At 51.2% G+C, this 240,191-nt stretch overlaps 3 protein-coding genes across 4 annotated transcripts; 1 reads left to right on the top strand and 2 right to left on the bottom strand.

The window, feature by feature from the left end:
* The first annotated feature begins 4,924 nt into the window (after nt 1-4,924).
* Nucleotides 4,925-21,913, top strand: LOC123775948 (somatomedin-B and thrombospondin type-1 domain-containing protein-like). The gene is made up of 5 exons (XM_045771560.2): nt 4,925-5,168; nt 13,385-13,579; nt 16,367-16,445; nt 17,729-17,905; nt 21,492-21,913. The coding sequence occupies exons 1-5, from the start codon at nt 4,925-4,927 to the stop codon at nt 21,607-21,609; spliced, it is 813 nt and encodes a 270-aa protein (XP_045627516.1). The 3' UTR covers nt 21,610-21,913.
* Nucleotides 21,914-37,942: 16,029 nt separating this feature from the next.
* On the bottom strand, nt 37,943-141,085 carry KCNB1 (potassium voltage-gated channel subfamily B member 1). 2 transcript variants are annotated; one of them, XR_006775203.2, is made up of 4 exons: nt 140,719-141,085; nt 138,778-139,510; nt 41,123-48,602; nt 37,943-40,564 (listed from the first exon to the last, which is right to left on the bottom strand). XR_006775203.2 is itself a non-coding variant. In XM_045771547.2 (3 exons), exons 2-3 carry the CDS (start codon nt 139,342-139,344, stop codon nt 46,593-46,595), a joined length of 2,577 nt encoding a protein of 858 aa, XP_045627503.1. In that variant the 5' UTR covers nt 139,345-139,510; nt 140,719-141,085; the 3' UTR covers nt 37,943-46,592. The 2 variants fall into 2 exon arrangements, 1 of the variants encoding a protein (XP_045627503.1); XM_045771547.2 differs by having other exon boundaries at nt 37,943-48,602.
* An 8,512-nt stretch (nt 141,086-149,597) lies between these two features.
* PTGIS (prostaglandin I2 synthase) lies at nt 149,598-189,981 on the bottom strand. Its single transcript, XM_045771544.2, has 10 exons — nt 189,801-189,981; nt 182,173-182,296; nt 179,883-180,061; nt 176,948-177,091; nt 172,103-172,254; nt 165,031-165,212; nt 158,406-158,574; nt 157,270-157,451; nt 155,700-155,851; nt 149,598-152,954 (listed from the first exon to the last, which is right to left on the bottom strand). The coding sequence occupies exons 1-10, from the start codon at nt 189,872-189,874 to the stop codon at nt 152,810-152,812; spliced, it is 1,503 nt and encodes a 500-aa protein (XP_045627500.1). The 5' UTR covers nt 189,875-189,981; the 3' UTR covers nt 149,598-152,809.
* Between the last annotated feature and the right edge of the window lie 50,210 nt (nt 189,982-240,191).

Raw genomic sequence — 240,191 nt, 5'->3', positions numbered from 1 at the left:
CCCTGGGCTGAGGCTTGGGGTCAAAAGATGTATTTTCTTCTTTTTCTTAAACTCAGAAGCATTATATGCTTGCTGCAAACAAAACCAGAAGGCTTCATGTAATATAACAAGTGATGGTTCTTCCCCCCCTTCCCACTGCCTGAAAGTAAGTATGGTTCAATTGGTTAGTATTCTTTCAAACATGTCTTTGGTTGTTGGTTTTTCTTTTGAGTCAATTTTTTTCTCAACTTGCTTGAGGTATAATTGAAGTACACAATATGGCACATATTTAAAGTATATAATTTGATCAGTTTTGACCTATGAAAACACCCATGAGATCTTCACCACAATTAAGATAGTGAACGTATCCAACACCCTTCATATCGACCATCTACCCTTGTGCCTTTCTGCAGACCCCACACCCTCTCTCCCCTACTACTGACCTATTTCTGTCATTAGAAATTAGTTTGCATTTTCTAGAATTTATGTAAATGGAATCATACAGTGCGTAGTCATTTTTGGGGGAGTGGGGTCTGGCTCCTTTTATTCAACAGAGTGATTTTGAGATCCATCCATTTGTTCCTTTTTACTGCTGAGTAATGTGGATGGACCACAATTTGTTCTCCATTTGCCTGTTGATGGACTTTTTAGATTGTTTCCAGCCTGCAGTGATTACAAATAAAGCTACTCTGAACATTTGTGTACAAGTCTTGGTGTGGACAAATGTTTTTGTTTCTCTTGGGTAAATGCCTACGAGTGGAATGGCTGGGTGGTATCATATATCAAGTAGCAGGTGCATATTTAACTTCTCAGGAAATTACCAAACTGTTTTCTAAAGGGGTTTACCGACTTCTACTTTCCCCCAGCAGTGCATAAGAGTTCTACGTGGTGGCCAACACCTGTTACCACCAGTCTTTCTCATTTTAGACATTCTCATGGACGGGTAGTGGTAACTCATTGTGATTTTAACTTGCCCTTGACTAACGACTGATGAAATTGAGCATCTTGTTACATGCAATTATTGGCTAATCCCAGGTCGTGACTAGTGAAGTGTCTGGGAGCAGGGGGTGGAAAGTGGCTTTAGAGCTGCTAACGTTGACTTCTCTGTGAGACAGCCAAGCGGAGATGTCAGCGGGCAGCTGGGGACTGGAGTCTCGACTTCAGAGGAGTGGTCGAGGCTAGAGATGCTAATTCAGAAATTGTCAGCTTGTAAGTATTTAGAGCCATGAGACGGGATGAGATCACTAAAGGAAGAGCATAGATAGAGAAGTGGCCCCAGGTCTGAGTTTGGGGGCATTCGATTCCTTTGAAGCCAGGAGATGAGGAAGATCTGCTCACAGACTAAGAGAAGAAAGCGTCCGATGGCAGGCACCTGACATTGCAGTGGGGGGCCTCCAACGTTGGGCCACCAAGAACCACACCCTCTGCTAGTTACACTCTCGTGTAGCCCCGCCCACTTCCAGGCCTGGCCTGTTCTACGCAACCAATAGGACACAGCAGAAGTGACGAGCCTCACCTCCGACGCTTACGTCATGAGAAGCCCCGCAGCGCCCACCTTCTCTTTTGGAACAGTGCCGTGGGATAAGCCAGTTGCCATCGAAGAAGTTTGACCACTCTGGGACTGCCATGATGTGAAGAAGCCACGTGGAAAGACTCTATGGAGAGAAAAAGATAGCCAGCCAGTCCCTGCGAAGGAGCCACTTCGGACGTCCAGCCCGATCTAGCCTCGAGAGGATGTCAGGAGCAGCTGCTTTCTGGCTGCAACTGCATGAAGGACCCCAAGCGAGAACCACCGGCCTGAGCCCAGTTCACCAGCAGGACTATGAGGGATAATAATAAACTGTTACTTTAAGCCTGCAAGTTGTGGGGTGGCTCATTATGCAGCAGGAGATAACCCAGGCGGGAGTGAAGGGAGACGGAGCAGCGCTCGTACCCCCCCCCGGGGTGCAATGCCCTGCCGCCCAGACCCATGGGGAGAGGGGTGCTACCCCCCAGCTGGCCAGCTCACTGCACTCTGATGGGTCCCCTTCTCCCTGCTAAGAGGAGAATAAGCTGCTCTTTGTGCACACAGATGTGGCATCTGCCAAGAGCCCCACAGCCCCCAGGACCCTCACAAAAGGACAGCAAGGGAGATTTCCTGGGAACTAGGTCATCGGTTACTTGGACGCTTCAAACCTGGCAGGACAGAGAGAAGCCAGATAAATGGGGCTGAACACTACAGGAAGCTGCTGGTCCTTGTCATGGGGCAGACCCAGGGACATGCCACGGTCGGGAGTGGCTGCCTGCCTCCACTTGACCCCTTATCAATAGAAACTGCCTCTCTTTCTTTCTTGGTAGTTAAAACATTTGTAAATTAATAATAATAATATATATATGTAATTAAAATCCATCACCCCTTTCCACCCCCATTGAGTTGTCTAGAGGCAATCACTTCACTTTTTCTCACATTTATTTGAATAGGTAATATGGGCACGAGGTAAAAATTTCCAAAGGTACAACCTCGCTCCTCCCCCCAAAGGCAACCTCTCTTACCAAGTGATTACATCTTCCCAGAGATACGTTTGCATATGTCAGCATATAATATAAATATGCTTTAAAAAAACAGACATGGTGACATGCTATGAACACTGTTAAGCACCTTGCATTTTCACCTAACAATGTATGCTGAAGATCTTCCAGTAAGTACATCAATAACTGCTTTCTTATTTTGGGAGACTGCACAATGTCCCACTGATGGGATGGGTCATAATAGACTTAACCAGCCCCTATCGAGGGACACTGAGATGTCCCAAAAAGTTGATGTCAACTTTTTGACATTATAATGAAGTGGCAAAGAACCTTGTTCTCATGTTCTCCTTTACACGTGTGCCTCCACCTGCAAGGATTCCCAAGTCAAAGGGGCCATGCTTTTGTAATTTTCAGAGGTATTGACAAACTGTCCTCCAAAGAGATTGTACTGATGTACTTGTCCACCACCTTCATACTCAAGTGTCCGTTTCTTCTCACCCTCCCCAGTTCTATTTAAATAAAAATCAGGGGCGCCTGGGTGGCACAGCGGTTAAACGTCTGCCTTCGGCTCAGGGCGTGATCCCGGCGTTACGGGATCGAGCCCCACATCAGGCTCTTCCACTATGAGCCTGCTTCTTTCTCTCCCACTCCCCCTGCTTGTGTTCCCTCTCTCGCTGGCTGTCTCTATCTCTGTCGAATAAATAAATAAAATCTTTAAAATAAAATAAAATAAATAAATAAATAAAAATCAACCTTTCTGATCATTGCTATCTAAGTGGTAAGGAATGGTGTCTCTGTACTTTGACATTGGCAATGTCTTATTAGGAGGGTATCTTCATGTGCTTAGTTGGCATGACAACCACTTCTAACCTTTGTAGCTATTTCTTCTAGTTGTTCTTTCCATAGAGCTAATTAATGTACATACTTATGTGGACATTTGTTGGTTTATCAGCTTTGGACATCATCTATTGACTTTTGCCCCAATACATGAGGATTTAGCTCACTTATATTATCCCTGTATATCCTCTGACTTTGTGCCCTTCCTTCCTTTTTATTTATGAAAAATATTCCTGACTCCCCACTTGTGGTAGTGATATCTTTTCTTTCAAAATAGACTTTATGAATGCGGAGCCTGGGTGGCTCAGTCAGTTAAGCCTCATTCTAACAGGTGCATAATGTTATCTCGTTGTTGGGTTTTTTTTTTTTAAGATTTTAAAAAAATTATTTAGAGAGAGAGCACGAATGGGTGGGGGGGGGCAGATGGAGAGGGAGAGGGACAGAATCTCAAGCAGACTCCCCACTGAGTGAGGAGCCTGATGCAGGGCTTGATCCCACAACCCTGAGATCGTGACCTGAGTTGAAATCAAAAGTTGGATGCTTAACTGACTGAGCCATTCAGGCACCCCTCATTGTTGTTTTAATCTGCCATTTCCTAGTGCAATTTCCAATTTCCTCACATTATGGCGAGCATCTTTTCATATGCTTATTTGCAATCCATTTATCTTCTTCTGGGGGGGGTGTTTGTTTCAATCTTTTGCCCATTTTTATTCTTTTTTTTTTCAGTTTATTTATTTTAGGTAATCTCTACAACCAATTTGGGGCTCCAACTCATGACCCTGGGATCAAGGGTTGCATGCTCTACCAACTGAGCCAGCCAGGTGCCCCTTGCCCATTTTTAAATCAAGTTGTTTTTTTTTATTCCTGATGTTGAGTTTTAAGAATTCTTCGTCAATTTCAGATAACACCTCTTTATCAGATGTGTCTTTTGCAATTTTCTTTTCTTAGTCTATGACTTGTCTTCTCATTCTCTTGAGTGAGACAGGTTTTGTTTTTGTTTTTGATTTTGAGGTTTTTTTTAAGACAAACTACTTTAAGTTTTAAAAGTGAGTCTATTCAAAGAAAAATATTCAGGAAATAATGATCAAGGTGTGAGGGATATAGCAAAAAATGAAGGTATATCCAAGGGACTCAAGTTTGGACAATACAGATGTTGCACCCAGAGCCTGGTACACATCTTGGCTCCCAGGCTCCTTTCCTGGCAATGATTCTGGCTATTACTACTTTAATAATATTGGCAGCTCTTGTTGGTATTATTGCTATTATAATTGTGGTTAGTGGCTATTCCTGTTATTACTATAACAACATGCAATCCTGTTATCTATTATAGTACACTGCTTTGATGAACCTCCGTATTTCCTCTGTCTCCCTGGAACCTGGGGGCAGTGGGGCACCCTGCAAAGTTGTTGCGGTCGTTATTACCTGTCTTGGTTCCACTAGCTGTGCAAAGTTTGGATAGGGCGGTGGATATCAGCTCCGTGACAGGTAGGAGGTGGGTTTGGGGAGGGGTCCGGCCAGTAGCCTCCGCCCCAGCACGGGGCGGGCCAGGTAGGGTCAGTCTCCGTCAGGCGTCCGACCGGTCCCCAGGCTGAGCCCGGCCATGGCTTTGCGCAGGGCGGTGAGGATCCTGCCCCTGGCGCTCGCCGTGGCGGTGGTGGCCGAGGTGTCCCGGGCCCCGAGGCGGTCGGGCGCGCTATGGCCTGAGCAGGGCTGCGCCGCGCTGGGCCGTTGCTGTCCCGGCCGTGATCCGACCTGCGTCGCCCGCGGGCCCCCGCGCTGCTTCTGCGACCAGGCGTGTGGCGCGGTTCGGGACTGCTGCCCGGACTACGCGCGGGTCTGCCCAGGTGCGCCCCGGGGCAGGAGGAGCAGGGGGAGCACTACGCGGGCCGGGGAGGGGGGGGCGCGGCGGAGGAAGGAAGGAAGCCGCCCACCGAGGGGTTCTGGGCGTGCTGGGGCGCGCGAGCAAGGGGGCCTCGAACGCGCAGGACACAGCGGAAAAGAGTGGGCTGCGGAGGTTCGCGCGGACAAAGATGCGTGGGTCGTGGACAGGGGCGCGCGAGTCTCGGGGAAGAATGGAAAAGGACGCGTGGAGAGTTGAGGGGTGTGTGGGAGAAGGTGGCACACGGACTGCGCTCAGGTCTAGGAGGACGGCACGAGGGTGGGGGACCCGTGGAAGCAGAGTGCTCGCCAGGCACGGGTGCGGAGTGCAGCGCACCCAAAGGAAATGGGCGCGTGGGGGCACAGAGGGATGCAAGAGAGAAGGGGGCACACCCTGTAAGGAGGGCGCCAGGGGCACGAAGGGGTATGAGGGTGGAGGGGGCGCGGGCAGTCGAAAGGGCTGGGGAAGCAGCGAGGGGTGCGAGGGGGGAGAGGGCGCTTGGGTTGGGGTAGGATGGCCAGATTCAGCAAATAAAAATGCAAGATGCCCAGTTAGACTCGAATTTCAGATAAGTAATATTTTTTAGTCTAAATATATCCTAAATATTGCTGACCCATGCTTTTGTTAAAAATTGATTGCTTGGAGTGCCTGGGTGGCTCAGTCGGTTAAGTGTCTGCCTTCCACTCAGGTCATGATCCTGGAGTCCCCGGATGGAGCCCCACGTGGGGCTCCCTGCTCAGCCGGGAGTCTGCTTCTCCCTTTCCCTTTGCCCCTCTACCAGCTTGAGTTCTCTCTCTCTCTCTCAAATAAATAAAATCTTTAAAATACTTTTTTTTTTAATTGCTTTTCTGAAATTCGAATCTAACTGGGTGTTCTGTATTTTACCTGGCAACACTGGTTGGGGCAAGGATAGCCCCCCCCGCCCCAGGGGTGCTCCACGGACTGAGCCAGCCAGGTGCCCAAGGGGCTGCTTTCGAGTTTGTAAGTGGGAGGACTCTGCCCTTTTTATATTCCAGAAGTTAATTTTTCACGTCCACTGGGGACAAAAATCTCAGTTGTGGCACCCTATAAAGTGGCTGTGATCCAACTTTCCTTTGTCAGGGAGAAAAGTGAATGAACTCTTCTACCCTGAGACATCAGTGGGGCTTCCTTTAGGAATTTACATTTACAGGAGAGGACAATTTTTAAAAATTCAAAATTGAAGGGACCTAATATTTATGGATCACCTACGTACCTACTGTGGGCCTATGGGCTGCACTGGGTGTCTCATCGAATCTGACTGCTTTCTCCCAGCACGCTGGGGTTCAGCAGGGGAGAAAAGCATAGCTCAGGGGAGAGGGTTTGGGCCAGCCAAGGTGATCCGGCTGGTTTTGGATCTGGATCTGATCCTGTGTCTTCTAGCTCCTACTGTTAGCTTCCCACAAGGCTGAATGGCTAACGGTGGACATTCAGGCAACAGCAAGAGGAAAAAGCAATTTGGGGTGTGGTGTAATCCTAAATCACAGCAAATGAGGCTCCCCTACATTAATTTTGCTGAAGGACTGTTTTGGGACAGCTTTTGTCCTCACCTGCTTTCTGTGCAGAGAGTGCACGCAGCCATGGGGTCATTCAGAGTTTGCGTCTGACATCCCCTGTGCCCATAGGGGCTCCTCTGCCACAGTCCAGGAGTGGGGGGCCCCAGGAAGAGGACCAGGCAGAGGGATCAGTGCCACTTTCCCACACCCACAGAGTCACACGATGTTATCAGCTCTCCAGTGTTTTCCTTTGCATAAAGAGCTTGGCCTCATGGGCCCAGGAGCCTCAAAACTTTGCCTCCCTCTTTGTTTTGCTCCTTTGGGAAGGCAGTAAAAAGACAGCAGGCCTAGGATCTGCCCTCTGGGCTGGGCAGAGCCAAGGGCCTGTGAATAGACCAGGGAGAGGTTCACTTTCCCACCACCCAGGGGAGCAGGGCAGGAGAGGCCATGGGGACCAGTCAGGAGGCAAGAGATGGGGAGGAGAGAAGACTGTATGTGTTGTCTGTCTTTTCTTTTCTTTTTTTTTCTTTTCTTTCTCTCTTTCCTTCCTTCCTTCCTTCCTTCCTTCCTTCCTTTCATTTTCTCCTTCTTCTTCTTCTTCCTCTTCTTCCTCTTATTCTTCTTTCTTCTCCTTCTCCTCCTCCTCCTCCTCCCCCTCCTCCTCCTCCTCCTCCTCCTCCTCCTCCTTCTTCTTCTTTTCTTCTTCTTCTTCTTCCTCAAGATTTTATTCATTTGAGAAAGAGGAGGGAGGAGTAGAGGGAGAGGGACAAGCAGACTCCGTGCTGAGCATGGAGCCCAAAGCGGGGCTGGATCCCACTCCCACTGAGATCATGACCTGAGCCGAAACCAAGAGTTGGACGCTCAACCGACTGAGCCACCCAGGCCGCCCTGAGTGTATGTTTATTCATGAGACATTTAGGAGTTAAAATTTACTGACATCAGTAATTGATTATGGCAGGCAGAGATATTGAGGATGACTAAGACCCCCCTAACATTTACTGAGTAAATACCAAGTGCCGGGGAGGTACCGTTATAAGCTTATAACAATCTTACAGAATAGATGGTACCGTCATGTCCATTTTACAGATGAAGAACAGAGGCACAGAGAGGTAGTGCCCTGCTCTGAATTGCACAGCTATTAAGCAGCAGATCTGGGATTAGGACCCCAGCAGTCTGGCTCCAGACCATAGTATTATATGGTTGCTCAAGGGTGGGACGGACTTCAGTGTGTTGGCAGAGGGAAGCTTCGCCATACAGGTGAAAGAGGAGCCCTTGACATTTCCTACATCCAGTTCATGGCAATAGGTGGCCATCTCCTGTGTGCCCAGCCCAGCTGGAAGCAGTCAGGGCTAGAAAGATGGAGCTCTGGTTTCCCTCCAGCTTATAATCTACTTTTGGGAGACAGGGTAGCTATGAGAAAATAAAGAATTTAAGTCTGAGCAAGATGAGCCTTAGCAATGATTGGTGAGGATGGGGTGAAGACAGGGAGAGGGTGGGGCTGAAGCTATTAATAAGGCCTTGAAGGACAGAAACCAGTTTCACATTTTCCAAGTTCTTTACCAAATGTGTTCATGTATTTTATACTCTTTAATCCTACCCTGTAAGGATCAATGTCCTCATTCATGTACTTGTGTCTTCATTGTACTAATCAATGCTCTTAGAGTTGTGGCATGATTCATATTGATGTAAATGAACAAGGGGGTTTATTGGCTCAGGTAACTGAAAAATAATCTATGAATTTTGGCTTCAGGCATAGCTGGGTCCAAGGACTCCAAGGATGTCATCAGGATTCTATCTCTTTCCATTTTTCAGCTCTGCTGTGTTAGCTTCATTTTTAGGCATACTGTCACCAAGTGGTGGCAAAGATAGTACCCAGTAGCTCCAAACTGGTATACCTAGTGAAATGAGAGCATCCTTTTCCCAGTTGTTCCAGCCAAAATCTGAGGGATGATTCTGTTAGGCTTCATCGGGTCACATCCTTATCCCTGATCCAATCAATCGCTGAGGGAGAAAGAATACGCAGTTGGCCTGTCTGGGTTACATACTCCATCCTAGGAACAAGAGAGTGAGGTCAGCCCTATTCAGACCAGGTGGACGGAGAGTGGGGAGGGTTGGTTCCTCAAAAGAAAACTTGAGATGGTTTTACCAGAAGGTGAGGGGAGGGAGGCGGGGAGGGCAGAAATGACAGCTGGCCAAACTGAGCTGTGGGAGACTGAGCATTTCAGGGAACTCAGAGTGAAAGTGTGCTGAGATGTTAAACGGGAGGAGGAGGGAGGGAGTGACTGCGGATGTGTTGCGGGAACACTTAACGACTTTTAGCCACTACGCTGGGGGATCTCTCTGATTCACTATCGAAAGAGACCTTTTGTGAACCACGTCAGTGGGAGACAGGAAACACCAAAGGCTTTCAGGCAATAGGCTAGAGTTAGAACTGCATTCCAGAAAAGTCTTTTTGGTGGGTGGTGAGAAGGATGGACAGTCAGGGGGCTGGGCAATGAGGTTCAGAGAAGAGGTGGGGTTTGGATCATCCAGAAAGGCATTGCCCCAAGAGCTTGGGCCTGTCAGAGTAGGGGCAGGGGGTCCAAGGGGACTGTGGGAAGTTCAGCTCAGATGGCACGATGTTATCTGGATCTCCAGGGCTGGGTGAGCAACCTTAAACCACCCCCACCCCTCTTTTTAAGCTACCCTGACAAGCTAGAATTTCTCCTTTACTCAGAGTAGGATGGCCTTTGTTTTGAGAAACACTGCCATCTTGTGGTGTCTTTTTGCAATGCCAACCTGTGGTCCTACTTTTATTGTTGTTAAGGCAAGATTGGCAGCGCTCGTTCGTTATTCACTGAGTCCCTGTGTGCCAGGAACTGTGCTTGGCGTTGGGATTCAGCAGGGAACAAGGACCGTGCTTCCGTGGAGCTGACATTCTCCTGGAGGAGGCTGACGAGATACGAATAATCACACGAATGTATTAAGGTCATGACCCTAGGCCTAGGTGAAGGGTGATGACATTTCCCTGGGAGTGTCAAGTGTGCATGCTCCTTGGTGACTTCACAGATGCCAGCAACGTGGAAAGAATATTTGAAAGGTGGCATCTGCTTAATTTTCTGCAAATTCTCTCACCTGCTTGGCAGGCCCGGCAGGGCAGGGCAGGGCAGGGGATGATGGTGGGACTTTGGTGCTTCCCCTGGGTCCAGTTGCCAAGCCAGTGCTTGAGGTGATCTGCAGTCTCCCTGCCAGGCTGTCCAGTCACCCTGCGAGCACGCCCAGTGACACAGGACTCATTTCTTCTAGCAGCTCCTTCTACTGTAACTGATCCTTTCTTGTCTGGACAGCTGCGTTAGTCCCCCTGTTTCTGCACTCACCCCCCTCCAGCAGCCAGAGACATCCTGTTCAAACCGGAAATGTGATTATGTCCATCACTCCTCTGCTCAGAAACTGGCAATGGCTCTTCATGCTTAGAATAAAATCCAAACTCCTTCCATAGGCATCAGAGCCCTGGAAGCTCTCACTGCCCCTCCCTCTCCGACACCACCTCCTACCACGTTCCTTCGCGAGTTCTGCTTCCGCCACACTGTATTTCTCACTGTCCCTTTGGCATCTAACCTTGACCCTGCCTCAGGGCCTTTGCACTGCCGGTTCCCTCAGCCTGGAACAATTTCCTCCCGGATGCCTACCCAGCCCCCTCCCTCACCTCCTCAGATTTCCTTTGTCATGGGGGCCATCTGTGATCCCTCCACCTAAAAGTGTCTAATCACCCCGCCACTGCCCCTCTTACTCTGCTTTGTTGTCAGAGCGTCAGTCACTGCAATGAAATAAAATACTGTTTATTGTCTGTTTCCCCGACAGAGTGTCAGCCGTTCGAGAGCAGGGCTTTTTCTGCTTTACTCCTCTGTGCTGCCAGCACCCAGGCCAGTGCATAGCGCACAGTGGGCCCTAAAGAGTTGTCGAATAAATGCATCAAGATCCCTGTCTTAATGAGCATTTACAGTCTGCTCAGTGCTTTTATCCGTCATTGCATCAATCCTGTGAGACTGCAGTTTGAATCCAAGTTTGTCTGACGCCAACGCCTTGCCTCGACTCCGATATTCCACCCCCTTAAGCCCCACTTGCCTCCCCTGTGAGATGGATTTGACAATAGTGCAAATACATTTGGAGCCAGGGTCCTGGCAAGCGACAGATGGTACGCCCAGAACAGTTGAATGGAAGAGAATTTGATGAGGGCTTTATCCACAAAGGTGAGGGCCGGGGTGCAGGAGGAAATGGTCTTCCGGAGCCTGGCAGAGCAGGATCCATGGCTGAGGCTCCCCCCACCCAGGAGCGAGGCTGAGGCAGGGGTGGGGGGCGCTGGACGTTCCTCTCTGCTGGCGTGCCCCTCCCCCATTGCCTGAACTCAACTGGCAGCCGCAGGGCCAGGGAGCCGCTGTGACACCCAGGTTTCCTGAGGGCACAGGACAGAGAAGGATCTGGGAGAGCACAACCTTCTAAGATTGTCGTGAGGATCACGGTGAGGTCAGTATGTGACTCGCCTGGTCCAGCGCCGGTGACGTAATTGATGTCATTATTAGGCAGGTGGTGAATGTAATCAGTGACTGTGAGGTTGTCATACTTTATTCCCCCTCCCTCCTTCCTTCCTCTGAGCATTTCGACTCTGCTAAGCGTTGAGATCTATGCAAGGACTATGTGGCTTCCTGAGGTGTCAGAAGCAAGGCTGTCTGTTTTGTAACACAATAACCTCATTCCATCAGTTCAAGGATGCACACTTCTTTTTCTTCCCCACATTTTCCTGTTGCTGAACTGGGCCATGTCTCATAGCTAATGAGTGCTTTCATCAGACTTCATCAGTGTTTTCATCAGGACAGACTTCATCTTTCTTGCTCACCACTGTGTTTCCAGCACCCAGGACAGTGCCTGGCTCACAGCAGACCCTTGGTCAATATTTGTGGAGTGAGTGAATGAAGTCTGACAGTAGTAGCTGCCTTGTGTGTGCGTGAATATATGTGTGTGTGTATGTGTGTGTGTGTGTGTGTGTGTGTGTGTGTGACTCTTGGCTTGCTGGCACATCTGTAGAAATTCTCTTCCTGGTGAAGTCCTCAGATCCTGTGTTTCGGCTTGATGGCCTTCTCTGTCTGGCTTGGTCCAGTCCTGATTGGGAACTATGGACTTGGATGAAGATGCTGAAGGTCCCAGGGGCTCCATCATCAGAAAATACCTCCCCACTAGGCCCCCAGCTGTGGTAGGCACATGAGCATCTCAAGGACATGGACACCCAGCCCCTTCCTTCTATTGCGATGAGCTATTTCAGACATACTCCAATGGAGAGAGAATAATATAACAGCCCCTCATGAAAAGCTAAGAAGCAAACCTTGATGGATGCCACTAGCCCTTCTGCGTTCCCCTCCCCCCACCCCAGTAGCCCTCCTTCCTTCTCTCAGAGGAAACTGCTCTGCTGAATTTGGTATTTACGATTCCCATGCATATGTATCCATGTGTTTACATACATAACTATATACAATTGATAGAGAGAGAGAGAGAAGAGAGAGAGAGAGAGGGCTCTCATGATTCACAGTAGTCACGTCCCATGAAATCACAGCTAACACTGAATTAATGAATACTGAACCGCTGCTGCTAGGGGACATAAGTACACACATATCTCACATGCACTATAATCTGAAACCCTAAAACAACTCTTTGTGGTAGATTCTATTTTGTTTGTTTTGCAAAAGAGAAAACAAGGTTCAGACGGGTGAAGTGGCTGGCCCGGAGCCGCCCCACTACCAGGGGCCAGGGTTGGGGTTCAGACCCGCTTGAACTTGGCCGTGGAGCTGGAGCTCCCGGTGCCTCACAGTGCCCCCTGCAGCCTCCGTCCAAGAAGGCCGGTCAGGCCTGTTCCGCCTCAGCAGGGCCCGAGCTTCGCAGGTGATTTTTGCTGCTCTGCACGTGGCTGTGAATGACTGCCTAAGCACCTCAAGTATTGGTTTTGGGGTTACAAATACATTTTTAGCAAAAGGTGAATCGGCAAACGCCGAATCTGTGAATGATGAGGATTGACCGTCTATGTTCTCCTGTGTATGAGGCCTGCGTGAATTCTTAAACCGCGTACAGCTCTGTTTTGCAGGCTCTAGAACTATGTGAATACTCTCACACCAGAAATGGCTTCCGCAAGGGGCTTCTTTCCACTCTGTGCTGTTGCTGGTACAGCCGTGGTTCATCTCGCTGCCGTAGAACAGCTAGAGTTTACTGAGCGCTGGCTACGTGCCAGGAGCAAATGCTTTAGGTTCACAGCCGAATCCCCAAGGCCATCCAATCAGATGAGTACTGTTCTTATTCCTCTTTGACGAAGGAAGAAACCGAGGCATGGAGAGGTGAAACTGAAATCGGGTGCTGTTAAGAGCTTAGGAAATGCTTATTGGAGGAATGAGTGATGGAAACCCCCCCAAATGATCACCAGCAGGATCATGGGTAAATAAAACCCGGAATTCTAAGTTTACTGAGACGTATAAACAGTTGTCATGGAGAAACTTTCAAGCAAGGCATGGACTCAGGTTTGCAAGAGTTCTAGCGCTCTTGGGGCTGGGATTTCGGGGGGTCTGGCTTGTGGGGAAGGCGAAGACCTGGCTGCTGGCCGGCCAAACTCCATGGAAGTGACCCTTGGACACCCCGCCTTCTCTTCCAGTGGTCTCCTGTGTGGTGGCGGAGTGGAGTGGCTGGAGCTGCTGTGTCAAGTCCTGTCAGATCTCCTATCGCATCCGCCGGAGGCGTGTCCTGCGGGAGCCAAGGAACGGGGGTGCTCCTTGCCCCCCGCTGGAAGAGCAGGCTGGCTGTGTGGATTACCGGAGCCGCCAGGGAGTGGAGTGCCAACAGTCTTTAAGTGAGTTGGAGTGGCTCCCTTGTTCCCTGGCTGGACTTGAGAGCCTTTCACGAGTTCCTGTGTGGGGTCCGAGTTTAGGGTAGGACTTTGTCTTCCTTTACCTTGACCTTGATTTGCCCTCCTTACCTTAAGGATGGACGAGGTAAGAAACTCTGACTTCCTCTGGGCATCTCCTATCTTTTTTCTATTCATCTTCCAGCATGAATCAGTCAGGACTTGGTTTGCATGCAGATGGTAGGAAATCCATGTTAAATTGACCTGAGCAAAAATGGATGGCTCATGTCACTAGGAGCTGCATTCAGGAATGGCTGGATCTGGGGACGCAAGCAATGGTGCCAGGAATATCTCTCCATCTCTCAGCTCTGTTTTCCCCCAGTTGGCCTCATTCTCAGGCAGCCTTTCCCCCTGTAATGGTCTTTGATAGCTCCAGGCTTGCCTCCAACTATGCTCATGCCTGAAAGAAAAGGTCCTTTCCCCTAGTTTCATCCAATGTCCTAGGATGAAGTGTCTTTTTCTTGACCTGCGTCATGTAACCACTGCTAAGCCAATCAGTAAGGCTAGAGCGATGGACTATTCTGATGGGTCAACCCAGGACGTGTGCTCCCTTTGCAGCTGGGGGTGTGGTCAGCCCCACCTGAATGAGGATAGGGAGAGGTGTTTTCCAAAGGACGACTGCAGAGAATGGATGCAAGGCGGGCAGAACTGTAGATGTGGGCTCCATTGTACACCCTGATGAAGGGCTTTTATATAGCACTACAAAAAATAGGCAATGCCCATTTTACAGAAGACATTGGCCCAAACTGGGCACCTGGGTGGCTCAGTCAGTTAAGGTCTGCCTTCAGCTCAGGTCATGATCCCAGGGTCCTGGGCTTGAACCCGCATCAGGCTCCCTGCTCAGTGGGGAGTCTGCTTCTCCCCCATTCCCTCTGTGCGCGCTCTCTCTCCCTCTCTCTGACAAATTAAAATAAAATAAAATAAAAAAGAAATTGACCAAGACAGTGAAAGTGGTTTTCCTGAGGGGGTAGAAGAGCAGGCAGCGGGGCTAGCTGGTCCCCTTCCAGTCTCTCCCCAGACTACAGCCTAGTGGGAGGGGAGGTCGCTCTACAGCAAATCTTACCATGATGTCACCCTCCTGCTTTCCATTCTCCAGTAGCTACCCAGCGCTCTCAGGGTGAAACCCAAGCTCCTCGTCAGGTTTCTAAGCTCAGTGCTCTGGTTTTTGTCTCCTGGGGCCTCATCTCCTTCCTCCTTCTGCCTAAGTTCTAAAGGATTGTTCTGACTGCTGTGGGGGCAGCTGACTTAAAGGGTCAGAGGGCACCAGGGAGCCCGGGATGAGGTGGCTGCAGGGGTGCAGGTGAGGGAAGATGGTGGCTAAACGAGGGCGATGGAGGAGGGAATGATGAAAACCCTTCTCCCTTTCCCTTGCCACCCCCATCTGGCCTCACCCAGCTCATTTCCTGCATAGATGTCACTTTTCCAGGAAGACCTTCCTGTCTGCCCCAACTAGGGGCCAGGCATTTTGCCACATTGCTTGACTCTGGGAGGCCAGCATTCTCATTTTACAGGAGGGGAAACCAAGACTCAGGGAGGCACAAAACTCGCCCAAGAGGCATGGCTCACTGTACATTATCTTATTCAGCTCGGACCGTGTCTCTATGAGTACGTATGAGGATTATACCCATTTTGCTGATGAGGAGGCTGAGGCTCAGAAAGGTGGAGTGACTTGAAGGATCAGTCAGCTGTAAGAGGGAGAGCTGGAACCTGGGCTTCTCTGGACTCTCCTCACTGTAGGCTGCACCAAAAGAAGCACCATCCATGCCGGAAGAGAGGAGGGAAGGGAAATTGTGTATTAAGTGCGTTATGGCAAAGACCAAACCCAGTCTGTACGGCAGCAGCAGGGAGAGGAGCCTGGGATGCCCTGGTGTGGCCCTCGTCTAGGTCACAAGCATTAATTCAATACCAAATCTTTGATTCAGCTCCCTCACTCAGGGAATGGGGAGAGGTAGGGATGTCCTTTGGCTTCTTTATTTTCCTGAGGAATCTCTACTGTCTTATGGACCAACTTCTTGTTCTCCTCCTCTTTGTTCTCAGTCTGCTCCAGGAAGGAAGAGACTTGGAAGCTGGCCGAACAAAATACTTTTATTAATTCATTTAAACATTCATCCCTCTGTACCTCCTTTCTTCCATCCTTCCATCCGCCTATCCATTCATTCGTCCATACATCTGTCCACCTTTTGGTCCATCTATTTCTTTTATCTATCTGTTCATCTATCCATCCACCTGTCATCTCTCCATCCACCCTTCTTTCCATTTATCAGCTCTTCTGGATGGCTCATGTGGTTGAGTGCTCGACTTTTGATTTCAGTTCAGGTCATGATCTCTGGTTGTAAGATTGAGCCCTCAGTTGGGTTCTGCACTCAGCGGGGAGTCTGCTTGAGCATTCTCTCCCTCTCCCTCCCCTACGTACATACAAACACTCTCTTTCTCTCTCTCTCAAATAGATAAAATCTTTAAAAAAATAAATCATTCACTTGGAAAACTTTTATTAAGACCCACTATGCAACCCACTGTGCTAGGTCCTGGGTGGCCGAGATCGAGCTGACCCTGCCTCCAGCACCGCATAAAGGGTCCTAGTGGGGACATCCTACCCAGGTGCAAGATCCCACAGTCTCCTTTGGGCTCCCATATAGAGAGCTCGAACACCAGCAGGACCTAACCCTGTTTCTTGTGGCGTCATAGTCCGGGGGGTGCTGGGCCACCTGACTCTATTTTCTCCTTGGCCCACAGTCCCTGCTCTGATAACCACAGGCAGCTATGGGAAGGAGCGGAAAAAGCGACGTGTCCCGAAGAAGCAGGAGACAGTAGGGTAAGTTAATGCAAATGAACCCAAAGTCAAGCTAAAATCTGTGAACATTTTTCCTTGGATTAAACTGTCGTCATGTGTCTCTCTCTTACTTTGATGGCATCAGTATGTTCCCATTTCTTGTCCAGTTACATTCATAAGTTCATTAACATGGATTTTGAAGTCCTTAATAATTGGTCTCCATTCAACTTCATTCATTCATTCATTCACTCATCCCTTCACTAATGTTTATTGGATGTCCATTATATGATAGGTACCGGGCTAGGCCTTGGGGCTACAGCAAAGAACAAAAAAGGACAGAAATACTTGTAGGGTATTCATAGGGTGAGGACCAGTATTCTCCAAATAAACCACCAAAAGGCGAAGAGAAAGTGTGTTGGGAAGACAAACGTTCCAATTTCCACAGACTTCTGGTAAGGGACAGATTCCCAAGGGGTTCTAGGGCCGCTCAGAGGGGAAGGAGCTGGGGGCGGCTCTGGCTTGTCCTGGAAAACCGTCTACTCCTCAGGCCTCCCAGAGGCTGCGGCCACCAGGGGGCAGCAGCCCCACACCGAGTCTCCCCAGAGTCCTTGACCGGCTGTGGCTCTTCCAGGAAGGATGGGGGTGGGGGTGGTGGCGACTGCTAATTGTAGAAAAAGTTGGGTAGAGGTAAAATTGTAATTGGCTCTTATTTCAGATACTCCAGAATGGGGAACTGCCCTTTTAAATACTTCTCACGACACATCTTTTCTAGAAAATCGGATCTGTTATAAAATGCCGTGGCGCGTTCGGAGTGTCACTTAGGGCTTTTTTGGGTTTAGGTGGTTCCATTTTAGGCACCCTCCCTTAGTAGCTGTGTGACTCTAGGCAAGTTCTCTCTCTGATGTTTAGTTTCCTAATCTGTAAAGTGGGGCAACACCAACCTCTCCGGGTTTCTGTATTAAATGGTTCATTCAGTGACTTTTTATGGGGCAGGATACTATTCTAGGAGCTGGACACATCCGTGACCAGAACAAACAGGAGTTCCTGCCCTTCTGGGGCTGGCATGAGAGCGGGACACAGATTGAGAAATAAACCGCACAGTCTTTTGGATGGGATGCTTAGAAGAGGCTTGACGCATGGAAGTCCTCCATGATATAAGTTTTAAAGAGGAGAGCCAAGCCTCTTGTCGTATGTGACCTGCCCAAAAGGTTTCTATTCTCAGGCAGAAATTGTACCACGCCGGGCCTACAGAAGGCTAGGTACCCAGTAGGTGTTCCATAAATGCTCACAGGTGCTTGGGGTGGTGTCTCCCTGTGTGGCTGCAGGTACTGTGTTCAGTTCCAGCTGGGGCCCATTCCAGGGAGCTGCCGGCAGGTGAGGGCACCCCACGCCCAGTGGACAAGGTATCTGACCCAGGGCCACACGGTTTGTGTGAGCTGTGAGTGGCCTGCCCAGGACGCCAGGAGCCGGCGCTGCTACGGGGATGGCCACGGGGCAAGAGGGTAAGTAGTAGAACTTGGGCCTGGGGAAGTGTGATGGTAGAGCCCGGGGCTCGTCTGCTGCCTGAGAGACAAAGGTGCTGTAGGAGTGAGATGGTGATTCCTGACTGGGGCGGGGCCCACAGGGGTCCTGGTCCCAGTGTCCCAGAAGAGCAGCTCCTGCCTCTTCCTGCTGTGTGACCATGGGCAATCTCATAACCTCTCTGAACCCCAATTTCTTCATCTGAAAATGCAGCTAAGAAGAGGGCCTCCCCATGGGGCAAGAGTGAAGGTTAAGCGAAATTTGCAAATTGACGAGATAGCATAGTTGTGGGCACCCAGAAAGCACTCACAGAAAAGGGAGCTGGTGTTATTACTGAATCCTCCCAAGTCCCTTAAAAGCCAGCTTTGGCTACCCTCACTTTATAGATGGGGAAACCAAGGCTCAGAGAGGCAGTGTGACTTAATTAAGATCACACAGCAGGATTTGACCCAGGTTTGGCTTACATCAACTTCTTAGACTGCTTCCGTCAAGGGCAGGGGTCTCAGAAAATACTTAATATACTAATTATCACGGTAGCTAACATTTATTGAGTGCTTACTACGTGCTGAGTATTATTCTAAGCTCCTTTTTAAAAAAGTCATTCATTCAATAAATATTTGTTGAGCACTTACTAGTGACCACGTGCCAGGCAATGTTTTGGGCGCTGGGGGGACACAACGGACAGAGCAGACGTGGTCTCTTCTCTTATGGAAACAACATTCCGCTGTGTGGAGACAGACATGAGGCAAGTAAATCTGTAATTTGTCAGATGCAAGATAAGTGTTAGGGAAAGAAAGCAAAATCGGGGGGGGGGATTTTGTTATTTTTCAAGGGAAGTGACCCTAAGGAGGTGACATTGGAACAGGAATCTGAAGGAAATGAAGGAGGTAGCCATGTGGATAACCAGGGGAAGGGCATTCCAGGCAGAAAGAACAGCAAGTGCAAAGGCCCTGAGGTGGGAGTGTGCCACCATGGTGACCGGAGTGGAGTGAACAAGGGGGAGTGTGGAAGGAAGTGGAGTGGCATCATTAACACACACGATGCCACTGAAACATTCCCAGAACTCAAAGTGGATACTTTGAGGATCGTCTATGTCCAGGTGGGGAGATGGAGATGCAAAGAGGTGCCCAGGTCACACACCCAGCAAGTGGCAGAAACGGGATTTGAACCTGAAGTGATCAGACCCCGAGCCAAGCTCTAGAGACAAGACTGTTTCCCACGGACAGTGCTTTCCCAGGGCAGGGTGTATTATACGAGAGCTCTCTTCTGGGGTCTGTCCAGGGAGTTATTCTCACATTTGCAAGGACATTAATTTCCTTCCTTTTAAAAGTGAGCAGCCCTGCTCACTGCAAACCTAGAGCAGGGAACGCCAATGGCAGATGGAGTGCTTGGGACAGCTGTATCTGAACAAGAGTCAGTGGGGGTTCAGACCCCACCTTTGGCCCTTACTAGCTGTGTGGTTCTGGGGGAGCCTGCCTCCTGACCCTGACAGGCTCCACCACTCAGACTGTTGGAAGGACAGCACCTGGCCCCCGTAGATGCTTAGTATGGAAGCTGCTATTGTCACATTTCGCCTTTAACATGGGTATAATGATAAGTACTGTGTGAAAATGAGGGCACACAGTAGGTATGCAATAAATACAGGGCAGTCAATATTATCACATTCTAGGGAGGCTCTCTCTGCCCACCCCCTCCAGCTTCTCCCCCATTTACCTGTCTCAGACCCTAAATTTTCCCATTACAGATTTATTCTTTGGCTCAGATGCTCACCCGTTGGAGCCTCAGTTTATCCATCCATCTTTGGATAAGCCTTTCCAGCCCTAAGACCCTGATGAGTCTCCGATTTGTCTTTTGGAGGCAAATAGTCCAGGATGAGGAGCATAGCACTTTGATGAGGCTGAGAGGGGGGTCCCGGAAACCCCTAACCCCAGCAGGGACGGGCGGCCTGGAAGGCAGAGCCAGGGCCATGCCAGAGAGAGGTATCTCTCCCCACCCCCACCCCGCCCGCGGCCAGGCTCGCAGAACAGGTGATGGAAGGTCTGATTGGGGCATGAGCTCACCAGGCAGGACTGGGCAGGAGGGGGATCAAAGCAAGGATGGAGACAAGCCGTCAGCCGGATTCTTTCCGTGGGCAGCTGGCGAGGGCGGGCATGCAAAGGGCACGGGCCTGGGGAAGGATTAGGCTGTCAGTTGGGGATTTCAGGAGGGTTTATGTAGCCTGAGAAGTGTCTGTGAGCTTGGGACAAGCAGAAGGAACACCTGCCATAGTTATGCACCTACTGTGTGCTGGGTGCCAAGTAGGTACTTTACATGTGAGTGCTCATTCAGACCTCACAGCCCTTTTGAGACAAGGGGCATCAATGCCATTTTATGTAATGAGGACAACCAAAATAATGGTAACTTTAAATATCGTCATTTGTGAAGTGCCTATTATGTGCCAAGCAGTGTGCTTAGACGGGTAGAGCAGTGCCTGGCATGTGATAGGCACTCAGTCAGTGGTTTTGCTATTATCGTTAGTTATTATGTTGCATTTTTTTATTATGTTGCATTTTTTAAAGATTTGAATTATATCAACAGAGAATTGGCTAAAACATCTATGAGCAGGTAACAAATCTTTGGAGAAGAGACACCCCGAGATAGTCACCACCCAGGCAAGGAATGGAACCTGGGCAGCACCCCGGGCGCCCAGGCCCCTCCTAACTGCACCCCTTCCCTTCCCCATTTTAAAGGAAGCCAGCATCCTGACTTTTATGGTAATCCGTTCTAGAGTTTTCTTTATAGCTTTACTCACCTCAGAGCCGATCTAAATACTAGTTTAATTTTGTTTTTTGAACTTTACGTAAATGAAATGGTGCAGAACGTGCTTTTTGGCATCCAGCTTCTTTTGCTGCTCGTGGGCAAAGGAATGCTCCTTGTAGCATTCGGTCGTTCTTTCCTGTTGCCGAAATGGTTCGCTGTACGTCCTGATTGTTTCCATTTTCTCTGCACAAAGCAGCTCATAGAACCCTCCCAATACTTCAGAGAAGTGATGAATATGGAATCTCTGTTTTCCATTGAAGGGATGGAGGCTTGTAGGAGCTGGGCCATGCACATCCTCGATTCCAGAGTCTGTGTTCTCAGTCACATCCGCTGTGCTGCCTTCCAGAAGGAGCAGAAGGGGCTGCAGGGAATAAGCAACGTGCCCAGTTTGCCCAGCAAGGATGTGACAGTGTCACCTCACCAGACATTAAGAGTTGGGTCTGGGTTGCCCTTTGTGGCCTCTGGGGTTGTGCTCTGCAGCCAGCTCAGGGCCAACTTCTCTGGCAGGCTGCAGTGCCCACACACGGTTAGGGTCCATGAAAATGATTTGATTTCTTTTAAAATCAGAAGAAAAAAGGTTAGGAATCATAATAATGATAATGAAGACCTAATTATAAATCCAGCTTGGATTATATTCATCTTTATACAACACAGCCATAAACTATGAATTTAAAATCTTTTTTGCACGGTGGAAGGGGCGCACAGAGGTAAACATCCCTGGAGCCCAGGAGAGTCCTAATGCTGCTGAGCCAGCCCCCTGTCTTGCAGGAACCAGCTGTTGCAGTGGCAAGCGGCCGGCCACCCCCCATGCCGAGGGACCTGGGAGAGGCTCAGGCAGCTCCGGGACTGTTCCTGCCCTGAGGTCCACAGCCTCGTCTTCGTCTAGCGCCCCTGACCCCCTACCTGTCCAGATCCCCTCTTTCCGAAGCCTCCCTGGCTGTTGGGGAAACCCCCAGGGCTTGGGATCCCATAGGATGAGGGAGTGGGGAGAAGTATGCAAATGTGACACTGGAGGAAAAAGCCTTGTCCTTATGTTGACACTGAAAATAGCTTTATGCTTCCCCTCAGTGCCAGCTGAGTCATAGCCTTACTGACATCTCCCGCTAGTCCAGGGCTTCCCAAAGTTCATCTCCTAAACATACTCGGTGGCTTTTACCCTATTCTCCTTACCTGCAGACTCCCCCGCCCCCCCTTTTTTTTTACTCTCCACCCCTACTTTTTTTTTTTTTTTTAGATTTTATTTTTAAGCAATCTCTACACCCAATATGGGGCTCGAACTCACAACCCCGAGATCAAGAGCCACATGCTTCTGACTGAGTCAGTCAGGTGTCCCCACCTCTACCTTTGATTTTTTCACTTAAATAAATTTGCTTTAAAAGGAAACACTTAAATGCATGTGTTTAAAGAGGAAATGTTTTATCACAACTAGAAATAAAAATAAATAATAGTAGCTTTTATTAAGTACTTACCACGTGCCAAACACTATCTCGACCCTTCATGCCCATTGACTCATTGGATCCTAACTTAGGTGCAATTATTATCTCCATTTCACATGTGAGGACGTTGAGGCCCAGAGAGGTTAAGCCACTTGTCCAAGGTCACACAGTTGGCGGCAAAGCGGGGGATTTGAACCCAGCAGTAACATCTCCTGCTAAGATTCCCTGCAGGAGTAATACATCGATGGCATGAGGGCAGGGTTTTTTTTTTTTTTTCCTTATTCCTTGCTGTGACCCCTGAGTTTAGAACATGCAATAATGCTCACTATATATTTGTTGAATAAATGAATGAATGAATGAATGAATGAATAGATGAATGATGGGTTGCCATACTTTAAAGGCAATCAGAAAAATAAATATAACGGAAGCCAAACCAGTCTGGGTACATATTTCCTGCCCAAGAAACTGAGCATGAAGCCTGCTCTCGTCTCCTTCAAACAAGAAATTAGCATGTATCCGAGAGATGGTAAGGCAGCACTTGAGTCTAACGGAGACTTGTTCTTTGGCAAATTGGAAGAATTACAAGGGACTTGAAAGAGGACTGATTTTCTCCATTTGGGAGTTGACTGTTATTAATATACTTTTAAGCACCTTCACTGAGATGAGATTCACCTACCGTACCAATCCCTCATTTCAAGTGTGCCTTTGCAGTATATTCATAAGAATTGTATAAACATCCAATGGTCTAATTTTAGAACATTTCTTTGTCTCCTCCCTAAAATGAACCTCATACCAGGCTCAGGTACTCCTCACTCATCAGACCCCTCCAGCCCTAAGCAACCACTTATCTACTTTTTGTTTCTACGAATTTGCCTGTTTTGGACATTTCATATGAATAGAATTGTACAAACGGTGTTTCATGTCTAGTTTCTTTCCCCTCGCATCATGTTTATAAGGTCCATCCACTTTGGAGCACGTATCCGTACTAGAACCAATTATTTAACACCCACCCTGGGTTTGTGTAAAATCATCTCGACGGTGGTCCCACTTTGGGAAGCATCCCTGCAATGGAGAGTGAATTTGTGGGAGCTGTGGCTTGCCCCACGCTGCGTACTCTCTGCTCCAAGGGGTGCTGGTCCAGCTTTCCCTGCCTTTGGACCCAGCCGCTCCAAGGATGGGGTTGGGGGAGGGGCGTATCTTTCAGCGGTCCTTGGGGCAGGGCAGGACCTGGCCCACATGTTGCTGCTACTCAGTCCTCCTTCCTAAATCAGGACTCCGGGCACTCCTGGGAATCACTGTCTGTTCCCCCTGTCTGGGAGTGCGAATGAGTCACTGGGCAAGCGTTTGAGCAACCCCTGTGTGTGCCGGTCTGGGGCAGGAGCTGGGGCCAGGAGAGAGAGGTGCAGACCTGCCAGGAGGCGAGGGAGGGCAGGGAGGGCACAGCTTGACTCACCACCAGGCCCGGAGCAGGCTTTCCCTGCCTCTGCCCCTATACTTGTTTTGACTGCAGGAGGCTGTTTTTTGTTTGTTTGTTTGTTTGTTTGTTTGTTTTTGTTTTTTGGGTTGTTTGTTTGCGGAAATCCTTTTGTATGTTTAGCTGCTGTCTTCCCAGGCCAGCTGTAAGTGCCTGGATTGCCCAAGCTCTGAAGTATATGCTTTTTGGAGTTCCTCGTAGCTACCATTTTTGCAGCCACCCAAAGAGCAACGCCTGTTTTAATCCCCTCAAAGGCGCTGTAAGTTAAGTGATCTTTCCCCCATTTTCAGAAGAGGAAACTGAGGCTCAGGAGAGTCAAGTGACAAGGTCTCATCAGGACAAGGTCTCATGATTAGGAAATGCTGGAGCTGGGATTCAAACTGGACTCAGAGCCTGTGTTCTTGACCGAACAGGACGGCAGAAGCCATGGTAGTAGGCTGCTTGCTTACGGGTACCCAGAAGGCAGAGCCATCTCTTGAGGGTCATAAAATGGGACATTTACCTCCATCACCCTCTGGAGAGTGTTGCTGGAGCTTGTGCAGGGTTGGGGAATCTGCTAGGGAAGGAGAGGTATCTCTATCCAGCCACTACTTAAAAAAGATCAGAAATGTGTTGAGGATGGAGGTGGGGGATCAGGCAGGGTAGTGTTCTTAGAACCTTGCCCCACACCTAAGGACATCAAGCCAAGAACCTTTGGGGGATGAGTGATCAAACTCAATCAACTTTAGACAAAAAAGGGAAAATTATTGGCTCATGCAATTAAAATATCCAGAATAGATCTGCCTTCAGGTTTGGCTGGATCTAGGGTTTTAAAGGTTGAAGCTCTCCTGTCATTTTCTTTTGGCCGTGCTCTCCTCTGTGTTGGCTTTATTCTAGGCAATCCTCTCATGGTGGTGTAGATGGCTGCCAGGAGCTCTAGACTTTCTTCCCTCCAGTTCAGCATCACCAAGAGGACAAGCGCTTCTCATTTCCGATGGCCTTATCCTTAGCTAAAGTCCTAGGGTTGCTACTTACTTGCGTGGCTCATCTCACCTATTCATCCCTGAACCAATCAGGCAGTAGGGAATGGACTGCTCTGGGTCGGTGCCAGGGGCACATCCCTGGAGCTAGGGGAGGGGTAAGTCCTTCTTGAACCATTTAGACCAAGAATGGGGAAGGGATGGGTAGTTCCCCCGAAGGAAATGCAAGGTGCTGGTATCAGAACAGCAGGAATGGGAGCTGGGCAGGTCCCAAGACAACAGATGCCATCCTCATGGGAAGTGGAGGGGCTCCTGTCCGGCTATCTGGCTTTGCCACCAACTTGCTGTGTGACCCTTTCTCCTTCCTGAGCCCCAATTTCCCCATCTGTATAGTGATTATCTTCACGGATTCGTCTAGCTCTGAACTTCTGAGGCCTGTACGCTTCCTTGAGCCAAGAGCCCTGCCATCCAGCTGAACAGATGGAAACTGTGGCTTAGGAATGCGTGGCCTTCACAAACCCTGAGATTGAACTCGGGACAGGACACCCAGCCTCCTGTTCCTGCCCATCCCGGCAGGGTACAGCCTGTGACGGTGGGAGGGAAGGGCTCCAAGGAGTTTTCTTTGCACATCTCCAGTGTTCTCCATCTATAATTGGCTCCAAATGAAATGATCTCATCCCTGAACACTGAAGAAGAAGGGTGGTGGTTGGGGGGGGGTGGGAACAACTCACTGGCAGCATCTGACATAATTTGTGACTAACCCGTTTCCCTCCGGAAAGAGAGATGGTCCGCTTGCTTGAAGAAGAAGTAAAAGTTTGAGAAAAATGTCTTGGTAATCCATCGAGGAGCCTCCAGCTTTTGGGGGCTTTTGTGAGGCCCGAGGCGTTTCTCCACTCCGTCTACACCACGTCTCTTCTGACTGTTGCTCAAACTTGACCACCTGTCATGTCAGCCACTGGTCAGGGAGGAGGTGAGCGTGGCCAACCCATCAAGCGATTTCTCTTGTATGGATTCTTGATGGGGTTTTGTGGCCAGCTGACACTCGTTTACATGCCCATACATTAATTTTGAAAGATGGGCTCCTAATCAGCTCTGAAAAAGCTTGTCACAGCACCATCTGCTTGGCGTTGATCACTACGGCATTACATAAGAGGAAAGACATTTTTAAAGAATGCGGCTGCATTTAGTAATTGGATCGCCGGAGAGGAGCCAAGCCGGGGCGGATGGCACCGTGATTCAGAAATGCCACAGGCCCCTCTCCAGGGCGGGGCGGCCTCCCCAGATTCCGCCGGGTGCCATCAGAGCCCCGAGTGCAGCCCAGCTCGGGGGACAGGCCTGAGATGGCTTCTGTTCTTCTTGTCTTTCTGTTTCTCTCCAGCTCTTCCCGTCCTCCCGTTTGTTCTCCCTTACCTGCCATCTCCGATCAGTTCCACCACATGTTGGCAATAACCAACTGACTTCACTTCCCTGAGCCCCGATTTCCTCATCTGGAAAATGGGGATGATGAGATAGTGTGGCGTGTAGTTTAAATGCATTAATACCTCTGAGTTCACACCTTGTGCCTACCCTCTTTCAGTTATAAACCTCATTTTGAGGGAAGGGTCTTCTGTTCCTTCAATAGGCCAATGGACTCCTATCTCAGGGTCTTTGCACATGCTGCTCTTTCTTTCTGGAATACTCTTTCCTGTATCTTCGCATGTCTGTCTTCTTATTCTGGCCTAGTTCTGATGTTACCTCCTCAAAGAGGCCTTCCGCAACCCCCTTAAGTAAAGTATTCCCTGCCCTGTTCCCTCCAGTCATATACATTCATCTCTACTATTCTCTTCTCAGAACTTGTTCGTTGTCTGTCTCCCCAAGGACCTGGTCTGTCTTGGTCGCTGCTGTATCCCCAGCACCAAGACCGTTGCCTGGCACGTGGTAGGTGCTCAATAATTATTTGCTGAATGAATGATTAAACTCATTATGGCTTCATGACCATCCTGCAAAGCAGGGGCAGGAGGGGAAGTGACTGCTCAGGGTCACATAACCAGGGAAGGGAGGGAAGGGTGGTAGGGACCTAGGTGCCCTGCTTCCAAGCTTCCTGTGGCCCCTAGGTGGGAACAGGGTAGACATGTGGACCTTTGGGCCCACCCCGCCACCTAGAAGGGTTCAAGCGAGGAGTAAGCCCACGGAGCAGCCTCTGAGAGCAGTAAGAGGGAGCCAGCCAGGCAGCCAGGAGGCGAGACTGTTTACAGGAGCCGGGGCCATCTCCATGACAACTGGCCAGCCTACAGCTTCCTGCTTCGGTAGGGAGGAGGTTTACTCTTGGTTGGGATGCAGTGAGGACAATGGGGACAGGGACTGGCAGAGGAGTGGGGACCCTAAACACCCAGTCTGGGGGAAGGAGGCCTTGTTTCTGAGGGTCACCTAAAGGCTGGAAGAGCCTGGTGATACTACATAAGTTTGTGTACGTGTGCGTGTGTGTGCGTGTACGTGTGTGTGTGTGTGTGTGTGTGTGTGTGTAGGGGAGAGTCCGGGGTGTATGCAGCCAAGGTGCCTGGATTTGAAACCTGCACTGTGACATTTTGTGCAAGTGAATCAACCTCTTGGTGTCTCAATTCCCTTCCAGTGTAAAGTGAACGTAGACAGTAGGGCCTTATAGGGTCACTGGGATGATTAAATGAGAGAAGGGGCGCCCGGCTGGCTCAGTCAGAAGAGCACATGACTCTTGATCTCGGGGTCATGAGTTTGAGCCCCAGGTTGGGTGTAGAGATGACTTAAATAAAAATTTTTTAAAAAATGAGACAATACTCCTAGAATGTACCTGGCATTGTTACTTAGTTCTGGAACTCGACTTACACGTGACTTCAGGTTGCCTTCCTCCTGTGGTGGTGGGGGATTTGGTCTCGGTCATTCTCAGGGACCACCACTTCCCCGGCTCTTTTTTTTGTTCATTTAACAAGTATTTATTGGGCACCCACTAGGGGGCCTGGCAATGTTCTCGAGGCTGGGAACACAGCAGGGAACAAAGCAGACAAAAATCTCTTCTTGCATAGAGCTGACATTCTAGCAGGATAGATAGATATCAAGTATGATAAGAAGGAAACATACTATGTTAGACAGTTTTAAGTGTTAAGGAGAAAAATAAAGCCAGGTTGGGGGATATAGACTGCAAAGTGGGGGTTGTAATTTCACACAGTGGTAGGACAGGGAGGGTGTCAGAGCCTCACTGAGAAAGTGACCTTTGGGCACAAGCTGAAGGAGGCAAAAGAGGTAGCTACGTGTTTAACTGAGGCAAGAGCATCTAGGTGTGGGGGAATAGCCAGTGCAAAGGCCCTGAGGCAGGAAAGTGGGCATGTATGAGACTGGATTGTGTCGTTGTATCTTTTGGCGGCTCTGCATGTGTGGTGTTATGTGGCACCCATGTAGGGTATATGGGTGGTTATGGATGGAGATGTTTGTACATGTTTGTTCATACATAGGCCTGCTGAATTCAGGGGATGCCATCCATGCAGTTTACAACAGAATAGGACATCCTGCAGGTGTGCCGGGCAGTGGCCCTGTGCATATTTATAAGTAAATATTATAAAAACGTGTCTGTGAAAGTGTCTATATGTGCATGAGTCTGGACATTTGGATAGAAGTGATATGTAAATGTGTGTATATGGATATATCTTTATCTAAAATGTGAACATTTTGTTTCTCATGGGTTTTTGCTTTAATGTTGATTTTTAAAAATATGATATATCTTAATTGAGAGGGAGACAAATCATAAGAGACGCTGAACTCTAGGAAACAAACAGGGTTGCTGGAGGGCAGGTGGGTAGGGGGAAGAGATAATTGGGTGATGGGCATTAAGGAGGGCACTTGAGGGGTGCCTGGGTGGCTCAGTCTGTTAAGCATCTGCCTTTGGCTCAGGTCATGATCTCAGGGTCCTGGGATCGAGCCCCGCATTGGGCTCCCTGCTCTGTGGGGAGTCTGCTTCTCCCTCTGCCTCTGCTCCTTCCCCCCCTCATTTTTTCTCTCTCAAATAAATAAATAAAATCTAAAAATAAAAAAGGAGGGCCCTTGATGTAATGAGCACTGGGTGTTATATGCAACTGATGAATCACTAAATTCTATCTCTGAAACTAATTTAAAAATATGATTTATCTTGATTACTAAGTGTTTTGGGGCCCCCTCCCCATTTCATGCTGCGGTGAGTGCGCCACTCTCCTCACCCTGGTCCTGGCCTTCCTCTGCCCCACGGATGGAAAATGAATGTGAGGGAGGCCTGGCTGAGGCAAGGGAAACCTTTCCTTCCAGTTTCTTCCAGCATCTGTGCTCATTAGTACATAACCAGAATCCAAACCCAGTTCGAGCACCTCTTGCTCCCCGGAGATAAGATCTGCCGAATGCTGCCTGCAGGCGAGGGACTTGTGTATGTTATTTCCTTTTGTCCTTACAACCATCCTCTGGTGGAGATATTTGCTCATTTGATGGAATGTATCTTTATTTAGGGCCTACTATGCGCCAGGAGTACCATCTGGCATTCCTAATGGTCCGGCATCTATTCCTTGTCTTTCTGGTAACGGCATCCCCAGTTTTCCTTTAGGGTACCTGGCCTGTCCCCCTCACGGTCCGGTGGTTCAACTTGGGCTTTCTGCACCCCTCCCCCTAGCTCAGGGGTGGCCATTCGGCATAGTCCATCCATCTGGCTATGGAGATTGATTATGGGATGTGCACAACATGCACTTTGTTCCAGAGTGAATTCTGGCTCTTTTGCTGCCTTTTTGGGAAAAAAGAGCACTCTTTCCACCAAAATGTTTAGCTGTAAGAAAGATACAATGCTGGAGCTCTTAGTGAGGATCCAGTACATGGAGAGAGATAAAAAACTGAGTCCCTATGACATTTTTAGAGCCCCTAGATCCAGCCATACCTGAACCCATTACCCTAAGACTTTCTAGTTCTAAGAGTTTACTTTTTAAAAATTTTTAACTAAGCCAGTTTGAGAAGATATCTGAAATCCTGTGCTTGGCATCTTTGTACATTATCTCCTTTAATTCAGAGAAGAACTCTGTGGAAAAGGGGCTATGATTATAAAGAAATAGCCTCAAGGAGATAAAGGGCTTGTTCAGGGTCGCACAGCAGTTCGGTAGGTGGAGCTTGGACTTGAACCCAGGTCTTTCTGACTCCTGAGACTTTCTTCCATTCCACATTGTCTGAGCTCTGGACAAGAGGGTCTGTGGGAGTAATAGACAAAAGGCCTGGGTCCCAAATTAGCTACCATTTTGCTCTGTGGCCTTGATCAAGTCATTTCTCCAATATGAGCCTGTCTCCCCATCTGTAAAATGGGGAAAATAGTAGTGCCCATCCCATTAGGTTGTTGTGAGGGTTAAATGTGAGAACCAATGTGAGCAAAGTGCTGAGAACAGGGCTTGGTGTGAAGCAGTGAACGTGAGCTATCATTATCGTGCCTTTTTTTTTTTTTTTTTTTTTTTTTTTGAGGGAAGGAAGTGGTCTGGAGGCTTCACCCCTTGCCTGCAGCCGACATACTCCCTGCTTCCCGGCTGGTCACAGACTCCCAGCAGCCCCAGGTGGTGCCTTCACCCATCTCCTGCCAGATGCGCGGACCTGGCTCACGTAGCTGGGAAGCAGGCACTTAAGGAGCCACTTCCCCAGTTTCTCTTTTAATTTTCGTTACATAAATTTCACATTTCCTGGAATAGAGATCTTGAACGGCTGGACTCATTTGGAAATCGAGTCTGCAAAGGACCTCATTTATATTGATGGGGCCTTGAGTCTAGCTTGCAGGGAGGTCAAGACAAGGATGGATGGTAGGGACTCCCGGGGCCCAGGCGCTGCCTTGGATAAGCAAATGCCTGTAGATTTAGGCTGGGACCCCTCCTATTATGTGGGAGGCTCCTGGATACAAGGATTGTGTTGCTGCCTGGCTTAACCACCCCCCAGTGGTTGCCCACTGCTCAAAGTAACCCTGCTTGACAAGGTGCTGTGTAATGGGCCCCAGCTGACCTCTCCCACCTCCTTCCTACCTCCCTCTCTTCTCATATATCCCTCTCCAGCCAATCCTCCTGAGAGTATTCCTGCCTCAGGGCCTTTGCACTTGTTGTGCCCTCTGCCTAAAATGCTGTTCTCCCAGCTCTTTGTGTGGTCGGCTCTTTCCTGTCAATCAGATCTTGTCTCACAATCACCACCTCTGGGAGGCCTTCCCTGATTGTCCATCCCTCTAGAATAACAATCCTCAGTCACCCTATATCTTACCGCATACGATCTGATCTGAGAGGGACAAGCCGCAGTAACAAACACACAGGATTGACTATGACAAGGACTTTACAAGATACAACACATTAATTCACACCACGGTGCTTGGAACTAGCTGTTGCTAGTGCCGGTTCATGAAGTGCAGAGAGGTGAACTAGCTCGCCCAGGGTTACACAGCCCGAAGGTAGAGGAGTCAGGATTTGAACCCAGGCCATCTTGCTCCCACATTGCTGGGTTAACCAGCTCACCGAAGTCACAGGAAGTTGGAGCTTACTGCCACAAGGGCTGCAACGGTGTAGGCTCAGGATGCTGTGGGAGGCCAGGAAACCCCCCCACCTGATCCGGCCTTTGAGGGATCAGCAAAACTCCCTAAAAGATCTAGCGCTTCAGCTGTGTCTAGAATTTATTTATTTTTAAATTTACATTATAGCCTAAGAATTTTTAACATCTCCACACTGTCCACAGTTACATTTTTAAGTAACGCATATTATTCCAGGGACAGACAATGCTATTCACCATTTCTGGGCGGTCGCGTGCTTGCAATTTTGATATTCTCCCAAACGCTGCAAAAGACCGACTCCCTGAACTTTGTGAGGTAATGAAGGGCTTAAGAGCTTGGGCTCTGGACTTGGGTTCAAATCCCAGCTCCTCTCCTTAGCCCCAAGGATTCCACATGTCTGGGGCAAGGGACATCTCCAAAGTCACCGAGGTGGTTAGATCAATGATAACTAGAAGGCCCTGCCCCCCTCCACTGTCTGTGCCTTGGTGCCAGGTGAGACCCAGGCTCGCCGGACCCAAGAGGGGCTGAGCTGACCTTCCCTCCTGCTTAGCATGTCCTTGGAAATTAGGTTGATTTAAGAAAATAAAGCAATGTGATATTTCAACGAGAAACTAGTAGGAGTAGCTGTCTCTGGAAAGGGAAACTGGGTGGTGACCGGATGGGGGAGAGAGAGATTTTCCTTGCCTACCCTTTCATACCTTTCCAGTTGACACCATGTGAAATTATTACCTAGTAAATAAGTAACCATTAAACAAAACAAAAAGAAGGGGATGTATTATTTTCACATATCTCTGTGGAATAAGCTTTATATAGTATATTCATTTTCTTTATTCACCTCAACAACTCAGGAAGTAGTTATTGTGCCCCTGCTCGGAAAACTGAGCCCTCGAGGGGGCAGGGCCTCGCCTGGGGTCATGTGCTGAATTAGTTCCAGAACTGAGACTCTAGCCCAGGCTTCCTGACCTTCGGCTCGGGCAGTCTCTGCCCCCCCAGGGACCTTTTCCTTCCCCAAGTGGAAGCCACGTTGAGGTGTGGATTGGGGGTGTTAGTACTGTAGAGTGGTTATACAGCGATGTGTGTCATGGGATCTGGGTTCAAATCCAGGGTCTGTCACTTGCCTGTTGTGTGACCTTGGGTAAATCCACTAACCCTCTGGGGCTTCCGTTCTGCAGTGGCCGGCCTACAAGATGGCTTCCAGTGATTCTCATGTCCTCGTATTCACTCCTTTGGGCCATCCCCTTCCACAGGGAATAGGGCTGACCTGTGTGGCCTAGAGGATATTGCAGAAGTGGCAGTGTGCGTGACTTCCAAGTCTGGATAATAAAAACACATTGCGACAGTGGAGTATTATTCAGCCTTAAAAAGGAAGGGAATTCTGACATAGGAGACAACATGGAAGAACTTTGGGGACATGACGGTGAGCAAAATAAGTCAGCCACACAAAAAACCCCAATGCTGTATGATTCTACTTATAGGAGGTGCCTAGAGGAGTCAAACTCATTGAGACAGAAAGTACAATGATGGTTGCCAGGGGCTGGGGGAGGGAGAGTGGGGAGTTATTGTCTAATGGGTTTAGAGTTTCAGTTTTGCAAGATGAAAAAGTTCCGGGGATGGATGGTGGTGAGTATAATTAATGCTACTGAACTGTGCACTTAAAAATGGTTGGGAGGGCGACTGCCTGGCTCAGACGGAGGAACATGGGGCTCTTGATCTCAGGGTCATGAGTTCGAGCCCCATGTTGGGTGCAGAGATCACTTAAAAATAAAGTCTTTAAAAAAAAATGGCTGGGGATGGTAAAATTTACATGATGTGTGTTTTGTCAATATAAAACAACTGGGGGGAAACACATCGTAGCTTCTGTTGGATCGTTCACTCTGGGGAAACCTCAGTGGTATGGGAGGACACTCAAGGAACCCTATGGACACACAGAGGCGGTGAAGAACTGAGGCTTCCTGCCAGTCTCTCTGCATCAACCTGCCAACCATGTGAGGGCGCCATCTTGGAAGTCAGCCCTCCGGCCCTGTCAAGCCTTCAGATGAAGGTCGTCCTGGACGACATCTTCACTGCAATCTCACCAGAGAGTACGTTCCACAGCCATGCAGCTAAGCCACTCCCAAATTCCTGAGCCACAGAAACTGTGTGAGGTAATAAATATTTATTGTTGTTTTGAGCCACGAAGTGCTGGGATAATTTGTTACTTAGCAATAGATAACTGACATATTTCCTCATCTGTAAAATAAAGATGATCATTTCACGGGGTTGTTGGTGATGATAATTTTATGATGATCCCCATGATGATAATTTCATAGGTTGTATTTCATAGGGTTGTTAAGAATTAATTAACAAATCGCGTAGAGGGCTTGGAACAGGACCCGACGTGCAGTAAACGCTCAGTAAGTGTTAACTAGTATGATTTCGTGTTCTCTGTGATTTCTGGCATCGGTAGGAGCTCGGCTAGACGATAGATCTCCATTAAGGAATGGATGTAGGCCACACGTTCCAGTGGCAATAAAAATGATAGTAACAGAGCTACCATTATTGAGCGCTTACTGTATGCCAAGCTTTGGGCTAAGCAATTTACGTCTTTTCCTCCAAGCCCTCCAGCAGCCCCTTGAAGGGGAGGCTATTAGTTTCCCATCTTACAGAATAGAAAACCAAGGTCCAGAGAGGGAAAAGGACTGGCCCTAGGTCACACAGCAAAGCAGGGCTGTAGTCAGAATGTGAAATCAGATGCTTCAGACCCAAGTGTTCTCTTTGGCGCCACTAGACTGACGAACCCCGCCCCCCGCAAAGCCCATCTCTCTCCTCCAGCCAGTTCCTGGTTATTAGCGCAGGAGGGAATTTGCCAGCACATCTGACAGCGGGCCCTTTGTTCCTGCATCTCCCTTTTGAGAGCGTCAGACTCCCTTCCGCTCGGGAGACCAGAGAGCGGGTTCCCTTAGAAATTTTTCTTTTTCTGATTGCAGTGTCCTCTCCCAAACTCTGTCCTTCCAGATGCAGGATTGGGAATAAGAAGAACACACACATCCAGAAAAAGCACAAAACGACCCGGCCAGCCTTCACCCCCCCGTAGTGTCTCCTCTGGGGCAGTTTATTTAGCCCTGGACCTTTGCAGCCTGGCCCCTCCAGCCACGCCGCCAGCTGGCTCCTCACAAAAGCTCTCCTAATATTTGCTCTGGGGACATGTGGCCATCAGGAGGGGCATGTCCCCAGACAGGCAATGAGCTCAGGACATGGGCATCACCACACCTGCTCCTGTCCCCGAGGAGGGGGGGAAACAGTTGGGCAACTCCTGACAACACAGCCTTTTTGGAGCCTGTGTGTGTACTTGTGCGTGGGCAGGAGGGCAGATGGGGCCTGCAGAGAGGGACAAGGGTGTTTGCACCTGCAATGTGGTAGTGGCTGTGCTGGGCCTGCTCTCTCCCATGTCATTGCTTCTCGGCTATTTCTGAATTGCAGGAAGAAGTGCGTTTTGCATCATGACCTGTAACACACACAATTGAAATGGAAATTGCATGAATCTGTACTCACATTATGAGCAATGCATTCTATTCTATTCTATTCTACTCTAGCCAAATTGTTCTTTCATTTAAAAGGTCCTAGTCATGGGGCACCTGGGTGGCACAGCGGTTAAGCGTCTGCCTTCGGCTCAGGGCGTGATCCCGGCGTTATGGGATCGAGCCCCACATCAGGCTCCTCCGCTATGAGCCTGCTTCTTCCTCTCCCACTCCCCCTGCTTGTGTTCCCTCTCTCGCTGGCTGTCTCTATCTCTGTCAAATAAATAAATAAAATCTTAAAAAAATAAAAATAAAAAATAAAAGGTCCTAGTCATGACCCATGAAATAAATTGGGAAGTCCTGTAACACAGGTTTGTAATCTGGGTCTGTGAACTTGCATGAGACAAAACTCCTTATCCTTATTTTCGCTGACCTCCAGCTGACCGGTAACACTTCCATCAGTCGCTAACACAGGCAACCCATCATCACAGTATTCGCAGTACTTGTGACATTGTCACTCATACCGATCATAGCTTATTTTGTATTCCAGTAGTGTTGTTGCAGATACCTTAAAACAGCATTTATGCTCTTTCCTCCCTCAACGTTTTGGTCATTACTGGACCCACTGTGAGATCTTGTTAGTAAAGCAGCACGTGTGTTACCATATCACGTAGTTAAAATACTGTGATAACTGCATTTCAGTAGAACGGGTTTCTCTTGTAAACCTGTGTATCTTATTTCACGCACTTTAAATCATTTCTCTGAGAAGGTGTCCACGGGGTTCATCAGACTGCCCGGGGTCTAGGGCATACAAAGTGTGAGAACCCTGGCACGGGTGGGACCCAGCTCACAGTTTATGAAATGCTGCAAACTTCAGGCGAGCAGTGCCCTGGGGTCTTTAACCCACATGTGCCCCCTGAGCCAGCACTGAAAACACGCCGATGGCCGATGTTTGTGTAACACTTACCTGTGCCCGCCTTATCCAAGGCACCTTGTATGGATCATTTGGTTTAATCTTTACACCAGCCTTGTGAAGGTGGGTGCTATTTTTTGCCCCGTCTTTCTCTCTCTCTACCCAATTTCATTTTTCTTTTTCTCACCCGAGTGTCGGATGTTTTAATCTGTTAATTGGCAGCCTTCCTCTCGAGGACGTGTTACTCTTTTCACATTTCTTGTAAGACAGGTCAACTGGCAACAAATTCCTTCCATTTTTGTCTGAGAAAGTCATTGTTTCTCGCACACTCTTGTGGGGTAATCGTGCAGGGTATAGAATTCTAGGCTGGTGGGTTTTTCTTTCATTCCACTCTCTTCCTGCTTGCGTGGCTTCTGAGAAGTCAGATGTAATTCTTATCTTCGGTCCTTTATAAGCGAGGTGGTTTTTTTCCTCTAGATTCTTTCAGGATTTTTTTCTTATCTTTGATTTTCTCTAGTTTGAAAATGACATGCCTGGTGGAGTTATTTTGGGGAAATTTATGCTTCTTGGTGCTTCCTGGATCTGTGGTTTGGTCTGATATTAAGTTTTGGAAATTCTCAGTCATTATCATTTCAAATATTTTTTCATTCCTTTCTCTCTTCTCTTTCTGGTATTCCCTTTATGCAGATGTCACACGTTTTATAGTTGTCCCACGGTCCTTGGATCTTCTGTTTCTTTCAGTCTTTGTTCTGTTTGCTTTTAAGTTTTTGAATTTATGCTCTGCTGAAAGGAGGAATTTATGATCTATTGGAAGGAGGTAAACAATAAAATGTAGTGTGTCAGAGATGGTGTTATGGAGAACAATAAAGCAGAAGGGGACAGATCGTAAGAGGTATGTGTGTGTGGGCAGGGGAGGTTGCCTTTATAACCAGGATTGTCAGATAAAGGGAATGCTGAGAAGGTGACACTTGAAGGTGGTGAGGGAATGAGCCATGTGGCTAGTCTGGAAAAGATGTTCCAGGTATAGGGGACAGCCAGTGCAAAGGCCCTGGGGTGGAAGTGTGCTTGGTGTACTGGAAAATTGAATGCTGGCCAATGTGTCTGAAGGGGAGTGAGGGAAGGGAAGAGTAAAAAGACAGGAGATCCAGGAGGATTGAGGGGTCAGGGAGGGGGGCTGGAAGGGGGTAGCATCATTAGGTGAGTCCACTTCAGGCATGTTTGAGAAACAGCAAGGAGGCCAGTGACGATGGAGCCAAGCACCCACGGGGGAGAGCAGGGGGAAGTGAAATCAAAGAGACAAGTGGGGCCAGGGATGTATGGCCTTGCAGACAGCGCCAAGGACTTTGGATTTTATTCAAAATGTGATGAGAAGTCTTTTGCACCGTTTTGACAATGAAGTGACATGATCAGACTGACAGTTTGACAGGATCCCTCTGGCCACTGTGCTGAGACGAGCTTGAACGAGATCAAGGGTGGAAGCAGGGAGCCCGTTGCAGTCATGAGGCAGTAGACGATGACGGCGTGGCCCCGAGCTGCGGCGGTGCAGGGCCGAGCAGCGCAGATCCCAGATCTATTTTGGGGACAGAGCCCACAGGAACCGCTGACAGCCCATTCATTTCAGCACTGTTTGTTATCACAAAGTTTGGAAGCAACCTTAATGCTCAGCTGTAGACTAGCAATTACTGTGTACAACAGAACACAACACAGGCTCCCGAGAGGGTGAGGAAGCGCTCCGCGCATTAATACGGAAATACGGCATGATTTTCAAGATGTATGAAATGACATAATCTCCAGAGCCGGGTTTATGGTATATTACTGTTTGTGTAGGTTAAATAAATAAAAGCAACAAAGCAAAACACACAGACGGACAGATACACACATGGTCCTTGGATATTCTGTTCTGGGGTTTTGGGTTTTTTTTTTTTTTTCAGTCTTTATTCTCTTTGCTTTCCAGTTTTTGAATTTCTGTTCTCTTGGAGGCAGGAATTTACATTCTGTTGAAGGGAGGTCAACAATAAACAAAATACGCAAATAAACTACAGTGTATCAGAGGGGGTGTTATGGAGAACAATATCGCGGAGAAGGGGAGTGGATCGCCAAAGTTGAGTGTGACTCTCGTACGCACTATAAGACATTTTGATGAGAGAGAGGTAGTGAGGCCAAGAATGCCCAGGTACAGTTGACATGAGAGCCAAATAACCAGAGTTTGGACTTTGGTCCGTGAACACAGCACGGGGTGCGTTACCACTGCTTGCATATTGGGGTGACAAGCCCATTACATTTTCGTGTCCTCTCTCTTTCAGGTGAAGAAAAGCAGCCAGTGTTGCCCCTCCAGGTCCCCGATTCAGCCTCTCCTGCAGATCTTCACATCCCCATCTCCCTGTGCCCTCCAGAAAATAATACAAACTCCACCAAGCTCGTTTTCTCCATACCTCTTTATTGAACTGTGCATACTTCATTAAAGGACCATTTGCTTAGAAATTCTTAAACGTTTGGACATATTTTACAAGACAGGACAGCAGCTGGAGGTCACAATTTCATCTCATCACATGCATAAAAAGACACAGGTTTTTTTGTTGTTTGGTTTCTGTGTGTGTATGTGTGTGTGTGTGTGTGTGTGTGTGCGCACGTGCACACACACACACACACTGCTCATTTTCACTTTTACAGGAAGGACTAGAGACATCAACTGACCAGAGATGAACAGGACCCACAAATGCGACCCCGAGAAAAGAGTGGCTAAGGACATTGGTCATTTATGGCTAATGTGATTGGCTTGGCCCCCATCATGGGGGGGGGTGATCAGAATGGCTTTGCTGGCAGAAAAGCCTCAACCTCACACCATGGTTCCTGGGAGAGACAGAGGGTCTTCGAGCTAATGGAATTGGGGCACATGCTACCTTGGGGTGCACTGGGGCTCAGAAAAAAGGAAGACCCATTGGCTCTCAAAGTTGGAGGGCAGATTGGCCCTCTTTTCCAGCTGGAATTCCATGGCTCAGGGAATGCAATCCAGTTTCCAGATGTCAGCTCCCAAATTCCTGCCCCCAGCAAATCCCTTCTTTGTGAGCTAAACTAGAATATGAGGCTGAAAATGCAGGATAGGAGAGTAGGAAGGAGCCTGGGGCTGCCCTGTGGGGCCCCCGGAAGTGTTGCTCTGAGAAGACTGTGGCCTTTAGGGCAGACAAGTATCAAGTTTGGACATCATCTTGGCCCCCAGTTGAGTCAAAGACCAAATGGCATTAGTGGGGATTCCAGGCTTTAATGGGAGGGACTCCCCATTTCTCCTTCCTTCCCAGTTAGCAATATCTCAAGTCAGGCAAGAGTCAATCATTTACACATTCACTCACTCAAAAGAACACAGGTTGGGTGTGCACTATGTGCCACAGGCATACACTGGGGGATAACCCAGAGCTCCTGGCACATAAAATGGTGTTCCCAGCCCTTGGCCTTGGACTGAAGCCGGGATAGTTCTGGAGAGCAAACAGGTCGGCTGCCCCCAGCCCAGCAGCTGCCGATCTTCCTCTTTCCCACCCATTAGACACATGGAGCTTCGATGTCAAACCTATCTAAGGGAGAGCCCAAAACCCTAGTGAAGACCAGGGCGCCACAAGCCAAAGCCATGGGGGAAGTCTGAATCTCTTGGGCATCTTCTCCTGTGCTTCCCTCCTTGTCTTCCAGACCTGGATTAGCTCAGGGAGGCAAGAAGCGTGGGATGATCCATGCAGGACCCTCGAGAGCATCTTAATGAGACAGAATTGGGAGTTTCCTTCATTTTCCAGAACTGTCATGCCATTGTAGCCACTGACTTGAGATATTTCTGCAGGACAGAGCCTCGAAGGGGGAATCTTGGGAACTGGATTTTTGTTTCATTGTGTTTTGGGGGGAAAGTAGCTGCTCAGTCTATCCATGCAATCCTATCGTCCTGCCTCACTTTCTGATAAAACCACCTACAACTGCCTGGACTTGGGGTTGCCCTGAGGATGAAGCCCCACCTCCTCCAAACCCACCACATGCAATTAGGGGGAGGGGGATTTTAAAACCTCTTGTGTCAAGTGTTCTCCTTGGAGAATGCAGTATCCAGACCCACTCGGGAAGAGGCTACGGATGTGGGAGACTGGGCAGCCGAAGCCCTGTTTGGCTGCAAAATTGGGTTACAGCTGCCTCTCTCTTTTGGTCCTTCTGGACTTACTTCATTGGGTGGGGATTTTCAAATGTCTTGAATGGGATTTTTCTGTTTTATTTGCCAGAAGGGGGGAAAAAAGCCCTTTTGGAATGGTGCCATTTGCTATTGCCTGGGCAGTTCGACGGCTGGCTAGTGGATAAAAGATAATTGCATCTCTTGTACAGAAAGCCTCAGGCCTATGAGAGCACAGGGTCTGGGCAGACGAGCTGAAGCACCATGAGATGGCCAGCCAGAGAGGCAACTGTTCCGTGGCTGGTCTGGGGAGGGTAGCATAAGCCTCATCCCACCCAGTGTGGTTCCTGTTAGGGCACTGGGAATGGGTTAGATGAGTGATCGGCAGGGTCATTAAATTTGCCCGAGATAGGAAGCAGAGTTTGGGAAAGCAGGGTTTCCTGCTGCCACTTCCCTCCCTGGCACCCCTCGCGGAAAACTCCAGCCCCTTGAATTTGGATTCCCGCTAACTGTGCTCCCTGCTTTTGCCTCAAAGCCTTGAGCCTGTGCCCAGATGTCCAAACCACATACGCACCTCCCTGGGGGAGGAGGAGGCAGATTTCCCTGGTTGTTCAGTCCAGTGGCCATGCAATGTGCGGATCCCTCTGCAACACCCATTTCGTGCATCATCTAGCCTCTTTTTAAGCAGCTCCTTCCCCCAACATGGCACCGAATTTCCTGGTGAGGCAGCCCTGCCCATGAGAATCACTTCCTTAATTTGAGCTGAAATTGACCACTTTGTTCCTCCCACTGAAAGCAAGAGAGGCTTTCAGAGACTCACTCACAATGGTCCTGCAGGTATGTGGTTTCTTCTTCAGAACTTCCCCCTTCTCCATCCTGGCCAGCCTTTAGAAGATCTCTTCAGGATCTTTGCAGAGAGGAATGGAGAGTTAGAGTTGGAGGGGAAAAAAGACGAGGGACCTCCGGATTCACCAGAGCCCCTTCCGAATCCATTTCTTTAAGTCGGCATTTGGGGATGTTCAGGAGAAATTCCAGATTAAGACAAAACTAGGGGCAGTGGATAGAAACCCAAACTTCCCAATCTCTCTCCAGATGAAATCAGCCACAGGATAGAGTTATGTGCTTACCTGGGCATCAAACCTAGCAAACTACTGGGAGACAATTTTGTTTTGTTCTTGTGCAAAAGTTTTTAAAAATCTGGTCTGTTTTATTTGGCTCTGGTTCAAACCAGATTACCAGGAATATTGGGGGATGGGAAAACTCTGCTGAGGGGCACAGTCCAGAATAATACATTCGTCCTTGGATTGGTTTCCTCTTAGGGCTTATCCAAGGGGATGGTTCACCGCTCTGGCGGTCTGGATTCAGCTCAGAACTCTGATCTGGGCAGAGGCCAGAATTTCTCCTGAACCTGACAGTGAGGCATTGGGGTATGAACACCTAAAAATGAATGCAAGTCGGAGATCACCTGGCCTTTCTTCATCTTCCTGCATGAGTTGAAGAGTGGAGAATCACTTTCTGCTGAAGATCCTGCTTCGTGAGATGTCCTCTGCCCACCTGAGGCTGGAAGCTGCCTGGTGAAATTAATCAGGACAGTCCAGAAACTCCCCAGGGTCTGGATAAGTGTAAGCTGGAAAAACACCTTCGCCCTTGCCACGAGTCTCTGATGCCATGAAACCAGGCAGCTGGGAAGGGAAGGGGAGATGAGATGGCAGATTCTTGGGGACACGTCTTCTCAGGGTTTGGCTGCAAGCTTGTCTACTGTGTTTTTTTCTGGTGAGGATGTTACAAAGGGATTAAAATGAGGAACCGGTAAGAAGTTGATGAGATCTGAGGCCCAGCACATTCTCTGAGGTTTGCAAGAACCTGAAGATGCTCTGGCCTTTGGATCCAATTGATGTTACAGGGGAACGGGTCACTGGACATGGCAACAGGCCAGCCAAGAGGGGCTTGTTCTGGACCTCAGTGGGAAATTGCTTGCGTGGGATTTGCGGTCCCCAGATCTCGGGGGCTGAGAAAATTCAGTCTCTTCAACATGCCAGCAGGGTGGGGGAGGAGGAGCTTAACGAGCCCACGTGCCATCCTGATTTTGAGGGCCATCCGTAGCCCTGCTTCCCCTTGGTCTCACTCCCGCATCCGTGCCCTGGAATCTTAAGAACAATACATAGGAGAAACACACAGACAGAACGAGGAAAGTAACGGTGTCCACAGACTCTAGGCCAAGTGTTCGGAAATGCCTGCACAAGGAAGTCAGAGCCCGAAGTCTTTCCCCACCCCCCGAAAGTCAGGTCCAAAAGGAAGAAAGAGAGGCTGAGGGGCAATGGGAGGAAATGAAAAAGACCAGAAAAGATCAGCTAGGATAATGACCAACCGTAAAACTCCTACGATGTTATTCTATATTACAAAAGAAGCGATGAGACCGAATGGCCCTATTACAAATTTGTTAACAACATACATAGACCTATATTCTTTTGATCTGAACAGAAAAATAGACTCCTCTCAGATACGTGGATATCCTACGATGCAGCCCTGCATCAGATACTTCTAGAGCCAGAAACGTGGCAACAGAAAATGCAGAGGTAATTTTTATTTGGGGGCATAGCCAGGCTGGTTTGGGTCACCAACCCCCCCCCCCCCACCAGCTGAGTGAAAGCATTTGCATGCTGTCATATAAGCAGTGAGAAACCAGCAACGGGTACACTTGACCTCAGGGCTGGAGGCTCTCCCCTGTCCTGTGGGGGGGCTGCAGAGGTGACCCCCTCTTCCTCCTGCCACTGGAAAAGCCCTCTCCCAAAGGATCATGCCCTAGAGGCATTTCACATCAATCTCTTTGGATTCAAAATCACCTGGCTGGAGGCTGAAGCCCAGGCTTATGTTACTTGGGATTAGTTGGCAAAGAAATAAGGAAAGGTTGGCGGGGGAGGGGGGGGATAAAGAGAGAGAGAGAGAGAGAGAGAGACCTGGCTTTAGTGAACCCTTGCCCGTGGTGAAGTTTCCATTTCCCCTTGTCCATGGACGAGACACTCCAGCCGTGACTTGGAGCGAGACAGAAATGTACAATAGTTACAAACATCACTACATCACAGTTTTACAGAATACTGTTGTTGCTGTTGTTGTTGTTTTCTCCTCGGAAGAGCGGGTCTTATTAGGAGAAAGGGCAGGGGTGAAGCTACAGTCACCAGGACGTGGTGGAGGAGAGCTGGGAATCAGTTTGGCAAAGTTTGTCCTCACCAGCACTGCTCGGGGGCAAGCTGGGAGAGTGGGAAGGGATGGCCTCCTCAGGATTTTGCTGTTTCCCCAGTCTTCTTCCTTCTTGATCCCCAGTGCTTTTAGAGAAAGGGACTTCACGAAGACACATGTTCTGTCCTCTTTTCTTTCTTTCCCCATTAAGTGTGCTTAAGATAAAATTTCCTAAAGAAGGCACAGAGAAATCTACTGCCCCAAAGTCCTGTTGTTTTTCTTTACCCAAAGATAAAAAAAGGTGAAAAAGCCGACTCCTCCAGAGCTCGCCCACCTCTCTCCGCGGGTCGCAGACTGCCCCCCGATCACACGGGGACCTGGTCCCTAGCCCTTACTGATAATGGTGGAAGTTGGAAGCCAAGGTCCGCTGGGTTCTCAACGAGTTTCCCCGAATTCACCAAAGGGACCAGGCATTCACCTGCTCCAGCCCCTAGTTTGGTTTCTTTGGGTTGACTTGGGTTTCCCATTTTCATTGGTTCAGGAATGGGTGGGACACGGATCACCGAGTTAAAATGGTATTCACCTTCAAACCATGCTTTCCTCTCCTCTCTGAGGACCTGTCTGTCAAGGTCAGCTTCTCAGTGGAGACTCTTAGGTAGATTTCCCAGTGCATGTACACAGGTACAGGTGGGGGTGGACACGTATTCAAAATCGGGGAATGTTCCTTTTTGGCAGGTGGGGCCTGGGAAAACTTCCAATACTCTATTTCGAGCCGGGCACAGGATAAAAGCTATATCCCCACAATACACACACAAGTAAAAGAAAAAACCAAAACAGAATGCAATACTTTCTAAGCATAGTATATGCTGAGTTTCCATTATTCTGTTTCTATAAGAACTCTATAGGACTCTGGCCAGTAAGCCTGAAAAGGTAAGTTCTTAATGATACTTCTGAATTCGTCCTTCAAAAGTGACTCAATAAAATGCTACTTTAAGGTCAGACGAACTACACGGGGAAGGGAGGGCCAGGTCCTGTGTGACCACACAAGGCAGAAAGGGCCTTTGGTTACAAGGAGAGTTGCACCAATTGGTTATTAAAGAAAGAAGGAAAGAAAGAAAGAAGTCATATCGAATCTGTATACTTCTCATCTGCTTCAACCAACAAACGAAATGCCTTGATTTGAAGAAGGGGTGGTAAGTTCCTTCTCGCTATATATGGCTATATTTAAACATGTTCACTTTCCTGATATGTAAAATAGACTCTATTATTATTGTTATTAATTTTTACAGATAGCATCAGCTCTAAAAATATCTGAATTGGAAATCACAACTATTTACTTTTATCAAAAAGCATGTGTTTGTTTTCCCTGAATTTTCACGTTTGTGCTGACGGCCGACGGAAATGGTGATAAAAACAAGGAAGAGACACGTGAGCTGACATGGCCCGGGGACGACTGTCCGGCGGCCGCTCCTCAGGAGGCCCCCAGCCCGCACTGTGCGCCCCGCAAAGCGCTCGGGCCGCTGCGGCCTCCTCTGGTGTGCCGCCAGCACAGGATGACCTCACACTTTCCCTGCCCCTTGGCTGTTGCTGCCATGGTGCTCTGAAGGTACCTCGGAGCGTCAAGATACTTCGGCATTGTTTTGTTAGGTAACACGGCAAAGCACAGGACTGCACCCTCTTGGAGGGATCCACAGTCCTCGGAGACGCTGAGAGGCAGTATGAACCAGGTACGGATCGGCAGAGAACAGGTGTGTGTAAGGGCGGTGGAATGACTCCATGTCATCACACCTGTGACAGGTGGTCCAACCTCACGCCACCGCACGGAGGGCAGGTGGAACGACTCCATGATATTTGTGAACTGACAGATGGATCGTGCCGTTATACTAACAGGCAGACCAGTAACACCTTGTATGAAGGACAGGCGAACCGTGCTGTGTTTGTTCCATCAGGAAGACGTACGCCTGTCACTGGATTGTGGGTTGGCAGACCTACACTACTGTACTTGGGACATCATCCATCAACGCTGTATTAAGAGAACGACATCGGTCCATCGTACTAAAGACAGGCAGATCAACGACATGTCATCTTTACGGACAGATAGGCCAACAGCATGGCATCATGCTCACCAGTGGCTCGACCCAATGTTTCTGAACCGTGGAGTGGCCAACACCACCATCCTGTTGGACCCAACTCAGGCAGGCCAACGCCAGGTCGTCAAACTAGGACAGGAAGACCGACACCAAGAAATACACCAGAACCGCTCACAGTGCACACAAATGGTTATTGCTTTTGTCTGTACTGGCTGCATTGATGGCTGCAGGAAGGAGAGCTGAGTTTCAGTACAGACAGTGACACTGAAAACACACCAACAGCTGGTTGACAAGAAAGAGAACAGAGTAAACACCCAATGCCCACCGTCTACTGTATTCTTCGGAGATGTGCATGCTTCCGGTACACGTGACTCTGTAGGAGGCCCCCCTCAAGGGCTCAAGTACCCTTCCTTGCAAGGGGGCTAACGGGAAGCGTCAGAGGGGCAGGGAAAGAGCCCACAGACTTTGACATGGCAGACAGCAAGGCCAGCACAGTGTCCCCCACCGTGGCCGGACACAGGCACGTACCAACAACCCACCTATAGTCCCAAAACGTGGCCCACGGGAAATAGTGCTTGTTTTAAAGTGCAAGATGTTGACACTGTCCCTGGTAGAACCTATTTTTGAAAAACATAAAGTGCTTTTTATTTTAACTTTTTTTTTTTTAAACTTGAATACCACAGGAAACAAAAAAGAATTTCTATTATAGTAGATGCTTTCCCTGCTGCAGCAGGAAGTAGTCAAAAGTCTGAATTGGGCATTTCAATTGGGGATTTTTTTTTTCCTTTCATGTTTGCAGGTAAAAAAAAAATCAGATTTTATTCTGTTCTTCGGTAACATACAGTCTCTTTGAATAAGCTATTTCTTTTGCATATTTGACACTTGCATATCTTTTGAGTCTACACTAGTGATGTACAGAAAGTGTTTTCCTTCTAATGACCCTAAAGCAATGCTCACAGTTCATACTGTTGGCTGAGTGCCTGCCGTCTGAACCCTTCCCAGATTGCCAGGGGGCAATTAGAATCAAGTACAAGTGGTGCAACTCACCCTGATGATATCTCAAAATAAAATCTCAGCTACTACGGAACACTGAAGTCAATGAAGACATTTGAGTAAGGGTTTTGCGCTGGGATCGTGGCCGATGGCGTGGAAATTTCCCCATGACACGAGTATCCTCTGTAGCCTTCTAACAGTGGGATCCATCCAGGAGGTGATGGACAGGAGTTCCTAGAGGTGGCCAGGTAACACCCAAAACCAAATTGGTCAACCCAGCCGCTCGTTCCGGCATCCTTCTCCAGCTGAAGCCAGGAGGCATGGAGATGCTGCCCCCCGAGGCTGTGATGGAGAGCCATGACAGACAAGTGGGGAGTAGGCGGCCTTGGTTAGGTTCAGCATATGGTAGTGGTGGCTGTGAGTTCTGCCCATGTCATCTCTCAAAGAGGGCAGTGGACTTGGTACAAGGAGACGCCATATCCTGTGGCTTGGCCGACTTTATTCTGTCGGAACTGTCATGGCTCTCAAGGCCCTACAGAGCCTCCCTGGAGTTTCGCTTCTGTCTGGGGGCTTTGCAGAGACTTTCTGAGTTCGTGCGGAAAAGCTCTGCGGCAGGGAAGCTGAACAGCACGCCTCTTAGGTCTTGCCACAAGTCTCTGTTGCAGGTGGGGTAGCTCAGATGCTCTGATCCCGTGTGCTTCCGTGCGCTCCTCCTCCCGGCAACACGCGGACGTCGGGGGAGATGTGGTTCTCGAGTTTGCACTTTTCCTGGCCACTGGGGCCTTTTCCAGTCAATGCTTCTGTTGAGTAAATACAGTTCTGCCTTAAGAACTTAGGGGAGGTGGGTAAGGGGGAGCTTTCAAAGTGGTTCTTCTCTGATCTTGTCCCGACGCTGAACTTGGGACTGGTGCTCGCATGGACGCTCTTGGGAGGGCTGGAATCTACACTGTAGAGCACCTGCCCCTCATCATCGGTGTCCGCGTCAATGTACTGGTGGACGCCTGCTTCGAAGTTGAATGCTATTGCTGTGTGTTTCTCAGGCGATCGGGGGGGCGTCCTAGCACTTGCTGTGGTGTAGATGGAGGACTCTGGACTCAGTACAGGCCTGTCCAAGAGTGTGGCACACTCCAGTCCAGCTACAGCAGCTGCAGCGCCCCCCCGGTTCCTAAGAGGGTCATGGTACATCCCCAGAACGGGGACAAGTGGACTGGGATCCCCCTCCATGAAGTTGACTTTAAGTGCTCGGAGCTTCAAGGGGTTGTTCGTCTTCAGAGAACTCTTGGGGCTCTCAATGAAGAAGGTAGAGCGATGGCTGGCATCAGGGGTGGGGTTGGCCTCCACAAATCTACCACCACTGGCACCCAGAGCTCCCCGCCAGCCCATCTCTGGGGCCATGGTGCCCCCAGTCTTGCTGGGAAGTGATGCCAAAGGGCTGTGGGAGAATCTGGTGGCTTCGGGGAAGTCTGTGGCACAGCTAATGAAGCTATCAATGCTCGACATGCTTCGCATGTCGATAACCCCTTCTGTACGCGTGGGCAGAGGGGCTACAGGGCTGGGGATACTCTCCATTTCAAGTTCTTCCTTTGGTTTGCTCTGTGTTGTTGACTCCTTGGTATTGAGGATGGGCTGAGATTGGGTCTTGGCCATCTTATTGTACATGTCTTCCAACTGCTGGACGTTCAGGTGCTGAGGACTAGAAGATGATCTGGCCTTCTCAGGGGATCCCTGCTCCTTGGTTTCAAAGGACTTACTTGAGCTAGTTTCAGACAGTGTCCTTTTTGTCCATTTCCATTTGTTGGGAGACAAGTGATTATCTTGCACTTTCTCCTTCTTACCCATATTTTCTCCATTTTTCTCAACCACGATGTCCATCATCTCGATGCTCCGGGCAAAAGCATCTTTCATGTTCATGGATACGATGCTACCATTCCTCTTGGCTCTCTCCAGAGCCTCTCTCCGTTTGATTGCTTTCTCCTGCCTCTTCTGTTCCTTGTAGAACTCAGAGAAGTTATTGACAATGATGGGGATGGGAAGAGCAATCACCAGGACCCCTGCGATACAGCAGAGCCCCCCGACAATCTTGCCCAGGAGAGTCTTGGGGTAGATGTCTCCATACCCGACGGTCGTCATGGTGATGGTGGCCCACCAGAAAGAGGCTGGGATGCTTTTGAACTTGGTGTCATCCTCATCCTTCTCAGCAAAGAAGACAAGGCTGGAGAAAATCATGATGCCCATGGCGAGGAAGAGGATGAGCAAGCCCAGCTCATTGTAGCTCCTCCGCAGGGTGAAGCCCAAGGACTGGAGGCCCGTGGAGTGGCGTGCGAGCTTAAGGATGCGGAGGATACGCATGATGCGGAAGATCTGCACCACGCGGCGGACGTTCTGGAACTGCAGCACGCTCTTGTTGGATTCGGTGAGGAAGATGGTGACATAGTACGGCAAGATGGCCAACAAGTCAATGGCATTGAGCGGGCCCTTGAAGAACTTCCACTTCTTGGGTGAGGAGAGGAACCGCAGCAGGTACTCCATGGTGAACCACGCAATGCACACGGCCTCCACGTGGGCCAGCTGGGGGTTGTCTGTGGTCTGGCCGAACTCGTCAAGGCTCTGCAGCTCGGGCAGTGTGTTGAGTGACAGGGCAATGGTGGAGAGGACGATGAACATGATGGAAATTATGGCAAGGATCTGCAAGAAGAGAGTGGGATTTAGTTACCAACCACCAATAGGACATTCATCCCAACACCCTGCGTCTGCGGGATACGCCTCAACGTGCGAGAGCATTTTCACATCTCACTAGTCACTTAAGGCCTGGGTGTTTGAGCTAGAAAGATCATTTATTCAAATCCATTTATTGTGCAGATGTACAAGCCAGAGCCCAGGGACTGCAATGGTTTAAAGTGAATTATTCCAGCCTGGGGTGTCGGCTCTGAGGACACAGGAGATCTGAAAGAGGGTGTAGGGGCGGCAATTTAGAGCTTGGGCTCTGGGGTCAGGCTGTTTTGGGTTTGCATCCCAGCTCTGCTGCTTCCTTACCTTGAGCCAGTTGTTTAAGCCTCATTTTCTTCATCTGCAAAATGGGATGGTGAGTAGCAGTGTCTACCTCCGAGAGCTGCTGCGAGGGGTAAATGCGTTAACAGGCACAAGGCGTTCAGGACAGCTTCCAGCAGCGCCCAGCCAGCTGTCCTCATGGGGGAGGTCTCTCAGCCCACACCCCCCGTCAGCCTAGCCCACCCAGCATCCAAGTGGTCCGGTTGGTCTTTGCTTCCCGCCCTGTCCCGAAACGGCCTGCTACATCCCTCAGCCAGTGCCCTTGCTGTCCAGGTGAGTATGACAGGCTTCCGTTTTCTGCAGTGAATCCCCACTCACCACACAGGGTTGTCAGCCTACATTTTTACTCTGACCCCTCTCTTTGGGCCTCTCCTGCCACAGGTTCCCAAACGTCCCACTTCTCTGGCCACACGTGGCTGTTGGTCCCTCCTGAATGGTTGTGTCTCTTTTTCTCTGTTCCGTGAACTTCAATCCATCTTTTAAAACCCAGCCCACGGGGCCCCTCCCTGCAGAGCTCATCCCTGGAGGGGCTGGCTGCTCCATCCTTCGGGCTCCCTCATCATTTTGTCATACCTTGGGTACTTTTAGACACATCCCATTACAGAAGTGTGTGTGTGTGTGTGTGTGTGTGTGTCACTGCCCAGAATCTTTTTTTTTTAAGATTTTATTTATTTATTCAACAGAGATAGAGACAGCCAGTGAGAGAGGGAACACAAGCAGGAGGAGTGGGAGAGGAAGAAGCAGGCTCACAGCAGAGGAGCCTGATGTGGGGCTCGATCCCATAACGCCAGGATCACGCCCTGAGCCGAAGGCAGACGCTTAACTGCTGTGCCACCCAGGCGCCCCACTGCCCAGAATCTATGAGCTTTTGGGGAACAGGGATGGGTTCTGAGCCTTATCTCTGCACCGCTAGCACCTAGCCCAGGGCAGGGGCCCTCAAGTCCTTGTTTACTATTGCTCAAGTTCAGAGCAACAAGTGGAAGGGACAGGACCAAAATTCAGTCTTAAAATACTTGGCTACTTTTTACTGCTCATGTATTATGCGTGAGGCACTTTGCTAGGCACTGGGGACACCATTAGCGGCAAGAAAGCTCTGGTGTCTTTCTCAGCCAGCTCAGATGATGAGATGGGGTGTCATGTGGTTCCCTGACTTCAGCTGCTCCACCAACTTCCCAGGTTTTTTTGTTTTGCTGTACTTGTGTCCAACGTCTCCTGTGTCTTTTAAATACAAGCTTTTGAGCTTCAATTCTTGATGTGCACTCATTGAAAAAGTAAGATTCTGTAATCAGTTTTTAAAAGGAAATATCCGATACATATAGAGTAGATCAAATTTGTGTATATTTACAACCATAATCAAGTGAACGCCTGTGAACCCACGATCCAGGTGAAGAAACAGTATGTGACAGTAATGCCGACGTTTCCTGCGTGTCCTTCTCCACCCCGGGGGCAACCACCATTTCTTCTCATCCCTTTTCTTTTCTGGAGAGTTTTTAATACAGAGACCTATGTCCCTAACAAATCGCTATTTCGTCTCGCTCAGGACTGACATCCTATCGTATGTGTTCTTTTGCTGCTTGTACTACTCTTCCCTCGGTAGCAAAAGGACAACAACACACACTGCTCACCTTCTCTGTTCTGTTTCAGCCTCATCCTAAGAAACGACATTGGCAAAGATGCTGGTTTTGTGTGCTGTGGAAAGATGCGTTAAACCTTCATTGAAATAAACACGTGCTTATTGGAATGGAACTCTCTGGCAGCAGACTGTGGGAACTCCTGCTCTGAGTTAAGAGCGTGGTCGGGGCGCCTGGGTGGCACAGCGGTTGAGCGTCTGCCTTCGGCTCAGGGCGTGATCCCGGCGTTATGGGATCGAGCCCCACGTCAGGCTCCTCCGCTATGAGCCTGCTTCTTCCTCTCCCACTCCTCCTGCTTGTGTTCCCTCTCTCGCTGGCTGTCTCTGTCTCTGTCGAATAAATAAATAAAATCTTAAAAAAAAAAAAAAGAGCGTGGGCTCTAGAGGTAGAATCCAGTTCTGCCATTCACTGGCCGGATGGCCTTGGCATTGAAACGTTCCTTGCCTCAGTTTCCTTACTTGCGAAATGTGGATATTCCAGTCATTCATAACTGGGGACAAACGCCCCAGAAATTTTTGGTTGTCATGACTTGGGGGCGGGACGCTCCTGGCAGCCAGTGGGTGGAGGTCAGGGATGCTGCTGAAAGTCCTGCCCTGCACAGGACAGCCCTGCAACGGAGAATGATCTGGCTCAAAATGTCAGTAGCAGCAAGGCTGAGAAACCCTGGAGTATACCGGTAGCCAGCCCCTCATGAATTATGGAGTGGGGGAGGAGGAGATTATCCACAGAGGGTTACCAGCACAGGCTAGACACAGAGTGGGTCTGATTTTCTGGGGCAGTGAGCTGGGGCCTTGGGCTGAGCCCTGCAGGTTGCTGCTCTAGGTGGGCACTGACCCCCTCCCCCCCCCCCCCCCCCCCCGCCCCTGCCAGGAGGAAGCCTACGGGAGAAGGAGCAGTTTCCTGGGGAGCCTGTTCCTTTAAGAGCTGGGAGGTCCCATCCCCCGCCCCAGGCTGGCAAGGGAAGCTCGCTCCAGTTTCTAACCTCCAGCCAACCCTAGGGAAGGCCCACATAATTGATGTTCTGCTGACAGATGCATGAATTATGCACCCAGCTCCTTTATGTACATATTATGTGCAGTCCTTAGGGCCTGTTGTTCTAAGGCAGGCACCACCTTTGTACCTGAGAATGTGCCCTGCCCTGCCCTCCTCTCAACCCAGGATGCCTAGAAAAGAAGAAAAGGGGGCAGAGGCCTCCCTGGCTCCTGGGGCAGGGCGGTCTGCTGCTCAGGGTCATGTCGGGAGGCTCAGGGCTCCTCAGGCCTCCTGCCCTGCAAGCAGGCACCCCTCTGCACCTGGTCCTGGTCCTGGCCCTGCTCCCGAGATCATCTTCTTTCCTAGGCCCACTGAAGCCTTTAGAATCAGGGCCATACTTCCTGGCTGGGGAACTTCCAAATGAGAGTTCAACCCTCTGTGCCTCGGTTTCCTTATCTGTAAGACTTGGAGCCAGGGGCAGTTGCTGGTGAAGGTGTCCAGTCAAGGCTGCAATGAGAGCTCATGAATTCATGAGGCCCTTGGATCAGCTCTTACTGCTGTTCTTACACTGCAGCCTTCTGCTTATTGATGAGCTGGTTTCGGATCTGGGTTTGAGTCCTGACACCATTATCCCCGGCTGTGTGGCTTTGGACAAATCGTCTCCCCTCTCTGAGCCTCCGTTTCTCCATTTTTATCTCTAGAATGCAGATGGAAGTAATTGAGCACTTGCCACGTAACAGCGACTTAATATCCGTGACGTTATTAAATTTTGATCAGGTAATTGATCATCACGCCCCCTCCCAGCCCCTGGAGTGGTTGCTGAGGTCTGCGGGCCCCAGTGCCTGCTAAGGCAGCAGATGTCCTGCAAACTGCCTGAAACCAAAGGAACAGTTTCAACCTGGTCTCTGGGATGGACCCCAGGGGTGGGGGAACCGGCCAGTACCCGGAGTCCTCCCAGCCCTTGTTCAAATCCCTGTCTGGGCCTCTGCATTTCCAGCTTTGCTTTCCTGGGATCTGAGCCCAATCGGGTTTGGGAAGGACTCCAGGAACCCGGGGAGCAAAGGCAAACGCCAGGATGAGGGACTTGGAGGCAGTCCTTAAATTCCCTCCCTGGGAGGAGATTCTGGATCCTGGAACCCACCTGTCTGCACCAAATGGGGCAGAAGCTTTGGTCGTCGGGGGAAAGAGAGCAGCAGGTGGGAGTCCCCAGAGTGGGATCCAGGGCTGCTGGAGCCAGGCCCCCCTCCTAATCGGTGGCTCTGGTGGTTGATCACGGGGATGCCCACCTTTGGCTCCAGCAGCTATAAATACAAACTGTTTATCATTTCCTCCACACACTCCCCTGCTCTTCCAGGAATGTGAACAAGGCACAGAATATCTGTGCATAAAAGGGCACGGGCTCCTGTCTGGAAAGATGGGGAGACACGAGCAGAGAAGGGAAGGGACTCATTCATCAGTACATAGTCCACTGGGGTCAAACCCGTCCAGGGACACCAGGAGCTCTAGCAAGCGGAGAGATGTTCAGGGCTTGGAAACTGCCTGTGTGTGTGTGTGTGTGTGTGTGTGAGAGAGAAACAAGTGTCATAAATTGTTTTTAAATTTTAATTTCAATTCCAGTAGAGTTAACCTACAGTGTTATATTAGTTTCAGCATACGGTGTAGTAATTCAACAGTTCTATACGTTACTCGGTGCTCGTTGTGATAAGTGTACTTTGTTTGGAAATTGCTCTTCATGCACAAGCACGTTCACAGCAGCATTATCCATAAATAAAAAAGGGGAATCAACCCAAATGTCCATCAGCTGATGACTGGAGAAACTGGTATTTCCATAGAAGGGAATATGACTTGTCCATAAAAAGGGACGGAGGACAGACACACGCTACAACACGGATGAACCTTGAAACATGATGCGAAGAATCCAGACACGAAAGGCCACATCCTGTAGGATTCCATCTACACAAAGTGTCCAGATAAGGCAAACCCTTAGAGATAAAAAGCAGAAGAGCGGCCGCCAGGGTGGGAATATGGATTAGCAGTTGCTAATGGTTACGAGGGCTCTCACTGGGTTATGGAAGTGTTCTAAGGCTGATTGAGGGTGATGGTCGCACAACTTGGCAAATTTACTACAAAGTCCGTGAGCTGCACCCCGGAAATGGGTGAATTAGATGATACATAAAATAAGCCTTAATAAAGTTATACAATTTTTGCTTTCCATAGAGAGTATCCCATTGCTTTGAATCCTCACAACCATACTGATAGGTCATAGGAGAGAAGCAAAAATCCAGGCAAGCCATAGCCCTGCTGTGAACCCTACAACGGCTCCACAAGTTCACAGAAAAAGTTCTAATTCTTTGCATTGAGTTGGCATGTGTTCATTACCAAGTGCTATGCTAGTTGATGGGGGTAGCATGGATAAGAACGACCATTTCTGTGGCCTCAAGGAGCTGGGAGAGAGAGGTGGAAAAAATAACCCATAAACCCATAAAAGAGCAAGATGTTACTGAGAAAACATGTTAGTGAGAAAAACAAGCCAGTGGGACCGGTAGGGAAGCGGCGGGGGAGGGGGTGTGTCCACACGATGTTGGGTAATCAAGGCAGACCTGTTTTAGGAGGTGCCCTGGTTGTTAAGACTTGAGGATGAGGAGTATGTCATTCAAAGATCTGAGCATTCCTGGCAGAAGACATAGCATGTGTAAAGGCCCTGAGGTGGGAATGAGTTTGGCTTAATCAAGCAACAGAAAGCAGCTCAGTGTAGGTGGGGCTGAGTAAGAGGGAGAGTTGGAAGGGATGAGGTTGGAACGGCAGGAGGAACTGATGAAGAATGATAGAGAGATTTGGAGTTTTATATTAAGACTACCTTTCTGCTCTCTCTTCAGACTATTTCCTGAATTTCCCACTGCGTAGTCTATACTGAATCCTGGTAAAAACGCTTATAGTTCCCAAGCTGCACTGCCATGGTCACTCACATCTCGAGATCCTCACCATGCTGTTTCCTCTGCCTTCAGTGCCTTTCCTCCTCTACTTCTCCTGGCTGATTCCTACTGCCCCATCAGCCCCCAACTCAGGGGCCATTGCTCTAGTGAGCCTGCTCTGACCCCAGGTCTGGGTCTGGTGTGTCCATCCTCTGGACTCCCACAGCTCCTAAGCTTCTCACATCATAGCACTGATCTCGCTGAGTTGGAATTTTCTCCTCTGTGTCCTACAAAGGAGTGTCAGCTCGTTAGGATCCAGACTGAATCTGTCTTGGACTGCTGTGCCCTTAGCTCCTGAAACAGTGCCTGGCACAGAGTAGGGGCTCCCTAACAGTTGATAAATGAATGAACAAGCAAATGAGTGAAAGGGAGGCTCAGAGAATGAAGTGAGCTTTCCAGGGCCACACAACGCAGAAGAGGTAGATCTGAGACTTGATCTCAGGTCTGTGGGTGTCCAGAAGACATTTTCAAGGACGTGGGAGGAGGCAGCTTCTGGACCCGGCAACCCCTTCACTCCTTTTATGGCCCTTCCGCTTCCCTAGCTTTAAAGGGAGATTACAGTCGGGGAGTTTTAATTAGAAGGGTCACTGGCGCAGATCCGATTAAGGGGATTGGGAGCAGGCTGATGGTCTGTCCCCCTCTCCCCATTGGTGGGGGTCACTGATGGGGGACTGGTGAGAAATTGGAGTCAGGAGCCTGCAGGTGGCGCTCCTGGGCACAAAGGGACAGGAATCCAGGGATAAGTGCGCTTGGACAACAAAGGGTGAGGCAGAGGCCTTGGGGTGAGCCAGCAACAGCGGCCTTCACCAACAGAGGGCAACCGAATCACAAATGTGGAAAGGGGGTGCCGTGGCATTCCTGGGGCTATCCTAGGCATAATAAATTGGAGCCCTTTGGGCTGAGAAATTGATTTTTACTTATTTGCCCAAGTTTCAAAATTGCAAGATTTCATATAAAAATCCAGATTTTCACATTCCCCTGGAAAATGAGATGATGTCTACACTCAACCTGCATTCCCAAGGGCAACCATTGCCTGGAGCTAAGGAGCAGCTGTCCCTTTGGACAGGCCCCTTCGCTCCTTTCATTATCTGTCAGGTCGACTCAGGTGTTGGGTTTGCAATGCAGGACCCACTGATGCAATACTGAAGACAGCAACCGCTTACTGCCTTGCTGACTACTGTATACGAAGAACTTTCCAGAAGATATCTGCATCTAATTGCACAAGCCAGAAACCTAGGGGTCATCCCTATCTCTATATCCAATTCATCACCAAGTCTTGCCAATTCCGGCTCACAAACATCTTTGGGTCTGTTCCATTCCCTCTCTACCTGCAAGCCAAAACACTGCCCCAAGCCGCCACCACCACCTCCCACTGGACCGCTGCAAACAGACTTCTTCCTGGTTTCCCCAAAGAGACTCTGGCCCACTGTGGCAAAGACCACTAGATGTTCCCAATATCTCTTCTTCCCTTCCTCCATTGTAATAGGGTTTTAGCTGGACATGGGGCTACCTGGAATGAAGACTACATTTCCCAGATTCCCTTGCAATTAGATGAGGCCATGTGAGCCACGTGACTAGGTCCGGCCAATGAAATGTTAGCAGAAATGATGCTTGCCCTTTGTTTCCTCTTTCTTGCTGGCAGGGAAGCAAATGGGATGGGCAGACCTGAAGTAACTATCTTGAATCTAGATGGAAGTTAATCGCAGCCCTAGACTGGCCCTTTAGTGAAAACGTCTGCCAACTCCTGGTCTACCTTATAACATCTATCTTGTTTAAGCCACTGGATTTTGGGTCTCATTGTTAGTATAGACTCACTTAGTCTATACTCTGCTGAACTCTCCAGCCTCATCCTGTACCACGCTCCCCTTTGTTCTTTCACTTCAGGTGAATTAGTCTTCCTTTGGTCCCTCACAGTTCTCATGACCCTTCTTGCCACAGGGCCTTTGTCCATGCTGTTCTTTCTGCCTGGAGTGCTTTTTCCTCCACTCTGGTCAGTTTCTCCTCATCCTTCTTAGCTCAGCTGAGGCACCACCTCCTCAGGGAAGCCATCCCTGACCCTGATTTGATCAGGTCAAGTCCGTAATTGCAGGCTTTCAGAGTACACGTCTTTCTCTTCAGAATGCTGTCCAAGTTGCAATTTTACAATAATGTCCACCTCGGTAGAATGTAAGCAACTTGAGGCCAGAGGTTTGTGTCTGATTTTTCTCAATCTTGAGTCCTCAGAGCACACAGTAGGGGCTCAACATGTATTTATGGAATGAAGAATCTCATTTCATCCTGAAAACCACCCGCAGGTTGTGCTGTACCCCTTACCCTCATTTTATCATTGGGGAAACTGAGGCTTAGAAAGATAATAACCAAAGTGACAACAAGGGAAGTGGCCGAAGCAGGGTTTGATCCCATGTCTACTAGGCGCTGAAGCCTTTCTTTGTTTTAACACCTGAGCACCTTTTTTTAAATCCCAGAATCCTGGGGTCCGGGTTATGGTTTTTAACATATGTCCTCACTTGAACCATCTCCCATGGGCATCTGGGCTGGGCATCCTTCTCCTAACAGTTGAATTAAGTTCCCATGAGCAGGGATTCTGGGAGCAGGTGAGATTACAACCTTCTGCCCATCTGAGGACGATGCCTCTGGTGGTGGTGGTAGTGGTGATGGAGACTTGACTCTGGTCCCTGCAGAGGGAGCTGGGGATCGTGAGAAACTTGATCGGAGCAGTGTTCTCCCTGCCTGAGCGATCGCCAATTCCCTGCATTTGCTGAGGGCATGCAGAGCTGAGCAAGGGACTGTTCTCAACAGTGATGAATGGTATCGGTCCACCCCTGCTGCAGGGAGCAGTGTGTTGAATAGAAAAACAAGGAGCACAGGAAATGTGAGGTATGGACGGTGTCCACAGGTCCTGCTGAGCCACAAATCTGTCCCCTTGCCCCTGCATCTGGCGGGATGGGGGTGGGGAGGGCAACCTTTGAGAGCCTGGCCAGGGCAGATGGGGGTGCTAAAGGAAGCTAAATATGTTGGTCTGGATGCTGGGATTGGATACCACACTGGCTAATGGCAGAATGATGGCTCCATGATTGGTCCTGCTCGACAACAGCCAGATTTGCTGGTTAATGTCCAATATACATTTAGCAGGAGACGTCTGGGGGGCTTCACAACAGATCTTTCTCATGTAGCATTTTAGTCTCACTGGAGATTCACGTTGAGGTGAAATGAATGCATGGGTAGTCAAGAGACCTACTTTCCAATTCTGGCTGGGCATCTTTAGGCCAGTGTCTTCACATCTCTGGTCTTTCTCACGGAACAGCCACTGAGAATCTGCTGGGTCTCCAGCACAGTTCCTTTCCAAGTGGTGACTCAGGGAACCAGTGGCTCTATCATCTCAATACGTGACTTCCATTCTTGCCAAGGCAGGGGCAGGAATAGCATGGAGAAGTCACGCTTGCCTGTGCCTGGAAGTGATATGCGTCATTGCCTCCCCTGACAGCGAGGCCTGAGATCGACACCCTGCCTCTCTCGTGGGGATGCAGTAAATGCTCTGAAACCTATAAAATGCTCACGAAGGCTAAGGAGATGGTCCCCAATGCAGGTGTGTGCCCAGTATGATGCATGGGGTGGGAGCGCAGAAAGAAGAGACTGGCATTTGATGGTAAGTCCTAGAGACCCGCCACCCAACACTATACCCAGAGTCAGCAATATTATATGGTACACTAGAGGTGTGAAGAGGGTAGGGGGCACCTGAGTGGCTCAGTCGATTAAGTGTCTGCCTTTGGCTCAGGTCATTATCCCGGGGTCCTGGGATCGAGCCCCACATCGAGCCCCACATTGGGCTCCCTGCTCAGCGGGGAGCCTGCTTCTCTCTCTGCACCCCCCCAAGCTCATGCTTTCTCTTGCACTCTCTCTCTCAAATAAATAAATAAAATCTTTTTTAAAAAATGGGAAGAGGGCAGATATGTTAAGTGGTCTCACCATAATAAAAATAAAAATGTCTGCGATAGATGTAATAAAAAATAATGGCACTGGGGGCAGATTTTTTTAAAAAGAGAGAAATTACCGGCATTTCTACTTTTAAATGAAAAGAAAAGAAGAAATCCAATTTTTACCGACATCGAGTCCATGAATCAATCCTGGCATCCTGCTCGCTGTGCACGTCAGACAGCCGTGGGGGGAACGGAAGTGCCCTGAAGGAGGAGGGGGACGCCTCAACTCGGTGGGTTGGCAAAGAAACCCTCACATCTTTGACTGCAGCCCTGCGGTGAACGTATGCCTGGCATGGAAGAGATTTCTAGCACTCCCTCCTGTCTGGTTCTTGTCTTCTTCCTGGGCTCACTGGAGGCCTCCGTTTCCCCTGTGCAGAGCTGTGTGACTCGCTGGGCACCAGGGTGATCGAGACACGTAGATGGCTTCTGGGCTGAGGGTGAGCGGGTGTGAGTTCCCTCCCTCTCCTCTGTGGATCCTGGGTCACCACTCCTTGGAAGAGGGCTGTGCTGCACTGTTCCTGGGTCCTTAGTGGGAATCACGCAAGTGCGAAGTAAGACCTTCATGTGCACAGGCATGAGACTTTACTGCAGCACCTAGTGTATCCTGACGAATTCATCCAGTTGAGCTGGAGTGTAGAGTCTAGTCTCTGGTTTTAAGCAAACCAGTCCTCGCAGACAAAGACACATGGCTTACAAAGATCCTCGTAAAGAAACAACAGCTTGGAGGTAGCCTTAGCAATGTCAGCCCAGGTAAGCATCAAGATAACAGCTAAACGGATACTTCTCCTGGTGTGAGCCCAACAGCAGTGATGACACGAGGTTAAAAACAATGATGATCTCGGGGGCGCCTGGATGGCACAGTCCTTAAGCGTCTGCCTTCGGCTCAGGGCGTGATCCCGGGGTCCTGGGATCCAGCCCTGCGTCAGGCTCCTCCGCTGGGAGCCTGCTTCTTCCTCTCCCACTCCCCCTGTTTGTGTTCCCTCTCTCGTTGGCTGTCTCTTATCTCTTCAAATAAAACAAAAAACAAAAAACAAAAAAAACCCAATGATGATCTCATCAGATCTGACAAAAAGTTAACTAAAAGGGTCAAAGTCATGAGGAAGACTCTGTAATATGAATTTTCATCCCGTCTTTTACAGTGAATCCTGTCTTCATTCATTTATCAAACACAGGAAGGAGCATGACAAATGAGTAGAAAAATGAATGAATAAACTAGGTCCAGTGGGAGGGAGGCCCTAGAATGTATTGGTTAGGAACCTAGGCCTGCATTTTATTATTTTTAAAAGATTTTATTTATTGGGGCACCTGGGTGGCTCAGTCGGTTAAGCATCTGCCTTCAGCTCAGGTCATGGTCTCAGGGTCCTGGGATCGAGTTCCACGTCAGATAGAGAATGAGAGAGAGAGACAGGACACGTGAGCCAAAATCAAGGGTTGCATGCTTAACTGACTGAGCCTCCCAGGGGCCCCATAGACCTGCATTTTAACCCCCAACTTCCTGATTTTCCAGCTATGAGCCCTTGGAAAAGTTACTTAACCTCTCTGAGCCTCAATTTCTTCACCTGTGCAATGGGGAGCTCCACAGTTCCTATTCCATTAAGGATTTCATGCGATCATGCATGTGGTGCCCAGCATATGGTCGGGGCCCAGGGAATGTTTGCTGCCCATCTGTTTTCAACCGGAAGGAAGATGTGAGCTTCATGGGGGGTCTGGTATCATGAGGTTTTATTACTATTCACTGGCGAGGGACTGAAGAAAAGAGCGGAGTCAGTGAGACCTGGGCTCGAATCCTACCCCTGGACAATCAATGTTCCCTGTGTGCCCCCTTACACAGCGTGTGAGTTTACACAAGGAACTTTGCCTCTCTGAGCCTCAGTTTCCTCATCTGTGAAAAGAGAATAATAATACCTCCATGGTCAGGTTTTTATCGGGATTAACCTCGTTCATTCGTCCATCTGCCCCTCCATCCATCCGTCCAGTGGTGCACCAGGCACCATCTTCGGCTCGGGGGTAGCAGTGAGCAAACCAGACAGAAATCCCAGCTTGTGTGCAGCTGACCGTCTTGTAGAGGGAAGGGGTACACAGTGAACCATAATAGGTCAACAGGATAATTTCAGGTGATGGTAATTGCTTTGAAAAAATTAAACCAGTTGGTAGGAAAGGGGAATGACTAGGAGATGTGTTTACCTAAGGTGGTCAGGCAGGGCTTCTCGGTGGAGGTGACTTTTGAGCTGAGACTGAATGGTAAGGAGGAGCTGGTCACATGACCTTCAGTGGGAAAAGCACTCCAGGCAGAGGGAACAGCAAGTACAAAGAACCTGAGGTGGGAATTTTTGAGCCAGCATGGTTGAAGTAGGGCGACTGAAGGGAAGAATGAGAGGGGTGAAGCAGGAGAGGGAGCAGGGGCACAAGTTCAAGGGTCTTCAGGCCACACAGGCGAAGTGCAGAACCCACTATGTTCTTATGAATATTCTTTTTTTTTTTAAAGATTTATTTATTTATTTATTTGACAGGATAGAGACAGCCAGCGAGAGAGGGAACACAAGCAGGGGGAGTGGGAGAGGAAGAAGCAGGCTCCTAGCGGAGGAGCCCGATGTGGGGCTCGATCCCATAACGCCGGGATCATGCCCTGAGCCGAAGGCAGACGCTTTACCCCTGTGCCACCCAGGCGCCCCTCTTATGAATATTCTTAGCAGCAGTCTTCCTCTGACTCCCTTCTTCAGACCCCGCCAAGGGCCCGCTTTGGAAAATAAGGGCCGTCATTCTTGTGTCTCAGAAGAGCCCCTCAGAGAGTCAGCCAGAATCCCCCAACCCACTGCTTCCTCTCCGTGATTTTCCAGCCCCGGAAGCCACGCTGCTCGTCAGCTGCAAATTCCCACTTGCCCATGCTGTCCTGGGAGTCGAGCCCAGCCTCTCCCCTGACTGTAAAACCCACTGCGACAGTCCCTGTGTCTGCTGCGATGTCCTGAATGGAGTCCCCCTTACTATGACAAGTGTCATTAGGTACTTTTCTTCAACACCTTCCTTCTCTGGACCCTCAGGAGCCTCTCATTTTCCTGTTGTAAAAGGGAAGTCAGCAGAGCCCTCAGCACCTCTCACTGGCTGCCCTTCGGGCCTGGAGAGTTCCTTTCCTACCCCCCTCGCGCACACACAGTCGGCTTTCTCGCTTCTTTCAAGACTGGGCAGAAATGTCACCTGGAGAAGCCTTTTCAACTTCTCCCAGACAGAAGCACATGCCCTTCTCTAAGGTAGGAACTAGGTCTGGTCAGTCCCCTTCATGAAGCCCTCCACTGGCTTCCTATGGCACTCAAAACAAGGTCCAAACTCTTACAAGGCTTACAAGGCCTTGCCTGATCTGGCCCCCATGTTGGCCTCTTAGGTCTCCTCTCCTCTGCTCTTTCCCACTCTCCTCCACCTACACTGGCCATCTATCTGCTCCTAACACACCAAGAGCATTCCTGCCTCAGGACCTTTGCACTTCTGTTTTCTCTGCCTGTGATGCTCTCCCTCCAGATTTCTCTATGGCTGGCTCCTTCACGTCCCTCATATTCCCTCCTTAGGGAGGCTGTCCCTGACCACTTGATTCAAAAGAGATACCTCCTGGGGTGCCTGGTTGGCTCAGTCAGTGCAGCATTTGACTCTTGATCTCAGGGTTGTAAGTTCAAGCCCCATGCTGGGTGTAGAGATTACTCAAAAATAAATAAATCTTCTGAAAACCCCACAAAACTCCTCCCCAGCTCCCCATCCATCCCCCACGGTTGTACCTCCTTGGTGACCTGCAGTCATCTTGTTTATTTACTTAGTCACTCCTTCATTTTCTGTTTTCCCACCCACCCAGATCAACACTGTGAGGGCAGGGACCGCGTCTGCCTTGCAAAGCCGAGCCATTCCCCAGAACAGAGCTTGGTATGGTGTTGGCACGCCACAAATTCTGGTACATTAAATGAAAAGTGAACGGGTAGATGGATGGATGGCTAATTGGTTGGTTGGATGGACGGGTTTAGAAGCCATGGCCCCAGGGGCGCCTGGGGGGCTCAGTCATTAAGCGTCTGCCTTCGGCTCAGGTCATGATCCCAGGGTTCTGGGATCGAGCCCCACATCGGGCTCCCTGCTCAGCGGGAAGCCTGCTTCTCCCTCTCCCACTCCCCCTGCTGGTGTTCCCTCTTTCGCTGTGTCTCTCTCTGTCCAATAAATAAATAAAATCTTAAAAAAAAAAAAAAAAAAAAGAAGCCATGGCCCCAGTTGGACCACCCAAAATGCAATGTTCATTCAGTCCTCACCGTGTGTCTGGCTCGAATGAGCAGCTGAACATCTAATAACAATGACATAATAATAATAATAATAATAATAACAGCCCAAACATATTGATCATTCACCATGCCAGGCGCTGTCAGCTGCTCGGCCTGCCTGGTCTCACCTACTCCTTGCATCAACCCGAAGAGGTAGATGCTCTCATAATGCCCGTTGCAGCTGGGAAAACCAAGACTCAGAGACGTGAGGCTTCATGGAGGAGGAGTCATTTGGGCTGGGCCTTGAAGGATGGACTCGAGCAGAAGGAGGTGTTTAGGGAGAGTTAAGCACAGGGGCAAAGGCTTGGCATGGGGAATGACAGCCAGCCCCGTGTGGCTGGGGCTGGTGTGCATGGACAGAGAAGGCTGGCAAGAGCGGAAGCCACCACTTATGGAGCACCTACTGCATGCCATGGCCCGAGGCATTTACTCACAACCATCCCAGGAGACAGGGCCTCTTCTCACTGCCATTTTTCAGAGGAGCAGCCTGAGGCCTGGGGCCACTAAATAACTTGCCCCGAGTCACACATAAGAATGAGGATTGAACTCGGGCCCACCTTACTCTGGGGTGGGCACGCTGGGTCAGAGGGGTATTCAGGGGTCCAAGAGTGAGAAGACAAAAGCAAGCTGTTAACTGAGCAAGTACAAAGAGCCAGGCACAGCCTATTATCTTGTTCAAGCCTCACAAGTCCCCAGGAGGTATGATTGTAGTGGATATAATTTTGGACCGTTTGGCATTATTTTTTGAGAATCAGCTCTCCTCTACGACCATGTATTGAATGAAGTTGCCTCTGTTGCCCAGTCCCAGTGGGTAAGAATGAAACCCAAGTTTAGCATTTAGGATAATTCATCCCCCTGGCCACAGTGATTGGTTTAGTAGTGTGGATATCATTCGCACTGGCCAATCAAGTTTCACCTTGGGTTTTTTTTTTTCTGGAATATTGGGGAAGAAGTATTCTTTTTCATCAGAGGCTGCTGAGTTATCATGATGTCAACCTGGAGAGGCCAGAGAATCATCTTTGGACCTTTGGAAAGAGTCTTCCAAAGAATGCAGCCTATGCAGAGGGATTCTATGCCAAGAGACACAGGCAGGTTGCTGATGACACTAGTTAAGCACCTGGATACAGCCATTCCTGAAGCCAATATCCCTGGACTTTCCATTAACATAAACTAATCAATACCCTTTTTTGCTTAAGCCAATTTGGGTTGGGTTTCTGACTCTTGCAAATAAAAAGTGACCTGGCCAACAAAATTCTCCCCTTTATTTAGCAGGTGAGATAACAGATTCATAGAGTTAAAGGGACTTGCCCAGGAGCATACAGCCTGGAAGTGGCTGAATCACACTGAGATATCACATAGAAGGTACCTGGCATCTAACAAGTCTTCAACAAATACTGATTTTTCCCCCCTCCACTGACCAAGAAATGGTGGAGCAAAGGACTAGAAGAAATATACCACGTGGGAACCCCCCCCCCCCCCCGCCCTCCCGGCTGAGCTCTAAGCTGCTGGGCAGATTCTGGTTTCCTTTTGGAATCCTCTAAACTGCACTGGGGTCTGGCAGGAGCAGGAACCAAGGCCCAGGAATTGACAAGTAAAGTGTACCAGCTGTCAGGATGTCTGCATTTGAACAAAATTCCTGAGGTTTCCATTCCATCCAAAAAATGCTCTCTGAGGGTCCTGGCTATAACCTAGGGTTTCCAGAGAAGGACGTGAAATCTCAGCCCTCACTTATTTACTTATTGATTTAAAATACAGTTGACTTTCCTTCCTTTTTTTTTTTTTTTTTAAAGATTTTATTTATTTATTTGACAGAGAGAGACAGCCAGCGAGAGAGGGAACACAAGCAGGGGGAGTGGGAGAGGAAGAGCAGGCTCACAGCGGAGGAGCCTGATGTGGGGCTCGATCCCAGATCGCCGGGATCACGCCCTGAGCCGAAGGCAGACGCTTAACCGCTGTGCCACCCAGGCGCCCCTTTTTTTTTTTTTCCTTAATTGACCTAGTACTTCCTAGCGACTTACGCTTAGTAGGCCCTTAAACAGGTAATAGATTTGGTACTGCCAAAGTCTGTGGTCATTGGAACTTTTCAAAGCTCCTTCACACTGGAGCTGAACAGACAGTAAGGGGTTAGCCTGCCAACTTGATGGTGGACTTGCAATTGGGTTGCAATCCCGGCTCTTGCCAGCTTGGTGACCTCTGGTACATTAACATCTCTGACCCTCAGTTTCCCCTTGTGGGAGAGGGGCAGATTTGGAAGAAGAAATAAGATAAAGCAGATAGACGCTCTTAGTGCAGACGTTGGAACCTCCCTAGCTTTTGGGCCGTGCGAAGGAGTTCTACGTAGAGGCTGGGCCCTGGCACAGGTCATTAAGTCAGTTCTCTGGGCCTCAGTTTTCCCATTTGTAAAATGGGTGCAGCAATGAAAATCGTGGGTGGAAAATGCATGCTACCCTCAGTGCCAGTGAAGTGTGACTCAAGGCCGCTCTCCCAGCTGGAGGCCCCACCCACCTGTGGGCAGGTTGCTTTGGCCCACGCACTGAATTATTTGCCAACATTTATTTCCTCTACCAATCCAGGTTTCCAGCCTCTCAAAAAAAGAAAGAAAAAATCTAAAAATCTGAAGTTCTGGCTACTCTGGACCCATCCTCCTCTGTGGCAGCCGGGCTGGATCTGAGCGCCAGCTAGTCCAGGCCTGTGTCTTTAAAGCCTTCCACACAGCCCACAGGAGTTGTTTATGAGGCCTGCCTGGCCTCTGCCAGGATCCCGGTTTGCAAGCCTAGGAATAAATCATTGCAAGTGTGGCCAGCGATGAGGGAAAGGATTCAGCAGTGCCAGGGCAACAGTTAGGGCTTCCTCAGAATGCTGGGCCTGCTGCTGGGTCCACGGAGTGCTCTGACTCAGGGAAGGCAGGACCCCTGTCTGCTCTAGCCCCTCACCCATTTGTACTGTGGCCTAATTGTCCTGGTCTGCAGGGAAGCCACGTTGTTGCTTCCTTAGAGTCCCTGGCTGCATTTTCTCCCCTGTCCCTCCCGTTCCCAGACTTCTTGAAGCTCCTTCCCATGCTCCATCACCTGCCCTGCCAATAAAACAAAATGATGGGAGAACAAACAATAGGGTGCCCCAGGAGGGCCTCTCTGAGGAGGTGACATTCGTGTGGAGATCTGAAGGATGCATAGGAGCCAGGCATGGGAAGATCTGAGGACGGGGTGTTCCAGGAAGAGGTAGTAGCAAGTGCAAAGGCCCTGAGGCAGAGAAGAGATTGACATATAAGAAAAAGAATAAGGAGAACAGCGTACTGGAGCTTGGGAGGAAGGCAATGTGTGTCAGAGATGAGATCGTGGAGAGAAGTGAGAAAGGCCTTAAAGACCCCATGAGACATTTTTTTTCTGAGAACCACGGGAGCCACAAAGGGCTTCTTACCAGGCCAGTGACATGGTCTAATGGCGGGTTTAAAGAGCTTCCAGCTGTGTTTGGTAACAGCCTGTAGGTGGATTGGAATAGACGCAGGAATCTTGGTGAGGAGGACGGGCAGGTGTCCAGGTGAGGGATGGTGGCTGTTGAGAATAGAGAAGACCGATTCAAGGCATATTTTGGAGGGGAAACTAACCAATTTGCTGATGGCTAGGATGTGTGGGGTGAGGTAAAGAAAAGTCAAGGAAGAGTGTCAGGTGTTGTCCTGAGCAACCAGGAGGATGATAGCTGCACTTCCTGAGACAGGAGGATGGGCTGGAGCACCCTGGAGAAGCTGGAGGAGCATCTGGGGTCAGATCATGACAGGTTGTGAACGCAGGCTGAGGGATCTGGATGAGACCCCCTAGGTAATGGGGAGCTATGGAAGGCTTTTGAGAAATAGAATAGTCATTCAGTCATTCAACAAACATTTATGGAGACAGGTGGTCCACATGCTACTCTCTTCCAGACAGCAACGCTCCCCCAACCAGCTATGGGTTAGGGGGCACAAGCCACCTTCCTGGCACCTGGGTGTGGATCAAGGGATCTCACTTGCTGATCCAAGGGGTCCCTTCCCCTCTTCCTCCATCACCTGATTAAGGAGCTGAAGTGCATTTTAAAAGTCTTTAATGACTTACTGCCTGTCTCCCCTCTAAAATCTCCACGAAAGGAGGGGCCGTCTTCATTACTTCTGTATCCCCAGTGCCTCGACCTGAGCCTGGCACGTAGTTGGTGTTTGATAACTATTACCGAGGAACTGAATGAAGAAGCAAAAGCCCAGTCTGCCATCTTTAAGGATCAACTGAGATACTACAAAGTGCCGGGCTCAGGGTCTGGTATACAGTAGGCATTCAATAAACGGTAATGAAAATGCACAGAAAATACCGTCATGCTGTCTGCAGTCCTAGCCTAGTTTCTGGTGGGTCTGGAGGCTTCTCCAGGCCAGGATGGGCCTAAAGGGTGGGAGGGAGAAGAGGCCTGTGACCCTTACTGCCGGGCCCCTGTCTTGGGCCTGGACAAGATAGGTGTGGTGTCTGTACTAATCTGGCTAAGCAGCCAGATGTGTAAAGATGTGTAATCCAAGGCCTCGGCATCCTGTCCTGCCGGCTTTAGCTTGACCTTGGCTGGGGATGACCCAAGTCAAGGTGGATGCCCCGGCCTCCCAAGGCTCCCCAGAGTTGAGACCCTTTACACAGCCAGGGACAGAGACTAAAGGGAGCCCTTCTTGGAGGGCAGAAGGTGGCAGGCTCACCCAGGCCTCCCCCCTCCCACCCCTGCCAATCTGGGAAGTTGCCTCTCTGTACCCCTCTCCTACTCCTGCATTTCTGTCCTACAGTCTTCCGTGTAGCAAACATATATGGAGCTAAACTATGTGTCAGGCCCTCTTCCAGATTCTCAGGACACAGCAGTGACCGAAGGGGATCTCATCTTTGGGAACTGACATCTGGGTGGGGGGAGCAGATATTAAATGAGGAAACATGGGGGCGCCTGGGTGGCACAGCGGTTGGGCGTCTGCCTTCGGCTCGGGGCGTGATCCCGGCGTTATGGGATCGAGCCCCACATCGGGCTCCTCCGCTGTGAGCCTGCTTCTTCCTCTCCCACTCCCCCTGCTTGTGTTCCCTCTCTCGCTGGCTGTCTCTGTCTCTGTTGAATAAATAAATAAAATCTTTAAAAAAAAAAATGAGGAAACATGAATCAGTGAGGTCACTTTAGGCACTACAAAGACAGGCTACTGGGATAGAGAGTGACTGTGTGTAGGAGGGCGTCCTTAGCTATGGTGATCACGGAGGGCTTTTTTGAGGAGGTGACATCTGAGCTGAGACCTGAAGGAGAAAGATCCAGCTATATGAAGATCCAGGAGAGGAGCACCCAGGCAGAGGAAAGAGATTTTAATCCTCACAAATCCTATGATTTGGCACTATTACCTCCATTTATTGAGCACTTCCTATGTGCCAGGCTCTGTTCTCAGAACACGTAACACATTGTTTAATATTAAAATCCATGCTTGTCATTCAATTTTACAGCCGAGGAAACTGACCCACAGGGAAGTTAAGTGCTTTGTCCAAGGCCACACAGATAGCAAGTAGCAGAGCTGGGATTTGAACCCAGGTCTGCTCCATCCTCCAGCTTATATAGGTCATGCCCTAGCCTCAGAGCACAGGGAGGAGAAAATTAATTGTTGAGCCCCTAGCAAGCACCAGGCAGTTTGGCTTCTATCATCTTTACCTGTCCCTACCTCTGAAGGCCACCCACTGGTCCCCTGCCCCGCACATCTCCTTCTTCCTCTTGGTCACCACCCAGTCTACCTCCCGCTGCGAGCGCGGCCAGGTGATCCATGCTCATCCCACCGCTTGGTCCAACCCTCCTATCCATAGTGATTGGCTGAGGGATGGGCATGTGACCACGAAGGGCCAATGAGGGTGAATCCTGGGACCCTAGCTGACCCGCTAGGGAGGAGCCGTTCTCTCCTTGAGGGGGACTGTCTAGCTGGGAGATTGGAAGCCCAGAAAACCAGAGGGCTTGCTCAGAGTGAAGCTCGCCCTGGGGGAAAAAGCGTGGAGAGACCGAGCTGCAATGACAAGTCCTGACGATGTGGCCCGAGGGCTTGTGTATCTGGGGCCAGAAACCCGAGCTACTTCTGGACTTAGCACTTGCTTGAGCCAATCACTCAGCCCTCTCTCTCTTTTCTAGCTTAAGCCAATTTGAATAGGATTTCTGTCCCTTGCAACTGAAATTAGAACCTTTTTTTTCTCTCCCTCCTGGAATGTCCTCCCTTGTCTTCTTCCGTGCCACCAGCAGTATTATTCTTACTGCCGCCAGGAAATAACCAGCAGCACCGTCATCAATACGGTTACTACTTCCATGAATACTTGCATTACCGCTGCCAGTAATAACACCGCCACTGCCACGGTGAACATATTTCCGCGGGGCCCTTCTCGCTCCCATGACCCATGCGGCACGACTGCCATGACCTCTGTTAATGCCCCGCTCTCCGCCTGCAAACCTCTTCCCTGCTTACGCGGCGCTTTCCCGATCCACGCTGGGTTCCACTGCAGTTCTATCGCAGGAGCAAGAAAACCGAAGTTTGCAAAGAGGTCGGAATCTGCCTACAGCCACGGGCAGCGCCGCTCAGCCTTTCCTTCATTCACTGCCTCACCTGCTCGTTCGTTTATTACGGAAATATCGCCGACGGCCTTCGGCGGGGAGATGGGCTCCGCCAGATGCTAGGACGCAGTGGGGAACGCACACCCGGTTCCTGCCCTCACTGAGCTGCCACTCAGGTGGGCTCCAGGACATTCCAAGGAGCCTCCCTCCCAGGCCCCACAGGAAGCCTAGCCGGGATCATTCTCTCCCCTCTGGGTTCTGAGACTACGATGGAGGAGCCCAGTTTGTAGGCAGAAAGGGAAGGCTGCTGTAATTTACCTCTTCCTCAAGCGGCCGTGGGCAATGGCCAGCCTCTGAATCTTCCTTGCGGATGCGTGCAGGGCTGGGTGGGGGTTCTCCACAGACTTCACTTCTCTGTCTGCACAGGGCCTCGCTTGGGGCTGGGCACATAGTAGGCACTCAGTAAATGCTTATTCACGGATTGTTTCTCAGGGGCAGAACCAGGCCCCCTTCTTTGCATCCATCCACGCATCCTTCCATGTGCCCATCCCTCCTTCCCCTTTCCCGCTCTCCTCTCTCTCCCTTCGTTCTGTCCTCCTGCTACTATTTCTCCATCTTTGAATCATGCACCTTCCATCTACTCGGCCAGCATCCAACACCCTTTAGTCTTCTACCATCCATTCACCCCTTCCCCTCTCCCTTCCTTTCCTGTGTTTGTCTTTTAAATAATCCATTGCTTGAATCAATTCTGTATTCATCCCTCAAGTGCGTCAGGCCCTGCGTCAGCTGCACCAGGTAAAATGACCGTCCCTGCATCCCTTCCTCAGAGAGAGCATTCTTGAACCAGACCCTGTCCCTACAGTCTGTCTCCTGTGCTCCCTGGGGGGGGGGGGGGGCACCAGCTATCATCCTGGCGCAGGAAGCTCTTCAGCCATTTTTTTTTCTCTTGCCTGTGTTTGGAACCTTCCCTAGAGTTCCAGGCTGCAGACCGGGCAGAGGTTAGAAACACAACCACTTTCTTTGGCTGTTCCGGGAGCTGTGCTTAACCCCTGGCTTTGGAGAACATAGCCCTAGGCAGGGCCAAATTGCTGCACAACTCTGTGCAGCTGCATACAAACACAGTACAGGACTGCTTAAGTGCCTACTGTGTACTGGCAGCATGGGGAGGGTCATGAAGAAGACAACCTTCAAAATTTCTGAGCCGGAGGGCCCCTTCCCGGCTCGACCCTTCCCTTTTCTTTCACCCATTCCCGGGTTGGAAGCCCAGAGAAGGCGTGACTAACCAGGCGGGTCTGTGGCAGAACCAGGACTGGACTCTAGGGCTCCTGACTCGGTGCTCTGTCCCTCACCTGACTGCCTCCCAGCCCCTGCCCATGCTCCTTGGCCAATGAAGGAGGATTCCAGCCTCCGGGTTTTTGTTCCTGCTGTGCTCCAACCAGCCTCCTTTCCTACAACGTGAACGTTTTCCTAGCTCTTAGCAATTTGCGAGGAGCTTGTGAGATTGAATAAACAAACAAAAACCTTGATTCTCAGCCACTTTCTGAGGCACTCTGAATTCCTACAGGACTTCTTATCTCCTGTGACAGCCCAGCCCCAATCCCATGCTTCCTTTTCAAAACCTTCCTTCCGGTTTCCTGAGTGGTTTCCTGAGCGGTGCTCTTCCCCTCGCCCTTGCAGCCAGCCCCCGGGGTTTGAACACGTAGCCATCAAGAGGGGCCGGGCAGGAAGTACCAACTACTGAAGTCGGCTGGATGTCAAATGCAAGGAGGGGTGAGGGGGGCTGGGGCCACCCCTCACCAGCTCCAGGAGGGGACAGAGATGGCGCCAAGGTGGCCTGATTTTCCAACTGCTCAAGAGAAACCCAAAAAAACCCCAGTTTTTCTTCATGAAATCTTCCAAATTGTTAAAGCTGGCAACTAATTAAAATATGTAAATGCCGTTCAGTTCAAACAATACACATTAACAGGCTAGATCTGCTCCTTTCCCCTTGACAAGTCATCTGTGAGCTCCTCTCTCCTCCCCCACAAATTGCCACCGGAGAGCCTCTGCTCCAAGAAGAGCGGTTCGCTTTGAATACAAACGACATAATAACCACAGTAGCAGCTACTGCAAATTGGGTATCCAAACACTTAAATCACCCCTATGAGATACTGCTCTTGTCATTTTACAAATGAAGAAAACAAGAGGCTCAGAGGGGTTAAGGAACTTGCCCAAGGTCACACAGCTAAGTAACCACTTGGATTTGAGCCCCGGTCTGCGTGACTCCAAGATGGTGACCCAGACCAGCAGTGGTGGCGCTGCCTCCCTGGGAGGCATTTTGGAAACATGAGGGTGGGCAGGCATTTCTGATTGTCACAGTGATGCGGTAGGGGTGCTGCCTGTCAGTGGGTGGGAGCCAGGGATGGGAGGTGCCCATGGTGCCCAAACTGCCCTGCGTCAGGAGGTCTCATCCCGATCTTGTCCCCATGCCAATAGCGCCCCCAGCTTTCTTCCTGGACGATGGCAGCCATTATTGAGTGCCAGCTGTATGCCAGAGATTTTTAGATCCAGTAGCCCAACGAAATAGGTACTATTAGCATCCCAGCTTAAAAGACAGAAAAACTGCAGTTTGGAGGTGGGGTGACTAGACAGAGGTTCCATGGAGTGGCAGCAGGGCCGAGACAAAGGTGAAGAAATTTAAGACAGTCCCCAAAACTCAGTAATCGAGGTGAGTTGCCTTTTCATGCACTATTTTGGAAAATCGACTTGATGCAAAAAAGTTCAGGACGAGCAAAATATCTAAATCTTACATAAAGGCAGGGTCTGCCATGTCGAGCCATCCCGGAGTCTGAGAGAAAAGGACAAATCAATCATGTCGACCCTGGGTTTTTGTGCCCCAAGCGAGTGCCTCACCCTAGTCGGGCCGGAGCCACAGAGGCAGGGTGTGACCCCATGGCCATAGGTACTAATGGTGCCCCAGGGGGCCTCTCGGGCACTAGCCTCAGTAAGACGGGGAGTGGGGCAGCCAGTCTTCCACCCTCAACTCGCCAGGCCTTGATTGCAATTGGTTAAATTATAGGCCCCTGAAAGCCATGATTTGTAAAGCAGAAGACAGACAGGCCTTTAATTAGAGCCGTGCGGGTGGGTGGCTAGTTAATGCTAAGTTCTGTAATAAGTGCTGTATTTTTGAATTTGTTGGCTTGATCACACACACTCTGGAGGCCTCTCTGGAAACCTGTTCATAGAAAATAGGGTAAACAGCTATTTCCACCCTGAGAGACGGAAAATGACTGTGCAGCAGGGTGACTGTCGTGAGGGTGGGTGCTGGGGGCAGCGGCTCGGCGGGGACAGACCCACCCCCCCTCGGGGCCTTGGGCAGGCCCTCTCGGAGGTCCTGCTTCCTTCTCTGCAGCCTGGGGGGGGGGGGGAAGACCTTCCCTACAGGTGGGAGGATTAGAAAGAACACCCAGTAGGGGCCCACGGCTCAGGGGACTGGCCGCAAGGATATCCAAGTAGGAGGAATATTTGCCATTCACTCTTGAAAATCCCTTTCAGTTGTGAGGACCCCAAACCTGGAAGTAATGGCAAGAATTAATGAGCTTTATTTCAGATGTGGCCTCCTGAGGCAGGATGCGTGTGTCTGATGTGGGGGACAGTTGGGGAAAGGGGAAAGAGCGCATGAAGAATTTCTGTCTCTCTTACTTCTCAAATGAGAAAGATTCAGTTTTCATGCTGGGATAAGAACCCCGGTTCTAGCTGAAAGTCTGGCATGGAGAAAAGCTCCTTATGGTTCCAGTTCTAAGAAAAAATCGGCAGGGGTTCTGGACCCCGCGAGCTCCCTGTTTCTGGCTATTCGCACTGATGGGAGCTGGCTGCTGTGCAGAGTTCGTGGCATGGCCACGAATTCCTACCGGACCCCGCGACGGGCTGCGGACTTCCTTGGGAGGAGTAGCAAGGCTGGTGTGGACTGGTCAGGAGATGATGTGTGCTGGTTTCGCCTCCTTGACTTCCCAGGGTAATTACCAAGGATGTGCACAAATTGGATAAAAAGGCAAGCCACTCTCAGTGTGCAAAAACTCGAATGCAGTGTAAATAAACAAACCATTAGGTTGAGAATGGATGGAACCACAGAGAACAAACAGGGCCCTCTCCTTGGAGACTGGCTGTTAGCGGGAGGTTGGATCCAGCGACTCAGTCGGGCAGTGCTGGCCACAGGGACATGTTCTGGAAATTTGGGAGGATGTCCCAAGGATGGGAGAGGCCGCCTCAGGCTCTGAGTGGGTGGAAGCTGGCCTGCCAGGCGACCGGAGAGAACAATACTGCTTATAATTTCCTGAACCTAGACTCTGACTCCAGTTTTACGTATAAACACTCCAAATATCTTCTGCCAAGGTTTTCATACACCCTGAATTTTCCAGAAACGCAACCACTGGATAAAACAGGGGAAGAACTGTATTTTCTTCTGTTTAGAACTTTATCAAGAGTTAGTCACCACATCAGAAAAATCACGTGGCTGATGGCAATGCCAGTTGTGGTGTTTGAGCTGCCAACACACCTGTGGCTCTCTGTTTCTGTCACGGTCACACTCACAGTGCTTCTATGTATAGTGAAGGCACCTGACACTTCTATGGTGTTTTCTGGTATCTTTGTCGTGATCAGGCATTTGCATATTGAAATGCATACTGGTTTAATATAAATTACTTCTCTCGTAATTCTCCTTTCTAATAAAGGCAATGTGCCCCCTGGAGAACGTTCTGGTTGTCACGCTGGGCGTGGAGTGGCGTGGGGGTGGGTGATGGCTACTGGCTTCTAGTGGGTAGAGGTCAGGGAGGCTGCTGAGCATCCTACAAAACACAGGACAGCCCCACCGCAAAGAATTTTCGTGCCCCAAACATCAATGGTACTGAGGTTGAGATGTCCCGCCTTAAAATCAAGTCCTTCTTCTGGGCCACATCAGCTCCTGGGAAGGTTCCATAGGATCTTACTGTCTTTCCACTTGGGACTTAATCGCCAGCCTTTCCTAATGTAGTCTGGAACTGTTCTTGACTGTTCTGTCACCATGCTTGCTCCCCACTAGGCCTGGGCTCCCCATGAGCCCCAGCTCTCCAGCTCACACTTTGACTTCTCTGGTTCAAACCTCAAAGCACCCTGAACATAGGTGCCTGGCTGGTAAGACCCCTCTAAACACAGGCAGACAGAAACACAGAGTGTCACCAGCCTGACCAAAGTCACACAGAGAAGGAAGTGCTGGGGCTGGGATTTGAACTCAGGCACCCTGACGGCCAGCCCATTCTCTGAAGCTCTGTTCTGAGAAGTGACCTCCTTCGGGGTTCAGGTTTTCTGTGACCTCTCTGTTTACCACTTTCCATGCCTTTCTGGTTAGAAATGAGTCCTTAGATTATAGGAAACAGAAAGAGAAGCTGTCTTTGAATCCTCTCCCTTCGTGATGGACTGAGGCTCTGAGCTAGACCTTGGAAGGACTTCCTGATGATGGCAGGTTACCTATGGTGGGATGGAGAGTGGGGCTCAAGGTGGCAGCACAACACGGGGGCTGAGAAAACAGGCTCTGGGTCCAAACTGGGGTCTAGTTTCTGGCTTCCACCCCAGACCTCGGACAAATTCCTTCACGTTCCCGAATCTCAGTCTCTTCATCTGGGAAATGGGGCAGTGATACTTCCTCAGTCATTGAGTTGTGAGGATTTGATGAGACTATCCATGTGGAAGGCTGGCTCAGGCTTGTTCAATGAGGGGAGCTAGGTGACCATTAGCTCCAGGGTCTGTGGAGGTAGGGGGATGCTCTGGAGAAATCTAGAAGGTGACAGCATGTCCTCATTTCCAGAGGGTAGAGGAAGGAAAAGGAAAACAACAGCCTTGATTTCTCCTTTAGGAATTCTAACACACCACTCTGTCTACTTTCATGCCACGAAGTTATCACACCAGACCCTGAACCAAGGATCCAAGCATTGAGTGCTTAACCAAGAGGAGATCCAGAAGCTTGGCTCAGCCCTTCTCTGGCTTGGGCATGTTTCCCATTTTATGTCCACTCGGGCACCATATACTGAGTATTTTCCATGTGCCAGGCACTGTGATAGGCTCTGGGGGCAGTGCAGGAAATGAGGCAGGAAGTCACTGTTCTAAGGAAGAAGAAGAGCCAACACACACACACATACACACGCACGCACATGCATAGAGACACAAGCACGCGCACACACACAAACGGCAGAGGGAGAGTTAACAAGCGATGCAGAAAAAGCGTCTGTGGGAGGGAGGCAGCTGGTCAAGAAAGAGCCCCCTGAGGATGCCTGCTAAGCTGAGGTCTGAGGATGAGCACAGCAAGATAGAAGCACAGCAAGTGCAAAGGCCCTGTGGCAGGAACAAGGTGTGTTTCAGGGCCAGAAAGAAGACCAGTGTGGAAGAAGCAAGGGGAAGAGGACTCAGAGATGATGACAGAGAGGCAGGCAGGAACCAGATCATGCAGGGCTTTGGAGGCCAGAGTGGGGAACTTTCAATTTATTCTAAGAACCCAGAGAAAGAGGTGGCTCTGGGCCCTGAGTGGAAGAGCTGCCTTATCTCTTGGGAGCACCAGGGCTCCTGGGGGAACTTGTCACCCCTACCCTGGAAATCTGGCTGGTTTGCATGTAGCCTGTGCCTGGGTACAACCCCCACTGCACATATCGGCCTCATTCCTGCCTCCCCACTGTGCTCAGGCAGGTGCCCCTGCCTGGAATGCCCTTTCCTTTCCCCTAAGTGGTCCAACTTCTCCTCAGCCCACCCTTCCTGAGGAGGCCCTCCCTGACAGCTATGGCCCATGGGGACCTCTTCATCCCCGACCACCTCTCTGACACGAAATCCCTTGGAGGATTTTGCTAGCCATGTAGATTCCTGGTCCTCCCCAGCTTGTGGTCGGTCCCAGGAATCTGCATTTTTTTAAAAAGATTTTATTTATTTATTTGACAGAGATAGAGACAGTCAGCGAGAGAGGGAACACAAGCAGGGGGAGTGGGACAGGAAGAAGCAGGCTCATAGCGGAGGAGCCTGATGTGGGGCTCGATCCCAGAACGCTGGGATCACGCCCTGAGCCGAAGGCAGACGCTTAACCACTGTGCCACCCAGGTGCCCCAGGAATCTGCATTTTAAACAAGCTCTCCCAGGTGGTCCCATTACGGGGCCTTGGAGAGACCCAGCTGCTGGCATTTTCCCAGAGCCCCCTCAGGCAGTCGGGTGTGAAGCGTGTGTATGGAGTCGGGGGTGGGGGGAAGAGGGGGATCGTCAGTGGAACCAAAAGACTGTGGGTTCAGATCTCAGCTCTGCCGCTTACCCAGCTGGGTGACCTTGGACCAAAGCCATCAGCTCTTTGAGCCTCAGTGTCCTCATCTGTAAAGTGGGGATAGTCATATCTAACTTGAAGTGATGTGAAGAGCTGACATTTGATGCCCTTCCCCCAGGGGGTGGCCCACTGGCTTAGTAAACAGTGTGGTCCCCACTCCGCAGCTGCTTCCCAAGGACCTGAGGACGAAGAGCTACCACACGCCCAGGCTTGTTGTGTTCCAGGCAATGTTCTCTAGCCCAGGGGTCAGCGCGCTTTTCCTGTAAAGGGCCAGACGATGAACATTTCAGGCTGTGGGCCATGCGTCTGTCACAACCACTGCACTTTGCACCACAGCACAAAGGCAGCCAGAGACAAACAGAGGCAAACAGGCGTGGCTGTGTTCCAGGAAACCTGTACGGACACTGAAATTTAAATTTCATGTCATTTTCACTTGTCACAAAGCAGTATTCTTCTCTAGATAGTTTTCAATGCCTTGGAAATGTAAAAGCTGTTTTTCTGCTTGCAGGGTAGACACACACAGGGAGTGGGCTAGATTTGGCCCCTGGGGCCTGATTTGCTGAGCCCTACTTTGCAGGTATTCGCTCCCGGGACCCTCATGGGAGGGTCGTTTCAGATGGGGAAACGGAGGCTCAGAGAGACTGAGATCCGTGTACGAGGTCCGTTGGGTCTGTGTTGAGAGAGAGCCGCAAGGTCTGAAGTCGGGCAGAGCCGGATGCCGAGCCCATGCTGTTCACTGTGCTCTCCTGCCTTGCTGAGGGCACACGCGCCTCAGATGTAGACACCCCATTTCAAGAAGCAGTGGCCTCTCCTTATTGAGAGTGAACTTTGATATCGTTTCAGCTGCTGCTCTTTGAGTATCTATCACAATAGCCATATCTGTATCCTGCGTGATTCTGAGAATGCCTGGGGGGCATACTAAGTGGGGTGGCCAATAACAGCCTTCTGAGAGGAGTCGTTTGAGCTAAGACCTGACTGCGAGAAGGAGCTGATTCAAGAAGAGCCTGAGACAGAGAGCCCCAGGCAGAAACGAGTAAGTGCAAAGGCCCTGGGGTGGGAGGGCCCCCTTCCCAGGGCTAGTATGGGTTCCAATGCACATCCCGCCAACAGGCTGTGCTGTGATCATCCATGGGGGTTCCTACTCCTGGCGCAGGTGGCCTGATTTCTCCGAGCCATACTGTTCTCACCTAAGAAATGGGATAAACTGTACTCTCGTCATAGGACTTTGTGAGGATTGATTGAGTTAATGCATATGAAGTTCTTAGGATGCTGTCTGGTGCATGATGGATGCTCAGTAAACAGTGGATCCCTTCCCTGTCTTCTCAGAAAAGAGACGGAGTCCTAAAAACGGGCTTCCTAAGGTCAGAGAGAAGCCTCACTGATGACTTAATGTGTAAGAACAGCTTTCTCAGATGGAAATAATCTCTTATACCTCTTTTATCTCTTTTACTACTCCATCCATCCATCCGTCCATCTACCCACCCATCCATCCATCTACCTATCATTCATCTGTCCACCCATCCACATATCCACCCACCCACCCATCCACCCGTCCATCTGTCCATCCAACCATGCACCCATCCACCCGTCCATCTGTCCATCCACCCATCCATCCGTCCATCTATCCATCCAGCCATGCATCCATCCACCCACCCACCCACCCACCCATCCATCCATCCATCCATCCATCCACCCACTCACCCTTCCATCCACCCACCCATCCTTCCATCCATCCAGGAAGTATTTATGGAGAGCCTGTGCCAGATTCTGGGGATACAGAAACTAAATAAACTCAGTCTATGCCCTTGAGGAGCCCAAAGGCCCTTAGGCAGGATACGTACCTAAGTTGCCTTACAGAACATGACAGAAAGTGTAGAGTTTGAACTCCACGCTGGCACTTCTCTCGAATGGCCTCAAGACAGTGACTTCACCTCCCTCAACCTTAACTCTTATCAGTAAAACAGAGGTGATAATCTCTACCTCCAAAGATTAGATGAGGTCAGCAAGTTCAACGACATTTTATAGAACTTGGCACATAGTAGGCATGCAAAATATGGTTCCCATTATTCTCATGGAAACCAGGGAAGGTTTCTTGGAGGCTTCTAGGCATAAAAGGATGGAAAGAATCTGGATATGTGAGAATGACAGAGGGGAAGGGGAATCCCAGGCAAAGGGCACAGCAGGGGAGAGAAATTCAGGGTTCATAGAGGGGCCAGTGAAAGAGGAATGTTCTGGTTTCCCTCCTTCAGTGTTCTCGGGGCAGCAGGGTCTCCAGAGCTGAAGAGGACAGGGGCTGGGGTAGGATAGGCTCGAGGGGTGAGGACCTGTGATCCAGGTGACCCAGATAGCCACAGGTGGACAAAACTGGGTCATGGGAATTCATCTCTGCCACAAGGAGGGCTCCCCCACCTACCATCTGGGCTGGTGGGGCCTGGCTGGGTGGGAGGAGATTTGTTCGGACACTTGGATGTCCCCTGGGCTTGTCAAACCTAACAAGGTCAAGCGGAAGGGCACCTGGCTGCCACAGTGGAAGGAGCATGTGACTCTTGATCTCAGGGTGGTGAGTTCGAGCCCCACGTTGGGTGTGGAGCCTACTTAGAAAAAACAAAACAAAACAAAACAAAAAAGGTCAGGTGGAGTTCTTGATCCCCTACCACCTGCTCCTTACTGGATTTTTCCTGTTTTGGCAAATGGCAGCTCCCTCCTCCCAGATCCTCAGGCCACAAACCCGAGAGCCCTCCCCGACTGCTCCCATCCATCAGCAAGTCCTGCGGGCTCCACTTTCAAAACAGATCAGGAGTCTGAGTACTTCTCACCTCACCACCACCGGGTCTGGGCCACGGACCTGTCCTGCAAGGACTGCTGCACTGGCCTCCTCACCAGCGTCCTTGCCTCCCCCTTTCCCCCGTCCATTCTCAGAATGATCTTTGTAAAATGTACACCAGTCCTGTCACTGCCCTGCTCAAAGCTCCTGATGGCATCCCACAGCACCTGGCATAAAAGTCCAGGGGCCTCAGCATGACCTCAAGGCCCTACCCAAGCTGGGCCTGACCACCTCTCCCACCTCACCTTGACCCCATCACTCACACTGTTTCAGCCACACTGGCCTCCTTGCTGCTCCTCTGACATTGCAAACTCACTCCAGCCTCAGAGCTCCAGCCTCAGGGCCTTTGCACGTGCAGCTCTCATTGCCAGGACTGCTCTGGATCTCTGCAGGGCCCTTTCCTTCCCATCCTTCGGGTATCAGCTCGGATGTCACCTCCACAGAGAGGCCTTCCAGACCACCTTGGTGAAGTAACCCCCCCTCACTTGCTATCCCAAGACCGTGTTTCGGGGCTTTCAAAGCGCTCTGTCATTTCCTTCTTGACTTGTTAACTGTCTCATACACTAGAATGTAGGCTCCATGACAGGGCAGGGACTGTGTCTCTCTTGATCCCCTATGTATCTACAGCTCTCTGGTACACAGTAAGTGCCCATAAATATTTGTTGGACGAATGAATATGGAAGGCCTTCCCCAGTGGGGAAGTTGAGGAGACTTCTCAGAATGAGAATCATAGATTCTTGGGAACATTCTGGAGACAACTGAGTGGTAAGCCTCCTAGCGTCAGTCACAGCACGAGCATTGTACAAATGTGGAATCTGAAGCCCAGTGAGGGGAGGCAACTGGCCCTCAGGCACACAGCCCTGTTGGCAACAGAACACACCAGGCCTCCTGCCTCTCAGCCCTCAGCTAAGGGCTTGGTCTCGGTCACAGCCTCATAGAATCCTCCTGATAGTCCCTGATGTCTGTGGACCTGGCCATGCCGGCCATCCCTCCTCACAGCCCTGCACCAGCTGCCCCATCTTCCCCTGCCCCATATGGGGAACTCTTCCAGACTTGCTGGCTTCTGGAAAGCCCAGCGGGAAGCCGAAAAACCACAGCCTTTTTCCCTCTGGAGTTTCCCTCAGTAACTGTAGAGGCAAGATCACTGGGCAAAGGGTCTGTGCTACCTCTGGGGTTCAGCCAAGAGTGGCCCAGCCCCAGAGGCATCTCCCCACCAGCCTCTGTCCTGAGTCCTGCCTCCTGCAGATTCTAGAGGGAGGGCGGGTGGTCCTCTGGCAGTGGTCAGGCCAAGGTTCACAGCTCAGCGTGGCGAAGTGGCCTTGGGACAGCCTCTTCTTTCTCTGAGCCTCAGTCTCCCCATGTAGAAAAGGGACAGAACCACCGACAGTGCAGTGAAATAAACAGAAAATCTTTTCTTGCTTCTGCAAGAAAATATCAGCAACCACAGTTTGAGCGCCCACTGTATGACCGTCTCTACGTGCATTACTTGCAGCTTTCGAGCCTTCCAGAAGAGAAGCCAGGGTAAGAGATAGGTTCACAGAAGAACCCAGAAATACCCCTCCCTGACGTAAACACTCCGTCCACACCGTGATCCTTACTATGATAATGCACTCGGGCGTTTCTTGTTCTTGTTTTTTCAATGGTGGTTGTGACTCACTAAATTGCTTTTTTGACCCTTGGTTTGAAAAGCACTGTGTTAACACACTTAAACCTCATGAAACCCTATTAGAGAAGGACTATTAATACCCCCATTTTCTGGATTAGGAAACGGCTTCAGAGAGTGGCAGCTGGCCCGAGTAAGTGACTGGTCTTAGTTGCCAAGCCAGACCCCAAACCAGGGATAGGGCCCTGCAAACCTTTCCACCCACCCGGGCAACTTCCCTTCCTTGGCCCCAGACAACTCCTCTCTTGGTTTCTGTAAGCAAGATGTCAGGTTAGTAGAACAGATCCCAGGGATGAATTAAAACAATGAGCCGTGCCAGAGGAAGGGTGCCAGGGCCAGTCAGAGCAGGGAAGAGGTGGCGGGGGTGGGGGAGAGGGGAGGGAGAGAGAGTCTGTCTGACCTGAGAAAGGCAATGATATTTTGATTGGCTCAGTTCCCACCTGGGCCTCCTCTAACCCCACCTGCCAGAGAATCCCAAGTGTCTTTCTGCAAGATCTTATCTTGTCACTCCTCTGCTTGGAGCTCTCTATGGCTCCCCAGTGCCTTCAGGATAAAACCAGATTCCTGAGTGTAGCTCTCCAGGCCCTGCAGGATCTGGCTCCTCTCTTCTCCCCCACCTTCCTGGCCCCCCAACTGTGTTCTGTCTCCCTCTCTTAAACAAGGCTGTTCCGAGGGGTCATGCATGAGCTGTGCTCTCTCCCTACTCCTCTTGCCCACGATAACTCCAGCTCCTCCTTCAAGGTCTCTTTAAAAATTACCTGGGGGCACAGGGCTGAACCTGGCTGACAACACCCCCTTCCTGAGCTAACAGTTGGGAGGGGGAGACTGACAACACTAAAGTAATGAATAAGAGGACAGAGGATTTTTTTTTTTAAGATTTTATATTTTTGTGGGTGCCTGGGTGACTCAGTTAGTTAAGCACCTGCCTTTGGCTCAGGTCATGATCCCAGGGTCCTGGGATCAAGCCCTGCACTGGGCTCTGAACAGTAAGGACATGAGTGGGGTGGGTAGGTGGGCAAGGGAAAAGAGGGGAAGGTAACTTCATGTTCGGTGGCCTGAGAAGGTGATCTTTGAGCTGAGACCGATAGGGGGCTGGCCACCAATAGATGGAACAAAGAGCGTTCTAGGGTGGCTAGAGCAGTGGGATACGCCCAGCTCCAATCCAGCCCCCCACAAGATCTTCTCCTTCCTAAAGTGTGCGTGGCCCAGGCCTCGTGGGCAGTGGGCTGGTCCAGTGCCAAGTCCACTAAGGCCTCCTCTGTGGCAGAACACGGGGCTCTTTCCTTTCTGTGGGTGACCTTGGGGAAAGGTCTAAGGGACCCAAGAGTGGAGGGACCACCAGTCTCTCCAGTAACCAGAGGTCAGGAGAGGAACCTGCCTATCTCCTGGAACATGACGTCTTTCCCATTGTCATAGATGTGGCTGCATTTACTCACTGACTCCCACCTCACCATGGTCCACTAGTGTCCCCCCCATCCCCCCGTGAGCCTCTTTAACCTCACCTCGTGCTACTTGCCCCCTCATGTGCTCCACTCCAGCTACAATGGCTTTCTTGCTGTTCTCCTACTGTATTGAGCTCATTTCTGCCCCAGGGCCTTTGCACTGCAGTCCCCTCTGCCTGGGATGTTCTTCCCCCATTTTGTGATGCTATCCTTAATCAGACCTCAGCTTCCAGGAAGGGGTTGGGAGTGTGGAAAAGAGGGGCCATTTCTCTCAGACCTCACAATCCCTAAGGGTCGTAAACAAGAGTTCTCATGATATGGACATACGGTTACTCACTGTCCCACAGTTTATTAGATCAGAAAGTTTGGAAACAGCCTCCGTGTCCATCAACAGGGGGAACAGATAAATCAGCAGTGGGCCATCCGCCCAAAGAGATATGATGCAGCTGTGAAAGAGAACAAGGTGGCTGAATACGTGGAAATAGGGCACAATTCCCGAGACACGTGGTTAGCCAACAAAGCAAGAGGAGAACGTTATGTCAAGCGGCTCCCGTTTCAATAAAACAAGGAAAAAAGACTATACACATAGAGGGACTTGGATTTGCTTATATATGGATCAATCATTTCTGGACGGGGTCGGAAGAAGTTGGGAACAGTGGCTGCCTCTGGAGGGGAGGACTGGGGACAGGGGCAGGAGAAGGACTTTTCACTGTGTGCTCTTCTGAACCCTGTGCCTTTTATACTAGGAAAATATATCACCTATTCAAAAAACTGACATCCCAATATTTTTAGGATTTTGACCTTATCTCTAAATGGGTTACACACACAGACAGCAGGGACACGGTGACGGGGAGGAAGTCCGTCAAACCACGCCACCCTGACATCCTCCTACTGGCTCGCTCTGAGAGAACATCACGAATCTCAAATATCGATGTACAGATAAGGGGCACCTGGGCGGCTCCGTCGGTGAAGCATCTGCCTTCAGCTCAGGTCATGATCCCGGGGTCCCGGCTTCGAGCCCCATGTCAGGCTCCCTGCTCAGCGGGGAATCTCCTTCTCCCTCTGCCTCTGCCCCTCCCCCTGCTCCTTCTCTCTGTCTCTTGCTCACTCTCTCTTTCTCAAGTAAGTAAATAAAATCTTAAAAAATATAGATAGATAGATAGATAGATAGATAGATAGATAGATAGATAGATAACACAAACCCTGTGGTAATCTTGTGGGCCTCACATTTATATTGCATTGTAATGGTGGGTCAAAAGCATGAATTTGTTCAATTTGATATTTTAAGAGTACCATAATTTTAGGGATGTCTTCTTTTTTGGTTCTGTCTGTTTTTAAACAAATTAATATTCCAGGACCCTCAAAGAATAGCAGCGTCCCAGGCTTCTCCTGGCCTGAGGGGAGCCTGTCCCACTTCTCTTCAGGGAGAGGCCAGGGAGGCTGAGAGGAGAGGAACAGTACACCCACAGTTCCACATTTAGCTGCTCCTAGGGGACCGTGACCACTTCACCGGGTGCAGAAGCAGGGCCAGTCCTGCCCCTGGGAACGTGGGTCCTGCTGAATGTGGGCAAGAGGGAATTCCCAGCTTCTAAGGCTGGCCTTGCTGTAGACTGGGAGGACCGTGTGCTGTTTTTTCAGCTGCCTCTTCTGGACACAGCCCCTCACAGAATGGAGCCAGAATCTCTACCCAGTTCTGTCCAAAGCCAAGGCCCAGACTTTTGAGCCACTACATCAAAGTGAGAGATGCTGATTTAGCCACGGCTGCGGCCTGACCGGAATTGAGGTCAAAGTTTCCCAGTGGAAATGACCGAATGGCCTTACTAATCACGTACAAGTCTTTGACCGGATGTGAACGTCGCCCTCGGCTGCGTTCGGAGCTCATGTCCAACGTGCAGCTCCCTTGCTTCTCACGAGTATGCCGGGGGCAGCACGGTTGGCTTCGTACTTCCCATTTTACAGACAGGAAAGCCGAGACCCAGAGTGGGGAAGGGACTTGGCTAAGGTCACATGGCGGGGGAATGTCATACACGGTAGGGTTTTCCAGGCCAGAGCTCTCTTGGAGACACTACCTGGAGGAGACCAGGGGCCTTGGTCCCAGGGCACGGGTGGGAGAGGCCCCTTCTTGCCTGGTGGGCAGAGGCTGGATGGGTCTAGCTGGCTGTCCTGCTGAGCCTGGTGACGGGGGAAGCGTGAGGAGACCCCGGCAGCAGGAATCACAGCTCAGCGAGACCCGTCAGGTCTGCCTCCAAGTGCCATCCGACACACACACCCCCTCTCACCTCAGAGAGCCTGCGGGCCAGGCCGCCAGCCCTTCCTTCCTGGAGGAATGCAATCACCCCCTCACCGTCTTCCCGCTTCTGTCCCGCACTGTAAAACACACTCCATTTTCCACATTCCTCCAGAGGGGTCGGTCCTCAGGAGCCTAAGCCTCATCATTTAACTCTTCTTTGTTCAAAACACCCCCGTGTTTCCCAGTGCACTCAGAACCAAAGCCACAGCCCTGACAATGGCCCATGAGGCCCTGTATGGACTGGCCCCTCACCTCTTTGACCTACCTCTCTCCACTCCTCCTTTCCCTCACTCCATTCCAGCTACACTGGCCTTCTTGCTGCTCCTGAAACATACCAGGCACTCTCTTGCCTCAGGGCCTTTGCACTTGCTATTCTCCTATGCCTATCTCTTTTCTTCACCTCTTTCAGGTCTCTGCTCAAGTACAGCTTTCCTTGACCCCTCTATTTCAAATGGCACCTGCCCCAATTAATACCTGTCCCCCTACTTCTGACATATGGCGTCTTTGGGTAGATATTATATATTTAATCGTATCTTATTGTTTATTGTTCTTCCCTCCCTTCTAGAATGCAAGCTTCATGAACTGGGGGGTCTTGGTCCTTTTCTTGACAGCTATATCCTCAGTGCCCAGCAAGGGGCTGGTGTAAAGTAGCTACTAAATAAAGATTTCTCGGAAGAACAAATGTGTGGATTCCAGGTCTCCAGATGAACTCCACGGGGCTCTTACTGGGCCAATGGCTCTGAAATGCCTAATGGATCTTTCTCTCCAAGAAATGCAAAGCCAGCTCCCCACTGGGGTTGGGCAGTTGACCTGCTGGCCACATGTCTGAGTCAGTGCAGCAGTACCAGTCATTATGTGTTTGTGATCGGCGGCAGAACACAATGAGAACTTTTTTGGAGCTCACGATGACATTTGTAGAGTGAAATCTAGCTCCAAATGGATGGTTTACAAGTAAGGAAAGAGGAACCAGAGATTATTTCTTTGTAAATAGCAGATGAGAGCTTATGTAAAGTTGGCTTCCCTCGGGGTGGCTCCCATTTCCAAAAAACGCATTATTATGCAGAAAATAATCGTCCATGACGACAGTTACCATTAACCGAGCAGCTATTATGGGGTGAGGCATGGCAGACTGCCTTAGGCACACTGTCCACTCGGTCCTCAAGACATCCGTGAATACTACCCCTGCCGGCAAGAAAAGGACACCGAGGCTCACAGAAGTGAAATGCCTTGCCCGACGTCCCATAGGCACTAAAGGAAGTCCGCATTCAGACTCTGGTCTTGTTGCCCCAAATCCAAGAGGAGATCCTCGAAGGACCCTCACGCAGGCAATCTGCTGCTAAGCCAGCCCCTGCAGATCAGCACAGGCCTGCTGACCAGGGCCCAAGAAAAATAAGAATTCTAGGTCATCCGAACGGCAAAGCCAGCCAGTCATGCAGCACTCTGAGCTCGCGCTGGGGTTACGACTCACTGTTGGTGTGTTCCTGGAAGATATCCAGACAGCTCTGGCCATTTTCTCCTAAAAGCTTTGGTGAAAGGCGAGGGGAATTGTGTTTGGAAAGCCTTCTCTGGATTTCATTAAAGCAGGTGCTTAGAGGCCTAGAGTGGCCGCATGTACGCTGTCCCAACTCACGTGCGGGTCTTCCCTGTTCTGAGAAGACACCGTGACCCAAGGCTGGGCAAGAGAGCCTAGATTTCCAAGTACATGGTCCCTTGGGGGTGGGGGGCAGGGATACTGGCCTGGGGGCATAGAACCGATGGGGTAGGGACTTGCTTCAGGCTCGGCCTGTGAGGCAAAATGAAATTTAGCCCAAACCAACTTTGGCCAATAGGAATCTCTTGTTCTGGGATGGGCCCTTAGGGTTTAATCGTCCTGTGCACCATTTTCCTCCAAAACCTCTCAACGTACTGATATACCTTTCCAGCCACGTGTGTCTTAAAACACATTGCTCACCACTCCTCCAGCAAGACGCAAGCTTTATGCCCCTTCCTCTTGAATCTGGGCTGTGTGGATGCTTGCTCAGTAGACCATGGCAGAAACGATGTGGTGCCAGTTTCAGGACCCAAACTTTGAGAATCTGGCATCTTCCATTTCCTGTTTCCTGAGCTGATCACGCTTGGAACCCAGTCTCCATGCTGTGCGGAAGCTCCAGCTGCCCCACGGAGAGGAACGGACAGCCAGGAGCCGCTCTACGTCGTGTGGGGCGAGCCCCTGCAGGGGAGCCCCAGCGGACGCCCTGCGCGGAGCAGAAACGAACTCGCCCTGGCACTTGCACGTGCTGCAGACGCACAAATGAACGATTCTGTTTCAAGCCGTTACATTTTCGGGGTGGCTGGTAACCTGAACACCTTCCCAAACCGGAGGGAATCCCTAGATCTCATGGGAGCCCCAAATCCACATGTAGGACTTCAATTACAGAGAGGCCTGTCATTTGAAGGGAGGTGAATAAATCAGGCTGCAAAACTTCATCTGCTGACCGCCCCCCCACCCCCCCACCCCATCTCTCCCATCTCATCCACTGGAATAGTTAAGAATAGTCTTGGGCTCTTCCCTCTGTGAGACAGAATCCTCCGTCAACCAAACACACCTCTAGATCCTCTGTGGTCAGGGGTGAAGGGGACAAAGGTGGAGACTAGATGATTTCCCTTCATTTTAGGTATTTTTCAGGGAATTATCTGGTAGCGATCACCTTATTTGGAATATCAAAGGAAACAAAGGCCACCGTATAGGAAAGCACCAGAAAACTTTCCTTCTGCCTTTTTTTAAAGATTTATTTATTTATTTGACAGAGAGAGACAGCCAGCGAGAGAGTGAACACAAGCAGGGGGAGTGGGAGAGGAAGAAGCAGGCTCCCAGCGGAGGAGCCCAATATGGGGCTCGATCCCAGAACGCCCTGAGCCTAAGGCAGAGGCTTAACGACTGAGCCACCCAGGTGCCCCTCTCCTTCTGCTCTTTTAATGACTGTGTGGGGCTGCCATGGAGATGAGGCTGGGGTGGGGGGGGTGGGGGAAGGCAGCCTATAACATCTCTGTGAGCGCCTCTTTTTCTAGGGCTTGGCCTGGCTCCATGGAAGTGGGTTTGTCATGTGATTCAAAAAACCTCTAAAACTCTGTCTGCCAAACTGTCCCTCTCTCTTATTTTAGGCCAGCTAGAACTCCCAAAAGGCCCACGACGCCAGGACAGTGCCCAAGAAGCATGAATAGAGGGATCTGAGTGGCAACAGTCAATGCCTGCTCCCTCGCTGACAGCGCCCCCCGCCCCCCAGCGTTCATCCACAGGATCTTGGAATATTCTTTCAGGAACCCAGTGAAGGAGACTAGCTGTAAACCGTGGTCTGCCCGGACAGTACCGCTCTGCGATAGGAGGGAATGAACTACTGATAAATCCTACAGCGCGAAGGGGCCTCCAGACCAGGAGGCTGAGTGCAAGAAGCCAGACACAAAGGGCCACACGCTGTAGGACTGCACCTCTATGAGATGTCGGGAAGAGGCAAACCCATAGAGACAGAACACAGACGGGCGGGCGCTGGGGAGTGGGAGTGGGGAGTGAATGGACGTGGGCATAAGGTTTCTTTTGGAGACCTTCTAAAATTGGATTATAGTGATGGCTGCACAACACTGTACATTTACTAAGAAATATTGAGTTACACGCTTAAAATGAATGAATTTTATGGTATATAAATTATTCATCAATATAGCCATTTTATTTATTTATTTTTTAAAAGATTTATTTATTTATTAGACAGAGAGAGACAGCCAGCGAGAGAGGGAACACAAGCAGGGGGAGTGGGAGAGGAAGAAGCAGGCTCCCAGTGGAGGAGCCTGATGTGGGGCTCGATCCCGGAACGCTGGGATCACGCCCTGAGCCGAAGGCAGACACTTAACGACTGCGCCACCCAGGTGCCCCTCAATATAGCCATTTTAAAAAAAGAAGAATCCAGGGAAGTCAGAGGTAGGATACAGGGGTGGGGGGAGCATAAGAGATAAATGGTTACGTACTGATCAGAAGGGATAGAAACTGTGATTGTCTTGTCACTAACTGGGGAAATCACAGAACAGAAGACCTCGGACTTGCTACTAGTCAGAAAGAGATTGTACCATGAGTGGGATAAAAGCTGAGAATAATAATGGGAATGGCTAACACTTATTAAATCTGATTCTACGCCAGGCTGTATAAAGCATTTTACACATATGGACTCTTTTGTTCCTCCCACCGGCCCTATAAACAGGTGTTGGGAGACAATTCCCCATGGGCCTCTTGAAGTCTGCATGTCTTCTGAACAAGAGACACGGAGAGCCTTGTTCTGGACTATCTCTTCAAGATTGTTGTATAGCAAACAGCATTGAAAGAGAAAAACTGTATCTCCCTCTGGGGCAGAGGGCAGAGTTGTTTCCTAACCCGTGTCATCAAGAATGTCTCTTTCCAAGGCAAAGCCTGGGCAGGTTTGCCAGGAGCCCCCTTATACGACTGGGGGTTTCCTAAGCTTGTGGATCCCCAGTTGTGGCGAATCCAGGTGGTGTGGCATCTATGTGGGCTGCTTTGTGGTGTCCCCGGGCAATTAGGGGCAAAGAGAACTCCTGTGAACACGAACTCATGCCACCTGCTGTGTTGTGAGTAATAAAGCCCTTTGTCTCAGACCCAGGAGTCTCGTGTTTTCTGCCAGCACCCATGAACCTGGCAGGCTCACCGCTTAGTTTGTAATCCAAATAAAATCTCAGACCCTCTGCCTTTCTTGACAGTGGGCACTCACATCACTCCCATTTTACAGATGAGGACTCTGAGGCCCAGAGAATGGAATGTTCTTGTTCACGGTCACATAGCTAGCAAGTGACAGTGCTGGGATGGAAACCCAGACAAACTGGGACAGGCAGGAGACCCGAGGAGGGGATTGGTGAAGGCATCAGCCGAGAGCAATGAGAGCTGAGAGCTCCAAAGATACACAGAAGGTCGTACCTCTCAGCCTCCCCACCCCACACACCCCCAGATGCTGCCTGTCCCCACATCCGGCTGCTGGGGCTGAACAGCCAATTTGGGACGGCCGTGATATATTTAACGGTGAGTCACGCTCTCCCCCAGCAATCAGCGGTGGCAGGCTTGGAGGACGCAGGGAGCATCTCTGGGAATCCATGCCTGAGGGTCGCCATGGCAACCCCACCCGACTCACTTGCCGGCAGCTGGGATGCCATCGCCTGAATCGTGGCAGAAAATAGTCTCGTGGCCGAGCGTGGCCAAGGACAGTGGCAGGCCTGCCACCTGCCATCGCCGGTGGGTTCACCAGGGGTTGCTGTGGGGGTCGTGAGGACTTGGTAATAAGGCCGTCTCGTGGGCATGTTGGTGAGCTCAGAGTCCACCTCGGGGGGGCCTGATGTCCCTGGCTTGCCAGGATGAGGGTACTTGACTTGAGGGTTATTTTGGTGAGTGCCATCTCTTTTTGCCTTGGTCCCTCTTGGTTTGTCTGTCTCTCTCATATATACCTGCTCTCGCAAAGACCCCTCTCCCTCCTAGGCTTCTGAGCACCGTTACAACTAAAGACCGAAGGCAGCCTGGGATGTTAAGCACGATCTATCTTCCAGGATAATTCTGAAGACTCCAGAACATGACCAATCAGCCACTCCCATACCTCCACAGCAAATATGAATATTCCAGTGAAAGCAGTTTGGAATTCATTCATTCATTCACTCACTCACTCACTCATCAATTTGTCCTCTTAATTGTTCCTTGTGAATTAAATTCAGGGTCCTCCAGGCCCTACAAAAGAGTTGAACTTGGTTATCTCTCTAGCCTCATCTCCTTCCACTCTCCCCTCTCTTACTCCACTCTAGCTCACGAGCCCTGCTGCTGTACCTTGAACATACCAGGCACTTCCTGCCCCAAGGCTTTGAACTTGTTCCATCTGCCGGGACATTTCTTCCCCCAGACAGCCACAGCCTGATGGCCTCACTCCCTTTAGGTCTCTGCACAAGTCTCTGCAAAAGAGCAGCCTAGGAGAAAGCACCCAATCCAGCCCCAGGGATGTGGCCAAATACACACACACACACACACACACACACACACACACACACACACACATCGTGACTTAGTTTCTTCTGTTGGTAACAAGGAGAGGGAACTGGATAATTAGTAACTTATAAATTGAATGCAGCCACAGAGATGGTTTGTTTTGTCTAAATAGTGTTTCGAAAACCTTGAATTAGTTGCTAACATTTATAAAAGTTGGGAGATTTCATTTTAAAATCTCACTTTTCCACTTCTCTTGAAAGACTGAAAGACCAAGCTTCTCATTTGTGCCTGTGGAACGGCGACTGGGTGGGGCTGATCGGTGGTCACCTCTCGGGACAAGGCCTGAGCATTCCAGCCGGCCACAGGCCCCGCGTGGCCCTCCGCAGTCATTTATGGGGCCACACACAGCCTCCAGGAGTCCATGCTTACAGTCCGGGCCTCCAATCTGAGATCTCTCGGGTCTTTGGTTTGGGATAGGAGTAGAGTGGAGCAACTGTTTTTGTTTCAATCAGAAGAACTGAGTTTCTGGACGAATCCAGGTATTCTAGGTGAAGGCACTGGAGAAACAAAAGCCCAGAGGTGTGAAAATGTAGGCCACCTGAAGGGTTGCCAGTAAGGAGTCTGGAGTGGGAGGAAGCCCGCAAAGTCTTTTGGGACCAGAACCTGAAGGGCCTTGAATACCTTGATAAATCACTTCAACTTCTGAGGGTCATGGAGAGCCACAGAAGATTTTGGAGCAAGGAAAGAGACCATCACAGCAGTGAGGTGGGGGTGTGGGAGTGGGAAGCACCCCTGATATCACATCTGGCTCAGGGTTCCCTCAGGACCTAAGCCCAGTGTGGAGTGCGTACAGGGGTGAGAGGGCCGCTGTCTCCCACCAGCACCCTTGGCTCCCTGCTCCCTCCTGGCTGTCTCATAATAACAGTGTTTTCAGTACGGACGTTCTGGGTCCCCTGTGGTGGATCTCTCAGTCATCCTTCCATAGAGAAAACAAAAAGGACTGTTTTTCCGCGTCTATTTTAGGCTGCTGCCTACATCTTCGTTCCTTGTGAGGAACACACACTCCTGGGGGGCCCCTCTCTCAGCTGTGGCCTGGCAGCCAGGTCTGGACCACCAGGCTGGGTTCTGTTATGGGAAAGAACCAGCAGATGTAATGGAATCTTGCCAATGAGGCTGGTGGCTGCACGGGGATGATGGTGTCATTAAGGCCCAGAGACGCGGAGGTGAGGGGGAAGGTGGCTCATTCTACATGCTCCATCCTAGACAGACGACCTTTATTCCGAGCAGCTAGTGAGAGCCCACCCTCACGGTCCCCCGAAGATGCTGCCTGGAGTTTGGAAGTCTACCTCGAATGGTCTGTTCATGCCTCTTTTACTGAGCAGAGAAGCAGAGACTCGACTGTCCCTGGACGGTTCCAGCTGACTCATTTGACGGAGGGTAAACTGAGGCCTGAAAAGAGCAGCATGGTTTGCTTAAGACTGTAGAGCAGCTGGCCACAAGCTGTGACTGAAAAGAGCAGAAGGTAAAATCTCGCAGGGCATGTACTTTGTCTGCCCTGGTCGCACCTCCGTTCCTGTCACATAACATAATGTTTGACGAATGGTAGGTCCTCCATACATAACGTGTTGGACGTGGCTCTGCAGCTCTTCTCAGCTTTTACAAATAATCCTTGCACACGCTCCCTGATGTTGACTGTCATGATTATCTTTCAAGCCAGGAATGGCATTTGTCCTCATTGCACAGGTAAGGTTCAGAGAGGTTTAGCTGCCTACTGAGATCACACAGCCTGGAAGTGGCAACGGTGGGATCTGCAGTCTTACTGTGGGCTGGGCATCCCTCAGAATCTTCAGGTAGAAGATTGGAAACCCCAGCTAGGTGGTAAAAGCCTGATCCCCAAGGACAGCTCTGGCCTGAATTCTCCTATACAATCTCGGGGGGAGGGGGAAGAGAGAGACGAAGAGAGCCGTTTCTCAACATGTTAAACAGAGTTGCCCTCTGACCCAGCGATTCCACTCCTGGGTATGTACCCAAGAGAGCCGCACAGAATTGTGTATCCACACAAAAACTTGCACGTGACTGTTCATAAGAGCATTATTCATTACAGCTGAAAAGTGGGACAACCCAAATGTCCACCCACAGATGAAGAAGAGACGAAGTGTGGTCTGTCCACACCATGGAAGAGGATCCCGCCACGAGAAGGGATAAGGTGCTGACACTCACTACAACATGAAGAACCTTTGATAACATGATGCCGAGTCCAAGCAGCCAGACACAAAAGGCCACCCAGTGCACAATCCCATTGATATGAAATGTCCAGAAAAGGCCAATCTATAGAGACAGAAAGTAAATCAGCGGTTGCCGGGGGCTGAGGCAAAGTGGGAATGGAGAATGACTGCTAATGGGTATGGGGTTTCTTTCTGGGGTGATAAAAATGTTCTAAAATTAGATTGTTGGTTGCACATCCCTGTGAGTACACTAAAAACTACTGAATTATACACTTTAAGTGGGGGAATTTTATGCCATGTGAATTATATCCCTACCAAACCAGTTTTTAAAGAGACCAAGAGAAGCATTTCCATGACAATGGAGTTTCAGAAGGGGGAACACGCAAATGAGCAAATGTCCCCAGCACGGGCTGTCCCGCGCTGTCGTCCTGCATGTCTCAGGAAGGATTCCAACCCCAAGCTCCAAGGATTCACCTGAGGGCTGGTTCCTAGAGAAATGAGAATCTGCAGGGCACCTCTTCCAGGCAGCCCTCCCGGATATCCCAACCAGGGACGAGGAAAGGAACCCAGGGTGATGACTGGGCATTACTCCGTGTCAAAATGCTCTCTGATATTTCCCTGAAGCCATGCAACAGCCTTGCTGTGTGCAAGGGGATATCATCACCCCATTGACCAGGCAGAGAAATGGAGGCTCAGAGAGAGGAAATGACTTGTCCAAGGTCCCCCTTGCTGTGACTTTCACTGTCCTGGTGGAGGCTTCAGCCACAGCATCCCCATCTGATGCCGACAGAGTGGTGTTCCACATTTCACCAGATTTCGTTTGAACAAAGCCAAACATCTTTCTCAGGGACCCACCTGCCAGGGATTCTAGGCTAGATTGGGGCTGTTTTTCTGGACTCTATCCTGCTAATGCCTGGTGTGCTCTGTGCACCGTGGACTCCGTAACCACTTCTCAAATAAGCCTGCTGTTGGGGTTCAAGGAAGAAGACAAGGCTGCTGCCTTGTGAAGCATTTGCATAATGCAATTTCACAGACTTTCTCTCCCCGGCACTAAATGAAATGAAAGGTTCTCCCTTCTTCTGAAGCTTTAAGTTCACCCCTGGAGTTTATAGGTCAGAGAAGAATTTCCCACCAAAGTGCACAGGCAGAGCTGCAGACACACCCCTTCTGACCCTTCTGTCGCTATCTGTCCATCTGTCCATCCATCCATCCATCCATCCATCCATCTTCTCCCCATTTATTTCATTCACTCATTAATTCAACTACTATGTGCCAGGCATTGGGTTATTCGCTGGGTACAATGGAAGAAAAGGTAAAACAAGCTCCTTATCCTCATGGAGCTCAGTCTAGTGGAGGAAGACAGGCCTTAGTAGACACACAAAATGTCAATATATATTGGGATGAATGTCATCAAAGTAAAGTTCAGAATAATAAGGGGGACCTAATTTCTTTTGGGGAACAGGAGAGGACTCTATGAGGAAGTTGATAATGTGGGATAAGCACGACTTATGATGTATCAATGAAGGATGCTCTTGGTTTAAGAAGTAGAAAATGCTTACTAAAAGAAGTTCAAACAAGCAGGAGATTTATTTTCCTGCATAACAAAAAGCCCTGAAATAGGGTTACCCCATCATTGAGGGGTTCAACAATACCATCAAGGGTCCAAGTTCTCTACCATCTGCTCTACCATCCTCAGAGAACTGGTTTCGTTCCTAGGCTGGCTCACCTCATGGACTCAAGGTGGCTGCCATTCCTCTAGCCATCACGTGAAGACGTGACCACACTCAAGAGCAGGAAAAAAGATCCTCTCATTCTATCATTTCCTGAGATAGAGGAAAACATTTCCAGAAACTTCCTGGAAGACTTGGTGGGTGGTATCAGATATCCATGCATAAACCATCGCTGAAAAAAAGGATGGGGTCACCATGATGGTCTCAAACAAGCAATTCTTACCCAAGGGTAATTTTTCCCTCCAGGGGACACTGGGAGACATTTTTGGTTGAAATAATTGTGAATGGTGTGTGTACATATGCACACGCAGGGCAGTGGGAGGGGGCTATTGGCATCTACTGGGTAGAGGCCAGGGATGCTGCTAAACATCTTAAAAAGCACAAGACAACTCCCACAACCCAGAATGATATAGACGTTGACAGTGCCAAGGTTGAGAAACCCTGCCTTAGACCAATCAGAATCAAATCCTGAGTCATGGGGACACCAGGGGGAAGCTGGTGGGGAATGGGTTGGGAAAGGCTTCCTTAGAGGGAATAATAGCTCAGCTGAGTCTAGAAAGATGGACATTGGCTAAAACAATCCAGGGAATGAGTCAAGCCTACCATCTGGCCATGGAGATGAGCAGAAATGCAGATGACCTCCTCCATCTTGCCTGCCTCTTCCAGTGGGATGTGAGCCCACATGGCAGGGACCTCGCTTGTCTCACCCACTTCTTTATCCCCATTCCCAGTTCAGTATCTGCCATAGGACTCGTTCAGCAATCTGATGTTAAAGAATAAGTGAACTAGGGGCACCTGGGTGGCTCAGTCGTTAAGCATCTGCCTTCGGCTCAGGGTGTAATCCCAGAGTCCTGGGATCAAGCCCCACATCAGGCTTCTCCATTGGGAAGCCTGCTTCTTCCTCTCCCACTCCCTCTGCTGTGTTCCCTCTCTCACTGGCTATCTTTCTCTCTGTCAAATAAATAAAATCTTAAAAAAAAAAAAAGAATAAGTGAACGGGATGGAAGAGATCCACTCTTGACCATGAAACCCTAACTCAGAAGATTCCCGGGCATCACACAGAGTGAACACTGTAGACACATTCTGGAATAAGCATGGTGGGGGCAGTCAGTCAGCACCAGCAAGACCCCACCATTATACAGATGGGGAGACCAAGGCACAGAGAAGGGGCTATCGTAGTCCAAGGTCACTCAGCAAGTTGGGGGCAGATGCAAGCCAGAATCCATGTGCTCCTTTCCTAAATCTGGATCAACACCAACTCGTAGATCCGGAATGATCATTTGGAGACACATGATTTGGCTGATCAGTTTCTAGTTGCTAAATCTAAGTCTATTTTGGGCCCCACCTCCTTACAAAGCTGTCTTTCTGGATTGCCTTCCCTCATGACCCCAGAAGGATGCTGAGTGGGCTGCCATTTTGTCAGTGACATGCCCTGCTCAGATTGCAAAATGGCAGCCAAAATGGCCGGCCCATGAGCATGTTTTGTCTGGCCCACTCAGTTCTTAAAAAAAAATGTATTATTTACCTTCTTTGCCAACAATAAAAATAATTGGGACAGTGTGCCTATTATCCAAATTTCCCACGTCTCTTGGATAATCAGAAGGTTTGGTGACACTGTACCCATTTTTCTGCATGGCAGCCATTCACCAGAGCTGGGTGGCGGCTGCCCCCTCAGTAGGGATACCAGTGCTCCTTTCCACCCCAGGGCCTTCCTGGCACGTCACTCACATACAGGCCTGCCTAGCCCCAAAGGCATTCTGAGACTGCAACCCAGCCCCAGTCGAGGGGCCTGTGGTGAGCAGGCAAGGCCACACAGGGACCCCAGGCAGGGCACCCTCCCCCTCTCTCAGAAGGAAGCTCTTGGTGGCCATGGCAACACATTGCCATTTGTAAACAGATCTTCCACCTGAAATGCAGAGACGACAAGTACATCGCCTTTCTCAGAACAGGCAACATCAGCTCCTGGCACCCCCAAAACCCAAGGCAAGAAGGGGGAGGAGTGTGATCTGCCTTCTCCAATCTGGCCCCCAAATGCAGATGCCCCAAACAGCCCCATGTGTTCAACCAAACCAGAGATGGGGCGTTGCGGGCGGGGGGTTGGTTTAGATTCCCTCTTATGTAAAAAGACCAGAAAATGTTTGATTAGAGACAGAGGAAGGCGTGGGTGTCTGAGCGGGGCTCTGATTCTGGGCAAATGTACACATTCCCCAGCACCCGCCCTCCCCTTCACTTCCTCTGGGCAAAAGCAGACTCTCCTTGCAGCTCAACGCAGCAGCTTCCCCTCAGCCCTGACCCAGCCCTTTGTGGGGATCCTGGAGTCCCCAGCGCATTTGCATGTTTCTAGGCTGCTTACACAATCCGGAGGAAATACAGCAGTGAAATGAGAATCAGCCAGAAATAAGGAAATGCCCCACGCAGTATTTCCCTTTGAAACTGAGAGGCTAAAACCCAGAACAGCAGCAGAAATTGGAAGGCTCATTGAGAAAAGACGCACGGAGAGGAGTGCCAGTTAGCACCCAGGTCCCCTTCTGGGAGTGTCAACCATAAATATTAATGGCCACAATAATCTGGCATTAGTTATAATGCCTTGTAAATTGAGGTCACTTTACTGGGGGTAAATAGCCGCATTCATGGCCCCAAAAGGTAACAGTGCTGCTGGCTGCTGGCCAGGTGTGGCCCTTCGAGGTGACAGCATAAATCAGAGGAGCCAGGCTCAGCCGGCGAAGTGGGACAGTCGCATCTGGGGCAGGTGAGGTGAGGGGGCAAGACGGGTGGTGGGCCCTCTCCGCGTCTGCAGCCCCCACGCAGGGCCCTGGGGCAGATCTGATCTGAGAGGGTGCAGCTTCAGGCAGGGGCATGTCGGGAGAGATGGAGCTTCCAGGGAAGGGTGAGGCCCAGGTGGGCAGGCAGAAGGGGTCCCCGAGGGAGCAAAGGCTTGCGCTAAGGGCAGAACACGGGGATTGAAGCTGCTGCCCATCATTTCTTATTACAGCCCCGATGGCTTTGATATGGGATACAGCCTCTCGCCTTCCTTCTCTCCCTCCTTCCTCCCTCCCTGCCTCTCCCCTGCCAGCCTTGGAGTCTCTGGAGTCTCCGTTAGGCACAGGAGACACTGAGCTTAGAACTCATAGATACCTGGGGTCCCCTCCCCAATGTTTTCATTTCTTTTATACTTAGAAGAGGGAGAATGAACTTTTAGGCTGGAGAAAATGTTTTAATAGATGGTATTAATATATTTGTCTTTATACCAATGCAGCTATAAAATACAAGCTTTAATATTTTTTATGGAGAAAGGCAAAAGTGCCCCAAGGCCCAGGAAACTCATCACATGGTTCTGCTTTCTGCTGCCCCCTCCTCTCCCGTGCCTCCATCCCTTCTCTCTTTCTCTATCTCCTCCTCCTCCTCCCCTAACTGGGGGATCTTAAGCAATCAGCCCTGCTTTATAGAGTCTCAGTTTCATCCTGAAAAAAACGGGCGAACAATAATAATTAATAACAGTGACAGTTAAGTGAAATAATATCAGTGGAAGCTTTTGACACAGGGTGGTGTTCAGGGGTGTTACTTCCCTTCCCTTCCAGGAGCTTCTGGGATCCTGGGAGTCAGAAGCATGATTTATTTGAAAATCTCAGGGGAAACAGAGTAACACGACCCCCTCAGCTCCCCCAGCCAAATATACCATCAGGCCCTCTCTCTCTGTCCCTGCTTGCTGGGCTCTCCCGTTCCTCTAAAGAATAAATGCTTTTCTTGACCTGAGAAAACTCACAAGGCACTTGCTGAGGCTAGCTAGATCAAATAGTGTCCCTAAATTCCATCAGAAAGAAAGCATCCATTAGGGCTGGCTCCGGCCAGGGAGGGGGGCTGCCCAGCTTCTGTCAGCCAGGACTGGATACGGAATTGGCAGAACCCCACACAAAATGAAAATGCGGGGCCCCGTGTTCAGCAATTATCGAGTTTCAAGACACTGGCAGCATAGTATTAAACAAAGCATCAGGCCCTTCTGAGCAGGGAGCCTCGTGCAACTGCAGGAGTCCAACGTCCTTGGCCAAGCCTGACAGCGCGTGTGGCAGTGGGAGGGGACTGCCCTGATGCGACCCTCTGGCCTATCACAGTCCCTGGCACATAGCAGGTGCCCATCAAACCCACCCACTCATGGTTTGCTCTCTCATTGCTCACTCGCTCATTGCTCTAGTGTCTGGCCTGCAATGTTTGATGACACCTGGTCCTCCCAGTGGACATCTGGGCCAGGCTGGCCACCTGGTGGGTGGACTAAGACTCCCTCCCCCAGGCCTATGCCCTGGACCCTTTCCCTGTTCCCTCCTCCAACTTCCCCCAGACACAGTGACCCCTGCCTCCAAGTTATGCTGACCGTAAGGTCCCCGACCCCTGCTGATTGCAAACATCACAGGCCAAGGGTAAAAATAAAATGGAATCATAAGAGCCAAAATAATAAAACCCAAAATTTCTCAAGGACCTGCTTAGTGCTGGTCTGAGTACTTGCTATATCTGGCCTGTTTTGATGCTCACACCGACCTTCTGAGGTGGGTCCTAGGACTGTCTCCTCGGGCAGAGAAAGAGACTGAGGCACAGAGAGGTAAAGTCACTTGCTTTAGGCCACACAGTCAGGAAGTAGCAGAGTGGGGCTTCAGTGAAGGCTGATGTTGGACCAGAGCAGGAAAGGGAAAGGTGGGTCCTATTGCCTCTTCCCAGCCTCTAGGCAGGAGGACCACAGTCCCCTAGAATGTCTTCTCCTGGGAGTGGAGTAGAGAGCGTGGGTGACCGAAGAGGAGAGTATGGCCCCGGTAGAGGGCTGGGCTGAGTCCTGAGGCTTGTGTTAGAACCCGGGGTCTGCCACTATGTCGACCTGGAAGGTCATGCACCCCGATCTGTGCCTCCTCCAACTTTGCTGATTTCACCTACTATGCCCTCCGTTCACTCACTCCAGGCCAACACACTGGTCTCCCTAGTGTTCCTAGAATCTACCAAAGGCATTCCCACCTCAGGGCCTTTGCACTCGCTGCTTCTATTTCCAGAGCACCCTCATGCAGCTCTTCACGTGGCTACTTATTTTCCTCGTTTAAATTCAAGGACCACAAAGCATATGTGTGTTGAGGGAGCATGATGTGTCTTCCTGTAACAGAGAGGCCTTCTCTGACTGCCTCACCTGGTGAGATGTAGAAAGTGCTTCAAACAGCGCCCAACGCTCGGTAAACCCCACAGAAGTGACCAGCACTGTTACCACCTTCTAAATTTGCAGCCCCTCCACGGGTCACTCGGATCCCCTTTCCTCCTCTGTTTTTCTTCATTGCACTCACCCCTTCCTGAAATTATCTTGCATGTTTGTCTACTTGGTGCCGTCCGTCTCTCCCACTAGAGGGTGAGCTCCATTGGGCTGGCCCTTTGTCACAGTCACTTTGGACCCCAGAGTCAGCACAGGGCTCAGCTGGTGTGCAGGCGCCAGGAGATCACCTCTGTGTGCCTTGCTTTCCTCACCTGTACGAAGGAGGTATGGCAGCCCCCACAGAAGCTGGGGAGCAGAAGGAAGGAGGGGAGACCCTGCCAGGGTTCTGTGATGCTATGATGTCACAGTTCCTAGAGCTGAGCCCTGAAAAGGTGGCCACAACTGCCGGTCGGTGACCCGGACCCACCCAGGGTGACAGGCTTGGTTCCCACCAGGGCTCTTCCCCCACAGCTGGCCACCGGCCACCTGAGTCAGCCTGGAGGGCTGGTCTGGCCTAACCTAGGAGGCTACCCGGCCTCGAACAACTTCCTGAGGGTCACCTGGGCTCCAGGGTTCAGGCCTGCCTTGGCCTGGGGGCAGCTGAGGGGGTAGAGCCCTATATGGGGCCCTCACCTCACAACACAACGTTGGATTCACAGGGAAATGCAAATCGAAAGCCCCAGGAGCTAAAGCTTCCCACCCGGTGGGATGGCCAGAGTAAAAAACCGGCCAACAGCAAGTGTTGGCCAGGACACAGAACTCCAAGATGGTGCAGCCGCTTTGGAAAAGAGTCCGGCGGGCCCTCAGAAGGTCAGACACAGAGTTACCGTCTGACCCAGCAATGCCACTCCTAGGTAGATACCCACGGGAAATAAAAGCCTATGTCTACACAAAAACTGGCACACCAATGTTCACAGCAAATTATTTATAGTAACCCAAAGTGGAAACAACCCAAGTATCCATCAAGTGAGGAGAGAGAATCAAAATTGTGCTATCCATATGATGGAGTATTATTCAGCCATAAACAAGCAGCACAGTCCTGGATACATGGATGAACCCTGAAGACGTTACGCCAAGTGAGAGAAGCCAGATGCGAAAGGCTGCGTATTATATGACTCATTTATATGAAACGTCCAGAAGAGGGAGATCCAAGAGACAGACAATAGATTAGTGGTTGCTTAGGACAGGGATGTCCGCTGGCGGGGAAATGGGGAGTGATTACTCATGGATATGGGTTCCTTTTTGGGGGTGATAAAAATGTTTTAAAGTCGCTTATGGTGGTGGCTGCACACTCTGTATACACTAAAAAGCACTGAATTGTACACTCTTACTGGGTGAATTATACGTCCCCCGTATTATCTCAACAAAGCCGTTGTATAGATAGAGTGTGTGAAGTGTCTCTTATGAGCCAAGTGAGCCAAACAAAATAAAGTCTCTGCCTTGTCAGGAAGTTAACGAGGAGACAAGAGAACATATCAAAGTGTAATTTGACTTGTGATGATAAGAAAAATAAAGCAGGAAGGGAAGAGTTTCGGGATGGAGCTGCTCTCGATGGCAGAGGAGAGGCACCAGGGCCCAGGAAGGCCACTCTGAGGAGGTGACATTTGAACAGAGATCTGAATAAAGAGATAGAGAGAGCCACAGATACTTAGTGGAAGAGCACCAGGAGAAGTGGCAAGTGCAAAGGCCCTGAGGTGAGAGTACTAGGCCAGGGAGCCTGGAGCATAAGGAGCCAGAGGAAGGGTGGTCGGAGATGAGGGCAGAGAATTGTCGGGGGGCTGGATCACGGAAGGCCTGGTAGGCTGCGGTAGGAACTGTTGCTCTATTCTGAGTGAGGTGGGAGCCACAGGAGGGTTTGTTTTTCTGGGTTTTTAAAAGATTTTATTTATTTATTTGACACAGAGAGAGACAGCCAGCAAGAGAGGGAACACAAGCAGAAGGAGTGGGAGAGGAAGAAGCAGGCTTCCCAGGGGAGCAGGAAGCCCAACATGGGGCTTCATCCCAGGACCCTGGGATCACGCCCTGAGCCGAAGGCGACTGAGCCAGGCGCCCCCACAGGAGGGTTTTAAGCGGAAGAGGGATGTGTTCTCACCATAGTGTTCCCGGGATCCCGCTGGCTGCAAATGGAGAATGGAACTGGGGGGGGGGGGGGGGACGTGGGCAGGATGGAAGACAGGAGACCTGGGAGGAGGCCACCACGACAGACCAGGTGAGAGATGATGGGGGCTCAGCCCAGGGGGAAGAGGAGGAGATCGAGGTGTGGAGAAGCGGTCAGTAAACACTCCCATCTGTGGTCTCGCCCCAACCACCCCACAGCCCTGACATTTGCAGGGACACTGATTGCCGTGAAACATGCACTAGTCATCAGCTGGGAGCGGGGCTTCCTCTAACAGTCTGAACTCCTCACACTCTCCAAGGCCAATCCTGCATCCACCTGCCCGCAACTCTGAAAAAGCCCATAGCCTTGTAGACTCCAGATATTCGCTGCTTCAGTCCCCCATGTCCCAGCGTCCTGACACCATCCGGGCCCTGGTTCAGCCCCCACTATCAATTTCCATGCGAAACCCCACCCCACCCAACTCTTCATCATTCTGGCAGACTTAAAGACCCACTTTCTACATCTAGAAGATGGGGATAATAATCATAGATGCCTCCAATGACTGTTGCCAGGGTTAAATGAATTAATGTATGTAAAAGCACTTAGAACAGTGCCTGGCACTCCAGAAATGTTGGCTGTTATATTATCGTGTGGCTATATTCCAGTCAGTGGTGAGGGGTGTTTGGTGGGTCCCTGGAGGAGGGGTGTCACGTTGGAAAGGACACCTACCCAGAGCTAACTCTCTTCCCTCACCCTACTCCCACCAACAAATCCCCCTCTTTGTCTCCTGTAGCACAATCCCACCACCTTTCCGGGAAGCCCTGGCCCCACCCCTCCACGTCCCACAGGGGCTCACTCATTTCTAGAGGTCTTGAGAAGCCATCTCCCCAACAGCACTGGGCTCCTGGGAGGAATTCTCCTGCCAGCCGCTTAAAGAATATAGTATCTGTATCTTGTTCAAGGAGATGAAAGCTCAGAAAGAGGGGGAAATATGCCCAAAGTCGCAAAACTTAGCGCCACAGAGCTGGGAATGTAATCTACATCTGATGAGAAGTGATTAAAGATGGAAAGCTGGTTTTCCTGCATGCTTATTACGTGCCAGGCATTTTGTATGCGTTGCCTTTTAAAAATTTGTATTTTTAACACATTATTTTTTGGAAAAGGTAATACATGCATACAGTTTGGAAAATCAAAAAGGTACAAAGGGATACACAGTTACAAGAGGGAATCTCTCTTCTGTCCGATCCCTTGTCATTCAGCTTCTCTCCCCCGAGGCAATTACCATGCCCACTTTCTGTTGGCTCTTCCCAGTGATGGACTGTGAGTGGCGGTCCCTGCTTGCCTACCCAATATCCATCTTCCATCTAAGAGAACCCTAATTTTGCTCAGGCGGTAATGTGTCCAGATATAAGAACTCCTGTTCCCAGACTCCCTTGGAACTAGGAGCAGCCATGGGACCCAGCTCTGTACAGTAAAATGTAGGCGGAAGTCCCTAGGCAGGGCATTCTTTTTCACTCCCTCCCACACCCACAAGACAAGGCAACTGGAAGAGAAGATGTCTTTTTATTTTCCTTTTGCCCTTCCTTTTTCTTCCTGCCTGGAATGTGGACTTGATGCCTGGAGGCAGAGCAGCCATCTTGCGAGCAGGAGGATGAAAGCTACTTGCTCAGAATGGGGGAGTGGGAAGAAGGAGGATGCCTGAGTCCTTGGGGAGCTGTGCCAGCACCTCCCGGCTCTGGACTTGTGTTTGTTCAAGCCATTACTTGTTGGATTTTCTGTCCCTTACGGCTACATGACTTCCTAACTGATGTGCTGTGCATATGGAAGCATTTATATTTATCTGCATTCGTTCTTCCCCGCAGTCACGGTAGCGTACACTCTGCCCACCCTTCGGGATCTTACTTCTTCACTTAATGATGTATGTTGGAGGTTGTTACAAACCAGTACACACAGAGCTGCCCAAGCTTTTTAATTCGTATGTCAAAGACTTCGTACAGATGCCCCCAAAGAGCCTGCAACCAGTCCCCTCTTGGGCCACATTTGGATTGTTCTCAAATTTGCAAAGATTATCGAGGTGCATATTTCATTCCCCACATGTGAGGGTATATCTAAAGGAACAGGATTGCTGAATGAGAGGTTTGGCCGATCCGCATTCCACCAGCAATGCGCTAGTCTACTTACATACTGTCTCTAATCCCTTCAACGACCAAACATGATAATGCTCAGGGAATTGTACGTGGCCTTCCCAAGGGCACTGCGGGTAACTGGTCAAACTGGGATTCAGACCAGGATCTGTCTGATATCCAAGCTGTGCTTAGAAATACTTCTATGACATTGCTTTCCCTGTAGGGTGGATTCCAGGGCCTCTCAGCAAAGAGGGAAGAGTGAATATGACCGGGTACTGGTCTGTGCCTTCAGAGTAGAGCTGTGGAGAGACCCATGTGTGTCCGAGGCTGGCTTCCAACTCACATCTGCCACTGCCTCGCTGTGTGAGCAAGTCCTTCCTCCTCGCTGGGCTTCAGTTTCCCCATCTGTAAAATGGACAGCTTGGAGCTTCAGTGCTCAGCTCCTGGAAAATCTCCATGTCTGAGGGTCTCCTGGGAGCTGCTTTTCAGCCCCTAAAATGGAAACAGTCTTCTGAGCGACTTTTCCTCCATTCCTGACCAATCAGAGGTCACCCGTATCCAGGGGGTTCTATTTCTATCTGTGGACTGTGGTCACAATCCCTGGGGGAGGCCACGCTGAGGGAACAGCCCGGTTGCTTTCTCTGCGGATCACATCTTCCTCCAGCTTTCTCTGCGTATCACATCTTCCTCCAGCTCTCTGACACCCAGATTCTCAAGGCAATGATTCCAATTACGGTTTCAGACATTGAGAGCTTACATTGCTCAGGCCCTTGACAAAGTGTTTTACAAATACAATTTATACAAAGCTGGAAGAGAGGCACTATTCTTATCCCCATTTTACAGATAAGGCAAGAGAGGTTAAACAACTTGCCTAAGCGCCCTCAGCCAGGGAGTGGCAGGCCAGGGACTGGACTCCGGAAAGTCTGGTGCCCTTCAGACGGGATCTCTCCACCGCAGCACTGTGGACGTTTGGGGCTGGATCATTCTTTTTTTGTGGGGGGTGGTGTTACGTACTGTAGGACGTTTAACTGCATTCCTGCCCTCTACCCACTAGCTGCCAGTAATACCCACTCCCCTGATGTGACAACCAAAAACGTCCCAGACGAGGCCAAGTCTTCCCTGGGGGTCCCAACTCGCCCTTGGCTGAGAACCGCTGCCTTAACCACAGCTCTGGAGGTATGGCTTCTGGGTCCTTCTGGAGACGGCTAGCCTCCTGAGCCCAGCTTTGGCCTCTGGGAGGCACAGCCAAAGCTGGGAGAACCATGCAGGGGGACCATGCCCTGTCACGCGATGGAAGTGTCGCAGGGCAGCCTTCTGTGAGGCGAATGATGGGCAGACTCAGTGAGGGGCAGGGGAGAAAAGGGGCAGGTGGTGGGGAGGGTTTGGAGGCCAGCTGTGGGACCTGGACAAGGGTCTTAACCTCTCTGAGATGCAGTCTTCTCGGCCCAAATCAGAGAGAACTGCTTGCCGAATGGAGGTGTGAGGCTGAAGTAAAGGGTCATCATTACGGGTGAGGAAAAATGAAAACCAGAGGCTGCCTCGATGCCGGGTCTAGGTAAATAAATCACGGTACGTCTACGGCACGGAAGATTAGGTCTCCATTAAAACAAATGAGCTTAATGTGTCTCTGCTCATGTGGAAAGATCTCTAAGATTTATGAGCTTATTTATAGTTACAGAGCAAGGTACGGAGCCGTATATATGACATAATCCCATTGGTATTAGAAAAAAAAATGGAACTTTCAACAACATATCCTTATCGAAGACCTACGACTTGCCAGACACTGTTCCAAGCAGTGGGAGGACAGCACGGACAAAACAGCCGCAAACCCCCATTTCCGTGGAGCTGCTGGAATGTGAACAGGAACACACGCACACGGGAAGATTTGCTAAGGCTGTGAAGAAAGGCTCCGCTTTTGAACCTGGAGAGGTGGGGGTGGGATTTCTATCTTCCCCTGGCAGACCCTTCGGTAGTGTTTCAATCAGTCTTCACTCTCTACGCGCACCCATTTTCATTCTCAGTTTTTAAAAGACTGAACCAAAAAATTAGAGGGAAGGCCAAATCCTGCCTAGTCCTTTGTAAATGGTTGCTTTTAGGCTGATCACATATTCAGTCACTGTTTCCTGAGCACCTACTATGTGCAGGTACTGTGCTGGGTGCTGACCACACGGCGGTAAAGCAAGGACGACAAGAGATCGCCCTCGGGAAGCGGATGCCCTCGTTGATGGGGGACGACGACCATTAGAGAAGTAACCACGGTGCCGCTGCTGTGACAACGCAGGGGATTCTTGGAGCCATCAGAACCTACCAGCGGGGTGGCCTACAGATCTGGGGAGCTGGAGCCTGGGCTCTCGCCCTCTCTCACCGACTTGATTTCTACCCTGGACTACTGACAGACTGTGGTCCCTGTGGGCTTCTGGAACTAGTAAGAACAGCTAAAACTGACTGAGAACTTAACAGCCGACCAGGGGCTCTGTAGGGACTGTACACGTGTTAGCTTACTTAATCCTTACGACAACTCTATGAAGTAAATACTACATTTGTCCCCATTCTACAGAGAAGAACACTGAGGCACAGAAGGGATGAGGAGCTTGCTCAGGGTCACACAGCTCGTGAGTGGCAGACCAGTAACGAAACCCAGGCAGTCTGCTTCAGATCCCATGCTGTCACTACTTCCTTTCATGACTTTCTTCTCCTTTCCCTCCTCTTCCCTGCTCGTCAGGAGCAGTCCTCCGCCTCCACACCTTCCTCCAGACATGAGGATGGCCTTCTGGTCCCACCTCTGACAGAACACGCAAGGACTGGAGAACAGCCCTCTGCACCCTCACGTGTCCCTGGGGCTCACGAGGCATCTCAGCTATGCCCTCAGAGCCCGGGGGGGAAGAGGGATAAGGAACAGGGGCAGGAACCATCAGGAGCATACGGGCCCCTCTGCCCTCCTGTCCTTTAGCGTTAAGGATCTCAGTTGACTCTTACAGCCAAGGAGCCAGACTGAATATAATCCCAGCCCCTGAATGAGCCCTGACCTGAGTCTTTATTCTGGTCATACTGAGCCCTGACTCTGGCCACAGATTCCCTCATGACCCTGGTCCTAGTCTAAACCCTGGCCCTGGCCACAACAGAGCCTTGACTTTGGTCACAGTCTGACCTCTGGTCCAGGTCACAGACCTGATCCTAGGCTGAGCCATGACCCTGGTCACACACTAATCCTGACCCTTCTCATTGGTTGAGCCCTGATCCTGGTCACACATTGAGCTTTACTTTGACCTCACATACACAGCTATCTCCAAATGCTGCTGTCCACTGTCCAGGGGTCTGGAGAACTCCCAGAATGCCCTCTTTCCACCACCACCCCCGCCCCCGCCGAGCTTGGACCAGTCATCCCCTCCACTCGTGCAAGGAATGTCCCGCCTGCTGTCTCCAAGGGCCAATCTGCAGGACCCAGGGAGCCCTAAGAAAGACAAGGACGAGAATTTAGACAGAGCCAAATTCTTGGGAGGTCCCTTCCTGTCCAGAGGCTCTCAAACTTCTCCTAGTTCTCCCTGCCCATTTCCTTCTCCCGTGTTCATGCCCATATTTATCCCAAAATAAAATTCATCAGCCGAGTTCCGTCTTTAAGGAAGGGAGGTCAGACAGCAGCCCGCCCAGCAGCTGGGCAGAACCCTATCATCAGGAGGAAGTGCCCCCAGCAGGGAAGTACTGTGCCTTTTCCCTCCCAGCAAAGCATTACTCACTCTGTCCTGGCTCCGCTTCATTCTGAGGGGCTGTGGAGTTCCTGACGCTGGAGCCCTGCTGACCCAGGGAGCCTGTCCTCCCAGTGTGGCTGTCTGCCCCCGATCCTGAGAATCAGTCCCAATGTCTGAATTACAAGGGTGTCAACATTTGTAAAGGGCCCCCCAAGGTGCTTCCAAGGTTGGCAGGGCTTGACACATCAGGAGAATGTCCTTGTGGCCTCCTTGAGGAATGAAGTTGCCTCCTTAAGACCCCGGGGGTTCCCTGAAAATGGGGCTGGGGAATGGCGGCGGGGGGTGGGGTGGGGAGAAACACACATTCATCGTGCCTTCCTTACTCACACAGAGTGCAAACATTTGAAATAGAGGACACTGAGCAGATGCTAAGTTTTCTGCCCAGTTCCCCTCCCATCTCTGGAAAAGACTTCAGTTCCTCTGGGTTGAGCGTTGGGTGGAGAGGGGGAAGCCATGGAGGGAAGGAGAGAAGCATGGGGGTGTCCTAGATGTACATCGCCCAAACCCTACCACAACCCAGGACAGTGCATGAACTGTGTCCTCCTTGGAGGGTCAGGATACCCAGTGAGCCAGTCAGGGGGACAAAGAGGTGGAAAAACAGCTGGTCAGCCTGTCCGCCATCTTGTCAGTCTGCTACAGAGAGAGGTCATGGTCAGTCACTCAACCACTGGATCAGACACATGGTCAGTCAGACAGACAAGGAGATGGACAGACTTTCTGTCATCATCTCTTAGATGCAATAGACCCTTAGCAGACAGACAGACAATCAGGCTGTCAGTTGTCCTGTCAGTCAGACATGGAGACAGCTAGCAGGCAGTCAGTCAGACCAGGAGACGGAGAGAGAGACTGCGTCATTCATCTAAGTACAGACAGACTGTCAGCCAGTCAGACAGAGACAGGCAGATCATCTGTCAGTCACTCAGTCATCGGGTCAGACACCCAAGCAGACAGATAGATAGATGGCCAATTCGTCAGACACTCAGAGAGGCACTTGAACAAGGAAACGGGCAGAGAGGCAATTTGTCGTGCATCTAATTCGTTAGCTACAACCACCAGTCAGACAGGTAGCCAGTCAGCCAGTGAGACATACTGTCCGTCAGGCACCCATGGGGCCAGAGCTCCGACTACGCAGGCAGACAGGGAGCTAGTCGGTTTCGCATCCATTCAGTCAGACATGCAGACAGACGAACAGCCGATCACCCATTCAGTCAGATGCATGGCAGTCAGCCAGACACCTATGTGGACAGAAAGACCCAGCCATAGACAGCCATTCATCCAGTCAACCATCCCATCGACCAAATACCCAGGCAGAAGGATAGACAGACAGACAGGCGGACAGACAGTGATCTAGACATGTAATCAGTTTGTTAGCTGGCCGGATCATCAGCTGCCTAGCTAGTCATTTGGACCCTCTGTCAGTCAGTGGTGTGGGGACAAATCAGATGTCAGACACTGTCAGGCAGACCCACCCTGCCCCCTGGCCAGTAACCCAGCTGGCCATTATAGTGACACCCAGGCTGAGCAGAACTGTCACTGGACCTGGGAGGGATGTTGGGAAATACGACAGGTGGTCCTGAGCTCAACCATACCTGGGGTCAGAACACGCCTCTCAAGACCCTGACACAGCCCTGTAGGCAGTCAGGGAAAGCTTCCTAGAAGAGGAGGCAGGAGGACTCAGCCCGCAAGAACAAAGCATTCTGGGTAGGCTAGCTGCCCATCCCCCAGCCAGGATTTGAGGCAGTTTTCCCGTTTGTATCCTCCTTTCGTGAACCCAAGTGTTCTTTGAGCTATGGAGATAGGGTCCACACACATTCCCCCACCTCTTTACCCACTCTGTGCTGTGCCCCTCCCCAGGAGCCCACCCCTTCTCCCTCTGAATCGCACTGAACACATTGCCAGGGCCTGGGAACACCCCAAAGGCTTACTGCTTTTATAGGCCACAGGGCTAGAGAAGGGGCTGTAGTATGTGTGTCTGTGTCTGTTGGGGGGCAAGTGTGGAGTCATTTTTGGGCCCCCTCCTTCCTCCCTGCTCTGCCAAGTTCTCCCTTCCTCCCTCCTCCACTGGAGCTGGGGGTTGGGAGGCCCTCCCAGGCCACTTCCCATTTTGGGAATGGGGCTGAGAACTATGCAAGGAGACCGAAATAATTCCTTTTTCGAGCCTGGCCAGGGCCATAGCAGCCCAAACATTGGCACAAAACCAGTACGGGGGGGGGGGGGGGGGAAGCTATCCAGAAGGGGGGTGGGGTGGGGGGAGGGGGCGGGGCTGAGCTCTGGGGCCCAGGGAGACAAAGGCCTGGGTGTGTGCAGAAAAGCTTCCTCACCCAGCCCCAGGGCTGGTTACCAGGGACCTGGTAAGGCTTAGAAGCTCCCAGTGGGGAGCTGCCAGGCCAGAAAAGGGTTGGGGGGGGGGTCTGTGGGGGAGGGGGGATGGGGAGCAGGAGACAGAAAGAAAGAGCAGAAAAGGAGTCACACGGCCACACTGGCAAAGACAATTTGAAAAATAGACCGTTTCTAGCAGCCAAGAAGGGATCTCTGATGTCTTCTGAGAACACGCGGCCCTCCTAGGGGCAGACACACTGACCCTCTTACTGAAGTAAAAGATGGTGGCCTGGGAAGCACTTAGTACACAGTAGGTGCACACTAAACGCAAGGGTCCTGATCAGAATTCAAACACAGCCAGCTTCGCACCCCTGCAGCACTGCCTCTTAGCCTCTAACCCGAGCCATCTCCGCCTGCTTGGTCTTAGTGTTTCCTGTCTGTAAAACGGAAGCAATGACAGAAGCCACTCTCCAAGGTGGCTCTAGGATTAAATGACACGGAGGTGTAGAAAATCTAGCACGTGCTAGGTGTGCAAGGCGTTTTCCCTTCTCAAAGCGTTATTATTATTTCAGTGGGGATTTACAGCAACTCAGCCCAAGACAGATCTCAGCCTACATTTTCTAGGTGACACCCACCTGGACCCAGCCTCTTCTCTCTGAGCCTCAGTTTCCCCCTTGCGTTAAATGACAGTGAAGAACAAGAAGAGATGTCCCTGAGAGCTCTTTCATCACTGTCATCACCAGATGTCATGGCTGGTAATCTTAATTCCCAGCATGCATTTTCCCCTCCCAAGGTCTCCCGGGTCTGCTGGGCATCCAGCTGGTCTCAAGGAAGCCACCTCCCCTCTGCCAGGGATAAGCGGATCAGCACATTCCACCTCCAGAATGAGCCAATCAGTGCGCTGCATCCCCAGGACATGCACGTTGCACCCTCCAGCCATAGAGATTGGTCGGAGCGGAGCACATGACTTAAACTGGTCCAATCGGATTGACTTCCGAGACTTCACAGAGTGCTGGGAGTTCTCTTTTCTTCTGGATGACATGGTGTGCAAATGTGATTCCTGGACGTGCCTTTGGGGTTCTGAGGACGGCACCCAGCCCAAGAACAAAACTGACAGAGAAGTGGATAGTAGACATCGTGAAGACATCCTGACCCCCTCCCCCACTTGGATCAAACCTCACTGGGCCTTTTCAGTTATTCCATCCAGTAAATGCCCTTTATTGTCTATGTCAGTGTGATTTGACTTTCTGTTTCTTGCACCCAAAGTCACCCCTGCAGACATATTTCCTTTATCAAAGTGGTTTGGGTTTTTGTTTGTTTGTTTGTGGTTTTTCTGGCCAATTTTAACCCTCATCACTGCCTTTCTAAATAGATGCTATTGTTCTTCCCATTTGAGAAATGAGGAAGTTGAGGCTCAGAGAAGTGAAGGGACTTGCCCCAAATATGAACCTGGAAATGTCTTATGCTCCTTTCATGACCTCCCATTTCTTATCCAACTCTGAGCAAGTGAGAAAGACAATCTCAACCACCACCAAACTCCAGTAATAATTGTTCCAAGGAAGACAAATCTCCTAATGTCGAAGCTGGAAGATGCTTAGAGATCACCCAGTTGAACTGTCCTCAACCCTCCTATTTCAGAGATGGGGAGACTGAGGGAAGCAGACTGAGAGCTAGGGCCTGCGAGGGCAGAGGGGTCATCTGCTGTTTCAGGCCTGTCTGGTGGCTTCCTTCTGGTAAAAATTCCTCACAGGCTTTTGGGAAACCTTGCTCCACTCTGGAGCCACCTGGCTTGCGTGAGGCTGACCCCGGCTCTTGCTCCAGGCCTGGCCAATCAGAACGGTGCATTCCTCTGGCAATGACTGTTGGCTCAGTTGGGGCACAGACTCAACTAAGCCAATCAGAGTGAGTCCTGGGGCTGGGACCACAGGCAAAGAGAAGCTCCCAGTCCTAACCAAGCTCTGTTTTTAGCAGGTTCAGAGCCTGTGGCGGGCTGTGGCAGCCAGTTACGGTTTAATGATCTAGTTCATTTTCATGGTATTCATTTCTAAACTTGTCTTCCATTTAGGTTGACCAGCTCAACCTCGTTTGCTAGGACCATCCTGATTTTAAAAAGGAAAAGTTTCATGTCCAGGGAACAGCCTCAGTCCCAGGCAAATGGGGATAGGGACAGCTGGACGCCTTACTTTACTCCATGAGTATAAGATACTAGCTTTCCACTAATGGCGGATTCCTTTTATAATAAACTTACATAAATTTAAAAATTGAGCCAGTTAAGGGAAAAATACTAACAAAATAGTGTACCTTTAGTGAAAGGGAATGGCAGAAACTCGTGAAAGCTGCCTGTGGGTATGAATTGTCTGGGGAGATACACAACGCCTGCAAAGTTAGAAACCCATGCTCAGTCCCTGGGTCAGTGGCCGGCTGGCTGTTTGATCCCGGATAACGTGCTCACCCTCTCTGAGCCTTCAGGTCCTCAGCAGAAGCAGGAATGGTGTGGGCAGGCAGGCTCTATTAACTTGCTTAGCATGTGGGCTCCTCCCAGGGCAAAACCTGTAGCCAAGAGCAGCTCACAGATCCTTGGGGAGGCCCGTCATCTCCCTACTGTGCTTGGCTGATGGGGCCATATCTGCAAATTAGCCACCATTCAGCCGAGACGCCCTTTAGAGATGCTAATTGCCCGGTGCCCAGGAGTCCCCACTCCTTCCTGGCACAGGCAGCTGGCTGTCAATCCTGTGCCATTATTGTCTGATAGCAGTGCTTGATTCGTCTACATAGACCAGGGTGCAGGCACGCCATTAGCATCTAACGACAGCACAGCGCGCGGAGCGTGGTTCACCGACACGCGTGCGTGTAACACAGGAGCCGGCAGGCATCTATTCCTGTGGACAGATCTGTGGACACACCTGCACCCTCGTGCATGCCTGCTTAGCCCCCCGAGTGTGGAAGTGAATCGGTGTATATGTGTGCTCTATGAACCACTCATAAGTCTGCACAGAAAGAGCTCCAGACAGGTAGACGCGGGACCACACACACGTGTGTGCATACGGGCATGCTCCGCGGGGTGGCTGCCGGGATTCAGTGACAGATGCCTGGTGCTGCCGAGAGCAGTGCCTGACATGTGGTTACTTAGCACTCAATAAATGAGATCTCTTTTTGATCCTTTATCCCCCCAACACTCTCTTACTTGTTGAGGTATTATTTACACACGATAAAAGATACACGTTTTGTGTGTTCAGGGCAATGCCTTTTGATAAACGGATACACCTGTGTAATCAGCACCCCAGCTAAAGCATAGAGCATTTCCACCACCCAGAAAGCTCCCTCAGGCCCCCTTTGGGTCAATATCCACCAAGGCAACCACTTGCGCCATAGTTTAGTTTTGCCTACTCTTGGAGCCTACTCTTGGAGCCCACATAAATGGAATCATAGCGTATGTTCTCCTTGATGATAACTGTTCTGCATGCTCAGGCGTGGGCAAGCAAGCATGCACACGTGTGCACGAGAGCTCACGGATACACCCATGCACGCATGCAGTACTTCCAAGCCGTAAATCTCCTGGCCTCAGTCTGCAGCTCAGCTCGGCCTCACTAGGTCCAAGTGGCTAAGGGAGGTGAAGGAACTCCCGGCACTGGTCCAGACCCTGGGGAGGCTCCTTCGACATCTCTGTCCGCTTCTTCTTGCTGGGTGACTGCAGGCAAGCGCTTAAAATCTCAGTTTTCTCCTTCGTAAGAGGAGACGATCGACACCCACCTCGTAATAACTCCCCTGGATTGACCGCTTACTATGCACCAGTCCTACCCCAAGTCCATCCTTCCAGCAACCTGAGACTCTAGATACGATTACGACCTCTCTGTTATAGGTGAGGACGCTGAGGCACAGAGGTCCAGCAGGTTGTCTGAGGCCACACGGCAGAGGAAACAGCAGAACTGGATCTGAACCCAGTCTGGCTCCAGAGCCTCCCCTCGCTGCCGTTACAGTACCACTCCTCATGGGGAGACGGTAAGGGCATTGTCTTCATCCATACACAGGGCGGGTGCTTAATAAATGTGTGATGTCGCTACTACCGAGAACATTTGCACCCACCGTCTCAGTGATGCCTCGGAACAAGACCATTTTGCAGATGAGGAAACAGAGGCTCAAATAAGTCCGTTGCAAAAATCCCAGATCTTCTAACCTTGAATCCCACATTCTTTCTATTTTCCCCACTCGGGATGTTCTATCCCATGAGGGCGGGACTTCGCCTGTTTTGCTTATTGCTATGTTCCCAGCACCTAGAAGAGTGCTGGGCATATATACTCAGTACTCGATAAACATTCTTCCGATGAATGGGTACAGCAGGGAGCCCAGTGCCCTCCTTTACAGGGCGAGGACCCCAGACTTGCAGTCGGGTGTCACTTGGCCAAGGTCACACCATGCCTTAGCACCACTGAATCTATCATATTCTCCCTGCCTGGCTCACCCTCTCTACCTCCTGACCTGAGTAGGCCAAAAGATGTGGGAGCCCCTGAGGCACTCTCAAAGGCCACGTTAATGCGGAGCTGGCATGGAGCCTCTCCCAACTTCATTACACTGGCCAAGGTCGGCGCGGAAGGCTGCCAGGCTAAACCTCAGAAAATGCCGGCCAAGGGGACACAAAGCCCCGGCTTGCCCGAGCTTTTGCACGGGGGAAGGGGAGCATTCCTGGTGGAGACGGTGGGGAGGGAGGGCCAGGCCAGCCTGTAAAAGCCCTCTACAAACAAATGCTGGGCCTGTGGCCCACTGTGACCATCGTCCCCCCAAGTCAGCAGAAGCAGCAAAACTCTTGAGCCCGGCAGGACACTACGGCGTGGCCTGGGGTCTGTGCTTGTGGGGACTGGGGCCATGAGAACCCATCCTGAAGATGGAGAGGAAATGGGGAAAAGGTGGGGTTGCTGGGGAGAGGACAGGCTGCCCTAGATGGAGGGTCCCTGTTGTCAATCCCTAGCACTCGTCCGTGGATAGTTTTCAACACCCGGATCACTTCCTCTCAGGACTTCAGTGGGTATCTCCAGAAGCAGAGCTGAGGGCAGGACTGTGAGGTAGCAGATGCATTGAGGGAGAGCCTTCCGGAGCGAGAGAGCGAGGCAACAGGCCTGGCAGGGCAGGAGCTGCACGGGATGGTCTCAGCAGGCAGCTAGGCTCAGCCTGACCCCACAGGGCGCTCAGGAGCGGGAACGGCACCCGGAGTTGGCCTGGCCCTCGAGTAAGAAGGCCGAGCTTCTGCAACCCCCCCCCCCCCCGCCCCGCCTCTGTGAGTCGTGGGCTGCAGGCTGCATGCCGGGAGATGGAAGGTATAGGCCGCGATCCCCCGGGGCAGTCCGGAGGGTGTGGGGTGCGCCAGCCAGGGAAGGGGCTGTGGGTGCGGCCCCTGCATCGCATGAACTCATCAGGACCCACACCTCCCCCACGTAGGCCCACCCTCAGAAGAAAGAAGGAAAGGCCTGGACAGAGAGGAGCCTGTTTCCACCACCCTCCACAGCAGGCTCTGCATCCGTGTTGGAAAAACAAAAAACATCACCCCACGCCACCCCCTAAAATGGCACTTGGCACGTCAGGACTGACAAGGCCTCTCTGATGTCCGCAGGCTGCTGGAGTCTGCGAGGCGCTGTGGAGAAGCGCAGGGAACAGCAGCCTCCAGGCCCCCCGAGCGGATATGCCCGCTGGCCTGACCCTGGGCAGGATGAGGCCCGGCTCCAGCCGCAGGCAGGACAGATGAAGTTACAAGGTGAAGAAAGACAAAGCGGCCTGGCTGGGCCTCGGGGGAGGCATCGGGACAGGCCCTGGGAGGGTGGTGGAGAGATGTGCCCCTGTGCGGAGGTGGGATGGCGGAGAGCGAGCAGGGGGCAGAGGGTCCTCGGGAAGGTGAGGGCCTGGATGCGACCCCCCCGCCCCCCGCGAAAGGCACCAGACCCTTCGGTCCTGAGCAGGGAGGGCCCCTCCTCCCCTTCGCCCCTGCCAAGCTAAACCCTCTTCCTCTGGGCACAGCGCTCTACAGCAAGCAAAACACCTGCTATGAGCTCAGCAGGTTGAGGTGGGCAAACCAAGGGCTCCATTCTACATGTGGGGAAACTGAGGCTTAGAGAGGTGAACAGTGGCCCCTTCGTTAAGCATCTACTATGAACCAGGCACAAAGTCAGGTGCTTGTAATACACAGACCAGAACCCCTGCTCCCGTGGAGCACGCATTCAAGTGGGCCTGGAGTGCAGAAAGCAAGGAGGTAGCAATTATTATGGAGAAATACTACTACTAAAGCAGGGAGGGGAAAGAGGGCCATGGGAGGAAGTTGCCATTTAAAAACGGACAGCGAGAAACAGGAGAACAGCAGCGTTGAAGTTTGGCAGGTTCGATCGAATCCCAGCCCTGGCCGAGTCTTGGGCACATGACTCGCCTTCTCTGAGCCTGTTTCCTCACCTGCAAAAAGGAGGCTGCTGTGCAGAGGCCAAAGCTCATATGGGCGCACCTCTGGCTAAGGCCCTTCGTGGTGAACCCCAAGGCACAGCGATATGCTTTTAAAGTGTGCTTTGAAGGCCGCCTGGGTCAGCAGCAGCTGAGGTCCTTGTTAGAATGAAGATCCGGAGCTGCCACAAGAGACCTCGATTCGGTGGTCTGGGGGACAGACCTGCGAATGTGAATTCCGCTAGGGTTTGGGAACCCCCGACCAAAGGCTGGGGCGCAGGGTTAGCCTGTGGCTGCCTCCCTGGTGAAAACTCACAGGTGCCCAAAGGAGAAATGCCCTCAAGGATCCCAGGGCTCAGCAGTGTGCTCCCATGATGCCGATGAGGAACCTGAAGACCAGAGAAGCTGAGCGACTTGCTCAAGGCCACACAGCCAGTGAGCAGCAGAGCTGGGTCTGGGCTGGCTGACAGACGGATGGAGAGAGGTAGCAGCTGGTTCAGGTAACAAGCAGTGGGTGCCAGATAGTGGGGGTGGGATCAGGATGAGAGCCGAATTTTGTCCCAAGAATCTAGTTGTTCTGGACTGGGAGGAGGACGTGTGCTTCCTTCCCATTCGAGAGTGTTAAATGACCCTCCCTGGACTCCTGCTCGGTTCATTCCTCGGAGAAACAGGATCCTACTCTCTGTCACACCACGACCAGCCCAGGGCACCCCAGTCTCCCAGGGAGCCCCTTCCTGCAGCCCAGTGGACCCTGTGCACGCGGTGTAGGACACACCCACCAGTACTAGACGCACTGAAATCTGTATTTCTCCCCCTCCATGCACAGTGGAATCACCTTGGGGGCTTTGAAAAATACCAGTTCCTGGGAGCCACCCCTCGAGATCCTGTTTTAACCAGTCTGGGGGTGAGCTGGCATGGGGACTTCCAAAGCCCCTCAGATGATTCGCACGGGTAGCCAAGACGGGTGTAGCTGTAACGGGACAAGACCTCACATCACATTGGTTGAGCATGACTAGAGCCAGGCTTTCCAATTCTCCTTCAAACCTTCGGACCCCCTGAAGGGGAAAGTCTAGTTTGAAGCTAATGGGATTTTAACCCCTCTTTAACAAGTGTACATCTTCCCTTTAAACCCAAAGAGAGCAGGTGTCAGGCTCCAGCATCTGGCTAGAATTTCACAACATGATTTATAGCGAACGGTACCACTTGTTCATAATATCCAATTTCTCTCTAAAACAAGTTGATTTAAGTAAAATAAGTGAATTAATTTAAAGAAGAATATGAAGCAAATCCTATTTTAGGTATTTCCCCCAGACCCAGTGGTGGGCTACGGCCCAAGCTGGTCCCCTCACTTATATTCTCCTCTGGCTACAAGAATTGTTTCCGAGATGAGCACATCACTAAAATGCGTCCAGTCAGAGTCGATTCTGGAACTTTTGCTGGAACAGCCAGGAAAAAGGCCTCTCTTTCTGCTGGCCTTGGTGCTTATAGGATGGAGTTTGGAAAATATCAGTTCAGAGAGGGGACCACCGGCACTAGTGGTGGAACTGAGATTTGAACCACATTCACTTGCCCCCAAAGGTAACACAGCTTCCAGATATACCACATTCCTGGCAAATTCACCGGGATCCCTCAGAGCTTCTGTTTCCTGGGTATAGAGTCTTTATACGCAGCATTTGCTTAAGGAAAAATCAATAGCACCCTTTAGAACCCAAGTAAGTTCCTTTAAAAAGCTCTTAAAAGACACTGTAGTTATCATTCAACACATTTTGAGCACCAGAGAAGACTCGGTGGCTATTTGTAAAGATATTTGATACCCTTGTTCCTTTCAGTTTGGGACAATAAGAAACTTCTGGTTCGAGTCTCAGCTAGACATTTCAGACTATCTCACTCACTCCCCACTGAAAGGAGTGTTATGTCTGCTTCCTGTCTACTGTGATAGCCTCTGAATTCACCCATCCATCTATCTATCCACCCACATATCCAACACAATTTTACAGAACGCTTACAAGGAGGGAGGCACAACGCCAGGTGCAGGAGAGACAGACGAACACAGCAGACAAGTCCTGCCATCAGAGAACTCACAGTCCCCTCTGAGTGGGGGAGGGCAGGTAGTAATCAGATAATTGCTTACATGGATGTGAAATTACAATGGGAATAAGGGCCACCCAAGAGAGGCACATAGAACTCTGAAAACCATAACTGGGGATTTGACCTATTCAGAGATCATAGAAGGCTTCCTGGAGGAGGGGACATTTGATCTGGGAGCTTCGGGATGAGCAGCCAATAACTGGGTGAAGAAGAGAGGAAAAGCATTCCAAGCAGAGGAAACATCATGTGCAAAGGCCCTGAGGCAGGAAGGAATTTAGTAAGTATTCTATCAGTGTGGCTGTGCACAGGAAGCCAAGAGATGAAGTCAGAGAGGTGGGGCAGGGGGCTGCCCGCATGGAGCCTTTCAGGCCCCTGGGAGGAGAGGCGCTGCCTCTCCTCACCCTATCCTCCAGCAAATCAAATGGGAAACTCCCACCTTTCCCCTCCTCTCTCCCTTACATCATAAAAATGGGAAAAAACAAAACACTGCTCTTAAGATTTCTGGAACTTGAGGAATACAACAAAGCACCCGCACAACAAGGGAGTTTGGGGTTATTTATGGCAAAAGGGGAGAAGAGCAAAAAGAGACAGACAAGAAGGCTGGGAGTAAAATGAGGAAGTGAGGGAAGGAGAAGGGTAGGGGATGGTGTGCACGGGTCCAGGGACCGGGCTCAAACCTGCCTGCTGCCTTTTAGCGGCCTCCTCACATGAGTCACTCAACCTCCCTAGACTCAATTTCCTCATCTGTAAAAGGGGGATAATACCAGCACCTTCCCCACGGGGTGCAGTGAGGGCTGAGTGAGTTAGCGTCTGTCCCTAAGGAGTGGAGTATGAGTGGTATGTGGGTGTCACAAGGGTGTCGTCAGAGAGAGACTGGGTCGCACCTCTAAACTTCTCCAAGTCCCCAGGGAGGCCCTGCTCTCACCCTGGACAGCTGGTGAGAAGTAACTGAAGGGACCGAGAGCCCATGGTGATGGGCCACGTGGGACAGGCTTTGGAAGGCAGCTAAGAAATCTCCTTGGGAGACAAACTCCTCCCTTGAGTGAGAACATCTCACACCTGAGAGGAGGGCCCAGGTTCTACAGTTTTCTCAGTAAAAAGGAAGGCTCTGGCCACCTCCCCCTTAAGAAACCTCCAGTTCAGGGAAGATTATTCCCCAGTGTTGAACTCTAGAATCCAAAAGCACTGATCAAGGGGGTCTAATGACAAATTCTTAGAAGAAATGCCAGGGCCCATCGTGAGGGAAATGACATCAAGTTTGGGAATTCAAAAGAAAGATGCTTACACGGAGTCATAAAAGATGAGTTAAGGAGGCCAAGGGTGTGCAAGATTGTTCTAGTCAGCACAGCATGTGCAGAGGTCCTGAGGATCTGAGAAAGGAGACAGGGAGCCATATGATGTGTGGAATATGAAGGTGGGTAGTAGTTCTTCCAGGACTTTAGTGACCAGAGAAGGGTTTTGGGAATGATCCTGAGAGCAATAAGAAGTTATGGAGGAGTTAAGGCCCGTCCCTCCTGCCACTGTCCCTCACCCTTATCCAAAAGCTCTGTGTAGACAGAGTGGCTAAGACTGGAGCTGGGCTCTGAGGGAAATGATACGAGCCCAGAAAACTCTCTAAGACCACATCTGAAGGGGCGAATTCATTCATTCATTCATTCATTCATTCATTCATTCATTCATTCAACAAATTTTATTTAGTAACTACTATTCTAGGCACAGATTTTTTTTTTAAGATTTTATTTATTTATTTGACAGAGAGAGCAAGAGAGCACAAGCAGGGGGAGCAGCAGGCAGAGGGAGAGAGAGAGAAGCAGGCTCCCCACAGAGCAGGAAGCCCCACGTGGACTCGAACCCAGGACCCTGGGATCATGACCTGAGCCGAAGGCAGACGCTTAACCAACTGAGCCACCCAGGCTCCACAGGCACAGATTTAACCCCGAGAAAACAAGCAAAACCTGAGCAAGTCCCTCTCTGATAGAGCTTATAACGCAATGAGATGAGCCAGATAAACATAAAATGTGCCAGGTGGTGAAAAAGGCTATGAGAAAAACAAGGAAGGTAAAGGAATGGAGCGAGAAGTGGGGGAGGGGCGCTATAGTTTACTGGGGATGAAACCTAGAGACTGGTCCCCGCCCACCACCTTCGCGGGAGTGCCCGCCACGTGCATATGCCCCTGGTAAGTCGGGTTGAAAGGTGATCTCGGAGCACCTGCCCGTCCCAGCATCGATGAAGTTCCCCCACAGCTGGCACTCACAGAGCATCGGTGGTGACCACAGTGACCAGCATACTACTCCACTTCCCCACAGGCTGCTGCCAGCCACACCTCTCCCGGGGCCGGGAAGCCGCAAACCCTTGGCACCTTTTCGGACCCTTGCCTGACACTGTTTGCTTTTCTTTGGAGAATAAGGAGGTGAGATCATCCAGGCGCCCGGCTCCCACCCTGGGGTTGGCAGGGCTGCCTCCCTGGGCCTGCGCCAGGTCAGCCAGCAAGCAAAGGTAAATTAGATGGGGCGGATAACAGGTCAAGTGTCTTTGGCAGGGGTGGGGCAGGGGAGTCATTGTTTAACTGCCTTTCCGCTGATCATGTCCCCCTTAGAGCACCTCCTGAGGGGATGGGTGTCAGAAACAGGTAGGGGAAGGAGGCGTAAATAACAGAATCCCACTGGCTAAATGGAGGTTTGGAGACCTTTTGTGGTTTGCGTTTGGTCAGGAACTGCTGCCAGACGGGGGGACGATGAAGCATTAACGACACACAGAAGGGATGAGAGCCACAAAACAATGAGTCGGGGATAAGCGTTCCGACTCCAAACACGGAGGTTCTGAACACCTGCCAGAAGTCCAATTGTGAACACCACTGAAGTGTCCTGACCTTGACCTTCAAAATTCAGACTCGAACATGACTTCCAGCCTGGAAGATCAGCGTGCCGACCTTGCCCGATCACGAGTAGCAGTACTCTGGCCCTATACTCCTCGGGTCCAATTACAGATCTGAGAATTCTGATAATGGATGGCAGCCTTCTAACACTGAACCCCAGAACTGTGCCCCTGAATGCCAGTGTCCCCACAATGAACATCACTGCTGTGATCTTGAGCAGCGTAATTCCAACCTTGAACATCAGCATCCCCATCCCGGGTTCCTAATCTCTGCCAAAAATTCCCGAACGCTCACGCTTCCCAGCCTGAATTTGTAGAGCTGACACTACTTTGCAAGGATCTAAAGTTTAATTCTACACAACAAACTCTTCCATGGGCGCACAGCCCCTAGAGATAAGCCAAATGCTCGGATGGGGAGGAGGAAGATGAAAATAAAAATAACGCCAGCTTATATTTCTTTGCACATCAGACACTTTGCTGAGCCCTTTACATGCTTCTTCTCATGCAGTCTGCCGGACAACCCCTGGGAACTTGCTGTTCCCATTTTACAGATGAGGAACCTGAGGCTCAGAACCAGTCCAGTTTGGTGACTCAATACCCAGTGCTTCTTACAGCCTTCCAGCGGCTTTTTCTTCTTGCTCTAGTTGGAGGTTGGGGAAGGGGACGTTGGCTCCTATTAGCTAATTAGTTAAGGATTTCCCTGACTTGTGTTGGCACCCGCTGGGGGTGCCTTGGGTTTTGAAGCCAAGTCCCAGCTGGGTAGGACAGTCATTCATTCAAAAAACACCTGCCACCCTGTCTTGTGCTTGCTGCCAGAGTAAGGAGAGGGGAGGGGGACCCGCTGCTTCTGTCACCCAAGCCCTACCCTCATCTCCCCCTTCCAGACGGGAGGGCCTCAGACACCAGAAATGATCCTTCCTCCCATTTTAGCCATCAGAAGGCTCTGTGCCTCCAGGGCCATAAAAGTGGAGCCCTTAGGGCTGGAAGTGGTCCACAGGACTATTCTGTTTGGCCCACTCAAATATGTTTAATTTAAAAAAATTATTTGCCGGGGCGCCTGGGTGGCACAGCGGTTAAGCGTCTGCCTTCGGCTCAGGGTGTGATCCCGGCGTTATGGGATCGAGCCCCACATCAGGCTCCTCCGCTATGAGCCTGCTTCTTCCTCTCCCACTCCCCCTGCTTGTGTTCCCTCTCTCGGGGGCTGTCTCTATCTCTGTCGAATAAATAAATAAAATCTTTTTAAAAAATTAAAACAACAGTTTTTAAAAAAAATTATTTGCCAATATTAATAACTTGGGATATCTCACGTGAAAAAATTAAAATCTCTCGGCGGGGTACCTGGGTGGCTCAGTCAGTTCAATGTCTGACTCTTGATCTTGGCTCAGGTCGTGATCTCAGGGTCGTGAGCTTGAGCCCTGCATCAGAACCCAGCCTGGAGCTGAATAGCAGCTGCCCCTTTCGATGGGCATGTGCGCTCCAGTTCCCACCGCTCCCTATTGCCTCCTTGACACCAAGGCTGAGTGTTAACTGTCTTGCTCACTGAAATATCACAGTTCTTCCCACCACAGCTTTGCTTGTTAACAGTCCCTCTGCGGCCCCTGTGGCCATCTGAGTTCAAGGTCCCCGAGGAGGCATTTTTTCCCTGACAGATTCTCCGGGACTGAGGGACTTTCTACTCCTCACCCAGGGCTTCTGAGTCTTTCTTTCTGGTGGGCAGGGCTGGCTTCGTGGGGGTGTAGCGCGCATGGTCCCACAGGGCCCTGGGTTTTGAAGGGTCCCGAGCTTGGTTGCCTGCTCTAATGTCACGGCCTTAAAATTCTCATGAATTTTTGAACAAGGGGGACTGCGTTTTCGTTTGGCACTACACCCCCTCAAATTCTACAGCCCGCCCCGCCAGCACACGCTCAGTAATTAGGGGAATCCTGCACGCACGCACCCACCACGGATCTCTCCAGTCTGTCTAGAAAATGACCTCTTCGGATTGGTCTCTTCTCCCAGTCTTGAGGCCAGTAAGGGTCTAAAATGTTTATGAAGGGGGGGAGGCTTGGGGGCAGCAACCTGGAAGGACAGGGAGCGGGACTCAGGGACTTGCCTTGGGTCACATTTGCATAGCGCTTTATGTAAGAGAAAGCTGCCTACCTTCCAGCCGCTCCTTGGCACAGTCATTGCACGAGGAATTCGAGCAGGCAACATGTCGTAGTCGGAGGCCAGATTATGGCAAGGTTTGGGGTAGACTATCTTTCCTCTTTCCCTCTTGAGAAAAGGAGGGGGAAAGGAAAACCAATGACACGAACGAAGCACTGATCTTGGCCCAGCACCATGCTGGCTGCTCCGGCACCCTGGTCTTTCCTGCTTGGTAGAGCTGCCATACCCATTTTCCAGCCAGGGAAGCTGAGGCCAGAGAGCCGAAGGGTCTGTCTGCTGAGGTTCTCATAGCTCATGTATGTGGCAGCGTGGGGATTATGAACCCAAGCCTCCAGAGTTTCAAACCAGAGTTCTTCCCACTTATCCTACCAGACGTGACGTATGAGACAAGGGAAAGTGTTGGTGAAGAGGAGGGGAAGGGCCCCTGCCCCAGAAAGACATTTCATCGTGGAAAGAACGTAAATGCCGCCACATCCAAAGTGGTCATTCAAGGTCAGGGAGGGCCTTTCTGAACAGGTGACATATGAGCCAAGATCTGAAGGATGAGAAGAGGCAGTTGGCATTGCAAGATCTGGAGCCAGAGGCCCAGGGAGGTTAAGTGATCGGCTCAAGGTCACACAGCTAGCTTGTGCCTTTGTTCCCTCCCTCTGGTGCTCCAGCAAACCCCTTCTGATGAAGCCCCGCCTCTGCATCAGGCCCTGGGGCAGTGTTAGAACATAACTTTTCCTGTAAATGCTATTGTAACTCAAAGCAGCCTTAGAGAATAGGGAAATAAAGGAATGTGGCAGGTGTTCCAATAGAACTTCAGGACTGAAACCGGCAGCCCGCCCAGCCTGCTTCAGAACACAGAGCCGAAGAAGACACAGTCCCAGACTTTGAGAGCTTCCTGCTTTACTTGGGGAGAGAAAACAAGTTCAGAAGAAAAGAGAATCCAAGAGGGAGCACGTTAAATGGTGCAAGACAGAAAGACAGAACTCGTGGAAGAAAGGTCGTTTCTGCAATTTGGGAAGGAGAGAAGTCAAGTCCAGGTGCTCAGGAAGGGCCACCTGCACGGAGAGGCCCTCTGACCACACCCGTTGTTCTCCATCAAATCATCCCGCTTCTCTCCTTCACGGCATACAGATTACACTGTGTGCTTATTGTCGCTTACTTTTTGTTTCATGCCCATCTCCCTGCAGGAGGCTGGAAGCTCCATGATGGCTGTGGATTATTTTTGCTGCCTACATTTATTCCCCCCGCTCTTGGTAGCAGCACCTCAGTCTCTCCCTGGGTGCTACCTCTTTTACTTCCATCTCTTGGTCTCTTCCCAGCTCCAGTCACTAAGATGTGATCCAGACCTGTTGAAGTGACTGGCTTAGGGATGGAATGAAAATCAGTCCTGGGTGTTTTGCCGGCTCTATTTGGGAAAAAAAAACTTGCTTTTCCCACAGGATGGAAGCCTGCAGTTGCTGGAGATGATCTTTCCAGCCACGTTGGTAGAGCCTGCTGAGAAGCCAGAACTTAGAGATATCAGACACCAAGTACTGATGACATGGTTAAACCCCTGGATCCAGCCCTGCCTGAAGCCACCCCTAACCCAGGACTTTTCAGTTGCATTTTCTGCTTAGGTCTGTTTGAGCTGTATATTTTTTACGTGCCACCAACAGAACCCTAACGAATAGATACACAAGTGCTCCTCGAGCACCCAGCACGGTACATAGAATACAGTAATAAGCAATGGATATTTGTGGCACAAACCACAGGTGGCACTGAGGCGGGACCTCAGAGCATGCACATACACCCACAGAAAGTTATGGGGTCCGGAGGAGCCTAGAATGGAAGCTAACTTTGAAACCAAAAGGATTGTCCCAGGAAGAGGAAAGGATGACTGAATGAAACTGCGGTCACTATTTCAAGGAATAATAAATGATATGTAAACATATCCACGGCATAGAAGATAAAGGAAAATTGATCCCTTCAAAGAGAGTGGGAATTCCAGGCACGATGAACAAATGGAAAGCAGGTTCAATATCATCATCACAGCTCTACCTTCTTTTTGCTTTCCACATGCCCCTGGCAGGGCAATCGGGGGCTGCCTCCTTGGCACACTTGGGTCCACAAGGACTCTAAGACGCCGAGCTGACCAAGGTCAAGGGCCCCAAGGATCACACAGGCCTTGAAAGACTCAAGGATGGGCCCTGGGCAGCAATTAGTGAAATATGATGGTCTATTTTTAGAAGCCGTTTGAGTCCAGGCCCATTACCTGGTGGATGGGAGTAACGGTGTGGGATTGGCGGAGGTAACACTCCCTCAGACAGCATCCGCCTGCCAGGCCACATTGGGCAATTATGGTGGAGACTAGCCTTGCGGCAGAACAAAAATGGAACCGTCAGGGCATGAGGAAAACACCTCAAGTGTCTAATTTAATTATGTCTTGCTGTGAATGGAAGGCCAGAGGTCACTTCTTCCTGGCCCAGGAAGCTTAGGCACAGGAGTGAGTAGAGACAAGGAAGCAGGGAGGAAATGGGAGGGAGTACACCTGGGAGACCCTTGCTTTGCAGGGGAGATCCCTCTGATGAATCATGACACAATCATGCAAGTTTGCTCACTCATTCACTCAACAAACGTTTACTAACATGGAAGCAAAAATAATAACAATAGTTAACTTGTCCTGAACCCTTGCTGAGTGCCCGGGACTGCTCTGAGTGCTTCGTATAGAACCCTGGCTGTTGTGAGACTCCCCAAATTATGGATCAGGAAGTCAAAGCCCAGAGAAGTTAAGTCATCCCACCAAGGACACACAGCTTGAATCATCCCTGAGCTGGGATCTGACTCCAGGCAGTCAGGTTGCAGAGCCTGCTTTTTAAAGCATCCGTGTCTCTCTGTGGGCCAGGCCTGGCATCCACAGAACAGCCCATAAGCTACTCTTCACAGTGTTTTGTGCGAGGAAGGTATGAACATCAGGTTTTTGGAGCACAGAGGAGGGAGAAGCCAGTGCTGCCTGAAGAGGATGTGGGTGGTGAAGGGAGGAAAGAGAGACCGCAGGCAGACAAGAGGAAGAAGGGGGTGCAAGGCAGAACAATAAGCCTGAGTAAAGGTGTGGAGCAGGACTAGGGAAGGACGGAGTAGTCCAGGAATGCCAGAAGGTGGGTGTGGAATGAGCAGAGGGGTCATGGAGAAGGTATGGAAGGAAGTGAAGGTGGAAAGGTTGGCTGAAGCCTTGAAGGTCAAGCTAAGGAGTTTGGACTTTATCCTGAGAGTAGTGAGAACCTTAGAAGCGTTTCCGGAAGGGGATGATGTGAGCAGATTATACTTGAGAAAGATGGCTCTGGTTCTCTGCAGAGGATGGACTGGAGGAGGAAGGCTGGAGGCAGGGAGGCCAATCTGGAGGCTCAATGGAAAGGCCACGGTCCAACAGTGACAGACAAGCTCACCCCTCTGATCTTATCTCCCTAACTCCCCTGCTGGCTCACTCCTCTCCAGCCGAACTAGCCACCTGGCTGTACCTTGACTGACCCAGACATGCTCCTGCCCCAGGGCCTTAGCACATGCTGTTTTCTCCATCAGGAACACTCTTCCCTGCAAAGTCCACATACCTCCTTCTCTGCACATCTCTGCTTAATCGTCACCTTCTTGGTGAGGCCTTTCTTGACCATCCCAGTAAAAGCCCCCACCCAAACATCATGCCCTCCCTTTCCTGCTGACCTTTCTTCATGGCATCTGTCACCAACCAAAATTTTATACTCTTTGATCTTGTAATTTCATCCAAAATACTTCAGTTTGTATCTCTAAAAGATGAATATTTAAAAACATAACCACAATAGCATTATCATACCTAAAAAAACGGCATTAGTTCCTCAGTAGCATCAAACATCCAATGTTCATTTTATGACACTGATCATTTTATGACTCCTTTGTCACAGTTGCCTTTTGCTCCAATCAGCATCTGTATTTGTTTATGCTTTGAATGGTTTCACTCTCTCCCCTTCTGGAATATCAGTGCCATTAAGGCTGGGATCTTTATTTTGTTCTCTGCTGTGTCCCCAGCACCTGGCACAGTGCCCCAGCGTGAAGTAGGTATGAATAACCAGCCAATTGTAATCGTAACAGCTGATATTGATCTTGTGGGCATTACGCATGTTTCTTGTTATTTACCATTTCACCCTATCTAATCCTCACAACATCTTCATGCAGTAGGGCTGCGACTGGGCCCATTTTACAGATGGGGAAACTGAGCCAGGACTCACAGCTAGAAAATGGCCAGGGCCTAAGACCCGAGACATGGACTGGGCATCTGCAGACACTGGGGGAGGCTGAGGGTTTGTGACTGCCCAGGAACTGCCCCCACATCCCACATGTATCCTAAACCCACCACTCTTCACGGACTCCCCTGCCCCCCACCCTCCCCCAGGCTGCCATCTTCTCTTGCCTGGAATGTTCCAGCACCCTCCTGGCAGCTGCTCGTCCTTTATTTCTGTGATGCCCACTTTTCAAGCATCATCCAGTGGGTGGGGGCCAGGTTTGCGGCTCACCACCCCACAATGCACAGGACAGCCCCTCACGACAAAGAATCATCCGTCTCCAAATGTCAATAGTATCGAGGCTGAGAAACCGAGCTCAGGTTGAGAAACCGCAGGCATTCTGCATCCCGAGTGTGGCCAAAGTCTATGCCAGTCAGATTTCCAGAAATGTGTTAGTAATAACAATGAAGCCCCGAAGGTTGTAAACAAATTCCTTTTTTCATGGACGAGCGCACATTCTCAGTTATCTCTAGGATAACATCATTCATTCATTTGACAAACATTTATTGAGTGTCTCCTGGGTGGCAGGCACCGTTCTAGGCACTGGGGGTACCACAGCCCGGCCCTTTGAAGCTTGGACCAAGTGAGGGACAGAAAAGGTAACCGCATAAGTAATTATATGCCATGTCAGGTGGAGAAAAAAATAAAGCAGGAGAGGAGAATGAGAAGCGCTGGGAATACTATTTTATAGGGGGGTCAGGGATTGCCTCGCTGAGATGACATTGAACTTGAGATCTGAACAATGTGAGCAGTGAGTCTTACGGATAGCTGCAGGAAGACTACGGGCAGAAGAAACAGCAAATGCAAAGGCCCCAAGATGTTAGAGTGGTTTGCCTGAGGAATAGCGAAGAGGCCACTGTGGGTAGGTTGCAGTGATGGAGAGAGGGAGAGTGGTAGGGAAGGAGGTTGGAAGGATGCTGGAGGAGAGGGGAAAGATGCTAGACAAGGGCCCTGGAGGCAGATGATAGGACTTGAGTTTCTTTCCTGAGGGAGATGGGAGCCATGGGACGATTCTGAGCAGGGGAGTGAGCAGATCTGACTCACAGAAGTCCCTCTGGCTGTGTGTGGGGGACAGACTGTGGGGTGGTGGGAAGATGGAAGCACAGACAGGAAGAGTTTCCTGCAGTGGTTCAGATGGGAGAGGATGGGGGTCAGGAATGCAGCAGTGGGGTGGTGAGAAGTGGCCACATCCCGGACAGGTGTCACCCATGCTTGTGTTTCACTCTCTCTCTCACTTGCATTCCACAAAACTTTCATGAGCAGAAGAAGAATGGTGGAGCCATGCTGGGTGTGTCAGGGACTGTCCCTTATCCCTGTCAACAATTACCCAGACAGCACTGTCCCCAGCATTGCACACAGAGCTCTATGCCTGTTAGGGCCTCTGACCGTCCCTACCCCAGGGCTCTCCCCAAGAGTCAGTCATCCAGGGCAGCAAATCGTGCTGGGAAAACTGGGTGCCCACATGCGAAAGAATAGAGTTGGTCCCTTACCTCACACCACACACACAAATTAGTGCAAAATGTTTCAAAGACCTCAATGTAAGACCTAAAAGTATAAAACTCTCAGAAGAAAAAACAGGGGGAGAGCTTCATGCCACTGGATTACTCAATGACTTCTTGGCTAAGACACCAAAAGCACAGGCGACCAAAATAAAAATAGACAAATAGGACTTCATCAAAATTAAAAACTCAGGTGCATCGAAGACACAATCACCCAAGTGATAAGGCAACCTACAGAATGGGGGAAAATATGTGCAGATCATAGATCTGATAAGGGGTTAATATCCGGAATATATAAAGAACTCTACAACTCAACAACAACAAAACACAAACAACTTGATGAGAAAACAGGGAAATGACTTGAGTAGACATTTCTCTAAAGAATCTGTACAAATGGCCAGCAAGCACATGAAAAGATGCTCGACATCACTCGTCATTAGTGAAATGCAAATCAAGACGACAATGAGACACCGCTTCACACCCAGAAGAATGGCTATTATTGAAAGAACAGAAAATACCAAGCATTAGTGAGGATGTGGAGAAACTGGAACCTTGGGCTCTGTTGGTGGGAATGTCAAATGGTGCAGCTGCTGGGGAAAACAGTTATGGTGGTGCCGCAAAAAAGCAAAAAAAAAAAAAGAATTACTACATGATCCAGCAACTCTACTACTGGATATACACCCAAAAGAATGAAAAGCAGGGTCTCGAGGAGATATCTGTACACCCAGGTTCATAGCAACGTTATTCGCAGCAGCCGAAGGTTGGAAGCAAGCCAACCATCCACGGACGGATGGATGGCTACACAGAGTACCGGGGAGTACTATTCAGCCGTAAAGAAGGAAATGCCGACACAAGCTATTACACGGATGCACCTTGAGGACCTTACGCTAAGTGAAATAAACCAGTCACAAAAAGACAAATAGTGCATGATTCTATTTACATGCGGCACCTACAGCAGTCAAATTCACAGAGACAGAAAGCTGAATGGTGGCTGCCAGGGGCTGAGGGGTGAGGAACGGAATGCCATTGTTTAATAGATACAGAGTTTCAGTTCTGCAAGACGAGCAATTTCTGGAGACTGGTTGCACAACAGCGTGCATATACTTAACGCTGTTCAACTATATACTGAAAAACGGTTAAAGTGGTGAATTTTATGTTTTATGTATTTTGCCAGAAATAAAACAAGAAATCATCTGGGGGCTGTGTTCCCATTGTGGGGCTCAGGCATAAGCGTTTTTCAAAACTCAAGGGATCTGAAGGTTCAGCCAGGGTTGACATCACCGCTCTGCAAGGTACGCCTTCTTTCTTAGTCTACTTCCCGGTCTTACAGAGGTGAGGTGCACCGCCAGGAAGTGACGGAGGTGGGATTTGAACCCAGGCCCTTAGGAATCTGTCTTGCACGGTGACATTACGTCTTGTTATTTATGTCGCCAGGGAAACATTTGAAGGAGAATTGCACGCTGGACATTAATATATTAATTCTAGCTCCTGGCTCCCGGGTCGTGCCCCCCTTTACCAGAGGCATCGACACCAAGAGTCTCTCCCTTAGAGAGAAGGTTGGGCCTTATCTATTAAATTACCTATTAAAATAATGCTTAATGCTAACCCTGTGTCTCCAGTGGTCCCACCTGCCTTTGGGGGCAGGGTCATGATGAATCAGGAGCCAGGAACACTCTTGAGTCAAGTGGGAGACGCTGAACCCATCTCTCCCCTCAAAGCACGTTCCCTAGGGTGAGAAGGGCAAGGTGGGGATGGCTCCTGGAGCTCGCGTCTCACTTCCTGAAGGCTCTTCCCGCAGCACAGAGCCAGACCAGGGGTTCAAAGTCAGGGAGCCCTCCCATTCCCTGTGTGACTGTGGGCCAGCCACTTCACCTCTCTGGGCCTCCGTCTCCATGGCTGTAGGATGAGGATAACTGCCCCTCCTTCAGGGAGTGGCTCAGGACTCAGAGCCAGTGGGCCTGTAATGCCCCTCGTGTCTGCACCCCCCCGTAAGCACGCTACGATGGCTACTGCTGCTGTTGGTTCTTACTGTATCCAGGAGATGCAGGTGAGGCGAACCGAGCCTGCCAGCCCCGGATTCTCTCCTTTTAGGAGGGTCTCTGGTAGGGGTTTTGTTGTAAGATGCTTTTTTAGCCCACAAGACAACCAGGACACTGAAGACGTGACATTTCCCACAGATCTATGGTTCATTCCCCCAGATCCAGATCCTAAGACAGGGATCCAAGTGCAAGCAGCGTATGTGGGAAGTGATCCCAGAAAACACTGGTAGGGGAGAGGGGCCGTGAGACGGGGAAGGGAAAGAAGCCAAACAGGGTGTATCATCAAGCAAGAACTACTGTGGGCACCAGAAACTCTGGGGCCCTTTGTAGACCAGGCACCTCTGAGTTACACCCCCATGCAGGGGTGCGGGAGCCGGGGTGTTCATACAGCTTCTCCCATCAATCCGCACTGCAGGGCTGCTCTGGGTGGGGCATTAGGTCCCTGTCTTTACTGGACTCAATGGCCGGAGGAAGGTTCCAAGGCAAAGCAGGCGCTGGGCAGCTGGGAGCTGGGCTGGTGGCACCGAAATGGTGAGAGCGAAATGATCTGGGTGGGACGCTGCATCTCGTCTCTCGGGGCCGAGTCCCGTTCTGCCCCAACTGCCCTGTGATGGTGAGCGAGTTATATAACCCCGCCCTATTACAATGAGCGCGCCTCATTTCAGAAGAAGACTTTTTTTTTTTTTTTAAAGAGCTTACTTATCTGGCGAGATCATCAGGAGGATTAAATAAGATGATGACAGGGGCGCCTGGGTAGCGCAGTTGTTAAGCGTCTGCCTTCGGCTCAGGGCGTGATCCCGGTGTTATGGGATCGAGCCCCACATCAGGCTCCTCCACTGGGAGCCTGCTTCTTCCTCTCCCACTCCCCCTGCCTGTGTTCCCTCTCTCGCTGGCTGTCTCTCTGTCAAATAAATAAAGAAAATCTTTAAAAAATAAATAAATAAATAAGATGATGACAATAAAAAACAAAAACCCTAAAAGTTACTGAAGGCTTTCTATGTGCCAGACCCTTTGCATGCATTAATTTAATTTAATTTGATAGCAATTCAATGAGACAGGCATTGTTACTGCCCTCACTTGATGCATGAAACACCCAGGGCCCAGAGAGGTACAGCACTTTGCCCCAGATCACACGGTTAGTGAGTAAAGGAACCCGACTTTGGACTTGGGCCATCCAGCTCTAAAATCAGGGCTCCCATGCACACTACTATCAAGTCCAGGAAGTACACAAAGTGCTGGGTATAGAGTTGGTGTTTACTGCGTGCTTGTTCTCTTTCAGTTAATGAAGCTTTGGCCAAACTGCTCATTTGGCCAACGTTTTCCCTCCCTAAGCATTTTCACATTTTGTAGCCTTTCAAAACCCCCAAGAGACCAGCTGCCAAGGTATGATCCTGGTCAAGCATCCTAACAGAACAGAAAGATCTTTGAGCCTCAATGAGGGTACCAGTGAGGTCGGAAAGGCCGGGGAAATGGTCCCTGACCTTTCACTGGCTTGCTGTGTGACCCACACAATTCGCTGGAGCATCCTCTGTGTTTCCTTATATCAGGCGGGGCTCCTGGATTCCTGACGCCCGCCTTCGGCGCCTCGCATCTGCCATCATTCTCAACCCCTTGGGCAGCCCCGTGAGGGGTTTCATTGTCATCCTCATCTACAGAATCGGAAATGGAAGCTGGGGGAGACAAAATGATTTGCCCAAAGTCCAGAGCTAGGAAATGGCAGGGCTGGGATTCCAACCCAGGACGGTGTGACCTCACAGCCAGGATTCCAGGTCTCTGCAATATCGTCTCCGAGGAATAAACACAAACATCTAGGATGACTGACCTGGGGCTGGCGAGAGCCTCGGCCGCAGGTGACTCACAGCGCTGAAGGGGCCCCAGAGATTCCAAATTGGTTTTCCTCATTTTTTCGGTTTCCCACACCCTCGTTTTTTCTTGATGATAATCCCTGATTCCCCCTGGCTCCAGTGAAGGAAGCAGAAGCATCATCACATTAGAGGCATGAAATCCCCAAAAGGCGGGCCATGATCGGGCAGTCCACAACACTGGGGCAGGGGATGCTGCCGACCAGGAGTGCAGCTAGCAGAGAGGGATCCCCCAATAAAGCCAATAATCGCTGCTGTCGTTTAGCGGATGCTGACCATGTGCCAGGCACTTTATGCAGATTGCCTCCTCGTGGCCCTGCCAGGTGGGCTCCATTTTAATTCCCATTTCCTAGATGAGGAAACTAAGACTCAGAGAAGGGAAGGAATTTGCCCAAGGTCGTATCCTTGGCAAGCCACGGACCTGAGAACTGAACCACGTCTGCTGGACCCCAGAGAGGATTCCTTTTTTTGTTTTTTTTTTTGATTTAATTTTAAGTAATCTTGATACTCAACATGGGGCTTGAACTCACAACCCTGAGATCAATAGTCATACTCTCCACTGACTGAGCCAGCCAGGTGCCCCACCCCCATGAAGAGATGATTCTTAATCAAATCTGTGGTGGGCAAAATACCGACCACTATCTTTAAATAAAGGCCACCCCCATTTTTTGAATATAATAATATATCATTATTATGATTATTCACGTTTATAAAGTACTTTCCATTTGCAAATTATATTCGCATCTGAAATCTCGCTGAGTCATCGTAACAGCCCCAAGAGGTGGGCATTGCTCTAACTGCCATTTGGCCGATGAACTCACTAAAGTGCACACAGCTTGAACGATCTGCCCAAGATTCCAGGATTAAGAAACACAAGCCGGGAACCAGACCAGCCTGGGTTCAAACCCTAGCTCTGCCATTTTCATTCCTGCGACAAATATGTATTGAGTATTTAATTGTGGGCATTCCAGCAAGTGATTTCACCTTTCAGAGCCTCAATTTTCTCTTTGTGAAAGAGTCTTAATACCACTCATTGAAGCCATTCCTCCTTGCATCTGAAAGTGCCAGACGCTTGCCTTCCCTGACTTCCCTGCAGCGAGAGCATGAGCACGTGACGGGATCCTGGCCAATGGGATTTGAAAAGAAGTCTAACGGGGCTCCTGGAAAAAGGTTTGCCTCTCGGGATGAAATGTCCCTCTGCACTGGTTGGACCTCATGGGTCTACATTAGCCGTCTTGTGACATGAGGCATTAAGCCTGAGGACCAAGACATCTGCAGGAACTGGAGGAGCAGAAAGACAGAAAGATTCTAGAATCCTGACGGCAGCATGGAGCCATTAACCTGAAACCAGCTACCTTGGAACTTCCTGTTACGGGAGATGGTGCGTCTTCCTCCTTGTAGAGGCCACTCTGAGTTCTCTAGTCTATTACTTGCAGTCCAAATTGGCAGATTACCTGATAGGATTGTTGAAGGGGTTTCTATGAGCTAGGGGATATAAGGTACCCCTAACTAGTGCCTGGCACAGTCAACAGTAGCCAATCAGACTGAGATACACGCCCTGAGACTGTTCCAGGGAGGGCAGATGCTCCTGGCCTGGCAAATTAATTGCCTCTCTCTCCTGCTAAGAGAAGCCTGGAGATTTTTCCGAGAAAGTGGAAACCCAGTGGTGGCCCAGGACCACAGTCCTGTCGCTCCAACGGGGCTGACCCCAGCTTCCAAACAAGAATCAATCACATGGCCTTTTGCCTAATGGATTTTGATTTTCACTCCCCTGACGGTGAAGGCTAGAGCCTGCACTTCGGTTTGTCTCCGCGTTGCCAGAACACCCCATCAATTATTAACAGCGTCAGCTCCGTCTCCCAGTACTGCTATCAGAGGAAAGAGTTTGTCGCAACTCAGCCCACCCAGTCATAGAGAAAGGACTCTGCTCCTATTTATAGCAACAAGCCCCACCCACTCCCATGCGCTAGGCACTGTGCTAAATCTTAACAAACATGATTTCATGATGACCCTGCAAGGAGGGCCTTGTGTCTCCATCTTACAGGTGGAAGGCAACGGCTTGCAGAGGTGAAGAACCCGCCTGAGCCAGAAACTGGGGAGGCGGTGGGACTGGGCCCGGAACCCTGGTCTGTCCTTGCTCTAAACACATGAGGTATGCTTTCTCCTGCATCTCAACCACGGGAAATGATGCTCCACTTGGCCATCTCATTCCACAGCCTCTGAGAAATTTCCATAGGCTTTGCTCTTCTGACAAGCAAGGCATCGAACTTGGGGGATGGGGGGTGGGGTGGGCAAAGTACAGGTGATTGAAGGTGACCAGGAAGCTGGGTTGCAGGCGGGCAGTGAGGAATGAGAGACAGATCCCCAAAACCCGGGACACACTGCCTGCCTGCCTGATCCATTCGTTCAGTCCACGTGTAGTTACTCAGAGCTCCTCTGGGCCAGCCACCTTGACGGGTGCTGAGAACAGAGCAGTGACTGTAACTCACAGAGCCCACACGCTGGAGCGGGAGAAAGAAAAGGTAGCAAATACAATTTCAAATGGCGCTCAAAGCCTATGCAGGAAAGACATTGAATGTGGTTGCAGAGAGAAAGGGGAAGAAGGTTGTTTTAGACAGGGGTCGGGGAAAAGTCTCTCTGAGGAGGGGTTATTTGAGCAGGGACTTGCTCAAATGAGGAATGAGGAGAAGCAGCTGGCAATGAAACAAGCTAGCGAAGAGCATTCCAGGTGGCAGGAATAGCAGGTGCAAAAGTCCTGAGGTAGAGGCCAAAGCCTGCCCTGTGTAGGGAACAGCAAGGAAGCCAGTGGGGCTGCAGCCCAGTGAACCAGAGGAAGTTGAATAGATGAACTCAGAGAGAGGACACGGGGACTGGCTCAGTGGGGTCTGATATGCCATGGTGGGGGGTTTGGATTTTATTCTGAGTGTGGAGGATTTTAAGCAGGTGAATAATGTGATCCAATCTAGATTTTGAAAAGCTCACTCTGGCTGTGGTGTGGGCAATGGATTTGCAGGGGGCAAAAGTGGAAGCAGGGAGACTGGGAGAAGTCTGTGGCACTTAAGCACGACGGAAAGAACAACATCTTCAAAATCACACTTGGGTTTGAATTCCTGGCTACTCCTGTTTGCCTGCTGTGTGACCTTAGGCAAGTTACTCAACTTCTCTGAACCTCCCTATTTGTGAAAGGTGGGATAATAACAGAGAGCTGGTATAAGGACCAATTGTGTTGTTACATTCCATACACAGTAAATGTTTGATCAATGGCGGTCAGGATTTCTATACTGAGGGACCAGTGAGTCTGCCTGCCTGCCTCCCCATTTCAGCTCTGGCTGCAGAATGTCCTAGACTGCCCATCTGCCAGGAATGTGAGCTGACAGCCTGAGCCTAGGATCACGGAGAGGTCATGAAGCTCGTCCCTGCAAGCAGATTAACCTGAGGGCAAGATGGGGCTGTTTATTCCCAAACAGTGCCTTTTGCAAGCCTGAGCTCCCTCCCCTGTCTTGCTGCCAGACGCCAACCCAAACACAGCCCTTTGCCTGCTTCTTCTCTGGGAGGGTGACTGGACCCTTCCCAGCCCCTTATTCTCATGTCATAGGGACAGGACGGGGGGTGGGGGGGGGGGAGAGTCATGTTTGGGCCTAAACAGGGAGTGTGTAGGAGGAACCCGTGTCAGGCCTGGAAATAGCAAAATAAGTCTGCTGATCCTAAGCCGGTTAAGGTGAGTGACTGTCTTAAGAGGGAGGCTTTCTGGACACGAAACCTAGGGCAGGATTATGGTCAGAGGCAGCCCACAGAAGAGGAAACCAGGCCTAGAAATCTCTACATTCTCTTTGGGGTTGCCAGGGAAGAGAGAAAACCTCAGGCCTCCCTCCGCCTTCCTCCCAGCCACCCCTCCTGCATCTACTCTCAGAGGCCTCTCCCCGAGTCACCGGATCTGGAAAAAGGACCCCACAGTGTCCCCTTCAGAGCCAGCCTTGCAGGTAGACCTTCAGTGAGGGGCCAACTAAGCTAGGGGGATCCCACCAGGAGAGGCCAGGCGGAGCATGAGGCAGCCCAAGCACATACACGACGCCGGTATACACGCCTTTTTCCTTTTGCAGAGAACACATTTACCTACCTGTCCACCCCACCCCCACCCCCTCTTGGCCCCACTCTTTGAGAGTGCCTTTCCCGATGTGGTAGTCCTGGATTTCAACATCAACACCTCTCTTTTCTGGCTCCCCCTTGGGCCTCACACAACCTCTTTTAGAGCGCTGAACACTGCTGTCATTTACTCCCGACACCCAGCACGTTGGCCACCTGAAGACGGGCCCCATCTCTCTGAGGCATTCCCGGAACCCAGCCCGATACAAGGAAACAGCTCATCAACCACTGACCCCCTTCCCTGGCTGGGCCCCCTACCCCAAGTCTGTCTCAGGCCGTCAGAGCCTCTGCCTTTACCCGGCAGCACACTGGCCCACGTGGTGTGATCTAAGCCTTTCTGCCTCCTTCTGCTTCATTTTTCACATTGCCTCATTTTTCTCTTATTTCAAAATTTACATCCTCTTCCGACAGCCAAAGCATCTTTACAAGCTGCACCAAATCATTCTTGGAATAAACTCACCAAATAAATAAAGAAAGAACAAACCAGGGGTGACCCTTCGCCCACAAGCATTCGCAGCCAGCTGCGTGCGTCATGCATGCACACACACACCCCTCAGTGTCCCTTTGCCTCATTTTTCTGACTTATGTTAAAACTGCCTGACAGTATCTCAATGTCCTCCAAGCATGCCTGTAAGCTGCTTTCATTCCTTCCTTGGGGCAAAGTGGGGTTATAAATACAAGGATAAGTATTAGAATCGCAGGCGACTCCCCCCTTGCCTGGGTCTGGGACTCCACGAGGGAGCATCATGTCTATAGACCAAACTCAACTCCATCCCAGCAAGTCTTTACCGTCCCTCTGTGCCTTCTGATTTACAGTGTTCACCCTCTTGCTGCGGGAGTTTGTCTCCGCAAATCCTCTTCTCCAACGGAGTCGAGGTATAAAGTATTGAATAATGAAGGGATGAGGTAACCAAGACAAACAGGAACAGTCCAAAGGGGTTGGTCCTCACCTCTGAGGTCTGGGCCACAGCTCAGCCCCCCCCCTTTCTGGTCTTCTTATTTGGGAACTAAGGCAGACACCCCCAGTGGTGGTCCTCGAGCTGGGGACCCAGGCAGAGCCCCCAGTGCAATTGCCCGCAGATCCCAGACTCACCTTGGCAGCCACGGAAGAATTGGGCTTCTCCAGGAGGTCCCAGAGCTTTTTCCTCTTCTCTGCACAGCACGTGTTATCGAACTCCTCCCCCTCCCGCTCCCGCAGGGTCTCGGCCTCGCGCTTGAGCTCCTCGTTCATCTGCTCCTTCTTCTGGTGGTAGCGGGCCTGGCAGCAGGACTCCAGGTAGATTTCGTCGATGCCCCAGTAGTCAAGCTCTTGGCTGAAGCTCAGCGCGCACATCTCCTCCATCATGTGCAACCGCCCAGTGCGGTAGAAGTTGAGGATGGAGGTGAAGGCGCCTGGATGGCGGTCGAAGAAGTACTCGTTGTCGTCGAGGCTGTAGTCGTCGCACACCTCGAGCAGCGAGTCGTGCGTGTTGCAGTCACGTAGCTTGCCCAGCCGCGTGCGGGGCAGGCGGTCCAGGGTGCGCCAGAGCACCTCATGTGCCAGACCCCCGACGTTGAGGCGGACGCGCCTCGAGCACGCCTTGCTGCGCACGATCTCCATGGGCTCGGGCGGCAGCGAGCTGGTGGAGCGGGAGCCATGCTTCGTCATGCCCGCCGGCATCGCTGGTCCGGCCGCCCCCGCCCCCCCTGCCCCCCCAGGCCGCTGTCACTGGACGGCAAGGCCGGCCGCTGCGGGGGAGGGGGGCAGGGAGCGCTGTGGGCTGCTGGGGGTGCAGGGGACCGCGCCGGCGCACGTCACGGCCGTCTTCTCACCTCCATCCCGACCGCTGCAAAGCAGGAAGCGGACGAGGGTCAGCAAACAGGGAGCTGGGCGCGGCCGCTCCCCACCTCTCCACCGGGGCCCCAAGCGGCCTTGACCTTCCCTGTGCTTAAGCGGCTCAGGACTGGGGGGCGGGGGTGGGGGGGTGTTGCTGAAAGGCTTGGCGCTGTCCCTCCCGCCGGTGCTGAAGTCCGCCCCACCCCATGGGTGGAGGGAGGGGCCGCTCTTTGGGGCGGGGAGAGGGCCCCCAAGAGGCGCTCCGGGGATCCGGGAGGCCCCACCCCGGGTTTCTGCCGCCCAGGCCAGACCCAGCCGCCCGGGGCGCTGTCCTCCCCGTCGAGTGCTGAAACTCGCTTCTTTCTGGGTCTCCCCGTCGAGTCCCGAACCAGGCCCCACAATGGGCAGAAAGGGGCGCTGCATGAAAAACTTTTTTTTTTTTTTTGAGATTTCTCATCTTTTCCTTCCCCCTGCTCCGAAATAATTAGAATTTGAGTTCTAGGGGGGTGGCAGCGGGTTTGTTTTTTCTAAACCTTAAAAGACTTGGGGGGAATTCTGGGGGGATTTCAGCTGCCCACCTGTCGGAGGTCGCAACTGACGGGGTGGTCAAAGACAGCCTCGCTGTTCCGGAGCGACCCCTCCCCCTAAAGCACGGGAGCATCTCTTGAGGTCGCTCCGGTAACTAAGCGAGCCCTGAAAGATGCAAAGCCAAGATATGCGTGGAGTCCCGCCCCTCCCTCTGTGCCCCCTACCCCACCACAGGAGGGGCGCGCAGAGTCCTGAGGATCCACCTGCTCCATCCTTCCTTCTTTCCTTCCCCGCCCCCTTCCCCCCCCTCCTCCTCGCTCCTCTCCTGCGATGGCTTTTTATAACTCCGGGTTCTGCGCCTTTCCCGGGGCTTGGAAGGGAAGGGGTGGGGGAGGTGGGAGGCGGGGAAAGGAGCTGAATTTTCTGGCCTTTTCAAAACGTGCCCTCCTCCCGCCGCGTGCTGGTGATTCGGGGGCTGCCCTGAGCCCCCCCAGCATGTGATCCTGACGCCCTCTGCCCTCGCGCCTCCCCAGGCCCCAACCCTTGCCCGAAGAACCCCCTATAACACCCCCCCCCAACCTGCCTGAAGCGGCGGAGCCCCGGTAGACCAACAGGCCGAACCGCGGCAGGCGAGCCCCCTTCCTCTGTCCCCCTGTGTCCCTGCCGCTGGCCGCGCGCCTCAACACTCACCCCCAGGGCGGCCGCTTCCCGGGGCCAGGGAACGCGCATCGCCCCGGCCGCCCGGGCGCCCCCGCCCGCGGGCAGCGGCGGACCCGGGGCCGGGCCGGGCCCGGCCTACGCCGGCCGGGCAGGCGACGCGCTAGGGCTGCAGGCGCCGCGGAGCCTGGGCGCCCTCTCCGAGGCTGGGGGCGCGGGCGAGCGCTGGGGGCGCCGGTTGCAGGTCCTCTATCGGGCGGCGCCTCCTGCTCCACCTCCCCCTGCTCCTGCTCCCGCTCCCGCGACGGCGGCGGCGGCGGCGGCTGCTGCTTGAGCGAGATCAACAAGTCGGGGCTGAGCTCAGGCTCTGCGCTGGCTGCGATTCTGTCCCGCACTTCGGAGCTCCCGGAGTCGGGAACCGAGGCGGGACGGCGCCACCTGCGGGTCGGAAGCGTGCGCGCCGCTTAACTCCTGCCTGCCCGGCCCAGCCTCCAGGTGAGGCTGGGGGCGGGCTGGGGCTTGGGCGAAGGAGATGCACCTGGCTGCCCGGCCCTTCCCACCTGGGCTGCCTTACGTGGCTGCCTCGCAATCCCGCCTTCCTTTGTCAGGTGAAGAACGTGGGGGTGACCGCCTACTCTGTGTGAGGCACTAGGATAAGCGACAGAGAAACAGCTGTGACTCAAACACAAACGTTCGGCCCTTGTAGAGCTGGCTGGAGAGAGACAAAAAACAAGAAAGTAAAAACAGTATGCCAGACTAATGATAAGCGCTGGGGGGATAAGGAAGCAGAGGAGAGGGATAGAGGCAGGGGTGGGGTGGGGGCAGATTGTAATTTTAAATAGCCCTTGGTTTCATGAGCTTTCATGCAAGATTCTAAAATGGAATTCTAGGATGGAATTTTGGATTCTAGGGGAGGAAGATGGACAGTGAAATAGATCAACAGATAAATATGCAATGAGACAGTTAGCGGCAGCTGCCAAGATGGAAAATAAAGTAGGGTGAGGGGAAGAGAGAGTGAGGGGTCAGCTGGCTTATAGAGCCTAGTGATTCATTCATTCATTCATTCGTTCATGTTACCTTGGGCAGCTGGTTATTGAGAGCTTCCTGCGTGCCTGGCCCTGCGCCAGGCTCGGTAAAGGAACCATCCCCCCGGAGCTCCTGTCCAGTGGAGGAGACAGAATCCTTCAAAAAATCTCCAGAAATGAATACAGAACCTGAAGCGGTGAGCAAGGCTTCCCTAAGGATGCCGTAGTTGGGCCCCATGTTTATTCATTTGTTCTTCCAAATACGTATTTACTGCATGGCAAGTAATAGGTGATAGGGGTACACAGTGAGCCCCGGCTTGGGAAGAGAAAGCTGTGACTAAGCCACAGGCCCCTCCCCCTCGCTTGCCCTTTTTTTTTCATTTATAAAATGAAGGGATTCATTTCCATAGTGTTGCACATAACATTACTATACACACACACATATATATGGTATAATATATACTATGTATTATATATAGTATAATATAATAATAATAATATAAAATATAAATTTTTTAAGTAGGCTCCACACCCAGCATGGAGCCCAACACACGGCTTGAACTCATGACCCTGAGATCAAGACCTGAGCTGAAATCAAGAGTTGGACCCTTAACAGACTGAGCCACCCGGGCGCCCCAATATTACGCTATTTTTAAAATCTGTTTACTTTTCATCACCTCCATCATCATGGCCCTTGTCCAAGTTGTCATCATCTTGTGGGTAGAAGCCAGGGATGCTGCTAAAACACGCTTCGGTTGCACAGGACGGACACTCATGATAAATAATTCTCCAGTTCTGAGTGTCCATAGTGCCAAGGTTGAAAAACCCTAGATTAATTTAATACAAGGCAGGAGTAGTTGCTGGTCTGGAAATGCTATTCTCTCAACCACTAATTAGTGAGCACCTACTATATGCCAAACCCTACTCTAGACACTGGAGACACAGTGAGAAGAGTAAAACAAGCAATCCCTGTGCTCTCGGATTTATATTCTGGTGGGAATACAGTTAATAAACAAGTTAAATAAATAGATCAGATCACTTGGATTGTGATAAATGCCATGAAGAAAAGTAAACAAGAGGAAGTGTAGAGCAAAGCTGGAGAGGTGCCAGCAACCCTAGTTAGGGTTGTCAGCCAGGAGGTCTTCCAGGAGGAGGTGATAGAACTCAGCTCAGAACCTGAGGGCAGGGAGAAGACAACCATGTGAAGTTCTAAGGAAGGGGGTACAGGCAGGGGAGCCAATAAAAGCAAAGGCCATAAGGAGGAAATGACCTTGGGAAGGGAGGTTAGAGAGGTAGACACGACTAGGCCATGCAGAGCCTTGTTGGAATTTTATTCTCAAGGTTAAGGAATGAGTTTGCGTTTTTTCTAATCCTGCTGGGAAGCCATGATAGAGTTTCAAGCAGGGAAGTCCCATGGGCTGACATATTTTTTGAAGTGATTCTTCCAGCTGCTGCGTGCATTATGGAGTATTGGGGGACAAAGATGGCAGCAAGAAGACTCCTCATGACGCATCTGCAGTTCTGGTCAAAGGTGAGGGGCCGGGACTGGGATGATGGTGATGAAGGTGGCCGGGCAATTTCACAGCCACAAGGCTCTGACGGGAGATTGATTCTTCCCCAAGCCCAAGGCTAGTGCTGGATATTCTATGTCATTCAGATTCTTCCCTCTGAGTGGACCAAGTCCTGCAAAGTTTGGTTCCAGATTTAGATAAAGGACATCTAGATACACCTGGATCTTGGAAGTACAGACGGTGGGAATAGCTCTGTCTCTCTGTTTCCCCAGGCTCTGCACACTGTGCGGTTTAGAACAGAACTTTTACTTTTTGAATGAAAAGACTATAACTATTTGAAAACATCTGGCCTTCACTTCCGAGAATTTTCTGCCATCATAAGAGGAGAGACTGCCTAGAAATAAAGCCAATTCAGGGAAAAGTAGAGCCCAGAGGGTGAGACACTGAGTCCTGACAATGTCAGAGTTTCTGGATCCAGTCACGCCTGAAGGCATCGCCCCTGGATTTTCCAGCTGTGTGAGCTAGTAAATACTCCTTTTTTACCTAAACCAGATTGAGTTGTGATATTTTTCTTTATGTCCCAAAGAGTCCAACCGATACAATTCTTTCTCCACAAACCAAAAGTCTACCATCTCCTTATAATGTACTTATAAGAAACGGGGGAAAAGAAAATGAACTTATAGGAAACAGGGCAAAAAGAAAAATATAATTCAGAATGTGTTACAGAGAAGGGGCCCCCCGGTAAGAGTTCAAGTATAACCATGTCATTTTACAGATGGGAAAAATTAAAATCTCATCAAGGGGAACAGCCAGAGAGTGGGCATCTGAGTGCCAGCACCGGGTCACACACCATATCTGTTCAGGCCCTCTCGGCAGACTTCCTGCTGAGCCGTGTTGAGATTTTTACCTGAGGCTGAGTGATATCAAGGCAGCCCTATTCACCCCTGTAAACACAAGTGAATCCCTTCTAAACTGTGATAGTTGGGTGTTATATGCAAGTAATGAATCATGGAACTTTACGACAAAAATTAGGGATGTACTGTATGGTGACTAACTTATATAATAAAAAAATATTTAAAAAATAAATAAATAATAAAATAAAATAAACTGTGATAGCAACAAGTGTATCCACTCAAAGTCAGTTTTTTCTTCTTAAGCTGCGTAATAACAGACATCACGTATGTATAATCCCACCGAGCATCCTCAGGTTTCTCGGCACTTCTGGGCACTGAACAAGATTAATTAATCTCCTCTCCCCTCTCCCCACAGAACCCTGGGAAGGAATAATTGCTTTGTGTGGGTAGTTATGGGGGTACCCAAAGGCTCAAAGGAAATCATTGACATCTCTGAGTGGATGTCACTCAGGACAACTGCTCTTTGCTGTGGCCTTCGTCAAAGTTCCAGCAGCCCCAGGGGATTTTCCATCAGCTTGGACTCCAAGCTGGACGTCTGCTTCTCTTTTGTCACACCCAATAATAATAATCATAATCATGAGTAAAATGGGGCTAATGATAGAATCTACCCCCCAGCGTTGCTGGGGAGACTACCAAGATGATGCATCCGAAGTGCTTAGCACCCGTGCCTAACACTAGTAAGTACACGTTAACAGAACAGTGGTAGCAACAACCGTAATAGTAGCAGCTAACATTGGGCAGTTACTATATACCAGGCACTGTACTAAATAAATGCTTTACATGTGTCTGACCTCATTTGAGATTCTTTCTAGCTCTTTCACCCTTGGGCTGAATACTCTAATACAAAGACCTATAAGCTGTTGGATGATCCTTGAGTGACCAGATGTCTGATTCTAGTGTCCATTTCATTCTATGCTAGCCTGATTGACTTTATCAAGCCCCCAGAGGGTCCCACAGAAGGAGACAGGTAAACCTGCACATAGTCCATCGAACCCTTTTGTAGCCTGGACTTTGGCAAAGCCATTGACTCCCAGGGTCTGCAGCCAAAAATGATGAAATATAGGGCATGGATGGATTGAGGCATGGGCTTCCAGCAAAGCAATTAAAGGTAAAGTAATATCTCCTCCCTGCAGATGGCCTGGGCACTCCAAGATGTGATGGAAAAGGAATAAGTCAGCAAAAGGAGGAAATCAAAGCTACAGAGATCAAGAGCGAACGAACTGATTCTTGTAAGATAACATTTCATTGACATCCAGCTCCCCTGCCCTTTGGGGACTGATATCTCTTCTACCTTCTCTCCACTGCCCTTGTCTTCCTCTTTCCGGTCTCATCTGCCTCCTCTCTGATCTTCCGCTCCTAGTCTTATCCTTCCTGTACCCCAAGCTCCCCACAGCTACCAGGGTAGCCCTTTAAAGGCAGAAGTCTGGCCATGTCACTCCCCTGCTGATAAACCTTCATGACTCCTCACCGTCCGGGATAAAGGACAAACTCTCCCATGATGAGGAAAAGACCATTTGTTCACTTAGTGCGTATTTCCTGAGTACCTACTATGTGTCAAGCTCATGTTGCATGCTGGGAGTGTAGGAGTGGTGAAGCCAACCTGCCCTCCTGGAGCTCACATTCAAATGGGAGGCATAAACAGGGACATTTGAAAATAATCTAATACTGATAATTGCTGAGCAGGAAATAAGAAAAGTATGAATGTCAGAACAACGGAAAAGAGGGGGCGGTGATGCTGCAGGTGAGTGGTAAATCAGAGTAACAGCAAGCCGTAAACGAGTAGGGGAAAGGGCATTGCAAGCTGAAGGTAGAAGGGAGAGCAGGTTCAAAGGCCCTGGGGCAGGAGGGTTGAAGGAGATGGAAGACGGTGGGTGTGGCCAGAGTGAAGTGAGTGAGGAGGGCAAGAGTGGTCCAAGAAGGAGTAGGAGAGAAAAACAGAGAAGGAGGAAAATCATGTAGGTGAGGGCTGTGGGGAGGTGTTTGGATTTTATCTCAAGAGCCTTGGAGAGTCTTAAGCAGGGAGTAGCTGATTTGATTTTTATCTTCAGGATGTAAAACACTGTTTTAAAGACTCCTAAGATCTCCGTTTCTGCCGTGGCCTCCGAGTCTCTAAACTGAGGACAATCCCTGACAAGTCTCCTCCCTCGAGGGACAGTGCCGGCCGCTTTGACACAGGGCCCGTCCTAGACGGGCTTTGCAGCCCCTGCCTGTCATCCCCCTCCAAGGAGATGGGGAGACAACTGACCGCGTTTTGGTTTTTGGGAGACAGTTGCCAGAATTCTGAGTATTTCCTTCTTTCTCACAAAGAGAACTTCCCTTCCCCCACACACTTGGACACAGAAAGTTGTGTCTGACCCCTGCTTTGTCTGTCTTTCCAGCTTCTTCACTCACCACTACATCCCCACATTTCCGGCAAACGCTTTCCAACCTCTGGCCCAGTGGTAGCCGCTTCCCAAAGATGACCCCCATGAACCTGCCTCTGGGTCGGCACGCCTTGCCCCGTTCCAATTCGCATCGACTCTGGGCTTGGCCTCGTCACTCATATTTGCCAGCAGAATATGGCAGAAGTGATGCCATTCCCAGACCAAAGACTTAAAGAAGGTCTGACATCATCTACTTTTGGGCTTTCGAGAGCTCTGAGCCGCAAGCAGCCTCAATACCCTGCTGGAGAGACCACGTGGAGAGGCCACATGGCGGGTGAGAAGCCCTGAAATTACACAGGAAGAGAGAGGGGCTCAGCCACTCTAACGTCTCAGCTGAGCACAGCTGTCCGTTGTCCCTGCCAATGCCCCACCTTAGATGTTGCTGCCCCACTGACATCTGAATGCAGCTACGTGGGAGGCCCCAAGTGAGTCCGGGAGAAGAACCATCGCCTAAGCTCCAGGTAACCCACAAAACCATGAGAAATAATAAAACAATTTCACTCTATTTAAGTTTGTTTTGGGGAATAATCTCTGCACCCAACGTGGGGCCTGCACTCAAACCTCGAGATCAGGGGCCACATGCTCTTCTGACTGAGCCCGCCAGGCGCCCCTAAACCAATTTCATTTAATTTTTTATTTTTCTATTATTTATTTGAGAGAGAGACAGAGACAGCGAGCATGAGCGGGGGGGGGGGGGGGGAAGGGCAAAGGGAGGGGGAGGAGCAGGCTCCCCGCTGAGCAGGAAGCCTGACATGGGGCTTGATCCCAGGACCCTGAGATCATAACCCGAGCTGAAGGCAGACACTTGACTGACTGAGCCCGCCAGGCACCCTAAACAATTTCATTTTAAATCACTACATTTTGGGGTTGTTACACAGCAGCAGATAACTGATACAGGGCCTTTGTTCATGCTGTTTCTATTGCTTTAGAATGCTTCACCAACTCCAACCATCATTTTTCCCACTCGGTGGACCCCTAGTCCCCTTCCAAAGCCCGGACCCAGTGTCACTATCTCTGCCTCCTCACGATCTGGAGCAGTTTCTCTTTCCTCTGGGAAACTTCATTATGAGGCTGAGGATATGGGTTTTGTCTCCTCCACTGGTTGTGAATGACAATATTAACTCATTTAATGCTCACGAAGCCTGATGTCATCATTATCCATTATCCTTATTTTATAGTTGAAGAAACTGGGACATAGAGAGATGCCCCAAATCACCCTGGTATTAGGTGGCTCCACAGAGATTCAAACCGAGGCAGAGCCTCTGCTCTTAACCACTATAGTGTGTGGTCTCTGAGTAGAGCCTGAACAGTAATGACACTGATTATTTCACTTAACACGAAATCCAGAGGTAGGTGATGCTAGGGTCTGTCACAGCAACTCAGAGGCCTCAGGATTCTTGGATTTCTCCGAGATTCTCTTATCTTCATGATCACAAAATGGCTGCCAGGGCCATGTTCTCGCAGGAGAGCTCTAAGAGAGGGAGGAAGGAGGAACTTCCTCCACACTTCTGAAGCTCTTCACAGACTTTCCCGATCATCTCATTGGCCTATACTGGGTCACATGGCAACTACTAGCCCAGTCACTAGAGGGGCCTGATACCTATATTTGGTTCAGCCCATTTTTTTTAAATGCATGTATATATAACTTTAGTTAGTGAACATACGGCGCAATATTGGTTTCTGGAGTAGAATTCAGTGATTCATCACTTACCTATCAGGTCCTGATTTGGAGGTTAAGCCCATTTTCTCCGAGCACATGACTGCCTAGAATGTGAAGGGAACCAGGGTTCTTTTAGCAGGGACTTTGGGAGTTCAGCCCTTGGCCAAGCAATCGGTATTTCTTCCACAGGGGTCAGCCCTCAGAACCCCTGAAATAAAGTCACACAGAGACCCTGGGCTCCAAGGGCCCCAAGGGCCACTTTCTCAGGTTTGCAGAATGTGGGTACACTTGCCTTAGCTCTCCCAGGACACTCGGGCCACTCTGAGGTCCTAGGGGAGGTCCCAGGGCAAGAGGATGGCATGCCACCAACTCTCCCCACTTGGCACCCTCTTTCCCACACACACAGATGCTGCAGCGACCAGAGGGGCTGGGGGTGGTGGAGCTGCCACACCGCCTTTGGTCTCCTGTATCCACGTGAAAGGGAAAAAAGTGTCTGCTGTGTTGAATGTAAACATCTCATGTGCAAAATGTTGCTGTCTTGCTTGCGAGGTCTATCACAGCCAAGTTCAATCCCACCAGACCTGCCTCCCTGCCTCCATGGCCCCTGGTACATGAGGAACATTATGAGAGGGATGTTTGCCTTGGGAAACTATTCTTTACTCAAAGATTGGAGAGGAAAAAACAATTTTTCTTTTTTATCTTCCCCAAATCGAATTCATTTCACCTCTTCTTTTTTATATTAAAACAAATGCAGGAGCACCTGGGTGAAATGTCTGCCTTTGGCTCGGGTTAGGATCCTGGGATTGAGCCCCAAGCATGCCTCAGGTCATGCGGCCCCACAAGCTCCCTGCTCAGTGGGGAGTCTGTTTGTCCCTCAGCACCCCCCCCATGCACTCTCCCCCAAATAAATAAAATCTTTAACCCCCTCCCCCCAAACCAAATGCGTATATTATGGTGAAGGAGAGAGAACATCCAGTGAATGTTTAAGAGATTTTTTTTCTGCTTGTCTTACTTTGTGGGTTGCGAGCTTCCTCCCCAAGGTCCTCTATGGGCATCCTGGCCCTTTTTTGCTGACGGGAGGGTTGTTGATAGAAAGATCCCGAACACGGTCTCAGGAGGCAGAGAGGCCTGCACTCAACTCTTGTGGCTATTAATTGGCCACACGATGTTGGGCAAGTCACTTCCCCTTTCCGACCATCAGTTTCTCCATCTGTAAAAATGGATAATAATATACAGAGGGATGCTGGCGGTTCGACTTGATTCTAAAGGCCCTGTCCCAAAGCTGGCACACAGTAGGTGCTCTGTGGTCTCTTCCCAGAAACCAACCTTGCCATTCGGGACATGGCCGACCGTGAACCCTAAATCACACTCGGAGGCAGTTCCGTCAACAAGGGTGCTTTAATATATTTCAGCACATTTCCGCTCAACAACATTATATGAAAATAAAATTCTTTATTAAAACAGCAAGGCATAATAGTCACTGCTACTCCCCAGACACTGTGTTTATTAAAACACACAAACACACACGCAAACACCAAAGACTTCGGCAAGACACTTCAACTACCAGAGCCTGTTTCTCCATCCGGAGAATGGGCGGGTCTCCAGTTCACTGTGGGCGGGGCCGGCTGGCGGCAGAATGGGCGGAGCTCCGGCAGGAGAATGGGCGGAGCTCCGACAGGCGGTGAGCCATCTCCTCTTCCAGGCCGGGATGGTCAAGGAGAAAGTCTCAGGCTGGTGCGGGCCTGGCTGTAACGCCCCTGCAACGCTTGCTTGTCTCATTTTGTAACAGAGAAGAGACTGAGCTCAGGCTCTGAGCCTTGGCGACAGGGGCCCGGAGGCCCCCCCGCCCCGCAAATGTATTTTTCACAGCCACTTTCTATTTTCGGCAGCGAGTGATACATGTTGTCCCTTACTGACAGCGGTGGAATAAAGTTCCCCTTTAAAGCAAATTTAAAGTTTAAACAATGAGTCTGTTTTAAAGGAAAATATCTGGTAAACAACAATACAAAATAGAGCACAAAAAAAATAATAATAAGGCCGATGGGAAGGAAACACTTCATTAGGCCGACCTAAGAACATTTCTGACACGGGTCCTGCAATTTTGTGGTTCTAAAGCAAAGTATGAAGAAATACAACGATGTCCGGGTACCTTCCTAACTAACCTGCAGCAAGGAGCTAACACACTCGTCGTTCCCTCTTTACTCTATACATTTATTATTTTTTTAAAGAAGAAAAGGGTGGGGGAAGGAAAACAATAAAGATTAAAACAGGGGAGGGTTTAAAGCATCATCCCCCAAGCTCTACTTCAATATCTGTGGTACCAGCTGGGGCTGCCTGGTGGGAGAACCGTCTCTTCCTAATGTCTGTGGCTCCAAGGAGATGCCACCTTTAAAAAGAATTGGCCTTTTTGGGAACATGGGTGAGAATCTAGTCCCAGTGACAGGGCAGCCCTGATTTGGAGTGTGGGGGGGAGGGAAGTCATAAGGGCTTTTCCCTAACGCACCGGGGGTACAGCCCCGCAGGAAGAGATCTTCCTGCGTCTATTTCTGCCAGCCTTCTTCCTTCCCTTCCAAGCCAGGAGGAGGCAGCTACGGTTGCCATGGAAACCGGCTCCGTCCTCCCACAGAAGGCTGCCAACCCTGATTTCCCGCAGAGTTAAGAAGCGGGCGGCAGCGGGGGTCACCCAGGCGTGAAGATGGGTTTCCCTGGGGATATCCTGCCTCCTGCCAATCACAATGTCTGTCTGGGAATCCTGGGGGTGCCTGGAGGCTGAGGGCCAGGGAAGCCCCCAAGACCTGGCATTGCTCCGAGCAGAGACTAGCCCCTGGAACGTTCGGAGAACTCCTCTCCTCCCTCCAGCTAAAGCTACGGGGACCGTCCCGACAGAGCTCTGTGTGCATATGTATGTCTGTGTCTCGTGAGATGCAGCCAGCCATGGGTGCCTCTGGCTCTGTCAGCTCTCCGATGCAAAACAGAACTGGCCCTCCACCACCCCCCTTGAGCCCAAGGAACGCAGAGCTGCCCATCTACCATGTGCTACCGGGACAATAATTCTGCCAAATCCTACCAAGTCACATCACCTCTCTGAGCCCATTTCCTCATCTCTAAAGAAGGCATAACCATCCTCTCCTCACAGAGATGCTGTGAGCACTACAAATACTGCATCCACGGTGCCTGTCACAGCCACTTAAAGGGCCCTCAGTAAACAGGACCTAATGTTTATAATAATACTTAACATCAGAATGAAGGTTTAGAGGCAGTTTTTCTCTCTGACCGGTTTTATTCTAAATCGGAAGCAAAGGCAAGTTTTCATCCTTGATCTGTTTGTTCAAAGGGTTGGGGCATCCAGGATAGAGCAGACTACTGATCCGAGGACGAATTAGTAGGTTCCTACCACCTCCTACAATATCACTTCTAAGAGTTAGAACAGGGTTCTCGAACTGAAATGCCTTCAAGGGCCTGGAGGGACAGTGAATGGAGAGCAGAAAAAAATATTTCCACCAAGTGGAAACCCTGGTGAGCCAGAATGCACACACCCTGGATAAGGGCGTGGGTTGCTGCTCCACTCTGGCTAACAGTTGTCCTTGGGAATAGGGGCCCAGTGGCCAAATGTTCCAAGTTTTCAAGAGAAGCTGGACATTTTGCATGGACTCTCCCACAGATGACATGGTAACAACTAATGTATTTTTTCATAAGCATAGGCCACACAAAACAGGTCTGCCAATGCATCATACCACAGCTGGAGTTTCCAAGCTAGAATGCAGACAGCCCTGTTTTTGGCTTGACCATTCCAAGGAGCCCTGGCTAGTTTCTTCTGTCAGGACCATCCTGTTGGGACTTTCTTATTCCCTACTTGAGTCTTGACACTGGGAAAGCTCTCCCATCTGGAGCCCACATGTCTAGAACAGAGAACTCTACTCCTCAGAGCCCAGGGAGGGAGCTCATGATCTGCACCGTGAACGCATCAGCCTTTGGAAAAACCCTCCTGAATTTTCTCATGCATCCATGTGAATGGAGAGATGAGGGAAGTGTCTAGCGAACAGGGCGCCTAGGGAAGAGAGATTCTAAAGGACTCCTTTAGTGTTGGCTAGTTTAATAATTTGGGGACACAGCTTAATTCAATAGATACACTGAGAGGCCCTGATTGGCCCTTTTATCGCCAGCATCTGCTTTGACTGGCTAAGGCGTGGACCACAGCATTGCCAAGGAATTGGCCCCTCAGAGAGCTGGGGCACAGCGGAGCAGTAAGGACTCCTGCTTCTGCCCTGCCCACCCCAGCTTTTGTGGAAATCATAAGGTGGGGGGGGGGGGAGCAGGGTGAGCTGGGAGCAGAGACTCATTCTGGAACTCAACCATAGCAGGAGACAATTCATAGAGCTTTTGGTGTCCTTTCCATTCCCCTCCTCTTAGCTTGCCTTCGTTCCCCTCCCTGGACACAGCCTTCTAGGAAAAAAATCAGGAAAGTGGTCATGCTGGCCCCATTGGGTGTTCAAAGCTCCTGCGCCCAGGGCAGACGTAGACACGGGAAGTGGGGCGATGGGGGGCCGGCTGGGTGGAGGCACGTGTGCGGAGCCCCGTCTGCTCCCGGAGCTCACGGCCGGGCGCGGTAACGGATGGGCATGTCGTGTTCCGGCTGCATCAGCCCGAAGCCGTACCTGCTGAGGTCGAACTCAGGGATCTCCACGTCTGGGTTGACCAGCTCCAGGTCAAAGTGCACCAGCACAAGGAACACGAATCTGCAGAGAGACGGTGTTGAAGGTGTGCAGGACTGGAAGACTAGGGGCTTCTCCGGAATAAGGCAGGAAGGCAATGGCCTCCTCCCGAGTCCGACCCCAGCTCTCACTTCGGGAAAAGGGGGAGGAGAGCGTGAGAGCACAGGTGGTTCCTGCCCCTCCGAAGTCCACGAGCTCCTCCCCGTCTGCCAGCCCCTGTGGCTCGGGGGCCCGCCCGCCAGTTCTGCCGCTGGGCTGTGAGCAGAAGTGACAGCGGTCGATGCCTCAGTCAGCACGAGACTCGCAGTGTGCTCTTTGGTGGCTGTGTGGACCTCGCGTCGGGGTGGTGCAGTGGGGAGATGGGAAGAGCCTGGTCCCTGAGTCTGTGTGTGGAAGGCAGGGCCCCCCCACACCCACAACCCACTTTGTGAGTGGGAACTAAACCCCTGCTGTCACGGGCCACTGAGATGTGGGGGTTGTTGTTACAGCTGCACCGCCTGACTCCTGACTCAGTGATCCTTTCCGACTCCCCCAGACCAGAGTCCTCCCCACCCCCTGCGCCCCACCCAACTCCTGGAACGCTTACTGTCTGCAAAGCCCTGCGAAGCCAGCAGCTGCCTTTGTGAGATTGGGAAAAGGCACCCCTGCCTCACGACCTCTTACTGCCGCCTGCGGGAAACCCGTCCTGACAAGCACGCGAGCCGCGTGCAGGATTAACCCAGGTGCCGGCAAACGCGGCGACAGTCCCACCTGATGGGACCCGGCTCCTGCCCGCCTGCCTTATCGCACTTCCCACCGCCTCTGTCCGTAGGGTCCGAACGGCGTCTTCTGCCACTGAATGTCCCCCCCCCCCACCGTGACCCAGGTGCCAGCGTGGGACTGAGAACATGACAAGGACGCTCTAATCTCTTAGAATTCACAAAGAGGAGGAAGGCGAGGACAGAGCAAAGTCCACACTCTTGACAGCAGAGCTAGGCAAACGCGGCTCTGCCTCTTGACCCTCAACAAGTTTCTTTTCCATTCTGGGCCTTGGTTTCCCCACCTGCTCAAAGAAAGTCAAAGAGGCGGGCTGGTCCCTCCCAGCTCTGAAGCTATGGGTGGTGGAGAGTGAGTTTATAGAGGGCGGGGAGCTCTGCACACACTTGGGTGTGGAGCCTGGCGCCTCCCCTCACCCAGGTGCATGATCATGGTGGCAAATAATCTGACCTCTAGAGTCAGTGCTGGACTGACCCCTACCGAGCAGGGTTGCACGACAGGGAAGGGAGATCAAATAACAAATTGACGAATTTACTGAAATGCGAGGTGCCAGGCGCTGTGCTAAGCATTTAGTATCCGAGATCTTTTTATCGGTCCAAACACTTTATGAGGGAGGAGCTGCAGTCAGCTCTGCGCCCACACTTCTGAACACGTGAGTCTGTTCCAACGTGATTGGTGTGCTGGGGCACCAGGGAGGCTGAGGCAAATTTCCCACTTGCGCACGTGTTTCATGTGCGAGAAGCACGAGGAGAATGCAAAGCCGCACCCAGCTGGACGGACGGAGCGGGAATCCACAAACCCGCGCACGCACGCACCTAAACTCTATCCACCAGCAAGCTGGGCTCACGGGGACGGCTCGTGCGCCCCCACTGATAGCAGGTGTCCGATTGCAGGGGCCCCGCCTTTCACGCTTCACAGCACAGCTGCAGCCCAGCCACCGCCCACTTCCACAAACTTCGCGTGGTTTTCAAACTGAAGCATCATATCTTCGGCAGCGCCTAAGTAGCTCTCAGCCACGAAACACCTGTAAGCCTGTACGACCATCTTCCCTGGGTTCTTAGCTTGCATGTGTCACTAGGAGGTTTTTGGTCCATCGGGCCCCAGCCCCATTTCCCCCCACAATCCCTGGGGATTTTATCGTGTGGTTTCACGTGGCCGTGAGTTTTAGGAATGTATCATGAAGCATGAAGGAAAAACTGGCTATATTAGGAGCTCCATTTCACTGCCGAGACAACTGAGCCCAACAGGTTAATGTAATGTGCCCGTTCACTTAGTACAATGCCTGTGTATTAGTAGTCACAGTAATAACTAGCACTTACAAGATACCTACAATGAGCCAGGCAGGGGGTTCAATATTTCACAAGACCCAATTCCTTTGTTCTGACACCCCTGGGATACAGTATGATCGGTACCCCCAACCGGACAGTTGAGGACCCAGGCACAGCTGGCTACTCAGCTTACAATGACACAGGGGCGGGACGGAAGGACAGAGCAGATGTCATAACCCTGGCCAGATCGGTGTGTGGTCCAGGCGCCACAGCTCTTGGGATCCAGGGAAGAGAATTTATAAGGCACTCGGGTCCACAGGCGTTAAAATAACCAAGAGGGAACAATGACAGCTTGGCCAGCTCCTGCCGAGGGGGCTCTGAACGTGTGCAGCAGCTGCAGACGGCCAGCAATGGTCAGCCGCACGCAACGTCCCGTGTTTAGTATCTGGACACCAGGTCTGGAGGGAAGAGCTCCCTGCCAGATCTGACTATGTCAAAAGAGACCAGAAATTTGGCTTTTTATGTGAGATCTTCTGATTCTTAAAAGTTAGCAGACATTTCTAAACACACAAATAAGCAGATCTGTGGGCAGGAGATGGCTCATGGGCCGTTTGGAGCCGCTGCCCATGTTCCTGGCGGAGGACCCTGGTCTCCGGAGAGGAGGGCGTGTGCCAAGCAGCCGGAGCAGGAACCCCCACCCCCCACCCCGCCAGGCCCGCACCCCCCTCCACCGCCCCACACTCACTGTTTGATGCTGCTGATGGCGTACGCCTTCCCCAGGCACTGGTTGTGGCCAGCTCCCCATGGCATGCTGTAATTTTTCAGTCGCTTCCCGTCCTTGTAGAAGTCTTTCTTCTCTGACCCATCCGAGTTCAGGAATCGGTTATATTTAAATACCTGAAACAGGAAGGTCCGTTTTCCGACTCCACCCCCACAACACGCATGCCCGAGGAAAACTCTGTCAGGATGATCCCCGAAGTCTTGTTTATAAGAGGAAAAAACTGAAAACACAGTAAAGGACAATCGATAGGGGACTGGTTAAGAAATTACGGCATCCATTTAGAAGGTTGAGCGTGGTCTGTGCGTGCTCACACACAATTTTTTAGACTGGTTGTTGAGTGAAAAAAGCAAGTTTCGGAATAGCATGTATTGTGTGGTCCTGTCCACACACCTCTCTATTCATATGTGTGTGAGTGTGTTGTGTGTTTATCTGTAAAGGCATAAAAATAATTTAAAGGATACACTCCAAACCGTTGATAGGGAAGTCTGTGGAACTGGAGAGTAAAAGGAATAAAGAAAAATGTTTGCTTTTAAACAGATGTGTCTGTATATTTCACTTTATAAGTATATATTACTTAGGCAGTTTCAAATTTAAAAATTAAAATGATTTTTAGAGGCGCCTGGCTGGCTGTCAGTAGAGCATGCAACTCTTGATCTCGGGGTCATGAACCCAAGACCCACGGAGGGCACAGAGATTACTTAAAAAAAATTTTTTTTTTAAAAAGAGGATGCCAATTTCCTTTGGTTACATTGTAGAATGGTAAGGGGGGATTGTATCTGAGCAAAGGGCTTGGCACAGAGTAGGAGGTGAATGAAAGATGGGTGGAAAATAGGTGAATGGATCAGTGGATAGAGAGATGGAAGGGTGAATTGATGGATGGGTGGGTGGATGGATGGTCGGTGAGTGACAGATGGACGGATGGGTGATTGGATGGATGGGACAGAAGGCTGGGAAGATGGATGGATGGGTGGGTGGGTGGATGGGATGGATGGATGGGTGGGTGGAGGGGAGAGGTGGGTGGAGGGGAGAGGTGGGTGGAGGGGAGAGGTGGGTGGATGGGAGGGGTGGGGGAATGGGTGGGTGGATGGGAGGGGTGGGGGAATGGGTGGGTGGATGGATGGATGGGTGGATATATAGCACAGGGCCTGGCACACAGTAAGCACCCAAATCTGTTAGAAACTGTGAAGGTTTGATCCATCTCAAAGTCCAGGGAGAGAGAAAAGTATTGAGAAGCTAACATTGTAACATTCCAAAAAAAGGAAAATTGCTCAGCTATCGCTTACAAAGCACTCCCTGCGTGCCAGGCACTGTGAAGGCCTTTCTTACATGTTCTCATTTAATCCTCCCGACAACCCTGTAAGGCAGGAGCTATTATGACGTCCATTTCACAGGTGAGAAAACAGACACAGAGAGGTGAAGTAATTTGGGCGTGGACACACAGCAAACAAAGAGCAGAAGGGGGCTGCCACTCAGATTTGGCTAGTTCCAAAGCCATTGATTTCCCCCCCTCCCCGGTCCCCGGTATGTAATTTACCTCTGGGTCTGTGTAGATTTCCGGGTCTCTCTGGGGACTCAGGAAGGGAAAGAGGAGGAGGCGGTCTCCACGTCGCAGGCTGAATTCCCGCCCGTCTGCCATGGGCAGGGCCAGGTCCACCACAGCCTCCCGGGTAATGAAGGGCGCAGCAGTGAGCCTGAGGCTTTCACTCAGCACGCTATCTGCAGGGCAGATACCAGCAAGGGTCAGCGGCTTCCTCACACTTAAATGCCACCCCCAGCCCTCATTTTACAGAGGAAGGTGGGCAGGCTCAGAGACGGTGCATGATTGCCCACCATCACACAGGGAGGCCAAAAAGGCCAAGTGATGAGATATGATTGCTATGGTCCTCAGACTTGGATGTGAGGGTCTGGGTCTGACTCTAGGAGAAGCTGTGAGGGACTGTGGGAGCCAGAGAGATATCAGAGGAGACTACGTTGTTTCTGCCTGCCCAGCTTACATTCCCCATCTGGAAACAGTTCCCTGGTTTTCTTCTGGGGACCACCCCTCTCCCACTCTCAGAGGCTGGGCTGTTGACTTCACTCCCAATTCCTTGGGCTGTGTGTGACTGGCCAGTCAGAGCATCCCGTCCCTCTGAACCCCGTAACTGGCTCAAGATGGGCATATAACTCAAAGAGAACCAATAAGACACATTCCTGGGACTTTGGGTGGGAATGTTGCAGAGAAGTGCACCCTCCCGGGGCTGACAGCCCATCAGCCTGGATCTGCTGATGGCCTTCCCGCAGGCCTGAGACTGGAGCCAACCCAGCAGAGCAGGGCTGAGAGAGGGAATACTGAGTCCTGATGATGTCGTTAAAGCACCTGGGTCCACCTATGCCTGAAGCTAGCTATCCTCTGAACTTTCTAGTCAATGCCCTCAAAAAAGTCCTTTTTTTGCTTCAGCCGGTTTAAGTGAGTTTTTTTGTCAATGGCAACCACAAATCTACTGAGTCCACGAGTCCTGGACAGCTGAGACAGGGCATAGAGAAGCCAGGTCTAAGAAGACAGGTCTAGGGGGACCCTAGGTCAGAGGATGCCGATGGACCCTGGATGGTGGGAGCCCATGCTGGGAAGGGCTTAGGGCGCCCATGATGACTCAGTCTTTGGGGCTAATTTGGAGGGTCTGCCTCTCTCACCGAGCACAGGCATGCTGTCCAAAACCTTCTGGGGGAGGGTGGTCATCTGCGAAATGGGCTGCTCTGCTCTGGAGAGGAGCTGCTCGAGCTCTCCACGGACAGCCGCCAGGGCCTCGGGGTTCTTGAGGAGGAAGAGCAGAAGCCAGAAGGCAGCAGGACCCATATTCCCCTGCAATGAAAAGGAGCCCGTTATACCACCAAGAGCGCAGGCCTGGGGCGAGAGCCGACCACAGACACAGCCCTGGCCAAGCACAGAGGTTCCCACGCCTGCCAAACATCTAGGCATGACTCATGTTTATCTTCAGCTCAGGCCGTGGCCCAAATATGCTCTGGGGCTTTGGGGTAGCCCAATGCCTATTTCAGGGCTATTCTTGGCATCCCTGACCTTAAGCAAACTCATTGATCTGAGCTCACACAGGTAATCTTCATAGCTAATTGGCGAAGAAGGGTCAGAAGTCGGAACAAGGTGTATCAGTTAAGAGTATGGTTCACATCTGAGGATAACTGCATCCTTAGCCCCAATTCTCCACCCTTCCCTGTATCGACGCCCCTCGCCCTGGACTTGGCACTTCCTCCCTTCTCAGAGCCAGAGGGGATTTTCCCAGCCCTGTGAATCTGTGACTTGCTTTGGCCAACAGAGTGAAACAGGACTGAGAGAGCAGCAGGAGGAAATCTAGGTCTTAAGAGACCTTGCGTGTGTCCACCTGCCCGGCTGGCTCGCTGGTCCCACAAGGAGGACACAAGACACGGGGCAGAGCCAGCTGTCCAGCTGGGCCAGTCTAGAGCGGGTGACGCCCAGCGGACCCACAGACACGTGAGTTAAATCAGTGCTCATTGGTGTGGGCCACTGGGTTTTTGTGGTTGGCTGGTACACAACCACAGCAAACTCATGTAACATCTGGACATCTACTTTCAAATTTCTGAGTATTGTATGCATATAGCACAAAGAAGCCATAATCAACAGGGACTGTGAAAGCTAGTAGTTTCTTGAACAAAATTACGTAAGAATTCCCAGCAGTTCAGGAATTAGGAAACTGAATAAAATTTCTTGCTCCAAGATTTCTGCCTTAGCTGAACGTTTTAATATTGAGGTATTTAGCATGTGGCTAAAATGGGTGTGCGGTTCCCTGAAACGAGCTCCAGGCGTGGGTGGCATACCAACTCACCTCGACTGGGGGGATGATCTTTGTCCACCATCCAGGCTTGATAATGTTAATAGTCATTACATCCCATATTTCCCCTGTAACTCTATTACAGACGTTACCGCACACAGACCAAAGGACATTTGCACAAGGATATTGATCACAGTGCTGACGTAACAACAAGAGACTGGAGGCAATCTCAATGTCTATCAATAGATCAATGAGATAAAGGATGGTCCATCCTCAGGATGATGACACAGGAAGTTGTTAAAGGCAGCTGGCTGGGCGGCTGTGTGTGTACGGATGGGACTATAGCCAAGGTGCACGGCAGCACGACATGGAACAGGGGTTCACTGTGCCCCCACTTGTGCGTACGTTTCAAGAGGGATCATACGAAGAAGCACAGACCGGCTTTTGAAGGAGCCTCTGAGCCAGAAGCAGGGGGGATGGGGGACAGGTACTGATTTTCACTGCATATGTCGTTTTGAACTGTTCGACTTTTTTTAATGGATGCAGTACTTAAAAAAAAAAAAAAGATTTATTTATTCATTTTTAGAGAAAGAGGAGGAGGGGCAGAGGCAGAATTACATATCCAACTCTTGATTTCAGCTCAGGTCATGACCTCAGGGTAATGGGATCAAGCCCCACGTCGGGCTCTGTGCTCAGTGTGGAGTCTGCTTAAGACTCTCGCTCCCTCGCCCTCTTCCCCTCCCCCCCCACTCTCTCTCTCAAATAAATAAATCTTAAAAAAAAAAAAAAAGAACCTCCCTCTTGGTAAAATGGGGATAACATGCTCACTCTGGGGGTGTCCACAAGGGTCCCGAGACAGGATACAGGCGACCCTCACATGCTGGGCACAGAGTCGGTGCTCAGAAGAGGTTTCCCGTCCCAGCACTCTTCCTCCCCCTCCCCCATGTTGTTAGAGAACAAGGGAGAACCTGGACACTCCTGAGATTTCCTCCAGCACCTCAGGTCCAGCAGAGACAAGAAAGGTCACTCACTGTCCACCACTTAAATAGCCAGGGGAGTGTAGGTGATAAATAATTTAGCCTTGGGTTAACTCAGTGCAAAGGCCATTTTATCTCTCCCCGTCAGTGTGATGGGGGCCGCCGCTGAGTAATTACGAAGTGGGAGGGGAACGTGAGGCTGCTCAGTGATCTCTGCTTTCAGGAAAAAGCTGTGGCAAGTTAGGCAGGCGGCAAAGACTGCCTTCCACCCAGCCGCCCAGATTTGAGAGTGTGCCCTTGCGTGTGTGATCACACCACTACAAGAGACCCTGAGTTCACTATCCTGGAAGTTGAGTCTCCCACAGGGTCTTGCCTCAGTTTACCCAGGATGACATGTCCCATCTAGCCTCATCTCCTACCCCAGCAGCCAAAGTCCATTCCCCCAGCAGCACCTGTCCTCTGCTCTACTTTTTCGGTGAAAGGCGGTAGCTGACCTCCAGAGGGCGCTCAAGGTGTGCGGGACGCGGCACCCAGTGATTCCTGCGCGCCACTTTGTGGCCACCTCACCACACAGTCAGTAGGCGTGGGGGACACCTGCAGCCCTGCCTACCCCGCGTTCACTCCCTTGTGGTGGGTAACAGCCCCATTTTCCTTCGAAGAATTACCTCCCCTTCACCCTGATCATCTGGGGCTGACCCATCACCCTAGACCTCAGGTGCAGCCACGTGACCCGGGCTGGGCCACTATGAGTGATGTCCTCAGAGGGGACGTGTGACCCCGGCTGGGCCAGTGAGCACCACACCTGGGATTTCTACGAGAATCCCAGGGAAGCAGAAGCCCTCCTCCGCGGGGACTGCCCCACAGCCAGGAGGCGCTGGCGGCCCTCACTGCCACCACCTGGGGCTGGAGCCACCACAGAAGAAAGCAGAACTGAAGGAAGGGAGATCATAGGTGACATTTCTTTTCATGTTTTATGATTTAAAAAAAATGTATTTTAAGGGTCAACATGGTCGCCCACTGCCTAAAGGCTCAGAGCTGGGAGGGGAGCCTGGACTGTTGTTGGCAGGCCTTTGTGAACTCTCTCTCTACCCACCTGGTCCCCTCAGAGCCAGCCTCTTCCCTAGCCTGGACCTTGGATCTCTAGGCCCCTGGATGCTAGAGCCTTCACTGACCCCTCTGTTAACATTCCTGACTCCACTCTGACACTAACTATACCATTTTGCCACCCTGGGGAACTCTTTCTGCACCTGGCCTCTGGGGGGCCTCCCCCCACCCCCCCACCCCCCTCCCAGCCTCCTGGTAACTCCCCCTCCGTCTCCTGCGCACGCTCCTCCCCATCTTCCTGACCCCTGCGGCTGGAGAGGCCCAGGACTTGGTCCCTTCTCCATCCACCTGAGCCCCCGCTGTCTCCAGTCCAGTGGCTGCCAACCCCACCCCTGCACTGCCAACTCCCAAATGCACATCTTCCTCCTGGAGCTTTACCCTGAACTCCAGATTCTTCTTTACTCCAGGTGTACCCTCCACCTCCCACCCAGTTCTCGGTTTCAAACTCAGCACACTCAAAACCAGCCCTCTGATTTTCTTCCCCCAGACTTGCCCCTTCCACTATCTTGCTTATCTATTAACAGCATCTTCATCCTTTCTGTTGCTCAGACCAAAACCCGGAGGCATCCTTGTTGGTGCCCTCTCTCAATGTCTAGTCCAACAGCAAATCCTGTTGGCTCTACTGGAAATGTGTCCAGAAAGCACTCTCTCTCCCTCTGGCCCTCTGCACCTACCCTGGTCCAGCACCACCCTCGCTTGCCTGGATACCGCAGTGACCTCATCTCTAGTCTCCCTGACTCCACTTCTCCCACTATAGCCAGTTCTCAGCAATGATTCCTCTAAAGCAGATGGCAGGCCACATTGCTCCTCTGCTCAGAGCCCTTGAAGAATTCCTTTCTTAGAGTAAAAGCCAAAGTCCTCCCCAAAGCCCACAGGGCCCTGCATGGTCTGGCACCTGCTATCTCTCTCATCATCCTTATCCCTGCCTCAGGGCCTTTGCACTTGCTGTGCCCCCTGCGGATGCCCTCATCCTATGTATCTATATGGCTCCCCACCTCCCTCCCTTCCTTGGAGTTTCTGCTCAGATGTCATCTTCTTGGTGAGACCTTCCTTGGCCACCTTATAAAAGCAGCCCCTCCTCACTGCCCTCTGCTATTCCCTCCCATGCTTTATCCTTTCTCTGCAGAACTTGACTATATTTTAATATGCTTACTTGTTTATCAATTGTTCTCTCCCAGAATATCAGCTCCATAAGAGCAGAGATCTTTGGTCTGCTCGCTGCTCTATCCCCAGCTTCTAGAATGGCGCCCAGCACACAGTGGGCCCTCACTAAGTATCTGTTGAACATGTTTCCTGAGCTCTAGTTATCTCTGAGCATGGTTACGGGCCTGGCATCGTCCCTTCCTCTCTGCCTCACGGCAGCACCTTGAGGAAGGGACTGCGGTCTTTGTTTTAAGCTGAGCACACCGAGGCACCGAGAACTTAAGTGACTGGTTGGCCAGGGAGTGGCAAAATCAGGATTCAAATCCAGGCAGGTTGATCATAGGGCCCGCGCCTGAAACCACTGCACTACTCAGCATCTTGGCCCTGTTCTCAAGACTCCAGCTCTTGAAGCGTCTTCCCACCTGCCTGAATTCTGCACACTGCCAGCGACTCAGAATCAGAGGATGTCCTGTCCCCAAGTCGTGCTCAGTTCTCCTGGCCCCGCCACAGGCTGTTCCCCAGACTTTCTGCCACTCAAGCCCCCAAGCCAGCGTCCAGTTCTGCTGACAGAGGTCATTCGGCAAGGGATTCTGGGGGCAGTTTGGAATTCCAAGTCTCTGCCCATAAATATGTTATTAGGCACTAATGGGGACCCAACTGCTGATTAAACCCATCCCTTGCCCCTTGCCAGCCTTTGCCTGCAAGGACAGTTAATGGCTCTGAGAGAAAACTAAAAATAAGCTGCAAGTCGATGGGAAGGGAATTACCTGGAAACGTCAAGTGTGTGCAGTTGTCCCTGCTGAGGAGGGGCCAAGAGAAGGAGCGGGACTCTGGGGTCCAGGAGAGGACGGAAACCAAGACTCGAGAGGCCGCATCCTGAGCCCCGCTTTTTCTCTCCCCGCTCTCTGGTCCATTACAACATCCATTGACGCTGTCTTCTCTGCTTCCAGAATCCATCTACTTCTTCATCACCTCCATGGCCACCACCTGGTCCTACCACCACTGTCTCCTCATTGGTGTCCCTGCTCCTGCCTTTGCTCCTCAGATCCTGTCCCTCCTCTGCTTAGAATGCTCCCAGGGCTCCCACCTCACCCAGAGAAAAATCCCAAGTCCTTACTTACTGGGACCCACAGGCCCTCCATGATCTCTTCCCTCGCTCCCAGTACCCCCCCCCCCCCCCCCCGCCAATGATGCTTTGGCCACACTCAACTCCTTGCTGTTGCTCAAACACTGGGTATGATACAACCTCAGGGCCTTTGCACTGGCGGTTTCTCCCACCTGGAAGGCTCTATTCTCACATCCCTCCCAAGCTCCCAACATCAGCTCTTTCTCATCAGCCAAACATCTCCTCAGAGAGGCCTCCCCGACCACGTTGGCTACAGTTGACCCCCAGGGCATCTCTATTCATGACTCCATTTTACATCCTGCATATCCACATCTAAAATCACCCTATATATGTGTTTTCGTGACTGTCTGCCCCACCCCCAAAGCCAGCGAAAACATAAGCAACAAAAGCGGGTCTTTGAGGCCTATGGGAAGTACTCAAAGGAACTTTTAAATAATTCTTCAAAATGACTGTTCTGCATTCTCCAAAAATGTCAAGGTCATGAAAAACAATGAAAGGCACAGGAACTGTTCCATATTAAAGAAAACTCAAAAGACAGCATGACTAAACGTTCCGTGTGACCCTGCATTAGATGTCAGACCAAGACGAGCCATAAAGGACATTACCGGGACAACTGGAAAAACTGGAATAGGGACTGTCTATTAACTAATGATCATGTATCTGGGTTAATTGTCCCGAATGGGGTCATTGTACTGTGTCATGTAACGGAAAGTTCTTGCTCCCAGGAACGTACGCTCAAGTAATTAGGGGTAAAGAGCCATGATGTCTGCAACTTATCTGCAAATGGTTCAGTAAAATAATCACAGTAGGACAGAGGGGGGAGGAGGGGGTGGAGGAGGAGGAGGGCAGAGGGAGAGAGAGAAAGCACATGGGATAAAATGTTCAAAGTTGGGAAATCAAGGTGAAGTGTATCTAAATGTTTATTAAACTATTCACACAGCTCTCAGTCTGACATTCTTCCAAATTAAAAAAACCCCTGAATACGGAATGAACGATGCCGTTCATGCCAACGGTCTGACAGCCTGGGAAGTCAGGGAGCAGACCACTGGGTCTGTGTTCACACACCCACGCCCACAGTCCTGCGGACACACACTCCCAAATGCACACAGCCACGCACGGGCACTCGTACGTGCACGCGTGCTCACGCGCACGCCCACGCCCACCTGCGTGGCCCAGAGCTGCAGCACCATGGCCCGGGCCTGCATGTCCTCCGACACGCCCGTCTCCTGCAGGTGGAGCAGGTAGCTCTCCAGCCAGCTGCTCCGTTGGGCCCGTGCGGCCAGCCTGGCCGGGGACAACAGCTTCCACAGGCGACCTTTGACTCGGCGGGCGTGGTCCTTATCGCCTGCGGGGCCAAAGCACAGAGGGTGGGGGTTAGAGATCTCCTGCCCCCACCCCCCAGCCCCGGGCCACCCAGCCCGACGTCCCATGAGGCCAAGGATCTGCTGGGTGTCACTCTTCGGGGGTAAGGAAAGAGGCTCCAGGGAAGGCCTTTAAATGCTAACCTGTTATTCTCTGTCTCCCCCACCCCACCCACCCCCGGCGGACAGGAGTGAAGGGCCTCGTTGGTTTTATCCGTCTCCGTGTCTCCAGCACCCGGCCCCCAGTCGGTGCTCAACCCATATGCCTTCAGAGAACGGTGCTTCTTACGCGGCAGGGGAAAGAACACAAACAGCGGCATTCTCCCTTCCAGGGTCCGATCCCCAAGCAACGCCAGCCCGCGTGTGGGGGGAGGACCCCACGAGCAGCTCAGCACAGCGGCATTCGGGAGACACCGGGAAATAACCTAACCGCCTTCAAGGCGGGACAGACGGGTCTGGGGTCTCCAGGGAAGGCACGGAAGGGACCCCTCGGAGCAGGAGGGGTGGGGCGGCCTCTGCTCAGCCCCACGGGCCTGACAGAGAAACTTGGCCCAGCACGGCCAGGGAGGCTGAGTTTTCAGAAGACGAAAAGCCAGAGGTTCATATGGAATCTTCTCCTGTTTCAGCCTCTGAGCAAGACCTGCGCATCAGTTCGCAAGCCACGGAAGCTCCTCCGAAGGCCAGCTGTGGCCCGCCGATCGCCAGTTAATAGTCACCATGAATAAACGCCGTGCGGCGGTGGAAACCGTGTGCAGACCCAGACGGGCCGGCAAGGGCGACCGTCGAGGGTGCGACGCCAGGCGCTCATTACTCACACGCTGTGGTCACGCTACAGGACGATGAGGTATTCACACACGGATGTGCAAATAAAAGATTCGGTTCTTCCGAAACCGCCCCTTGGGGAAGCAGATGTTGCTTTGGCTTGTTACAAGAATTCCCAAGCACTAGAAACTTCCTCATTGGCTGTTCGGAACCACAAAGCAGGGTTTCAGGACGGTCCATGCACCCAATGGTTCGAAACTGGGTTGAATATTACAGGGCGTTTGAAAGGGTGGAAAATGTAGGCTAAACTTATATGAAAATACACGTATATTTTAAGCATCTTAGTTACATGCTCAAATAACACGCTCCACATGCTGTTCTTTAACCTCTTGACCCTTTCAGGTGATAGCCTTCTCAATCTAACGCAATGAGCCCAACTGTTCATCAACTACATTGTCTTCCTGTGTTTCTTAACTTTGGGGGCACTGGAGAATCACCCAGGAGCTTTGAAATCTGTGTGCCCAGGTCTCACCACAGAACAATCTTGCCAGAATCTCGGGGGGTGGGACCGGGCACACAGAGGGTTTCAGCAGGTGAGTAGAGGGGATAGGAAGTGCTGAAGTGCCCATTCTGGATGCTTCTAAGAGTCATCTGACGAAATATCTAAAGGAAACAGAAATGTAACACAGATTTGGAAATGACTGGCATTCTCTGAGGTCTGACAGCACAGCTGCAAACCTGGAATATCACTGTCAACACAGCTTTTTAGGATGACTTCAAAAAGCAATGCAGTATGAAAAGACAACCAGCGGAATGAGGGAAAATATTTGCAAATCATAGATCTGATAAGGGTCTCATATCCAAAATATATAAAGAACTCCTATGATTCAACAACAACAAAAATCCACCCCACCTCTCAACTCCTCCGTTTTCAAAGCCTGTAAACCGGGATAACATGAGTTCCCACGCAAAGGGTTATACAGGAATTGAATGTGTTAACCTATAAGGCACAGAGAGCGAGGCCAGGCATAGGCCTAGTGAACAGTAGCTATATTATTAAATAAAGCTCATGAGTGTTAGCACATTGTTAGTCCATGGAGAATATATTCACGTACTGTTTCTGTAATTAGGAAATAATAATTTGTGAAATAAACAACACGGAGTTCGCAGCCAGGGAGACCCAGGAAGACACGCTAGCTCTGTTCCTTCCTAGAAAGACGATCTTGTACAAATCATTTGGGTCTCCGAGCCTCGGTTTCCCCACCTATAAAACGGAGGAAACCTAGCTCATCAGGAGGATATAAAAACACAGAACACACTTGGTACCGGAGGGGCTTGGTAAGTCAGACGTGCTACATTCTTGCTGTGATTGTAAGGTTTTATCAGCCCCAGTGTAATGATTCAGTTCTGTGGTTCAGAACTTCCAGGCCCATGTAACTAGCAACAGCACTGGTTTCAAATCCCAGACCTCCCATGCTGTGTGGCCTTGGCCGAGGCCCCATCTACCTCTGGGCCTCAGTCTCCCCATCTGTAAAACGAGAGGCTCAGACTAGAGTACCTCTCAAGTTTTTCCTCAGAAGCCCATCTGTTCCCTAGGAACCTGGGGGCACAGCCCAGAAAGGGACATATATTTAAAGTCTTGTGTTTTCCCTTTGAGATGTATTAGAATTTTGCATCAGACTCTGTATTCTTTAAATAAGAAAGCCTTTCCCCCAAAAACAACATTCAAAGAAAAGAGGCCCCTCCCCAATAATCCAGTGAAACAAATGTTCCAGCATAGTTAGCTTGGGGCTCTATTTAACTGTCCCCAAATCTCTCCCTATGAGAAGCGCCAGACTCAGTGATCTAAGGGTCCCCCAAAGGGTCCATTTTCTTTTAAAAAATGTTTATACTTTTAATAGTGGAGGAGGAATAATGCACACACATGGTAACAAAATTAAGAAAAAGAAAGAAAGCCGCTCTAAGAGTTCAAATGGGCATCTTCACCCCATCTCCGCCGCCTCAGAAACAAAAGTCTCTCCATGTTCCCACATTCTTAAAAAACAGGGATGTTAACTAAACTTATTTTGGTGCTCATTTCACAATAAAAATAAGTCAAGTCATTATGCTGTATGCCTTAAACTTATACAGTGTCGTGTGTCAATCATAGCTCAATAAAACGGGAAAAAAATTAGAATAAAAAAACCCAAAATATACTCCATCTTCTGCACCTTTTTCGTAAGAGATTTCAGCCTGTAACAGCATATCCTGTTCTGCTGTACAGTTGCACAGTTCTCCTTTATGTGAATGCATAATTTATTTCAACAGTCCCGACTGGGGAACATTTAGGCTGTTTGCAGCATTTGCTATTACAAGCAACGGGGCAATGAATATCTTTGTGCATCTCTAGACATCTGCAACTATTGCCGTAGGATAATTCCTAGTAGTGGAAGTTCAGGATCAAAGAAACAAGTCTGTCTGTTTTGGTAGGTTCTGCCAAATCACTCTTCCAAAGAGGCCGCACTCTTCACAAGCCCAACAAGGTCTGGGGGCAGCTTTGTCCACCAGCCTGGAGCCCGAAGATGAGAAACCTTCCCCGACACTGCCACCTGCTGCCCACACTGGGAAATGCAGCCTTCCTATACTGAGCCCGGGGCTGCTCCCTGAATGACCCAGGGTCCCTGGTAGTTTCTGCATGGAGGAATGGGCAATGGAGAAACCACTCTTTACTGAAGAAGCAACTGGTGCTGGGATGTGCCAGGTGCCTCGTCAGATGCTTTACACACAGGATTTTGCAATCAGACCAAGTTTTCATTTTGCTGGCTCTGCCACCCACCGATCGTGTGTTCCTGACAAATGACTTCACCTCTCTGAGCCTCGGTTTCCTTACTTGCAAAATGGCTATAATAATGCCAACCTTCTAGGGGCGCCTCGGTGGCTCAGTCATTAAGCGTCTGCCTTCAGCTCAGGGCGTGGTCCCGGAGTCCTGAGATCGAGCCCCACGTCAGGCTTCTCCGCTGGGAGCCTGCTTCTTCCTCTCCCACTCCCCCTGCCTGTGTTCCCTCTCACTGGCTGTCTCTCTCTCTGTCAAATAAATAAATAAAATATTGAAAAAAAAATAATGCCAACCTTCTAGCCTTGATGCCAGGATTCAACGGGACAGGGAGTTGTCTCTAAAAGGGTGCAAAGAGGCAATTCACAGAGAAGCAAAGCAGAGAGCTGGTGAAACACACAAAGCTGTTTCATCACAGTGGTCAGCGAAATGCCCATAAAGCCAGATGCCCCTTTTTTGCCCATCAGATTGGCAAGGTTTTAAAGGCTGATGACAGCTTGTTGACAAGGTTGTGGGGAAATGCAAATTAAAACAACAAGTTACCCGCCTCTGCCCATCAGATTGGCAAACACACAGAAGGACTGATAACATCTGGTGGGGAATGAGCAGACTCCCTCCCTTCGGGCAGGCGTATGAATTGCTCCGTGGTTTTGGAAATGATGTGGCAGCAGCTAACAAGAATTTTAATGTGCATGCCCTTTGACGTGGCAAACCCATTTCCAGGAAACTGTCAGAGAGGAATAAAATCACCAGATGGTAGAGAAGATACAAGTACAATGAAATACTATAATAACCACAAACACACACACACACACACACACACAAAAGGAAACAATTATAAATATCCATTGGAGGGGGGTGGCTGCCTAAACCCTGGCAAGCAAGAGCTACAAAGATATCTCAATTCTTCTGCATGTTGATTTTATATCTTTCTACTTTGTTAGAGTCTTTTTTGTTTGAGTTAGTTTTATCATGGATTTCCTGGGGTTTTCCCAGCCATAGCGTCAGATCTTCTGCACACAAGGACAGTTTACATCTTCTTTACCCATTCTTATACCAGTAATTGATTTCTCTTATCTAATTGCACTGGCTAACACCACTAGAAGATGTTTGTATTGACAGGGAAGAATATACAGCTATAGTGTTAGGTTTAAAAAAAATCAAATTGCAGACAATAGATATAATCCCTTTCTAAAATACACAGTGACACTCTAGATATGTCTACTTGTCTCTATCATAAAATACAATATTCCTATAAAACAGTGTGAATATATACCAGCATGTTAACACTGGTTTCCACAGGAAGCTAGGCTTGGAAGAGTATTTTTTTTTTTTTTAAGATTTCATTTATTTATTTGACAGAGAGACAGCCAGCCAGAGAGGGAACACAAGCAGGGGGAGTGGGAGAGGAAGAAGCAGGCTTCCTGCGGAGGAGCCTGATCTGGGGCTCGATCCCATAACGCCGGGACCACGCCCTGAGCCGAAGGCAGACGCCTAACGACTGCGCTACCCAGGCGCCCCTTGGAAGAGTATTATTACTCTTATTGTCTACATCTTTGAATAGTTTAACCATAAGAATGTTTCTTTCTTTCTTTTTTTTTTTAAGATTCAATTTTTTGTTTGAGAGAGAGAGAGAGCATGAGCAAAGTTGGGGGAGAGAGACAAGGAGACTGCCCGGTGAGCAAGGAGCCCAACATGGGGCTCCATTCCAGGACCTGAGATGAAGTCAGATGTTTAATCGACTGAGCCACCCAGGTGCCCCAGAAATGTTTCTTCCTTAATTTAAGCTAATTTAATATGTTAAAGTTTGTTTTTAAAAAATACGTAAATAAAGGAAATGGGGTGGTGGGCTGTCGAGAGCACTGAACGAGACCACGCTTAACCTAGTATCTGGCTCACAGAAAGTGCTCAACAGAAGACTGGTTTTTCTTATTACCTCAGTCATTCCTAACAGTCACCCTGTAGGAAGAGCCTATTGTTCTCCCCATTTTACAGATGAGATCACTGAGGCCCACGGACAATATGCAGGATCCAGTAAACCACCTCGAGTCATCTGAGCTGAGAGTCGGTCTCCATCACTCCCTTCAACTGCCCTTCCAGAGAAAGGACCTGGGGCAAAAAGAAGTTAAGTAATTTGCCCAAAGTCATCAGCGCAGAAGCCCGACCGTAGGGATCTGAATCCAGGTTTTGCTGCAAGTGTCTGAGTCCGGGCCATACACTAATTCTCAACTTTCCCATGGCACTTGTCCTACATGCAGTTTCCCGGCCTCCCTGGAGACTTGGATTCCGCTGGACCAGGATGGGGCTTAGGGGCTGGTAACATCAACAAGGGCCCCAGAGGGTTCTTCTCACTAGGTAGTTTGAAACACAGTAGCCAGAAGGCAGTGCAGCCCAATGGTCCCACGGCCCCACGCATGAATCCTGCAGGCACCTCTTTACCAATACGGAGTCCCCTCTGGAGCCACAAAAATAAATGGGGTGGATTTTCACAAACCCAAGTGGAAATACTTGAGATGTGGGGTTCCCTGGACATGCTAAGTGGCAGAACAATTCCTTCAGGTGCAAGATCAATGTCGTAAGAGCGGAGGGCTGGTAACTAAGAGAAATGAAGGCATGTGTGCCATGAAAGACACGGACAAGAACAGCCTAATTCACAACAGCCCCAAACTGGGAACGATCCAGACATCCGTCAACCAGGGGATGGATAAACAAATCGTGGTACATTACTCTAACGAAATGCTATGCTACAATGAAAACAGGCTACTGATACATATGGCAACCTGGTCGAAGTTGACAGACAAGAAGCTGAGTGACAGAAGCTAGACACAGAAGGTCACACGCTGTCTGATTCTATTTATGGGAAGGTCAAGGAAGGTAAAACTAAGGAACCTGTCCAGTGGCTCCCTCTGTGGGGTGGATATTGACTGGGAAAGGACATGAAGCATTTAGATTTACCTCTCAGCTATGCATTTAGGACCTGTGTACTCTCCTCTATGAAAATTATATCTCAGTAAAAAAAAGTAATAAAAACCTTTAAAAATAGAATAAAAATAACACACAACGAGGTCTCCAGGCCCTACTGCAGATGTGCTCTTTCCGCCAGGAACCTCAGCTCTGGCCCGAGCCCGGCCCCCCCACCACTATGCTCTTGCATACACCCAGTGACAGGGATCTCGCTGCTTCCCAGGGCAAAAGAATGTCCTTCTTCTTAGGTTGTCTGTGATCCTTCAGCTCAAGTATGGGCTCTCCCTGAGTCCTCCATCTGTCCCACCACCCCACCATGACCCCCACAGTGCTTACCCACTGACAGGGAGCCACGCGCCAGTTTGGGGAGCAGCAGGTCGAGCTGGCGGAAGGTGTAGAAGACATCGGCTGAGTGGGCGCAGTCCTGGGCCTGGCTCTCATGGGTACGTGGCAGAGCTTCGACTCCGTACAGAGTTAGGTAGCCGGCTCTGAGGGTGGCAAACAGGGGATCAGGGGGTGAAACCCTCCCACAGCCGCCTACAAACTTTCCTTCATACACGCAGCTCATGAGCACCTGCTTTTCCTACTTTATGCCGGACTGTTTGGGCCAGGGAGTTAGCAATGGAGAAAACAGACAAAGCCCTCAAGCCCTCAGGGAGTGTCCCTCTTGTGCGGGACACAGACAGCAGGTGATAGAGGTAAGTGAACAAGTGACCTACCAGCTGGTGCTCAGAGATGCAGACAAAGAAAGCTGGCTGGAATGCGGGGGTACAGTGAAGGGTGGGGAGGGGCTCAGAGTACAAAGAGCAGAGAGAAGGGGTTCAGGGCGACATCCCGAGCCAGGAAGGAGATGCAGGATTGAAGAGCAGTAAGGAGGTTGGTGAGGCCGGAACAGAGTGACTGAAGGGACAGCAGGGCAAGATGGGGGCACCAATCAGAAAGAGGCTACTGCCCCTGGAGAGGGAGTCAGGGCAGGCTCCCTGGAGGAGGCAGGGTCTGAGCTGAGCGGGGAGAAGGGACGAGGGAAGGGGTGTGGGCCAAGGGCATAACCTGGCCAAAGGCTCAGAGCTGAGGGGGCAAGCATGGTCTGGTCATAGAGCTGCCACCTGTCACTGGTCCAGGCGCTGGAGCTGGAATGTGTGGGGACAGGATGGGAGCAGCCAGGGGGGTGGCAGGGCTAGTGACACAGGGCAGGGCAAGGAGCTAGGTGGCCTTGGGGAGAAGGCTGGGCTGGACCTGAAGAACGCTGGGGGTCTGAAAAGGAAGGACGGGGCCTGGCAGGGTGTAGACAAAGGATGAGACACGGGAGGAAGTATGAGTCCTCATGCATGCACGCGCGCGCGCACACACACACACGCTGCCCACAGGAATGCTCTTAAAGAAAGTGTTTTCACCACCAGCCACTTGTAAGTGCTCCAAAAGCCCAGCCCCCCTGGCCTCAGTCCCGGGAGAAAAACCACGGGTTTTCACTTTTTCCATGTGGTGGGAGGGACTGGACCTCCGCAGAGATGCCACGGGAGCCGTGACCTGTCCCTCATCAGTTTCTCCTCGTCCCTGGAACTCCCAGGAGAGGGACTTTCCGGAGGAGAGGGTGGAAGCAGGAATGAGAGTGGGGGCCAAGAGGGGCCGGTCTAGTCCCACTCTGTCCGTCATCTGTGCAGCGCGAGCTCACAGCAGATCTTCAATGTTCGATGGAGGGGTGGACGGGTGGATAGGAGGGTTTGTGCATGGATGGATGCATGGGTGGGAGGCTGGCTGGCTGGACGGACGGGAGAGAGGGACGGAGGGAGGTGGATGAATGGGTAGAATTTGATCCTAAGAACACTGATCTTGGGAGAAATTATAGGATCGTCATGATTTCGAGCTCAGTCACCCAGGCTACTACCGCGCCACCTTTCCCCTGCATCCCTCTCCCTCATCCGGCCTGGCTTCCATGCGCCGCAGAGATGGAGAGCTCATGACCTGTCCATCCCACTGCACTAAGGCAGCAACCCTTCCTTCAGAACAGCAGACCCTCCCCGGGGCACACCTGTGCCTCTGCACCATACTTGTTGCCCTGCCCCTCCAGTCATGCGAGGCCCTGGGTCCCTGCTCTCCACACCGGTGGTCCCGGTTTCCTTACGGGAGAATTGTAAAGGTGCAGTCACAAACTGGATTCTGTCCACCAACTTGTTTGGTTTGGTTAAGAGCGTTTGCATAAACAAACTGAACGATTGGGAAAACTGCACAAAATCTGGAGGCCCCCTCATCTCATCTTGAAAAAGGAGAGAATCTGCCCCCCCCGCGGAGCCTGCAGTCCCACCTAGTAACCCTGGGCAGCCAGGGGGTCGCAGCCACCCCTTACCCAGGAACGAGCTGGGTCAGCCAGCCCTGGGGTCTCTGGTCCCATTTGCACCAGTTTTTTCCTTAAAGCAGAGAACCATTTTCCTGTGTGTGTGTGTGTGTGTGTGTGTGTATTTCTATCAAAAATAAGCAATGAAAAATAAACCATGAAAACCCCAGTAAAACTCAAGAAGGCATGAGGTTTCCCACTGTGGTAGTGAAGGTCCCTCCCGTGGCACCTGCACGTCAAAGCAACATGGGTGGGACAGGACGGGAGACAGAATAAACCACAGTGCAAAAACACACATGACCTCTAGGTGGTGCTAGGAGCCAGGAGAAAAACCACGCTAGCCTGGCGCTGGGTAAGGGGGGGCTATCCTACTAACTGGGGTGTCAGGAGAGGCCTCTCTGAGGAGGTATCACTTGACACGTGAATGAAGTGAGGTGAGGGCTATGCAGACATGTAGGGAACAGCATTCTCAGGCAAGAGAAAGGGCAAAGGCCTTAGGGCGGGTGTGGGCTGGGCTGGGGCCGGTCAGGCAGGATCCTGCAGTCAGGGTTAAACTTTGGATGAGACCGAGTGAGGCAGGAGTGCCACGGGACAGGCTGGAAGGCGTGAGTGGTGGCATCTCATGGCTTGGGGCCACACAAAGCTGCACCTCCTGTCATCCAAGTCACTCATTCCCTTCCTATCTCAGGGGCTGCACACGGCACTAAAAAGGCCAAGCCCACCGGGCCAGGAAATAGAAACTCCAGCCCAGGTCTGATCCTGAAGACACAGGGATCCATTTATACATGACCCCCCACCCCAGCCCACCCCCAACACACACGGCTGTTACCACGGATGTAACAGACTCAGCTGCCACCACACGGTCCCCACCTTCCCCTAATGCCACAGCCTCCTGACTTCTTTTCTCACACAAGGACATAGGGTGACAGGAGCCGGGGGACGTGGGAGATGCCCTGCTGTGACCTTGCCGTGTGGTTTTAGCTGTTCCTCTCTGGACCTCAGTCTCCCCCAACCCACAATGACGGGGTGGACCGGACCAGCATCGCCCAGACGAATTACAGCCCTGATGGTGTTTGCACCACTCCAGGTGACAGGAGAAAAATGTGGGCCACTTACACAGCAAGGGTGTGCTTGAAAGTGTAGGCTCCGCAGGGCCGCCTGGGTGGCTCAGTCGGCTGGGCGACCGACTCTTGATTTCGCCTCAGGTCATGATCTCGGGGTCATGAGATCGAGCCCTGCATGGGGTTCCGTGCTGAGTGTGGAGTCTGCTTGAAATTCTTTCTCTCCCTCTGACCCTCCCCCTGCTCGCTCACTCTCTCTCTCTCTTAAATCGATCAATAAATAAAATCTTTAGTAAAAAAACAACAACAACAGTGTAGGCTCTACAGCCAGCCCCGCCATGACCCCAAACGACGAGACTGTGGGCAAATGCCTTAGGCTCTCCGGGCCTCAGTTTCTTCATCTGTCAAATGGGGTTTGTAAAGTTCCAGCCTCGTGGAGCTGTCATGAGGGTGAAAAGTGTTAACACACATTGAACCTACCTGTGAGCACATACGCAGGTGTCATGAATGCACCTGTGTGCCCGTGTGTCTGCAAATGCCTGTCGTTTATTCTGAAACCGTGTCTCCAATTTTTTTGAAGCAGTTGAAATGGCCTTTGGTTTCTGAAATGCTGGTCAGTTAACAGCACCACCAGAAATCCGCAGGCTGCCCCTCCTGCGCTTTCCTGTCGCCGCCTGTGCCCACACTCCCCACCCCCGCCCCAGCAAACCCTCAGCAGGTCCTGTCAACTCCGGCCCCCAGAGCTACCCCTTTGTCGCCATCTCCCAGTCAGCTCTGGGTCCGAGCTCCCGTTCTCTCACCCAGGTAACGTCAACAGCTCCGAACAAGCCCTCCTGCCTCTCCGGCCACACCCCAACCCCAAGGTTAGGCTCCGTCTACAGCCAAAGAGAGCTTTAAAACCCAAGTCCAATCACGTCGCGCCCCTGCTCAAACCCCCAGTGCCACTCATCTTACTTAGAATAAATTCCAAAGCCTTTCCCGGCCTTGAGGCTCTGTGAGACCTGGTTTCCGAAAGCCAAGTGCCCTGACCTTATCTTAACCCCGTCGCCTCGGCGCACTGGGCTCGGCGCACTGGCCCTCCGGCCAAGCGTCCTCCTACCTCTGCCCCTCTGCGCCCGCTGGCTGCTTCGCCTACAGTCTCGGCATGGGGGGCATGTGTAGCCAGCCCCCACCTCTGAGGCCAGACCCTCAGAGAAGCCCCTTTTTCAGTCCGGTTTAGAAGAGCCCTCCAGGCGCTATCACCCCATCGGCTGATCTCTGCGGCCGCACCTGCCAGTCTCTGACATACCCACCTTTATGTATTGGTTTATGATCTGTGTCTCTTGTGTCAGCTCTGTGAGTTTCGGGTCGCTGTCCTTCCCCTGCTGCACGCACAGTGCTTGGAATTGTGTCCATTGCCAAAGGAAGGGACACTGGGTAGCGCAGTTTTTAATCTAAGTTTACAAGATCTGATAAAAAGTTAAAGATCTGGGTTGTTCTCCCAAACATTGTGCTTTCCTTGGAAGCCACAGGACAAGACAGTCTCTAAACCCTCGTTCTGCTGCTCCCTCTCTGGACGGCTGAGAGGCCCCTTTCCCTGACCTGTGCCTCCTTCACAACTCATAGCCTGAGCCAGGCGAACACCTGGGGCCCCAGATACAAACGGTCCTCTTGTAGTCTTTGCTTCCCGTGTCCCAAGCTGCTTTCCCACCCGTAAAGTCCTCGTGGTTCCCACGGCCACTATTAGTGGCTGACCCAAGTCCAGAGAGCTGGGCGCCACTCCCGAGAGGGGGCGCCACCCTGGCTCACCTGAGCAGGCAGCTGTAGGAGAAATCGAGGAGACCCATCTCCCGCCAGCCACTGGCCGCTTCTGTGGTGTCGCCCAGCAGGACAGTGCGGAGGTTGGTATACATGGCGTCCATGAGTGCCTGGAGGTCCCTGTGGAGGAGGGTCCTAGGGCAGGGAACAAAGTAGGGGTACGGCTTCCAAAGGGAAACATATGCACACAGGCGCCCCCCGTCCCCAAACCACAGGGCCCCAGGGCTCCGGTTCCTCGTTGGCAATGGGGGCCTGTGGACAACTGGCATAAACCCGATATTATTATTATCATCATCATCATCATTGTGAATGACACCGGCAGGTGCTCTTTATTGTGCCAAGCGCCATGATCTCATTTCATCGTTTGACAACTCAAGGGGTCACAGTTACCATTACGTCACCCATTTTACAGACAGAGAAACTCAGGGACAGAGAAGAATGTGACCTTCCCAAGGTCACACAGCCAGTAAGTGACACAGCTGGGACCGAAACCCTGGGCCGCCCAACTCCAGAGTCTGAACTCCCAACCGTGACAGTCTGTCCCTCCTTGGGACACACAAGCTCGGATAAGGAACCCAGCCACACACTTCTGGAAGAGAGAGAACTTGCAAGACAACTCTCTCCTTGCGATCCAAAGTTGGGGACACCTGTTGGAATAAAGCATCCCCCGACCGAGGACTGCTAAGACATGACCCTGAGTGAAGGCCACATGAGGAATAAGGTCATCTGGGCTGGCGACCTGGTCTCACAGTATGTGCCTGGGAGTCCGGCAGGGTGTGTGGCTGAAGCGGGAAGGCCCTCCATACGGAGCCTCCGCAATACAGAGTCAACACCGAGCCATGCCTGAGCATGTGATTAAAAGCCAACAAAATGGGATCTCGTATCTGAGGTGAAGGCCCCTTTGTAACACAGGCAGGGATCGAGACCAGAAAAGGCCCCGCGGCAGCAAGCAGTGTCCCGGCACCACAGCAGAATCAACGTTCAACAGCGACACCTCGCGGCAGCAGGGAGAACAGTGCTAGGGTGCCGACCCAGCTCTCTGTCCCCACCTGCTGTTTGGAAACAGGATGGACCCCTGTAGACGGAGAAAGCCACTGGGTTCTAGGATAACTCAAGAGGGAGAAGCCTCCAGAAGGGTTCCATGAACTCCCAGAAAGTATAAGCTTTTGGATATTCAAGCTGAAACACTGTTGAAGAAACAACAGGCATGACCTACGAGATAATGTGTAAAAGGGCTTATCGCAGTGCCTGGCACATTGTAAGTACTCAATAAATGGGCGCTGGTGTAACGATTGACCCTAATCCAGCTGTTCCCCAGACCCCACTCCAAGCACTAGTCCTCGATGGAGACAGCAGTCCTTAACAGATGTGGGAGCCATGCCCAGAAGACCACATGCTGGCCGATGGGGAGGTCCCAGGAATTCTTAGGGCAGACAGTGGAGAAAATTCCCAGCAACTCTTAGGGCAGACATTGGAGGAAAGTGGAGTCCTCCCCGGGTAGGGGGGCAGAATGCAGTGAACTGGGGATTCTTATTGCTAATGGGACCCGATGGTCCCCTCTAGAGCCCAGGACACTTGGGCTCAGAAATACTCCTAGCAGGGGCGCCTGGGTGGCTCAGTCTTTGAGCGCCTGCCTTCAGCCCAGGGCGTGATCCTGGAGTCCTGGGATCGAGTCCCACATCAGGCTCCTCCGCTGGGAGCCTGTTTCTTCCTCTCCCACTCCCCCTGCTTATGTTCCTTCTCTTGATGGCTGCACCTCTCTGTGTCAAATAAATAAATAAAATCTTTAAAAAAAAAAAAAAAGAAATAAAGGAATACTCCTAGCAGCCACCCTACAAAGCCAAGGTCAGACTGGGCGTTGCTTCTCATTGATGTTCACCTCATACTCTGGCCTTTCCTCAGCTTTAGCAGCCCTGCAAAACCCAGTCTTCTAGATGCTTTTCCTAACCCCAGGAAGTTACCCTTCCTGGAGACGGACCACTAAGAATTACCATCAGACTGCGTGAACTCTAGCAGCAGACCCAGAGTCTTATTTCCTCAGTACGTCAGCTGGAGGAGACTGGGCTGTGGAGTCTGCAGACCTGGGTTCAAATCTCAGGGGTACCCTCTACTAGTGGTGGACCATGGGTAAGTCACTTCACTTTCCTGAGTCTGTTTCCTCAACTGTAAAGTAGGGACAGAAGTACCTACCTCTCGAGGCAATGATGGCACAAATAGCAAAGTGTCCCTATCAAATACCCGGCATCTGGCAGGTGTCTTCAAACAGTGATGGGCTCGTTCTGCACCCCCCCATCTGGACGGTGACTAGTGTATAGCAGGTCCGCAGATACTTGCAGACGTAATGAATGCAGACTAAATGTGCTCACATATCCCTTTGTTGATATAATTACTCCTTATATTTCAGGACCTGCGTCACTTCCTCGCTGTGTGACCTAGAGCAACTCACTGCTCTTCTCTGGTCCCAGCGTCCTCGTCCATAAAGTGGGGCTGTGAGCGACTTACCCTCCAGCATCATTGGGAAAACTAATGAGATCACAGAATATGGACTCAAAAATATGCATCACCCCACCCACCTCCCTTCCTTTTACAGATGAGGAAACAGAGGCTCAGAGAGGGCAAAGGACTTGGCCAAAGTCACACAACTAGGAGGTGGCAGAGCTGGGATTTGAATCCAGGTCTGGCTGATCCAACCCCTGGCCTCCTCCTACTGAAACCAGAGCTTCCTCTTAAAAAGGAATAAAGATGAGAAGAGCCTTTCTTCAGTCCAATTCTTCTGGGCTGTTTTTTTGGTGTTGTCTTCTCAAAACGAAATGCCTTCACTGGACCCTGCTGTGGAGACGAGCTCAGGCCGCACGGCACCCGGGCCGCGCAGGCAGAAAGCCGCCAGCCCCTCCCGGCCTCCCAGGGCGCCCTCGCAGCCACTCACGGTTTCATCTTGGCCTTTTCCTCACTGGGGCTGTAATGTGGGAGCTGCACATCGAAAATCCTCTCCATGAGGAAGACGGCATAGGCGTGGAAGTCCAGCTTGGCGCGAGGCTCCCACACCACCACGTCGTAGGAGTGGGGGTCCAGGAGGACGGTGACATACCTGCCCCCCACCAGCACCTGTGGGCAGTCAGCAGGGACGGAGTGAGGAGAGCTGCTACGAACGACAGCAGCTCTCGGGGGCGGGGCCCACCCTGTGCTAGACACTCAGCAGACCGTGTCCTCTCGGCCACCCCTCACGACATGAGGCAGGGACCACTTATGGCTGGAAACTGAGGCTTAGAGAGGACACATAACGTGCCCGAGACCACGCGGCTGAGACACGGCGGAGTGAGGCCTGGCATTCGCTTTTCTGCACCGAAGGCTGTGCTCTTGACCATCTCACTCTTAAGCACCTCTCATTATCATCTCGGTTCTTGCCGCGTCTCCAGCATCCAGGAGAGAGTCTGCCCACAGAAGGCGGCAGATGGATGGCGGGTGCGTCGTGGGTGGGTAGACGGACAGATGGATGAATGGATGCTGCTGGGTTAATGCGAGTGGATGTGTCAGCAGTACCTGCCTTGTTGGGGGGCTGAGCTCTGAGTAGAGCCTGCTGCCCAAGGAGGGAAGGAAGCAGGAGGGGAGAGCTGGAAGCCCGTCATTAGCAGAGGAAAGGGCATTTCCCACAGATGTCTGTTGGGGGTCACACAATCCCAACCACCCACTGCCTTGGCCCCGGTCCCGAAGTGTGATCCGGGAGCCACGTTAATCACACTCTCTTATAAAATACAGGCCATCAGGTCACAATCTCAGGGTCGTGAGATGGAGCCCCGCATTGGGCTCTGGGCTGATTCCCTCTCTCCCTTGCCTCTGCCCCACCCCTACCCTCCAAAATAAATAAACAAATCTTTAAAATACAGGCCAATATCCAAGAAAAAATGCTACTGAACAGACTGTAAACAGAAGTCTGGGTGGGTAAACAGAAGGATGTCTTCAGGGAGTGCATGCTGGATGGAAAGATGAATGGACGAGTAGCTACAGGTTAGCTGGAAACTGAAAGTGTGGCTGAATATTGGTGCATAATGGCAGGATGCTCAGTGGATACCGGGCAAAGGGCCTGAAGGATGAATGCTGCACGGGTGGAGCTTGAAAGGATACATGGAAGGTAGATGGATGTGGTGGTTGTTCGGAGGCTGAAGGGACGGGTGGATGGATGGAGATCTACACAGAGGCACACAGAATGGACAGACTCTGGATACTGAATGGACAGGTGACCGGATGTTAGGTGCAGAGTGGCAGAGGGATGGAAGGGTAGGTAGATAAAGGGGAGTTGGTAGAAACTGAGCATATGGGGGTTCTGTCAGTTAACTGCCCGACTCTTGATCTCAGCTCAGGTCTTGATCTCACAGTCGTGAGTTCAAGCCCTGCACTGGGCTCCACGCTGGGTGTGGAGCGAGCCTATTTACGAAAAAAGATATTGACCATGTGGATAAAAACTGGACAGACGTTAGGTACACGAACGGAAGGATGCTAGATAAATTTGGGTAGACAGATGACGGACAGAGTTGGATGACGGACAAACGGATGGATAGACAGATGTTGGATAGGTATATGGAAAGCCAGATGAGTGAATAGAGGTTTGATGGAAATGGAATATTTGAATGAATGTTTGGCGGATATTAGGATGGAAGGATGCCGCTTATATACTGAGTAGACGGGCAGAAGGACAGATGTCGTATGGATGGCTGTTGGGCAGATGGAAGCTGAATGGGTGAATAGAGGTTGGATGGATGCACATACAAGAACCGGACAGACACTGAACGACTCGATGCTGGGAAGGTGCCAAGGGATAATGGAGGGATGGATGTTAGTTAAGTGCTGGCTTTACAGCTGGATGGAAAAGTGGATAGAAAGTTGGTAGGAGGGCGCCTGGGTGGTGCAGTCGTTAAGCGTCTGCCTTCGGCTCAGGGCGTGATCCTGGCGTTCTGGGATCGAGTCCCACATCGGGCTCCTCTGCTGGGAGCCTGCTTCTTCCTCTTCCACTCCCCCTGCTTGTGTTCCCTCTCTCGCTGACTGTCTCTCTCTGTCACATAAATAAATAAATAAATCTTTAAAAAAAAAAAAAAAAGAAAGTTGGTAGGACCACTGGATGGGCGGGTTAGTACATGGAAGGATGTAGAAGGAATCTGTGAACACCAGGTATGACCAGCTGCTCATCCGCTTCCCTCCCTGGAGATGCAGGAGGCACTTACAGTAAAGATATCACCGTGCTTCTTCTTCATCCTAGTGAGGAAGCTGGCAGCATCTTTCCCAAACTCCAAGGCATGACCCAACCAGGGGATACTGCCGAGGTCCAGGGGAGGCTCGCCGGGTCGCCTGCAGAAGCCACAGTACGTATCAGTGGTTGATTAAGCAGGAAAGAAGACAATGAGTGCAGGGCATGGGGTGTGATTTTTAAGAAGAGAGGGCAGAGCGGGCTTCCCTGACATATTTGAGAAAGACCTGAAGGTGGTCAGGGAAGGAGCCACGCAGATATCTGGAAGAAGAGCCTTCCAGGCAGAGGGAACAGTAAGCACAAAGGCCCTGAGGCTGCATCATGCCTGGTGAGTTCCTAGCACAGTAAGGAGGCCAGTGTGGCCAGACTGGAGGGAGCGAGGCGAAACAGCACAAGCCGGGGCCAGACCGGTAACAGATGCCAGACCACGCAGGGCCTCAGAAGCAGCTGTGATGGCTTTAGCCTCTCCCCTGAGGGAGGTAGGGGCCACGGGAGAGTTTCGAGTAGCACAAGGACATGATTTGACTCAGGGGTTTTTTTGTTTTTTTTTTTTTTTTTTACAGGATCCTTTTGGCTGCTGAGTAGACGATGGATTACAGGAGGCCAAGAGCAGAAGCTGGGTGATCAGCAGACGTTACCTGATAGGGAGTCCAATCACTTCCTTGTGGGTGGGAGAGCTTTCTAGAACTCAATAGTACAAGGACACAGAGTTCTCTGCATGAGCCAGCCTGGACAGGGCTTTGGTCATCTCATACTCCCTGTCATGCCCACAGGGAAAGGAGAGCACGGCGGAGTGGCCGAAGATAGTGGAAGGACTGGCCTCATCACTGACCCCGGCTGCCCCTGCCCCACCATCCTCTGGGGGAGGGGCTGTTAGCTCAGGAGAGCCATATCACCATCACGAAATGGGCCTCCCAACAGCGCAAGGCTGGTGCTCATGGTGGACCCCCTTCGTGGTCCTTCAACCCAGACTAGGACCAGGGTTTCATCTTAGAATTATCAGAACCACAGGGATGCAGAGAGCTCCCGGTCTGCTGAATGAGTGAGTGAGTCACCCGGTCTCTGCTCACCGTGGAGTCATTCACTCGCTCACCAGCTATTAACTAGGAAGAGCTCTCCTGCTCCGCGTGCTGGAGACGGCAGTGAACGGGAGAGCGAGGCGCCAGACTTCACGGGCCTTCCATGCTCATAAGGGGAGGCAGACAAAAACAAAAAAAAAGCAGAATCATTTCAGGGAGTGGAAAGTGTGATAAAGAAGATAAAGGAGATACAACTCAACAGTGAAAAGACAACCCAGGGGCGCCTGGGTGGCTCAGTCAGTTAAGCGTCCCACTCTTGATTTTGGCTCAGGTCATGATCTCAGGATCGTGAGATCGAGCCCCACATCAGGCTCGGAGCTGGGCGTGGAGCCTGCTTGGGATTCTCTCTCTCCCTTTCCCTCTGCCCCTCCCCTCGCTTTCTCTCTCTCTCAAAACAAAACAAATAATCCAATTTTAAAATGCACGAAGGCTTTGAATGGGCAGTCCCCTAAAGAAGAGGGACAAACGGCCAGCAAGCAGATGAAAAGATGCTTGACATCAGGAGGCACTTGGGGAAACGCAAATCAAAACCACAGGGTGATACCACTTCACGCCAAGAGGGCTATAATCTAAAAAACACAGCAAAGAAAGTAACCATGGCAAGGATGTGGAGAAACGGGGAACCTCCTGTATTTCTGGAGGGAATGTAAGATGGGGCAGCTGTTTTGGGAACTAGCCTGGCAGTGAAAGGCTAACAGTTACTCTACGACCCCACGATACAGCCCAAAGAGCTGACAACATAAGCTTGTATGTAAACCTGTACACCATGGCATAGGGGCCGAAAGATGAAGTCAACCCAAGTGTCCATCGACTGACGAACGGATAGACCAAATATGGCCTGCCCGTGCCATGGACCGTTCTTCAGCCGTAAAGGGGAATGAAGTAATGATTCATGCCACCGTGCGCAAGAACCTCAAAGCCGTCACGCTAAGTGAAAGGAGCCAGACACCAAAGGTCATACACTGTATGATCTATTTCTATGGAATGTCCAGAAAAGTCACCTCCATAGAGATGGAAAGTAGATTCGTGGTTGCCAGGGGTTGAGGGGAGGGGAGAATACAGAGTGAGCGCTAAAACGGGGATGGAATTTCTTTTGGGGATGACGAAAAATATCCCAGAGTTAGGTGGTGGTGACGGTGGCACAACCCTCTGAATATTTTAAAACCCACTAAGCTGTATACTTTCAAAGGGTGAATGTTAGAGTATGCAAATTATAGGTCAGGAGCGTAAAAAGAAAGAAGGGGGATAGGACGCAGTGAGGGGGGCTGGTTTAGGAAAGGAGTCTGGGAAGGCCTCCCCACGGAGGCACCACATGAGCAAAGACCAGCAGGATGAGAAGGGAGTGCAGTGGAAGAGTGGGGAGAAAAGGATGTCAGGCAGTGGGAACAGCCAGTGCAAAGGCCCTGCAGTAGGAGCATGCCTGCGGGGCTTTCAAGACAGCAGGGGCTGGTACAGCTGGAGTGAAGAGTGTGGGGGTGAGAGGCAGGACATGACCTGTGGCCAGGGTCAGGCTTCTACATGGCGTGCCATGGGGAGACCCCGGAGGGTTGGAAGTGGGAGCTGAGAAGAGATGTAGTTACGCTTTTAAGTCACAACACAGAGACTACTGTGATCCTCCAGGAGAGCAACAATGGAAGTGGAGGTGAGGCTAGCATCCGACTCCCCCATTTCCAGGACAGGGGGCTTTTTTTCCCCCTAAGTCACCTTTGGGGGGATGGGCAGGGCTAGCGCTTTCCTTTCCTTGCTCTTTGTCCAGGCTGCTGCCAGAACTCCCCAGTGAGCCAGGTGTTATTTCTGGCAGCTTTCATGTTTCCCAGTCAAGTCCCAAGGAGGCTCAGACAAAGGCAGGAAGCTGGGAGCCCAGGCGTCTGGCTCCTGATGTGGTCGCTGGCTCTTGGAGGCTGGGCCCTGAGTCCAGCTCTAGCCAAGGCCACATTCCAGAGTGACTCAGCCGTCATCCAGCAGGGATGAAGGAGACTATTTTGGGGTCTGCGGTCTCTAGCCTCACTCACTGACACCCGTACTGTTTTGAGGCACTGCCAGGCCCTGGAGAGAAGAGGGGTAGGGCTGGACCCTCTCATCCCCAGCTCCTGCCCGAACAGCCTGCCCGAACAGCCTGCCCTTCCTGTTTCAGATTCCGGGACACCTTTTCTGACCCCCCCTCCCCGCCACCGGAGCTTGAATTCCCATCACATGGGTTCCTCCCAAAACTGCCCACTCCTCACTCACATCGCCAGCCTCACCACCTGTCCCGTCTCTCTCCCACTCAACGCCCTGCAGATCGGGGGGAGTTAAGGATGGGTGGGACCTGCCTCTGTGCCGTGAGGTATCACACCGACCCGGGACGGAAGGGCCATGGATGTAGCACCCGTTGCTGACCCCGACACTTACAACAGCGCCTGGCACACAGCAGGCACTCAATAAACGCGTGCCAGACGAATGATTCATGTATACAGTTGGTGCTCAAGGAGCAGCACCTGCCCCCCAGAGTTGCTGAGGGGGTTAAGGGACTCTGGATGGCCCAGAGCAGAAGTTGCACCATTGAGCTGTGCAGTACTGATGGACTGTTCTCTGTCCAGTAGTTTCACCTCAATTCAAAGCCTTGGGCTCTGGGGGGATTTAATGGGGGGACAGCAGGGGGCTGGTGTCAGCGACCTGAGCTTCCATTTAGAGTCCTGGACCCATCCTTTCCCAGGGCTCACCCACAAGCTGTCTGCCATTAACACTCTTCAGCTCCCCACCCCCTGCCTCTTGCCTCCCACTGTGAAGGAAAAGCATGTGGCCATTTTGCTCTAGTTTTTGAAACCGACACCAAAGGTTCAGAGAATTCTCAACATCATAAAGAACAGTCAGAGCAAGGATCCTGATAGAACAGATGCCCATCGGAGAGGCAACAAGGAGCGGTGGGGACTGTGGCCAGGCTGAGAGAGGGCTCTTCTACCGAGTCCCCTAGAGGTGCTGCGCCATTGTCCCAGTTTTCAAGAGAAGCTGGAAATGTGGGGTTTTGTGTGTGGGACCCCCCAATTTTCTCCTCCTGCACCGTGTGGCACACAGCAGCCCCCCATCTGTGCTGAATCCGGCCGTGGACCACGTTTGGTGGCCTCTGGTTAGTGCATGTGAGATTGAGATAGATCTAATTGTGCCTAGAAATTTCATAACCTTTAAGGGCCCAGATCAGCCCCTGAGCCACCAGGAACCCTCACCTGATGCTATGGTGGCCTCTGGTACCCCAGAAAGGGGCCTACTACTCCCCCCCCACCCCGAGACCTCTTCCAATGCTCCTAGAGCAACAAAGACACAAGCCCAAAGAGGAAGAGAGATGTACTTTGCCTGGCAGAGTGGCCAGGGCATGGGGACCAGCTACATGACCCATCTCAGAGTACAGATGGAGAAACCAAGGCCCGAAAGGAAAGCAGGAAGAATATTTCTGACACCCACATGCAGGTCATGAGCCCCAGTGGGCACAGAGGTCAGACTCCTAATTCCCGACCCAAGGCCTCTTGATTCTGGTTCACAACCTCTCCCAGGAGAAGATAGTCACAGTTACCAAGCTGGGTTTAAAAATCCTTGCCGTAACTGCCGAAATCTGGACTGGAAACTAGATGATATTAAGCATTTTTATGTTCTCAGGCAGAGTAATAGAACTGTGGTTGTTTTTGACACGCATTCTGAAATATTTCCTGGATGTTATAACATCTCTAATTTTTTGTAAAAATGCTGTCATATCAAAGGGGATCGGTACATGGGGGGTTCTTACACTATTCTTATTTTTCTGCATGGTCGAAATTTTTCATAGTTACAAATTTTAACTTAAACAAAAGCTAGAGGTAAAGATAGCTGCAGGCTGACTGAAGTAGATTTTTTTTTTTTCTTTTTACGAAGAAAAGCCTGAATTTTGGAACTGGCTAGATGTGGAATATAATTTCTGTGTGGCCCTAAGGAGGTCACCTAGCCCTTGTAGGCCTCAGCTATAAAACGGGGTGATGAACAGTACCTCGAGGGTCAGTGAGCAGAAGGGAAGGTGCGGGGCCTTCCTTCTTTGACTCAGACTGGCTCACTGTCTACACAGCATCAGCGTCATCTATTTCTTTTCCAACACTTGATTATTTGTCTTTCCTTAAGAACCTTCTGGTTACAGCCACATCTTATTATCTTAATGTCATGTGGTTCTGAGACTCTTGAGCGTTCAGATTACAAATAAAATGTGTGGGAAGCATGGAAATTCATTTTCCCTGGGACTTAAAAATTCTTACAGCCCAGATCTGTAATCCAGGCAGACCCTGGACAAGCTGCTTAGCCTCTCTGAGCCTCAGTTTCCTCCTCTGTAAAATGGAAGGATCAACAGTGCCCCCTGCTGAGTTGGGAGGAGAAAATGAGATTGGGGGTCCCTGTGGAATCTCCCCAGGGTCCACCCAGTTCCCCTGAGCTGTCAGTGACCCCTATACCCACAGTTCTTCCCAATACCCACTTGCTGGCCCTCCTAAGCCACCGCGTATGAAAATCAACAACTCACCCTCAAAGATAAATTCACTGTCTGGATTATAGCAAGAATTTGCTAAAGCAATGTTTAACTGGCGTTTTTTTTTTTTTTTTTAACCCAGCAATTCCACTCTCTATTATTCCCATCATCATCCCCATTTTACAGAATGGGAAACTAAGGCTGAGAGACGTTGCTCAGGTTCTGCTTATTCCTAGAGGCTGAGAATTTCCATATGCTGAGCACCCAGGGACCCTGCTTCCCAGAATCCATGTGGTTTACAGCTGCCCGATCTACCCCGGAGTAAAGCAGAGAGCAGAGGGTCTCATGGGAGGACCACAGCACTTTGTTCGAAGCAGCAAACACGCTGGAGACCACCTAAGAGTCCATCAACTGGGACAGGAATAAAAAGGAAACAAAGAAACCTTCCATTTATGCGTACTATGGAATACTGCACAGACGATCAGAAGAATGAATCAGATCTCCACGTAGCGACACGGACAGATATCAAAACTAAAATCTGGACAAAAGCAAATGCAGTCTGAAGACACCTCCGGACAGAGTTTCCAAAAAGCCTGACCATCTCCGAAGAATAATTCATTTCTTCGTAGACAACCTTCTGGGTGGCCTTTTTCTTTTTTTCCTCATTTATTTTTTCAGGCAAATGAAGGAGTACATAGTTTTAAAATCTAACCTGAAAAGGTGTCCTGAGGTTGAAGAAAAATATCATGAGCTTATTGTTCGGAAATTTATCATATTTGGTTTAAAATTTAAAAGTTCCCAGAAATGTTCTGGAATTTTCAGACACTCTCATTTCACACTTACACACACTGCCCTGTATTACCTACAGCCTCACTGGAGAGGTATGATGACTGAAAGCAGTGTGGTCCCCTGAACAGGATCCTGGCACTGGAGGACATGATGGAAAAACTGATGAAATTCAAATCAAGTCTGGAGTCTGGTTAATCCTGACACACCACTGTTGGTTTTTAGTTCTGATAGTGCACCACGATAGTGTAAAGTGTTAACAACGGCAGAAACTGGATGAGGGGTATTTGGGAACTCTTCGTACAACCTCTGCAACTTTTCTGTAAATATAAAACCAGTCTAAAATAAAAAGTGTACTTTTTAAAAAGTCTGGAAGTTTCCCCGCCAGCCTTGCTCTGGGGCAGCCCTATGACGGCGCCTTGATCAACAAAAGAAGTCTGGAATTGCCGGAAGGGAAGGGCTTCAATCTCATCTATAACAGCACAAATATTTAAGTCAAACGTACTCAGCTATTCCATGTGCGAGTCAAATTAATATTTTAAATAATTTGTAAAAAGAAAGACCAACTGCCATGTCCCTGATTTGAGATGTATGAGATTTACATCTCCTAAATAGCAGAGCAGGACAAGCTCTGGGACGAGGAAGCGGAGAAGTCTGGCCCCGGTACTACCCTGCCAGGCTGTGGGGTCTCAGAGGAGGCGAGACCCCTTTCTGGATCCGAGCCTACCGAGCTCCCTCGTCCAGGAAGGGGGATCCCATGGAAAGTGGTTCCAGGACCGGTAAGAGAGCATCCCTCAGGGCCTCTGCCTCCCCCGGCCTCAACGGTGGCATCTGTGCAATGGGGCGAGGAGCAAGGCGCCCCGCCTGGAGCCGTCGGAGGCTGGGGATTGGCTCGAGGAGTGCTGGAGCCAGGCAGAGGCTGAAGAGCGGGAGGGGGCTTCTCGCACCCGGAGCCCCTCGAGCTTGTCCACACACCCACTCCCCACCCAGAGACCCCGGGCTCTCTCCCCGGAAAGCCCTTCGCAGGTACCGGCCGAGCGCGGAGCACGGGGAGCCTTCGGCCGGGTCCCCCACCCCGTCCCCCACTTCCCGTGCCTCCTCCCCACTTGGAGCCTCTCGCGGGGACGGCCGCCCGGCGCCCTCCCCGGGGTGGGCCGGCGGAACCGGCACCGAGCCCCTGCGCCCCGAGGGGCGCCGGCGGAGGCGCGGAGTGCGCGGGCGGCAGCTGCTCGGGCCCCCCGAAGGCGGCCCTTTGTCCGCGGGGCGGGCGGGGACACTCACCGCGTGCGCCGGCGGCTCAGCAGCAGCAGCAGCAGCAGCGCGGCCAGGAGCCCGAGGAGCAGGGCCCAGGACATGGCCGGGCGGCGGGCGGGCGAGGCAGTGGCGGCGGCTGGCTGGCTCCGGGGCGCCCAGGTGCCTCTCGGCCCGCCGCCCCTCCCACCCCGCTGTCTGGCCGCTGTGCGGCGGGGGCGGGCCCGCCGACGGCGCCGGGGTCCCGGGGGGGGGGGCGGGGCGCCCTCAGGGAGCCCCTCCCCTAGCTCGGTCGCGCGGCCCCCTACCAGGGCCAGGGGCCAGGAAAGGGGGTGGAAAAGGCGGGATGGAGCGGAGGGGAGCTGGGGGGTGGACGAGGTGGGACGGGAGGGGTGCTGCAGGGAAGGAGAGAGGGGTGCTAGGAAGGAAGGAGTATACGGAGGAGGAAAGGAGGGGAGGAGGAAGAGAAGGAGGAGACGGACTTATGGGGGAAACCCCAGGGGTGATGGGGATAGGGAAGGGGGTGCTCGGATGGGAGCGTGATGTGGAAGCAGAGGGGGGAATGTGGTGAGAGGGGTGGGAGACGCCCGCATTCTACCTACAGTCTTCTCATCCCATCCCCACCCTGGACCTGGAGTTCTCCATCCTGTTTGGGCTAGGTGGGGTTGGCAGGGTTGCACGGCACCGTATACTACCTTCAATAACTGTAGTGAATGGGGCTGCAAGAGCTGCTCCGGATTAGCTCTGAGTCACCAAGAGGGTAAAGCACCCCGACCCGTTCTGGCGCACGGTGGGGGCTCAGCATGTGGGGGCCATCGCCACGATGACCTGGTGCCTAGGGTGCCAGCCTCCAGGTATTGTGACTCTGCAAGAGACCACCCATGGGTGCAAGGAGGAACCCAGCCTCGCCACTGACTCCTCCACCCGTTTACACCCTCTCTGAGGCCAGTTCCTTGTTGGAACAGACAGGTGAAAGTTGTGAGAAATTAATGAGAGCTTGTCAGTGAGAAGAGGTTGCAAACAGCTGTGCTTGGCACAGGTGAGCGCTGTGAGTCAGTGGGTGGAGGGCTGAGTCCAACCCCACGTTTGTTTCTTACTGCTGGGTGCCCCCCCCTTTTTTTAAGATTTATTTATTTATCCGAGAGGGGGCGGGCAAAGGGGAGAGAGACAATCCCAAGCAGACAATCCCAAGCAGACTCCCTGTTGAACGTGAGTGATCTCTTGATGCCGGCTGGATCTCACCACGGATGAGATCATGACTCATGAGCTCACCGCCTGAGATGAAATCAAAAGCTGGAAGTTTCGCGGAGGCTTACGGACTGAGCCCCCCAGGCACCCCTGCTGGGAGCCTTTAGGCAGGTTTCCTTTCTGTCTTTCCAGTAGTCCCCAGGGGGAACTGTTTCCTCCTCCCTGGTCTCCTGGCTTCAGCCCCCTCCCTCCGAAGACAGATCCTGTTAGAATCCAAGTCAGATCCTGTAACTGAATCCTGCTCAGAACTCAGAGCAGAAGTGGCTCCACCTCAGAGCACAGCTCTGAGTCCTTACAAGGTCCTGTAAGGACCAGCAGGATCTGCCCCCTCCCACTTTCACCTCCCTAACCTCATGGCCCCCCACTCTCTGCCTCCCCAACTCTACTCCAGCCACACTCATCTCTTGTCCTTCCCCAAATATGCCAAACTCACTTCTACCTCAAGGCCTTCGCACTTGATATTCCCTCTGTCTAGAACGATCTTCTCTCAGACACTTGCAGAGCTGGCTCTTTCCATCATATCCCTCATCCCTCTGTCCCTGTTCAACTGTCACCTCCTCCGAGAAGCTCTCCGCGACCACATGGTCTAAAGTGGTCACACCATCATTCTCTATTGCTTTAACCTGTTTGGTTGGTTTTTTTTTTTCTTGACAATACTTAACATTCCTGCTACGATGTTAAAGATTCATGTGTTTGCCTGTTTAATGTTGGCTGTCAAGGCGGCTGGATGACCCTCATGTGTCCTCTGGATTCTAGAACATCAAGAGGGAAAAGGAGTTTCCTGAACCTCTTGTTTATTTATCCAGCTTATCCGCCTACAAAGCCAACAATCCCAAAAAGGCGACAGAACAAGCCTGTAGGGTTTTCTCCAAATTTGGGGAGCACGATGGGGCGGCCTTCTGGCAGTGGGGTTCACAGCCCAGCCTGACCCATGCTAGACTGTGTGACTCTGAGCAGTCTGTTCCACCTCCCTGAGCCGTGGTGCCTCACCAGTGGAGTTGAGCAAATGGCCTAATCCCGGGGACACGCCTTGGATGCCGGATACACTGGGGAGCGTTAGTGAAAGTTACTGTTGTCAGCACTGTTTCGGTTCAGCCTCTCACCGTATATGTGGTCGGGGCTAGGTCTCAGTTTTTTCATCTGAAAAATGGGAAGAATAGTTCCTTCCTCACAGGTCCATTGAGAGGACTGGATTAAATGATGAGAGAATGAAATCACCCTGCATGGGGCCTGGTATACAGTTTGTGCTCAATAAATGTTAGTTCTCCCATCGCACATCCCAGGCTTGAGTGTAAACCAGCAGGACCCCAATTCAAATCACTCCCAAATAACATGTCTCTCCTCCCTGCTCAATCTAGGGACAACCGTCCCCCTGCAAGGAAGGAGACCAGCTGCTCCTACCTCAGTAAGAGAAGAATGCGTTGGGGCCCCTGGCCTCTACCCTCGCTAATGGAATCTGATTTTGTTCAGGAAGGGGGCACATGGTTAGGGAAGTGGCCCCGCCTTCTTCCCATTGGTCTGAGCCAACCAGGGATACCCCTCTTTGCTAGGCATTGGTCCTGGAGCGGCCATGTGGCTGCCTTCTGGACCTCTGCTGGGGGCTTCTTTGAGACTTTTTCCTCCCTGTTTGGCTCCTCTTCTCTGGGGGCCATTATGTGAGGACGTGATGGTGGGGTGTCATGAGGGGAGGCCAGGAAAATTGCAGAGCCCCAAGCCCGAGCTAAAGGATAACCACCCCAGGAACCACCTATCTCCAGCCTTTTGTTTAAGGATTAATCCAATGTCTGTGTTGCCAAGGACACCAGGAGTCAGATTTTTCTCTTACGTGCAGCCGAAAACATTTCTAGCTAAGACGACCTTCCGGTCATGGCTGCCATGAGGACCCTGTGAGCTGAATGCATCCCCAAAGCACCTCTCGCAGTACCGGCCCACGTGAGCTTTTGAGAGTGTCACTTCATCTTAGTTTTCTCACTTTTATTACAGGTCAGGCTTGCTAACTTGAGTTAGCTAATAGGGTATCCTCTCCACGGGGGGCCTAACTCTCCAGTTACAGCATCTTCCAGAACGGGCAGGCTCGGGCAAGAAGCAGAGATTCCAAACTCCTCTGACGCATGAGGCCTGACAGGGCCCTGCTGACGGCTGGTATGGCCTCAGGACTGAAGATGAGGGAAAACTTCCTCAATGGCCCCAGCTGCAGCCTGTGGCAGAAGGGCTGGGACGCACAAGGCTTGAGGGCTACGTGCAAATCCCAACACTGTCAATCACTTGCCATACAACCCTAAGAAAACCACTTCATCTCTTTGAGCCTCAACTACTTTATCTGTATAATGGGCTGGTAGTAGTGATGGCAGGGAGTCACCCAGCACGGTTCCAACCCTAGCGTCCAAGCCTTCATCTGGGAAGTGAAGCCCACATGTCAGGTGGAGTCTCAGGAAATTCCCTTTCCCTCCACCTCTCCCAGGGGCTGCCACCCAGTGACAAGCATCCACATGTTCCCCTGTAGGAGTCTTGTTGTGTCCAGATGTCCACTGTCCAGTAGAGACAAGACATCTGGGCAACTCTCTGGTTCCACCCAACCTCCGCTCTCTTATCTGGCTCCAACAGGGTCATGAGGACAATGTCAAGACCCAACTCCAGAAAATGGGGGACTCTGCTGGGAAAGGACAGCTTTCCTCCCACACCCCTGCTTTCTTTCTAGAGACCAGATCCTGTTCATGTCTGCATCCCAAAGACCACAAACAAATTATGTTTGGAAAGGAAAATATTATGTGTGTTGCCTTCTTCAAAGCTAAAATCCAGCCTCCCTCATCAGAGAAGGCCAGTTTTAAATATTTTTGTAATTATGGCTCTAGCTTTAGTTGGTAATTTAGGCCATTCAAAATACTTTTTCATATTATCTTGTCTAATCCCCCACAAGACCCTGTAAAGTGGGTACTATTCGTATTCCCAGTTTGCAAATGGTGAAACCAAGCCCAGAGAGACTCAGTAAGTTACCCAAGGTCACACAGCACTTCTTTTGCTAGGCTATCGCATAGGGATTTGATGTCTTCTTAGGACAGGCTAATTTCCCCATGTGGTGTGAACACACCCTGGGTTTTGCTACCTCCACACCTTTATTCATGCTGTTTATCTGCCTGGAAGACCTCTCTCTTCCTTTTAGTTTATCCAAATCTGTTATGGGAAGGAGTGTTAGTCCAGGTCCTCTGAGATAGTCAAGATGGGATGAAATATCCAAGAGATTTATTGGAGGAAAATGCCAGGGTTGGGGGGAAGGGGTAGTGAGGAGGGAGCCAGAGGAGGCTGGGAGAGAGGGAGGAAGGAAGATTGGGTGGTTGTAGACTGCAGTGCCATTCTAAGAAAGTTCTGTAAGTCTGACAAAAAGTCCTTGTGCTCCTGGAGGAGCCCTGTGTCTCCTGGGAATGGGCCTGCCTCCCTGCCTCCCTCACTCATGAACTGGGAGCAGCCCCTGGGAAGTGTGGTCTTGGCTCAACTGTTAGGATGAATCCATGGTCCATCTGTCAGTTAGGCTCCACACAGGAGACCTGACAGGTGCATTTCATGGCTGCTGAGGTAAGGAAGTACATCTGCTCACTAAAACAAGAACCAAAAAAAAAAAAAATTTAATAATAATAATAAGCTGACTATATACGCTTCCATAGGCACGGATCATATCAGTGCAAGAATACATTCTTCCATTTTAGACACTGGGCCAGGTTGAGAGGTGGGGAGATGGGGGAAGGAGAGACCCAAGCTGCAAAGTTTTTGCTGTTTTCATGCTGCTAAAGAGAGGGTGGCAAAGTCAAGTCTGGAAGCGGGTCTGGTAAATGAATGAGGTGTGCTTGTCGTATCAGAGAGCGATAGGGAGGGGTGGAGGCAGGGGAAACGGGAGAGCCCTGCCCCATCCAGAAGGAAGCTGTCTCTACTCGGTTGAGCCCACCATAGCCATGTAGAACTACGTACCCAGTGTGGCCAGGTCTTCCGACTCAAGAGAAGCCAGAAATAACAACTTGCATTGTTTTAAAACACCACAGAGTCCAACAACACACGCCTGCCCCCTGATCCTGGCCCCGGAGCTCAGCTGTGCCGTCAAAGGCCAGGGGCTGAGCCATTTGGGGCATGCAAAATAGATCTGGAGTTGGGATGTGGAACTCAACTGCTCTGTAGAATCAAAGAAGGATCGTGGAGTGTTAGAGGGAAGCCCTGAGAGCAAGGAAGTAAAGGCCAGGCTGACATGAGGGCAGGCCGGGGGGCCTCTGCAGAAAATCTGCCAAGTGAAATTTCCTGTGGAATTCGGAGGGGCCACACATCACTGCAATTGGAGGTATGTCATGCTGAGTATTTATGCGTTTGCTGTGTTGGGCTGAGGAATAGCAACACACACACACACATGCACACACACACACACACACACACACACTCACTCGTCACCCCCAGTCACCCAAAACTGTTCAGGAATCATCTACGACACACACGGGGTGACCCAATTCATCCTGGTTTGTCCAGACTTCCCTGGTTTTTGTTCTGAGAGCACCGCATCCCAGGAAAGCCCTCAGTCCCGGACAGCCAGGAAGGTGGGTCACACCATCAACACACATCTGTAGTATGTGAGTGGGCGAGACTGGTGGAGATGGGTTCAGAGCTGTGGCAGCCATCTTGGACCCTGAGGAGCGTCGTCGCTAAGCCCCACAGCTAACTGACCACCCTGGAACTGTCCTGTGGTAGGTTAGACTGCGGTGTCCAGTTCTTCCACTTTCCCTGTATTGGAATTAGACATTCGCACCACATGCCTGCAGTGCCTCCCGCTGTGGGCAGAGAATATCTCCCTGACCAGTGATGGTGACTCGGGCGTGTGACGTGCTCTTACCAGCAGGAGCTGAGGAAGTAATGGCGGCGTGCCGGATCTGAGTACAGATTTTAAGAGGAATTGTGTATTTCCATTGACCTTCTTGGTTTCTGCCATTAGTCGTGACACAGAGAAACCTAAGCTCAATCTGAAGCCTGAAGCAGAGATTTCTCAGCAGACCTATGAGTAAGAAAAATGAAGTTTGTTATTCTAAATCAGGGAGACTCTGAGGTTTTTGTTACCAGCAAAAACTGACGAATACATGCCTTATCTCTGAACTTTTCCGTGTCAATTTCGTTCCATGTCATTTGTATCAGTTACATACAGAACAGGCTGTTCTTTTGTGCTTGAAATCCTGGTTTTCTCATCTGTGCGAGGGGATAATGACAGGGCCTCCTTCCCAGGGTGGATGGAAGGATTCAAGAACATCGTGTGTCTGGCACATACAGTAAGCACTTAATAATATTAAGGGATGAAGCGTAATTCTTTCAGCACACGCTTGCTGAGTATTTCTTTGCCAGCACTGTGTAAGCCTCTTTATCGAGAATTTTCGAGGAAGTAGGAAAGAAGGCAAACCTTCCGTATTTGGTCATTTCCGTACAGGAGTAGAAAAAACATGTCTGGGTAGGAGGCAGAGGAGGGCTGGAGGAAATGATCTGTTTTCTGACATCCAGGCCTTGCTGCTGATTGCTATATGATGGGGGCACATCTATGGGTTAGGAGATTGGAGGTTCTCTAATGAACAAGGTTTTCAGCTGCCATGAAGCTATTCTCCAGCATCCTCCCCCAGGAGAGCCAGGATTATGCAGGGAATGTAGTCGGCAAAGAGCCCAGAGGCTGGGGGCAGCTATCCGGACACTAGCAGGCTGAGCTGGGCGGCCTTCTGTGCAGCTTTCTCGGGCTCATTCCCAGGCTGGGATATGATGCTCAGGAGGGGTCTCGTCCTGCCCTCCGGGCTATCTGCCAGAGAGGAAAGGTGTTGGAGGAGAGGGGGCTACAGCAAGCCTCCCCTCCTTTGATTCCCCCTGGAGGGGGGTACAGGCAGCCCCATGGCTCCCAACCAGCTGCCTTGGCACTTTGGAGTGGAAAATCTGATGCCACCAGACCTCAGTCTCCTCCACTCCTCGCTGTCCTGCCTGAGTGCAAGCCTGATGTGGAGAACAAGGAGAAAAGAGACCCATGTGGATTCAATCTGCAGACAGACTCCAAGTGCTGGCCCTCCTGCCACCCTGCAGCACCCTGAGAGCCTTCCAGAACCTCTGCTTTCTCATGTAGAAACATGGGGACAGCAATCATCACTGTTTGGTTATGTCTCAGAGTAGCTGAAGAGGACCCACTAAGATACAGGGGGTAGGAAAAGTGGCCACATACGGCAACATTTTCCCTTTCTCCTTCTTGAAATTATACCAAAGCATCAGGGAGAGTTAAAAAAAAAAATGCCTCACAAACTCCATTTTTAGCAAAACCAGGAGAAGGATATAATCCATAAACTTCATAGTGTATGTGACGTTTTCCAAAAGCAGCTTTAAAATAGGGCAGAAGCCACACAGGATGTAGTGAGTGGGCTCAGTGGAAGCAAATCTCAGAGAGCAAGAGCAAAAATACTTTCTGGGGATGAGCACTTTCCCCGAGGTAGAAAGCTACCCTCCTTACTCACAAAAATGAGCGTAGGACCCGGGGTGAGTCGCGTTGGCAGAATCTGGTCTGGTTCAGAGAAACAGGAGAACAGAGAATTACAGAGAGAAAGACGTTTACGGGAAGCAGCCTGTCTCTCTGGCGGGAGAGGGGAGAACCGTTCCGTTAGGAAGCCAGGCAGCAATTCTTCTTCCCCACACCCACGGGAACAAGCAGCAAACAGGGGACCCAGGAAAAGCAAGCCCTTCCAATATTAAAAAATAAATGGAGAAGCCTCGGTACAAAGATATTATAATAAACCCTGCAGAAAAGAGCATTAAACTCTACCAACAGATGGAAAAGGTTTACACGAAGAGGATGGAAATTGCATCCAAATAATTTTGACATGAATCAAAACTAACGGAGCAATTACGTCTATGAAGGATAACAATAAAGCAGAAATAATGGAAGAACTCAGAAGGAAGAAGAAGGTAATGACGAAGGTAATGATGATGAACCGACGGAGCTCAGGAAAGAAGTAGAAGGAAAAAAAATCGCAGAAAGTGAGACCAACTTGGAAGGAACATGAAGAACAGACCTTCTGGAAAATACAGTGAGGAACACAGACAATAGAAACGAGGAAAGAGGGGGAGAAAATGACATGGAAGAGAGCGGTAGAAAGAAAATGCTAGGAAAAGGAGACAAGATAGTGGAGTGCCGACGTGTGCATGATTGGAACCTACAAAGAAGAAATAGAAAATAATACAGCAGAACAGACACTTACAGATATAATTCAAGAAAACTTGAAATGAAAGAAGGCTTGAATCTACACGATAGGAGGTGACATTCTGTGCCAGGGAAAAATGATCCGGAGTGAACGACACGAAGCCACGTGCCAGTAATTATTATACATTAAAGATAAAGAAAGAATCCTTTGGACAACTGGGCAAAAAAAACGAATGGTGTCATTTGCAATACCTGGGAGTCGGAGCGTACAATTCAAAACTGATCAATCAAGGGATTGAACAGTAAGTACAGAAGTAAACGATAAAAATTCTTGCCTAAAATCAGGGAATGGAGGGAAAAGGAGGAAGGAAGGAGAAAATGCAATTTAATAAAAGGGAACTAAGAGACACTGTCTAAAGAAATAAGGGACTGTGGCTAGCATATGTTATATGCACAAAGCGAACCATTAGAAAAAGACTCCAAACTTCACTAAGTATTGGAAGAAGTACCTGTAAAAAACAAAACAAATTTTGGAGAAGCAGACTTCACAGTGAAAGACTTTTAATCCCTCCCCCCCAACAAAACTCTCAAAATGACAGAATTAAGGGACACCTGGCTGGCTCAGTCAGTGGAGCCTGAGACTCTTGATCTCCAGGATGTGAGTTCAAGCCCCATGCTGGGCATAGAGGTGACTTAAAAAATAAAATAAAACAAAAAGTTTAATGAAAAGGAATTACAGAAGAAAACAAACTGAAGGAAAACAAAAGTAATTAATATGGATACAGCAGGAATCCATCTTTATCACATTGAAGAGGTAAATATCTATTTCTGTTTTAATGAGTAACGGGGAGAAAAGAAGACTAATAAATAAATCCCCAAAGCTGGTTCTTTTAATGATGGCAGAGAGGGGGCATCAACAGTGAAACGGACAAACCGCTGGTTAACACAATCCAGAGAAAACGAAGACAGTGCGAGTGTGTCTAATACGAAACGAGAAGGGGAGAATTAGCCACAGAAAGAGAGAAAATTAGAAGGATCACAAGGGTCTACTTTGATGAAAACTGAAAATCTGGATGAAAAGAAGAATTCTCCAGGAGAATATAATTTACCATATTTGGCTTTGGAACAGAAGAAAACACAGACCGATTCCCATAGAAATGCTGCTCTCAGGAACACACAGACCACATGAAGATCTCGTTAAAATTGACATTCTCGTCCTGGGGTTTTGCCTGAGACCCTCAATTCCGTAAAGCATCTCCCAGATGCTGCTGCTGTGTCTGGATGACCTTTCTAAAGGTCGTGGGAGAAATAGATCTGCAGCCCCGTCACCAAAAAAAACCTAACTTAGGTAGCCTCACAGGGAAATCGTCTGAAACTTTTAAAGAGTAAACCATTCTAAGGTGTTTAAGTTGTTTTGGAGCATAGGCAAAGAAAAAAAATTGAAATTATTTTTACAAAGCAAGTGTGAGGTTGGTATTGAAGCCTTGGCTGGCACAAAGAAAGTAACAACTTCCACTTGTAAGTGTCCATGCAAAAATTCTAAGTAACATGTTAGCAAACAGAACCGGAAGCACAATAAAAGAAGAATATATCATGTGGCACCTGGCTGGCTCAGTAGAGCATGTGACCCTTGATCTCAAGGTTGTGAGTTCAAGCCCCATGTGGGGTGCAGAGATTGCTTAAAAATAAAATCTAGGGAAAAAAAAAAGAACACATCAGCACCAAGTGGGTTTTATTCTAGGAATACAAAGCTAGTTTAATATTGCGAAATCTGTTAACGTAATTTTTTAAAGATTTATTTATTTATGAGAGAAAGAGAGACAGAGCGCGCTCATGGGCTGGGGAGGGGTAGAGGGAAAGGAAGAGAGAGAATTCTCAAGCAGAGAGGGACACGGGGCTGGATCCCAGGACTCTGAGATCATGACCTGAGCCAAAGTCAAGAGTCAGCCACTTAACCAACTGAGCCACTCAAGCGCCCCTGTTAATGTAATTTATGGTATTTATAGATTTGAGGAGAATAGCCATGATTCTTTTTAGGTGCTAAAAAGGCATTTGGGAAAGTTCAACAACCATTCTTGCTGAAAACACACACACACACACACACACACACACACACACACACACACGCATTCAATAAATAAGAATCCATAGGTACTCAGTAAAGTAGAAATAGGTATTTGCCTCTTTAACATGATAAAATATATCTAAGTACATCATGCTTATTGGAGAAATCCTAGGGGTGTGTCCACTAAAGGACCAAGACAAAAATGTCCATTTTCACTACTATAATTTAACATAGAACTGGATATTTAAGATAGCACCAGTCAGTGCCAAATTAGATGGCAAAGGCGTTACAGAGACATAAAAACTGAACAGGAGGAGGTAAAATTGCCAATATCATGCATATGAAATGATCCCGTCTGTAGGAAACCCAGGATGACGCAGGAGGATGGCAAGATACAAAATTAGACGCATCGATCAATAGCTTCCCTGTGTTCAAACGATCGAGTGCAAGGTCTATTGAAATAAAATTTCCCACTTATGGTAACAAAATCAAGATTGAATACCTAGGAATAAACGTAACAAAAGATACGTAAGACCTCCGCGAAGAAAACTTGAAATCACTACCAAAGGGCACACCAAAACACCTTGAACAAATGTATCGATTACACATTTCAAATACTTGAACAAAGGTAGACCATAATTTTGGATGGCAAGTTTCATCCTTAAAGCAGCGTCTGTTTTCCTTAAATTAATTTATAAGTTCAATGTTATCACAGTAAAATACCAACAGCTTTTTTAACCAGATGAGCTATTTTAAAAATTAATCATGCAAAAAATTAAACAAGCAAAAATATCCAAGAGATCTCTGGAAGAGAGGAGCAATAAGGGGGGAGGAGCTCTATCCAATATTAAACCATATTATAGTCTTAATAAATTAAAGCATTGTGGTACTGGTGCATATTAACAGACAGATTAATGGAACAAAACCAGAAATAGATCCAAATCCACTCAGGAATTTAGTATATGACAAAGTTAACGTGACAGGTTGTGTTTCCTAAAAACAGCCACGACGGTATTTCTGGTCACACAAACTCTTCTAAACCTTACCCCTCCCTTGAACCTGGGCAGACCCTCGTGACCGCCTTAATTAATAAAGTACAGTGCAAGTGATACTATTTAGCCCTGGATGCCAGGTCATAAAGACAATGCAGCCTCCGCCTGGCTTTCTCCCTCTATATGGAGATGCTTGCCCTTAGACCCCAGCCACCAGGTTGTGAGGAAGCCTGGGGCACCTGGAGAGGCACGTGCGGAGACGTATCAAGGTCCCCAAATCTCAGTCCCAGCTGAACTCTCAGCCAGCAACCAGCACCAACTTGCCAGCTGTGTCAGTGAGTCATCTTGGTGGACCCAGCCCAGTTGATATTAAGCAAAGCACAGTCTTCCCTACTGACCCCTACTCAAATTGAAGATCCATTAAAAAAATAATTTCCATTACCACTTTTGAGGTAATTTTTATGCAGCCATAGATAACCAGGACAGTTAACATCTCAAATCAGTGGTGAGTCATTCTATAAATGGTGTTGGGTAACTGAGTCGTGTTCAGGAATAAATTCATGAGAGATGCATACTTCACTCCTACCCTGAAATAAAAGGCAATTGCATCAAAACCTTTAACATACTAGGGTAAGACATGAAAGAACATCTTGTGTATCATGGGAAATGCCTTTCTAGCCAAAAGAGAAAAGATTGACAAATTTGGCCACACAAAGATAAAAAACGGTGTCTGACCGAAGTTATTGTAACAAATTACAAACTGGGAAAAAATATTCACAACAGACAAAAAAAAAATCGATGCCCTGTAATATATACCATATTTTATAATATATAAAGAGCTCCCAGAAATCATTAAGAAGAAGACCAGTGTTTTGATCACATCTTGTTGGTTGATAAACCTCCTAAAGGTTTAGTGGCTTTAAATAACAGCTATTTCTCATAACTCACGACTCTCTGGGTTGGCTGGGGTTCCGCTGGATGGTTCCTCTGCTGGTCCTGCTTGGGGTCTGTCATACAATTTCAGTGATGTGGTGGCTGGCTTGCTAGGGTTGGATGGCCACCATATGGTCTCTTTCTTCATGTGGGTTATCATAAGTGATGTGCAGAAATGAAATGAAAAGTGGTGACTATAGGGGCACCTGGGGGGCTCAGTCAGTTAAGCGTCTGCCTTCAGCTCAGGTCATGATCTTGGGGTCCTGGAATTAAGGCTCATGCTTAGCAGGGAATCTGCTTCTCCCTCTGCTCCTTTTCCCCACTCGTTCTCTCTCTCTCTCCCCCCCCCTCAATAAATAAATGAAATCTAAAAAAAAGTGGTGCAGGTATAAACTATGAAATGCGAGGAGTATGTATGATATGATAGGAACTTATTTCCTCACAAAGAAATAGGTAGGCAAACCCATGTAGTTATACGCGTTCACTTCCAGACTTGTTGCGTAGACATGGTCTGGAAGAAAAGACCATCTATGTGCCCAATAGAAACTCTGAGTGAAAGATGAGTATTATTGTTGTTTTGTTTCCCCACATTTTTTATGTTTTCTGCAAGGAATTAGTACTATTAGTAAATAATAAAGGTTTTTTAAAATTGTTTTAAAATTTTAAAGAGTTAACTTCCGCACTTTGTGTATTATGAACTACTATGTACTTTCTGATTTTTGTATTATAATTATTTCTGGGTTTCTCAACTTTGGGCTCTAAAATGGGTTGGGAAATGAGATAGCCCCCCCCACACACACACACAGAAGTTTGTTAGGGGTAGATTTTCTTTCCAGAACCTTCAGAGAAGCTGTCTAATCATAACAAAGTCCTTAGAAATTGTGAAATCTTATAGTTTCCAAACTACTCCTTGGGGGCTTCTGGAACCTCTGGGGAGGGAGGGAGGGTTGGGCAGCTACACAGGCGGGGCAATGACTCGTCAGCCCCACTTCCGTAGGCATCAGCTCCTAGGTCTGTTCTACATTCACATAAGATCTCATCTAAAAAAAAAAAAAATCCACCAATTTTTTAAAAATCAGGAAGCCTTTGGGTGGCTCTTCAGCCACACCTGGGGTCCACAGCTCCAAATTCTGATGCCTGGGCCATCACATAGCCTGATGTGTATGGTTCTGCTTCCACAGAGGTTCTGTAAGTGTAAGCTTGAGCTCCAGAACCAGGCTGAGTAGACTCAAAGCCTGGGACCTCCACTTAAATGCTGTGTGGCCCCAGGCAATTTCTTTACCTCTCTGTGCTTCAGTTCCCCATGTATCAGATGGGGATGGTCATAGAACCTACATCACAGGGTGGTTGGGAGGATGAAAGAGTTAGTATCTGGAAGTATTGGAAACATTAGATAAATGTAGCCTGGTAAGCATACTTATCACAGCCTTCCGACCTTCCTCCATTAAAAAAAGAAAAAAAAAAAACACAGAAGAGGAATAAAGGGTGATCCATAGCTATTTCCCTCACTTTGGTGAAGGAAGATGTCTCCTTCCTTGGTGATCAGAAGGATTTCTGAGCTGGTGGGATACTGGGGCCATGTGTTTTCTTCTCCTGAAAAGAGGCTGTCTGAGCATGAAACGAACACATAGGGAAGCAGAGCCAAGAGATGGGGAAAAACGGATTTCTTTAGGCATAATCTGAACCTCTGGATCAAGCCATGCCTGAAGCTGGGACACTCCTGCTACGGGAACAATTAAATTCTCTTTTTTGCTTATACCGTTCTGGGTTGGGTTTCTGTCACTTGCAATCACAAAAAACTCTCCATTCTGAGGACTGAATAAAATAAGAATAGCACCTGAAAGTATCTGTTCCATAGCTGGTGCTCAAGACAGGGTGTTAGAAACAGCCCAGGGTCACACAGTGAGGAAGAGGTAAAACCAGGAATCTCATTCTGACCCCAAGGCCCAAGAATAAAATCTATGTGCCAGTGCCTCGACAATTCCTCGTGTTTTGGTGGCACTTTACAGTTTACTCTGGTGCATATGATGTGGCCCTCACACCAACTGTAGAAGTGACAGCTGTCACCCTGGCATCAGGCAGAGTTCTTGGGTGCCAAGCAGCAGAAGCCAACCTTGGCTAATTTAAGCAAAAAAGGAGAAAGGCGGGTAAGGGAAGGAGAAGTTGACCAGCTGGGATTTGGAAAGGACACTAACAGGTCAGCTCCAGGGACACAGGAAGCAGAAGCCAGGGTTGTGGGGGGTAGGAACCAAAGGGCCAGGTCTTCAGGGCACCAAATGTTCCCCATCTTAGCATTAGTTTCTCCTTTCCCCTTAGTGCCTCTTCTCCCAAGAGAGAATCTGATTGGCTGAGTTTGGGTCATGTGACATCCACGTGACCCTGATGGACAGCCAAAAAAGGTAGGAGGAGTAGATCCCCCAAAGAGGACCAAACAGTGGGGTGGGAAGGTGGGATGTTAGGCAGGGATGACTTCATGCCCACTTTACAGATGAGGAAAGGGAAGCCCAGAGAGGGACAGGAATGAGCAAGGCCACAGAGCCCTGGGATGCTGGGGTCTGGGCTCTGACCAGAGACCCTTTGCTTTCCTTCCCCTGCCCGGCTCCAGGCTGTCAGGGGAACAAAGGGGCATTGTGCTCCTGGCAGGAATGAATGGCTGGCTCCTGGGGCTGTGCCTGACCCAGACGAGGCCTCCTGGGCACAGGAAACCACCTCAGACTGAGCTGTATTCAGGGGGCTAAGCCTCCTTTGCTTTCTCCTGCAGTGAACAGACCCCTCTTCAAATCCAGCCTTGTCCCTCAGCTCTAGCCCTGTGTTTTTTAAGAGAAGCCAGGGAGGTGTGTGTGTGTGGGGGGGAGACTTATTTTTTCAAGATGCAAAATAGTTCATGGATCAGACAAAATTTGTGCAGGTTGGAGGCAGCCTAAGAATGGCCCACATGAAAGTTCTGGAATGTTCCTTTGTGCTCACAAAAATTAAGTCCCCACTAAGAGGGCTTACACTGCGAGGGTTACACTAGGTTGCAAATGTCCTTACTTTGAATTTGGATATGCAAAGAAACTAGGCTTTTACACCCTCCTTAGAGGTTGTCTAGTGCAACGAGTAGGAGTGAGGGACAGTACGGAGCCAGAGGACCCGGGTTCAAATCCCAGCTCTGCTACTTACTGTGTGACCTCAGGTGAGTCACTTAACCTCTCTGGGCCTCAGTTTCCTTTCGGGGACACATGTAACCAGAGTCTGGCATAGAGTAAGTACCACAAAGGTTCTGCTTGGGTCCTTAGCCTGATCTTGTCATGAGTCTTCATGTGGGAAAAAATATAAAATCTTCAGCCAGGCCAATCATTTAAAGCATTTGTCCAGGTAAGACAGGTTTCGCTTGGCTGCCTAGGGGCAAGTGTGGTTGTTTAGTTTTCTTTCCTCCCTGCTTCTCTCCACGATGGCATCTGCCTGCACCCTGCCGTGATCACAGGGAGACTGAGCTCCCAGGAGAAAAGCTGAGGCTCCTGAGTGCCATTTAGTGAGGATCCCCTCGGCCTTAAGCAGGCATGGTGCGTGAGGTCCTCAAATCCTCATAATACCACCTCCCCCACCTCCCTCCGCCCCCAGCGGGAGGACTCAAGACTCTCTTAACCAGGGTTGGGAGCTTGCGAGCAGTGGAGGTGGCGTGAGACTCCAGAATGTTGGACTCCAAAGCCCAGCTTTCCTCTGCTCCCATCAACTGTGTTCCCGTTCCAAGTAAGGGGACAAGATTCCAAAGCTCCTGTGCTCCCACTGGCCCATGTCACTTGATCCTGAAGGAAACCTCTCTAGCTTACTGACAGAGTGTTCGGTGTGAGAGCCATTTGTCTACATATAATAGTCGACATGCTTTTGGTTGTAGCGGATAGAAACTCAACTCATACTGGCTTAAGCAAAATAGTAGTAGTAGTAGTAGTAGTAGTAGTAGTAGTAATAATAATAATAATAATAGTAATTTCTTGGCCCAAGCAGGGGTGGGACCCTGGCTTTGGGGGTCTGGGGAAAAACAGCTTCAGGTACAGCACGATCCAAGTGCTCCAAGGAGGTTGTCAGAGTTCCTTCCCCTGCGTCTCTCAGCTCGGCTTTTCTCTCTGCCGGCCTCCCCTCAGGCAGCCCCTCCCTGTGTGGTGTGAAGGTGGCCATTGGCGGCATGCCGGGCTGCTAGGGAATCCTAGCTGACAGCCCGGTGTCCTGCCGGCTCAGAAACCGCAGGAGAAGGAGGGTCTTTTTGTCAGCAGTCCTGGTGAAAGTCTGGGGCTACCTCAGCCTGGACTTATTAGTCAGATGCAAATCCCCGTAGCCGGATGGGACGCTCAGGTTGGCCAGGCCTGGCTCTCCGGCCCACTTCCTGAGCTGGAGGTGGGGACTGGGGTAGTTTCACTGCCTTGATGCCCTAGTGAGTGGCCTCCCTAGACCTGAGCCCTTTGCAATGTGACCTAACTCCACATGCTTGAATCCGGGGTGACCGTGAGACTAGCTCAGGCGAGTGGAACAGAAATAAGGTGCTTCTAGGGGCACCTGGGTGGCTCAGTCGTTAAGCGTCTGCCTTCGGCTCAGGGCGTGATCTCAGCGTTCTGGGATCGAGCCCCACATCAGGCTCCTCTGCTGGGAGCCTGCTTCTTCCTCTCCCACTCCCCCTGCTCGTGTTCCCTCTCTCGCTGGCTGTCAAATAAATAAATAAAATCTTAAAAAAAAAAAAGATATAAGGTGCTTCTAGAACGTTGAGCACTGGAAGGCGGCCAAGGTTTAAACGCTGGTTTGGCCACTTACTAGCTGTATTCGTTTCCTATGGCCGCTGTGAGAAATGACCACAAACTTGGTGACTTAGAACAACAGAAACTTACTGACTCGGTTGTGGAGGGCAGAGGGTCAACATCAGCTTCACCAGGGGAAACCAAGGCGCTCCCTCCAGAGGCTCTAGGGGAAATCATCCCTCGCACCTTCCGGCTGCTGGCGGCTGCTGGCATCCCCTTGCCTGTGAACACATCACCACAGTCTCTGCCTCTGTCTGCCCATCACCTTCTCCTCTGCTGTGTGTCTGTCGACGCTCCCCCTTCATGACCCCTGTGGTGGCACTGAGAGCCCAGCTGGATAACCAGGCTCATCTCCTTAATTTAGTCACATCTGCAACGACTTTACCATATACGGTAACACTCACGGGTGCCAGGGATTGTCACCCGATATCTTGGAGGTCCCCCATTTAGCTCACTCCACTAGCTGTGTGACCTCGGGCAAGTGTCTTAACCTCACTGTGCCTCAGTTTCCTACTGTCAAATGACAGCAGCTACCTCAGTGGGCTATAATGAGGATTAAATCAAGTCATCACATAAAGCGCTTGAAAGGGTGACCAGCACACGATAAGAGCTTTGTGTTAGCTTCTAATCCACTCGAGAGTCTTAGGCCGTGGCTAGAATTCCCTCAAGGACAGTTCCCTTCTCTGTCCTGTTCGCCACTGTCTTCCCAGCACCTGCCACAGAGATTTACACATAGTAGGTACTCAGAAAATATATAATGCATGCATGCTGCTGGCTGGCTGTGTGGCTTTAGGGAACTTGGTTTCCCTCTCTGGGCCTCAGATTGCTCCTTCTGCCATGAAGAGCTGCTGGCGGGGGAAAGTACTTTTCTCTGTCTGGAAGGGTGTGTCCCTGTTAGGGGCGAAGGGCTCCAGGATCAGGGGCTGGCCACAGCTGCTTTTTCTCTGAGTCACCAGATTTCTCAACTTAAGGCCAAATGTCTAAATATTATGAGCAAGTAGGTTGGAGATAAGGTGGGGAAACACTGATTTGGCCAAAGCAACTTCAGCCAAGGCTCTGGGGCCAGACTTCCCAGTAACATGACTTAGTGCTTAGCACCTGCCAGGAAAGCAGGCTGCCGACCTGCAACCGAGTGGGGCAGCCCGGATGTCTGCCTCTGGTGGTTAGAATCTGCTCTGGACCCACTGTTCCCACAGTCAGTATCTAGTCAAATCCTCGTGGCTTAAGCGGAGAAGCAGAGGCCCCCAACAAGTGAAGGTATGTCCAAAGTTACACTGTGTGACTGCTGCTGGATGGGGCTAAGCCCCAGAAGTCCCCTCTCCCAGCCCAGCACCTGCAGGAACCCCCCCCCCAGGCACAGGGAGAGGGAAGACGGCAGGCAGGGCTACAGCCTGTGCAAATGCCCAGGGGTGAGAGGCAGGGCACAAACTCAAAAACTCAGATGAATGAGAAAAAGAGGGCCCAGAACTTGAGACTCAGTTCTGGAGGAAAACGGAATCACTGATGGTTTTAAGAAGAGTAACAACAGGATCCGAGAGTCTTTTTCTGAGCGTGGTGCAGAGACCGTCAGCATCAGAATCACCGAGAGCGGGGGTGGAGAGGAGATTGTCACAGTTCAGATCCCTAGCTCCACACTAGATGGGTTCACTATTCCAACAGACCAGGCCTCTCCCTGCGGTGACCCTGAAGCTCACCCGCTGTGCTTTCGTGAGTACAGAGAGGCTGGGTACCATCCCAGTGAAAAGAGCAGAACTCAGCCGAACCGGGTTTCAAATCCCAGCTCTGTCATTTACTTGTTGCGTGACCCTGGCCCGGTTATTACACTGAGCCTCAGTCTGCCCTCCTCTAAAATGGAGACAATCTTAGTATTGGCCTCCTAGTTGTTCTAAGAATGAAGTAACATAATGCACAAGGGCTCAGTGCAGATCTAGAACATTTTTAGTGCTCAGAACACGCTGTTTCTGAGGGACTCGCAGCAGGGGGGTGTGGAGGAGGTGACAGAGTGAGGACATGCATGGAGGCGGACAGCCCAGTGAGGAGCCAGCTGCGGGAGCCCGGGTGAGAGGCCTGTGGCTGGGATGTGGAAATGGGGCGGACAGGTGCCCTCTACACTGTGAAAGTTGCCCCCAGGCGTGGTGCTAGGAGATGGTCTGAGGCTGGAGAGAGAAGGACGAGGTCAACAGAGAGGATAATAATATTAACTGCATTCACAGCCAGCCACTGGACGTTTAGCACGTGCCCGACCCTGTATCAGCAGCTCGGTGAACTTGATCCCATGGCAACCCTACGATGTGGAGATCACCTTATCCAAGGGTTTCTCAGCCTCAACACTGTTGATGTTGGCACTGGATAATTCTTTGTTGTGTGCGGCTGTCCTGCACACCACAGTCAGCATCATCCCTGGCCTCTGCCCACTAGAGGCCAATAGCTACTCCCACCCCCCGACCCCCACCACCCCGCCGAGCTGCGACAACCAAAAACGTCTCCAGACTCTGCCCAATGTTTCCCAGGGGGCAAAATCACCCCAGTTAAAAAGCACTGGCTTTATCCTTATTTTATTTCATTTTTTTAAAAGATTTTATTTATTTACTTGAGAGAGCGTGAGAGCAAGAGAGAGCACAGAGGGAGAGGGAGAAGCAGACTCCCCGCTGAGCAGGGAACCCCACACGGGACTCGATCCCAGGACCCTGAGACCATAACCTGAGCCGAAGGCAAATACTTAACTGACTGAAAAACCGAGGCGCCCCTTTTATCCTCAGTTTACAAGGAAGAAATGAGAGGCTCAAAGAACCAAAGTACCTTACTCACCATCTCCCTTCTAGGAAGCAGTGCATTTCAAACTCAGGTCTGGCTCAGAGCCCCGGATGTTAACTTCTGCTGTGAATGAGGTCAGATCTTTCCATGGCAGGCCCAGATTGTCTGTACAAGGAGCTGGGGGCCAGCGGTCGAGCTGCCTTGACCTGGATTGTATGTTCATTAGGGTGGCTTTGGGAGGGGTGATGGACATTGTGGGGGAGCCAGACTCAAGCCCCCGCCCCCCCAGCTTCCTCTAGGTGCTGCCAGTCGCCTTGGATGGTGGGGCTGAGGGAGGTGCGTGTGGAGGGCAGGCAGGCAGGAGCAAAATGGGGCCGTGGGTTCAGCTGCGCCGGAACCCCACTGCCAGGAGCCTCCCCAGAACGTTCTCCAAGATCTTCAGGCTAAATATTTATGCTGAGAACTCTGTTTTCCTTCCTGTGTGGACAGATGGAGGCTCACAGATGGGTCCAGTTGATGTGGGGAGACAGAATGCAGAGAAACGGGAAAGGTTGAGGCTGGGGGCCAGAGGTCAGAGGTCAGGAGAGAGTCTTTGGAGGCCGGGAATAAACGTCTATCCCCTCAGCTTGACATCCAGAGCCTTCCAGGGCCGGGCCCAGTGCCAACACAGTCACCTCCCTCAGGGAGGAGTGGAATTTGAATGTGTTTTTGTTTTCTTAAGAGATGTGGGCTAAAATGATATGTTTCTTTTGCCCAGTCTTGATCTTTTTAAGCATGGGAGTTGGAGGTGAGGGGACAATTAAGTCAAAAAGTCTTGCCCAGAGAAGAAACCACTCTTCTAGACCCAAAAATACTTTTGTTTATACAGACAGCCGCTAGCAAAGGCCTGCCTCTGAGCCCGTAAAGAAGGTGGATTTACAACGAGGGGCCTCCGCGTGAGCCAAGCGTCAGAGCGAGGCCCTGACGGCCGCGTGGCTCGGCTCCCATCTGCAAGGACGGGCCCCGACGGGTTCTTCTCCCCGCGATGGACAACGATAAGGCCGTTGTGCTGTCACTCTTACTGCCGACTGCGGTTCAGGTGTCGAAGGGTCACCTCTGACCTCCGGGCTGGGATGACCCCCAGGGCCTGCAGATGTCGGTGGGAGGATTGCACGCCGCGTGACCCGTGTCGGTAGGAAATGCCTTCGTGAGAGACGCACAGGCCTCTTAGCTACCCCCGGAACGGCGAACGACACCGCCAGCGTGTGTGGGCACGTACGCACGCGCGGCCCGCGGTGGCCTTCTCTTTCTTTCTTTCTTCTTCCATCACGGTGAAAACGTCCACAGGTGTCTGAGAGATGTGAAAGCGGAGAAGAGCAGCACTTCACCCCCCTCCCCTCTTGGAGGATAATAACGTCTCTCTGGATGTTTCTAGACGGACCAGTTCTTCATCTTCAATGTGCATCCAAAACACCTGGGTGTTTTGCTTGTGAAAAGCAAATTCTGACTCCGCAGATCTGGGGTGGGGCCCAAGGTTCTGCTTGTCCAAGACACTCCCGGGTGTAGGGATCGCCTTCAGAGCAGCCTGGCCTTAGCACGAAGCCGTTGCCGGAGGCGGCCCTGCTCGCCGTTGGCCAAGGCCACCATGCATGCCTCTGCCTCTGCACCTTTGCTATGCCGTCCCTGCCACCTGGCATGCCCTCCCCCTCCCCAAAGCCTCTCTGTGGGCTCCTTGCCTCCTCAGGCAGGGTACCTTCTCCAGCGGGGGTTTGCTCCACGTGCAGACTGAGGGACTGTCTGAGCCAGAAGGGTCTAGGGGATAATCTTGTTCATCTCCCTTCAGGGTTCCCAGGGGCTTTTGTCGCAAGAGCTAAAATCCCTGCTCAGTCTGGCTGAAGCAAATAATAATAATAATAACAATAACAACAACAATAATAATATTAATAGCTTGTGTAAATGAACACCCCAAACTATTTATTGAAGCAAAGTTTGTGATAATCAAAAATTGCAAGCAATCCACGTGCCACTACGGAGGGACTGGCCGGGTAAACTATGGCTGCCTCACACCCTGGAATGTCGTGTTGCTACTAAAAAGGATGGGGGAGGTTCGCCTACGCCGACCTGAAGAATCTCCAACACTTACTACTAAGAGAGAAAAGCAAGCCCAGAAGGATACATACGATATGATACCACTCCTTTAAAAACACACCAGAAAGATCTCTGGATTTCCTACAAGCGCACCATTCCGTGGCTGCCCAGACTGAGGCAGGGTCTCCCGGCCTCAGCACTGTTGATATTTGGGGCAGGATCAGCCTCTGCCGTGGGGACTGTTCTGTGCTTTGTAGAATGTGCTGGGGCGCCTGGGGGGCTCAGTCCGTGAAGCGTCCCACTCTTGATTTCAGCTCACGTCATGATCTCAGGGTCGTGATCTCAGGGTCATGAGGTCAAGCCCCATGTTGGGCTCCGCATTCAGCAGAGATTCTCTCTCTCTCTCTCTCCCTCTGCCCCTCCCCCTGCTCTCTCTCTTTCTCAAATAAATAAATCTTAAAAAAAAAAAAATAAGTTTAGCAGCGCCACCCCTGGCCTCTATCCGTTAGATGATGGTGGCCCCACTCTGCTGGTTGCAACAACAAAAATGTCACCAGACATTGCCAGCTGAGCCCTGGGGACAAAATCACCGTGTTTTAGAAGCAGTGGAATAAGATCTGGAGGAACCGTTTCCAAGAGAGAAGAGCTGTTACCTCTGGGACCGACTAAGGACGGGGATGGGGGCAGAGCATTTTCATTCGTTACGGATTCATTCATCCACCTGTTTCGTACATACTTGTTAACAACCTACTGTGTGCCAGAGAGTGTGCAAGGCACTAGGGATGCAGCAGGGAAGAGAGCAAAACAAAACAAAACAATCCCTGCCTTTGTGAGTCTGACATTCTTGTAGGAGAGACAGACAAGGAACAAATGAGTAAGACGTCCGTACAGAAGATGGTGCTAACGGCTTGGGAGACAAATTAGGCAGGGAAGGGGCAGGAGAGGGCCCAGGCCGAGGTGGGGACGTCACAGGCTCAGGATAATGTTTGAATTTCTCAGAAGAAGGATTTCCACGTCTTGAGTGGTTTAAAATTCTTGAAAGACTGGCCGGGCCTGGCTCCCTGCAGCTGTGACAGCCTGCAAGGGGTTGGACTCTGGTGCCTGGGAAGCAGCTGGCCCCAGCCCTTCCGTCCTTCCCCAAATCCTCCCAACTTCTGACAGTAAACTCAACAGTACCCTAGCTGTATATAAAGGACAGCAGGCAGGCCGGCCGTACGCATGGAGCCCTCATGGGGCCATAAAGATAATATTAGTGGCTCCTGGAGCCCTGGATATCTGGTCCCTGTTACCCCCTCTGACTTCATCTCCCACTTTCCCCTCGACTCACTAGGATCCAGCCATGCTAACTTTCCTTGACTGTTCAAGCTCGGCCCTGCCTCTGGGCCTTTGCACTTGCTGTTCCTACTGCCTCAACTGCCTTCCCCGTGACCTCCCCACGACCTGCTGGTTCTTGTTCACCAGGTCTTGACTCCGCTGTCATCTCCCCAGAGAGGCCTTCTCTGACCCCCCCCCCCAGCCAGAGGAGGCCCCTTTTCCAAATCTCTACACACGCCCCTCTTCCCAGGCTTGTTGCCTTCGTTGGACTTGTTACCTGATGACGTGATTCTGTTTGATTATTTGCTGGATTTTTATTGTTGGTATTTCCCACTAGAATGTCTGCCCCATAAGAAAAGAATCTTATATCTTGATAAGGCACACAGACAAGTACCTGGTACATAGTAGGTATCTAATAAATGCTCATCGAACATATGAGTGAATGAATGAATGAACCAATAAGAGTCATCGCAAGGATGACGACCGCCTACCAGAGGCTGAGTCAACCTTTCTCCATTAACTCCGGGTTCTTGTTGCTGTTTTGCTGTTTTGCTGCACCTGTGTATTCTCCGTACCATTATTGCTGAGCATTGTTCTTTAGATCAATTTCTTTATTTAAAGAAACTTACAGAAAGGAATCTGTTTTGTTTTGTTTTTCTTTTTTTTAGATTTATTTATTTATTTGCAAGAGAGAGAGAGAGAGCATGTGAGCTGGGGGAGGGACAGAGAGGGAGAATCCCAAGCGTACCCTCCACTGAGCACGGAGCCTGACGTGGGGCTTGATCTCACGAGCCTGAGATCGTGACCCGAGCTGAAATCAAGCCGCCCAGGTGCCCCTGTGTAGAGGAATCTCGACGATAACACCATATAGGGAGACTCACCATATACTTTCTCTAAATAGCAGGAAAACTACACAAGTAAGTTCCATGGAGACGCAACAACATTATCTGATGGCGGACACTGATGCTGACGCAGGTGCTAAGCCCGGGGCTGCTCTGTTTTGTTACAAAGGAGATTGGCAGACACCAGACAGACATTGGAGACACGTTGGCTCTAACCTGACACATTCTCCCGGCCACAGTCAGTAGGATTAAAGGAGAACTGAAATCACGGTGACGCTCTCTTTGCACGACTTACCATCACGTAGAGTCAAATCCACAGATGGCCTAAAGTCAGCCCAGGTACCACTGTGGTGCTACCCGAACGTCAGGGCACATCGTGTTATTGCGCATAACTGACACTCACGCGGGCATGTCGCACAGCCAGCAGGTGGTAAAGCCAGGGTTCGAACCACTCGATTCACATCCCAAGTTCTTTCCCTATTCTATAGAAAACATGGCCTCTGATCTAAAATGGACTATTTGATTTCTGACCCCTGAGTTGGGCAGGTCCCCTCTCCCCTGGCATAGGACTAAGAAGGGCTGCCAACAGTAACTTCGAGGTGGTAAGAACTTAGGATCTGGAGGTGCCCAGCCCTGCTGTGAACCTGGTTCTTTCCCTTCCAGCTGCGGGGCCAAGAGCCAGGCCACTTCTGCTCCACAAGCCTCCACTTTCCCACCCCTACCTGGAAGCATGATCACTTCCCCCTGAAACCCTAGGATCCAGCCTTGCTAACTTTCCTTCTGCTCCTTGAATATTCAAACTCAGGCCTGCCACCGGGCCTTTGCTCTTGCTGTTCCTATTGCCTCGAGTGCCATCCCCTCCACAAACCTCAGCTTTCCCACCCTACACGGAAGCATGATCAGTACCTGCCTCTAGGCTTCTTGGGAGTGGGACGTTCAGTTCTAGACTCGTGCCCAGTTCGTTAGTGAAACACGGGCACCGATGAGGGGGCTGCCACGAGGGTGTTTTGTCGATGTGATTGACATCTACAGTCCTGGACTACATGTAAAGGAGATTATGCCGGACCATCTGGGTGGCCCTGATCTCATCAGTTGAAAGACCTTAAGAGCAGAATGACGTTTCCTTAAGAAGGAAGAAATTCCACCTGTGGACAGGAGTATCTGTATCTGCTGCTGCCTAAATCTCTAGCTGGCTCTTCCTAGTGGTGTGCACAGATTTGGACTCGCCTAACCAGACTCCCACCATGTAAGCCAAGTCCTTACAATCAGTCTCTTTCCCCACCTCTCTCCTGGATCTGCTTCTTTGACGGAACCTTGACTGATTCAGGAAGCACGAATAAGATAATACTTAGAGGGTCTAACACATAGTAAATGTTCAAGAAATACTAGCATCGTTATGCTTGCTTATTCTGACCATCTTCCCTCATCTAAAAGAGCAGATCTCGTTGAGGCCATTCTGAGACCACGGGACATGGCTGAAAAGGCACTGACCTGGGAGTCAGAGGACATGGGCTCAGGCTTAGAGCCTCCCCCATCCCTTCCTGGCAGGGACCTCCTCTGAGCTTCAACGTCCTCCTCTTGCAGAATGACAAGAAGCTCTCCTCCCACGGGCTTGCTGTGGTCTGATGCCGCCCCGACCGTGTACCACCCGGAACACGAGACGTACTTGAGGAAGCCTCGTGGGCCTCCACACATGGTTATGAACTCCGCATCTCACAGGCACAAACGCATTGTGCTAGGCATCGTGGGGAATTATAATCCACATGGAAGCCAGGGCATCACATGGCCCATCTCTGAACACAGACACACCCTCTCCCTGGAGAAGCTTACATGTGAGGAGGCCAGCAGGGGGGGAGGTGGAGTTGACCTGGGTAACTCGGAGGTTTGGATCATGACCGAGTAATTTTCCTTCAAGATCAGGGTTCTCAGGATTACGTTCTAACCACCCAGCCAGCCACCCCCCAGCCACCTGCCCATTCATCCAACATTCATCGAGGGCCCACTGCGTGCCTGCAAGTTGCAGATGAGGGATGGAATAGGGACTAGACAGGCCTCTCTTGGCCGCAAACTTCCCTCGTTCCTGCTTCTACCCTTTCCTTCCAGGGAAAATCCTTCTCCTGGGACACCCACAGACTAGGACATCCAGGGACTAGGAGGAGCTCAGAGGGCATCTTTCTGCAGAGCTCCAGGCCCCTCCCACCATGTGGAAAAAGTGAAAACCTGCGGTTTCCCTCCAGGGACTGAGGCCAGGCCTCCTGGGGCTGGGGCTGGGCCCCTGGAGCGTTCACAAATGGCTGGTGGTGAACACATTTCCCCTGAGAGCTTTCCAGTGGGAGCGGGGAGACGTGGGGGCGGGGGGGGGGGGGTAGACAGGAGTCAGGCAGGGGCACTTGTGTCACCAGATTGGGGGTAGGGGAGATCGAGGCTGCCAGACACACAGAGAGAAAGAGATGGAGAGACAGAGAGAGAAAGACAGACTCAAAAGGATAGACAGACATTGAAACAGAGGTGGGAGAGGGGAGACAGAGGAGGGGAGAGGAAGGAGAGGTGAGCCTCTGTGGACTGTGGGGCGGGTGCACTGGATCCTGTCCCTCCTGGTCTCAGGACTCCCAGGACCCCCACGGCCCTCAGGGCAAGCCTGACCTCCCCTCACCCCAGCTTGTGCCTTGGCCCCTCCCAGACCCCCTCCCACCCCACTTCCTTCCCACTCCAGCAGCTCGCTGACCAGGCCACCATCTCTCCCTGGCCCCAGGACTTTGCCCAGGCTGTGCCCTCTGCCTGGACCTCCCCCTCCACCTCTCCCCCCTGCTTCTCTTCCTCCCCCAGGAAGCCCACCTTCAAGCTCTCTCCAGGGGCAGGTTCCTCCCCCCACCACTAGTTCCCACAGCCCCTGGGCTTTCTTCCCCCATCCCGACGTTGGCTTCTCTGCGTGGGGATTAGCTGTGTCCCTATTTATCTCCAGAGGACAGGCTCCACGTCCATGCTGTCCCCTGCTATGCCTCAGGGTGAGGCCCACCGCGGAGGTGTCCGGCCTGTGGTCAATATGCAATAAATTTTGGCCAACCGTCAATTGGTCAGTCCACTGGGGCTCAGAGGCAGCCCCCACCAGTGACTCCGCGACCCTGGCAAACCACGTCCCCCCCGCTGAGCTTCCCCCCCCCAGCTGGAAACGGGCATTGTAAGGCTTAGCTCTTAGGTCCTACACGTGTTAACACTCACAGACTAGCTTTTGTTTTTTGGGTTTTGGTTTTTGTTTTTAGATTTGATTTATTTATTTGAGAGAGAGAAAGCACAAGCCGGGGGGCAGGGGGGAGAGGCAGGCTGAGGGAGAGGGAGAAGCAGGCTCCCTGCTGAGCAGAGAGCCCAGTGCTGGGCTCGATCCCAAGACCCCAGGCTCATGACTGAGCCAAAGGCAGACACTTCACCAACTGAGCCACCCAGGAGCCCCATGGACTAACTTTTGGATGAATGAATGAACTCAGAGCTGGAGGGGCCATGCGAGTCCAGGGCTGGGAACTCAGTCACCCCGACATCGCAGACGAAGAGTCAGAAATGGCCAAGCGGGCTGGGTGGGGACTGTGGTTGCCAGTACTCAGCTCCGATCGCCAGCTGCCAGACCTTCCAATTTCTCAAGAGCAGCCTTACAAATACAGCTTGACGAGAAGTTTCCCAACTTTTAAGTGGTGACGACGGATGTAAAACACTTAGACACATCTGCGAGCAGGATGGAGCAGCAGGCAGTGGGTTTGAGACTCAATAACTGACCACTGCGGCACAGATGTGGAGACTGAGGCCCAGGGAGGGGGAGCCGCCCACCCCAGGTCACGGAGTACAGGAATTGGAGGGAGCACAGCCATCTTTCTCCCCAGGCCTCAGCCCAGCTGCCCGAGCTCAGGGCACAGGCTGGCCTGCTCGGCCACCATCCCAAGGGAGGCAGTGCAGCCTTCTGTACCCAGGCCTGGCAGTTCCAGGACGAGAGGGAGGGTATAATAGCTCTGCCCACCCCACCTAGACCGGGCCGTATCAGGCACTGAGATCCAGAGAATAATGCTAAGCAACGGGCTGGCCTAAGTAGCAAGAGGTGGAGTGGGGTGGGGGTGGACACGTTCCTTCCTCACGTCAGCAGCCCGGGCAGAGCTGGGAAAGGGACGGATCTTGGTTCAATTCCTGCATGGAGAAGCATGCTCTGCTCCTGAGACTGGGACCCCCGGCCCAGCACCACCCTTACAGATCTTGTTGAGTGACTCTTGTGTGCCAGGCCCCTCTCACCGGAGCTCATTTGACCCCCACAACCTCCCTGACCTCCCTCTCTCCATCTCCCCCACCTCTGCCCCAGTCACAGTGGCTGTCCAGACACGTGCCCACCTCAGGGCCTTTGCACTTGCCTTTCCCTCCACGTGGTACACTTCCCCGCCATTATCCATATGGCTCAGGTCCTCACCTCCTTCAGGCCTCTGTTAAATGTGACCTTCTCAGTGAGGCCTTCCCAGCCTGTTCACCCTGTTTAAAATCACAAACCAAGCCAACATCCCCATCCCTCATCTGGCTTTATTTTCCCCACAGCACTTCTCACCACCTCATCTATTACATGTTACACTTGTTTATTTGTGTATTCGTTTCCTTACTGCCGCTGTAACAAATCCCTACCACTTGGCAGCTTACAGCAATGCAAGTTTCTTATCTCATAGTTGTGGAGATCGGAAGCTCAAGCTGGGTCTCATTAGGTGAAACTCAAGGGGCAGGGCTGAGTTTCTTCTGGAGACGCAAAGACAGAATCTGCTTCTGTTCCTTGTCAGCGGCTACAGGCCACCCGCCTTCCTTGGTTCCATCCTCCACCTTCAAGACCAGCAGCGGCCAGTCTGGTCTCTCTTGTGCTACGTCCCTCTGGCTCTGACCCTCCTGCCTCCCTCTTGCACTTAGAAGGACCCTTGGGATTCCACTGGGCCCACTGGACAGTCCAGGATCATCTCCCCGGCTCAAGGTCCGTCGATTCGCATCCTTGATTCCCCCCCCCGCCCCCGCCATGTAACCTCGCATATTCGCAGGTTCTAGGGATTAGGATGTGGACATTGTGGGGCGGGGCTTCACATTATTCTGCCTATCACACACACACGCACACACACACATACACACACAGCTCCAGGAATGCAGATTATCGTCCATCTGGTCTACTACTAAGCCCAGTGCCGGTGCTTAGTGGGTGCTCAGCAACTATTTAGCTGGCTGGGTGGGTGGGTGATACTCTGGTGCCTCCAAAGGAAAGGGAGGCACGAGGTGATCCGTGCCCCAAATCACCCCTATCTGACGCACATGGAGACCTTGACTCGGAAAGACCCAGCATGCCACAGGCTGGGGAGCTGTGACTTAGCCCCTGGCCTCGCTACACCAGCCAGAGTGTGCCCACGCCCTCACGCTGTGCCCATAAAGACAGGGTGGACGTGGGTGGCCTCACTGCCTTATCGCTTAGCTCTGCCCATTCCAGGAAGGAACTGAGATGCTTGTCCTCTGACAGCCCATGGGCTGTGTGTGAGAGCCCCAGGGAGAAGGCCTGAGGTCTGGACAGCTCAGAGAGGGGAGAGTCCTGGCCCTGAGCCCACCCTCCAAGGGCCCCTACAACCCTCAAGCACTTTCCTCCCAAGGCTGTACGAGGCCACGCATGCAGGCCGCTGCCAGGGCCCGGCCTGCCCATCTGGGGGCTGCAGCAGCAGGTCGGGTGGGGTGGGGGCAGCAGGACCCAGCATTACTCATGCAGTGGGTGGACCTCGCTCCCTCCCAGCTCTGCGTATCTTTCCGACTCCAGAGGAGACAGGCTCGGGCCCAGATTTGCTCATGACTGAAAAATGTTCTGCCCCAAAGGATGTGAACAAATGGCCTGCTGGGAAACAAATCAGAAATAAACGTCTTTTCGGCACAGTGAGAGATGATGTTCAGCTGCGTACGGCAACACGCAGACATCATGGAAGCAGAATGTTGAGTGAAAGAGGTAGGAAACAGAAGGAGAACCTGTCTGTAATTAAAAACACTTATGCATAAAACACTGCTACTTGTGGGGCGCCCGGCTGGCTCAGTTGGTTAAGGATCCGACTCTTGGTTTCGGCTCAGGTCATGATCTCAGGGTCGGGAGATCGAGGCCCACGTCTGGCTCTGTGCTGGGCGGGGGCGGGGGGGAGTCTGCTTGAGATTCTCCCTCTCCCTCTGCCCCTCCTCCTGCTTGTGTTCTCTCTCTCTCCCAAATAAATTAAAAAAAAAAAATACAACTGCTTGTTTTACAAAAACACATATACAGCCAGGATCATGGGCCTGGGCATCAAGGATGAAGAGAAAAATAAACTAAAATTAAATTAAATTAAATAATTAAATTAAATTAAATTAAAAACAGTGGAGCACAGACCAATAATGGCAGGTTTAACTCAACAACTAAAAGGTGCCTGTTTCACTCTCAATTTAAAAACCAAGCTTTAGACTGAGATACCTGCTTTCCCCTGTAGAGTAACAAAAAATCCATTAGTTCATAACACACAGTGCCGCCAAGCTTCCGGGGAAACAGGCACCCTCACACGCTGGTGGGGGACTAACCTGGTCCAACCTCTCCGAAGTGCAATTTGATCCTATGGATCTAAAGGCAAAACGCAGGAATCCGTCGTAAGATCTGATTTCAGGGATTTTTCGCACAGATCTTCTCACACGCATGCACGACGGTATCAAGGAGAAGGACAAAGACTCTACCATTGCTTGGAAACAGCAAAAAGCTGGAAATAACATAACGGTCCAACAGCAAGGGAATGACTAAGTGGCACACAGGCCAGCCCGCGGTGGAGCACTACGCAGCTGGGAAAAGGGAGGACGGCAGCACAGACGTGCCAGATGAAGAAGATCGGGAAGACTCGTCCAGTGAGAACGAGCAAGATGTAAGACACCGGGTCTGCCATGCTTCTGTTTGCGGAACCGAAGAGCATCTGTGGTCATGTGGACCGGCATCGTACACTTTCTCTGCGAGAGCCCACAAGACCCCGGGCTTGGGGTTGCTGTGGGGGGAGCCCGCAGAACCACGGGTCGGGGTGGGAAGACTTCATCCTCACTGCGTACCTTTTTGTGCCACCTGAATTGTTTACCACTTATGTGTCTTGCCAAGGTTTTGAGCAGAATTTAAAAAAATAGAAAAGCAAACTAATTTCTCCCCAAAACTTAATGAAATGCAAATAACATGAAACCAGTTATCTCTCACCCTATCCCGGAAACCACTACTATTAACAGCTTTCCAGATCTCGTAAATGATCTGAAATGTTGGCATGCATCTGTGCTGTTTGAACTTGAAGGACGGGCTGCATGACCCGAAATTATGCATAAAGCCTTTCTCTGGTTAAGTCAGAACGAGCAGGAAGGTTGTTGTAGCTGCAAAAGTGAGCGGAGACGGAGGCCTGGACAAAGAGGGGGCAGGTTTCGGGAGACAAGCATCAGGCACAGGCAGGTGCAGGCAGAAGGGAAGGTGTGCCACAGGCTCCCCGTCCAAGTCCACACTGGGTGTGTGTGTCTGTGCTGGTCAGGGTGGGGCTGAGTGCAGGGGCCCTGGATAGGGGCCCAGACAGGGGAGACTGGAGTCCAGGTCAGAAACTCTGTAATGGGGGTCCTGGGGGCACCAGGAAGGGGTACAAGAGTCCTGGATATTAGAGTCTGGGACCCTCAAGGTTAGAGCAAGACTAATGCGTAACGTACTCAGTTACTCCAGACTGCTGTGAAGTCTGGAGGCAGACGGTGCTGATAGTAATATCACCAATAACAATAATAATAACAGTGGCCCACACTTTGTAGTGCTAACTAAAAGCCAAGTGCTTTAACACCCACAACCATTCCCTAGATAGGTGTTGTCATCCCCATTTCACAGATGAGAACACAGAGGCACAGAAAGGTAAAGCAATTCACCTAAGGTCACACAGCTTGGGCGACATGGACACCACTCAGGGCATACCACCAAGTAAAAAGGAGGTCCCCTTCCCCCCAGAGTCCCAAATCCAACCTTCCTCACTCCCTCTCCCTCTCCTGGCCACCACAGCACAGACAACTGCAACAGCCCCAGCCGAGGCCACCCTGCTTCTGCGCTCACCACCCCCTACAGTCCCTTCTCAACCCAGCAGCCAGAGAGTTGGTTCTGAAGTTCACATCTCATCATCCCTTGGCCTGGTCTCTGGCAGGGCCAGGGAGGGATTCAGGTGAGGCAAATTTCAGGGCACATAATGTCAGGAGACCCTGGCTCTCAGGTGAGACCCTGAGCCTGCCTGGCCCTGATGGCGATGGCCCCTATAGTTCTCACCTGAGGCTTCTCACAGGCCCTGGGCCCGGACCTGCTGTGGCTCCCTATGGCCGTCTAGAAATGTCCAAAGTCCTGAGCAGGACCCCCAAACCTGCTGGCCGTCCATCTCTACTCCCCCGCTCCTCCCCTTCCCCAGCCCAGCCCGCTATGCCCAGATAGCCCACGTTCTTCCCACCTCTGGGCCTTTGCTCAGGCTGTCCCGCCCACCCAACTCCACCTTTCCCCTGACAAAATACTGTTCAGTGACCAAGTGTTCCTCACTTGACACCTCCCCCTGAAGCCCCACTGGCTTCCTCCGCTTTGATCCCAAACTTCTCAGGTGCATGGATCCTCCATGGCCCCCGTGGGGTCTGCTCCTTGGGGACCTTCCAAAGCATGAGTGCCATATCCCTCTGGACTCTCTCTGCCTCCCTCGCCTGCACAGGGTCTGCTCGGAGCAGCTCAGTCACCGCAGCAGGAACAGACCCACAATTGACTCTCTCTCCCAGCAGAAGGGACTTCAATTCGGGCTGGGGATGGAGGTCAGGACAAAGTCGGGAGAGGTTTCTGTGTCCCTGCAGTCGTTGTCATGCCGGTACGCCCCCTGCCTGTGCCCTCTCCCCTCCATCACTTGGCCCTGGGCTCTTTCTGAATCCTTCTCACTGACAGAAGCATCAGGAAGGAAGGAGCGGGCTTCCAAGGTTGGGCTGGGGAACCCCTGCATACCTTCTGCTGCTGGCATCCCTCCCCCAGGCTCCCTGAGAAGCTGCTGTGCTGGGTGGGGGATGGGGTAGAGAGAAGGTGGGGGGTGGCTCTCTGTACCTCACCTGGATTCATGGGCACTCCCCAGTGCGGAACACGCCCCAGTGTCCCCTGCTGTCTCTTGACCCAGGCATGAGGCCAGCAGCGCTCATAAACTCACGCAGCCTCTTCCTATTCACCTAAAAAAGTCCAGGAAAGATGCTCGTTTTGGCTTGGGTCCTTTTGCAGGTGTTGCCAATTGCTCCGGGGACAGGATGCGGAGTTCTGATTGGCCAGGCCTGGGTCACGTGCCCGTCTGTGGCCCTAGGGCTGGGCGCCACCCATCAACCTGGATCCCCTTTCCTTGCCTTGTTGTAAATTAAAAGTCAAAGCAAGTGAAGACAGGCCCCAGGCTGTACGGTATCAGGGGTGCTTTTCCCGATCTAGAGCTCAACGTCCCCAGTTGGACGTGCTTTTTCTTTCTAATTCCCCTTTCACTGAGACTGAGGCTCTTCAGGGTTCCCCGATCAGGATTCTTGGTTCCAGTTCCCTAAAGCTCAGTCTCCCCTCTCTGCAGGGGATAGGACAATAAAGCCCCCAAGTTATGATTAATTACAAAGGGAAATAGTAAATTACAGGAACACTTCTGCTCAGCTTAGCAAGAGATCAATGTGAACATCACCAGTAAATGATAGTGATAATAAGCAGTAATTGTTAATAATCAGCAGTATCCTGTGCTTCCTGATAAGGTGTAGCTAGAAAGTACAACATCCCTTCTGTGGCTCTAACAAAAGAACCCAACTTGAGTCTGTACAACGGGAAACACCAGGCTGACCCCAAAAGGAGGGACATTCTACAAACTGACCCGTACTCCTCAGAATATCAGGTCAAGAATGGAATCTGTCCGCTTCAGAGACTGGAGAGACTTGATGGCCGCATTCGATCCCGGATTGAGAAAAAAATTGCTATGAAAGACTTTACTGGGAAAATTGGCAAAACGTTTACAGATTTTAGATCGTATCTGTGTTAAAACTGAGCTCTGTGGTTGCACGAGAGAATGTCGTGACTCTCAGGAAATGCCCTCGGATATCATGACACCTCAGGAAGGAGAGAGAGAAGGAATGATTGAACGCACGAACACCTGGTAAATCCAGGTAGAGGGTTTTTAGCTTCATCGTCCTATCCTTGCAACTTATTTCAGACTTCAAAATCTCTTCAAAGGTTCCTAGGATCCCTCCCATGGCATTAGCTCGGGCTGCAGTTTTCCACTCTTCTTTGCTTGAACCCCTGAAGACTTCCCTTAAAATCTGTGTCGTCCCTTTATGGGGCTGCTTTATCCAGAACCCCTCGGTGCCCTGGCAGGAAGGTTTCCCAGCTCTCTGTCCTGTCCCAAGCTCAGCCTCTGGGCTCCCTGAAGGCCGGGCGTGTCTCTCTCTTGCTGCTGTAGCCGGGGGCGGGGGGGGGGGGAGCACAGACTCCAGGCTCTGCAGATACCTGCTGAATGAATAAACAAGCCACGGGGGTTATAGGCTGGGTTCACTTTGTCCCTCTATGCTCAGCCACGGAAAACCTCTTTACACAGATGAGCCTCCCCTTCTCCATCTGCAGGGATGATATTTCTGAGCGTTTTTTTTTTTAATCTTTTTTCTTTTTAAAAATAAAACCCAGGTACAGAAAGCCACGTGGCACTAAAAGATACCTTACTAACTTCGGTAAAACAAACACAAACAAACAAACAAAAAACAACAACAACCCCCCCCCCCACTTTCTTGAATAGAACTCAGCCAGCCCCGCAGCAGCCCCAGCAGGAACCCGGTCCCCAGCCCCTCCCCGCTCCCAGCATAAGCACTACCCGGACTTCCCGGCCATCACTTCTGTTTCTTTCTTGTCTTCTCACCTCCACGGGGGTCTCTAGATAGGACACTTTGTCTTGCCCATTTTTCTAAAAACTCCATTTCTTTTAAGGCTCTTTCCCTTTCTGTTTCCTGCTCTGTCTGTTGCTCGTTCTTGCCATCTGTCTGCTGCAGACCCTGCACCCTCTGACCTGCAGCTTCCCCTGCAGCGAGCGGGGTGGGGGGTGGGGGGGCTGTGGCACGTGTGTGTGGGGGGGTGTTCCACATGGTCTAGCTTTGGCCTTTCCTGCAAAATGGCAGCAGCATCTGGAGGCCTGAGCCGGGTATTTGCCAGGAATGAGGATGTGTGGGGGAGTGCCTGGCTGGGATGGGCAGCCCCCAAACACAGGAGCCCAGACTATTTGGGCTGCTCACGTGGGCTGACCGCACCTCTGCCGGGGTGGGGGGGGTGGGAAGGCATCCATCTCAAGAGCCCCCACCGCAGTCCTGCCTACCCCACCTCACCAGGCCCATCCCAGTGGGAGCTGGTGGCAGAATGGCCCATAATTTCAGCTGTTTGTCTTCCCTAAAATTATTTCTCATCTGGAAATGGTTTCCAGACCCTTCCCAGGAAAGAGTTAGTGGTACAGGGAACATTTTTCTATTAAAAACAAAAAACAGCCTGACGACCGAATGCTGAGTCTCTGCAGCTCGGGCTCTGGAGAGGCCTGGCTGAGCACCAGCTGTATACCCTGCCTTGGGGGGCTCTGCTAGGGAGAAGCAGAAGGTGAGAGGGACAGTCAGGGCTCTGTTGCCAGGAATCCCTCCCACCCCAACCTGGGCATGAACACGGGGTCTGTGGATGCAGGGCCTTGAGCGCCAGAAAGAGTTGAGGAGAAGCAGCTGGCCTGGGGTGGAGTGGCTTGCTCAGGCTGCTGGGAGGCTCGAGGACTCTGGATTGTTCCAGGTAATATAAGGCACCAGGTCACGGAGAGGCAGTTTTCCTACAGGGATTCTCTCGCAGCTGCTCTGAGCATCTCAAGGGGAAAAGCACCCTTGCGGCTGGCATGTCCCTCGTCACCTGGCTAACTCTCTCTCTCGTGTCCCTTTTAACGAAGCCCCAACAGGGCTCTGCTTCCTGGCCGGGCCAGCAAGAGGATCTGGCAAGAATGTAATGACATTGTTTAGCTCTTATTGTATTTATTTCCACCACTATCTTCGACTGGTGATAAATGACATAGGTTTTCCATGTCTGCTAATGATACATAGTGCCTTTGTACAGAAACAAATTCAGCTTAAAAAAAAAAAAAAAGGTGGGTGGGGAGTCCATTTAAAATCTACATTAGGGAAGGCAGAGCGCAGTTAGCCCAAAGCTCAGAGCCGACCAGAGGTTGGGAGGCTCGGGTGCGGTGGTTGGGTGGGCAGACTCCAGAGCCCAAGGGCCTGGGCTTAAATCCTTGTCATCTGGGCAAGCTGCTCCCATCTCTCTGAGCCTCAGCTTCCCCATCTGTAAAAAGGGGGATGCTGCTGGTCCTTTGAGGTTCGTGCAGGAGGGGGAGGGCCATTTTCAGGGACACCCCTCCTCCCCCGGCTCCCCACGTCCTGGGTCTGACCCCAGGCATCTGCCCCTGCCTCTCGGTCTCAGAGAACTCAGCCCCACCATCCCTCTAACCTCGTCTTGCCTTCCTCCCATCTTTTTATGCCATTTTTACAGACTCGGTTATTGGGGTTCCTGGAATCATTTTGTAGGCCCTGTCACCTCAGCCTGGAGTGTCCTACGACTTCCACACAGGGAAGGATGCCCAGAGGCTGGTTCCCAGCTCTCTGACATTTCCTGATTCCCTGATATGGAGGGTCCGTGAATGTTCTAAACAAATGATTGTGCTCTGCTGTACTCCACCCTCGTGGGCGCCTCCCTCCCCCCCTCCCTCCCTTCCGCCAGCCCCTCCTCCGAGGAGACCATGCAAACGTCTAACACAATCATGGCATATATCCAACCAGAGGCAGGAGATCTGCCTCCCTACACCCAACATGCAGCGTGGAAGAGCATTGCCTCTGGCGAGTGACCCCACGAGCCCAGCCTCAGTCGGCCCCTCTGAATAATGGGGCAATAACAGTACCCACCTCATTCCGGTTGTCCTGAAGACTAAGTGGGTTCATATAGGCAGGAAGCCCTTACCACAGCCCCTTGGAGAGCATAAGCGCTTGACGCAGAGCAGGAGAAATCTGCTGGTAGGACAGAGCCTTTGAGACCAGGGCCTGGACTAGCGTCAGGCAAGTGAAGTGCCAAGGGTGCAAAGGTTAAGGAGGCGCTCACTCCGGGTCAGTGCTGGTCCTGGGAGCCACAGTCGTCCCAGGTCGCCGCTCGCCCCCTGGCGGCCACTCTGCAGAATGACAGCCCTTCCTTCTGCTCCCAAGGGTCTCTGACCTTCAATCCCAGAGCTGGCTGGAAGGAGGGCACTCACCAGCTTGGAGGGACAGAGCCTGCCTCTGTCCTGTGGGAGCCTCGGTTTCTTCACCCAGAAACTAGGAGAGCCTGCCTCACAGTGCATGACAAATCTTCCCACAGCTCCAGTATTTAATGAGTACCTACTGTGTGCTGTGGAGTAAAGAGACATGAGTCTTTGGGCGCTTAGGGCGTGGAAGAGAAGGAGGAAGAAGTCCGGGAATGGTGACTGAAGTAAGGCACGGTCCTTGTTGAGCACGCACTCGGTGCCACACGCGGTTCTCAACACTTGTGGATACTCTCAGAAGACAATGAGATGGGGACTATTTTTATTCCTGTTCGGGAGCTGAGGCCCAGAGGGGTTAAGCAGCTTGTCCAAGGTGGCACAGCCTCGGTGGTGGAAGCAAGACTAGAACCACAAATTTCTGTGCGAGGCTGGAGTGGGGGGTACGAGGATCCATCCATTCAGGACATGTTTGTTGAGCACCTGCTGTTGCCGGGGCCAGTGCTGGATGCTGCGGGGAGCGACCCCCGGATACCGGAACCCTGGAGGGATCTCACTTCTACTTCTTGGCTCCTCCCCAGGCTGCTGCATTGTCCCGTGAGACCACCAGGTGGCGCCAGCGCACAGCGGGCCGGCCCGTCCCTCCCAACTAGCCTCGTTTGTAGGGGATCCCTCTGTGGTGGGAGCTGTCCTGGGCGCTGTAGGTCCTATAGCAGCATCTCTGGCTTCCACTCAGTCGAGGTCAGCAGCATGTGCCCTTCTCCCCAGGGTGACAACCTAAACCGTCTTCAGACATTGCCAAGTATCCCCTGGAGGGAAAAGTGGCTCCGGACGGTCAGAGCCGCAGCCTTGGTCCCCGCTCCACTTCATTCTCTTAGTGCATGTCCTCTGCGTGGGACTCGAAGCCCAGAGGACCCACTGCTGGCAGAGGTCACGCCCAGACGGAGCTGGCCCCCAGGTGCGGGTTAAGCATTCAAGGCAGCGGAACACCAAGGGTCAAGTTCATGCCCCGTCCCCTCCATAGGGGAGAGGAGCCCTGGGTTCAGTCCAGGTGTTGCCAGTTATTAGCTGTGTGACTTTGGGCAAGTCATAGTAGGTCCCTGAATTTCCCCATAGGTAGAATGAAGTAGGAGTCCATTTTGGAGCCAGGCCCCATGCTGGGGTCTGGGATCCCGCCACAGGGAGCCCACCGTCCCCCTGCAGGAGCTCGCAGGCTTGGACGTGGCGCGGTGTCTGCAGCGTGCATGCTGCACGTGCCGACACGCTCCCCAACACTCCCGGACGCTTCCCTGCTCCATCACCTGCCATCCTATTATACTCCCTTCTCTGGTGTATCCTCGGCTTCCGTGTCAACACGTGAGTTCCCTGAGGGCAGAGGTTTTTTGGTGAAGTTGTTCACCTCTGTATTTCCGGGGCCAGGACTACAGTAGGGGCTCCATTTGGTTGGATGAATAAATTCCCTTCTTCCATTTTTGCCCCATCTAGTCCATTCTCAACAAGGCAGCTTAGGGGAGCCTGCGGAAACCCACCTCAGGTCATGTCCCTTGGAACTCTTCTCAGAGGAAAAGGCAATGTTCTCCCTATAGCCTGTACAGGCCCTGTCTGATCTACCCCTGCCCCTACCGATCTCATCTCCCTGACCTCATCTCCCACTACCCTCCTCTCAGTCACTCTGCGCCAGACATGCTGGCCTCCTTGCTGCACCTCACACACATCGGCATACTCCTGCCTCAGGACCTTTGCACTTGCTGTTCCTTCTGTCTGGAAGGAAGTTTCCCCCAGATATTGACATGGCTCCTTCCTTTCATCCAGGTCTCTGCTCAAATGTCACTGCCTCAGAGGGGTCCCCTGCCCAGATGCTTTCTAGCCATCATCTGATTATTTTTACAATACATATCATTAGCAGAAAGGATTTTGTTAGACTGATAACTTCTTTATTGTTAGTTCCCCTACACACACACACACACACACACACACACACACACAAAAGACAAACCCCTTTCCTCTTGGGGCTCATAATAGTGAGCCAGATGGTCAGGAGGGGCCTCTTCAAAATGGTAGCATTTGAGTTGTGACTTGAAGGATGAGAAGGGATCGGTCATGGGAGAAACTGAGTGAAGGTCTTTTCTTTCTTTCTTTTTTTTTTTTTTTAAGATTTTATTTATTTATTTGACAGAGAGTGAGACAGTGAGAGAGGGAACACAAGCAGGGGGAGTGGGAGAGGAAGAAGCAGGCTCCCAGCAGAGGAGACTGATGTGGGGCTCGATCCCACGCCCTGAGCCGAAGGCAGATGCTTAACGACTGAGCCACCCAGGCACCCTGAGTGAAGGTCTTTTCTGACAGAGGGGCTAGCAAGTGCAAAGGTCCAGGGGCTGCTCAACTCTGCCTGTCTAGGCAAGCCCTGCTCATCTGGGTGGTGGTTTCCCAGGCCATGCCCAGCGGCTGGCTGAGAGCCCTGAAGTCATCAGGAAGCTGTAGAGTGTTGTTGGGGGCTGGGCCAGACCTGGCCACACAAAGGCCCATTGACAATCAGACAGGAAGGGACCGAGGTGGCCCAAGAAGTGGTTCCTTCTTGCCAGCTCCCAGGAAGCTCTGGCTGGAACAATTGAAAGCCTGGATCTTCTCAGTAGACTCCTGTTTCCCAGGGTAGGGGAGAGAGATGCGGGTACTTGGGCATGCAGGGCAGGTGTGCGAGGGCTCTGAGGTCCCACAGCTTCGTTCTAAACCCAGTCCCGCCCCTGACTAGCTGAGTTGTCCTTGGCCACATCATCTTACTCTCTGAGCTTCAGCTCACCCCTAAGACGGGGTGAAAAAACAGGACCAACCCTACAAGGAAGGTGGAGGCCATGTATGAGAGCAGCGTGAACCAGATGTGACCCGGCAGGTGCTTGATAGCAGGTGGCCGGCCGTGGTGCCTGCCGTGGTGGTCAGCTGCGGGGGCCGGCTATGATGTCAGTTTTGGGGAGGCTCTGGCAGTACTAAGCGTGAAGACCAGCAGGGGATCATGGTTTGGGTTTCTGGTTCAGACAAACCTGGGTTTGGCTCAGGTTTCCTGCTTTCTGGCTGGAGGCAGGTGGGATCTCCCCAGGCCATGCCTCAGTTTCCCCATCTGTAAGGCAGGGATAACAGGAGCCGTACAGGGGAAGATGACTGTAAAGTAGCCGGCTTGGCTGACAGGCTGGGGGCCCAGTCCGATGACCGAGAATGGAGAAGGTGTCAAGGCACGCTAGAACCGGGAGGGGAAGGAGGATGTGCGCAGGGCCTCGAGGCAGGTGGGCGACCACTGCACATTCGTGTGAACACATTGACAAGCTCGACCACAGGTTAGGGTGGTTGAGCACGTCTCAGGCTGGGGGAGCGGCAAGAGCAGAGACCCTGGGAATGGAAAGCCACACGGGCAGAGACTGTGGCCACGGGCGCATCTTGAGAGATCCTGCTAGAAAAGCTGGCTGGCCCCAGGTTGGGGACAGCAGACCTGGAATGTGGACTTGGGTCTGGGGCGATAAGGAGGCTTGGAAGGCTTGGGAATCGAGGGTCACGCCATCGTGCCCTTGAGTGTTGGCACAGCGAGGACACTGCACCCACAGCTTCATCCCCAGCACCCAGCTTGGGCCTCCCGCACAGCTGGTGCTCGGGGAGCCAGTTCTGAATGAATGGGAGCGTGAGAAACCGGCCACAGACAGCTGGGCCTTCTCTGGCCCGTCTCCACCCACACAGCGCCGGGGGACTTAGAAAGAGCTAGATTCGAAGAGCCTTATGTATTTGCATCTACGATGTCTGAGGCACTGGCACGAGCCAGGAACGAAGCCAACGGAGCCCCAGCATTCATAGAGCTCGCATTTCAGTGACGGGGAGGGACAGGGAAACCAACAAAGAGGATTCTTTCAGGTAGTGTTCTGTGCCACGGAGGAAGCGGGGTGGGGGTGTGAGGGAGCAAGGAGGGGGCTCTGAGGAATCACTGAGCGAAGGGCATACCAGGCAGCGGGACGGGCACAGGCCAAGGTCCTGAGGTGCGAATGGGCTCAGTGAGATGGAGGAGCAGTGAGGAGGCCAGGGAGGCCGGGGCAGAGAAAACCAGAGGAGAGGCGCCCAGGCCCTGCAAGGCCTGTGGGGTGAGGAGACAGGAGGGCACTTCTGGAGGGTTTTGAGAATGGCTTGATATTATTTGCATTTAAAATCCTCCTTTCCAAGGCCTCAATCATTGTTATCCCCATTTTACAGATGAGAAAGCTGAGGCTCCAGGGTTTTATGAATGTATCTTAGGCACCACAGCTACTAAGAGGCAGAGCTGGGGGCCAACTCCAGCCTGCCTCTGGGGTCTGAGGGCTGGAAGGGATTGAAAGCTGCCTGCTGGACCCAACACAGGTCTCCTGCGTCATCGGGCTGGGCCTGGAGCTCATCTCTAGCAGCCAGGAAGTGCTCTGCGGAGGTGCCCCTCACCATGCCCCCAGGGGCTGCCCCAGGCTGCATCCACACCCTTTTACTCTCTGGGCAGTTCCAGTCACCCAGCCACTGGGCTGAATGCCTTGCGGGAGTCTGAATACAGCTGCCACCTGATCTGCCCTCCTCCTTTTGCTGTGTGGCTTTGGGTAAGCGCCCCACCCTCTCTGGGCCTGCTACGCGGTGCCTGCTGCCTGGCCCTACCCCAGTGCACAGTGCCCCTCCCTTTGTCCTCGGAGTCCCGGCCCACAGCTGCTACCGGTACCAGGCTGAGGGCAGAAGAGCGGACGGATAAAGGCCCAAATGCCTGTGGGCGCAGCAGAGGCTCAGGCCCCAGCCAGATAACAGGACCCGAGAGAAGGGAGACCCTGTGCCACAAGCTGGCCTCCGCGTCCCTCCCGCCCCTCCCACGGCAGGTTTCTGGGTAGCGGTGTCCGCACTGCCTGACCCACTTCTCACTCTACCCCCTCCCCAGTGCCCTCCAACCAGGTTTCCACCCTCTGTGCCACCAAATGGCTCTTGATGTCACAATTCTTGCTGCCAAGTCCAAGTGTGGCACCCTGCGCATGGTCGCCTCTCAGCAACGTTCTTGCTGAGCTCTGTCTTTGCATGCTGCACCACTGCCGCCCCCCCTCCCACCCCCTCCCCCATCGCCACCAGTCCCTGTCCTGGGTGACCTCCCCCATTCCCCTGCTTTAAATAAGTGTGTGTGTGTGTGTGTGTGTGTGTGTGTGTGTGTGTGTAATAATCTCAGATTCCCATCAGCATCCTGACCTCTCTCCTGGCTCTGGCCTTGAGACATCCTAAAAACATGTCTTGATTTCCCCAAACACATATCCCCCCAACCCCACCCAGAACCTCCAGTCTTTTCTTTTACTTCTGTCCAGCTCCAACACCCTGGTCCAAGCCACCACCATGCTCGCCTGTGGCCTCCAGGCTGGTTTCTCTGCTGCCACATTTGCTCCCAACGGAGCCAAACATGTCACTCCTCTACTGGAACTTTGCAGTGGCCTCTGGCTGCTCTCCCCAAAACTCCAAAGTTCTCACCATGGCCTACAAGACCCTACCTTGGCCTCCTCCCCGCCCTCCTATTTCCATCAGACTGGCTTCCTTTCACTTTCTCCAGCAAGCGAATTCTTTCCTGCCTCAGGGCCTTTGCATTTTGCCCTTCCTCATCCTGTAACTCTCTTCCCTGTTCTCTTCACACCTGCCTTGTTTCTTTTAAACGTAACCTTCCTAGAGGTCTCCTCGCTGGCCATCCAATAACCGAAGGAGCCTGACCCTGTCCCTGGTCACTCTCAACGCCATCACCCTGTTCACTTCCCTCATAGCTCTTAGCACATCTGGAACCCACTTACTTACTTTTGTATTATCTCCCTACCCCTCCTCCCCAGAATGTTGGCTCCATGACGGCAGGATTTAGTCTGTCTTGTTCACCGCCAGAGACGGAAACCAGGAATGCAGCTCGGCGTCTGGCCCCATAGTAGACGCTCAATAAATACGTTGGCTGCCAGGATGGCTGCATGGCTGGCTGGCTAGGCAACCAGATAAATGAACTTCAACTCTACCTTTCATCGTGCCACTCTCCCACTCAAGAACCTTCCTTGGCTCCCCACTGCCTATAGAATATTGTGCCTTCAAAGCTTTCTGAACTGGTCCCAAATAGGATGGTGACTGCACCCGCAGCAGATAAACTAATCATTCATGCTAAACCATTAGGAAGTGAGCCAATTAGCCGTCTGCCTCCCCTGACCCAGCCAGGGATCATTTGAGAGCAGGGTCTCGGTCATCTCCACCTCTGTGTCTCAGCACGGAGCCCCTGGTCAGCAACGTCAGAGAGTTCTGATGAATAAATACAGGAATTAGTGACTGGCTGAGTGAGCGAGCGAAAGCAGCCCCCCGTGACCCGAGTGGCCAGCAAGTGGGAAGACTCAGAAGCAGAAGCGTCAGACCCAGACAGCTGACCTTTTCAAATTTAGAAGATGGGAGTCATTTCGCTGTTTCAGGTGAGTGCTCCCGGTCAGGGTTTCAAAGTGTATCAAGCTGGAAAGTGTGCTGACAGGGAAACTTTGAAGCCGGCCAGAAATGAGGCTGTGTCTCTCGGGAGGGGATGATTTGAATAACGACCCGATCCTCCAATTAGAAGAGCCCTGTGGTGACAGTACAAACTCACTCCCACGCGATTTCAGCGAAAGCCGCAAAGACCCACAGCATCAGGAGAGAAGGTTCTCGGGGCTTCTAGAAGGTCTTGCCGGACCACTTCTGGGCTTTGCGTCCCTCAGAGCCTTTCAGACTGGACTCTCTTGTTCCTCAGGTGGGATGGGAGCCTGGCGGTGATGGAGGTGAGGTGGGGCCCTCCTCTGAGTCACCAGCTCGGGAGCGTGGACCTGCCCCCATAGAGCGGCCCAGCCTATTTTTATGGCTTCTCGAATCAGTCCCTGTGTTTGACCGGGTTCACTGGAAAGCAGACTCAGCGATGGCTTTGCACGTAGGCCATTTGTTGGGGCTTCACCGGCGACGGAGTGAGGGCAGCGACATGGGGCCAAGGGAGACATTGGGCGGGCATGTGGCCACAACAGAGGCCGCAGCGGAGCTTTGAAGCGGGGACGGCTCTTCTGAGTTGCCCCTCATCAAGGCAAGGGGACAGGGTCTTCCGACTGCCGTGTCAACCAGACATTGGTTGTGGATGCCCCTGCGGAGGGGGCGTGGCTGCAGGCTGAGCGAGGCCTGGAGTCGGTGGACTTGGTCCTCCACTGGGAGCTGGGTGGCCTGCCACAGTGTCCACTGTGGTCCACTTCTCTGCACCTTCACCACCTGGAGCCAACCACCTGCCACCTGGACAGCTGTCGTAGGCTCCCCACTGGTGTCTTAGCCCCCGCTCTTGACCCTCCACCAACACCGAGTCCGTCACCAGTGACCTAAAGCCAGAGGAGCTCTCCCGGTGCACACATCAGACCGCTTCACTTTGGTACATCTAAAGCCCTCCAGTGCCCTCCCTGGATACTCAGAGTAAAATCCCAATTCTTCCCCCGGGTCCACAAGACTCTGCCTGTGTGAGCCCCACCTCTGCCGGTGACCTCTCTCTCCCTCCTATACAGCGTGCCAACCCACGGCCTTCTCTTTTTCCGAAGGAAGCTGTTCTACCTCAGGGCCTTTGCACTTGCTGTTCCCTCTGCCGAACACTCCTTCCTTCAGCTCTCCCATGGCTGATTCTCTATCCTTCCCGTCTCATCTGAAATGTCCCCTCCCTGAGCCACCCCTGATGCTGCCACTGATCATCAGGAGAAGGAGCCCCCCTCAGGCCTGCTCCCTCCAAACCTGGTGCCCATAATACTATGGTAGAGTGGGGCTGAGCTGTCCTCTAATGACCACGGTCGCTGAGTCATGATTCACACTTATCATCACATGCGAATTCGCTGTGAGGACAAACTGCTCAGGGTAATTTATGTCACTTATGCAATGCATTCTGCTTATTGTCGGGAGAAAACTTGCCAGGGAGGGTATGAGCCATGCAGCTCCCTTCTGAGCACACCCCTCCGCCCTTCTCTGTCAGCCCCAAAGGCAGACCTTTCCTCTCTGCCACCTCACCCAGACTCCTCCGCACCTCACTACTGCTCGCCAGGGCGCGCACCACAGAAGCAGTGTGATTGATTTCCAGAACAATGGTGGGTGGCTTAGGGGAGTAGCCCAATAGGAAAGGGGTCCCTGCTTTGTGGGGAGCCTGGGGGTAAGGAGTAGGGGACGTCGGGGAGTAAATCTGCTCTTAATTCTAGAAAGAGCAGGGCTGTGGGAAGATGCTCTATGCTGGACCCCACGTCGAGAACCAGAGCTCAGCAGCCTGGGGAAGTCACTTCCCTTCTCCGGCTTCCATTTCCTTAGCCGTCAGATAAAGAGAAATTAGATGAAACCAGGGGTGGCCCGTCGTTTTGTAAGAAGGACAAACTGAAAAGCCTAGGAGTCTGGGTAGGAGCACCCTCCCTTCTCCACACACACCCCTCTGTCTCTCTCTCCATCTCTCTTTCATTCGACAAATCTCTTAACACCATCTCCTGCCACATGCGGCTGTGGATGGTGGAGAGCTGAGATTCTTTGCCTTCCAGAAGTTTACGGTGCTGGGGGGGAAGACCGCTCATAAACCAGGGAACAACCAAATGAACAGGAGTTTCACCTAGTGATGCGCGGTGAAGAAAGGTCGCACGGGACTGGGACAAGTCGGCTGCTTCGGACTGGTGTTCAGGGGAGACATCTACCATGTGAAATCAGAGCAGTGTCCCCAGTACCGGGAGAAGCAAGGGAAAATCCCCCGAAGCTTAGGTCCCCAGCATCAGCTTTAAATGCACTCCACTTACTATCTTGCATACCAAGTGCCAAGGCTCAAAGACAAACTTTAACCTTCTGTACATGGAATGAATTAGTGAGGCAACAGACTGGCAAACATTTCCTGTCAAGGGCCGGAAGGTAAATAGCTTCGACCTGGAGGCCACACATAGTCTGTTGCGATCACTCAGCTCTGCCGTGGTCCATGCGTGAACAAACGGGCATGGCTGTGTTTCAGTGAAATTTTATTTGCAAAGACAGGCAGCTGGCCGGCCATAGCTTGCTAAGCCCGGAGTTAGGCTAAAAAATAAGAGAAATATGAATGGGGAAGGAGGGATCACAGAACAAGGAAGGAGTCCAGGAAAAATGAAACCAACGATGTGTACTGGCTGGTTCATCACCGTGTAACACGTACTAGCGGTGACATGGAAGGAAATCAAACTGCCCAACAAGAGAAGCAAAGACAATCAAGGCTCTGTTGACGCAAAGGAAAAGGGAGTGACAGTGAAGAGTGACAGATTACACGGAAACACAGAAGAGCTGGGCTGACGGGCGGAGGAAGGACATGCCACGGGAAGGACATGCCGATTACAACCCTGAACTGTGTTTTCTTTGATCCTTGTCCTGGCTGCAGACAGAGCTCCTGGCAATGGAGGGCAATGAGGGACATGCCATTTTTGCATCCGTCATTCTGCCGGAACGGATGACCAAAAACAGCACATAGGCAAATCAGATTTTTTAAAAATTTACAAATTAATTTCAACAGATATTTAATAAGGGCCTACTATGTTAGGGGTACCAAGACTTCAAGTGGGATCACGGAAGTTTCTACTGGATGAGGTTAATAAGTAGAATTTTTTTTTTTTTAAGATTTTATTTATTTGAGAGAGAGAGAGTGTGTGTGTGCATGGGCGCAAGGCGTGGGTAGGGGCAGAGAATCTCCAGCAGACTGCCCGCTGAGCACGGGGCCCACTGTGGGGCTCCATCTCATGAGCCTGAGATCATGACCTGAGCCAAAATCAAGAGCCACATGCTCCACCGACCAAGCCACCCAGGTGCCCCTCATAAGTAGAATTTTATCATTTTTAAGATTGTGGTAAAAATATGCATCCCATAAAAGTGAAATCTTAACCATTCTTACATGCCCAGCTCAGTATTGCCGGGTATATTCACATAGTTTCGTGACCAATCTCTGGAACTTCTGCATCTTGCAAAACTACAATCGTACTGTCGTTGACCACCACTCTGCTCCCCCTCCTTCTGAGACTCAGGGGGACCGCGTTACACCCGTGCCCAGATTTACACACAGCTGTGTTCACTGTGGGGCATATGATGGGACCGTGGAAAACTGAGAACAAGTTCCACGCCCCTCAGGGGGGAAGGAGCTAAATACATGTCATCTGTCCGTACAGGTAACCACAGGCGGCCGTTCGGAGGAGGAAGGCAGTTTCGTGCCACAGAGATTTCCTGTGAATCTACTGCGTGCTGGGGCCAGTTCTTCGCACCCAGGACAGAGCAAGAACAAAGCAGCCTCCACCTCCGTGGGGACGACATTTTAGTGCGGTTGACAGCCCATGAACAAAGAACCAATAAAAATAACGGGATTCAGAGTAAGAAATCCTGTGGACCAAAATAAAGGAGACCGGGGGACGTAGCATTTTAGCGCGGGGCTCCCGCAATGCCTCTCTGAGCAGGGGGCACGGAGCTTTCTTTGAGGAAGTTTTTCAATCACAGCGAAGACATCTCCATGAAATGTTAGGATAAAACACCACAGGTAGTTACAATTCATGTTGTTCTTTAAAGTAAGCGCGTCTTTATCTCCCCACACGTGCACGTAGGTAGACAGGCATCAGTACCGGCCGAACTCCTACCATTCGAGGGGCAGGGACCTAAAACTTTTTCAGTGAGCGTGTACTCGTGTGTGACGTTCATTAATAAAAATGTTTATGAACGGTCTGTAAACAAAAGGCATTTAAGAGCACATATACAAAAAAAAAAAAAAAATAGAAGTAGCTTAGGGTTCAGAGCATTACCTTGGGGTAAAGACGACCGGGTGCTCAAACCCCAGCCGTCTGTGCTGGTTTGGGGACGTCCAGTGAAAAGCGCCTTTGGTGGCTTTCGTTTCCCAGCTCTAGAGCCACGGCAGCTGCCAGGGAATTTTGCTCTCCCCAGGGTCATTTGGCCATGTCTGGTGACAATTTTGGTTGTCACGGCTGGGGAGGGAGGGGTGTTGCTACTGGCCTGCAGAGGCTGAAGGCCAAGGGCACAGCTAAAGACAAAGAATGATCCGGCCCCGAATGTTAAGAGCCGAGGGTTGAGCACCCCTTGCTCTAGAAAGAGGGGCCACATCTGCCTCACAGGGCTGAAGACTAATTGGCACAGCCTCTGGCACAAAGTAAACATCAACAAACAGAACCACTATTTTTAGGACTGTACTTCCCCCAAATTAAAGAAAATTTTTTTCAGTGGGGAGGAAGTGGTAATGTCAGGAATCAATTCTGCCTAATACCAATTCTGGTGACTTATTACTGAAAGGGAGCCTTGATTTTTTTTTTTTTTTCCAACAGCCACACAGGTCTTCACAGGCTGTCTGCCGATGAGAGCTGACGTAGAAAGGGCTCCTAATTCCTCCCGGGTTTTGTTTAGTCTCATCCCTGCCAGTAGTTCAGGAACATTCCTGCTAAATTAGCCCGTCTCTTGGGTATTCAGCTCTCTCTCTCTGGTCCCCACCTCCCTATGGTTCAAAACCACTCAGGTTTGTCTTGTTGGAAAATCAAAATCAAAACCCTCCCTGCACCTCACACGCTTCCCTCAGCTCCCAGCCTTCTTTTTTGCCCCTTCAGGTGGGGTTTGAGGCGGCTGTCCCCGCTGCTGCTTCAGCCTCCTTTCTCAGCCCCCTCCCCTGCGGCCTGCCCTGCTGGCGACCTCTCCCCCATGCCCGACAGTGAGCTGTCTTACTCACGTCTTCCCTGCACCCGACACTGTGGACCCCCTCCCCTCGAACGGCTCTTCCCTTCCCTTCCCTGTCCTGCCCGCTGCTGCTCCCTCCACCTCTGCCTCTCAAATGTTACAAGGGAGCTCTTAGGGGCTGGGCCAAGGCCACCGGCTCCGTCCAGGCTCCTGCTCTACTCAGCACCAGAGCCACTGCAGCCGCTCCTCCACCTGCGCTCATCTCCCACACCAGCCTCACGACCCACCCCGGTCCCCATCGCTCATCTCCCACACCGACCTCCCGACCCACCCCGGTCCCCATCGCTCATCTCCCACACCGACCTCCCGACCCACCCCGGTCCCCACTGCTCATCTCCCACACCGGCCTCCCGACCCACCCCGGTCCCCATCGCTCATCTCCCACACCGTCCTCCCGACCCACCCCGGTCCCCATCGCTCATCTCCCACACCGGCCTCACGACCCACCCCGGTCCCCATCGCTCATCTCCCACACCGTCCTCCCGACCCACCCCGGTCCCCATCGCTCATCTCCCACACCGACCTCCCGACCCACCCCGGTCCCCATCGCTCATCTCCCACACCGGCCTCACGACCCACCCCGGTCCCCATCGCTCATCTCCCACACCGTCCTCACGACCCACCCCGGTCCCCACTGCTCATCTCCCACACCGGCCTCACGACCCACCCCGGTCCCCACTGCTCATCTCCCACACCGGCCTCACGACCCACCCCGGTCCCCATCGCTCATCTCCCACACCGGCCTCACGACCCACCCCGGTCCCCACTGCTCATCTCCCACACCGGCCTCACGACCCACCCCGGTCCCCATCGCTCATCTCCCACACCGGCCTCACGACCCACCCCGGTCCCCACTGCTCATCTCCCACACCGGCCTCACGACCCACCCCGGTCCCCATCGCTCATCTCCCACCCCGGCCTCACGACCCACCCCGGTCCCCACTGCTCATCTCCCACACCGGCCTCACGACCCACCCCGGTCCCCATCGCTCATCTCCCACACCGTCCTCACGACCCACCCCGGTCCCCATCGCTCATCTCCCACACCGTCCTCACGACTCACTCCGGTCCCCACTGGTCCTTGCAGTCCCCAAACCAGAGAATGTCCGACTGCCTGTTTGCCTTATCTGCTTGGTGGCCTCAGAACCCCCGAACTCAACACGCTCCCAACTGGTCCTGTGGTCTTGCCCACAAACCTGGTCCAATTCCGGTGTCCT

The sequence above is a fragment of the Ursus americanus genome, chromosome 22 (genome assembly GCF_024610735.1).
Source record: "Ursus americanus isolate L20-20 chromosome 22, mUrsAme1.1.p, whole genome shotgun sequence".
Lineage (NCBI taxonomy): Eukaryota > Metazoa > Chordata > Mammalia > Carnivora > Ursidae > Ursus > Ursus americanus.
Note: the sequence above shows the minus strand (reverse complement) of the source record. Positions and strands in the feature narration are given on the sequence as shown.

Coding starts and splice junctions, on each gene's coding strand:
- LOC123775948 (XM_045771560.2), top strand. CDS start 4,925: ATGGCTTTGCGCAGGGCGGTGAGGATCCTGCCCCTGGCGCTCGCCGTG. Junction 5,169..13,384: donor CTACGCGCGGGTCTGCCCAG/GTGCGCCCCGGG, acceptor CTTCTCTTCCAG/TGGTCTCCTGTGTGGTGGCG. Junction 16,446..17,728: donor AAGAAGCAGGAGACAGTAGG/GTAAGTTAATGC, acceptor GTGTGGCTGCAG/GTACTGTGTTCAGTTCCAGC.
- KCNB1 (XM_045771547.2), bottom strand. CDS start 139,344: ATGCCGGCGGGCATGACGAAGCATGGCTCCCGCTCCACCAGCTCGCTG. Junction 48,603..138,777: donor ATTCTTCCGTGGCTGCCAAG/GTGAGTCTGGGA, acceptor CTCTTCTTGCAG/ATCCTTGCCATAATTTCCAT.
- PTGIS (XM_045771544.2), bottom strand. CDS start 189,874: ATGTCCTGGGCCCTGCTCCTCGGGCTCCTGGCCGCGCTGCTGCTGCTG. Junction 157,452..158,405: donor GGACAGCATGCCTGTGCTCG/GTGAGAGAGGCA, acceptor TCTGCCCTGCAG/ATAGCGTGCTGAGTGAAAGC. Junction 152,955..155,699: donor GCCATCAGCAGCATCAAACA/GTGAGTGTGGGG, acceptor GTCTCTCTGCAG/ATTCGTGTTCCTTGTGCTGG.